The 243,793-nt window shown below is 38.3% G+C and overlaps 3 protein-coding genes and 1 pseudogene across 11 annotated transcripts; 3 read left to right on the forward strand and 1 right to left on the reverse strand.

The window, feature by feature from the left end:
* The first annotated feature begins 67,985 nt into the window (after positions 1-67,985).
* LOC102951329 lies at positions 67,986-68,254 on the forward strand (annotated as a pseudogene).
* A 26,850-nt stretch (positions 68,255-95,104) lies between these two features.
* ASB3 (ankyrin repeat and SOCS box containing 3) lies at positions 95,105-208,805 on the reverse strand. Of its 8 annotated transcripts, none has more exons than XM_042981380.1 (11): positions 208,714-208,805; positions 208,295-208,493; positions 172,489-172,697; positions 162,775-162,933; positions 136,181-136,293; positions 135,456-135,591; positions 132,492-132,669; positions 130,101-130,298; positions 118,685-118,945; positions 113,287-113,420; positions 95,105-96,969 (listed from the first exon to the last, which is right to left on the reverse strand). In XM_042981380.1, exons 3-11 carry the CDS (start codon positions 172,682-172,684, stop codon positions 96,764-96,766), a joined length of 1,581 nt encoding a protein of 526 aa, XP_042837314.1. In that variant the 5' UTR covers positions 172,685-172,697; positions 208,295-208,493; positions 208,714-208,805; the 3' UTR covers positions 95,105-96,763. The 8 variants fall into 8 exon arrangements, with proteins under 8 accessions (XP_042837314.1, XP_042837313.1, XP_042837317.1 ...); XM_042981379.1 differs by lacking the exon at positions 208,295-208,493 and adding an exon at positions 179,990-180,170 and having other exon boundaries at positions 208,714-208,778; XM_042981383.1 differs by lacking the exon at positions 208,295-208,493 and adding an exon at positions 179,990-180,110 and having other exon boundaries at positions 208,714-208,773.
* CHAC2 (ChaC glutathione specific gamma-glutamylcyclotransferase 2) lies at positions 184,266-192,385 on the forward strand. Of its 2 annotated transcripts, XM_007075411.3 has the most exons (3): positions 184,266-184,728; positions 189,395-189,430; positions 191,481-192,385. In XM_007075411.3, exons 1-3 carry the CDS (start codon positions 184,594-184,596, stop codon positions 191,862-191,864), a joined length of 555 nt encoding a protein of 184 aa, XP_007075473.1. In that variant the 5' UTR covers positions 184,266-184,593; the 3' UTR covers positions 191,865-192,385. The 2 variants fall into 2 exon arrangements, with proteins under 2 accessions (XP_007075473.1, XP_042837319.1); XM_042981385.1 differs by lacking the exon at positions 189,395-189,430.
* A 147-nt stretch (positions 208,806-208,952) lies between the features above and the next one.
* ERLEC1 (endoplasmic reticulum lectin 1) lies at positions 208,953-239,201 on the forward strand. Its single transcript, XM_007075404.2, has 14 exons — positions 208,953-209,252; positions 214,287-214,391; positions 216,049-216,129; positions 217,105-217,182; positions 217,318-217,381; positions 217,887-217,921; positions 220,197-220,420; positions 220,513-220,642; positions 227,880-228,041; positions 228,889-228,948; positions 232,858-232,982; positions 234,715-234,792; positions 235,713-235,788; positions 238,309-239,201. Exons 1-14 carry the CDS (start codon positions 209,091-209,093, stop codon positions 238,378-238,380), a joined length of 1,452 nt encoding a protein of 483 aa, XP_007075466.1. The 5' UTR covers positions 208,953-209,090; the 3' UTR covers positions 238,381-239,201.
* The last annotated feature ends 4,592 nt before the right edge of the window (positions 239,202-243,793 follow it).

The raw sequence follows: 243,793 nt of genomic DNA on the forward strand, positions 1-243,793 counted from the left end.
TTCTGGTCCCCACAAGTTACTCCTGTAAATGGAGCACAACATTACTATTTTCCCTAATGCAAGAGTTGAAATTTGAGTGTCCTAGAGAGCAAGTCTTACCTCTTGGCAGTAACTCACTTGGACTAGATACTTAAATAGAATTTCTTCCTGAATTCATAGCTCCTTTGCCATTAGAAAATACTTTCTAACTAAAGTTTGTACTTTCCATCAAGGAAAATGAATGGCCTATAATTTCCACAGGTATCCCAGTCACATTTGTTTTCTTTCAAGAACCATAGTTTCAACATAGTACTGTCATGATTGGCAGAAACTGGGAAAAGTAAGTATGACACCACTCACTTGATTATAATCAAGTTAATCATGAGGAAAACGAATTTTAGAGCTCAGGCAAAGTGATCTAGCTCCTGTGACATAATGATTCCACCATAAAGCCGTTTTACCTAAAAGGCGTAAGAGTGGCTTTTCTGTGTGACTTACCAGGAAATGGCTCGTCTCCACAATTCCTTAAGTGGTGCTCTCACTCACCTTGGGTCCTGGCTTTCACCACTTCTCATGGACTAGAAATCCTGCCTCCCCTGAGATGACCTTGTTGCTCTTGAAAGGAGCTCCGCTGGCCAGACAGATCACCATACTTCTGAATCCTTATTTGATTCCTGATTTCCATTACAGGCAGGAAACAGAAGAATTGTTCACCTTCGAAAGTTCCATTTAGTGAAAGGGATCTGCCTACTTGCTGATCTTCTTGTTTCAAAAGTCCAAAAAACCACACTGGCTTTAAACACACAAGTCCAATCCTAGAAATAAAACCCCAAATCCAAGAGTAGTTCAGAACCATTTGTTTTCAACTTATTTTTAATTTAGGGAAGCACATCAGTGTAGCTACTATAGTCCAGGACTCCCTGACGGTGTGGTCTGACCAGAATCCACCCTGTTTGGGGTGAGCAGTGTGTTCTGGATGGCCAGAGACTTTGCTAGACTTACCAACCAGTAAGAGTCCCACATCCCCAAATTCCCTCAGCCCTGGGAAAACTGGTATGGTCACGTCATGTTAACAGCCAACCATCCAGAATCTCTTTCTGGAATCTCTCTTAAGATCTAACAAATCTTAGTAAGAGCAATCTCCTGTTAGTATCTTTCCTATGAGTTCATAGAAAATGATAGGGATCAATATATATACCAGTTGACTAGGGCTGCCATAACAAATTACCACATTGGGTGGCTTAAAGCAGCAGAAATGTACTCTCTCACAGTTCTGGAGACCAGAACTTTGAAATTCTGACCAGAGTTTGAAATTAAGATGTAAGTAGGGTCATTTTCCCTCCAAAGTCTCCAGGGTATAATTCTTCCTTGTCTCTTCCAGCTTCTGGTGACGGCCAGCAATCCTTGATGTTCCCTGGCCTGTGGCAGTACAATTCCAGTCTCCGCCTCTGTCTTCACATGGCCATCTTCTTTGTGTGTCTCTCTGTGTCTCTCCTTGTCTCATAAGGATACCAGTCATATTGGATTTCAGGCCCATCCTAATCCAGTATGACCTCATTTTTAACTGATTACACCTACAAAGACCCTATTTCCAAATAAGCTCACATTCACAAATACCAGGGATTAGGGCTTCAACAAATCTTTTTAGGGAACACAATTCAACCCATAATAGTGGGTCACCCCCATCTTCATGAGAATCATGTGGAGGGATGTTATAAAAGAAAGAAAGAAACCCGAATTCCCCTCCCATTCTCTTCACCACAATAAATTAAATTCTAATACCTGGGGGAAGTTTGGGCACCAGTATATTTTTTAACCCCCCAGGTAATTCTCAAATGTAGCCAGTGGCAATGGTCCTTCACACCCTTAAGGAATGGTATTTGTGGCTAAACACAAGAACCACTCAAAATGACTAACTATGATTTCTTTTCTCCAAAATCTGCCCCCTCCAAGCCTAAAGTAATTTCAAGAGGTAATTCAAACTTGTGGTTCCCTCCTAGATTTTGAATTGACAGTAAAAATGTATATTTTAAAAATGGTAAGAAAGCTCTCAACAATTTATTTCACCCAAGAGAAACAGTATCTGGCAGTTCAATCTCTAAAGTCAACATTTCTTTAATATAAAGTTAATTTAGATATATATTTGACTGTTTTTACTGACCTGAAACTTGTGTTATAGCCAAAGATTTTCATGTTGTTCATTCTGGGGATACTAATAAATATTTCTAACCAGAGAAAACTGTGACCTTTTCGAGGTGAGTATCAACCAAGAATACAAAATTTTTCACAATAAATTATTTGGAGGAAAAAAATTCTTGACTCAGATGGGTGAGGTTTTTTTCTCCTGGGTTTTCACATTGTTTTGTGCTCCTCTCCCTGCTTACCCTGGAGTTAGAAAAATATTGCTTGCTATTTGGTTTCCCCCCTCGGGACATCAGGTTTTGCTCTTTTTTTAATTTCCATGTTTCAAGAAACAGCATTTTCTGAAGAATATTCAGGCTGAGATGACCGGCAGGGGGCCTCTGAGATCCTACAGCACACTGGATGAGCCAGGGGGACCAAGCGGGAATGAGTGGAGGTGTTCCTTTGGGCGAAGAAGGCAAAGCTTCTCTGTTGCACACTCACCTTACTTCCTTTCTCTGGGCTCTGAGCATCCTCATACCCACAGTGCATTTATCAAGGCACTTTTCTTTCCTGCCAGGTCTGTAAGGGGAAAGATTCGCTTCTCCCTCCCAAGGTGTCAACCTTCATTGTTATTGATGCCTACAAGCCTGCAATTACTTGATGAAGCTAATGGGTGAAAGCACTTAAAGGGCTAAGCTTTGTGGTTCCATTGTCATAATCCATGTAAAACAAACCAGATCCAACACAGCCTGACAGGCTTTCAGCCTATTATTATTTGGGGCTTATTTAAATTACAGGTTTGACTAAATTTATAATTTGGCCATTGCACTTAGCACATACTCCTTTTCTTTAAAACTAACTCCAAGAGAGACATTTACAAAATTCTTATCTCCACACTGTCAGAGGAGAAAAATGTCAAGTGGCATGGGTGGCCAGAGGGAGGGGTTGGAAGTGAACTTAGAATAGTAAACATAAATACAAATGGAATTTCACAACTAACTACATTTTACTGCTTTGTCAACAGATACAGCGTACATATTCATCCTTGTTTTAACTCCCCTATTAATCCTGCCATAGCGCTGGAAAAAGAGTGGTGTGAAAAGCCATCTCCGTATCATCCCTCCTCCCTTTCTTATCTCTGCCTGATCAGAGAAGCCCTTAACAAAGCGTGAAGCTATCGCATTAAATTTTAATGTTTTGGCTCAGGAGCAAGAATGTCATTTCAGAGGTCCTCCTTTGAAAAGAGTAGCATCACCCCAAGAGGTCAGCAACATGTAAATACTTCTGGGGTAGGTTAGTTTTGTGTTGGACCATTCAACTAACTAATGTTATGTTTACACAAATATTTCGTCCCTGCAAACATGAAAGCATCTTGCAAGAAAATGAAATCTAACATGTATGTGGTACCTAGTGAATCTGTTTATTCATCTCTTCACATGATAGCTGCTGAGCACTGAGCTGGAGCCAAACCCAGTACTGAGTACTGGGAATGCAGACACAGCTGGGCATGCAACCAATAAGTACAAAACCCTGTGATAAGTTCTGCGGGAAAACTGATACCATCCCCCCACACAGGGTACGGGTTACCTCACATACACCCTAGAGTATAATACAGAAACAATTAACCAGGCAGAACAAATATGGTTCCCTGGGAGAGTATTGCTTCTTACTGAAACCAGACTTGGCAAAGGGCTCGAGAAGCCCACTGGGAGGGGAGACCCTGGACGGGGCATAGATTAAAGATGAGGGCACACAGAGTTGTTGGCAGCACTCCCTGCTGCCTCTGGGCCATGCCTGGGGGGAGAGACAGGCCCACCTTGGAGAGAAGACTGCTCCCCGACACAGATGCATGCATCCCCCAAGGGAGAGGACACTCCACTCAAACACTCCAAGCAAATCGAGTTGGAATCTGGCATAATTTCCCCAAACATGAAGCCAGAAGAGGACAAATGCAAGTGTCCCATGCCACTTGGGACTGATTGTTCCAAGACCCTAACCCCCCTCCTCCCCAGATTCTTACTTCACTATCCAGACTACTCAGGCATCAGGAGCAGGAAAGCCACTTTTTAGAGGTATAAACAGAGGGATCTATTTGCTTCACGTTGCAGGGACTTCAGGTAGGCGGCCAGGGCTGATGCAGTGGCTCCACAATGCTTCCAGTAATGCTGGATCTTTCTGTTTCCTAAGCTTCTTGGCTTTCATATTCATGCCTGTCCCTTCACAGTTGCCAGCAAGAGGCTTCCCACCCATCCCAGACCACAGGTTCACATTCCAGAGAGGAAGTAGTCCACAGAGGTGAAAGACAATAAATAAAGCAGCCTCTGAAAAGAAAGAAGCAGAGACCAAAGGGGGTGCCCCCAGCACAGGTTCTCAGCCTCCCAAATCTCCAAATCTCCCAAATATTCAGCAACTAAACTCCTAGCCACTCATTCCTGACAACAACCAGTATCCCGTAATAAATGTGTTTCATTCTCTTCTGTCTTGTTTATACTAGCTCAAGCCCATTTCTATTACTTGCAAAATTAAAAAAAAATAAAGGCCAGTCTAATGCATTTATGAGGACGGATTCAGCTGTTAAAGCATAAATATCTCAGAGGTTACATGGCTTTTCAACTTTATGTTGGAGGCTCATTTTCAAATATTTAAATATATTATATTTAATTATATACATAATTATGTATATATGTATAATTATATAAATATATTTACATGTTTAAATACATGTATATAAATATATACATTGATGGCTTACACAACAATAATAGGAATGGAGCTACTGTTTATTGAACACATGCTACACTGCAGACACTGTTTGGGGCATTTTACATTCATTCTTATCATCTCACTCAGTCCTGACAAGTAAATGTCCTTGTACATAAGGACATTGACTGTCAGAGGAGTAGCTTTCCTGAGACTGTGCAGCTGGTAATGATCCAAAGCTAGATTGGTCTGACTCCAGAGCTCAGTCTAAGGCTGCTAAGGCTATTTCAAAGTGTGATCTGAGTGGAAAAAGGGGAACTCTCTTACACTGTTGGTGGGAACGCAAACTGGTGCAGTCACTGTGGAAAATAGTATGGAAGAAGTTCCTCGGAAAGTTAAAAATAGAACTACCCTATGACCCAACAATTGTACCACTAAATATTTACCCAAAGGATACAAAAATACTGATTCAAGGAGGTACAGGATCCCTGATGTGTATAGCAGCACTATCAACAATAGCCAAATTATGGAAAGAGCCCAAATGCCCATTCGTTGATGAATGGATAAAGAAGATGTGGGGGGGAGGGGCACCTGGGTGGTTCAGCCAGTTAAGCATCCGATTCTAGCTCGGATCATGATCTCACCGTTTGAAAGGCCTCTGTATATACATTCTTAAGATTCTAATGGGCAGGTGCCAAGATCTACTTGTCCTGCAGCCACCAAGACAAGCCTTGTTAGTAAGTTCCCTTGCTTATGAAGTTCCCTTGCTTATGAAGTTCCCTTGCAGTTCCCTGCTACCCCTCAATCTGGCATGGTATGCCTCTTTCTTTGGTCTCTCTTTGTCTTCTGTGGATAGGGGCTGGTTTCAGATTTCACCCATGAAGCTCCTCGGGTTTCCAACCCACTGCATGGAGAAGAATTACCCAAGAAACTTATTTAAATGGCAAATTCCTGACCTCTAACCTCTAGGCTCAACTGCAGAGAGTCTAATTCAGTCTGTTTAAAAAAGAACTTAGGAACTGGAATTTTTAGCAATACTTCATGCGAATTTAATAAAGATGGTTCTCAGATCACCCTTTTTTTTTCTTTTAAATTTTTATTTAAATTCTAGTTAGTTACTATATAATAGAATAATATTGGCTTTAAGAGTAGGATTTAGTGATTCATCACTTACATATAACACGCAGGGCTCAACAGAGTGAATGCCCTCCTTAAAACTCATCACCCATTTAGCCCATCTCCCACCAACCTCCCCTCCACCAACTCTGTTTGTTCTCTATTGTTAAGAGTCTCTTATGGTTTGCTTTAATGTCTTTTTTCCCCTCCCCCTATGTTCATCTGTTTTGTTTCTTAAATTCCACAGATGAGTGAAATCATATAGTGTATGTCTTTCTCTGACTGACTTATTTTGCTTAACATAATACCCTCTAGCTCCAGCCATGTCATTGCAAATGGCAAGATTTCACTCTTTTGATGACTGAGTAATATTCCATTTACTACATCTTTTTTTTCTTAAAAAATTTTTTAATATAATTTATTGTCATATGGGCTTACATACAACACCCAGTGCTCATCCCAACAAGTGCCCTCCTCAATGCCCATTACCCATTTTCCCCTTCCCCCCCATCAACCCTCAGTTTTTTCTCTGTATTTAAGAGTCTCTTGTGGTTTGCCTTCCTCCCTCTCTGTTTGTACCTTATTTTTCCCCCTTCTCTTCCCCCATGAACTTCTGTTAAGTTTCTCAAGTTCCACATACGAGTGAAAACATATGATATCTGTCCTTCGCTGACTGACTTATTTCACTCAGCATAATACCTTATTAATGTTTATTTTTGAGAGAGAGAGAGATGCAGAGTTCAAGTGGAGGAGGGGCAGAGAGAGAGGGAGACACAGAATCTAAAGCAGGTTCCAGGCTCTGAGCTGTCAGCACAGAGCCGGATGCAGGGCTCGAACTCACAAACGGTGAGATCATGATCCGAGCTAGAATCGGATGCTTAACTGGCTGAACCACCCAGGTGCCCCTCCCCCCCACATCTTCTTTATCCATTCATCAACGAATGGGCATTTGGGCTCTTTCCATAATTTGGCTATTGTTGATAGTGCTGCTATACACATCAGGGATCCTGTACCTCCTTGAATCAGTATTTTTGTATCCTTTGGGTAAATATTTAGTGGTACAATTGTTGGGTCATAGGGTAGTTCTATTTTTAACTTTCCGAGGAACTTCTTCCATACTATTTTCCACAGTGACTGCACCAGTTTGCGTTCCCACCAACAGTGTAAGAGAGTTCCCCTTTTTCCACTCAGATCACACTTTGAAATAGCCTTAGCAGCCTTAGACTGAGCTCTGGAGTCAGACCAATCTAGCTTTGGATCATTACCAGCTGCACAGTCTCAGGAAAGCTACTCCTCTGACAGTCAATGTCCTTATGTACAAGGACATTTACTTGTCAGGACTGAGTGAGATGATAAGAATGAATGTAAAATGCCCCAAACAGTGTCTGCAGTGTAGCATGTGTTCAATAAACAGTAGCTCCATTCCTATTATTGTTGTGTAAGCCATCAATGTATATATTTATATACATGTATTTAAACATGTAAATATATTTATATAATTATACATATATACATAATTATGTATATAATTAAATATAATATATTTAAATATTTGAAAATGAGCCTCCAACATAAAGTTGAAAAGCCATGTAACCTCTGAGATATTTATGCTTTAACAGCTGAATCCGTCCTCATAAATGCATTAGACTGGCCTTTATTTTTTTTTAATTTTGCAAGTAATAGAAATGGGCTTGAGCTAGTATAAACAAGACAGAAGAGAATGAAACACATTTATTACGGGATACTGGTTGTTGTCAGGAATGAGTGGCTAGGAGTTTAGTTGCTGAATATTTGGGAGATTTGGAGATTTGGGAGGCTGAGAACCTGTGCTGGGGGCACCCCCTTTGGCCTCTCAACAACATCTTATGCTCTCAAAGTTGTATCCTTGAAATGACTTCAGCTGTGAGCATGGTGGGTAGAACAAACAGCCCAAGGACAGGGGAGGGGGTAAGGAGCCTCTGCCCAGGTCTGGGTCACAGGTCAACCAGAGGTCATGTCCTCTGATGACCTCCAGCAACACATGCTAAAGCCTGAAAGACACAGCCTGTCCTCTTAGAGGCTCTCCTTTGGTTAGCATCGTTACCTCTCCCGTGACTAGTGCCTGCCAGCATTTTTCACTGGAGTCAGTAGAATCATAAGGACAAATGAAAATTAAAAATAAGTTTAATTCTCCCTATGGAAATAAAAGAGGAAATTTCTCCCACCTCCTTTTTCTTCATTTGCTTTAGAAAACTCACAATGGTAAGTACTTTCTCCTCTCTTTGAAACGTACAAAATCCTTTTGAAAACCAGATAGGCCTCTTGTCAGCTTTGGGATCCAGGAATGGATCTCTTTGAAAGGTAACTATCTAGGGAAATAGCACCCCAGCCCCCAGTTTTGGAGGGAAGTAGGAGCTTAACTCAGGTGGGTTCCTTGCTCCAATTTGCAAAACTACTTCCTGTCATAATGATAAGAGGTTTGTTTTCCTCGGAATAAAGCCAAAAGCTAACACAGTCACCCAAACCACTGGTTAAAGTTAGGATGAACTGTGTGTGTGACAAATGGCACCATCAAGTCCTCCTACTTGAGGACTGGTTACTGCTCATCTGGAATATGTATATGTTGGCTTGTATCTGCTTGGCCAAATCAGGGAGTGAGATACCTTTCTCCCTGTGCAGTGTTCTAACTACCTCCTGTGAGGTGTATCACATTCTCATCAATGCTTGTTCAATAACAAAACTCTTTTCTCTCTATACTACTATTGTGGAAAGAATTTCTGGGTTCTGAGATAATTTGGTTTTTAATTATATTTCCCCAACAGTAGAAACGTTCCTACTTTGCAAGATGTAATTTGAAAAAAAAAAAAAAAAAAAAAAAAAAAAAAACCTTAATTCCTCCGAAATCAGCTCAGTAGGAAAGATCCCTGAGAAAATGGTATTATTCAGGGCCATATCAGGGGGAAAGATAACAACAGAAAGTGCCACCCCCAACAAAGACCCGCCTCAATGTCTTCATCTGTGAACTGGGATGCCCTCACAACAAAACCACATGGCAGCTGAACACACTTCCCCACAGAAGCTTCCTGTGAAAGTGATTATCCACGAAAAGGTCAAGTTAAAATGATTCTGGAAACCACACTTGTAAAAAGCTCATTTCAGGAAATAACATACAATAGAAATAAGATAATCGAGTCTAGAAAGGTTAAAACTGACAATTTCCACCCACAACATCCTCTCCCACAAAGCCCCCCGGGGCCGACTTTCCTGTGAAAGCTGAATAGGCCTGCACTCCCTGTAAGAGCTCCAGCAGCAGGTCAGGGACAGTAAACCCTCCCCACAAAGAACTGACGGGAGGTTGAGGCAGAGACACAAAGGTTCCCCCAGGGAAATAAGTCAGTTCCCTTGGAGATGGAAACACTTATTTCTTCTGGAATTACAGAAAGATTTCTTCCTTCTGCCATTCTGGGGTTTTTGCCAGCAAGGCAGATAAGGGAAAACTTAGCTAAAGGAATTGAGGGAAAGGAGAGTCAAGAAGATATTAGGGTTTTTGTTTCTTCAGGATTTGGGTTTTGTGTTTTGTTTGTTTTTTTTTTTTATCTTTTAGTCATTTTGTTTCCATTATTTCCCTCACATTAAATTAAAAACTCCTAAACCTCTAAGCATGTGAGGAAGGAAGGAAGGAAACAGCACCTACTTCATTTTTCATTTAAAATTACCTGCAGCCAAAGCAATGCATAAATTCCATGTTTCTTAATGCTCTCTATTAAATGTATGAAAGACATAACAATAATCAAAACTTCTTTCTAAAAATCCTGAGTTCGCATTTTCACTCACTAGTGAGTCAGTTAAAGCATAAATGCTGAAGGAAAACTTCCTCTATGATTTTCAACCTAAGACTGGATCGCTTGCCTGGAAATTCTCCCAAATCCTTCACTCATTTCTAATTTAACTGTAGGGTCTGGGCCTTTGTCATTGAGTGTAAGGGTGACAGCTCACCTTAGATTTCAATTTAGATGAATGTGCTTTCTGTCTTGAGCAGTGCCCAGTCCCGGCCTCATGTACCATTTGTGGCTATTCCTTCATGTCTTACAGCTGACTCTAAAGGGAACAACACAATCAGTCCATCCCCCTCTCAGGACATCAATAATGGGGCCACACGGGGGCGCTTGGGTGGCACAGTGGATAAAGCTTCCAACTTCGGCTCAGGTCATGATCTCACTGTTCGTGAGTTGGAGCCCCACATCGGGCTCTGTGCTGACAGCTCCAAGCCTGGGGCCTGCTTCGGATTCTGTGTCTCCCTCTCTCTCTGCCCCTTCCCTGCTCACGCTCTCTCTCTGTCTCTCAAAAATAAATAAACCTTAAAAAATAAAAATAGTAATAATGGGGCTACATGGACTTTTGGAATATAATTGCAAACCTCAGTCAGAGGCCAATAATATTCTTTATCCACTAGATAAAAAAATAAAAGACTTGTTACATAAAACTCCTTTGGCTGAGTTCACTAGGCTGCCCCTAAAATCTGGAGTGAAAAAATAGACATGAAAGGAGTCAAGCTTAGCAATCCTGCCTGGGTCATGAGAAGACTTTCCTTCATACCCAATGCATGGCCCACCCCTACTCTGGAAAGGTAATGAAAACACTAAGTCAAGGTAAGCTTTCGGGGTGGCTGGGTGATTCAGTCAGTTGGTTGTTTGACTCTTGATTTCTGCTCAGGTCATGATCTCATGGTTCGTGGGTTCAAGCCCTGTGTCAGACTCTGCGCTGACAGTGCAGAGCCTACTTGGGATTCTCTCTCTCCATGTCTCTCTGCCACTCCCATGCACTCTCTCTCTCTCTCAATAATGAATGAATAAACTCAAAAAAAAAAAAAGTTAAGCTTTCTGTCAAAAAGCCAACCATCACACATCAGATAGCAGCTCTTGTCTGCACTAATGCAAGTGTGGTAAAGAGATGTCCCTTGGAAGGGCGTAGGGACAAACTGTCTTCAAGATTAGCTGTCGTACCCCAACCTCCCCACAAGTACCTCCAGGATCCACTCTCCAAAACAGGTCTACAAACCAACTGATTATTGCTGTGGTGTGGAGGGCATTCTAGGACAAGACATAGGACATAAGACAAGGCTGAAATAAGAAGTCAATGTGTAGACACTCTACTTACCTGCCACAAATGATAAAAACTCCCACTCTGCTGGGTAGAACTGTAATACTAACTTTAAATCCTTTCATCAGGCATCATTTCTGGATCTCTAATGTACAGGGTTTGGAGATTTGTTTTGGTTTTCATTTTAAATACAAAGAGGCTCTGTTGGCTGAAATAGTCATCTACTACTGACAGCCCACTTTCCCCTCTATTATCAGCCCAAAAAGGTGTGCATGGCTGTGACAAGCAGAAAAACTACTGTTTGCTCTGCAACCATCAAAAGGTTTTGGAACCCAGCTTAGAGGGAGGGTGGGGAATGAGGGAAGCCAACTGGGCTCCATGTGGGAGTGAAATGGAGGAGGTAGTGCCCCTGAAAGGACGCAAGCTACAGCATGAGCTGTAACGTATGTAACAGCATGACGTAAGCTACCACTTACAAGGTAGGTGTTCGTGGTTCCCGCTGTGCTCTGAGTCACAATGAGAATGATACTGAGACAGAAGTCCTCTTAAGCGCTGTCTGCCAGCCTGCTCCATGTGGCTCCTGATGGTAAAACGATGGGGAAAACGGACTGTAGGGCACACTTGATTAGTTGCCTAACCAATATCTATTCCCTCCTCTTGCTAATAAAACTTTAATGTTGATTGAGGTGAAAATATGACCCATCTCAGGAAATGAATTTTGACTGGTGTGGATCAGTCATGACCACGCCACTGCCCACTTAACCAGACATTCGTGCATTAAGAGGGAGCCATGTGACCCAGTCCTTGTAATGACCTGTCAAGGGAAGTCAGGCAGGGGCTTTGAGGGAAGCTTGACTTTCCTAATAAAAGAGAAAGATCTGTTTGGCATTATCTTTTTCTTCCCCTTTTCTTCCTGCCTTGAACATAGATGTGATGCCAGGAGCTGGGACATCTCACTACCATGGAAAAAAAAAAAAAAAAAGGCCAAGAGAATCAGAGATGCCAGTGCAACAGGGAGAAACTTAGCATGTCTGACTCCATATTGCTTCTATTTCCCTCTCTGCTGTGATCTATTGTTTAGAAACTTCTGCTTAGCCCTGCACATAGGCATTTTACAGCTAAGATTTGCAAAACCTGCTTTTTATCTGAAATCTACCTCACCCGAGGAGATATGGAAGTACATACAAAAATGACTATGCTATGTTTAAGATTTATAGGAACAACATGACCAGATTTCTATACACAAAGATCAATTGACCAAGGACAAAGAAGTATACAATCTTCCTTGGATGTCTACCTTGCCAGCCAACTTTTGACTGGCACCTTTTGACTACCCCTCCTGCTTCCCCAGGAAGCTCAAATAAAAGCTCAAATCTTATGCTGGGAGCAATGCTTCTTTGGGGCTGCATTTCCAAATAAAGTTGCTTCCCTGACCCTGCCTCTTGCCTTTCAACTTATTGGACTGTTCTGTGGTGAGCAGAATGAGCTTAGACTCAAGTTAACCAGGTCTAATATTATTGAGCCACTGAACTAATAATGTCAACTTGTTACATGAGAAAACTAAGCCTGTAGTTTGGGTTTCTGTTGTTCACAGTAGAAATCATACCTGAGTTAAAGTATGTGCTTACCTCCTATTGCTTTGATAGAAGAATTTAGAATGAGGAAGATTCTCTTGAACAACATTAGTGCTTAAAATGGCTTTGTGTTTATTTGGGATTCCCTTTATTATCCATTATTTGTTCAACATCACCATTCATATTTACATAAAGTCTATCAAAATTTGTCCCGGTGAAGAACAAACCCCTAAAGATATGACAACAGTGTTTCACAATCAGTGCTCAAAACTGTCTTAGTCAAGACAAAGAAAATCGGGTTGGTTCATCTGCCTAGGTCTGCTCTGGGCACACAGACAGAAAAGGTTTTCACAGCCAGTCAACACCATGCTGTGGCAGGAGGCTCAGCTACAAAAGGGAAAAATTATTCCTAGTAAAAGTAAAGACTCGAAAAACTGCCAATAAGGAGAAGTTGGATCTTAAAATCATGGTGTCACAATGAGAAAGTCTGTGCAAGAGTATTCTCTCATAGAGGGAAGAAAACTTTATCTAACTGAATGAAAGGCTGATCGCTTTCAACAATGCACAAACTTCAGGAAAGACAGTCAAACACCCAGTGATCATCTATAGGCAAACAAATTGTTCGCCTGCTTACAGACAGTTTTGCATCAACTATAGACAACTATCAGCCATCAAGCAGCTACACAAACTCAGGTACCAGAAGACTTAAGTGCTGTGTGCTCTGAAAAATACTGCTAGTGTGTAATAAGTGCTCAGCAGATATCTGTTCAATGAATGAACATTTTCTGACTTTGAAGGAAGAGAAAACCCCTAGCGTCTACAAAGTGATACTGGCCACATTCAGGCTTATACAGAAGAAACATGCGCATGTGAAAATGACAGTTCACACGGGCCATCGTGGACTGGCCTGGTTTCTGATGAGCACCTCCGTGGAGGGCTGAAAGAAAGTCCATTTGTTTTGTAAATCCAAGCCTCCTGGGCCCAATGGCCTACATGCAGCATAGTTAGAGAACTGTCGTCTCATAGCACCAAACCACTGCCAGTCATCTCCAGATGCCTCATGACATCTGAGTGGATAAAATCCTTCATATTGAAAATGAAAATGTCCTTTTAAAAATAATTCATATTCTTTTCAAAAGAGAGAAAGAGACTGTAAATTCTCCAAAATTGATGGTTGAGCTTGATAGTTGAGATGAGAAGTGAGATTGTGTCACTGGGGAAGCTGACAGCCACAAGGGTCGCTAATATTTATCGAGTGCTTACCGTGCATTGGGGCTTCACACAGCCTAGTTCACTTCATTCTCAAAATGACACTGCGTGGTAACTACTATTATTGGTCTTCATTGTACAGTTTGGGAAATGGAGCAAGGCTAAGGGACTTTCTTAAGATCACACAGTTAGTTGTTAAGGAGTGGGGTCTCTTTTGAACCCAGGCAGTCTAATTCCAGAGCCCACACTACACTCCTGAAAATTATCCCCATTTTCACACTAAATGCTCAGGCTTATCTAAGCTTCCTGCAGTTTAATGTATAGTGGAGCTCCCAGGCCAGGGAGTGCCACCGGGCTGTGCCCTGTGTTCAGGACAAAGAGGGAACCTCAGTAAGGGTCCAAGACACCGATGGTCTAATGAGAGAGCTGCTCAGGGCGCCCCTGATCTTTCTGCCTCTCTCTACTTCCCTTCTCCCCAACTTATTCTCTGCACCTTCTAATACTTCTGCCACATTCATTCGACCACATGTGTTCTCCTTGGTGTTTTAGATTCATCGGGAATTCTTCTCTCTGCCTATCAGAGACCAATTTCTGAGAAATGGCTTTCTGTCCCCAAGATATTACATACCTAGAGAACAGGTCAGTCAGAGTCAAAATTATCTTGTTTCCCGTTTGTTGGCTTGTTTTTGTCTCCTCCCACTGGAATGTTAAATTCTATGAAAGCATGGATCATTTCTATCCTGGCCTACCATAGTGGCTGACACACAAACATTACTTAATATGTATTTGATGAATGAATGAATGAATGAATGAGCAAAAAAAATCACAGAAGACAAAATTGTGTACTATGTCTACCAGTTCAGGTGAGCACATATAATTGAAATTTTTTCTTCTTTATCATTGTTATCATCATAAAAATGATTATATATTAAGTTGCCTATTAAGTACCACCACTATTAGATATTTTATAAACATTATTTCATTTAATCTTCATAAGCCACATGGCAGATATTATCCCTGCCTTACAGATGAGGAAACTCAGGCTTAAAGAAATTAAGCCAAAGGTTCATCTACCAAAGGTTTCCAATTGCCCTTGGGATAGGGCTTATATTTCCTAATATGGTTTATAACTCCAACCTCATTTTTCTTGGCTCAGTCTCCAATGTGATGCTGCATTCTTTATCAGTTAGAAAAATACTATTAGTGGCTTAAACAGAATTTCTTATTTTCACCTAAGAAGTCTATAGGCAGGAATGTAAGGACACTACAAGGCCTTCATCAAGGACTGAGGCTCCTTCTATTTTTCCTCTCTACACTATTCTGGTGCACTGTGTTGTTATTTCATGGTCACAAAATGGCAGCTGATACTTTAAGCATCCCATCAGCATTCAAAGCCAGGAGGAAGGGGAAGGACAAATGTCTGTGCCAGCCAAGTTTTTCTCCTTAATCGTAAAAAACAAAACTTTACCAGAATCCCTCCAGCAAACCATATTAATATATCATTGTCCAGAACTATAACACATGACCATCCCTACCTAAAAAAGAGGCCTCCATGGGGCACCTGGCTGACTTAGTCAATACAGCATGAGACTCTTGATATTAGGGTCGTGAGTTCAAGCCCCACTTTGGGCATAGAGCTTACTTAAAAAAAGGGAGAGAGGTGGGCGCCTGGGTGGCTCAGTCGGTTAGGTGTCTGCCTTCGGTTCAGGTCATTATCTCACAGTTCATGGGTTCAAGTCCCACATCTGGCTCTGTGCTGACAGCTCACAGCCTGGAGCCTGCTTCGGACCCTGTGTCTCCCTCTCTCTCTGTCTCTGCCCCTCTCCTATTTGCACTCTGTCTCTCTCTCTCTCCCTCAAAAATAAACACACATACATAAACTAATTAATAAATTAATTAATTAATTAAAGGGGGAGAGAGAGAGAGAGAGAGAGAGAGAGAGACCTCCATGATGGAAGGTGGGAAAGAAAGAAGAAAGTAGAAATGGTTCTCAGGTCTGTCAACCAGCAATGTCTGCCGCCCAATACCCCAGAGCTGCTTTCAGATGCACAACATGTCAATGCTGATTCTTATTTCCAGATCTGTGTACCTGTTCTTCTCTCTTCAACTAAATGTAAAAGTTTCCTCTTCTTTGCAATTTTCCCTGGCTTGCACACCACCCACCACCAACAGTAGGCAACAGCCCCCACTGTTCGTTCTTTTAGCATCAGGGCCTTACCTGTTTTCTTGTCTGTATTTTCCACTGGAGCAAAGACTTTGAAGGTGCGGCCACGTCTTCATCACTATGTCCCTGGCATCTATCACAATGTCTGGCACAATAGACTTTATTGAATGAATGAATGAATGAATGAATGAAGCAACAAAGCAAGGAATCAAGCTCAGATAAATCTAATTCCAAAGTCCATGCTGCACTCACTATATAGCACTGACTCTGAGAATAAAACCATATTTTTAAAAATCCGTAGAAAATGCTCCAACCTCCCCTCAGAGACACCTCAGAGTTGTGCTGTCATCATCATCATCCTCACCACATTTCTCACTTGCTCTCTAATCGAGGACCCAGAAACATCTAGAATCACCAGAATCTTGGCAGGAAGAAAAGAGCCCTGAAAAATAGCCAAACAGGGTGCCCAGTCCCTAGTCTCCACAAAAAGCTAAATGTACTGAAGAAAATATTTCAGAATAAGTAGGGTTCTCTGGCTACTTAATTGTAGCTCCAGCACTAAATGGCATTTGCTTTTCATTTTTCCATATGTGTTTAGTATTTACAGACGATAGCTCACATTCTGTGATTTTCCTTAAAAAATTGAGTTCGAAATGTAGTGTGATGGTTCAAAGGTAATTGTTTATTCAGATAACAATCAGGGCTTTCAAGCAGACAAGGCCCCTCAGAGATGGCCGAGAAAAATGTTATGCTTAACCTGTGTAGTACTGCTAGAAATAACAGAAATTTCTTGTTGTCTGCCAGCTAGATGCCATTCCTCCACCTCCTCTGGACCCATGTGAGAAACAAACCATCAAATCCCTGCTCCGGCCACCACAATGACAGAAATAATTACCTTTACCTGCGAACACAGTCTAGGTATTCTTTGGCATTTCAATTTTGTCACGATCAGCCACTTCCTCCCTCTTTTTTTCATACTTTCTCTACCAAGCCCATGCCTCATACATGTGACATGGGTCATCCACATTTCTGTTTTGGCATATTTTTAATGAAAAGTAATCTTAACTACTGTCGTGATGTTAAATTTGTTCACAAGGGGCTCCTGGGTGGCTCAGCCGTTAAGCGTCCGACTTCAGCTCAGGTCATGATCTTACGGTTTGTGAGATTGAGCCACACGTCAGGCTCTGTGCTGACAGCTCAGAGCCTGGAGCCTGCTTCAGATTCTGTGTCTCCCTCTCTCCCTCTGCCCCTCCCTTACACTTTCTCTCTCTCTCTCAAAAATAAATAAACATTAAAAATTTTTAATTTAGATTTGTTCACAAATATGTTTTGATATGCCTCCTTTTCAAAGATGAAGCCCAACTCCCTTCTCCTTGAATGTGGGCTACACCCAGTGACTCATTTCTGACCAACAGAATAAAATGACAATGATGGTATATAACTGAGAGACTAGGTCATAAAAGGCACAGCAATTTCCAATCTCCTCCTCATCCTCTTCTTCCTCCTTCTTGTTCCTCTTCTCTCTCTCTTTCATTCTCTCTCTCTCATCACTCACTCTGAGAGAGGAGTCCCTGAGGACATGCAAGGCATCCTGTGACGAGACCCACATAACGAGGAACTGAATCTCCTACCAACAACAGTCACGCAAGTGAGCTCAGAAGCACATCCTTCAGTCTCATCGGGGTTCAGAGCACTGCAGTCTCATGAGGGACCCGAGCCAGAACCATCCAACCCAACTGCTCCCAAATTTCTGATCACAGAAACTATGAGACCAAAAAAATGTTTGTTGTTTTAAGCCACTAATTTGGGAAATAACATAATGCATGGGAATAGATAACTAATACAGCTACATTAAGGAAATATTTCGTACAATTAAAATGTCACCAATACCTCATCCTCCTAACATGGTTTCCACCTTTGGATATTATCTTCCAAATGGAAATGCTTTATATACTTGTTATCATAATGCATATACAATCTGATTTCTGTACTTTCTCACATTTTATCATAAATACTTCCCTTGTTACAACGTCCCCACAGTTAACATTTAAAATGTTTGAATAATATTTTACCATAATTTATTAAACCATTTCCGTATATTGCATGTTTTGGTGGTTTCCAGCTTTTTCCTTCTAGAGCTTTTACTGCGGTGAATATCTTTGAATATATAGCTTCTTGCTTGTGTTGGTTTATTTGGTTAGAATAAACATTCTATATTTGAATTACTGATTAAAGCAGTATAAACAGCTTTGTGGCTTTCATTACATATTGTCGTATTTACTTTTACAAAAAGACATAGCAATTTATCAGCAATGGATAAGTGTATTAGCTATACTACTACCATAATTGTATTGTAATCTTTCAAAGTTTTTCTAGAGGTACAAAATTGCATCTCAAGTTTGCTTACATTTGAATTTCTTTGATCCTAATGTGCTTGTATGCTTTTTTATGTGTTTACTTACTATTTGTTTCCCCTCTTGTGAATTATCTTTTCCTGTACTTCATATTTATTCTAATTTTAATGTACTTTTTCTCATAAATTTGAATGTAAAATTATAGATTAGAAATATTAACCTTTGTAATCTTTAATTAAAATGTTTTTCCAGACCGTTGTCCATTTTTATGAGTTTGTTTTCTCATTAAACAAAAATCCATAAATATATCAATATGTTTATGTGATTTCTTCCATTGCTTTCTATGGCTGCAGAGCTAAGAGAATTCACATTTCTCCTCTGGTATCAACTACTATTTTCTTCTAGTTTCTCTAAAATTTATGGAGAGGTGTTTTGTTTTGTTTGTTTGTTTGCATTTACCTCAAATCTATCTAGTTTGTTTTGGTGTAGACTTGTAAAATGCAGAATGTTTTTAAAATTGTCCTTCCACTTACTCATTTTTTATTAAAAATAGTTCAGAGTGGGGCGCCTGTGTGGCTCAATTAGTTGAGCAATCAACTCTTGACTTCAGCTCAGATCATGATCCCAGGGTCCTGGGATCAAGCCAGCATCAGGCTCCACACTAGGTGTAGAGCCTGCTTGAGATTCTCTCTCCCTTTGGCGCTCTCTCCTGTGTGTGTGTTCTCTTTCTAAAATAAAAATTAAATAAATAAATAAACATCTATTTAAAAATTAGTTCAGAGTAAGTTGGCTTTACATTTTTTATAATATTCCCAGGACTCACTGAAGAGCACGGAGTGTCCCACAAAATACTTAGTAAGGAGTAACAAACCTGGGACACGTGGTAGATGCCATTGGTTGAGATTTCTTCCTTTTTAATTCATACTGATAGAGGAACAAGTGCATCTGAAGGACTGGGCCTCGCGCCAGCCCCAGGTGCTGATCATGATTGGCTCAAACCAAATGTTTCCCTTTTCTGATTGTTTTAGGCTTGTGCTTATTTCACCGTGTTGACCAATGGGTCAATCCATGGGGGCTTCTATGAATATATTTTCTCACTGAACAAAAAAGGAAAACATCTACAGGGAGAGATCCGTCTTGTGCCCTCAAATTTGCCTACTGCCTATCATGCCTGGAACATGGCAGGCACCTTCCCACCATGAGGGGGCAAGTCAGAGTACAGACGCTAGAGATGGCAGCGCCAATGGCAAGACTTGTGTCCTAGATGATGTTGCTGAGTCATGGAATTTATCAACGCTAGAATTGCCCACCTAAGAACATGTTCGGTGGGAGAATATATATTCTTCCTATTTTAAGCCACTTTTAGGTGACTTTTCTGTTATTTTCAGCTGAAAGTATCCTAAATGTTAAATCTCTGATATTTTTCCACTTGTGCATTTATTTCTGTCATGCCATTTAGAAATCATGTTACAGGTTTAAGAACCCGATTCCTGAATCATGAAAGAAGTCAAAAGCCAGCACACATTTGGGAGAAGCTGCTCTGTGAACCTTCCTGTTCTCAGGAACATCTCTCCTCTCTGCCCCCAAGAGCTTATGAACAGTTTCTCTCCCATGTTGCAAATGCTTTTATGGTCAGGGCTCTTTTCTCAGCCACAAGTACAGAACCCTAAGTATTTACAGCCTCCAAGAGGATGAGGTGCAGTGAATGACAAATGCCATGTTCCACTGTCATTAAATGCAAATTTCTCAACACCTTTTTATCTGTAACAATACAGTGAAAACTGAGCACTCTGCTGACAAGATTTTGATAGTACAGCCCTAAACCACCAGGTCCTGCAGATCCTGCCACAGAGGAACAAGGGTTGGACCCATTGACAATCATCTGAATAACAATTGCAAATAAACAACCTGAAGCTAAATGAAAAGTTTGAATAAATCAGACAGTTGGTCTGCACCAGTGGTTTTCACACTGAGCTCCCTAGAGCCCTAGCAATCCTTCAGGGAAGGGTGAGAGACTTTCAGGGAGCAGAGCTCAGTTCCGGCCCTCTCTTCAAATGGCAGGTTCTGCTTTTATCTGTATTACATACATAATGCTTTTGTACAGAATAGTCCATTTAAAGAAAAAGTGCTTTTTTTTTTTTTAAGTTTAAAACACTAGTCAACACTCTTAATGTTTGCATACAGATGTTTGCAGTCAGGCAAGAAAAACAGTCTGATCATTAAGGGAGCAAGAGAGAAAAGATATCCTCTCTATCTTCTTGTTATTTTTCTTTGTCTTCTTACTATTTTTAGTATAATAACTTAATGGAATATTAACATAAATGTGTATTCTCCATATGAGAACTGAAAAAGATAAAGCTTTCAGAATCAAATCCTTGCTCTGTATCTGGTCTTGATGTACGTTGGAGGGGAGATGGACAATAAGCGGGGAGAGATGGGTTCTCATTATTCTGTTATAATATAATAACCTGACAGCACAAATTACTGGCACAGTTTTAGCCATATTGGCACACACAGACTATTTCTATTGATCCCTAAACTTAAAGAGTCCATGACCTCATCCGAAGTATGCTTTTTAATAATTCACTTCGTTTAAGGACCCATTAAAATGTCAGAACTATCATAAAGCTTATAAACACTTAGTTACCTCTAATGTCTTCAAAATAATAATGCATTATTGATGGAACCTCGATTCACAATCACTTTCCTCCCATTTGACAAAGTCAATACAGCACATGCTTTCTCCACATCCCCCCACACCTTCCTCCCTCTTCAGCAACCATGCTTTGTTCCTACATCCCCCATAGTTCTTAAAAATGAGTTCTTTGGGATCCTCTCTCATTCCGAGCCAAGAAGAGTGCCTAATGGGCTGGTTTATTTCAAAGAAGAAAATGGCATAAAGAAATGATGATCAAGTTGCCAGGATAGGCCAACAACCAAATCATGCAAAAGTGAGAGGGAGGTAGACAGTGAGAAATCCGTTGTTAGCTGAAACATTTGCTTCTTTTTGCATATATAAGGCTTTCTCCTGTAGAAATTTCTGGGACAGTATAAGCATGCAAACTTGATTTCAGGTGCCTTTTCAGTGGGATAGCCAAAAAGAATAGTATTCATTTGAGTGTCATTCAAATCAGGAAAGGGAAAAATATTCTCCAAAGCATGCGGATTCTCTCTAAAAATAAGGCTACCAAATAAAGTGGAGGATACCCAGTTAGATTTGAAGTTCAAATAATGAATAATTTGGGGGGAAAGTTTGTCTCAAATATTGCATGGGACATACTTACACTAAAAAAAAATTATCCGTCATTTAAATGAAATTGAAATATGGCTTAGAATCTTATATTCTTATTTGCTAAATCTGGCTACCTTATCTTTTAAAGCAAATGTTAGTACCTCACCTAACACTAAAAATACTGAGGGTGCTAACTCAATAGTCTCCATTCCAGGCTATGCATTAGAATTATCTGTTGTTTCCCGAGACTACAATTTAGAGCAGCTAAATCAGAGTCCCTGAGTGGGGCCCAGACATTGTCAGGCTCCTGAAGGGGGGAGGGGTGGTTCTTAAAGACAACCAGGTTTCAGAACATCTAAGCCAAAGGATTGTAATGACTCAGTATCAAATCTCAGAAAGACATGACTGGGGCATATCAGGGACATCCCAGGATCTATCAGCAGGGAAATACAAGTATTTTTAAGGCATATTCAACATTTTAATATAACTTTATATTTGAGAAATTAAAACTACCCAAAAAAAACATAAACTACCAAAAAAATTAAGGATAATGGAAGGATTTAGACTTGGAAGGCTAAAAGAGATAACAAAGCATACGTCCTGGAACCTGGGCAAGTCAAAGATGAGCAGACTACCTGCGATAGAGAACAGGAGGCAGGAGGTGGGCAGGAGTTAATGAGGCATCTGGTTGGCTAGACCGAGGTGTCCTCGGCCTAGAGCTCAGGAAGGCAGACAAGAAGAAGTAGGACCTCAGGCCAAAACTCTAGACAGAGTCACCAGCCAGGCACCAGCTGATGCACAACTGATGATGGAATCCTGCCGATCACAGGACTTTTGGGGGCATCAATCCCAGCACCTGGCTGACCCAGGGTTCACAGGTGATACAGAGGTGAGCACTTGGCTAGAATAGGGAACAGGGGTACAGAAAAGGACAACTGGTAAAGTAACTTATGTGAGTGCAGTGCTAGCTGGCCTGCACCTGCAATGATCTGAAAAGAGTTTTGCACTTAGAAGACACAGAATTCAGTTCTGGGGACATTTTTTAAAATATTTTATTTTGAAGTCATCTCTACACCCAACGTGGGGCTTGAGCTCATAACTCCAAGATCAAGAGTCCCATGCTCCAATGACTGAGCCAGTGAGACACCCCAGTCCTGTATACTTTAAGCAAGTTGTTGATGTCTCTCAAACTCAAAACTTTCTTCTAGAAAATGGGGAGACTATAATCTTCTTTGCAGGGATGTATAGGCAGCACTTCAAATCAGGAGATATAGGCAGCAAGGATGGAATTGATGGGGACCTTCACTGGAGCCCATCACTTTCCCGACATGGGCCCCTGTCCTGCCACATCCCGGGCCCCCCTTGCTCCTCTTCAAGGCTCCTCTGTGTTCTCAACTCAAGAAGGTGGCTTGTTTACAGGACAGTGGGGATCCAGTGCCTGTCCCAGCCCCTGGCAGGGTAGATGCTCAATGAATTCTTGACGCTTTAATGGGACTAAGAAATCTCAACAGATGTTCCTCCTTCTAAAACATGTTTGGGTATTCCAAGCACTGCATATTTTCATTTTCTTTTCTACCAACATTTATTTAAGCTTTGTATTTATTAACCGTGTGACTTTGGACAAATGATTTAACCTGTCAAAGCCTCAGTGCTCCCATTCTATAAAATGGGAGCATTAGTGTTATCTATTTTACAGATTTGTGGTGAGAATCAATTAAGACTATGTATGAAAGCCCAGTACCTGAGACATTATAAGTACTTAAAAATGTTTAGCTACTAGAACAAGCAATCCTAAAATTCATATGGAACCACAAAAGGCCCCGAATAGCCAAAGTAATTTTGAAGAAGAAGACCAAAGCAGGAGGCATCACAATCCCAGACTTTAGCCTCTACTACAAAGCTGTCATCATCAAGACAGCATGGTATTGGCATAAAAACAGACACATAGACCAATGGAATAGAATAGAAACCCCAGAATTAGACCCACAAACGTATGGCCAACTCATCTTTGACAAAGCAGGAAAGAACATCCAATGGAAAAAAGACAGTCTCTTTAACAAATGGTGCTGGGAGAACTGGACAGCAACATGCAGAAGGTTGAAACTAGACCACTTTCTCACACCATTCACAAAAATAAACTCAAAATGGATAAAGGACCTGAATGTGAGACAGGAAACCATCAAAACCTTAGAGGAGAAAGCAGGAAAAGACCTCTCTGACCTCAGCCGTAGCAATCTCTTACTCGGCACATCCCCAAAGGCAAGGGAATTAAAAGCAAAAGTGAATTACTGGGACCTTATGAAGATAAAAAGCTTCTGCACAGCAAAGGAAACAACCAACAAAACTAAAAGGCAACCAACGAAATGGGAAAAGATATTTGCAAATGACACATCGGACAAAGGGCTAGTATCCAAAATCTATAAAGAGCTCATCAAACTCCACACCAGAAAAACAAATAACCCAGTGAAGAAATGGGCAGAAAACATGAATAGACACTTCTCTAAAGAAGACATCCGGATGGCCAACAGGCACACGAAAAGATGTTCAACGTCGCTCCTTATCAGGGAAATACAAATCAAAACCACACTCAGATACCACCTCACGCCAGTCAGAGTGGCCAAAATGAAGAAATCAGGAGACTATAGATGTTGGAGAGGATGTGGAGAAACAGGAACCCTCTTGCACTGTTGGTGGGAATGCAAATTGGTGCAGCCGCTCTGGAAAACAGTATGGAGGTTCCTCAGAAAATTAAAAATAGACCTACCCTATGACCCAGCAATAGCACTGCTAGGAATTTATCCAAGGGATACAGGAGTACTGATGCATAGGGGCACCTGTACCCCAATGTTTATAGCAGCACTCTCAACAATAGCCAAATTATGGAAAGAGCCTAAATGTCCATCAACTGATGAATGGATAAAGAAATTGTGGTTTATATACACAATGGAATACTACGTGGCAATGAGAAAAAATGAAATATGGCCTTTTGTAGCAACATGGATGGAACTGGAGAGTGTGATGCTAAGTGAAATAAGCCATACAGAGAAAGACAGATACCATATGGTTTCACTCTTATGTGGATCCTGAGAAACATAACAGAAACCCATGGGGGAGGGGAAGGAAAAAAAAAAAAAAAAGAGGTTAGAGTGGGAGAGAGCCAAAGCATTAGAGACTGTTAAAAACTGAGAACAAACTGAGGGTTGATGGGGGGTGGGAGGGAGGGCAGGGTGGGAGGGAGGGCAGGGTGGGTGATGGGTATTGAGGAGGGCACCTTTTGGGATGAGCACTGGGTGTTGTATGGAAACCAATTTGACAGTAAATTTCATATATTAAAAAATAAAAAAAAATAAAAAAAAAATAAAAAAAATAAAGTCAAAAAAAAAAAATGTTTAGCTATTACTAGAACAATCACCACTCAATTCAGCCATTGTCCCAGCAAAATTCTTGACTCAGACATATATATTCTATACCTACCGCTAATCCAAATCTCTGAGACTGGTTTGTACTAAATGTTAGAGCCCCATAGCAGGGGCTAGACATTCTGAAGTCACCCGTGGCCTCAGGAATCATGAAAAGAAGCCACAAATATCCCCCAGCTCTCACTGACTACACAATAATAGTTATTCTGCATTTGCTATATCTCCATCTCCACATTCTGTCCTAGGTCTACATTTTACTGCAATTTCCATTCTCCTAATAAAATAACATCATGCCTTTATGATCTTCTCTACACAAAAACCCTTAAACTACCCCATCCCACCCCCCCAGAGGCATGAAAGTAAACCTAAAGCCATATGGCACTGGAATTAAAGTCAGCATATTGTTGCATTGCATAATTCACCATCAGTATGAATGATCTCCCAGTGATATTATGGTGTTAACCCACTCTGGTAGGCAATGATTCATCATAATTCTAAGTTCTCCTTGCATCCCAGACGGCTGTCTTTCAAATGGAGAGCAGCTGAATTTCACTGCACAGACATGTCATGTTACCAGCACCACTCCCAGCCCTGCCAACTGCCTCAAAGTTGCCTGATTCAGACCATCCATAGGGTTTCTGGATTTTAGCAAAGTATGTGGTGTGCCTGGGTGGCTTAGTTGGTTAAGCGTCCAACTTAGCTCAGGTCATAATCTCATGGTTCCTGGGTTCAAGTCCCACATCAAACTCTGTGCTGACAGCTTGGAGCTTGGAGCCTGGAGCCTGCTTCAGATTCTGTGTCCCCCTCTCTTTCTGCCCCTCTCCAGCTCTCACTCTGTCTCTCTCTCTTTCTCTCTCTCAAAAATAAATAAATAAAGAAAGAAAGAAAGAAAGAATGCTACAACTGCATATCTGCAAGACCTCATCATAACTTATGGAGGTAATCAATCCCATCCATCATTAAGGATGTCTGACCTTGTCACTCAAATTATACTAGAGAATTTTGATTCAAGGGCCCAACTTCCTAATTTGTTAATTGCAAGTTCGAAGATAGTGAATTGGATTCACAAGAGATTGTGGAATTTCCTTCACTTCATGAGGAGGATGTGAATTTCCCTTCCTCTCAAGGAGGCAACTTGGTACTGAACATACATGTCAACATATAGTCAACACCTACCTAGGCAACATTTATATGTATGTAAAATACACCACATATGTAAGCATACAGACATGTGCTTGTCACCTTGGTGTCCCAATCTTGCAGTCTATCTTAATCTTGAAGTACAATGACTCAAACAACCATCCAATAGCGAAAGAGAAAAGCAGCCCCTGACAGCCAGGCCTGGGGGTTCTCCTGCCGAACATAAGCAATTTCATGGAGCAACAATATCAGATGAGGCCACTCTATGGTCATGATGGATCAAGACAAAAACAAGACCACTCATAAGTGTGAACACAGATAAAACATGAACGTTGCCCAACCCACCCCTCCCCCCACCCCAGGTAATATGTGTAGCTGCTGCTTCTTAGCCAATTACACCTTCGGCCTCACTCTGGTCTGCCCTCTCTATAGTTACAATGGCTAAGAAACCCATCACAGAATCACCCATCTCCTGACAGCATCCAATCATAGTAGAGCCCCACTCTCTCAAGCCCTCCCTCCAAATCCCCCACATGAGCCCAAATCCTGTAAGTACTTCCAGAACGCCCTCTCACTGCAATGCCACATGGTTCAACACCTGATAGCCTCAACTTGTTCAACCATGTGTGTGTTCCTAGTGGTCTTTAGCTAGAAGACACTGACACCACAAAATTATCAGTACTTATCCTTCCTGTTTTTTCAAAGGTCACATCCTCCTGGTATATTTGAAGGAGGAGGTTTATCTAACATCTATGCACACCTCAATCTTACTTCATAATTGTTCATGAATCCCACCTAGCAGTCTTAGCCCCGCCTGTGGAATTCTGCAACCACCACCTTCTACCCCCTTTATGAAGAATACCATAAACACAAGACAGCAAGCAAAGTGAGTATCTGTGTAAGGATTTGTAAGTACTAGAGCTCAGCATTGAACATGGAATGTAAAACTGACTGATGAACACCCATATATATAAGTTTCTTGGGTATTCCCTTCACACCTCTCACTGCCACCCTCCTCTGGCCCACCACCTCTTTTTTTTTTTAATCATTATATAATTAGTGTCTTTTGTTTGTTTGTTTGTTTGTTTTTGTTTTCTTTTATTTATTTTTTTTAATTTACACCTAATTTTGTTAGCATACAGTGCAATAATGATTTCCGAAGTAGAATCCAGTGGTTCATCCCCTATGTATAATACCCAGTGCTCATCCCAACAAGTGTCTTCCTTAATGGGCCTCACTCATTTAACCCATCCCCCCACCCCAACCCCTCTGGCAACCCTCAGTTTGTTCTCTATATTTAAGAATCTCTTATGTTTTGTCCCCTCCCTGTTTTTATATTATTTTCCCATCCCTTCCCTTATGTTCATCTGTTTTGTATCTTAAATTCCACATATGAGTGAAGTCATATGACACTTGTCATTCTCTGACTGACTTATTTCACATAGCATAACACCCTCTGGCTCTAACCACATTGTTGCAAATGGCAAGATTTCATTCTTTTTGCTTGCCAAGTAATACTCCATTGTGTATATATATACCACATCTTTATCCATTCATCCATCGATGGACATTTGGGCTCTTTCCATACTTTGACTATTGTTGATAGTGCTGCTGTAAACATTGGGCAACAATAGATATTGTTGTTGTAGTTAGTGTTAGCCATTCTGGTAGGTGTGAGGTGTTATCACATTGTGGTTTTGACTTGTATTTCCCTGATGATGAGGGATTTTGAACATTTTTTCATGTGTCTGTTAGCCATCTGGATGTCTTCATTGGAAAAGTGTCATTTCATGTCTTTTGCCCATTTCTTCACTGGATTATCTGTTTTTTGGGTTTGAGTTTGATAAGTTCTTTACAGATTTTGGATACTCTTTTTTTTATTTTTTTAAGTCTTTTTTATTTTTATTTTTGAGAGAGAGAGAGAGAGAGAGGGAGAAACAGAGCATGAGTGGGGGAGGGGCAGAGAAAGGGAGACACAGAATCTGAAGCAGACTCCAGACTCTAAGCTGTCAGCACAGAACCCTATGCGGGGCTCAAACTCACAAACCATGAGATCGTGGCCTGAATGGAAGTCAGAGGCTTAACCAACTGAGCTACCTAGGTGCCCCTTGGATACTAACCCTTTATCTGTTATGTCATTTGCAAATGTCTTCTCCCATTCTGTCGGTTGCCTTTTAGTTTTGCTGATTGTTTCCTTCGCTGTGCAGAAGGTTTGATTTTGGTGAGGTCCCAATAGTTCATGTTTGCTTTTGTTTCTCTTGCCTCCAGAGACGTGTTAAGTAAGACGTTGTTGTGGCCGAGTTCAAAGAGATTTTTGCTTGCTTTCTTCTCTAGGGTTTTGATGACTTCCTGTCTTATGTTTAGGTCTTTCATCCATTTTGAGTTTATTTTTTGTATGGTGTAAAAAAGTGGTCCAGGTTCATTTTTCTGCATGTCGCTGTCCAGTTTTCCCAACACCACTTGCTGAAGAGACTGTCTTTATTCCATTGGATATACTTTCCTGTTTTTTCGAAGATTAGTTGGCCATATGTTTGTGGATCCATTTCTGGATTCTCTATTCTGTTTCATTGATCTGAGTGTCTGTTTTTGTGCCAGTACCATAGCATCTTGATGATTACAGCTTTGTAATACATCTTGAAGTCCTGGATTGTGATGCCTCCAGCTTTGGTTTTCTTTTTCAGGACTGCTTTGGCTATTCAGGGTCTTTTCTGACTCCATACAAATTTTAGGAATGTTTGTTCTAGCTCTGTGAATAATGTTGGTGTTATTTTGGTAGGGATTGCATTGAATATGTAGATTGCTTTGGGTAGTATCGACATTTTAACAATATTTGTTCTTCCAATCCATAAGCATGGAATATTTTTCCTTTTTTTTGTGTCTTCTTCAATTTCTTTTACAAGCTTTCTGTAGTTTTCAGTGTATAGATTTTTTTCACCTCTTTGGTTAGGTTTATTCCTAAGTATCTTATGGTTTCTGGTGCAGCCCACCACCTCTTAAAGAATTTCTCCCTGGGTTCTCCTTGCTCCCCTCTCTCCATGGTACCAGCTTTGTTTACGTGTTTTCTATCCTTCCATCCAGCTGTCCTTCTGTTCTCTGTACCCCCAAACCTCACTCTCCAGCCACCTCTCCCATATTCCCCTCTTGGGCATTTGCAGGGACTGCAAACCCTGGGCTCAACCACATAAAAAGGAGTAGGATCATGATAGTGGTGGTGGTAACTCCATTACGCACATCAGTTTTCTGTCTCAATGCCCTACACTGAGCAGCCCATGTCACAGTTGAGATAGAGTTCGGTGGGGGGGGTGGGGGTAAACAGGAGAATCACAAAATTCTCTAATTCTACTGAAGGGGTGGCTTTCAAATTTTCTTGGTTAAGAATCTCAATAAAAAATACATTTACATTGCAAACCCAGTATATACACACATACAAACATGATAGGTAGATGATAGTTAAATACACAGAGATATTATAATCCCGTTAAAATGCTCTCTGAGACTTCCTTTTTGTCTTTCAGTTCATTTTTTAATGAGAAACTTCTACTTGGCTGCAACTTGTTACATCAGTTTCACCACCCACTAAGGGATCTTACTGTAGCTTGCACTCCTAAAGCGACCAACATCTAAAAATGACAAAATTTTCTTCTCACCGCAGGAAAAGAGATACATCTTACACTGACGCACGCACACACACGCCCACCTGAGGCATCATCTTGCCCCCAATGCAGGTTCCTGAGCCAGAGAGAAAAAAAAAAAATCAATGACTCTCCTTCATTCTGGGTTTTATAGGCAGCATGAACTCACTTGACCATAGTGAGGCTCAAAATAGAGCATCAGTTCCCATGGTGACCAGTGCCTGTGAAGGAGCTCCTTTCAGGTGGAGGGACTAGTAGCTCAGCCAGAGTGGAGCAAGCAAGCCAAGGACCAGATCAGAGGCAACTCAGAATGTGACGGACTACAGTGGCTTTTGGGGACAGAAGCCAGAATCCAGTGGCCCAAGATGTACATAGAAATGCAGGATAGAAGAATACAGTTGGACAAATGAATAATGAGACCACAGTCACAAGTAGGGCACCCGAGGGAGTCAGTGTCTACATAGAAGGGAAAGGTGGTTGATGCCAAATACAGAGGGAATCAGGGCGTCAGGAACTGAGACCGGCTGGGGAGCAAGGGTAGGAACAAGTGCTCCGGAGGGAAATGGATGCAGCTCCATTAGAATCGCAATTTATTTGAATTTGAGATAGCATCCCATTTTGGCTAGCTACTTTTCAGCACCTTTACTCCTAGGACATACATCTTCTCAAACAGGGGTGTTTGAGGTGTGCATTCATTATCCCTCCCTGAAGTTAAATTTATTTTCCCTGATTTTTAAGCTCAAGACAGCCTTGTTGGTATGTTTACACCGTGGTGTTTATTTTCAGAGGTAGAGTTGCAATAAATGAAAAATATTTTCCCTTCTAGGAGAACGAGAAATATTACACTTAGATATTTATAAGTATGACTGGTTATTTTTTAAAACATGAAAGTCAAAAATACTATAATTATTATACATTGCTGGCAATAATTTTCTGAGTGTGTCTAGTATAAAGACTGAAAGTAATATTCATGACATGAACTGTACTTCAAACTGAATATAGAATAAAAATGGATTTAAATAACCAGAGAGAACTGCATAACTAAGTAGTATATGCAAAGCAGTTTAACTCTTTTATGCTAGAGTTACAGTGATGGGAAATCACCATAATAAAAGTAATAAGCTACTATTTTTTCAGTACCTATTTTATTCCAAGTACTATGATAGTTGTTTTATGTGCATTCTCTTATTTAATAGTCACAATAACCACAAGAAGTAGATACCATTAACCCTACCGTCTAGATGAGGCAACGGAAATGCAGAAAGATCAAGTTATCTACCCAACATTACACAGCTAGTAAGTGGCCAAATAGGAATGGGACCTATATCGCCTGGCACAAGTCTATGTTTTGTGTTCCTCCCTGTCTCCTTCATCTCAGTCTTTAGAGGGATGGCATGCAGGTGCTTACTCTGGGTACAAGGTTTTGCCTGATCAAATGCCATCATCTTTGGAAACTGTCAGAAAATTATTCTAGAGAATTATGTTCCATCACCAAAGTAACCAGACCATATACTCACTCATGCAGAATGGAAACTAAACTCATATGGCCTTCAGAGGGTTTCTTTTCAGAGAGCTGCTGAGGAGCAGGAGCATTCCCCACTACGGCAATATCTGGGGAGCCCAGTTAAGCCTGTGGGTTCAGAGGCTTTGGATATTTCCCCTAGCAGACTGCATGCTCCCTGGAGACCACTGTATGTAGCATAGAATGGGTCACACACTGGGGACACTTAACAATCCTGATTACCTATTTAGGGTCTCTCCCAGAAGAACACTTCAGAACGGTTACGCTCTACGATGACTCACCCCATTTACCCCCAGTGCTTCATTCCCATAACCTCCTCCTCCTGATCTCCCTTCCAGACACCCTTAGAAAGCATCTCCAGTGCTCTCCCCTAGAAGCACTTTTCTGCATTCAAGTGAGTAAGTGCATCAAGACATGTCTGAGTCTCGATATGTTCTTCCTTCACTGAGGAGAGAAGGTGGCTAATGACGGTTCTCTTCCATCACATCCTGCACAGGCTCCTCAGCAGCAACCAGGAATTCCTGGATAAAGAAGCACAAGAGATACCTAAAATGGGCCAGAAAAGTATTGCATTATTTGATCAAGAAGACACTTTATTTTAATAATGAACTCCAATTTTAATGAGCTAGCAATTCATGTGTTTCCTTGGATTTGGAACCTATGTACATTTTTTAATGAACACTTTGCCTCTTTCAGAAGTAGCCTTCTCTATTTTTTGCCATAATTATGTGATATGTGATCTAATCATGATTTCTTATATGAGTGGTGAGAGTATAAAACTTTAATGGGGGGGGGAGAAACAAAGTAGAGACCAACTTTCTAAATGTAACATAAATGGAACAATACACAGACATGAAGGGAAATTTGATGATACAATAATTTTTATTAACTTGATATGCTGACTGAGAAAAGAAATAGCATGCATTTTTTAAAAGTGACTTTTACAGAAGAATAATTTGTTTGCATAAAATATGATTACTTACCCTCATAAATGTTTATTTGAATATATTGCACTGTAACCAAAGCCAACTGCATCACCCACAGCAGGGAAACCCAATTCTGAATTGCAAAACAAACCAAAGGTGTGACTAGGTGCACATCAGCATACCATGCTGACTGGAGGAAATTTTGGGACTTAAAATTCTGCTGATTTTCCAGGATGAGGGGCTCTCATGAGACCAAATCCTTTAGAAATGGTGGGGTTGGGAGGGAACTACAACTCAGACCCTTTTGGAAGGGCCTACCCCTTCCAAAAAGAACAACACCCGGAAAACGCTGGTCAGCACCTTTCTTAGGTTCACCTGAGTTTCCAACCCACTGTCCGCAGTAGAATCTCAACTGGCAACGAGATGTAGACACCATTTTTATATGTGTACGTTCAAATAAGTGTCGGGTTTAGAAAAAAGGTTACGTGGGCTGTGCTCTCCAACTGACCAGTCTTCACCATTTCCATTCTTCTTCGACTTCGACCTCCATTCATTTACCTCTTCAGCCCCATGAGCCCTGGGATTCCTGACCTACACACCCTGCTATCACTAAGCTGAAAACCGGAAGCTCTTCAGGGACACAGGCTCAGATTGTCTCCATCTAGAGGGGAGTGCAGAAAGGTGGGGGAAGAGAACTCATCCTTGACAAATGCTTTTACACTCATTTTCTCACCTGAGGCTGCCCAACACATCACAGCAAGTCAATGATAGAGGAAGCCCCAAGACTTAGTATCCCCATTTTCTAGGGCCCAGATCTTCCAAAGATCCTAAAGCTATCTCTGCTCCTAACAAATTTCATATTCTATAATCATTTACTGATGAAGGATGCAAGAGATTACTAAGGAATGTCATGGAGAAGTGCAGAAAGATAGGCAAGTTTTCATGGGTCAGACCCATTGAAATCAGGCAACTTAAAAAAAAGATTGTTCTTACAGTGAAGATTCTCCATAATTGGACAACTTCTTTATGTGGTGTCATCAAGGAAAATCTCTTTAATGTTGTGATTTCTTTCTCTGATTTTACTTTTATTTGCATTTATTTTATACAAAATTTACTCCCAGGCCCTAATTTGTTGTTTCTTCAGTTTCTTCTGGGGTATTTTTTCTTCTGTGCAGCCTCCTCTTCTGGATTAGGAACAATCTGCTCTTTTCCAGTAAGGATCATCTCCATGTGACAGGGAGAGCTCATGTATGTGTTAATCCAGCCATGAGCCCTGAAAGTTCTATTCCACATCTTAGGGGCTTTGTTCACCTGGATATGCTTCACCAGAGAATCTATATCTAAACCCGGAAGTTCAGCATTACTCTCTGCATTTTTTAGCATGTGCAATAAAAATTCAGCACTCTTTTTGGGCTACCGACACTGTGTCCGGCCCCACTGTATGGCCGGGCACACCTACCAAGTCCACCCTTGTAGTGATGGAATGACACACATCACTTCTGCATAATGACATCCTTCAAATAGTTGGTGGCTTTTCAGATATGCCACCAATGTGACCTGGGTAGTTGCACATGTGTTCTTAAAGTGAGCATGAAGATTTGAAACTTGATCTGCATGATTTTGTAGGGTTTTCTGGGTCAAGTGAATAGAAAACCATTTTCAGAGATCACCTCAGACCGTTTAAGGGTAGAAGTGACTTTTGTTTTCAAGTAAACAGGAAAGCGTGATTTCTGATGTCACCTTGTTACTTCTATTGTTGAACCTTGTCATACTGAAAACAACATAAAACAGGGACAGGAAAAAGCATGGAAATGAAAAGGTAGAAACATTGAAACTCCTAATGTGCCAAGCACTGGGCTTGGTGAGTTACACGCCATGACATGGGATCTTCATCACTCTTCACTTTAGAAATCTAGAAGCAGAAGTTAAGTTGGCCAAGATCACAGAGCAAGTAATGAAGTAGATGGCCCATGCTGGATCTCTCAGAACTGCTGGCCAATTACCATTTAGATTCACAGCTTCATTGTTGGTTTCTTTTTTTTTTTTTTTGGATTATACTACATGGATTCGGATTATGTTGTATAAGGCTGAAATTAAAACACAACATATTTACTGTGACATTTTCATTTAGCCAGGCAATTTCTGTTTCTCCTTCACATACCTAGGCAGGGCCTTAGTTAGTGGTCCACAGTTCAGTGAATAGCCACAATTTCAAATCTGACTCCCAAAGCCATTTCTTTATAATGCAATTGCAGAAAACAGAAGGGGCAGATGTCAGTAGTAATGTCACTGCATAGAGACAATTTCTGGAAATATAGCCTGAAAGAGGATTTGTTCTAACTGCTGATGACTGTCTCAGTTCTCTTACTGCCTTTGGCTATAGAGGAACTGAAGACAAGCAAAAAATTCCGGCCTCCTCTCACAGAGAGCTCTTCACCCAGGGGTTCATGGCTCCATCCAGTGCACGAGCAAACAGCCCTGATAGAAGGGCCGATAACTGCATTTCCAGACACTGTGTTATGACTGTGTCCACCATAGGAAGTTAGTTTTGTCTTTTTAAAAAATCATCACGAAGGTATCTTTACAGCATGAAGCCTGAGAAAGAGTGGTAAATACCTCACACAGTGTGTCAAGAGTAAAGTTAACGACAAAATTGCGAATATTTTATTTCCACATTATTTCCCTAAGCCCCCTTGTTGTCCAGACCTTTCCGTCCTTTTAAACCACAGGTAGCTTCTGGCGAAGCTTAAGACAGATGGCAATGTAGAGTTCCTGGCAACCGAGATAAATGTGCGTAATATCAAGCACCTACCATACAGCTTCAGAGGATCACAACACACCAGCTCCTTCCCGAGGCTTCAGGAAGGGTCGCTTGCTAAAATAATTTTCTGGTTAACAAGAAATCTATGCAACATTTCATGCCCTGCTTGTTTCAGAAGCCCCCTCTGAGGGATCCACGCTATGCATTTTAATTTAGGTTTACACGTTTTGTTTTTTAATAGCATGAACTATGCATAACAACACATTTCACAATATGAAATGAAAAGCCCTTGATACAGTTCATCCACTGGAAGGTTTTAAGTCTAAATCCAGAACAAATAAAGCAAAATAAACACAACAAGACTCCAACTTTCCTCTTCTCACGTTTGGTAATTTGTTTGGGCATGGAATGAGGGGAGATTTGGGGCATGGAAGAAGTGGAGGAAGCAGGGAATCAACAACTGTGCGTGACCTGCTAAGGAATCCTTATTCTCATCTGGAGCCAAAGACCTTTTATTGAACATCACAGTATGCAAGATGCTGTCCTGAATCCCTTTTGGTCATTTTGCCATATTTGCTGGAAATCAATCCTTTTGCAATCAGCTCAGATTTGAGAGGCTTTTTACCATTGCAGCATGTAAATGGGGATTTCAGATGCATTTGAAAACACAGTAGGAGGGCTAATTTGGAGATAATAGACATTTTCTATTTGTTTGTGTTCAAATCCACAAGGTTGTATACAGCTCCAGGAACTTATTGGTTAACAGAGATTTTCTAACAAAATCTCCATCCAGAACCTTGCAGTGGCCTCCAAGTATGCATTGATCCCAGTGTCTGACCCATGAGGAGAAAGGTACAGAGCGCTTACTTGATTCACTCACAGTCACACAGGGTGTGAGTGGCCACTTTCAAACATGTTTTCAAAACCTGTGCTCCATATTGACATCTGATTCCCAACGTCCATCCTAAAGACCCTTAAGAAGTGGGAAGCACTGAAGATGCTGAGTGGTTCTAGAGAGTGGCCCCCTGCCCCTCCTGCTCTTAACTGGTAGAATTTGCAGCATCAGTGTCCTCTGGCAGGCTGATCCATTTCTCCCAGGGCTTAGAGGAGTTTGACTAGTGGGTGTGGACAAATGAAACCTCTTTAGAGAACATTTTGCATTTAGACGAGCCATGAACATAAAGTTGCTTCAATCAACAAGCATGGGAAAAAAACAAGATCTAGAATTCAACTCTTAGTTTCTTTTCCTTTGTGATATTCATACAAATATTCTTCCTGGCCTCTGAGGTCATCTGCAATAGGAAAATCCTTGTCATTTCTCCCCATTACATTAGTCTAAAAGCTAAACAGTTGCAAATGAGGTTGCAAAGATGCCTTACCTTCTTTCTATCTTCTAAGCCTAGTCATCCTTCAAGATCCAACCCCAGTGAGTCTTCCCCAACCACTCATGGCTCAGGCTGATTTACCATGGATATTAGCTTCAGGGTCCTATACCGTTCAGGTCTCCCCCAACCTGGTTTCTGTAAAAACTGAGAATTAAAACAGACAAAATATCAACTTTATTACCAAGTGGTTTTGTTAGACTAACCTCTACATTTGTTTAGGCAGACTTGCTCCCATAGGGCAAGTGATAGATAGGTGTCCAGGAGAAACATACACTTTGCAAGAGAAGGATTGAAGAGAGCCCATGCCCTATGTGGACAAGCTAGCTCCCAAGAGGAGGAAGGATGGAACTATCTAGAGCATGTTTCACCAATCATGTAGGTGACTCCTACCCTCCATGGGGGTGGAGTGAATAAAAGGGAAAGAACAGCTTGACATGTGCTTAGGAAAATTCCTCCTTGAAGAAGCTGGTGGGGGGGGGGGGGGGGGGGAAATGTGTTCTCCTTTGGCATATAATCCTGTATTAAATTTCCCCACACATATTAGTTTTGCCCCTTTATCTGGATTTTTAAGCTTCTTCAGGACAAGATCCATTTCTTACATGTCTCGTATGCCTCACAGAAGCAAACACAATGGTAGGTGAATAATGGGTATGTAACAAATATCTGTCTTTAAAATGATTGATAAGAGCAAGGATTGTGCAAAGTTAACTGTTCACATTTGTGAAAAACAACTAAACCTTAGAAATTCAAATCTGTTTCATCAATAGGTTGACCAGTTTGGACCTCGGTCCCAGGTCAAATCCTCATATCCAAAAATCCTGACCTAAAGTCATACAGCCTTATACTCTATTGTTAAAAAAAAAATGTTCTATTTCATTACTCATAACACATTATCAACCAAAGACCTTAAGCATAATTTGGCATAAGTTCATTCTTCAAAAACTCAGAACCTAAATTTCGATTCTCCCTTAATGAAACATCTACGGAAAACATTGCAAAGTTTGGTTGCAAGAAAAAGAGAAATACATACAAGTTGCAAGAAATAGAGCTGGGAACTACCACTTAAGGTGCAAACACAGGTAGCATATACTCAAATTCCTCCAATTTGTTGATGAAAATCTTACAGTTATGCCATAGTCAGAAAGAAGAAAATTTATACTCTGAGGAAATGCCCTATCAGCACACAGAGTAAACTGTGGGTGTAAAATTCCTAGTGTTTACATACCATCTGCCTCGATATGAAAAATGTAGTTACAGGCATATGTGAAAGCATAACAAATGAATGAAATTCAAAACCAGAATGTCCTGAAAGTCAAGCTCTAAAAGTTCCCCCAAATGAGAGCTGTTGAGATGATACCTTCCTTCTGAACAAACAGATTGCAAGAGCATTAGTGAAGTGGTTACATATATATCAGTCAGTGTCCTCTCTCTGGAAGAGGTAACTTTTTTTTTTAACATTTATTCATTTTTGAGAGACAGAGAGAGAGCGTGAGTGAGGGCGGGGCAGAGAGAGGGAGACACAGAATCTGAAGCAGGCTCCAGGATCTGAGCTGTCAGCACAGAGCCCGATGCAGGGCTCAAACTCACGAATCATGAGATCATGACCTAAGCCAAAGTCAGTTGTTTAACCAACTGAGCCACCCAGGCGCCCTTGGAAGAGGTAATTTTTAAGTATCCCTAAAGAAAAACAAAAAACAAAAACAAATGCAGCCTGGAGGCAAATGCATGCATTGATCCATACCTGAGCAAGAAACTATCTTCTGTATAGGAAGATCTGCAACTCTTAACCATCATCAACCAGAGATAATTGATAGAAACACTTATAAAGATAAACCACTTTATATCAATGATATTGGTGGGTTCTGTCACCTCTGGAGATGCTTCTGAGGAACACCCTGGGAAAGCAGCCTTCCTAGGCAGACATTAACTACCAAGTGCTCACTAGCAAGTCAGCCTTAAATGGTGATGAAGTAGAAACTATAGAAATACCACCATGAACTGGCTCCAAGAAAGTTCACCAAAACCTACCCAAACTTCCCCAGTTGCTTTCTAAACCATTTAAAAAAAATTATTCCTGTGACTTAATGAATTCATGTAGCTATTTCATTGAATAGACATTTATATAGTCCTTATTATGTGTCAAGCAGGGTTTTAGCGGCATTACTTCTCTTGCCAAGCCTATGAGGTGATAATACTTGAGGATATTGGGCACAGAGAGACTAAGTAACTTGCCTGACACCACACAACTCCTAAATGAATTGAATGCAAATGGTTCCGGCTCTTGAGTCCATGCTGCTCATCATAAGTGTGAATAACGGAGTAACCCTCTTTGGTCATGATCATCATGGATAGGCCCTCATTACCTCTCCCTGAAACTACCAATATAAAAGGTTTGTGTTTGTATATATATGGCCAAGAACAGATTACATGGACAATCTAACATTAATGTCTATGCTGTTAGCATTTCGAACATCTTAGAATATATTACAGTCCATTCTCCAAGTAACTTAGACATAAAAGTATAAGACAATAGTTCTCAAACTGTACTAAGAATCAGAATCCCCTGGAAAACTTGCTAAAACTCAAATTGCTGGGCCCCTTTGCCAAAGTGTCTGACTGAGCAGGTCCCAAGAATTTTTTCTAATGTCTCCCAGGTATTGGTCCTGCTGCTGAAGGGAACTTGGATTGGTCTGCTAGAGCTGCCATAAGAGAACCCCAATGACTGGGCAGCTTACACAACAGAAAATTCTTTTTCTCATAGTTCTGGAAGTTGGAGCTCCAGATCAAGATGTTGGCAGGTTTGGTTTCTCCTGAGGCCTCTCTCTTTGGCTTGTAGATGGCCACCTTCTTGCTGTGTCTTCACATGACCTTTCCTCTGTGCTCATCCCTAGTGTCTCTCCCCTTTTTATAAGGACAGCAGTCATATTGTATTAGAGCCCCACTAGGGGCCTAAGTTTAACTCTATCACCTCTTTCAAGGTCCCATCTCCAATGCAGTCACAAGGATTAGGGCTACCCATACGATTTCATTTAATCATACCTCTTTAAAGACTCTATCTCCAAATATAGTTACATTCTGAGGGACTAGCCACTGGGACTGAAATATATGAATTAGGAGGGTACACAAGTCAGCCCATAATAGTGCCATATTTTGAGACCACTGGTCAAGAGAATGCAACAAGTACAATGCAAAGGGCATGCCTTGGCCAGGAACCCCATGAGGACCATCATCCATGCATGCCAATGAATTAAACATGTTCATTTGAATCTGTTTTTACTGATGAACCTCACTTCTGACTCTCACTCCAAGCCCTGATGTGCTGACCAGAGAAGGGCTCTCTGACTTTCACCAGCTCTCTCAGATCTGAGATCTTGCAGATGCCTTCAGATGTTGACAATTATCCTTTCTCTACCCTTTCTCTGAACCTTGGGATTCACATCTATAAAGCCAAGAAAACCAATGTCTACATGAATTTACTCATGCAATCCAAAAATCAAAATTGGTAGATTGGTAGATAAAAATAAGATTGCTCCCTAAGACATAAACTAGAATTATAAATTAAAAAGCAGATCCAGGTGCCAGACATATGTAAGTCACCTTAAAGACAAAAATGGCTCCCTGTCTTAATCTTTTTGGGCTGCTATAACAAAAATGCCACAAATTGGGTATCTTGTAAACAACAGAAATTTCTTTTCTCACAGTTTTGGAGGTTGGGAAGTCCAAGATCAAGATGCCAGCAGATTTAATGTCTGTTAAGGGCCCACTTCTTCACAGACAGCTGCCTTCTCCTGTGCTTTCACAAGATACAAGGGACAAGAGACCTCTCTGGTGACTCTTCTGTAAGGGTGCTAACCCCATTCATGAGGGCTCCACCTGTGAATCTGGGGAGTTTATATCCATTCAGACCAAAGCATTCCCAGACATACAAGACTTGATTTTCATCAGATTGAAGCTGTTCAGACACATAAGACACAGTGAGTCTGAAAGAAGATAAATTAGCCTTACAAACATAGGCGAGAGAGGACTCCCAGCAGCCACTAGTGATGAGCTCATTTGGGCAGCATCCAGAGACCAGTGAAGTACTTGGTCAGTCCAACCTAAATAACAATGCACCTGATGTAGGTGTCTTTTTTCTGCAAACATACGGACAGGACATGCCAACAGAGCTGATGACATGAAATATTTGAGTCATATTAAGTATCCTAGCCTTGCTTCCATGCTCACCAAGCAGCCTTCTGATAATTTGGCTTCTAACACACATAACGTGTCTCCAGGGAAAGCATGCCCGGTCAGGCCAACCAGGAATTTCTAGTGCCAGTAAATTACTATGCTGGCATTCTAGCTTTAAATATCAGCCTGTTGAGAGCTTTTTTCATATAAGGAATCTCCTCTAAGTCCAGTCAACTCAGAAATACCAATAAGATCTCAGTTTCTGAGCCAGACCCTGATCCCCCCAGGTGTATGCCATCATGTGAAGCCTCCTAGTGATCAGTCACCCAATTATGCAGCACCCTGAATGAATGACCCTGAGAAGATAACTAACGTACTTTGTGGTTGAGCAATAGGTTCACACTTAAAGGACAAGCAAAGCATAGAGCTAAAAGGACAAACTTCTGAATTAGACAAACTTGTGTTTAAACCCTGGCTCTATGACTCGTTAGCTCTGTTATTTAGCCTCTGATTCTCAATTTTCTCACTTACGTAGTGGAGGAAATGTCTATGTTATGAATCATCAGTTCTGAAAGTGTAGACCCTAGATGTCTAAGTCTGTTCAGGCTGCTATAACAGAATACTACAGACTGGGTAGCATATAAACAGAAACCTATTTCTCACAGTACTGGAGGCTGGATAGTCCAAGATCAGAGTGCCCACAGATTCAGTCCAGTGAAGAACTGCTTCCCCAGTAGTCCATCTCATGTGTCCTCATGTGGCAGGAGAGGCAAGGGAGCTCTCTGGGGTCCCTTTTATAAAAGCACTAATCCCATTCAAAAAGGTGTTGTTCTCAAGACCTAATCACTTTTCAAAGGCCCTCACCCCCTAATACCATCACCATGAGGATTAAGATTTCAACATATGAATTTTAGGAGGACACAAACATTCAGTTTATAGCACTGGACAAGCAGCAACAAAATTTCTAGGGACTTGTTAAAAATGGAAATTCTTGAAACCCCACCCCAGATCTAAGGAATCAGAAAATCTGAAGATGAAGTCCAGTAATCTATATTCCAACAAGCCTTCCAGAGGATTCTGATGCTCACTATAGCTTGAGAAGCAAGCTTTAGTTGTAAAGATTAAAGATGGGCTGTTGTAAAGATTAGAAGTCATGTGTACAAAGGGTCTAGTACAGTGCCTGGCACAAAAAGCAGATACGCAAGACGTTTTGGTGACTATTATTATTACTTCAGGGAATTTGTAGAATGAAGGATTCTCCCATGAACTCACTACCCTAGTACTATCAATTTCATTTCTTACTTGGCCAAGAACATGTATTTTAAACATGTAGTCAAGTTACTTGTATTTGTTTCATTTTTATAGATTTTCCTTCTTAGCAGCCTACTTTTTCATAGTCTTCAAATGTCAATGGCTGCCCACTTTTCCATCTAGTAGACATGTCATAATTTACGTAATTATTTCCTTAATTTTGGCCAACTGTGCCCCTTCTAAATTGTCATGAGACATCTTTGGCATACAATTTACTCCTTTCCTTGGAACATTTCAGTTCCAACATTTCCTTGAAACATTGAGCGTTCTAGAAACACACTGTTACGCCAATATTTTCATTGGACTGTCCCAGACTAGAAAGGTATTCCTTTATATTTTATGAGTCAAAAAAAAAAAAAAAACAACAGTTACTACCATTAGAATTGTGTTTGTGTGTGTGTGTGAGAGAGAGAGAGAGAGAGAGAGAGAGAGAGTCTTAAGCAGGGTCCATCCTCAGCATGGAGCCTGACACTGGGCTCGATCCCACAACCCTGGGATCATGGTCTGAGCCAAAATCAAAAGTCAGACACTGAACCAACTAAGCCACCCAGGCGCCTCTAAGAATATTTTAAATCACTGCCAAGTTTCAATATTTCCTAAAATGTGATGTGATATATAAACTGTCATTTGAGTAACTCACAGAAATTCACAATTATTCTCTGTAAATCCATATAAACAAATCATTTTTTTTAATCTGAAAAGTTATAATTCTGAATTGGTTGAAAACTGATGGATTTCTGCATCCTTTTATGTGAAAATAGGTAAACAAACAAAATTGAACATAGATTCTGTTTACACCCTTGTGTTTAAATCTTTAAGTACCTCATGAATTTTACTGTTGATATATAATTCTAAATCCTACCTTGCATTGAGTTCATGTATGCAATATAGGAACAAAATGGAAAACAATATAACATTAGTGTTCATATTATCAGTAAAGACAACTGTGTATTTTGAACAAAAAAATAAAAACACAGTCTTTAGCTGTGGCATAATAAATGTAAACATGCAAGGGATTCTGATATCCATATCTGCTTCTGAATTACTGTGCTATCAATACAAATGAGCTGAAATATCAGTATTTTTGTTGTTGCTGTCGTTATCATTACCAGTAAGAAAGATACTTTGTTTGAGAATGTGGTTGCTGTAACTGTAATTAGACAAATACTTATTCCTAGTTGTTGTTCTGCTGAGGTCCTGGAATTGTACAGTTAGTTTACCCTTATGAAAAGGAAAAATCTTGAATTCTTCATTTTTATTAGAATTAGAAATTCAACTTTCAGGCCAAAAACTATGAACTTCAGTTCTAAACTATAAGCAATCACAGAAAATATTTAAAAAGCAATAAAATAAAGAGATTTATTATGAGATCTAAGGAGAAACTTCAACAAGGTTTCAAGAAACAAAATCAGTTTATAAAAACTAATACCCCTTTATTCTAGCCATAATCAAATAGAAAATAATACACTCTTCCCAAGAAAGTATTTAGGAATTATCAACCTGAGAAAGAACATGTAAGACTTCTATGTAAAATATTCTAAGATTAATTATAATAGATAAAAAATGGATATAAGTTAGTTAGGGAGTTCAACCATGTTCATGGATGCAGCAGCAACATAAAGATGCCAATTTTCTCTGAAATAACCTCCAGACTTAATATAATCCCAAACAAAATTTCCTGTGCGAGGAGCATGATAAATTCATTCCAAAATGGATATGGCAGTATAAAAGAACATAGATAACTAAGATAACTTTGAAAAGGAGCAAAAAGGGAGGACTCATTCTGCTAGATATTAACACATATCATCAATCCTTGGTATTCACAATAATTTCATGCAGAGGAAGAAATGTGTAGATAAACTGAATAGAACATACATAGACTAGAGATACATACACGCACAGCCATGCACATACATACACTCACACACAAAGTCACTTGATTTGGGACAAAGATGGTTACCACCAAGTTCAAATTACTCAGTAGATGTTGTTGTGAAAACCTCTCAATACCTCAACTGTTATCACGCTGAGCAAGCCACGATAGGCCTTCCCCTTGAGTCCTACAAAAGCCTCCTGGCTGATCTTCCTGTTTTTGCTTTTGCTCTCCCTCCGTTTCATTAACAGCAATCCTGTAAAAACATAGTCAAATCATGCTTGTGTTTTTATTTTGTATTTTTCCCAGCTTTATTAAGATGAAATTGACATGTAACATTGTGTAAGTTTAAGGTGTACAGTATTGATTTGAGGCACTCATATACTGCAAAATGATTACCACCTTATTTTAAAAACACTTTATGCTTGTGTGAAGACACAAAAAAACCTTTGCTGGACCAATCCAGTCAGGCAGAGAATAATAACTAATAATTATTGCACACTTTCTATTATTAGGCACTCTTTGATTTACACATATTAACTCAATCTTCACAACAAACCTATGAAATAAGCACTATGATTCCCCCCATTTTCAATAGGTGCAGAGGTAAAGTGACTTACCAAAGGTCACAAGTTACTTAGCCTCTCTGCATAGAAGCAGAGCTGGGATTCAAATCCTGATATTCTGGCTCCAGAATGTTTGGGCAAGGTTTACAGCACAGAGAGATTTGTTTACTAGACTTTTAGATCCTTCCACGTGGCTTTAATCAATTAGAAAATTAAGCCATGATGTTCACAATTGATTTTACAGCTATTATTCAATTTTACGGTAGGAGGGAATTATTACAAAATGTATTACAAAAATCCAGCATGTTGCCTGAATCTGTCCCAGCTTTCTGATGCCTGCCTTGTGTCTCCCACCCTGGTTTTTCCATTATTCTCTTCTGCACTATGTTTGGGAGATCTCTTGATTCCATGGTTCCTTCCACCTCTCCCATGAGAGGTCAAATTGACAAGAAGGCCTGCACATTTGAAGGCTGTCTCAACACCTGGCTGGGATGGAGCAGCACAGGTTTGGAAGCGCGACAACACATCGCTCTGCTTTGCTAGAGAGGAGACAGGCTGGAAGGGTGGGCTACTGCAGGCAATAAAGCTGACGTGGGCTAAGGGGATTCAGTTTGTAGGACGCAGTTTGCCATTAGCTGGCAGTAACCCAAAAACCACTAAAAACCTTTAAAGCAAGAAGAAGAATGCAAAGTAGAAGATGGACTGCAGTGCGTGTGTGTGTGTGTGTGTGTGAGAGAGAGAGACAGAGAGAGACAGAGACAGAGACAGAGACAGAACACACAGAATGTGTCAACATTCTCCTCGGTGTTGAACAAACTATGCATTTAGATAGGCTTTGCCTGAAGCATTATCTAAATTATCCAAGAAGCCAGGGAAATTAACCCAGCCTTCAAAACAAATATTGACCTGTGTGGCCATGACTTAAGGAAAAGATGTAAACTCTGACTATGAGAAAGTGAATGTATCCTTCACATTTTAGGCTGAGGTTTTGGGGAGTTTGGTAGGCAGGAAGGGAATTGATGATATATTTGCTGTTAACAACTGACATTCTTTCTTTTCCCAGTTTTATTGAGATAGAATTCACCTATAACACTGCATAAATTTAAGGTGTGCAGCATAATGATATGACATGTATATATTACAAAATGATCACTAATAAGTTAACATACATCACCTCATGTAGTTAAAGTTTATTTTTTCTTGTGATGAGAACTTTTAAGATCTACTCTCTCAGCAACTTCCTTTTTTTTTAATTTTTTTTTTTTTTTGATGTTTATTTCTGAGAGAGAGAGAGAGAGACAGAGCACAAGTGGGGGAGGGGCAGAAAGAGAAGGAGACACAGAATCTGAAGCAGGCTCCAGGCTCTGAGCTGTCAGCACAGAGCCCAACACTGGGCTTGAAGCCACGAATCGTGAGATCATGACCTGGGCCAAAGTCGGATGCTTAACCAAATAAGCCACTCCAGCACCCCATCCACTTTCAAATATACGATAGAGTATGGTTAACTACAGGCACCATGCTATACATTACATCCCCAGAACTTATCTACATTATAACTGGAAGTTTATACCTTTTGATCACCTTCACCCATTTCTCCCCATTCCCCAGGACAACTGATATTATTTCATTGGAAATTTAAGAAGGGTGTATCAAGAACCTTCCAGAATTATCATAGATAATTTTAACTGAATGTTCAATACATGTGCCAGGTACTGAACTATCTACTTGACCTGCACTATCTCATTACTAACATAATCCTGTGGAAAAGGAATTATTATCTTTACTTTATAGATGGGGGAACTGAGGCTCAGGAGGTTTAAGATACTTTCTCATGCTAGTAAAGAGAGAATCAGGGGAGCCTGGGTGACAGTCAGTTAAGCATCTGACTCTTGATTTCTTCTCAGGTCATGATCTCACAGTTGTGAGATGGAGCTTGGGATTGTCTCTCTCTCTGCCCCTCCCTGATTCTCCTCTCTCCCTCCCTCTCGCTCTCTCTCTCTCTCTCTCTCTCTCTATCATAATAAATAAATAAATATGTTAAAAAGAGAGGGAAAGAAACAAAGACTTGAATTCAAGCCCAACCCCAAGCCTAGAACTTTTTAAAAATAGGTATTTATTTTAATAACAAAAGATTTGCTTATTTGAAAACATAAGATACACAAGACAACAGAGTGATCAAGGATAACAGAGTGAACACCCAAGCCCCAAAACTTAGCTTACAAGTAAAACATTACAAATACAGTTAAGGCTCCAATGTTCATTCCACTCCCTCTTTCTCAGAGGTGACCATAAACTTGAATTTGGTGTTTATTACTCACAACCATTCCTTTGCATTTTTTCTACAGACATTGGAGCACTTAAATAGTATGTGACATTGTTCTGCATGCCTAATTAAACTTTAAAAAATAGCATACTGTAAGTATCCTTTTATAGTCTGATTGTTCAACTCATTATGGTGAGTATGAAATGCATCACGTCGATGAGCTTAGCTCTAGTTTATTTATATTCTCTGCTGTACAATATTCCACTTCATGACAATATCATGTTTTTCTGTTGACAGGCATTTAAATCACCTTTGACTTTTTATTATTACAAATAATGTTGCAGTGAACATACCTGCACTTTTATTCTTGTGCAAGAATTTGTCCAGAGTATAAAACCAGAAGTAGAATTGTTGAGTCATAGCACACATGCATCTTCAAACTCACTAGCTGTCACAGAATCGCCCCAGGGTGACTGGTCTAACTGCCACTGCCATCAGCACTGCATGGCAGGATCGGTGTCCACATCAATGCCAGCACTTGGTTTTTATCAGAGTTTTTGATTTTTGTCAGTCTGTAAGAGTAAAATGGCATCCAATTGTGGTTTCACCATGGATTTTTCCTCCTCACTAGGGCAGGTGAACTGCTTTTCATTTGTTCATTCTGCTCAGGTTTCCTCTTCCGTGATTTGTCTGTCCATCAGCCTGAGCCAGGAAGGCATAAATGCATGACTATTCCTGAGAACAAAGACTTGGAGCTCTGGGCTCAGTGCTAAAGAGGCTCGCCGTCTACTAGGGCAGACAGACAGGGACTAAGATCAGCAACTCTGCAAGGTAAGCCCACAAGGAGAATGCAGTCAATGAAGAGAAGGCATGTTCTGGGAGAGGCAATCCTTACGCCAATGGCTTGAGAATTAATGGCAGCCAAGTCCAGAGGGGCAAAGAGCATTCTAAAGTGAGGAAATGCAAAGTGAGTATATGCAAAGCCATGGAAGGAAAAAGAAACTGCTGTGTCCAAGAATATAACAACTAGCTCTAACTGGCTGGAACAGAGGCTGCTTGAAGCAGACAAGTGCGTGAGAAGGAGAAGGGGCAGCCAGGCCGTGAAGGTTTTGTATCCTGCACTAACAAAGTGTGCGTATGCTTCCTGGAGTCACAGGAGTCCTCTTAGGATTGGTGAGCAGAAGGGTGTCAGGATGACATCTGCACTCTAGGGTGCAGAGAGGGGTGAGGAGGGAAGGGCTGACTATTATCAGTGAGATTGGAAGGCTACCACAGGACTGCTAAGAACCTACACCAATACCGTGGCAGAAAGACCAAAAGGAGGAAATGAATTTAGTAGCTAGACCAGGGAATCAATAGAACTTGATGGGCTGTTTGAAGGATACCTAGGGTCTGAAGAATTCATAAATAGCATTTCCCATTTCCAAGCCTAATTTCAGAACCGATTAAGACAGGCAAGGGTGTCAGGCAGACGAACACTGAAATATCAGCTTCTTACCAATAAAGCCCATGTAGCAGGATACACCTCAAGCATGCAACACAGTGGGCTTACTGATACCAAACATGAGAAAAGAACACACATTCTCCCAGGCACAGGCAGCCCCAGATGTCTGGGGGACATCCACACTTGGGGGCCTGACAGTGAGAATGCAAACCCTTTGCAGGCAGGTGCATACAAGCGAGAGGTGGAGGAAGGGGCTGAGCCACTTATAATCAGTTCTTTCATCAAAACCTACCAACCAGATGAATCACTCCTCCTCCAGGGAAGAATGTACTTAAGTGTGTGGAGGGGACGGGCAGCCAGGAAAAGGTGACATCTGATGAGGCCCCCTCCAATTTAAGGAAAGAAGACTCTCTCATCTCCAACAGGTAATAATAATAATAATAATAATAATAACTGGGGCATCTGGGTGGCTCAGTCGGTTAAGTGTCTAACTTTGGCTCAGATCATGATCTCACAGTTCGTGGGTTTGGGCCCTGCATCAGGCTTTGCACTGACAGCACAGAGCCTGCTTCAGATTCTTTGTCTCCCTCTCTCTCTGGCCCTCCCCTGCTTGCACTCTCTCTCTCTCTCAAAAATAAATAAACATTTAATAATAATAATAATAATAATAATAATAATATCTTGTCATGGAAAGTAGCTATAACACAGTGGAGTCAACCAGACTTCATCACCTGGTAGTTGTGTGACCACTAGCAGATTTTTTATAATAATAGAGCTAACTCTTAGGATGGAATTACTGAGTACTCTCTACTAAATGTTCTTCGCACATAAATTCACCCAATATTCACATTAACTCCATGAGGAAAATACTGTGAATATCTCCATTTTACAGATGTGACACAGTTTAAGGTTTTTCCCAAGGTCACCTAGCAAGTAAATGGAAGAGCCAAGGCTTGAACGCTAGACTAACTCTGGGGACTTGTCTCTAACTAGGATGTCTCTCAGCACATAAAAGGCCAGACCTAATACCTGGCACATTGTAAATACGCCACTTTTATTACTATTGCTGTTCGATAAGGGTCATATATTCACAGAAGGAAGGGCAGAGTCTTGATGTATTGGTTAGAAACATTTGGCAAGTGCAAGAAAATCCAGATAATTCTAACCAACCACTTTGGAAAACAAGGTGGCTACTTTGAATGGTAAAGAAAGCATTGTATTCTTAGGTTCTACAGCTAAAGAAGTTTATCGTCATCTGGAAAGGAATAAAAATATCACATTTGGAGAACAGGAAGGAAAATGGCTTTGCTGGTGCAGAATATCCCTGCTGGGGAAGTGGGGGTGAGCGAAATATGTGTAAGTGCAGAAGGGCCAACTGGGGGAACACAAGGCCACTCTGTTACTCTGCTGTGTGTTTAGTTTTATTTCCTAGAAGAAATACTCAACTTGGGACAATAACTGTGTCTTCCACTTCATGCCTGAAACAGCGATTGGCCAGATTTGCGGGCTTATAGATATTTCTGTTTTGGGTAAGTATGTAGAATAGTAAAATATTCTCCACTCTCAAATCATGTGTGGTTTTATAAACTGGCAAAGGGATGAGTGGAGTTAATGGTATGTGATTAGAATTGGTGCTATATGTTGGGGAGTAATAGTAATGTTTAGAATGGATGTGGTTTCTCTGTAAAACAAGCCAGGCTCAATATTACACTCTATGTTAACTAAGTGGAATTTTTTTTTTTAATGTTTATTTATTTTTGAGACAGAGACAGAGCATGAGCAGGGAAGGGGCAGAGAGAGAGGGAGACACAGAATGTGAAGCAGGCTCCAGGCTCTGAGCTGTCAGCACAGAGCCCGACACGGGGCTCTAACTCACAAACTGTGAGATCATGACCTGAGCCGAAGTCGGACGCTTAACCGACTGAGCCACCCAGGCGCCCCTGACTAAGTGGAACTTAAATAAAAACTTGAAACTAAAAACAAAACGACAACAACAACAACAACAAAAAACAAGCCAGGCTCAGGTGAGGCAGGAAGGAACCTAGTGTTTCCCAGCTCAGTGACAATGGGACTTAGTTCTAAAAACTGCAAGGCCAAAACCACACTGGATGGAATAAACAGTCCTCCTCCTATGAGACTGAACTGTGTTATTTCTAAGAAAACAAAATATTTACTTGTTGAGATGGCTTATTTCTTAAGGAGCCAAGTAAGAAAATCAGCCACAGAAATTTCTTAGTAGGGACACGGAATAGCACCCACACTGGCCCTCATGTATAGGATCAGGGCCTGCCCTCACTGCCTCCTGGGGACCTTTAGTGAAAACCTGAGGCATTGGTCATTGTTACAATAGCAGGAAACCCCCCTAGAGGCAAAACTGCTGCTTGAACCCCACAGCATGTGGTTTGTGAGCCCCCAGCTCAGGGGCTTGAAGAGGGCGGCTATGTGGGAATGGGGGCTGGAGAGAAAGTGGGGTAGATCAGGGGAATGTCCTCCTAGCAAAGCTCTAAGCCTGAAAAGCCATTCCCACTTTCTGCAGTTTCGCGTTGTTAGAATGCAGAACCGCCCTTCTGAGATTCCCTTGTCCCTTCAATAAAAATTTCATAAGCTTGCCTAATAGGCCTGTGAGGTTTATGGAGCAGAGACCAGAGCACCAGGGAGCCTCCAGGAAGTGGCTGGATTCATCCACACCCACCCTCCAACAGAACTCCCTAAGAAGCAGGTTGGAGGGTGGGATCACTAAATGGAAGGGTGGTGCTGAGAAGACCCCTAGGGAGGGCAGGGGGGGGGGGGGCGGGGGGGTTGGGGAATGCTGTGCTCCCTGGTGGCCTCACTTCACCCAGGTTAGGGAGGAACACACTCTGAGAGAGAACAAAGGGGCACTAATACCCTAGGACCACACACAAACGCTAAGGCAGCATGTGACACTCACTGCTACCTCCTGGCTAAACACATCCAAGTGGAGGACGAGGTAAAGTCAAAGGGAAAAGGAGCAGAAAGAAGTAGATTCTCCAAGTGCATATAAGGCATTGAGTGAGACAGTGTTCCTGGACCTTAAGACAAGAGAAACAGAACAACATATAGCAAATCTAAAACCCTGTATCAGCTGGATTCAAGCCATAACCCTTTCTAGAATTTCACCCACTAGAATTTCTTCCAGAATGATTATAAGGAAAAACTTCGGGTCTTAGGGCCTTCCCTACACCTCAAGATTCCTATAAGACAGACTCAAACCCTCCCCCAAACCTTTTGTTCTGTGGAAATTCAAAGACTTTGCCACGATTTCTGTGAATTCCCAGGTAGTCATCATCTCCTGGACCCTCTGCCTCCAGGCTCCCGCTAGGATGAATCTGTTTCCCACAACACCCACGAAGCATGAAGTGAGCCCCTTTTTGGATTTCTACAATGCAGAACATGCATGGATTGAGCATGATTTACTGAAGATTACAGTGAGGCAAAGATAGCTTATACCACAATGACACGCATCTTCTCAAATGGAACTGAGAGGGGCATCATTCTTACAACCAGCTGTAGCCATTACACCAGGAGCTGTTCCTAGCCCTATCTCCATCCAGTCCATCCTTCCTTCCTTCTCTCCCTTCCCCTCCTCCTCTGGAGGGTGGCGGGGGGAGCAAATTCCTCTCCTTGGCCAGTTCAGTTTAGTGGTCACTGTTTCTTCTGTCCTTGGAGTCTCAGCCCTCACCTTCACCTCAGCCAGGTATTTATTTTCATTTATTTTTAATGTTTATTTATTTTGAGAGAGAGAGAGTACATGTGAGCAGGGAAGGGGCAGAGAGAGAGAGGAGAGAGAGAGAGAGAGAGAGAGAGAGAGAGAGAGAGAATCCGAAGCATGTTCCATGCTGACAGCACAGAGCCCCATGTGGGGCTTGAATTCATGAACTGAGCCAAAATCAAGAGTCAGACGCTCACTGAGATACCACCTCACACTGGTCAGAGTGGCTAAAATTAACAACTCAGGAAACAACAGATGCTGGCACCAATGTGGAGAAACAGGAACCCTCTTGCACTATTGGTGGGAACGCAAACTGGTGCAGCCACTCTGGAAAACAGTGTGGAGGTTCCTCAAAAAATTAAAAATAGAACTACCCTATGACCCAGCAATAGCACTACTAGGAATTTATCCAAAGGATACAGGAGTGTTGATCCATAGGAGCACATGTACCCCAATGTTTATAGCAATGCCTTCAACAATAGCCAAATTATGGAAAGAGCCTAAATGCCCATCAACTGATGAATGGATAAAGAAGATGTGGTTTTTATATATAATGCAATACTACTTGGCAAAGAGAAAGAATGAAATCCTGCCATTTGCAGCAACATGGCTAGAACTGGAGGGTATTATGCCAAGTGAAATAAGTCAGTCAGGGAAAGACAGATATCATGTAAGTTTTCGTTCGTATGTGGAACTTGAGAAACTTAACAGAAGATCAGGGGGGAAGGGAAGGGGAAAAAATAGTTACAAACAGAGAGGGAAGTAGGCAAACCATAAGAGACTCTTAAACACAGAGAACAAACTGAGGGTGGATGGGGGAGTTGTGGAGAGGGAAAAATGGGTGATGGGCATTGAGGAGAGCACTTGTTGGGATGAGCACTGGGTGTTGTATGTAAGCGACAAACCACGGGAATCTACCCCCAAAACCAAGGGCACACTGTATACGCTGTATGTTAGCCAATTTGACAATAAATTATATTAAAAAAAAAAAAAAAAGAGCCAGATGCTTAACCAGCTGAGCCACCCAGGCGCCCTAAGGCATTCATTTTTAGAACAAAGACGATTCTCTCCTTGAAATTTGATGCCACCTAAGCAGGGCCAACAGTAGGCTGACGTGCATGAGCCTCCTATCCCACACACAAAAATTTGAAGGGACATCAAAAAAGTCTGATTCAAGATATGTAAATTTTTAATGTGGCATTTTTTAATATGAAATGAATACTATGAAAAAATTAAAAAAATAAATAAATAAAATGAATGCCAAAAAAGTATGCTGAACAAAATATCAAAACATTAAATAAAGATAGGCTGTTGTTGTTTGTTTACTACTCTGTGTCCTTTGCCAATGGAAACACTAGCTCCCCATCAGCCCAAACTTCCCAGGCAGCGGGGCCATCGGGTCCCCACCCACCGAGTCTACGAGTCTTAACAATGGTGTGAGAACAGATTGGACAACACAGGGTTTTATATACATTTTTTTTTTCAACGTGGAGGTGTATTAACTAACTTGTTCCACTTGTTTCAAAATATGAGAGGATATTTTGATCAGTGTACCTGAAGGCATACATCTATCCTTTTGTCTCAGGCTCCCATATGGCTGGCAGGCTATGCCACTGGGGCTACAGTTAAGGCAGCAGTGCTGCTCACCTTGTATGAAAGCACAGAGGAGGGAGGCAGCAGGACATAGCGGGTAAGAAGTCTGAGTCAAACAGACCTGGCTGGGGCCCAGCTCCTCAACCGCCCACTTGGGTGAGCGGGTTATCCATCTTCTCTCAGGGTCGTTGTCCTCCACTGGAGCACACAGTCCGTAACAGTGCCTGCTTCCCAGATCGTCTGAGGATTAGATAAAATATTGATCGCCAAGTGTCCAATAAATGTCTTCTGTGTGTTATATAATATCTGTGACAGGCAAATAAGTTAATTGTGTTTCAGTGATGTATCTCCCAATCTAATGATTGCCCATTCAATTGATGATGTTGTTTGAGGGGGATCCTCTCAGCATATCAAAAAAATTGTATATTAGTAATAAATGGTACTCTTATTCTTTCTCTCCACAAGATTCTTACTGGTCTTTTAAAGTCCATTTTGGGGGCTCTGCTAGTTAAGCGTCCGACAGCGGCTCAGGTCATGATCTCACAGTCCGTGAGCCACGCTGATCTGACAGTCTGTCAGCTGTCACAGTCTGTCAGGTGTGCTGACAGCTCAGATCCTGGATCCTGCTTCGGATTCTGTGTCTCCCTCTCTCTCTGCCCCTCCCCTGCTTGTGCTCTGTCTCTGTCTCTCTCAAAAATAAACATTAAAAAAAAAAATTTTAAAGGCCACTTTGATGGACTGAGCAAACCCAATCCAAGACTGCAAAGTAAGAGACGCTAAGTGGGGAAGTATCAACATATACGCAAATCACCTGTTTGCCTAATAAAAGCAATCGTTTACTGTATATCTACCACGTGCCTTATGTGAGGTGTTTAACAAACTCTAACCTTACACCAACCAAACCAAGTTTTATAACTGACAGAAGGAAGCCCAGAGAGGTGAAGTAAGGTACCAGCATAATAATATCACTAATAATGGTAGAATGAAGATTTGATCATTGCTTTGCATTGGCTTATTCATGCATTAGGAACACTTCTTCTCTTACATAATCCTCTCTTTTCTCGGGGATTACCATCAAAAAGGGGTGAAAACAATTACGTGGTCATGGTTCTCAGAGGCTGAAGTGCACTTGTACCACTGCAAGTATCCATGTGTATTTCCTCTCTGGTGAAATTTTCTAACTACAAGAGCCAACCTCAGGATCAAACCTTTGAATAAAACAACTGAATAGTTGCTAAGAGAGGGTAGATGAAACTTCCTTTATGTTCGCCAAATAGGTTTCAAAGTAACAAAGTTCACACCTTTTCAACAAGCCCTGAGAAATTTAGGGCTGCTAATGGAAGCTCATCAGGAAGAAAAATAAGCTGGGAAAAATATCTTTTATCATTGCCTCAAAACTAGGAAGGAGGCTAGAGACACATGCCAATGAAAATATGTGAATAAACTCACTATAAATTCATTTGCAAACCAGGAGGTTTGAGCAGTAGGGGCTGTGGATGGCCCAGATGTTGCCTCATTCTTTTTCTGCCACTCAATCTACTCGGAGCTTTTCTTTTTTTTCCTTTTAATGCTCTAACACTAATGATATTGTTTAAAATCAGCCTGGGACTAGAGACAAAAATGCAGATGCAGTTATAGAAGCATGAACAGCTGAAGCATGAAACTAATAAAATCAAGAAAAGTAATAGAAAAATCCTAGAGGCTGGCTTACAAAAAGAAGAGGAGGAAGAATAAGAAGAAGACGACGACAATGCTGAATCAGAATCTTTACTGCTGAGTAAATAAAGTGGAAGGACCATTGCTGGAGAAGAAATAATTATTCACATCAATATTAGCAGGGACATGGGTTAGCTGTGGGTAGCATATCTTTCCTTTAAGTCACCAGGACAGAGCAAGGAAAGGGCACGCTGCTTTGCCGTGACAGTCTTCATTTTTTTCCCACCATCCCTGTGGCGTGGTCAGAGAGATTTCTAGAACCCAGTGCCAAGTCTGAGATCAAATTTGGAACAGAATTCTTGCTACCTTCTGAGATGCTACAAACCCAGCTGGAACCCTGAGCCTCTGAGACAGTGCCACATTCTGTTTGCTATGAGTTACATTCTCAATGCCTTCCAAGGCTGCTGGCCAAGGCCATTCACAGAGAAGGGAGGCATCCTCACCAAGGCTGAGATGAGGATGTGTTAGAAAATGCCAGACAGGGTATATACCATTCTTCCCTCCTATGGACAAGAATCAACAACAACAACAACAACAACAACAAAAAGGCAGAACAAAATAGCAGTCAGAGGTTAACTTGCATTCCCAGCAAAGTTCTAAGACGTGAGACCATCAGGCAGCAAAATGGGCCCACCAGGCATCAATAATGTGGTGAGAAGGAGGCACCAGGAGAAGTGAAGCAAAGGCAGTTTCCATGACTTTATGTGCAGATTCCAGAAGCTACTGCCAGAACATGGAGTCCAGAGTCACGGGTGAGTGCCCTGTGTAAATAAATTCTCCCCAGGCAGCCCCCCACCATCAGATACCTATGGGATCTCCTCCTACATGGGTTCCTCCAACCCCTGCAATACCTTGGGCATCTGAGCTATTTCCTCCCCACTTTAGGCTGTACTGAGACCTTTTCCTTTGTTTATCAGCTTGACTGTAACAGGAGTGGAAAGGACAGATCTTGAGAATGAGCATCAGCTTTCAAGGATGTGCCTCAGCTGAGGTCATTGCACAGTCTGCTGGGGGCTGCCACTGCTATCCAGGGGGTTCGGGGGAACCTGGGGATTTATTGTTCTCGGCGCATCCGCCAAATGTCCCCCTCCCAACCTTCAGGGTCCTTATCAGGGCCTTGACTCTGACAAAGAGACCTGCCAGGGCTCTTCATTTAGCCTCGTTTGAAGCTCTGCCTCCGCTACAACTAGATCCTTGGAATTCCACATGCCTTCCCAGAAGCTGGAGGAGATGACAGTCTCCTTCAGGGCTGTCATAGAGACCTTCTGATGACAAAGCATGTTGTGAGTTGGAAGGTGATTGTGCTAGCCTATTATTGTCCTTTTTTTTTTAAGGCTTACAATGCAATTAACAGAAGCCATAGCACCCTACCATCCTCATCACTGCCATGCCCCCCCTATTACTCAATCAACATAGTTCCATACGACCCAGGGCTTCCCCTTCCACCTGCACAGAATCCCAAAGTGAGAGGAAGCCTGAATATTGCTGCATGTCGGAGCAATCACCACCTCCCTTACCACGAACAAAGGCACCCTTAGTGCCACCAGACTGCCGCATAATCCTGCTGAAGGGATGCTCCCCTCGGGTTTATATTCTGCACATTCCTCCCCACACAAAACATTCACAAGATCCCTCCTGCACCTATTCTCTTAGGTCCTGAATTCCTTTGGCACATAGGCTATTTCTTCCTAGAACAGAGACTCAGCCTGGGTTCCCCCCAGAAAGCAGAGCCTGAGCCAGAGGACTTGTAAACTAGCATTCAATTACAGGGTAAGGGTCCAAGGGAGCAGGAGTGAGGAATAAGCCAAGGGAAGCACAGAACAACTAAGCTGCCAATATGCATCATTCACCCGGCCCCCACCAAGTGTGACTGATTGCTTGATTTGCAACACTGCATCCCTGTGAAGTTGTATAAGTACCATTTCACTATCATCCCACGTGGGGAAAGATAAAGAATGTATCCACTGGCTCCCAGGCCCATTTGTTAAAAGTTCACTATTTGTGCGTTGCGGAGAAGTGAGCATGGGTGCCCACTGCAGTGTTCGAGTAGAAAGCCCTGGAGGGGAGCAAGTTGCTTTCAGGTGGTACCTGGGTAAAGTCACTCAGGGCCCCACACAGCTAGAGCAAGAGACAGGTGAGACTGAGAAAATATGAGCAGGTGCATAAGAGGGGTGTAATGCGATGGGTTTTCTAAGCTTTGAAAAAAAACAAATAGGCAACTTAACACCTAATGGTTCCAAGTGTAGCACCTGTAACTTCTGGGTAATAATAAAACCAGAGCTAAAAGTCAATGGCACACGAAGAGAGAGAAACTCAAGTGTTCATAACCATGCAGAAAAGAACCAGTCTTCTTTTGGGTACACCAGCAAAATTTAAAATATAAATTTCTCAGTTGCATGTGAAATAGCCCTTTTTATGTGCTCATCCCGTGCCCCACGGTGTTTATCAACACTATATATCAAGAGATATATTTGCCTTATATCCATAAAGGACATTTGACACTTCCTTTATTCACTTTGACACGGCATTGAGTTCTTAGATAAAACACACTGCACAGTTTAGAGGGTGCTGTAGTTTTCTGTTGCATTTGTGGGACGGCACCTAAAGGCAAACATGGTGAAACAGAGGAAGAAATGTCGCATGGCAGTCTCACAATGCACTCATCCCTGCCTCAAGCCACCTCTCTAAAACGAGTAATTGTGGAGACCAGCTCACAGGCTAAATCTTGCCACACATATTTTGTAAAGAAAATGCTGCTAGAGCAGAGCCACACTCTTTGACTTGAGTATTTTCTGTGGCTGTTTCCTCACCACAACGGCAGAGTTGAGTGGTTGTGACAGAGACCATATGGCCCACAGAGGCTAAAACATTTTCCACCTGCCAAAATGAACAAATCAGGAGACTATAGATGCTGGAGAGGATGTGGAGAAACAGGAACCCTCTTGCACTGTTAGTGGGAATGCAAATTGGTGCAGCCACTCTGGAAAACAGTGTGGAGGTTCCTCAGAAAATTAAAAATAGACCTACCCTATGACCCAGCAATAGCACTGCTAGGAATTTGCCCAAGGGATACAGGAGTACTGATGCATAGGGGCACTTGTACCCCAATGTTTATAGCAGCACTCTCAACAATAGCCAAATTATGGAAAGAGCCTAAATGTCCATCAACTGATGAATGGATAAAGAAATTGTGGTTTATATACACAATGGAGTACTACGTGGCAATGAGAAAGAATGAAATATGGCCCTTTGTAGCAACGTGGATGGAACTGGAGAGTGTGATGCTAAGTGAAATAAGCCATACAGAGAAAGACAGACACCATATGGTTTCACTCTTATGTGGATCCTGAGAAACTTAACAGAAACCCATGGGGGAGGGGAAGGAAAAAAAAAAGAGGTTAGAGTGGGAGAGAGCCAAAGCATACGAGACTCTTAAAAACTGAGAACAAACTGAGGGTTGATGGGGGGTGGGAGGGAGGGGAGGGTGGGTGATGGGTATTGAGGAGGGCACCTTTTGGGATGAGCACGGGGTGTTGTATGGAAACCAATTTGACACTAAACTTCATTAAAAAAAATAATAAAATAAAATAAAATAAAATAAAATAAAATAAAATAAAATAAAATAAAATAAAACATTTACCACCTGGCCTTCACAGAAAAAGTTTGCTGACCCCTGGCCTCGACCGAAGACCAGATCCTTCCTCGTACAAGTAGGATCTCCCACTTAGCAGTAAGCTAAGGCTGGTATGATCCCTCAGCCAAGAACAAGAAAATCCCATGTCTTAATCACCATGTTCGGTCACCAGAGATTCATGCAAGGAAAACAAACACAAAGGAGACATGGTGCCTCCCTTCCTTTTACTAAGAACATAGTCCTCTGATTCTTTCGTCCAAACTCATGTTTAAAAACTGCGACACATGTCCAGCCCTGACTAAACTCAGGCTGTCCCCAGGCAATCCCAGGAATTGTGATGATGAAAAGTAGGTGCTGAGGAGGAAAAAGGATTCTCTTTTTAACAGGCTGGGTAAATAGCTGTTCTCATGCTGCATCTGACAAAAAGCTCAAGAACCCATATGTTTATGTCCCTCTGTGAAGGTGAGCCCAACTCTTACTTCCTCCCTGGGTGTAATGTAGGTGCTCTGAGATAAACCAGTTTCTTCAAGGCATCTCATTAGCGATTCTCAATAAATAATGTTCGTCTACATTCTTAAGTGACTCCAACTCAACTTCTACAAGAAGAAAAGCAAGTTAGCCCAAAACATGCTTTTTGGCAAAGAACAAAATATAAGGAGATGTAATTCTGCCAGAGGCAAAATCCCAGAATTTTAATTGGATGACTCATTGACAGGTGTAATAACCACATAACTTACTAAACTATTAAGGAAATACAGAAGAATTCTGCCATTTTTACGTATTCAGCTGCATCATAGGCCAAATTGCATCCCCACAAACATGATAATAGATAGAAAAATCCTTCTCACTGGGGCATAGCGATGGCATTCTTACTGGTTTCTCTGCTTTTTATTTTCTTCCTTTCCAATTCCCCATACATTTCCACTGTGTTATGTTTCTAAAAGTTACATTGGAGTATTGGAATTCCCCTGCTTTAAAATTTTGCAACAGCTCCCTCCTTGTTACCTCTGGAGACAGTCCTAGCTCCTTAGCAAATGAGGCTCTCCACAGTAAGATGCAAACCTGAGCCACCAGCCCCATCTCTATCATTTCAAACGTGGCCTTTGCACTGGGTGGACGTCACAGTGTTCTTTTCTTGGTCCACACATATGGTAAATACATGCTCCTGGACAGGTCACCAGTCCACACAGCTAGTGCTCTACCCATAAAGCATGGAGGGAAGTCTGATGCCGTAAATGGACTGTTCAAAGACATTATGTGTCTCATCTCTCAGTCAGTGCTCCAAAAGCCCCAGAGGACTAGACTCAAGAAGCAAGCCCAGTATTGCCCTCAAGCTACTGCTAGGTCACACACAGTCCTTCAAGTGACCTCCCTGCTGTGACTGACAGGACCCTCATTCACTTGCTCTATACCCACCTATTTCCACTGAGAACATAGTCTGATGGATTTTGGTCTTAGTCTATCTCCATCTCTCTCTGGCTAGATAGGTAAATAGGTAGATACATACATACATACAATCATAAATACATACATACAGATATCTCATCCAGGGAGGCAGCTCAGAGTTCCAGAGGATCTGCAGGGTATTCAACAAGATTCATTTATTCATTCAACAAATATTTTGAAGCACTTACTATGTGTCAGACCCTGTACTGATGAGTGTACGAGTATTCACTACTGCATATACACTATGGATGTACACAGTGAATGAATTCATGCCTTCAGGAAGTTCACAGTCCTCTGATTAGCACCCCCTGCCATTTTCAACATCTGTGCTGTTTTCCCAGTTTTCCTATGTGCCCTGGGAGTCACAGGACAAACCCCCAAATATCCAATGTCTAAAGATCTCCAAGCCATCTTGTGGTACGTGGACTGGTCAAAAATGAGGAGGGTTCGTTGGACTGTAGGCCCCATGAGGCCAGTTCCATCCAGCATTAAGCACAGAGCCGCAGGGCAATTAGGCTCAAGTCCAAAATAATACTGTCCAAATTTTTTGACACAAATGTTATCTTGCCACTCATATCTCAGGAGAAATTGCAGCAAGGATCACGCACCTGCTACTCTCAGTGGCTCCTCATTTGAGAGGTTCATAAATTGGGGCACATGACCAGGATTCATAAGCAGAAAAGACTATCAACTCTCCCTACATGCACTGGTCATCTAACTTACCCTATGGGTAATTGCAATGGCCCTCAATCTTAGATACCCACCTGGAGTTTTTCCTTTACCAATTAAATACAAACTAAACTCTGGTACTAACCCTGCTTTTAAAATGCTAGTTATGGGGCACCTGGGTGGCTCAGTCAGTTAAGTATCCAACTCTTGATTTCAGTTCAGGTCATCGAAACCCACATCGGGTTCTGGGCTGATGGTGTGGAGCCTGCTTAGGACTCTCTCTCTCTCTCTCTCTCTCTCTCTCTCTCTCTCTCTCTCTCCCCCCCCCCCTCTGCTTCTCTCACATGCTCTCAAAAATAAACTCTTTTAAAAAATGCTAGTTGGATCATGCATTCTTCCTACCCAGAGCCTTCAAAGGCTCCCCGATGCCTTCTGCCCAAATGCCTCACTCCAGTGTTTAAGGCCTCCATAACCTGGCCCCTAACTTAGCTGCCTGGTACAGACCCCCTGTGCTCATCCCATTACTTAACAATCCATGTCCATTCCCATGGTGAGCCTTTTAAGATACCCTTTCCTTTTCTTGCCATTCACCAAAATTCCCTAATTCACTTAAAATGTATCCCAAGTGCCAGTGTCAAAGGGCCTTCCCTACACATTCCAACCAATATAAAGTGATCTTTTCCTCCCAAGAGCACAGTTTTGCTATTGGTGCCACTCATTTCAGACTACCATCCTATTGGTCAGTTTTTCATGTTTATTTGTCTTATCTCCTAACACCATTGAAAGATTCTTTTGAATGCAGGAACCATGTATTATCATTTTCATACTTACTATCTACAATGATACCCTGTTGGCATGCTTAAGAAAAAGGGAAGACCTATATTTCTCATAGAAAGAATGTCTAAAAATCCAGACTGTTCCTAATGGAGATGATGGGGTCTGAGTTCACATAGAGCTTCCTTGGGCAACTCTGCTGTCTACTTTTTCTAGAACTCCTGACTCAGAACATAGTCAGAGGACAAAATCCAAGTGCCAACTTCCTCCTAATGGTCCACATGGCAAAGAGCCTGAGTTTTGGGATGCACCCCTTAATTCTAGATTTCTACCACTCAGTGAAGTCAGATCTCTTGCTCATATTCATGTAAGAAAGGAGATGAAGTTTAAAGTAAGCATATCAAATTATGTGTGTATACAAGTACACTTCCCTCTGCATAAAGTGACACACACCCCCAACACACACACTCCTTTACTGGAATCTCCACCATACTTGAATCTTAGCATAGAAGACTACTTCATAGGATCTTTTCCTTTAATGAAAAAAAAATTAACCTTTGAACATCAATATTTCCCAAAGCCTAGAACCTGATTATGCCTAAACTCCATGAATTATTCATGCTGCTTCAAGTGAGAAAGATCAGATTTAATTATGTTCTGAGGGGGCATCTTCCCTAGCATTAAGTGGAGAATGTCCTCATTTGTCTACTGAGCTGTTTTAAGAACAGGTTATCATGGGCTTTCTACAGAACTGTATATGCTAAGAAACAAAAGAAGGTTCACTGGATCGGCATAAGGGAAATAAATATGAAACCAGAGAGTCTTTTCCATACCCCACGTGGAGCCTGTTTCTATTAAATTCAGGCAAGAATGACACCAATACCAACACATGCAAACCCTAATAAATTAGCTGCACCCAATTATTAAGAAGGCAGCCTTAGGTCATAAAAACGATTTTGTGAAATTGATCTTAAATGAAAAATGTGTAATTACACTTAAAGCAGTTACAGGCTGCTAGTCAATGAAAAATTTATATTTCCCGTGGAGTTGTACTACTTTCTGTGCATATAAAATTAGTTGGATTGGGAGAATTTATATTACAATCGGAAGTGGTTCAAGAGACAGAAACATTTTTCAATGTACTTTTCTAAATGATCCCACAATCTGGCCAGCTATGCACCCAATGTGCACGTTACAATTTTATTGCCTTTGGCCAAAAGCTACTGTAAGACCAAGTATTCGGAATTCTAAGCAAGAAACTCACAATATTTTTTAAAGCCATGAATCCATTTTTTCTATATTCCTTTTGTTATTCTTTCCTTAAGATCTGAAAGACTTAGTTTTTAGTAAAAGCAAAAATAACCTAGGGTAAAAGAATGCTATGGATGAAAAGTCATGGGATCCATGATGATTCATCCCTTACTTCACCATCTACATCCATCCATCATGAACTTCTATAGGTTCGATCTCCAAATTTATCTCAAAACCATACACCCCTCTCCATCTCCACTGTTGACATCCTGGCCCAAGCCACCATGGCACCAACCTCTTGACTGGCCTTTTTCCTTCTGCTCCTCCAATTCACTCTTTCCACGATAGGCTGAGGGATCCCTTTGAAAATGTAATCAGAGCATACCACAGGTCTGCCTCAGACCTTTCAAAGGCTTCCCAGTGCCCATTAAATAAAACCCAAACCCTTCTTATGGTCTATTAGGTCTTGTTTGATCTGGCATCTGGCCCCCTCCTTAACATTGTCTCTTTTAAAAAAAATTTTTTTTAATGTTTATTTGTTATTGAGAGACAGAGAGACACAGAGTGTGAGCAGGGGAGGAGTAGAGAGAGGGGGAGACACAGAATCTGAAGCAGGCTCCAGGCTCTGAGCTGTCAGCACAGAGCCCAACATGGGACTTGAACTCACCAACTACGAGATCATGACCTGAGCCAAAGTTGGTCACCTAACCAACTGAGCCACCAAGGTGCCCCTTAACATTGCCTCTTTTAATTCTTGCCCTCCCTCACAGTGGACCATCACACTGGTTTCCTTTCCTTTCCTGAAGCTCTTCTACCTCCTGGGCCTTGTGCTTACCTTGATGCCTTTCTTCTGGAATCCTCCCTGCCTGACTTATGATAGCTCAGTCTCTCACTCATCTCCTGTAGAGTCATCATTTTATTAACTTATTTAGTTGTTGTGGTCTGTTTTAGCCTTCAGTGAATGCAAAACTATTGAGTGAACAAAATAACATATTTAAGAAACAGTAAATTCATGAAGAAATACTTGCATACATAAGCAAATAGCTTAAGGGAAGTTCAGATTTAAGCTTACAATTGCCTGCTAAAATAGAACTAGACCCTTTCAGGGCTATAGTTTCTACTTTTTAATTGCACTAAAAATTACACTGTGTTAGTAATTTTTCATTTATCTGCTTAAAGATACTACTAAAGAAGAAGTTCATGCTACTAATAAACATATGCAATTTTTTGGCCTTTTTTTATATTGAGCATTTCAAAATTTAAGTTTACACATTAATTTCACCAAAGATAGCCACTTAAAAGGCTAATCTGTCTTGTCTTTTGGTCACCCTTTGGTAATTTTGTATGACTTGCCTCAAATAGTCCCACTAGATAAATATTAAACATTATTTCCAATACTAGAGGATGGAATCAAGTAGTCTACCCACAACACCCGCCAACAAATCATACACAGGTTTGCTGTCCTTAGAAATTGAGGAGATGAGGAGCGCCTGGGTGGCTCAGTCGGTTAAGCGTCTGACTTCAGTTCAGGTCACGATCTCGCGGTCCGTGAGTTCGAGCCCCGCATCGGGCTCTGGGCTGATGGCTCAGAGCCTGGAGCCTGCTTCTGATTCTGTGTCTCCCTCTCTCTCTGCCCCTCCCCCATTCATGCTCTGTCTCTCTCTGTCTCAAAAATAAAATAAAACGTTAAAAAAAATAAAAAAAAAAAGAAATTGAGGAGATGAATATGGCACAGTTGGTTAAGCATCCAACTCTTGATCTTGGCTCAGGTCATATCTCACAGTTTATGAGTTTGAGCCCTACATTGGGCTCTGTGCTGATGGCATGGAGCCTGCTTGGGATTCTGTCTCTCCTTCTCTCTGCCCCTCCCCCGCTTGTGCATTCTCTCTCTCTCTCTCTCTCTCTCTCTCTCTCTCTTTCCCTCCTTCCCTCCCTCCCTCAAAATGAATAAATAAATTTAAAAAATATACTTTAAAGAAACTGAGGAGATGCAAAGAAATATAAAATAAAGTTGCACCCATAATGGATCTTCCAACCTATCCTTGAGAAAAAACAAAGATGGAAGGAGGATGGATGAAAGAAAGAGTAAGGACTTGAGGTGAAGTCATCCTGAAGGGGGTGAGGGCAGGGCAGCCCTGAGATGCCTTTATAGGATGGAAAGACTGCAGATAGGAAAGGACAGCAGGAAACATTACAAAAAGGGGAAAAAGGGTGACCACAGGTGCCAAACACATGTACAGAGCAGTGAGTAACTTGGTCTGACTGGAGCAGAGTCAAAACTGGGGAGAAATAATAAGTCAAGAGAAGCTCAAGAGTATTTGGGGTCAACAAGTCAGACTGAGCTGGCAGCAGCTTATGGTGTATTGGCCTATGATACTGAAGAACTAGGGAAGAATTTGACAAAAGAACAAATTCATGGAAGATAAATGCTTCTGTGGTGAGAAACTGGCATTTGAGGACCTGCATTTACACGGTAGAGGAATATCACTTATTAAATCAGTACTCAGAATATATACCTTTCTAATCTTCAAAGCAACTGAGCATACTATTGTGCATTCTCTACAAAATCTCTAATTTGAAGAAATAAGGATTGAAAAACCTGGCATGAAGCTTTGTGCAGAATGAAATTGAAAATGTGGCCTGCAGAAAACAGTAAAATTGTACTGCGAAGGAATAACCATATATGATTGAGTGCTAGAATAAAGAACCATACATATGTGCTCCATCAATTATCTAACACTTCATGTCCCAGCATGATTTGTGATCATGAAGTCTTCCCCCAAAACCCCTGTGAAGCAAGAGTTCTGGATTTCAAATAAGAATAGGGAATTAGTTGACATGTTCAAGTCTACAAAAACAGTATAAACAAATAATGAGAACAAGAATTTCCTCAATTCTTGCAACTTGCTTCAAACTCTGGACCATTTTGCAAACATTTGCTCAGATCAGTGGTAGTTGTTATGTGTGCAGCCGCACAGACAAGATGCTGATCGTGTAACCATTAGAACAACTTAGACAAAATAAAGGCTGGGAACATTCACAAGGATGGGAACCATAAACCACCTGTTGGATGTAGGCCCTGGGGAAGATTTGTATCTGTTCCATAGCTTGTAACCATGCTATTTAGTATTTTGTAACCAAAAGAAATGTGTCCTTGCTAAATTCTTTGTAATATATCCCCTTAAGATATCAAGACTTCACAACTTTAACATTATCTCCTGTGGAATGTAACCATTAATCTCAAACATACTAATTGGTTGTCATGGGAAACCGTATTCAACCTGGTATCTATAAATGCCGTAGAAAATTCCTTCAGTCCTTTGTTAGCAGGAAGAGGCTCAAGTCTCCATGTCCCACTTGTTTTCCTTTGGGCCTGATTGGATTAAATAAATCAGTGGCTCTAATGCATCATTTTTTAAAAAATGCCATATGAAAAACTTTATTTTTGTCAGTACACACACACACACACACACACACACACACACACACACTTTCCAGACATCAGAACAGGGGGTCACAGAACAGAGAATGTGTCTTAATCAGCTCAGACTGCTATAACAAAATACTACAGACTGGGTGGCTGAAACAACATTTATTTCTCACAGTTCTAGATACTAGTAAGTCCAAGATCAAGGTACCAGCAGAGTCAGCTCCTATTGAGGGCTCTCTTCTTGGCCTTCTTGCTATTTTCACATAGCAGAGACAGGGGGCTCTGGTCTCTTCCTTTCCTTATAAGAGCACAAATCCCATCTTCCCCACCCCCCCATCTCACAATATTATCTAAACCTAATTATCTCCGAAGGGTCCAACGTCCAGATGATGTCATACTGGAGATTAGGATACCAACATATGAATTTTGGGGGACACAAACATAAAAGCCATACCAGCAGGCTAACCTCAGGTAAATCGCTTGCACTCTTCCAGTTCAGTCTCAAGATTGCCCAGCAGATAATTGTGCCATGGTTACCAGTCCCAGGGGAGGACTCTAAAGCTTCTGCTCACTGTATCGTAGTAACACAGTCACCAAGAAGAACACGAGGCAGTCAAGCATGGGATGGAAGAGTGCTTTATTTACATAGGGAAGAGATACCACAAGATCAGCTACAATAGTGGGCATCAGTTCCCCATGGCCAGCAGGTCTCTCCCAGGTCTCTCCCAGAGGCCAGCATAACACAATCTGCCTTTGTACACACTCTTGTGCACAGTGGGAAGACCCTGTCTCCTCCCCACAGAGGATAGATACTGTAAGCAGAGAGAGTTAGATGGTCTCCAGCTTTGGGACACAAGAGAAGTCATTTTAGGCCCCAGCTATTTTTCCTGATGTATGACCTATGTCTCCAGCTCTACTTGCCCAAACACACTTCTTGTAGAACTTCCTAGGAAATGTCAGAGTTACAGAGAAACACAAATGCCTCAGTAGTTAATGATTTAAGGGAAGAAAGGGAATGCAAAAGATAACTGTCTCTACCAGGCCAGGAAACAGCCTAAACATATCAGGGACAAGAAATCAGTGAGACAAACTCTCAGTGCTGTTTCCAAAGTAAGCAAGGCCCTGCATTCTTCACCTGAGATAAGAGGCCCAAGACCCCAACCAGTTTATACCCGTTCTTGAAGCATGCCCATAGCTCCTTCCCCTCGCCTAAGAGTTACTTCTGTCAAAAGTCTCTGCTCAAGGAAGAGCACAAACCTCATTAACATAACATCCAGTACACATATAAGTATGTTTCCTAAATACACATGCATAACCTTATACCCATCTCTACATGCAATGACAAAGTTCCCCTCTCTGAATACTCATCCTAACCCTAAATAAAAGAAATCCACTGACCCCTACCTGGGGAGTCACGGCTTTGGAAGTTATTCCCCATGATCTCCTACTTGCTGTAAATGAAGCTTTCTTTGTGTGATGCCTCTACCTGGTATAATCTTTATCTATAAGTCACCAAGGAGCCAACTCAGGTTAGTTCAGTTACAATATGACAGTGAAGTTGGCCATGTGGTATATGATCCACACTCTTCAAGCAGAGACTAAAGAACATTCATTAAGCATGACAAAGAGAGAGATTCCCACACAAGGTAACAAGGCCGGCATAGGTTGTTTGGGATCCTTACCTCTTAGTATATGTAGCATGGCTTTGGTAGCAACAGTAGCTCCCACTGGGTCTGAGAGTCACTGGCCCCTCCTCCAGGAGACAATTGCAGTTGGCCACCCCCTGCTCTCCAATAACCATGTGCCACCAGAAGGCCATGATCAAAATCGCCGATATGTCAAAGGACATGCAACAGGACTCGGTAGAGTGTGCCACTCAGGTGTTGGAGAAATAGAACATGGAGGAGGACATTGCAGCCCAAATTAAGAGGGAGCTTGACAAGAAGTACAACCCCATGGGGCACTACATCCTGGGGAGGAACTTGGGTAGTACTGTGACACGTGAAACCAAATACTTCATCCGTTCTACCTGGGCCAAGCATCCATTCTTCTGTGCAAATCCAGTTAAAAGCAGGGCGCCTGGGTGGCTCAGTCAGTTAAGTGTCTGACTCTTGATTTTGGCTCAGGTCATGATCTTACATGATTGTGAGTTCGAGCCCCACGTCGGGCTCCGTGTTGACATTGTGGAGCCAGCTTCGATTTCTCTCTCTCTCTCTCTCTCTCTCTCTCTCTCTCTCTCTCTCCCTCTCTCTCTCTGTCCCTCCCCTGCTTGCTCTCTCTCTCTCTCTCTCTCAAAATAAATAAGTAAACTTTACAAAAAAATCTAGTTAAAAGCATGGACTGTGTCACACACTCAGTGACCCATCCAAAAACAAGGACTACAGCCTGAATTCTAGATACCAGAGACTGAAATCTTCAGCCTTGCCTTAAGGATCACCTTGATCACCTTGATCAGCCTTGCCTTAGGGATCACCATGTTTTTTTCTCCTCAAAATCCTTTCCTTTCAAATAAATGAATAAATAAATCTGTTGGAAAAGTGAGGGGAAAAAAGAACAAAAGAAGTAGTCTAAGCCCAAGGCCCATTTGTATGTGACCAAGTGGGTGACAAAAGACAGCATGCATGAGACTGCTTTCCCCAACACATGTCTTTGCAAACCCTGGCACCCTATTTACCTGCGGAGCAGATGCAAACACATGTTACATACACCCCACTTTTACAAAGACATTTCTCTGGGGAAAAAACATTCAAGTGCCTTCAACGTACATATATTTTAAAACACTTTGAAGTGGTTTCACAAGAGAACAACACCTTGTTTATGAAAGCACAATATATTTTATACTAATACCTTGGGGGGGAGAAGGTATAAAATATCCAAAATAATTTATTGGCATCAGCAAATACCGTACTAGTACATGGCTGGGTTGTACCAGCAAAATATTTAAATTGAAATTTTTAGGGGAATGACCCAGGTGGCCTTGATCAGCCATGTGGGCCTGAAGTTGGTTAGTTTTATTGAAAGTACAGATGGGAGGTGAATATTCTATCTCTTTCTGTGGTGTGTTTGTAGGATGGGAATAACTCTGGACTCCGTTAGGAGGCGGGTGGGGTAGGGAAACAGTTCTTAGGCACTGACAAATGTGATACACCAAATGGAATGAGGACCCTGTTCCCCTTGCCTTGTCCAGACAGAGCCCAGGGAGTGTAATGGGAGCTTGGATAAAACATCCCCGAAAGGCAAGCTACCAACTCCCAGGACTGCCTTCTATGTTGCTTTTGTCTTCATTTACCTCTCACTTACCCATATCAGTGGAAAGAAATGGGAGGTGGGTAGTGCTGCGGATCAAATGTTTTCTGGCTTCCTTTCATGAACCCAGCAGGACCCAGACTGCAGCTCTGGTATGAAGTGGCAGCAGTTGGGCAGGTTCCTTACTGTTGCCAGTTCTCAACTAGAAGATAACCTTCCTGAGGACCCATGGTGAGAGAGCAGTGGAGGCAGAACTAGAATCTGGGCCCCTCTGACTCTGAAGTCTGAGCTTGCTGTGCGGGCAGGAGAGAGCAAACCCATGGACGTCTTCCACCTCCCTCCCCTCACCTTGGGTTCCCAAGCTTTCCAACACCCCATCCTCTACACAAAACTTTTAATGACTGAGGCTCCAGAAAACTCAAGTGCTGCGTGTGCTGCTTTCCAAAATGGCTATGAACTTGAGAAACAAATGGCACACTTGAGTCCCTGAACATAATTCTGTCTTCACCTCTCCAATTCACAGTGCAGGTGCTTCCTCCACCACCCTCACACTTTAGCTCTTATATCCTGCTGCCTTGGGTCTCTGTCTTATTTCTTTAACATATTCAAAACTCCTGATGAACAGTTACTACTCTCCAGGTCCTTGGAAGGGCCTACTGTGTACCTTGTCAGCAGGACCAGGTGCTTTATATATAGCTTACATTCAATACATTTGGATTAAATACAAGTGTTTAATACAAGTTGTACTTTTCCCTAATTGTTGTAGCTCATATGCTTTCTACCCCCAAATAAAGATAAACTTTGGATTGACTCAGCATTCTGTTAATTGACCAGGTACTTTTGCCTCCTAGCCTATCCAATACCATGTATTTATTTTAATTCTTTAATTTTACTTAAATCCAAGTTAGTTAACATATGGTATAATAATGATGTCAGGATCCAGTACCATATTTACTAAAAACCCACGTGTAGCTGGGTAATGCACCTATATTCTAATATGTTAATAATTTCATTTGATCTGCCCTGAGGCTACGCAAGCTCACAATGTGCCTTCTGAATCACTCAAGATTAAAGCATATTCAGTATTATGTAATTTATTGTCTAACTAATAAAACAAACAAAAACACCCCAAATGGTTAATTTGAGCTTTTTCAGTTAGGTATATCGGGTATACCGAGGGTATATTGAAGCATTAAATTACAAAACTAAATATAAAAAAATGAGTATGACTGGGGCGCCTGGGCGGCTCGGTCGGTTGGGCATCTGACTTCAGCTCAGGTCATGATCTCACGGTCCGTGAGTTCAAGCCCAACGTCGGGCTCTGTGCTGTCAGTTCAGAGCCTGGAGCCTGCTTTGGATTCTGTGTCTCCCTCCCTCTCTGCCCCACTCACGCTCTGTCTCTCTCTATCAAAAAATGAATAAACGTTAAAAAAAATTTTATTAAAAAAATTAAGTATGACTTTAGAATTAAGCATACTCTAGTAAATGTCACTAAAATAAGTGTACCTCATACAATATTTGCTAACCCAATGTTGGAATAAACCAAATACATTCTCTCCCAACTACACCCAATAATAATTTATGGTACTGCACAATTATTTTTAAGTACCATGGAAGTGATACACAGTAAATATTTACTGAACAATCTTCACAGCTATCCTATAATGTCCTATGAATCATATTATCTGAATTATAAATTATGTTTCAAGTGTGCCTCTCTTCTATCTTTCCTGACTATCTTCTGGAGAGCAAGAAACTTGGCCTCTTAATTCTTAATATCTCTCTCAATCACTTCTGCCCTCATTACCTTTAATATTGCTTTGAATTCAGTGTCCTCTTTTCAGGTAAGTGGAGGCCCAAAGGACTGAGGTTTGAGCCAGGTAAGAGAATACAGGAGCCTGGACAGAGGAAGATCTATCACTTACCCATAGGCTGGATGGAAGTCAGCATCTTGGGAAGAAGCCAAACCAAAACCCAGTCAGACCATTTATCTGTCTCATCATCCAAGAGGCTATGGGTGGAGATCAAGCATCCAAGTGCAAGCCAACAAAACCAAATGAGATCCAAGATGTCATTGGCCCCATAGGCCAGAGGGGGAAAAAACACATCTGGGAAAACCTCTTGTTTATGTGTCTTTCTTTGTACAGGGTATCAGTAGTTTTAGCTATAGAGGGAACGAAGAAAGTCACAAACCTGACAACTGTACTTTTTTCTCAATAAATGCAAGGAAAAGAGAGGAAAAAAGAGGTTAGGCAAAACTTGAGACACATTTTTTTTTATTCCACATGTTTAGTGAGAAAGAATAATAAATGAATCATACACTTTTGCATAGTTTTGTTGGCGAAAAAATAACCACTATCATAATTGCTTTGCTAGGTTTTCCTGAACTAAGTGGTAAGTGGAATTTCAGACACTGTTCACATATGAGCCTATTGATGTACATCCTGGGTAGATTCCAGTATGAGAAAATGAATAAAGTGGTACAGCCTTGTAGGTGATTCCTTTTAAGGGAATGTCCTTTGCCTGGTGAGAAGGGGAGTCAGAAACCAGCAATGCAGTACAAGCTATTTAAATTATGGCCTTCTAATAAGGACTCCCAAGTTTGTGAGCTTAGAATAGATTTTTGATGCAGACACTGCCACACTGGCAACCTTTTACCGTATACTGCACTGGAAGCTTCAAGAGAGCTCAAAGTTAGTTCATATACAACAGCTGGGACTCAGGACTCCCAGCACTTGGTATAGCAACATTATTCTCCCTAGTAAACAGGAATTTTCTCAGCTTCCAAATCATTTCCTGTAAGCCAGAGGGAGAAAAGTTATTGAGAAGGGAGACGTTCCTGCCATTTCTTTGGTACAAGGTGTAGTGATTTTGGCTTATTGCTTAAGTCATGAATTTCCCATCATTTTCCAATGAGACTTTCATTTCATTAAAGGTAACAGTTGACAATCTATTACTGTCCCTTTTGCCCTGAATTATTATTGCTATATTTTCCCATAGAGTATAAAAATAAAATATACACACTGCCATAGATCATCAACTCAAAGCTAGCTGCTCAAGAATTTTATTATCCAGGGACAGACACCTGGGTGGCTCAGTCAGTTGAGTGTCTGACTTCAGCTCAGGTCATGATCTCATGGTTCTTGAGTTTGAGCCCCACATCGGGCTCTGTGCTGACAACTCAGAACCTGGAGCCTGCTTCAGATTCTGTGTCTCACTCTCTCTCTGCCTTTCTCCCGCTCACACTGTCTTTCTCACTCTCAAAAATCAATAAATGTTAAAATAAATCAATAAATGATAAATGTTAATAAATCTGTTAATTCCCCTCTTCCCAGAAGAGGGGAATTAACAGATTACTCCAAAGTTCATCTACATTACTGTTGTTTGAAATAAACAGAATGCTGGAGCAACTGGAACTCTTAAAGCCCCTCCAGGTCAGAGGGGAGAAAACTTGGCTAGATAAAGCAGTCAACTGAAGACCTTATGCTAGCAAAGCATAAATCAATTTTTTAGGGTATTGAGTACAGGAAGGTAGAAATTGCTTACTATTTGATCTTGGGCAAGCCATTTACATTCTCTAAACCTATTTTCCCATCTTTAAAATAGTAAGAATAATAATACATACCCCAAAGCACTTACCCTAATATCTGGTAGTTTAAGACTTAATAAATACTACTTGCTATTATTGTTTTGTCATTATTTCCTATGGGACATCAGCATTATATGAGATTAAAAAGATAAGGACAGATCTTATTGAATCTTGAATAGCATGCTAAGGAGTCTGATTTCAGAAAGCAAGCAAGGAATCAGAAAAGATTTTAATAACAGGAGTGACATGATCATATCTGAGTTTGAAGAAGAAAACAGAATCAAACCCTAATAGACACAAGATGAATATAAGTATAGATAGGAGCATACATTAAAATTTTTAATTTTTCATGTTGTTCATTTCTCAGAATGGCCAAAGTCATTAGCATTGGGTGTAATCAATTCTATACCTTAAATACTATAAAATATCTATATTGCCTATATTGCCAACTTATTTTTTCTGCCAATGGCTATTTAATGCCAGTGGCCCAAATAGGCAGAGGCTTTACCAGTAATCTCCTGTAACAGGCATTAGCACAATATTACTGATTCTTAATAGTCAAGTGGCTCTCAGCCTTACTATATTTGCATGTCATTTCAGCTGGGCAAGTTATCTTAAGACACCTAGATGTATCGTTGGAAAGAAATCACAGATTTGAAATAAAATTTTTAAATGTTAATTTAAAATAGGATATAAACTATTTTTCAAAAGAGAAATCTTTGACAGTTTTTAACCTACCACTTTATAGAGATTCCTAAAAAGATAATACCCAGTGTCACAAAACACACAGAATGGGAGTGCAAACTGGTGCAGCCACTCTGGAAAACAGTATGGAGGTTTCTCAAAAAATTAAAAATAGAACTACCCTACAACCTAGCAATTGCACTGCTAGGTATTTATCCAAGGGATACAGGTATGCTGTTTCAAAGGGGCACATGTACCCCAATGTTTATAGCAACCCTATCAACAATAGCCAAAGTATGGAAAGAGCCCAAATGTCCATCGATGGACATGGATGAATGGATAAAGAAGATGTGAAGATGTGGCATATATATATATATATATGATATATATATATATATATATGATGTATATATATATATATGGTGTATATATACATATATATATGGTGTATATATATGTATATATACACACACACATACAATGGAGTATTACTCGGCAATCAAAAAGAATGAAATCTTGCCATTTGCAACTACGTGGATGGAACTAGAGGGTATTATGCTAAGCGAAATTAGTCAGAAAAAGACAAATATCATATGACTTCGCTCATATGAGGACTTTAAGATACAAAACGGAAAGCACACAGAAAAATAAGCACACCCATATCCTTTGGTAAGTGTATAAACTTGACTCCACCTTTGTGGAAGGTAATTTACTAACACGTATAAAGTTTTACATGTATAACTTTTGGCCCAATAATTATACTTTTAAGAATTTGTTCCCGGTAAGTAATCATAAATAGGCACATAAGTTTAGCTACCAAGATGTTAATCTCAGCATTAATAACAATACTAACAATATGGAACTATTTGAATATCTACCTAGAAATAATAGGATAAATCAAACTATGACCCACAGACCAAATCTAACCCACAAGCTAAGAATAATTTCAACATTTTTTAATGACTGAAATAAATTGAAAGAATAATATTTCATAACATACAAAATTAAAGGAAATTTAAATTTTAGTGTCCATAAATAAAGTTTTACTGAAATGCAGCCATACCTACATTTATTGACATGTTTGTTATGGCTGGTTTTGTACTATAAGAGCAGTTGGGTAAATGCAGCCGACTGTATGGCCCCCAAAGGCTAAAATATTTACTATCTTTCCCTTCATATAAAAAGTTTGCCAACCTCTGGGTTAAATAAACCATGGTCTAATCATAGCATAAATTTACACGGCCATTTAACATGGTATAGAAGATTATTTACTAGCTTGCAAGAATGTTTAAGGAATTAAATAAGATAGACCATATAAGAGTACATAAAATTATGACCACATTTTTGTTAATTTTAATAATATATGAAATAGAAAAAAGACTGGAAGACTATGTGCTGAAATATTAGTGGCTTTGGAGAGTGGGATTGCAAAGGTTTTTTTTTTTTTTTTAAAAAACGTACCCATACTGCTTACATTTTCTAAAAGAACATATATTTTAATAATAATAAAATAATATTGTGTCAGACAGACTCTAAAATAGCCCCCAGGTGTCTTCACTCCTGGTATCCACACCTTGTGTAATTCCCTCCCATTTAGTGTGGATAGGAACTGTGATTTGCTTCTAAACAATAAGAGATGGCAAAAGTTGTTGCTCTCATGATTAAGTTTCATAATAGTGACTTTTTTCTTGCTAGCAAGACTCTATTGCCTTCTTACCTTGCACATGATTAAGCAAGCAGCCATGTCAGGAACACCCATGTGGATAGGAACTGAATGGTCTCTGGCCAAGAGCTAAGTAAGATTTAAGGTGGCTTCTTGGCCAACAGCCAATGAGAAACTGGGCCCTCAGTCCAATAGGGTGCAAGGAACTAAACCTTGCCAGGAACCATGTTATTTTGGAAGCAGATCCTTTTCCAATCAAGCTCTCAGATGAGAACCTAGTCTTGGCTAACACCTTGATGGCAAACTGATGAGAGGCCCTAAAAGCAAAGGACCTAACTAATCATGCCCAGACTCCACATGCACAGAAGCTGTGAGATAATAAATATGTGTTGTTTTCAGGCACTAAATTTGTGGTAATTTGTTATACAACAATACATAATATGAAAGTTATTTATATTGAATAATATATAAAAAATAAAATAGCAACTAGGTAATTTCAATTTCTTTTGGATGGCAGATATAACATTAGAAGACAGAATAAGTTAATAGGTCAGCCAAATTCTGCCCTTTTTTTTTTAAGTTTATTTAGTTTGAGATAGAGAGTGAGCGAGCAGGGGAGGGGCAGAGAGAGAGGGAGAGAGAGAATCCCAGGCAGGCTCTGAGCTGTCAGCACAGGCCCTATGTGGGGCTTGAACTCACAAACTGTGAAATCATGACCTGAGCTGAAACCAAGAGTCAGATGCTTAACCAACTGAGCTACCCAGGAACCCCTAAATTCCACCTTTTAGGTGGAACTAAGGTGCCAGTCAGCAAGTGTGTGGACTGCCCCAGATCCTATATCTATTCATGTTTGTACTCAAAAGATCCTAGAAAGAAGTTCTGACTATTCAAATCACCCCTGGATATGCTATTATCTAAGCTCAACCAGAAATGGTCATTTGATGCCCAGCACTCTCCAGGGTTCTGCACCCACGTTTGAGGGCTTCCCCCTCAAAACCCCTCCAAAGACACCATAATTGAATAATATGGAAAGAAAAGCTATCACCGTATAATAATTGCTCTGGGGACACCTAGGTGGCTAAGTCAGTTAAGCATCTGACTCTTGATTTTGGCTCCAGTCAGAATCTCATGGTTGGTGAGACTGAGCCTACCATGGGCTCTGAGCTGACTGTACAGAGCCTGCTTGGGATTCTCTCTCTCCCTCTCTCTCTCTGCCCCTCTCCTACTCTCTCTCGCTCTCTCTCAAAATAAATAAATGAACTTTATTTAAAAAATAATAATAATTGCTCTGAAATTGCAGCCACCACCAATATCTAAATCTTTCTAAGGTTCACAACATACAAAAAGAACAAAATAAGCATGCCCTCTTATATTTTATACTAAAAGCAGATTATTCATTTTCACCTTGATCAACAGGATAATTGCATGTGTAAATCTCCCATTCTGACCCCAAAATTGTCTTTAAATAAATTTAATGCAACTTTTATGTCTAACAAGCCATTACATTTTTATTACTGAAGCAGTAATAGCAGTTTATTAGATTTTTAAAATGCCCTACTGATCACTGAAGGTCTTTCTCCTTCCTCAAGTAGCTCTTAAATGACAAAAGTCATTGTCCATCATGATTACTAGGTATTAGTCACAGGTCATAAATATCCCTTATTTCTTGCAGTGGATCTTTAGGGGATTGAAAATAGGACAATATGAATAAACTGCCCCCTGAACCCATTAAAAGCATCTTTTTTAGATTTATAAATATCTTGGAGAGATAGTCAAATGATTGTTAAGACCTGTATTATTTGCATTTTTTGCAAACAGAAACAATAGAGCTTAATTCTGATCTTGTACTGCCCAACAAACCACACCACCAAAGTTGAATGGGCAAAAATTTCCCTGTGCTGAGATTTCCCCTTCTCTGTCTGAATCACATTGAAAATATTTATGGTTACTCTTGTTATAGTAAAATGACTCACACCCATTTCTCCTAGAGTAAAATCTCAATTTTAAAGGGCTCCTCAGTAATTTGGAGAGTTTGTGATGCAAATTATTTTAGCAGCTTTTGTAGATGAAGAGCTAAAGTCTGTGAGAAAGAAAGCTCAAACTGGCTGCAAGGATCAATAATCTCAAGCAAAGTTGTTTTAAGGGAAATCATAAAAAAAAAAAAACCAGATATATTACACTTTAGCTCATAGGTTTGACATCTGTGAACTCCTCTGGAATCTGTGGGAGGTTTCCTTTCTTTATTTTTGTCTGTTTTCCATCCTGCATAGACCTCTCTAAACACCATAGCTACTATGGGGAAGATGGTTGAGGTATATAGTCTTTTTCTCAAACCTCCCAACACTTTATTCATTTAACTCCTACCACATTATACTTTGTTTCATTGTCTGTGCGCATGCATATCTCTTTCCTACTAATTTAATTCTATCTATCTTCCTTTACCAACTTTCTAAAGATGCATAAAGTAGGCCCTTCGAAAAGGAAGACCTGTAGATATTTTACAAATTTTTATTTATTTATTTTGAGAGAGACCATGCAAGTGGGGGGAGGGCCAGAGAAAGAGGAGAAAGAGAATCCCAAGCAGGTCACATACTGTCAGTGCAGAGCCTGTTGTGGGGCTTAAACTCATGAACCATGAGATCATGACCTGAGCTGAAATCAAGAGTAGGAGGCTTAACCAATTGAGCCACCCAGGCATCCCAAGACCTAGAGATTTTTTAAAAGAGATTAAAAGAGGAGCACTTGGGAGGCTCAGTTGGTTAAGCGCCCACCTTCAGCTCAGGTCATGATCTCATGGTTAGTGAGTTCAAGCTCCATGTCGGGCTCTGTGCTGATAGCTCAGAGCCTGGAGCCTGCTTCAGAATCTGTGACTCCCTCTCTCTCTGCCCCTCCCCCACTTGTGCTCTGTTTCTCTCTGTCTCTCAAAAAATAAATGCTAAAAAAAACTTTTTTTTTAAAGACAGATTCAAAGACACATTAACTGATTGCAATATATGGAATTTAATTGGATATTGATACAAACAAATACGTTGTTAAAAAATCTGTGAGATGAGGGAAAGTTGAACACCAATTGGGTATTTGACAATATTAAGGAATTGTTAGATGTGATAATATTGTGCTTACCTTGTTTAAAAAGAGCACTTGCGTATATCTATATTACAAAGATGAAAGTAATGAAGTCTGGAATCTGCTTCAAACTAGTTGGGAAAATGGGTGGGAGTATAAATAATACAATGTTGACTCTGGGTTGAGTTGGGTTAACATGGTGTTAGGTATTGTTACTTTAAAAATTACCCCAATTTAGGGGTGCCTGGGTGGTTCAGCCAGTTTAGCAGCTGACTCTTGGTTTCAGCTCCCATCATGATCTCACAGTTGGTGGAGTTGAGCCCCACATAGGGCTCCATGCTGACAGCACAGAGCCTGCTTAAGATTGTCCATCTCCCTTTCTCTCTACCCCTCCCCTGCTCATATGCACTCTCCCTCTCTCTCTCTCTCTCTCAAAAAGAATAAATAAATTTTTTAAAAAGTATGCCTTAAAAAATTTACCCCAACTTAATGGACTGAAACAATGACAGCATTTATTTTGCTCATAAATCTGCAATATGGGTAGACTGAGGGGGCTAGCTTAAATCTATTCCACTGGGTGTCTGCTGGGGTAGCTCAAAAGTTGAAGGTTAGGATCATCTGAAGAGTTATTAACCTTTATGTCTAGTTATTGATATTGGCTATTGGCTGAAATTTTTGCTGAACAGCTTCATGTGGCCCTCTATATGTGGATTTGTCTTCCTCACAATATGGGGCTAGGTTCCAAGACTAAGAGGAAGGAGAATGAGAGAGAGCATAGGCACACAGGACAAAAGCTGTTATAATGCCTTATGACCTAGTCTCTTGTTATCATTTCTAACACATTCTGTTGGTTAGAAACAAGTCACTAAGGCCAATTCATATTTAAGTCTCCTCTTTTTGATGGAAGGAATGCCTAAGAATTTTGAGTTCACCCTGTGACCAAAAATTATTTTTACTCCTCCCACATGCAAATTATACTCCTCCTTTTCCAAGGCCCCCCAGAGACTTGTCTATTATGACAACAGGCTCAGGCATAAGGACAAGTATGTCATCAGGCTCAGGCATGAAGGTCAGTTATAGATTGAGACAGTTCCTCAAGTTCAGCAACTTGAGTTTGGTGCCTCTGGGTCTGAAGTCTTGTGAACTAAAGAGACAACTTATCTGACACTCATAAACCCAATATACAATGGTTACCAAGGGGTAAGATAATTACCACTTAAAAAGGAGGAAAATCAGAGGGACGCAAAAGTAACTGATCCATAGCTATTATGACACCATTCAGGCATGTGTTGCCACTTCTTTAATTAGGAATCAGTGGTATTCTTGGGAGTATGGATTCTCTCCTTCATAAAAGCAAGGAGAAAACTAACAAAAGTAGAATCAACTTTTTCAAAACTGCAGAGATTAACCAAAAGCTGGAAGGATGGATTAGCCTAACACAGAAAAAAAAAAAAAAAAAGCAATCGATAGAAACTATCCCAAAAAAGCCAGATGTTGGATTTATTAGATAAAACTTTTAAATAATTATTTTAAATGTGGTCAAAGAACTAAAAGAAACCATGGGTAAAAAATTAAAGGATGGGAATGCAAGCTGGTGCAGACACTCTGGAAACCAGTATGGAGGTTCCTCAAAAAACTAAAAATAGAACTACCCTATGACCCAGCAATTGCACTACTAGGCATTTATCCAAGGGATGCAGGTGTCCTGTTTCGAGGGGACACATGCATCCCAATGCTTATAGCAGCACTATCAACAATAGCCAAAGTATGGAAAGAACCCAAATGTCTATCGATGGACGAATGGATAAAGAAGATGTGGTATATATATACAATGGAGTATTACTCGGCAATCAAAAAGAATGAAATCTTGCCATTTGCAACTATGTGGATGGAACTGGAGGGTATTATGCTAAGTGAAATTAGTCAGAGAAAGATAAATATCATATGATTTCACTCATATGAGGACTTTAAGAGACAAAACAGATGAACATATGGGAAGGGAAACAAAAATAATATAAAAACAGGAAGGGAGACAAAACAGAAGAGATTCATAAATATGGAGAACTGAGGGTTATGGGAGGGGTTGTGGGAGGGGTGATGGCTAAATGGGTAAGGGGCAAGGAATCTACTCCTGAAATCATTGTTGCACTATATGCTAACTAATTTGGATGTGAATTTAAAAAAATAAAAAATAAAACAAGTTAAACTAAAAAAAAAAAATCATCTTCACGAGTTACAGTCTTCAAAAAGGAAAATGACTGAAATTGTCGAAAACCAAGATAAGAAATAAAAATGTCAACTACATGTTGAATAATGACTATGTGCCAGAAACTGTGCTAAACATTTAATCATGATTAAACAGCTTCAAAACAACAACAACAAAAAAAAAAATTAAAGGAAAGTATGAAAACTGTCTCACCAAAAAGGAATATCATAAAGAGAAAGATATCTAAAAAAGAACCAAAAAGAAATCGTGAATTGAAAAGTATAACAATGAAATGAAAAATTCATTAAAAGGGTTCAAGAGCAGATTTGAACAGGCACTACAATGAATCACCAAAAACAAAATAAAACAAAACAAAACAAAACCCGAGCCTCAGGGTCACTAGGACACCATTAAGCACATCAATACCCATGTTATATCAGTTTGCTTCTGTAACAAAGTACCACAAATGAGTGGCTTAGACAACAGATATGTATGGTCTTGCAGTTCGGGAGGCTACAAGTATGAGATCAAGGTGTAAGTAGGGTTTGTTCCTTTTGAGGGCAGTGAGGGAAGGCTCTATTCCAGGCCTCACTCCTTTGGCTCGTAGATGGCTATGTTCTCTCTATGTCTCTTCACATCATGTTCTCTCTAGATCTCTTCACATCACCATCCCTCTATGCATGTCTATGTACTTATGACTCCTTTTTATAAGGATTCTAGTCATTTATTGGATTAGGACCCACCCTACTGCCTTAACTAATTACATCTGCCAAAACCCTATTCCCAATAAGGTCACATTCTGAGGTACTAGGAGTTAGAACTTCAACATATGAATCTCAGGAGAACACAATTCAGCCTATAACATGCATAATAGGAGCCCTAGAAAAAGAGGAAAGAGAAAAGGGGGCAGAAAGGATATTTGAAGAAATAGTGACCAAAACCTTCCCAATTTAATAAAAACAAACAAACAAAACAAACACACACACACACACAAACATTAATCTACACATCCAAGAAGCTCAACAAACTTCAAATAAGATAATCTCAAAAAGATCCATACCTGGACACATCATAATCAAAGATAAAAACAAAGAGATAATCTTGAAAACAGCAAGAGAACAGACTCATCATATACAAGGGATCCTAAATAGTATTAACAGCTGATTTCTCATCAGAAACCAAGGAACCAGAAGATAGGGGAATGATTTTTTCAAATTGCAAACCAAGAATTCTATATCTAGCAAAAGTATCCTTCAAAAATGAAGGAGAAATTAAAGCATCCCAAGCAAACAAAAACTGAGAGAAATTTGTGCTAGAAGATTTTCCCCACAAGAAATACTAAAGGGAATCTTTCAGACTGAAATGAATCCACACAAAGAAATACAGAGCACTGGTAAAGGTACATAGGTAAATATAAAAGACAGCATAAGTGCATTTTTTTTGGTTGTAATTATATTTTTCTCCTATTTGATTTAAAAACAACTGAATAAAACATTAATTACATATCTACAATGAGAAGCACACAATGTATAAGATCTAATCTGTATGACAATAACAGCCCAAAGGAGGGATAAATGGAGTTACATAGGACAGCAAAGTTTTTGTATAATATGAAATTATACTGGTATTAAACTGAGTGAGGTTATAATAAATTATGTTAACTATAATCTGTAAGGCAACCACTAAGAAAATAATTCAAAAATATATGGTAAAAGGAATAACAAAAGAATTAAAATAGTATACTAGAAAATATACATTTAACACAAAAAGCAACAGAAAAGAGCATATCTCATAAAAAGTAGATATAAGAATAAGAATATAAGAAAGATATAAGAATAGAATCCCCACAGATAATTTTTAAAAAGCCAGAGAAATGTACCCCAAAGCAGAAGAGAACTATCACCTCATATTTCAAAATGAGCTAAAAGAAATTAAGATGATGATAGAGAATTGAAGAACAACTTAAATCAGAACTAGAAAAACTCAAATGAAAAGATTAGATATTTGACAAGAGAGAAGAAACAATTTAGAAAATAATTTATAAGGGGTGTCTGGGTGGCTCAGTCATTTAAGCGTCCAACTTTGGCTCAGGTCATGATTTCAAGGTCTGTGAGTTCAAACCCCGCATTGGGCTCTGTGCTGACAGCTCAGAGCCTGAAGCCTGCTTCGGATTCTGTGTCTCCCTCTCTCTGCCCATCTCCCACTTGCATTCTATCCCTGTCTGTCTCTCAAAAATAAATAAAAACGTTAAAAAATTTTAAAAAGAAAAAGAAAATAATTTATAAGAAAATAAAAACACCATTTCAGAAATTAAGACCAAACAAGAAAAGGATTGTGCCATTCTGCCCCTCTTACCTTTGTGGCCCCCTCCCTTCTCTCCTACCCTCCACACCATCCTGGCTTGTGTATAAGTTGTATGTAATGGTTCTGTAACAAAACAAACAAACAAGAAGGAACACAACAGTAAATGTACACAATCGATAACACTTTAGGAGGGGCGCCTGGATGGCTCAGTCAGTTAAGCGTCCAAATTCGGCTCAGGTCATGATCTCACAGTTCGTGGGTTCGAGCTCTGTGTCAGGCTCTGTGCTGACAGCTCAGAACCTGGAGCCTGCCTCAGATTCTATGTCTCCCTCTCTCTCTGCCCAACCCCCCCCCCCCCCCCCGCTTGCACTCTGTCTGTCTGTCTCTCTTTCTCTCTCTCAAAAATAAATAAACATTACAAAAAATAAGAGAAATAAAACATGAAAAGGAGGGGGGAAAAAAAACCTTAATTCAGAAGGAAACAAAAAGTATAACTGGAGAGAAGTGAAGGATGTAGAAGGCAGACAAAGTAGATCCAAAATACATGCAATGGGAGCCACTGAAGAAGGCAACCCAACAAAATGGAATTGAGAAAAGACTAAAAACTATAAAAAAAATTTTAAACACCTTTAGTCTCTATACTGAGATGGCATTCCACACACCTGGGAAGATAGATCTAGGACAGTCAACACTAGTGGGGAAAACCAAACAAAACATTTCCCTCTACTGTGTTACCGGCAATACTTCTCCTTTTTCTTTTTACCACTCTCAATACTTGACTTCTGACACAAATGTGTGGCGTTTTTCCCCACACTGACCAATTCTCTGATACCAGCTGGGTGTTCTGTAACTTAATTCAATTCTGACAAATTTTACCTAGAGTTAATGTCAGATCCCAGACAAGACTGCCTCTGCTTCAGCCTTATCTGGGCCTGCCAACTGGCTATAAATTGGGGATTCTCACAACCCTCTCCTGGGGTTCAATAATTTGCTGGAATGGCTCACAGAACTCAGGAAAGCACTTTATTATTATTCATTTATTATAATGGATAAAACTTAGGAACAGCCAAAAGGAAGACGTACAAGGGCAAGGTATATGGGAAGGGACGAAGAACTTCCATACCTTCTCCAGGTGTGCCACTCTTTCAGCACCTCAAGGTGTTCATGAATCAGGAAGCTCTCCAAAGGTTGGAAGTATTAGCCAATATAATAGACAGGAGAAAACAACTGAGGCTTAAGAACTAAAATGACAATGGAAAAAACATCTCTATTTGTAAGTGGCATGATCACATATCTGGCAAAACAACAGTAAGCCAATGGAAATTGATAGGAAAAATTATTAAAAACAGAGAGGCATTAGGAAAGCAGTGGTTATAAAATTGATACAAAATCAACAGCTTTCATATTTATAAACCAAAACCACTTAGAAGATATAAATGAAAACCATAAAATATTTTTGAAAGTCACAAAAGTAGATGAGAACAACAGGAAACACAAACCACATTCCTGCATAGGAAGTCACATCATACAGATGTTAGTTCTCTCTAAATTAATTAATTGATTTAGCAAAATTCCAATGAAAATACTGTAAGGTATTTGATACTAGAGCCAGGATTATTTAACGTGGGAGAACAAACAAGGAAAAATGGCCACAAAAATTGTCAAAGACAAGAGCAATAAAGAGGAATTGGTTTTGCCAGGCATTGAGATATATTATAAATCTTCTATAATTCAAAGTTTGGTGGTGCACCTGGGTGGCTCAGTTAAGCGTCAGACTTTGGCTCAGGTCGTGATATTGCGGTTCATGAGTTCAAGTCCCATATCAGGCTCCATGCTGACAGCAGAACCTGTCTTGATCCTTTCTGTTCCCCACTCTGTCTTCCCTTACCTGGTTCATGCTCTCTCTCCCTCTCTCAAAAATACATAAACAATAAAAAAAAAAAAAAATTGGTACCAACACATAAGTAGAAAACAACAGGCCAATGAAAAAGGAAAAAAGTGTAGTGTCAATGAATGGTACTTTCTCAGTCAGTGGGGAAAAGAGGGATTTTCTAATAACTGCTGTGAAGGTAACTAGATAGTCACAGAGAAATCATTAAAATTGGGCCCATTCCTTCCACCAATATGAAAAGATGTTCCATCCTGCTCATTAAAGAAATGCAAACTAAAGCTATATGGACATATATATCTCACCCACAATTGCCAAATAGCTAAGTGTTTGACAACTTTCTCTACTGGCACCCTCAAACCTTAATGATATTCACGATTTGCCTCTGGAGAAGAAATTGGCAATATGTAGCAAACTCACATATGCCTTTACCTTTTGACCCACCAATCCCAATTCTAGGAATCTTCCAACACTAAACTGGTAAAAATACAAACAGCACAAAGTTATTCTCCGAAGCATCATTTGTAATAGCACAAAATGAGAAATAGTCCCAATGTTCATCAGTAGGGGAAAGGCTGAATGAACTTTGGTGTATCAGCAGAGTTGCTGTAAAAAGAAATGAGGACCATCTCTATTATTACTGTTATTATTAATCTCCAGATTATATTAAGTGAAAAAAGCAAGAGGCAGAAAGCTGTGTATACTATTCTTTGCTTCTCAAAGGAAGGGCTTTGAAAATATATGCTTACACTTAAAACAAATTTGAAAATAAGCTATAAATTATAAAAAGGTTTCCTATGGGAGAGGGAGGAAATAGGATGAAAAGGGGATAGAAGCCAGATTTATTTGAATATACTTTTTTTTGTACATTAAAATTTATTATTTTTTTAAATGTTTGTTTATTTGTTTATTTATTTTAAGAGAGAGAGAAAGATTGAGCACCTGGTGGCTCAGTTAGCTAAGAGTCCAACTCTGGATTTCAGCTCAGGTCATGATCTCATGGTTTGGGAATTCAAGCCCCACATAGGGCTCTGCACTGATGGTGCCGAGCCTGCTTGGGATTCTCTCTCTTTCCCTCTCTTTCTGCCCCTTGCTCACTCTCTCTCTCTCTCTCTCTCTTGCTCTCTCTCCCTCTCTCTCAAAATAAATAAATAAATTTTTAAAAAGAGAGAGAGAGAGAGAGGAAGGATGAGCAGGAGAGGGGCAAAAAGAAGAAGAGAGAAAATCCTAAGCAGGCTCCACGCTGTCAGCACAGAGCCTCACTCAGGGTTTGATCCTGTGAACTGTGAGATCATGACCTGAACTGAAATCAAATCAGATACTCAACCATCTGAGCCACTCAGGTGCCCACCCCTGTCTCCATAGATTTAACTTTAAACCATGTAAGTATTTCCCATAATTATAAAGCAAAATTACATTTTAAAAATCCCTACAAGACAGATTGAAAATAAAACACATGATTCTTCATACTCAAGTGACTTAGAAACACAGCAATTTGTTCAATCTTCCTGACATATACCTAAATAACAAAATAATTGGGGTGGGATAGGATTTTTAAGCTGTTTTCACTAATATTATTGACAGCAGTGGAGAAATTGTTATTACGAGACTATTGTATGAATCTTATATAAAACAAATGGGTAATTGTCAGGGTCATTCAGAAGTAGGATGTTCAGGTCATGATAAGAAAGGAAATACACAAATGTAAGATCATTGAAATTGAGTTTGAAAAATGTCATCCTGAATTTGAAGTATAAATATGAACAAAATGTATACTGATTTCTTTTTTTAAATTTTTTTTTACATTTTTTAATTTATTTTTGAGAGAGAGAGAGAGAGAGACAGAGCACAGATGAGAGAGGGGCAGAGAAAGAGGGAGACACAGAATCCAAAGCAAACTCCAGGCTCTGAGCTGTCAGCACAGAGCCTGACGCGGGGCTCAAACTCACAAACCGCAAGATCGTGACCTGAGCCGAAGTCGGACACTTAACTGACAGATCTACCCAGCTGCACCATCTTGGCTATCTCTGTTCACTGAACAATGACCAAACCAGTAGAAGGGAACACCCCTAATGGCAAGATTATTCTGTCCGTGTGTGTGAGTGTGTGTGTGCATAAAACGTATTAAAGTCTATATCATACCATTTCTGAGTAAACAAAGGTCTCTGGAGAAATGGCCGATTCCAGGTCTGAAGAAGGAAATGTACAAGATAAAACTGGAATATCTTATTAACAGAAAACAACAACAAAAAAGCTATCAAAGACCACTGAAATGCTAGCTACAGATGGGACAATTTGAATATCAGTAAGGATAATAACTATAATGGATTAGAACACATCAAAAATCCATGTTTACATTAATACTAAAAAAAGGAAAACTTAGTGATCATCTTCAAGGGGTTACTAGAGAATCAATTCATTATCAAAAAAAGAATGAAAGATTTTACATTTATCCTGTATGTGCTAGACCTCAGGGTAAACAAATAATCATGGGAAGTTATCTTTTTGAAAGTATTACAGCAAATAAATAAACCTATAATGAATAGGTCTAGCTAATGATCGATCCCCGGTATCTGCTAAAATCACTAGAGAGATGGGGCACCTGGGTGGCTCAGTCGGTTAAGCGGCCGACTTTGGCTCAGGTCATGATCTCGGGGTCAGTGAGTTGGAGCCCCGCGTCCGGCTCTGTGCTGACAGCTCAGAGCCTGGAGCCTGTTTCAGATTCTGTGTCTCCCTCTCTCTGACCCTCCCCCATTCATTCTCTGTCTCCAAAATAAATAAACGTTAAAAAAATTTTTAAAAAAATTAAATCACTAGAGAGATGAAGTACCCGACACTTATGAAGCAGTCCTCCAAGAAAAAAGGTGTATGAGAAAAAAAGGATAGGAGTACGGAATCTCAGTAGGACCAAGCCTCTGTATCTAGAGCTGGTTTCATGGTATCATCTGTGCCATAATACCAGGCTCTGTGGTCAGAAGGGCACGAGTTTAGCTTAACACTCTGCTGTCCCCATCTTGAAATTTGAAGAGAAGGTCCACATTTTCATTTTGCACTGGACCCCGTAAACTATTTAGCCAGTCTGTCTACATCTGACACCAATTTACAGGAAATAAAGTGTGGTGGTTTTAAAAGATTTTACACACTGATACTCCTCCCTTCAAAAGGTGGAGCCTAATTCTTCCCTCCTTGACTACAGGCTGTACTTTGTGATTCACGTCTAATAGAATGTATTGGAAATGATGGTGTATGACTTTCAAGACTAATATCATAAAAGGCATTGTGGCATCGACCCTGCTCCATCCCTAAGATCACTTGCTCAGGGGAAGCCCATTGAAATGTGAAGAGTTTTGAAAAGAGCAGCCATATGAAGATTCATGTGACAAGGAAGAGGCCTACAGCCAACAGCTATGTGAATGAGCCTCGCTAGTGTGAATTGGCTCAGTTGGTTGAGTGTCTGACTTCGGCTCGAGTCATGATCTCACGGTTTGTGAGTTCGAGCCCCGCATTGGGTTATGTGCTGACAGCTCAGAGCCTGGAGCCTGCTTCGGATTCTGTGTCTCCCCATCTCTCAGCCACTCCCCTGCTCATGCTCTGTTTCTCTCTGTCTGTCAATAATAAATAAACGTTAAAAAAAATTTTAATAAAAAATAAAAATAAATAAACCACTGCAGCCTCTGCTTACAGCATAATGCAACTTTGTGACAGAACCTGAGCCATTACCACTCAGCCAAACCACTCTTGAATTCCTGACTCACAAGAACTATGTAACACAGTTATTGGTTGAAGTTTTGAGGCAATTTATTACACAGTTATATATAACTAACGTAAAAGAAAAACGGCACGGGGTAAAATGACAGCATGGGGTTATAATCAGCAAAATCCAGACTATGGAAAAGACTGCAGGAAAATAACCTATCTTCAACCAAAACATTTCAAAGAAAAAAAATCACATCACAATGATATTTTTGGATCTGTATTTAAGCAAACCATTTAAAAAGTTATAGGATGATTAAAAACATGTAAATACTGACAGGATATTTGATATTAAGAAATTATTTATTTTAGGGAGTTGTAATGATGGTATTAGAGTTATGTTTTTGAAAGGGAGTCCTTGACTTCTAGAGATACATACTAAAATATTTATAGATGATATGTCTGAAATTTGCTTCAGAAAGGCTATGGCGGGGGAGGAAATAAAGAATAGTCATGAGTTGGTCATTATTAAAGCTGACTGATGGGAACATGGAAGTTCATTATACAATTCTCTATTTTTCTGTATGCTTGAAATTTTCCATATTTTATTTATATTTTGAGAGAGAGCACAAGCAGGAGAAAGGGGCAGAGGGAGAGAGAGAGAGAATCTTAAGCAGGCTCCACACTTAGTGAGAAGCCCAACACAAGGCTCGATCCCGCAACCCTGGGATCATGACCTGAGCCAAAATTGAGAGTCGAACACTCAACTGACTGAGCCACCCAGGACCCCCTGAAATTTTCCATAACAAAAAGATAAAAATAATAAGTGTGCACTTCCATCAACACGCACAATTATGACACACCATGACATTTAAGAGAGAGCTTCAAAAAAGTGGGCTTAACAAAACTAAATTATAAGCAAGATGAAGACCATAAGAATTTGGTTTTGTCTAAAACAATTTAAAAATAATAATAATAAAATAAAACAAATAATTTTTAAGCATCAAAACTGAAATCTAGACTACATGTTACTAATTGATGCATCTATTTATGGAACTACTCTAGCATGGAATTGCTATCTTTGGCACATACTATTTGATCCAATATTCCGTAATAAGTTCAGAAGTATTATGCCTTCTTTTTTAATTGTTTGACTCAAATTATAGTCATATTTAGTCACCAGATGGACTTTCTTCTTCACGTATTCCATCATGTTAGAAAAAGAGCGTAAATTAGCACCTTATAATGACTCATGATAGACTTTTATCATCCGCATAGGAAAGCAGTAAAGAGAAGGTTATGCTAACCATTTGATGGTAAAAGAGACATAAACAGATGCTACTCACAAGTCTCAGCGCGCCAATGGCAATTACCACCTGTTCTGCTTCATCTATTAGTGCTCTGCACGAAAAAGAAGCCAAGAGACAGGAAAACCATGCAGACACTAATCTTTACTGCAACAATAGTATTTTAAATTTCTTCATTAAAAATACATAGCATAGTTATAATGGAGTCATGCAACAGATATGCCACTGCAGGGCTAGCCCGGGCTGCAACCAGATGACTGGTGCAGGTTCACAAATTTGGGTCTCACCCCATTCCCCTCTCTTCTCTCCAAGTGGGTGGGTGGGGTTATTTGCTTTACAGAGATATCTTAGGACAAAGAATCAACCCAGAAATGACACATTCTTTATCATTCTTACCAATTCATAATTCGTGCTAACTCGTGGCTTGAGTTTGGCTGCAGGTATCATTAACATGATAAAGAAAAGTGTTAGGGCGATTGGGTATCTCAGTTGGTTAAGCTTCCGACTTCGGTTCAGGTCATGATCTCATGGTCTGTGAGTCCAAGGCCCACGTCGGGCTCTGTGCTGTCAGCTCAGAGCCTGGAGCCTGCTTCAGATTCTGTGTCTCCCTCTCTCTCTGTCACTCCCCCACTCACGCTCTGTCTCTCAAAAATGAATAAACATTAGAAGAAAAAAAAAGAAAAGAAAAGTCTTGATCAGGTACAAAACTGTAACGGTGGCTTGATTTTAATCAGGGGAGGGAAACACTCCTTAAATTTGTGTACAAAAATTTTAAAAGCCTGGGAGAAAGAAAATATTCCAATATGTAGGTTAACATTAATATTGGGTCTGGATGACAGGACTATGGCTCCATCTCCCTTTCCCCACCTTTTTTTCCTAAATTTTAAAATATTTTTTCATTTAAAATGTAACATTTAAAATGTGCTATTATTGCTATAATATATATAAAATATACATATATAAGATGTGCTATTACCATTATATGACTTTTTTAAGATTTTTACCAGCATAGGGACAGGTTAATAGACATCCTTTTATTTAAAATTTAAATGTTTTACTCACTAGAGCAACCACAGAAGATACAAACTTAAAATCTGCACCCAAAGTATGTTTCAAAGTGTATGTTTCCTTAAAAAATAGAATTCAGACTTGCTCAGTATATAAGTTACTGATGTGTGATTGCAATTAAAACTGTATTTTTTTATCAATAGTTCACAAAAATACTAAGCATCATCAGTTCCCTGTCTCACTAAAACCATCAGTTTTTACTGACTCACACACACACAAAAAAAGTTTACTTACTGAAAATTACTGTATTTCAATGACAACCTGTCATTTAATAACAATAGTGATAATAACAAATACAGATGAGGATAAACAGATTAATTTAGCCTCAAAGAGAAAAACATACAATGGAAGAGAAAGCAAAACAGGAAATCAAAACAGTCACACACAAGGATATTAAATTTTCCTTAAATGTTTCATTAAAAAATTTTAAAGGATAAAGAAGAAAAAAACCCAAGTGTTTATAAAATTATCATGATAGTCTCTCTACACCCTCAAACATGGGCCAGATTTATCTGTAGTCAGAAACACTGCCTTCTTCTAGAGAATGTGTGGGTGTGAACTCAGAGATCCCACATTAGGTCTAAATAAAATATAGCTCTCCTCTTCTGATGCAGGTACACCCACTCTCAATTATCTTTCAGCTAACTACCCCGGGTCATAAAGCACCATGAGTAATGGAAATACTTGGTAAGGACTCTCATCTACACATTAGTCTTGATACTCAGTTATACGTGACCGGCTGATTGGGATAAAAGAAAAGGGAGGAGGCAAGAGCTCCTTGGAAATTCAGGGGAACTAAGAGTACCCAGGGTACTTTTCTTATGTTCCCAGCTCACAGGAAAAGCTTTAGAGATCCCTTTACCTTTGAGATCCTACTTAAATTGAGTATTTGGATGAAGCCAGTGGGCAGACCTTCCATTTGTTTTATATGGAGGATGAACTCACGAAACTGGAAGAAGGCAGTGTACAGTTTTCCTGGTTATTCTCCTAAATTGTTAGATCTAAAATACTTAATCATGGAGCTGAAAATGGCCACATGACTGACAATGTCACCAGCAATGTAAAATCTTTTCCACAAGAGCACTAGGCACCGCTGGTAAAAATTGTACAGAGATTTCCTTTTCAAACAAATATTTCTACGACTAATCAAGAAATATAATTAGGCTTTTTCCACAATTTGGCTATTGTTGAGAGTGCTGCTATAAACATTGGGGTACAAGTGCCCCTATGCATCAGTACTCCTGTATCCCTTGGGTAAATTCCTAGCAGTGCTACTGCTGGGTCATAGGGTAGGTCTATTTTTAATTTTTGAGGAAACTCCACACTGTTTTCCAGAGTGGTGATAAAGAAATTGTGGTTTATATACACAATGGAGTACTACGTGGCAATGAGAAAGAATGAAATATGGCCCTTTGTAGCAACATGGATGGAACTGGAGAGTGTGATGCTAAGTGAAATAAGCCATACAGAGAAAGACTGATACCATGTTTTCACTCTTATGTGGATCCTGAGAAACTTAACAGAAACCCATGGGGGAGGGGAAGGAAAAAAAAATGAGGTTAGAATGGGAGAGAGCCAAAGCATAAGAGACTCTTAAAAACTGAGAACAAACTGAGGGTTGATGGGGGGTGGGAGGGAGGGGAGGGTGGGTGATGGGTATTGAGGAGGGCACCTTTTGGGATGAGCACTGGGTGTTGTATGGAAACCAATTTGACAATAAACTTCATATATTAAAAAAAAAAAAAAAGAAATATAATTAGGGGAATAGACCCCTGAGAATACAGAGTTTAAAAGGGAAAGGCAAATTTTTAGGTGGATTATGTCAACTTCTTTCTGTATCCCGTGCTAATGGAACCACCAAGTCTACTGTTTCAGAGAAGACGTCATTATTTACATTTGTATTATTTACATTATTACATTTTTGAGGACCAACAAAATTATAGTAGAATTTTAGGGAGTAATCAATCAAAACTACTTGTATGTTTTCAAGGTATACCTGACATAATACCTGAAGATCTATAAAATACAATTTTCACACAGATTTATAGATGAACTTAGGTGGGAAGAACAGACCTAAAGTTAGAGAGATCAACGGGTCATGTGACATAAATATGCCACTTGGCTGCCTATCAAGGATTATCACTGTCATGGGTGGTCATTGAACACAAAGGAGTGTGACTCACTCTGGGAACTAGGGCCACCAGAAAGCTTCACATCAAGACACTTGCTACTTGGCAAAAAAGAGAGGAAAATATAAAGAAACAACCTTCAGGTTACCACTGTTCCATCAAATGATCATGGAAAAATATCCAATGACAGGAATGACCAACAATAAAAAAACTTAAAGGATAACATATTATCAAGGGAGGGTAAAATCTTGACAATCGTTATTAAAACTGATCTGTGTCCTGCTCTGGTAATAAGTACCACCATTAGAGAACTACAGTACCACAGCATTCTTGTTTTTTTTTACAGTGTTCAATAGGCTCACTGTGACTTGCAAATGAAAGTATTAAAACACATACACAAATATTTTTTCTTTTTACTTTATATTCCTTTTCATTCTTTAAATTTTTTTTTAAATTACATCCAAGGTAGTTAACATATAGTGCAACAATTTCAGTAGATTCCTTAATGCCCCTTACCCATTTAGCCCATCCCCCCTCCCACAACCCTTCCAGAAATCATTCTTGTTCTCCATATTTGAGTCTCTTATGTTTTGTCCCCCGCCCCATCTTTGTATTATTTTTGCTTCCCTTCCCTTGTGTTCATCTGTTCTGTGTCTTAAAGTCCTCATCTGGGTGAAGTTATAGGATACTTGTCTTTCTCTAATTTCACCTAGCATAATACCCTCTAGTTCCATCCATGTAGTTAGTTGCAGATGGCAAGATTTCATTCTTTTTGATTGCTGATTAATACTCCATTCTATATATATACCACATCTTCTTTATCCATTCATCCATCGATGGACATTTGGGCTCTTTCCATACTTTGGCTAGTGTTAATAGTGCTGCTATAAACATTGGGGTGCATGTGCCCTTTCGAAACAGCATACCTGTATCCCTTGGATAAATACCTAGTAGGGCAATTGCTGGGTCATAGGGTATTTCTATTTTTAATTTTTTGAGAAACCTCCATAGTGTTTTCCAGAGTGGCCGCACCAGTTGGCATTCCCACCAGCAGTGCAAAAGGGATCCTCTTTCTCTGCATCCTCACCAACATCTGTTGTTGCCTGAGTTGTTAATGTCAGCCATTCTGACAGGTGTGAGGTGGTATCTCATTGTGGTTTTGATTTGTATTTCCCTGATGATAAGTGATGTTGAGCATCTTCTCATGTGTCAGTTGACCATCTGGATGCCTTCTTTGGAGAAGTGTCTATTCATGTCTTTTGCCCATTTCTTCACTGGATTATTTGTTTTTTGGGTGTTGAGTTTGATAAGTTCTTTATAGATTTTGGATACTATCCCTTTATCTGATATGTCATTTGCAAATATTTTCTCCCATTCCATGAGTTGCCTTTTAGTTTTGCTGATCACTTCCTTCGCTGTGCAGCAGCTTTTTATTTTGATGAGGTCCCAATAGTTCATTTTTGCTGGTTTCCCTTGCCTCTGGAGACATGTTGAGTAAGAAGTTGCTGTGGCCAAGATCAAAGAGGTTTATGATTTCTTTCCTCGAGGAAAGATTTCTCAAGGATTTTGATTTCTTCCTGTCTTACATTTGTCTTTCATCCATTTTGAGTTTATTTTTGCACAAATATTTTAAAAATAAAAATGTACAGTATTAAAGCACTATTGTGCATGTAGGTCAGAGCTTATGGTTCACACTAACCAGAGGTATCATTTTGATCTAGATTTGATCTAGATTTAACTAACTCACTACCTGTAGATACTTTCGCATTTCTCACTGAATCCTTGTTGTAAGTCATAAAAATCATAAATACGTACAAATTTTTAAAGTTTATTTATTTTGAGAAGGAGCAAGAGAGGGAGGGAGAGGTAAAGGAAAAGAGAGAGAGAGAGAGAGAGAGAGAGAGAGATAATCCTAAGCAGGCTCCACACTGTCAGCACAGAGACCAATGCAGGGCTCAAACTCATGAACGATGTGAGATCGTGATCTGAGCCAAAACCAAGAGTCAGATGCTTAACTGACTGAGCCACCCAGGTGCCCCCATTTTCAGATTTTTAAGAACAAGAGCTCAATGATGTTATGGATAGTTTAATTTTTATTACATATTTGAACATGAACAAAAACACGAGAAGATTCACCCTCAAATGTAAACATTCTATGTGCATCTAGCTGTAATAATAAACCAGTTATGTTAAAAATCAGAGACTTGGAGTTTGGAAAAATAAAGATTAGGACATTTAAAAATTACTACATAGTACATACATCCTTGGAATTTCTTTATTAAGTATCAGAATTTCCACCTGGTTTTCCAAATCTATACTTATTTCTGCCTGTATACCCACATTCAAACTCTATCTCCACCCACAGGCAGCAACTATAGCTCTAATCTGCACGGAGTTCAGTCATCCATCTGGACCTTAACATTGCTTCCATCATTTGGTCTGACTTCATCCACTGCTATTATCAAATAGCAAAGGCCTTTCAGAGATGCACCTGACACACTCCCATCTATTTCAATCCACAGAATCCCAACAGGAGAGAAGACCTGCCCTCCTCTGGACCCAATTTCTAGTTGTCTGTCATGACAGTAATGCTTTCATAAATTTTCTTTCAAGGTTGGTCCTGACAGCATCTTACTGTAGCTCTCCTGATCCAATGTTTAGTCCTCTCTGACTATAGATTCATATTGAACAACTGTAAAACCAGTGAGGTGGTGTCTCATTACCCTAGGATTCTGAGGTCTGAATTTCATAGGATCAAGGACTATTTTATAACCTATCTAGATAATAAAAAGGAAAAACACTATAATATGAATATATCTGGCAGTCATTGCTTCATAGGATCAAAGCTGCCCTCTGATATAGAGGCTGAATGGAGCTTGAATGTTTTATTTGATACTATGAGACTCAGAAGTACATAGCTTTCTTTCTTTAAAGATGGTGCCACAGAAATGCCCCTGTTAGTCTCCTGATTAGTACTCTAAATGTGGTTAAATGCTCATTTATTTCAATACTGACCTAATTTTTTTCAACTGAGCCTATCTTTGAGTTTAGATCTGTTCTTGCCATTGCAGAAATGGAGTTTCTTTTAACCAAAGACAGTATCAAGGAACTGTGGGGTAAAACTAACAACAACAGCAAAATTATTCATTTTCTATATTCTTTAAAAAAAATTCTCCCCTGAGTTTATCTGTGAAAAGCCAATGAATAGCAATTCTTCATAGAACTGACCAAATTAAGAGATGAGAATGGACTTATTTATAAACATAAGAGATAGTCAACCTTAAATAAAATAATAATAATAATAATAATAATAATAATAATAATAATGATGATGATAGCTTCAACCCCATTATGTGTACACTTCCAGGAAAGTTTTATGCAGTCCATTCTAAGCTCCTAGCCCGAGGTAAACACAGAATTGTAAATGGAAATATGCCATGTTCAGCACTAGAAGCAGCCTCATAGTTCATTAACAGAATAAAGTGGAAAACAGTTACATAAATGAAGTTACAACATAAAATGTGCTGGTGAATCTGCAATAAAGTAACATAAGTGAAGTTTTTAGTATTTTTTACCAGAAAGCCCAATTGTAAACATTTACATTAAACTACTGTCCCTCCAAAACCTAACCAACCACACAAACAAAAATCATCTTTTATGACTATGAAATCATGAAGAATTTGTACTGCATGGCTCTTTGTTTTGGTAGTTTTCAGAGTAAGACAGGAGCTGCATTAAGTAGCTTCATTGATTTCTCCATCTTCAATAGCTGTCAGTGCTGGAACTTCATTCATCCTCAGAACCTCTGCATAGAGCAAGTAATTATGTAGACTTCTGGGAAGTGGCAACTGACAGATAAAACTGTCAGATCGTAGGTGTTCTGGTTTGAGACAGGACCGAATTTCCAAACGACAAAGGTGAGTAAGGGATGGAAGACAGGCTGGAGAAACAAAAAAAGATGAACATTTTTTTAATTTTCTTTTTTAAAATTTCCCAATTCTTTGTAGTCAAAGAGAAGGCATATGTTACTTAGATTGCTTTTGAAAGATTACTTTGGTCAGGATGACCCTGACAAACTATTCATTCCTTTTATTCTTTTTACAGCCTTCACCTGGTTCATGTCTGCAGTTGCTAGCCACACACTGAAAGTCAGTATTCGGGGCCATATAAATGTTCACATTCTAAAGATGTGGCGATACCAGTTGGTACTTAAGAAATGAATTAACTAATTTTACATATAATAGATGCCCACAGCAGCAAATACTATATCCCTCTTTCTCTGTTTCACTGCAAATGGTCTCCAGACCTACCCCATCAAGTGAATAAGTGAGTAATTTACAGAAGCTTTCCTCTTTTTATCCACGACATAGATTGATATTTTAAAATAGACACAGAGAGAAAGGGAACATTGATTATCTATTAGGCCACATACCTATACACTTCACACACACACTATGTTTTTATTTTCATTAACCCTATGAGGTGTACATTATCATACTCATACAGAGATAAGAAGATTAGATAATTTTCCAAAGGTTATACATCTAGTGCATGGTAGAGCCAGGATTCAAACTCAAATGCAGATGACCCCAAAGCATGCACACACACTTAAAACTATTGCTGCCAAAGGGCGCCTAGGTGGCTCAGTCAGTTGAGCGTCCGACTTCAGCTCAGGTCATGATCTCACTGTTCGTGAGTTTGAGCCCTGCATCGGGCTCTGTGCTGACAGCTCAGAGCCTGTAGCCTGCTTCGGATTCTGAGTCTCCCTCTCTCTCTGCTCCTCCCCTGCTTGCACTCTGTCTCACTCTCTCTCTCTCAAAAATAAATAAACGTTAAAAAAAATTAAAAAAAAAAAAACTACTGCTGTCAAAAGCTAGTTACCAATTAAAAGATAATCCAGATGTACTTAATTAAAAAAATTGAAATATTCTATATAAGAATGAAATGTTCAAGGTGCTATATAAAGTAGATTTAGCATATTAAATTGAGCTTCATTTTCTTGGATGAAAAGTGTTAACTAAAGAAGCTAACGTCCATGGAAACTAAGAGCACTATAAACAGCTATTGGTTTTATGTGAATCAAGTCTAACACCTTTTATTGGTCAAAGAAATCTTCTATAAAATCCTCATGAAATGTAACCATGGTTAACAGACTGGGATCAGAGCAGCAAAGGCAAGTACTATCAGGAGACCAGCTGGTCTGACTCCATGCCTAGGGGTTCTGTAAACTGTAAGACCCCGTAGGACCTGCCATACTAATTCTCCAACATCTTCAACACCTTCCAAACCACAAAAGTTAATTCATCACCTAACTTTTAAGTTTAAGCTTATTGGCTTAAGTTGTTTTTTCAGAGACTGGGAAACTTCTCAAACCATAGTGTTTCAAAATGCCAAAGAAGTTATCTGATTTTGTACATAAAACCTGAATCTAAGAAAAGATGAGAATTTTCTTAAACCATAACTCATAGACTCCCCATTATAAATAGGACTATGACATCTACAATATGTAGCACATTTTTTTAATGTTTATTTATCCATTTTGAGAAACAGAGAGAGTGTACATGTGAGCAGGGGAGGGGCAGAGACAGGGAGAGAGAGAATTCTAAACAGACTCCACACTAGCACAACACACAGTTGGAACTCGCAAACCATGAGATCATAACCTGAGCCAAAATCAAGAGTTGGACACTTAACCAACTAATCCACCCAGGCGCCCCCACTGCACATATATTTCCAGTGCTTTCATATCTGTATCTTGTTTAAATTTTACCCTGTTCTGCAAACGTAAAGGAAGAATCCTTTTCTCACTTGTAAGATGGGAAAACACAGTGAAGGGAAGTAACACAGAGATAAGAATACATATAAAAAGCATGCCCAACGTGCAAATGCCCACATTTTTCCAAAAGAGTAAGCAGGTTCAAGTTTAACAAGTAGGCTGACTATGCTGTACTGTTACATATAAAGAAGCCCTCTTCCCCAGTGAGATCAGGAACGATAATTGGTCCTAATGTCACTGGGTATGCACAAATATCATAAAAGCTTTAGAAACAAGCATAACTGATTCTCAGTAAGCATACAACTCAGCTGGTAGGGACACAAGCATGTTGGCATACTAGAGAGCAAGCTATCAGCTACAGACACTGAGCACACCGTGGGCACAGTCAGATGAGAATGAAACCGGAAATGACAAGATTGGGTTGTGTGAGTTAAAGTGAGGTTGGTTAAGAGAACTTCTACTTATATTCAGTCAGAGTTTAATATGCATCTTGTTCAGTTGAGATCTCTTCATTCTGCACATTCATGTTAACACAGATACACACTCAGCAGGAAGATAAACGATATGGCTGTACAACCTGTAGGAGAGCCTCTTGGGGCTAAAGGGATTCTTGATGCCTCTCCAGCTTCTCCAACTTGACAGAGGACACTAACTTACAGCCTCCTCGGGCTATGGAGAGTTCCTCTGGATGGCCCACAGCTTCCTGCAATACCACAAGCCTTTCCAGGCCATCTGACTACACCACTGTATCACTATCTTCAAAGCTAAATAAACCACTTATTTGTTTAGACTATTACGTATGTGGAAACTTAATCATTTGTGAGCAAGCCCAACTGGAACAGTACACATCTGTTATGAGAAGTTTACCCCACTTGCCCAGATTGACATGGTATAACAACAAAATAGCTGCTATCAGATCCAGGTGATTTGACTCCAAGTCTAGGGTTCTTTAAAGTGTGATAAGACCAAAATAATTCTCTAACATCTTCTAAGCCACTGAAACTATCCTAAGTTTCAGAAGATCTTTCCATTTCTTAATACAAAAAAAAAAAAAAAAGGTTGGTGGGGAGAGGTGTAGTCACTTCAGACATTGATTACAATTTTAATTGTACCATTTTGGTTTTTCTCCTGTGAGCACAATAGATTGATGGCATTGTGAACAGTTAGAGGGAAGACCTGTATTCACTTGAACTGAAGGGAGTCTTTCATCTGCAGATTATTAACATAGACAATAATATACCCCTCAGTGCCATCTTAGTTTAATATACCAATGAATATTAAGGAAACTTTATAATCATATATACAGTATTTCAAAGCACGCAAAGCATTCCTATGAAAGTTTTAGTGATGCGTAGTATTTCCAGATGTGTTACCACTAGGCTGAGAGATCAAGCCATGCCTTGAATTTATAATATGAAATAGTCCAGAAGCTGTATGTATGTAAAAACCTACTTTCATGAAAACCTGTTAAATCCAGATTTTAATTTGTTAAATACATCTCTGCCTTCTTGGATTATGGCACTGATTGTAGCTTAGAAAATGATGTTTGAAGCCATGCTATACTTTTAAGTCACTTTTCTGACCCAATCAATCATACTCAATTTAGCATGATAAATCTTCTTTATCTATAGATGCAATAGCATCATACAACCTTTCACTTTTCATTCCTATACAGAATTCTTCAATTTTGTTCATTTTGTTTAATATGTACTCACAGAACAATTGAAACAAAAGGCTACATGTTATATGAAGTTATATTAAGGTGAAAAATGATTAAAACTAAACATCACAATTCTGAACTCATTATGCTTATCAATGCCAACTTTACTATAGCACAGAACTACATGTACATCATACATACCCGCTACCTATATTTTCCACAACCAATCATCTCTAGTCGGCCCTTATGCCAATATTCAAACGAGCTTTCTGCCTAGACTGTATTTCTGTGGTTCCTCTGTATGGCTTTCCACGTCAAATGCATTCATTTGACTTCTGGGCCATCTAGTACAATTTATATTTCCATCATTAACATATTGTCTTTCTGGGTAAGGGGCATTAAGGAATCTACTCCTGAAATCATTGTTGCACTGATGTAAATTTTAAAAAAATTAAATTAAATTCAGTATTTTTAAACAATGAAAAAAAAAGAATAAAAAAATATTTTCTGGTTGGCTTCTATCTTTTGTTCCCAGTCTTTCTTAATTTACTAGCATAGTCTCTCTTACCCACTGATGACAACCAAAAACTCTAGACAACATTCAAAAGGCAATTACCTGAGGGGTATGAGAAATAACTAACAGATAGCTTAGGGCAGGAAATCAAAACATGGAGAATGACCAGTAGAACAGCAATGAACAGAATGAATGGAAAGAGCACCACACATAAAAAAGATCTGTCTGCAGTTGTCTGTATTAACAAGTTATGTGACCTTGGGCAAGTCATTTAAATACTTTGACCTTGAGTTCTTCCTGTGTAAGAAGGGCATAATGCCTTACCTATAAAACAGACGTGATGTCACCTCTCTGCACCAAAGTTTTTGAAGAAGTTCAAGTTAGAACACATTTGCAAAAGCATTTTATAAAGTATACCACATACAAATCCTAGATACCATGTAATCCAGTGATCTGCAAATGTTTTGAATGTACACTCAATTAGTCTTTGAGTATATATATGTAGCTATTTTTTAAATAATTATTTATTAGAGGTATAAAATTCTTTTTACTTTTACTAAAAATATTAATAATAATATTTTAACAACAGGGAGGTGACTAAGTTCTATAAATTCTTAGTGACTTGGCAATTCCAAGATTTGGTTCTAGGTCCAGTTTATTTTGATACTTGATTATAAGGGATGATGTAGCTTAAAGAAATATCTTAAAAAAGATGAGGTACAAATGGGAAGGGTACATTGTAGCTTAGGTGAACTAATCAGCATAGTATCGCATCTACCAATTAGGCAAAAGTTTTTATCAAAATCCACCCAATAAATTCGTATTTTTCCTGATACCAGTTTATAACCTAATTAGAAACTTTTACTTCTTTGCATCTTTATTAAATGCATTCGAAACCCAGGGAAATGGTTTCCAAGTATTTTAAAGGTGTCAATATAAGAGTTTTTCTAGGTGACACATTGTTTTTGGAAAAGCACATACAATAGAAGTACTTCCCAGGATGTTTTCAGAATCATCTCCCCATAGCAGTTTCTTTCAGAAAGTGGTTTCTTTCTCACTCATTTAAAATGTCATCTTTACCTTAAATCAACAGAATTTTTAAAAAATATGTACTAGGTTTCATACTACTGACACCTATTTATCACCAAGAAAAAGAATTTGGTTCAGGAGACTGGAACATTGCTATTTTAGAAAAAACAAAAAACAAACAAACAAACAAACAAAACCAGCTATATAATCCATCTTTAAGTTTGACTCTTACACCAAGAGAATGAGCACACTTCTGTATGTATAAATAATCGTGGTTACTCCCATCTCATTATCAAGTACTACAAAGACTCTAATATATTTCAAAAGTCAAGTTTTTATGAAGTTGTCCACCACGGTATTACTTTGTGCTATTCTGGTTTCAACTCCTTTCCTGTATTAGCCTATTAATGATGCAATAAACTCATTTCATGAGTGATGTTATCTCTATTTCCTAACATCTACAGAAAAGTAAGCCACTCCATCAGTAGTCATTCTTACAGATTTTCCAAAAAACATTTTTCTATTAAATAAGTCATTACTGTTATAAACATATCCATTCCGGTACATATTTCCTTTAGTGGCTCCCAGAAAAGTTAACTATTACTGAAACAGAATCTTCACAAATACCCTAAGCCAAGACCTATTATAAATATTATATATTTATAATAATAAATTAGTATACCTCCAACTTAGTATACCATACTTCCTACCTGCAGAGTGATTTTTGACTCTTTAACTCTTTAGCAGTATTATCTATGCCCCTTTGAATATTATTAGCTAACAAGGAATGGGTTTTATTCTGTCCCATATTATTCTAGCCAGTTTCTGTGGCAGCAAGAACATGTTTCCCCAATAGTATGTGACTTTTTGCCTTTTCACTAATGATTAAGAAAACTTCAAAAGATTTGTAAGCATTTATCATCATGTTTAGTAAAATTTGTAAAAATAATTGATTGAACATCATGACTTAAAAAGTGATTTAAAAAGTCACAGATTTGTCTTCATGGCTTAGAGTGCCTTGCTGATTATTACTTTTTTCATTACCTAATATTTCAAGGCACACTACATACTAAGGTCAAAGCTCACTGTTAACATTACTAATGGTGAACCATATTTTCAATACTTTTCTTGATATTTCTAAAATTCTTGTCAGCTCAGATTAGGTGGTCATCAAGTTTTGTTTTGTTTTGTTTTTTAATGTTTATTTATTTTCGAGAGAGAGTACAAGCAGGGGAGGGGTGGGGCGACACAGAATCTGAAGTAGGATCCAGGCTCCATCAGCACAGAGTGCGACACAGGGCTCAAACCCACGAAACTGTGAGATCATGACCTGAGCTGAAGTTGGACATTCAACTGACTGAGCCACCCAGGCACCCCAGGTGGTCATTATTTTTAATCAGAGAACATGGCTATGTGATAAAGAGCAGGGGTACAGGTCTATGGTTATTTGTACCTTAAGTATTATCCACATAAGACGCTCTTTCTTTAAAAGCGTCAATCTCTTTTTTAATGTTTATGTATTTATTTTGAGAGAAAGGGTGTGCGAATGGGGGATGGGCACAGAGAGGGGAAAGAGAATCTGAAGCAGTCTCTGCATTGTCAGCACAGAGGCAACAGAGGGCTGGAACTCACAAACCATGAGATCATGACCTGAGCAGAAATCAAGAGAGAAATGCTTAAACAACTGAGCCACCCAGGTGCCCCAGGCAGCAATCTTTTTAAGCCGCTTGATCAATTTTTGAGAACTGGATAACGTAATCACAAGTCTACTGAATGACCACACATTAACTACAATTCATTAAAGCAAATGAATGTGGTTGCATGGTCAGCCCCACCACACACCTCGCTTTGGGAAGTACTTGACCTAACCCATACAGATATGTAGCATCAGACCATGTGTGTTAAGAGGGAAAAAAGACAAAAAGACAAAAACTAAAACTACTTCACCAGTAGAGAAAAGACAAAATGGAAGGGAACTTAATCATTGATAAGCAATTATATCTTCCTGTATCCCACCTTTAAGATGCCTCTCTGGAGCACGGGATATTTGAAAATTAAGTAAAATCATCTAGCCTAAGCAGTTTCCTATGGTTATCAGATGAAGGAATGAATCATGGCCTCAGAATCTTAGAAAATAAAAATCCATTCTTTACTTCCCTACTCCCATTTAGGGGAGACAACAGGAAAAAATTAAACTCAATATTATAAAGCAAATTTTAACTGTCCTAAAAGTTTTCCATAAAGTCTTCCGGAACCCCCATTCTACCACAAACTTTCCTACATCTAGAACACTGTAGAGAAAACTCTCTCCACTTCTTGTCCTCACAGGGAAATCACTTCCTTGACCAATTTCTCAAATAGAATTTTCTCATTCTTCCACCCCCATCACATCTACCACAAAGTCTAGGAGGCAAATGTAGCATTCACACAGCTCTGCACCACTTCCAGGCCCATGGTTTTGGGTCTCTAAATTCCAACGTACACTATCCTTCCAGACTTCACTCTCCCTTACTGCTAGAACACCCAATCTTTAATGTCCTGGAGACATCAGGTCCTGTGACTCCTCCTGCCACTAGTCTATCAGGTCCCCTCCTTTCTTGTTTCCTTTACTGACCAGACCAGATTCTATGAGCCCATCCCTTATGTTATTTAATCATCCTCAATTCTTCCGTCTCTGCTCTGACAATCCCTAGGATCAATCTAAACATTCTCCTTCTGCACCTCAACACAGAGAAAGGGAAGCAATGCTGGGGGAAATGATCACATAACCATATGAACGAGTACCAGTTGCAACCTCTACGAGGTCTGTAGGGTTGCATGCACCTCTTTCCCTGGCCCTCATTCCTTTCCCACAACCACCATTCTCAACTATCAGGTCCCCACCCAATTGTCACTTCAATCTCATCTGCAAGATTTCCCTCCTACTTCAAAGTAAAACAGGAGGCCTTCAGGGCCCTCTCTCCCTGAGGGCCTAGTTCTCCAGCTATAATATTATCTAGAACTACCCCATCTTCATTCTTCTTTGCAAAGAAATGGGCCTCTTTGAGGCGAATCCCATCTCCCTCTGGATTATCTGAAACCTTATTACATAAATATCGCTTTTATCTCCAGATAGTTAAGCTAGTGTTATTGTTGTGTTTTTACAAATTGAGATCCTTCAATCTATAAAAGGTGTTCAAGCCTCTCTCGACTTAAAAAGAAAAATTCTGCTATGACCCTGCATCATTCCCTTTAGCCATTCCACTAAAGAACTATGCTCACTTTATTTTTTCATTCATAAATTCTGTCAATGTCTAATACATACTTGACATGTAATTAAAGAACCCACTCACTAAGGAATTAAGGGATATAAACAGCTAGATTCATGTCTACTTAGAGAAATACTTACATGATAGCTTCTCTTCACTTTAGTTCCATACTTGGAACTAATTTTAGTTAAAATTATAGATTGAGTGATTAAAAGTTCATAAATGAACAAGTTATCAGGAGTTTAAACCTTCTATTCCAATTGTCTTTCCACCTTAAAATAGACATGTTGGGTCTAGAAAATAGTTTTTTGTTTCATTTGGTATATAGCTGTCCCCAGTGTCTGCCCACACGCATATCCAATGCAGTATGTCCCTAGCAGGAGTAAGATGGTCTTTCAAATAATATTGGTGACCTGATACTTAGAATACTTTTAAAAATTCTGTTTTCATTGCTCTAAGGCAATTTCCATCTCTCTTAGCTTACCAACAAACTACTGACAACATAGAAAAATTTTAATAGCAAAACATCCCAGCAACTATGGATACAACCCATTAGTACCTAGTTTAGTAAGAATTTCTCCACCCCACACACACACACACACACACACACACACACACACAGAGCCATGCAGATTAGTAAGAAGCTATATGTAGCTATACTTGGATTAGTAAGAGGCTGTGTGAAGCTAAAATTATAAATGGGCAGATGGAACCTTGTTAAAATTTTAAGTTAACTATAAATTTCTCACTAAAAAAAAAAACAAAAAAACTAAGTCTGGCTCTTAAATCTAACAATAAGGGCAGTCTATAGGATACTGTTTAATCAAGGCATGATTCTGAACTTATGAAGGCCAACAATATGGCTGGAATCTTGGAGGTCAAGTTTCCTACTCTATAAATAGAAGATCACATGTTTAATTTTTCAAGATAAAAGGCAACTAGTGTTGGGGTTCTTAGTGATAATGTCTTAACCAGAGGAAATGCCTCTAGAGTTAAAATCCGCTGTGAATAGGGGCTTCTGAGTCTCACCAAATACTGAGCTTTATTAATTCTGTGGGCACAGCCCCTGTGGCCATTTTTCCTGTAGTTAAAAAAAAATTTTTTTAATGTTTATTTTTGAAGGAGAGAGAGAGCATGAGTGGGGTAAGAACAAAAAAAGAAGACACAGAATCCAAAGCAGGCTGCAGGCTGCAGGCTCTGGAGCTATCAGCACAGAACCCAACGCAGGACTCAAACTCACAAACTGAGATGATGACCTGAGCCAAAGTCAGACACTTAACAGACTGAGCCACCCAGGCGCCCCCATTTTTCTTGTAGTTTTAAAAGGGTAACTCTCTCCTCCACATGTTTTCTCAATCCCTACCAAATTTAGAGACCTTTCAATTTATTGAACATTTTACCTAAAAACTGCAAGTTGGGGTTTTGCAAATCAATATTTAAAATAAGCAGGTGGGTTTTAGTTGAACTATGCTACCACAGAGCATTTGTATAAATACTCATTACCAAGTATATCACTACATTACTTGTACATTTTGTTGACTTTTCCTTGGTCATGGACTCGGGGACAGAATTTGGTTATGGGTTAACTTGGTTACCATTAGGTTATGCTATGGTAACATATAAATCCTAAAAACCAGTATCTTAACACAACAAAGGTTTATTTCTGCCTCATGCAAAATCATCCTTAGGCCAGGTGATTCTCTAGGGCAGGTGTCCTGAAATGACATCTCAGTGTTTCAGGTAACTTCCACCATGTGTCACCACCATCTCAAACATGGATTGCACACTTCCTCAGTGAGAAGGGGGAGCATAGAGAGCTCACATCCAGTGATCTTTGACTGCTTACAGCATTCACATGATCATCAAGTCTGGAAAATGCAATCTTCCTCTGTTCCAAGGAAGAGTAAAATGAAGCAGAACTCAGTTGAGGTCTGTCTCTGCCAAAATGACAAAATCTGTTGTGAAAATGATGAGGTAGGTTCTATTATTATCCCTTTTTTCAGCTGAAGAAACCAAGGCTCAGAGATGTAAGTAACTTCTCTAAGAAGAGAAAGTAGTGAAGGTGTGTCTATTCAATTCCAGAGCTCCAATTTTTAACTATTTTATTAACTTTGCCTGATGTCCATGCAAAAACTGAACCATATCACTACCATGAGAGTCAAAGTAGAATGATAAACCATTATAGTAAGTACCCCAGGCTGACTACATGTAAAAAGTTATTTTAAGAGACTGTTATGTTTGCAGTTACAAATTACCTCCATTAGCTCCTCCATCAGCCTGAAATAAGGTTGTGCCCCATCTCCCATCTTTTTAACAAGTAACTTAATGATATAGAAGATACATCTTGAGGGGTGCCTGGACAGATCAGTCAGTAGAGCAAGGGACTGTTGATCTCTGGGTCATGAATTCGAGCCCCACATTGGGTGTAGAGATGACTAAAAATAAACAAACCTAAAAAAAACATGGAGCTACACTGTATTCTGCTAAGCAAAATCAGTCAGAGAAAGACAAATACCATGTGATGTCACTTATATGTGGAATTTAAGAAACAAAACACATGAACATATGGGGGTGGGGAGAAAGGGGGAGAAAAAAGAGAGAGGGAAACAAGCCATAAGAGACTTTTAAAGATAGAGAACAAACTGAGAGTTGATAGAGAGGTAGATGGGGGATGGGCTAGATGGGGGTTGGGCATTAAGGAGGGCACTTGCTATGATGAGCACTGGGTATTGTATCTAATGGGTCAATCACTGAATTCTACTCCTGAAACTAATACTGCACTGTATGTTAACTAACTGAAATTTAAATAAAAATTTGAAAAGGGGGGGGGGAAGGTTACATATTGAAAGATGTATCTTTCAAGATAGAAAATTTATCTTTTGCACAAGATACATGCTATTGCTATAGATAACAGAAAAGTATTCTTTGAAAACTGGATACATTTTATTACCTTAAACTAGAAATGGCTTGAGTAGACAACTGGAATGCTAGTTAATTATTATCAAAAAGGTATACTTCAAACTCACACAATGTTATATGTCAATTATATCTCAATAAAGCTGGAGAAAACATTTTGACCAGAAAAGATTATAATAAACTATGACTAAACTTAAATTGTTTCTGGTAGTTATTCCTCAATTTGTAACTGCAAATATAACAATCTCTTAAAATAAGCTGCTACATGTAGTGAGTTTGTACTTACTACAATGGTTTATCAGGAAAAGTACAGGAATAAGGAACACTGCTCCAAACTACAAGCATTGCTCAAAGTTTCAAAAGAAACTGTGGCTGTGGATACTTGTTCAGCCTACCACATTTAGGAAGAAGTCCTCATAATATTCCATGGGTTGCACAAATAGAATACTTAGCCCATCACAAATCAACCTCTACTTTCCATTTTTGTTTTGCTTCTACTTCAAAGCGCAACTATTCCTCTTAAAAATGCGCTCTCAACTGAATCTACAACACAAAATAGCTGCACTCTGATACTTCTTAGGTAGTATAATTTTAGACTTATTGCTAACTATTAATATTAAAATTTGAGTTGAGGGGTGCCTGTGTGGCTCAGTTGGTTGAGAAACTGACTCTTGATTTAGGCTCCAATAGTGATCGCAGGGTCATGGGATCGAGCCCTGTGTCAGATGTTGGGCTAAGAGTGAAGCCTGCTTGGGTTCTATCTCTTGCCCTCTATCCCTCTCCCCCATGCTCTCTCTCACTCTCTAAAATAAAAAAAATTAATAAAATAAAAATTTTTTTTAATTGAAAAAAATAAAAATTGAGTTGAGGGGTACCTAGCTGGCTCTAGCTGCAACTCTTGATCTCAGAATTGTGAGCTCAAGCCCAATGATGGGTGTAGAGATTACTTAATTAAAAACAAAACAAAACAAAACAAAACAAAACAAAACAAATAAACAAAACCTTGAGTTGAGAGGGGCACCTGGCTGGTTCAGTCCAAAGAGTTTTGTGCAACTCTTGATCTTGGGGTCATGAGTTCGAGCCCCACACGGGGTGTAAAGATTACTTAAACTTTTATAAAATATTGAGTTGAAAAATACAGTATTTAAAGAGAAGTGCTCAGGTCACCCACTCCTCCAGATATTATAAATCTAGCCCTGGTTAAGTCAGAGTCACAGATACCCCAGTACCTAGATGACACCATACTGATCCCTAAGAACTGCTTTTACTGAATTATAGGTTAGAATGATAGCAACAGTCCACATTGAAGACTGGTAAGGTAAAATAAAGTCCCCAAGAAACCAAGTCTACAAAGACAACTTCTAGGAAACTGTCATTACCACATCCAAGAATATTTGTACTTGTGAGTAACAAGTTTATCTTATGTAATCTCTGTAACCTAATGTCAATGACTAGAGAGTTCAGTCAGAACCAAATTTACAGCCTGTCCACAGGCACGTTTCAGATTACCATGCTATATTTTCCCTGACACCATTTTAAATCCATCCCCAAGTTTACTTTTCATTTTTCTTTTGCTTCCACTTTTAACGTCTTACTGTTTTGTGATAATCTACATGTATAAACGACTTTAAATCCTTTTTAGAACAAAGCAGAACATTGAAATGAATAGATCAAGAGAGTTTCCTGGGGCCCTTTTAGATTCTTTACAGAATCCAGATTCATATAATACCATGGATAGAATTGTACATATTTGATCATTAAAGTGGGGATGAACTAAAGCCAAGTGCTTTTATCCCTAAGAATTTAATTACTTAGACTTTATCTTGGACAGCTGGCCAGAGGTAGGCAGATTTTTTTATGAAGAAGTCTACTACTATGTGGTTAAAATGATATTTCTAAGAGGTATGTGTAGAAGGCACATGATTATAAAAAATTGTCATTAAAGATGCAAACAGTCAGTACCTGGTATACATTTCCTTTCTGATGCAAAAAAAAAAAAAAATCTTTTTGAAGACAAATCTAACTTCATGATTAAAACATGAGGAACAAGGGACTAGTCGTCTTTTTTATTTGTAAACTACCAAAGCAAGCTCCTATTTCTTTATGGAGGAAAAAGGTAAAAGGTAAGGAAAGGAAAATATTGACCAAGGATATGGCATTCCAAAGACTTCAAAAGGGCCTAGAAAAAAAAAAAATAGAGAAAATCTTTTCCTTGGGATAGATACTGGTAAACCTAAAGGAGCTAGGGAGCTGAAATTATCTAGGGGCTTACTAATAGGTATTGGGCTACAAGAAGTATCTTTTCAAAAAAAAAAATTAAATATATTGAGAACATAGTTTCTGCTACCATGTTAAATTATTAGAGAAAGCGAGACTCATACATTTAGAGAGGTAGTTAAAGAGTTGTTTTTCTGGGCTCACTCTCACTGGTGATGAGCCATGCTTCTGCTCACCGAAAGTCCTGCAGCTCAAGATCCAAATAAAGTTAACCACTATACCGAATGGAGTGTCCTGAAAATTGAAGGAAAAGAGGAAAGCTGGGTGTATCAAGAGAGAGAGCCTTGAACTACAGAACGGAAGAGAAATTCAGACAACTGAGTAGGTGGGCATATCTTTTCCCCTCAGCCCTACTAAAATCCAATATTGTTATGGTTCCCATTATCTGCAGAAGAGGAACCAATACAGAATACCTTGAGAGATCAATATAACTAGGAGGAAGAACACAAGCTTTTCCTAAGTAGCCTGCAATAAGAGCAGGGTTTAAAAAAGGCTTTCCATAATAGGAATAAAAGGCCTTCTTAAAACCAGACAACCCAAGAGACAATGTAGATCAGAGTTTCTCAAACTCAGCACTACTGACCACTGAAACCAGATAATTCTTTGTCGTGGGGGCTGTCCTGCAGATTGTAGGATGTTTAGCAGCATCCCTAGCCTCTGCATGCTAGATGGCAATAGCCCACTCACCAGTAATGACAACCAAAAAATGTTGGTAGACATTGCCAAATATCAGGAGCAAAATCATCCTTGTTGGGCACCACCGCTATGGATGAGACAAGTAATAAAGAGCTGCCAAGGATAACTCACTCTCTGGGTAACTAGCACTCCCAAACCATTTCACTTCTCGAGCCAGGATACAGAAGGAACAGCAGGACTAGTAGGAAAAATGACAAGTTCAAATTTTAGATATGTCAAAATATGAGATACCAAGGGGAGATGTCCATAAGGCAGTTGGATATATGGGAATGGAATCAAGAAAAGAGGTCTCGGCTAGAGAAATAGACCAGAAAAGCATGAGCTACATTAATACCTCTGAGAAAGACTTTTGCAAATCTGTAGCCAAAATAAAATGCTCTTAAGAGATGATGATTATTACCCTACCCAAGCTCTACCTAGTGCCTAATTAAACAAGAAGCCCTTGATGGATTTAGTCTACTGGAGGGTAATGCACTCATGAACAATTTTTACCTTCATCTGGACAAACTTACCATATGTTAAAGTCTTCAGAGTAAACTCTCACATATCTTTACTAATTGATACACTGCAATAATTTTCCCACTTGGCATATGCTCCCTCATTTGACTTTTGTTCCCAAATCCATTGTCCCATATTCTATCTATTTTAAATAGACACTTGTTCTCTACTGCTTCAGATACATAATTAGTAAAAGATGCAATTCTCAACATTAAGAATTAAATGCAAGTGAGTTTTCCAACATTATCATTAAAGAAATTCTGTATGAAAACATTCAGACTCCAAACAGATTACTTTTTTCTTCAACAGAAAACTCTCTAAGAGTTTGAATACACCTCAGTTCAAGAGCATATTTTCCTGAATGTCTGTTTTTGATTGAGAAAATCTACTTAAATGTAATTTTCCAAGAAATTACAAGACACATTTCTACATATGCATTAAGTTCACTTGTTAAAAACCTATTCAACATGTTTTATGAAGAGCTACATTTCATGCAAAAATAGCAGAGAAGAAAAAATTTTCCTAGCTTTAGACATATAATCTGGTTAACAAAATATAGTTAAAGTAAACCAAATCTGAATTACAATATATTATGTTTAGTTTAAGCTGGCTTCCTTGCGTAAGATCTTCTACTTCATGCTTTAATTTTTTTTTTTAATGTTTGTTTATTTTTGACAGAGACAGAGACAGAGACAGAATGCGAGTGGCTAAGGGCAGAGAGCAAGGGAGACACAGAATCCGAAGCAGGCTCCAGGCTCCGAGCTATCAGCACAGAGCCCAATGTGGGGCTCATACTCACAAGCTGAGAGATCATGACCTGAGCCGAAGTTCGGATGCTCAACCTACTGAGCCACCCAGGCACCCCTTCTACTCATGCTTTTTAACTAGCTTTAAAAAATTTTTAATAAGTGAAAGTAAGTTGAGAATTTGTTTTAAAACAGTCATTTAAATTATCAATCAGGGGTACCTGGGTGGCTTAATAGGTTGAGCCTGGGACTTTAGCTCAGGTCAAGATCTCACAGTTCATGGGTGTGAGCCTTATATTGGGCTTTCTGCTGTCAGGGCACAGCCCACTTCAGATCATTTGTCCCTGTTTCTCTCTGCCCTTCCCCTGCTTGAACTCTCTCTCTTTGAAAAATAAATATTTTTTAAAAAGGATTAAAAAATAATAATAAAGTATCAATCAATTCACAGAATTTTCACCCAGCTCACCTTGATAGTTATATTGTGCCAACACACTGGCATGCATTAAGTAAGAGGTATAAAAAAAGGGTGGTAATAACAAATAAACGGTTAGCATTTTTCTGCCCACAAACTAAATATTCACTAACAACATTTTTAGGACTCACTTTTGTTTACATAATCCTTACTAGAAATAAAAGGACACCATTAAATAAAAATATCAATAAACACCTGCTTTGCTTTATATGCTCCTTAGGCTAAACTTATCAAATCAGATAAGATATTCATTGAAGAAAATTACTATGATCCACCACCACACCACCACCACAGCCCCATCCTTTCCCCACATAAAGAAAATGCAAACAATGCCCAATTTAACGACTCTGATCACTTATAATTATAAGATAGCTAGAGAAGAGAAGAGAAAGTAGTGAAATGTGTCTAAAATCAAACTTTCTTACCAATATGCTGCTGCAGAGCCCGAGACGAGTTTGAGGCACGAGTGGAGATCATCTTTTCAACAGCTGGAGGAAGTGTCCTCCAATTAGTAAACTCCAAAGTGAAGATAAGGATGTCATCACTGACTGAGTCAATCCTGTATTAGCAAGATGTTAACATACCATCAGACACAAAATATGCCAAGGGTTCATCCTGAAAACAAACACCACTTAGTTATTCTTGCAACCTTTCAGTATAGCAGGAAGAGCGAAAACTGGGGCACAGAAAACATTCATGTAACTGGAGGTAAGTTCAATGGATATGAATAATCATTTACAGGTTCCTACAAGAAAATGAATGGACTGTGTGTGTCCTTGTCCACTAGATGACAAGAGAATCTCTACTTCTGTAGAGGACAGGAATTCTCCTTCCCATTCCTCAGCAGCAGAGGTAAGAAAAAGAGAGGCACCAGTATCATCAGTGGATTTGTCAATTATCTCTTCCCACTGGAATCTCTTGCTATCAACACCTCAAGTGGTCATCCTAATAGACACACAACTTAACAGTCCTAAAAGGATAAAGCCCAAAACACCCAAAGCTATCACTCAACTGAGTATATGGGAGAGATGGCTTGTTTCTGTCCAATTCCCAGGGATGGGCAATTGTTACCCCGTAGGAGCCTTCCGCACTGTATAGTCAGTTCTAAAAGATGTACTAAAACAACTTTTGTCCTTAAGGACTGAAAAGTGTTCAAGAGAAACAAGTTCTCCCTCTAGTATTTCAAAATAATACTGAATTTTCGACCAATCCAGCCAAAAGAGTCTTCCCCAGATTTTATAAGCACCTGAATCCTACTGGACAGAGCACTGTTCTAAGAAAAGTTCTGGTTTCTAATACCACCTCTACTACTTACAAACATATTGCCTAAATTCTTCAAGCCCTAGACCACAGTCTCAAAAATGCAAATAATACTTAACTTATTTCAGGAGAATATTTGAGAAAATGAAACAATACAGTAAACATACTTTGAAAAGTATAAAATGTTGCACAAATATTTGATATTACTAAAACTGGATTGAAATTTTCAATATTGCATTTTTGTAGGCCTTAAAACATTGTACACATGAAATTTAGTCACATCTTAAAAAAATTTTTTTTAATATTTATTTATTTTGAGAGACACAGAGAGACAGAGAACGGGCAGGGGAGGAACAGAGAGAGAGGGAGACACAGAATCCAAAGCAGGCTCCAGGCTCTGAGCCATCAGCACAGAGCCTGATGCGGCGCTCGAACACACGAACCATGAGATCATGACCTGGGCCGAAGTCAATTGCCTAACCGACTGAGCCACCCAGGCACCCCGAAATTTAGTCACATCTTAAAGAGAACTCCAAATTCTAACAAGATTACCCACCTTGTTACAAGATTACCCATTACTCAACTAAATACTCCCCTGCAATATTGCATTGTTGGAAGGAAAATAAAATGATTAGGGCTTCTGGTAATTACTTCAGAAATTACTTTCAAGGTTGCTTTTTTAAAGATGTTACTGAGCAAGAACTAAAAAAAGGGGAAAAAATAGAAGGAAAGGAAAGAAACTGAATAATACTCTCAACTTGTCATCTCAAAGACAACTTATATTTTGTAATTCAGAGTCAAAGTGTCCTTGAAATGAAGGACTAGGGAGTATGAAAATCATTTCCCCAATTCTTAATTCTCCAATATGCAAGCATACATAAGAAAGAAGTGTAGCACAAAATGCTTTGGGAAAACATTTTATGTCTTAGGAAGCTCTCAGTAAAATCACAACTTATCAAGAAATACTGAGAATACATTAAATGGTACAATATACTCAAAGGCAAACAATCTCCTTAACTTGCTAGTACCCCACAACAAAGGTTACTTAATTCTGGCTCCTTATTTCTTTTTTAATGATTTCATTTTTCTGCTTAAGTGTGCTTTAAGTCTCACTATGACCAAACAAAAAGTCATTTTTATGCAGTTATCTAAACACACACACGAGAAATAAATCTGCTTATACAGCTTTAGTTAATATAATGGTGAGTTGATTCTACCAATGCTGATAATGCCACTAAAAATGTATTGTTAGTGTACTACATTGACCATTACATTGTACAAAGCAGTTGTACAATCATAAACGAGTGACAGTTAATCAACTAAATGCACAGATGACATTTACTTCCTATTATTCACCCATTACATTTGGGCAAGGGTAGGGAGGGGACCTAGTCTTGCATTCAAAGTTGAAAAAATATTTCAACTCTGTAGATTATATTGTGACAGGCAATTATTCAGTGAGATACATTTTTAAAACTGTTTAAGGCAAGCAATACTAGGAAAGACATTTATAATTTACATGACAAAGATTAAGCAACAGACTTACATGTGATATAAATAAGATACAACCAAAATCCACTTTAACAACATACTGGAATTTTTATGGGAGAATTTTTCTTGAAACAGCTCTTTGAATGTAAATTTGATCAAAGAAAGCAAAACATTTATCATATTCAGCATAAACAGTAGCTTTATCCACTCAATAAAAGATCAGTGAACAAAAATTTGACCATGTTAAGCATTTTCATTGCTAAAGTGAAATTTTCCATTGTATTTTTCTAATGAATATAAAGTGACTGAAGTTACTCCTTTGGAGTAACATATATACAACTGGCATTCTCCCTCCAGACAGTTGAAAGTTTTACAATTTACTTCAAAATAATTTGTAGTGTACTGTTTCTCAACTCTTTTCTAGCCCAACACATTCAATATATATAGCACACAGAGAGATATCAACAAATACAACAGAAAAATTCTTACATGGCCTATTCACATGGGGAGGGGAGGGTCCTGTATCCGGACTGGGGATGGAAGAGTGTATTTTACAAATCCTTCTGGGAGAATTAACTTAAGTAATTCCCTCTCCCAGCCCTCTAGGAAGTTGGCTGAGGAGGAAAGGAAAAGAGGCAACATTTAATTTTTCCCCCTATAGGTACTTGCTAATTTATGAGTAAGAAGGAGCAAGAAAAGCTGGCACATATACATCCCCTAGGTTACGCAAGGGATTAAGGAACTTGAAATTCAGTGATGTAACTACAGTATCCATACGGACACACAGGGCAAAGGCAGGATAGCACAATGGTTAGAAAGACAAACTTGAGCCACACTACAGGACAGCCACATTACAGGATAAACTCTAGTACTAGTAAATTATTAGCTGTGTCAGCTTGAGCAAGCATGCTAAACACTCTGGGCCTCAATTTGCTTCTCTGCAAAATAAGGAAAATAGTATCTACTGTATCTTATATTAAATGAATTAATACAGTAAAGAACTTAAAATAGTGCTTACTTGTGTCAGGCCATATTCTAAGTGTTGGTTAAAGAAAGAAACTAGAAACCACAAGGGAGTATGAAGGCTAAAAGTAACAGACAAGTACTACAGAGTCAGTACCTTCAGAGGAAGAACACAAAGAATACTGCTGAGAAGAGGGGAGGTGCCCTAAGGACACACTGTCAGGGCTGTCCACAGCTGCCCCACGTGCTGGACTGAATTTATAGCAGCAGTTGGGGAGTGAATCTTAGAATAGTGAGAGGCAACTGCGGCTAGCTGTCAGGAGCCTGACACAACCACAAAATTCAGTAAGCTAATAGTTAAGAACACTTAAATAACTTTGTTAATAGCTAGATACAGCATTCCTTAGCAAGTGTTTCTATCTTAGTGGTTTGTGTGTCTGCACATGTGCACATACACACACACGCACGCACATATAAAGGAGATTTAACACAAATATGCATATATGAATAACTTTTAAAAATCAGTGATTTCTCAGGGCACCTGGGTGCCTCGGTCGATTGACTATCCTACTCTTGATTTCCACTCAGGTCATGATCTCAGGGTCGGGGGATCAAGCCCTGCATCAGGCTCCATGCTCAGCATGGAGCCTACTTAAGATTCTCTCTTTCTCTGCCTCTGCCTCTCTCCCCTGCTTGCACACTCTCTCTCTAAAATAAAAAATAAATAAGAATTTTTAAAAATCAGTGATTTCTCAATGAATTGTCAATAATCTTTATATTTCATTCAATTATTTAAAAAATACAATGGATTTTTGTGAAATTGTATTGAAAAGGTATAGAGAGAATTCCAACAATGAGTATCTGACAGACAACTGGATATTAATCAGCTGCTGGGAAAAGGAGTAAATACAACCAGGCACTCAACTTGTAAGCTATAAACAAAAAGTAAACTGGGAATCGGAATGTGTACCTGAACTCTGCCTTTACTTCTATGTTCCTCAAACAACCTCCCAGAAAGCACTTTTTCCTTACAAACCTCATTATGTAAAACACTTGGTATCAAAAGGGATGACAGGCCGAAGCATAAAACCTCTACTTAGTAAAAATTCCTGAATTCTATATATTGACAGATGTCATAAAAAGGTGAGTCGGTGAGATCTGCCAGATAGAGACCTGTTCACCACATGCAGACAGAGAAGCCACCGAGTGAAAGACGGGAGTCTCCAGAAATGCAAACAATGTACAAGTAGGGAACACTACTGTTCCCTGCATGAACCACAAAGAAGACCTGTTTTCCAAAGAAAAACCCCAATTTAATAAGATATCAAAGCAACTTTCTGCTGAAATGCAAAATTTAGTATTTGTCTAAACATTATTTTAGTGAATGATGACTTTCAAGGCACAAAAATGAGGACATTGAGATGTTTCATTGGAATTTTATACAATACCCATGTCCTCTATTTTCCTGGAGACTTATTCTATTTTCTCATTTGACTTGAATTACAGGCCAACAGAGTTATTTCATTGCTACAATCACCTTCTCAGCTCCACCTAGATACAAACAACTTTTGTAAAAGCTAAAGGCTGGAAGAAACAGTTTTCTCTTCTCATCCAAGAAAAACCCTGAGTCAACTTTCATATATTATTAGCTACTGCAGAAATCAGTATTTACATTAAAGGAGACAAAGTTCAAATACACAAGATGCTACAGGACAAGAGTATTCCCTCTGGTAGATGAAAGGATAACAGAAATCTCCAAAGCAGCTACAACCATTTTGTCACAGGCATAAGAGCATGAGAGATGGCCTAAGTAGAAGAAATAGCCCCCGTCCAAAGAATTCATTGGCATTCATCCATTTCTAATCCCTTCCACCTCTTACCTTTTCCAGGACTCTTACATTCAATCTATTAGTAGCCCCCCAACTCCTTCACCCCAACCTAGCTATCACACCAAAACACACGCACACATTCTCATTCTCTATCTCTCTCTCTCTCTCTCTCTCTCCTCCCAAATGGGAATCTTAAGAAATTGGGAGAAACTGAAGGTAGTATATTCATTCCAAAAGGAAAAGCTTTTTTCCAAAGCTTCACTATGGTAGGACTTCTTACCATGAACTGCAGAGTAGATTCAGTGGGTCAAAGCCAGCAAGCAGGAGAGATGGCAGCCATTCCTTATATGTTGTCTGTGCTTTAATTGCATGACTTATAAATTCAGAAATATGGTTCCATGGTGCCAATGGACAACCTTTCTTCAAAAAGTAGCGAAATACTAAAAATTTCTCATACTTCAGGCAGTATGCCAGATGAAGTTCATTAAGCTGGGCTCCATATTTCAAAAGTATATTCACAATTCCAAAAAACTCGCAGCTCCAGCAGAAAGAAAGAAAGAAAGAAAGAAAGAAAGAAAGGGAAGAAAAAAGAAGACAAGTTAGACTTTCATATGAAAAACATTCTTGCAAATAGTTAATAGTCTAATAGCTCTCTTCCTGTTGTTGTAGGCTCTTGTTTCCCATGTAAAGTTAGGCAGTCACTGGGGGAGGCAGAGAGCTTCTCCTGCCTCTGTTGGGTTTTTATTACTTTTAACTCAAAATAATCTTAACGCCAAAGTGATACATTTTGGGGGGCTCTCATCTGTAGTCCCTTCACATATCTAGTGAACTGGGACTAGAGAACTAGGGGAAAGGGAGTATTCTACTTTTTAATTTACACTCTCCTGCATGGTTTTTAATTTTCAGCTATGAACAGGCAGTGTCCTTAGAATTTTAAAAATTCATCTTAAGTAGATAATTTAAAAGTTACCATTGACAAACAGAAAACTCTTCTCAAATTGTGATATTTTTGTACAATTAAGTATCTACAACAAAATATTTACTAAGCCAAGTTCATAAGCAATGTCATCAGTCCCTAAAGACAGAAAACTCATTCTAGGAATTTCCAATATACCATTTCCTTTAGCAATAGCCTTAGTCAATTTCCCTTTTACTTTTAAATTAATAATGGTAAAAACAAGGAAAGCTTTTTTACGAACAAAAATTTAACTTCGTTTTATATTTTTAAATTAATCTTCTCTATCAAGTACTTCTACAGAATAAAAGTGTATCATTTTAGGAGCATTGGAGTGGCTCAGTTGGTTGAACATCCAACTTCAGCTCAGGTCATGATCTCACAGTTCAGGAGTTTGAGCCCTGCACTGGGGACAGGAGAGACCCTGTGAGACAGAGCCTACTTCAGATCCTCTGTCCCCTTCTCTTTCTGTACCTGCCCTGCTCAGGTTCTCTCTCTTTCAAAAATAAGCAAATTTTTAAAAATATATATATCTGGGGCGCCTGGGTGGCTCAGTCGGTTAAGTGGCTGACTTCGGCTCAGGTCATGATCTCGCAGTCCGTGAGTTCAAGTCCCGCTTCGGGCTCTGTGCTGACAGCTCAGAGCCTGGAGCCTGTTTCAGATTCTGTGTCTCCCTCTCTCTGACCCTCCCCCGCTCATGCTCTGTCTCTCTCTGTCTCAAAAATAAATAAACGTTAAAAAAAAAAATATATATATATATATATATATAATTTTATACCTATTAAATTGGTTTTTTTTTAAATGTATCATCCAAGACTGATAAATTGTGGTGAAACTGAATGAAAATAAGTATAATCCTTTTCCAAGAGAGCTAATTGGCAAGATGTATCAAAGAGATATCACGGCAAGTTATAGGGGCACAAACTCTGGAGCCAGCCTGTTCAGCTACTTAGTAGCTATGGGATTCTGAACAAATTGCATAAACTTTCTGGCACACAACACTAGCACCGTACATGTATCTGTAAAATAAAATTTTATGTAAAGTAAAACAGCATAGTGTGCCTGGCTGGCTCAGTAGGTAGAGCATGAAACTCTTGAAATCTCAGGGTCATGAGTTCAAGCCCCACGCTGGGTGTGGAGCCAAGTTAAATAATAAAGAAACAAAAAACCAAATAGAATAGAATAAATACATATCTTAGGAATTTATCCAAGACAAAATAAAAAAGAAATTATATCCTATTGGCAAAATATATTAACGACAGTATTATCTACAACAGACTTATTTTTTCTATAATGGACTTTTAAAAGAAAATTACCTAAACGTTTAACGAGGAGCAAATAAGTACAAAATATGATATGGTCATCAAAAACTGCAATCATGGTGGTTTTGAGACCACATTTTAAAAACTATTTATGTTGGGGCACCTGGATGGCTCAGTCAGTTAAGCGTTCAACTTCAGCTCAGGTCATGATCTTGTGGTTCATGGGTTCGCCCTGCGTTGGGTTCTGGGCTGATAGCTCAGAGTCTGGAGCCTGCTTCAGGTTCTGTCTCTCCCTGTCTCTCTATCCCTCCCCTGCTCTCTTTCTCTCTCAAAAATAAATAAAAACCATTAAAAAAATTTTTAAATTGTTTATGCTATAATTGTAACAAAACTTAGTAAACATGTATGTTCATTATGTATACAACTGTGAAAGAAAATATGTAATAAAATTATTCTCCCTTTGAAATTGGCATTAATCCTATTTTAAACTATAATTAAATAATATTTCATTAACCACAGTATCATAGAACCTGAGTAAATAAGAGGCATAAAAATTATTGATAAAACAAGTATAAAATGTTTAAACCACTGTTATATGAAACTAACTCCTTCTAAGGACTTAATGTCTAGAACTTGAAATGAGGTTTTAAAAGCAGTTAAAAAAACAAATACATAAGTAAAATGTCACCTAACCCCTGTATATTTTCATAACTCTATGCTGTTTAATCTCCAATTTGTGCTTTTCTTTAGTTAAAACCTTAAATGGCATTTGCTTTACTTTTAGTTATTTACACAGCAATTAGAAAAGACAAATTAATAATTCCAAAATTTCTTTATAAAAATTAAAAACTTTTTTGCCTGTCTACCATCTTGTTATTTGTTCCTGATAAGAAGTCCATCATTCATATCATTGTTCTTGAAAACAGTCCTGTATGTATGTATTTTTTGCTCTAGTTCTTTTCAGATACAGGAAACCTGACAGATTTGTCGCCAACAGTCTTGCACTACAAGAAATGCTAAAGGATATACTTCTGACTGACGGTTTTAAACAGTTATCACCAATTTATTTCAACCACCTCGACCTCGTTTGACTAGGCTCTCGTTATTTTGCCTGCAGTTATTACTTGCTGATTCCACTATACACATGGACTGTTGAACAAGTTCCAATATATGCAGGTAAAGTGTGAGAAACTGCCTCACTACAAATGGGATGTATAATTCTCCAGAAGCCTGGCAATTTTCGAGGCATGAGTGTTTACATGTGCAATTCAGGGACTGGTTGAACTCTTCCCTCAAAAGCTTTGAAACCATCAATAGCCTAACCACAGATACTTTAGCTCTTAATGATTTAGCTCTTAAAGAAACATACTTTTGCTACAGAATACAAAGGTAAATGAAAGCCCTAAATGCAAGCTATTAGATTAAGTGCTACAGATGGCTTCTCTAGCCATTTTCTGTTTAGAAAAAAACCTACAAAACAATTAGTGGCTTTCCTATTAAAATTTCAATATAGCACCTAGACATGTGGCTCCTGCTAAGAAAATTTGAGAAACAAGGCCAAAAGAGAAACCATCCATCTCTAAAATGTGGCAGGAACATTTGCACACACAATTCCTTATAATAACAAATTTTAGTGAGTATTTATTCAGTACCAGCCAGTGTGCTAAATGTGCTATGTGGAAGATTTGCCATAATCCTCACAACAACCCTAAGAAGTTAAGTTCTATTATTATCTGTAGTCTAGATACAAAACTGAAGCTTAGACACAAAGCTAGTAACTAGCAGAATTGGCATAATTCCACACCAAAATCTAACCGGTGAATATGGCATGGCAAATACATGAAATATGTCTCCTCCAACTATTACGAAAACTGAACACTTAATGAAATAGTTAAATGAAATTGGGGAATATTTTAAGCCCAGACCTGTTTCCCAAAGTATATTCCATGGACCACTAAATCCTGGAAATGATCTATATGACAAAGGCTCCATACTGAAAATATTTGAGAAACTCTATATACTCTATGATGCGGAAATATTGGAGTTCAGAGCTGACAGCCAAGAAAGAATTCTTGCGGCATTTTGGTGCAATTAAAGGTGGCTTTTATTGTAGTATGGGGATAGTACCAGCGGGCAGAAGAAGATGTCTCAAGAATTCTTTCTTGGCCATTGGCTCTGAACCCCAATGTTTCCAATGGCTCCCACAGTGGAGCCAGGAAAGAAAGAACTATAGGATGAACTTATTTTTTTAAAGTATGCTAGAAAATAAATACATAAAAGTATGCTAGTTACATTTTCTTTTTTTTTTTTTTTAATGTTTATTTATTTTTGAGACAGAGAGAGAGAGAGAGCATGAACAGGGGAGGGTCAGAGAAAGAGGGAGACACAGAATCTAAAACAGGCTCCAGGCTCTGAGCTGTCAGCACAGAGCCCGACGCGGGGCTCGAACCCACGGACCACAAGATCATGACCTGAGCCGAAGTCGGACGCTTAACCGACTGAGCTACCCAGACGCCCCTACATTTTCAAAGTAAACACCAAAAATGTCTTCTTCAACCTCCGGATACATTTCAGAAGAAATATCTTTAAAATTAAAGAAATAGGTCTGTTAAGTGAGAAAATCACAGGCCCCACATGGCATCACCCGGGTTAAGGCCCTGAGTCAGTAAACCAAGGCTTAAGACCTAACATACGTGCAGTTTAAACTCCCTAAGGAATATGACTTAACCAGTCAACACGGAATTTCCTGGTCAATATTAGGAAATTTACTGATGGGCCCCTTCCATCTCCTTAAGAGGGCAACCTTGCCTAAACAATGTATTACTTGCTAATAAATTCCTGTCTCCTCTTTTTATGCCCTCCAGCTGCCTTTAAAAACCTTTCTTTTATCTAGTTCAGGGGAGATTTCTCCTTGCTAGATGGGATGCTACCCGATTCGTGAATTGTTTAATAAAGCCAATTAAGATCTTCAAATATGGGGCGCCTGGGTGGCTCTGTTGGTTAAGTTTCCGACTCTTGATTTTGGCCCTGCGTTGGCCTCTGAGCTGGCAGCACAGAACTGCTTGAGATTTACTGTCTCCCTCTCTCTCTGCCCCTCCCCAGCTCTCTGTCTCTAAAAAAAAACAAAAACAAAAAAACAAAAAAACAACTTTTTTTAAAAAGATCTTCAAATTTACTCAGTTAAATTTTTTTAAACAGGTCCAATCATTAATCTGAAAAAAGCGTAATAAAGAGAGTTTAAAATGCCCAAAAAGTCTATAAACACAGGAACAAAGGTATATTTATAGTAAACATAAGGTTGTCCTGTTTCAAACTTGTGTAGATTCCCTCCTTTCTTTAGGACTTCACAGACATCACCATAAGAAAAAATATTAGAAGACTTTCACGGAAAAAAACTTACTTAACATTGCTTACCCCTTTGTTTCCCAAACTTGTGTGTCTGGAAACCCCCTGTGTCCTATGCAATATCTAATGATCTATAGAAATAGTACTGTACAAAACACACTTTGGAAAACCCAGGTCTAAACTTCTCACCCTTGTGTCAGGACAAGAGCCCTCCTAAAAGCTTATGTGACTGCTTAGTACTACATTACAGACCCTTTTCTAACAAAACTACCATTTATATGGTAAATAAGAAACACAAAGTGAAGTAGATGATCATAAAACTTTATCAGCATGCCCTGAGCTTGTAGAAAACCTCTTAAGTAGGTGTATAAGCTCCAGAAACACAGGCACCTTCCATGCTATGACTTTGATTACCACATATCATTGAGCAACAATTGGCCCTAAGGTTTACATAAACTTAGGTTAAAATATAAATTACATGGACATATGCACATAATTCCCTTAACACTTAAATTCTCTCTCAAGCCCTGATGAAGAATTGGAAAAACTCTGGAAGAGCATAGAGATTAAAAAGAAATAGTCCATCCTATTTAACACAAATATCAAGAAATAACTATGCCACCTTAAGAGACTGCACATTGTATAGACAATAAAAATCAACAGATACTAAGAGAAGAGGTTTAAAAACTAAAAAAACAAAACAAAACAAAACGTCTAGGCCTTATTTTTAGGGTTGTACCTTTTCCATCATTCTGCTCTTTGAAATTGAAAAATGTGTACAGAAGTAGTGCCCTGATGACAGGAGTACAATGAAAGGAAATTCAACATGTTAACAAGACTTATTTTAAGGAAATAGAAACAGGCAAACATGTTCAGCATTTTATGTCCAATTAGCCAACAAAACATCTAACCAACTTATTAGCTGAATTGTCAAAAGGTCATATAATAAGTTTCAGCCATCAGCTGAAAACAAAATGAAGACATTAGGTCCTGCCTGATGTACCCATGTGTGATATGATGATGAGAATGGACACAATTTCTATAAAACTAATGGGATAACAATAATCAGCATCAATTAGAAAGACAAAATCAGGGGCGCCTGGGTGGCTCGGTCGGTTAAGCGTCCAACTTCGGCTCAGGTCATGATCTCATGGTCCGTGAGTTCAAGCCCCGTGTCGGGCTCTGTGCTGACAGCTCAGAGCCTGGAGCCTGTTTCAGATTCTGTGTCTCCCTCTCTGCCCCTCCCCTGTTCATGTTCTGTCTCTCTGTCTCAAAAATAAATAAACGTTAAAAAAAAAAAAAAATTAAAAAAAAAAAGAAAGACAAAATCAGGTCAGTTAAGCCATGGTCATGTTTTACAGTCATATACAAAAGGCATTAACACGTGTTCAAACTGTCCTGAAATTTCTCAGCTTCCCTCCTCCTTTACCCATTCCAGTTAAAAGAGTCTTTTTCTTGTATTTTCTCATTTGTATTGAACTACTTAGCTATGCTCTTGAAAGACTGGCTTTCATGTCACTGCAGTTGTTAACTTTTTAGCCCAAAAGGACAAGGACTGCTTTTGTACAGTGGTGCAGGAGACACCTTTCCATCATGCCTCATAGTGGTGAGGAGAGTTAAAGATCACTGCGGAAGCTCACCGTCTCAAGGGGAGACAGAACAAAAATGTCTCAGAATCCTGAGCTGAAAAGTTAACTTGGCTGAATAAAACCATAAAGAAGGGAAAACATAAAACCCAGAGCCATTATTTGTATTTATTATTTTCACCACCTTTCCATGTTCATTGTACTATTTGCAAAAGGAGACAAAAGCTTACTAAAAGCACAACAGGCCAATAGTGCAAGAAGGGCCACAAATACTAAATTTCCATATGTCAAACACACACATGTGAAAACAAGTTTCTGACTCATTATTACTAAAGTCAGTGTTGAGTAAATCTTTTGATTTTATACCAAACTAACATTATTATAAAAACATATGGCTACTATAAAAATAAAATTTCAAAACTTATGCCACTAAACTTACCTTTTAACCAATCTCTGAAAACTTGAATATCTAATAATAATTAATTTCACTAAATATAGTCTTTCAAGCTCTCTGCTACCATTTTCGCGACCAAAACTCAAGTTCTTATTAATAGTTGATAAATAGGATAAAGGAAGTTCATAGCTTCAATATAGAACAAAAGCACATAATAGTTATTTTAAATAAAAACTATATTCAACTATCCTTGCTTTTTAAATGGTAATTCTAATTAATTTAATTAATTTTAGGTGTGTGACTACAGAGAATCCAATTTTTTTGAAGATTTTATTTTTAAGTAATCGTTACACCCAACATGGGGCTCAAACTCACAGCTCCAAGATCAAGAGTAGCATGCTCTTACAACTGAGCCAGCCAGATGCCCCCAAGAATCCAAATTTTAAGATGCATACTTATTGAAAGAAATAACCACAACTTAACACATTTTTCAATTTTGATTTTTTTTCCTAGATGGCTATGCTGTCCTCTTGATATACTAAAACAAAACCTACTGTGAGAATGACAGTTTTCTTGCATGATCAGCAAAGTTCTATATGGAGTTCCAAAATAATCAAGTGATACTCACATTACATGTACAGTGACTGACATGCAAACTAACAGATGTTAATTAGCTAATATAAATGTAGTATAGATATTAAAATTTAATTGATATCGTCTTCTAGCTAAATGGAGGATGGCAAGGAGAAGAAATTAACCATGGTATTTTTTTTTACTATGTGCCAAAAATTGTGCAATGTACTATACTCAGGTCAACTCCTTTATATACACACATTAAATGCAAGCATAGGTGATTATGAGGCTACCATCTTTCAGATTTAGTCCCTTGGGAAAGGCTTCCCCTTCAATTAAATTCTCCACAAAGTAGGTAATAGTGGCAAAGATGTCTCAACATCTTTACGGCAATTAAGTCTATTGCCATGGGTTGCAGGCAAACAAATGAAAAGTCAATTAGAAAGACTAGGAGAATGCACCCTTATAAAACAGGTATTTTGATGGTATAGCTTTTTCCCTATAGACTAACAAGTAATACCTTCCAATGACTTTTCTCACTGAAAAAACCTACCTTACTAATTAAGAATACATTTGGTTCAATTACAAGTTCCCATACGGGGGTTAAAAAAAGCTGATAAGCCCTTTTTTAAAGCCACAAAACCAGATTTCAATTGTGGCCTATAGGGCCACTTCACAGAGCAAAATTTCCAAAAGTAGCAAAAACAAAGGATGTTAGTTCATGTCTGTGATCAAGTACCACTATACACCATTCTGATGCTTCTTCACTTTTAGTTTTCAGCAGTTCGATTGTTTTTTGAGCATGCTCTTTTTTTTTTTTTCTTTTGGCTTTCTCCTGTAACAGTTTACTAAACTTTCTAAATCTAAAAATGCATACCTTGATCCAATATTGGGATACTTTTGGCCATTATTAGTTCACATAATTTTTCTACAGCAATCTCTTTCTCCTCTCCTTCTGGACTCTACTGACATTAATGTCACTCTGTTGATGTCATCCCCCAGGACTCTGAGGCTCTGTCCTTTTCTACTTCACCTAATCTTTTTTCTCTCTTCTTCCATTTGGATAATTTCTATTGGTTTATCTTCAAATTAACTGACTCCTTCCCCTTCCTCTGCCTCTTCCATTCTGCTATGGAACCCATGCAGTGAAATTTTCATTTCAGATATTGTATTTTCCAGTTGTAAAATGTCCAGTTGGTTCTTCTCTCATAGTTTTTATTTCTCAGTTGAGAATTTCTACCTTTCCATTTATTTCAAGTGTATTTACCTTAAATACTACACTATGATAGCTGCTTTCAATTCCTTTATATTTCCAACAGCTAAATTATCCCAGTTTGATGCCTGTTCATTCCTTTCCCTTGAGAATTGGTCATAGTATACTTACATGTCAAGAGATTTTAAACTGTATCCTAGACATTGTGATGCTATTGTTGTATTATAATCCTTACTTTTGCTTGTTTATTTTGGCAGGCATATGACCTACTTAGTTTCAGACTGCAATTTGGCTTTGCCTTCTACAGACCACAGTTCTGTAGAAGTTCAGTTCTCAAAGACTTTGTTATGCTATTTTGGGTCTGGTCCCACAAAATGTGCCACCCAGAGGTTACTCTGAGACTTTGGGTGACAGTTTAAATCTTGTTTACAACAATGTCTATCTGTCATTCAAAGAGCGGGGTGAACTCAGGACATATGCAGAGAATCAGAGGATACCCTTCCTTCAGCTCTCTCTTCTCCAGAATTCCCCTCACCCTGTCTTTCCCATGGGGTTCAACCTTCCTGATTCCTCAGGCCAGAAAAACATTAATTTTAAGGTGTTTGAGGGTTAACATTAGCACTATGTCATATGGTTTAATTCAAACTATACTTAGAAGCTGATGAGGCATGAGTTTAGCTGCTATTCCTCCAAAAGGTAAAATGAAGGCCAGAAAAGACTATCATTATATTGGACAAACACACATAAAAACTATCCAAAACCATTATGTTCTGATATAATCTTTTTAAAAGGTCATTTCCCCCACATCGGGCTTACTGCTGTCAGTGCACAGCCTGCTTGGATCTTCCATCCACCCCCCTCTCTGTGCCTCTCCCCAACTCGTGTGCACGCTCTCTTTCTCATGCTCTCTCAAAAATAAATGAAAACATTAAAAAAAATTTTAAAGTTCAATTCTGACCTAATAAAAAAATAGAGTTAGATACATATAGAGAAAAATAAGTGAAATAACTAAAGTCATCAATGTAGCCCTCCTTTAGAAAAACTAGACATGTTTTAAAGACAAAACTTGGAGAGGTACACAACGAACTACTATGAAATCATGAAAGTTATGCATAGGGCAGGTCCAGATACTCAGATTTACCAAAACCCCTAATATTCAGACCACAGTATATACCTGGAAGCTTACATTCAGAATAAATAAAATGAACTTCTATTTTACATAGCAAATGTTAAAAAATGGCTGACTGAAAAGCTTCATAAATAAATTTTTGATAGATGTTTCAATTAAATTGTGGAGAGGAGTCCATAATCATGAATTCAAGAGAGCCAATGGAATTTGAGGTATGCAAGCAACCTCTTCTGTGTCATTAAAAACAAGAGTGTCTATCTGCACAACTTATTCCATTACTAGATCAACCCTAGATATTATTCAGTATGTTTTTTTCTTACACATAGCCTTATTCTTACTATTTTAAAACCTTAGGAGTCTTATCAACAAGTACTGGTCAGAACCTAATAAAGCAGCAGTAATTCTTCATTTATTCTACCTCAGAAGATCATGGAAGATTAGCAAAACAAATATTTTAAGATCTTTTAATTTAATTTCCCTGACTTATATAGAGAAGTGCCACATACTAAATTCACTAAAAATACAATAATATTTACAAAACTAATATTTCATTTTTAGGCTCATAACAAGTTTTATAAATTTCAAGTGGTAAATAACCTGAAAAACAATGTCTTATTTGATAAAGTCATCTTAAATTCTTTTTTCTTCCCCAGCTTTACTAAAGTAAAACTGATAAATAAGATCGTAAGATATTTAAGTATGCAACACAGTAATTCCATATATATACACATTGTGAAAGGAATCCTCCCCCTACCACCAAATTAACACAACCATCACATTACATGTTTACCTTTTTTTTTTTTTTTGGGGGGGGGGGAAGAGAATTTAAGTTCTACTCTTAGTAAACTTCAACTATACAATGCAGTTTTATCAACTATAGTCATCATGTTACACATTAAATCCTGAAACCTTATCCATCATATAAATGAATGTTTTAATTCTTGAATTATTTTGATAACTAAGTATTATCAGAGAAATCCTGCATTTACTTTAATACACTGAAAGTATTCTGTAAAGTTGCTACAATAAAAATATGATCCAGGTCCAAAAAGGGAAGAGAAAAAATCTGACATTATCACCTCATTTTATTGTACTTTGATGGAACGACGTACATCACAGAGGGTTATTCATATCTTTCTAAGTTAACAATTTAGCTTCAAGTTTCATCATAAAAGAAAATCACTTGGAAATATATCTCCATGTAGCAAAAAAGGATAAAAATATAGCAAATATACATACTCCTTTTGGAAAGCCATACACATGGGAGAGCTGAACCCAAAGATGAGGCACATCTGGGCATCTGGGCTGTAGCCATGCTGGAGTAACATTTCTAGGCACTCTTCATGCCCTCCGAACACTGCAGAGTAAACGGGGCTCACTTTGTCTGGCCCAGTGTCACAAACGCGGTTGGTAAGTGGTATTAACAATTCCAAGATTCTGTAAGCACACAAGTTCAGGGCATTTCATGTTTTATATGTACATGAGTGCAGTCAACATTTCTATGGCACTTATTTTAATAGTCACCCTTTGATTGATTTAAAGTCTTTTTCTGTCTTCTACCTACATTAGATTATTACAGGATAATAAAATGTTACCCTTATTGTTGCTTTATACAAAGGTCCTTACACATATCTGAAACAGAATTAAGTAATGTTACTATAAGTAAATATGTAACAGGTTATCCTTATTTTTTCACTAATTATTTCCCTTGCCACCATCATCACCGTACTCTCCCAAATTCAAATTTTCTATTAGGTATTTTAGGATCTGATCATTTAAAACTTCATTATACCAGATACAAACTTATATCAAGAAAATAAATAATTTTCCTCCTTAAAGTACAAACTAAAATTTATTTTCCTAATTAATAAGAATTTTTAAAGAGGATGAGTGACATGCAATGAATAGTATTTTCATGAGGAAGGAATAAGAATTTCTGCTAAAATATTCTATTTTCTGAAAAGAATATGAGCTCTTTAAACACTGAGGCAGATTTATAAAGAAACTGGTTGCTAAGTAGAGGAAGTTCTAAAGAAAATCATTAAAACCTAAGTTCTTAGATTATTTGTAAACTTACCTCCAAGACTCACAGCTGGAAAAAAATTAACAGTTTACTTTTCTAAAATTAAAAATAAATCTGTAGGGATAAGGTCAGCCATGAAATCCCCCCTCTTTCTGGGAAAAGAAATGCAGGGTTACTCCAAAGCTACTTTTCTTTAGTACTTACATTCACAGAAGGGGTTACATTGAAGTGGTCTATGGAGGAAATCATTATAACAAAAAAATTCCCAATATTGAGAACAAATAAGGACAAATCCCAAGAGGGTTTTGGTATCAATTTAAAGCTCATGGTAGAATTGTATCTAAGACTTCTGTTTAAATAAACAAGAAAGAGTTAAGAAAAACACCAAATCTTAAAACCTAGGTATTCTGTTGAAATAAAGAATCACTTTAATGTCCCTCAATAAATGTGTTTTAAAAATGGATTGGAAAAATTAAACAAGGTGCAATAGTAAAATACCATGCCACCTAGTGGCATAATAACCAAATGACAGAATGTTTTCCTACTATGTAAACATATGAAAGTAATGACAATTTCACTATTACTTTTTAAATTAAATAATACAAACAACTACATGGGGCGCCTGGATGGCTCAGTGGTTGGGCGTCCGACTTCAGCTCAGGTCATGATCTCGCAGTCCGTGAGCTCAGGCCCCGCGTCAGGTTCTGTGCTGACAGCTCAGAGACTGGAGCCTGCTTCGAATTCTGGGTCTCCCTCTCTCTCTGCCCCTCCCCCACTCATTCTCTCTCTCTCTCTCTCTCTCTCTCTCTCTCTCTCTCTCTGTCAAAAATAAATAAACGTTAAAAAAATTTTTTTAAATAAAAAAATAATATGAACAACTACAAAACTACTATTTTAAATTATGACTCTAAAGAGTTTAAACATACACTTTTTAAAACTATTCATTGCCAATTTATGTTAAGACGGGCTGCCATATTCTCAGAGGTATAACCAGGTTATTCACTTCTAAGATTCCTGGAACCCCTAATTTTAGGGAGTTCCAACTTTCTTTAAGTCTCTTTCTCCAGAAAAATTTCTTAAGAACTTCTGACTAAGGAAGAAGAGTAACAGAAGTAGGGCAGGCAAGTACCAAGTTGGATTAGAGATTAAAGAGAAGGTCCAGTCACAGGGTTCAAGATGGGGAGAACTCCTTAGCCCACACAAAGGAAAGACTCGACCCAAGAAGGGTCACACACTCAAAAGTTTCCTGGGGTCAAACAGGAAACATCGAATAAGGCCATCAGATTGTTAACTAAAGACACCTGGAATAAAACCGGAGCAGAGCAGCAGAGTATGGCCACAGCTTGAGAAATTAGAGGAAAGTCTTAATACCCTGAGGATGCCCCAGGGCTCCATCTCCAGCCATTCTGTTCACACTAGGAAAGTGTAAGGCTAAGAGGAGCTGGGGATGGCACGGAGGACAGATATGGGGGTGGCTCTAATCATACAGCAGGCTGGTAGAGAAAATACCAAGGAGTTTGCCTAAGATAAAAGAACAGGCTCAGAAGATTTATTCCTTGCCGCCTTTTAATTACGAGACTATTTTTATTTTCTGTTTTACTACTTACTCTGTATGGCCCATTTGTGCAGCTGCATGAATAGGTAACTGCCAATCATCCTCATTACAGTAAAGATCAGGATCTGCCCCACTGGACAGCAAAAGCTCTACACATTCTGTGTGGCCCTCCTGAGCAGCAATGAACAAGGGAGTAGCTTCATCCAATGCTTGACAATTGACATTTGCACCTAATAGAGGATAACAACATGTAACAGGCAATCTTAATTTATTTTTTTTAAATGATAATTAACATAAATTTCAAAACAGCTGTCTTAAAAGGGTTTTATAGTACAATAGTTCCAACCCCAGTGGACGCTGTTGTATAAACATACTGATTTTCCAAACTTGTTGGTAATCATTTTAAATTGTTTTTGCTTTTATGTTAACAAGAAAACAAGTGATTAACATTTTAGAATTCATTTTTAAGCTAAAACAAAAATCTTATGCAATGAAGGATTCATTTCATTCCAAACTGTCCTCCAGCAAGCACTCTGTGGGTCCAGTAAGTAATCACTGAAAAGTGGAAAATACAAATCATCAAAAATGGATAACATCTGACTATTACAGAAAAAGATAAGAAAAACGTACGTTATAAGACTTTATAGATGCCATTAATCAATTCACGCTAAGATTTATGAAAAAAAAAATCCCCACAGATATGACATACATTGTGGCCATACCTTAAAACTAATGTTAACTATACTTTTCATTATATCCTTTTCCTTCATGACCACTGCATTTAGAGCCTTATAATGAAAGAGAAAATGTCTACTTAAATGGTTTCTGAGCAGACTTTCAGAGAACAAAAACTGAGGCGCCTGGGTGGCTAGGTCGGTTAAGCGTCTGGACTTCTGATTTTGGCTCAAGTTAGGATCTCATGGTTCGTAGGTTTGACCCCTGCTTCAAACCTGCTTGGGATTCTCTCCCTCCCTCCCACTGTCCCTCCCCCACCCACATGACAGCACACGCTCCTTCTCTCTCTGTCTCTCAAAAATAAACATTACAAAATAAAGAACAAAACTAATCAATTACTTAAATGCCGATATATTAAGATGTAAAAAAGTGACCTTACTTTTGGTGAAGGTTTTAAAAATAGCTAATTTCCCTCAATTTTTCTCATTGACAAATAACATGTTAAATATGCTAAGTATAGTGTTATTGCATGACAATGAGAATTTTTTAATTTCTCTAATGTCTCAGTGGAAATGCCTTCATCACAAGGGAAAAAAAATTTTTTTTCTTTGAATGGATGTTCTATAAATGCACCTTGAATAAACCACAGCCCTGAGACAGGTAAAAACTCTGCAAAACACAAATACTAAGTTAAAGGGTTGATGGAATTTCAGAAATTCTAACTGGACACTCAACACATCCAGATAAGTAGAATCTTCTCGACTTAAACAAGGTGGATGCTTCACGTACTGTCAACCTCAGAAAGAAGGGAACACTAAATATATTAAGAAAAGACTAAGTCAAGAAAGAAATCTACTTAACTTTCCTTTTTAAGCAGTTTCATTTTGATTGACAATTTCAAAGAATCAAAAAGAATAAGGAACCAGTCCCTATAAGATTACAGGTAGAAAGTTGGAAAAATGACAGATAATTCACTGAAAGGAAAATCATTTTAAGGAGTTAGAAACATATATAGCTACATGATAAATATACCTACACACCTTTTCAATTTGCTGTTCATAACTATTCGGGGGGGGGGGGAAGGAACAAAACAGAACAGGTGCTTAGCATTCTGGGAGACAAACTCGGCACGAGGAGACAATCATTAAGGTACTATTTAACCTATTTTATTTTAAATATTAGTTCCATGCTAATAATTGGAAGTTATGGAACTGGAGGCCATAAAATGAATTAGGACAGCCTCAGGAAAATACAACACAGAAGAAGAGGAAGAGAGGAAGTCACATGAGAAGGCCTGCTTCTAAGCCTCATTCTGCCAGGAAATATTTTCTAGATCTTTGGCAAGGTACTTAAACTCTCAGGGCCTGGGATTCTTAATCTAAAAAAGTACATGTTTAAATAAATAATTTTGGAGATTCCTCTCAACTCTAGATTCAATATTTGTAACAGGTATCTTAATTTGGCACTTAATGTTTTCTTTGCTCCATACTTCAACTTGCACATTTGAAGGTTTGTAAGAAGAAAGCAGAAATAAGAAAATATGTGCTTTGTTGTCGAAATAAACTTTGTTTTGTATATTTGGAGGCAATTTATTAAAAGCCTAGGTATTATAGACAAATATAAAAAGCCTAAGAATTTTTAAAAAATGTTTTGCCTAGCAGCAAATCTGGTGTATTTCCCTTCTGCTCGAAACTATCCATGGTTCATCAGGTTAGTACTACGAGTGTGTGCACAGCGTTTGGACGAATTTGAAAGCCCTTACATAACAAAGGTTTCCGGTCACAGAAATGTCATACAGCGTAAGAATGCCACCTCAACACCATCTCCTCTGGTAATGCTGAATGTGTAATGACTGTCACAGAGAAACCTTTAGCAGGGTTAGGTTGCTATTAATATATTCAAAGCGTAAACATGCTTTCAAATAAACCATTTAAATAATCCCACAATTTATCAAAACATACAACTCAAAGGCTTAATATACAAAATAGCTATCTAATAAATTAATTAAGCTTATATAGTCTTGTACCCTAGACAGTTGGAACTGCTCAGGTCCCCATAAGAAAGAACAGCCCCATCATTCAACTTGCCAATAAACCTGCTTTTGTGATAGATCGTTGTATTCCTCCTCAAATAAATTAGTAGCTGTGCATCACATTATGTTAGTAATAGACACTTAGTAACCAGGCTTATAAATCAACTTGTATGTACTCTTATTTACCACTAACATAAAACCATAAATTTTCACAACCTGATTTATATCTGGTCCAGAATGGTACTTCCCAGGAAGACACAGTTAAAACTGAAGATCTTAACAGTGCAAAGGCTAAAGGATTCAGCTTACCCGATGAAATAAGTATGCTCAAGCTTTCTAGCTTGCCATACTGAGCAGCCACAAATAAAGGTGTGATTCCAAAGTCATCCTGGCATTCCTTGTCTGCTCCTTTCTTAAGAAGCAATTTTATGATCTCACCATTTTCCTAAAGCACAGATTCATATTTTAAACAGGAGAAAACAAAGAAAATAGAAGGTATCTGTTTTCTTATCCCTGTGTTTTGGGGTGTTTTCATCTTCAGTAAAGGAAAACTTTTTTTTTTTAAGTGTATTGTTCAATGGGAAGGATGTACTAGACAGAGATTATTCTATATGTTTAGCCAGCCCATTAAACAGGTGAAACATTGATCTCTAAGAATTATAATCCTTTTAAAGCCTGCAAAATTAGTTTGCTAGCCCAAGCAGTAAGGAGTTAGCACAGTTTCTAAACACACTGCTGTAAATAAAGTAAGTCATTGCTCCTTATCAATTTATACCCTAAATATTCTGATGGTCTCTTAACTATGCCATCAACATATGAAAAACTTAGATAATCCCTGAATCCCAAAGCTGCTGGAACTACCAGAGCAGTTGGCTTATTCAGAATGATCATTAGCATTTAGACTGCCTTTTCTGTACTGTACTAACCATCATAAATCACAGGCAAGTAGGAAGCAAAAACTGTATAGAACTGTCATTTTAAAAGGGTAAAACACATAATTTACATGGAAATGAAATAATAAATTCACAGGTTACCTGAAAAGTAGCCTGATGCAAAGCGTTCCATCCACACATAGAATGGGATCCATTAACATTTGCTCCATATCGAAGCAACAGCCTTAACACATCTATATGTCCATTTTCAACAGCTGCGAATGCAACAGTCAAAACAATTATTGTCAGTAGAAAGGCAGGTTTGTAGGACTGGACACTTTGGTGATGTTCTCATCACTTATTCACCCTGGAATTCACAGTGCTGTGATCATTCCTATCAAGAAATCAAAACACATACTCCCTATGCAATCCCAAAACATTTATCACAGTTGTCTTAGCTTAAACCTATTAACATACACATCCTTTCTGTGAACAAAATTATTTTCAGTAGCATTTAAAAGAATACAGAGGAAATGGAAGTATGAGGCAAACATTTATTCTCTCTGCTAATAAAGACAATGTTTCTATTTAGTTAAAATGCAATTGGGAGAGAGAGAAGGATGAACAGGTCAGAAGAAACAGCAGTCTGAAGAAACAGTCCCAAAGGGATTGAAAGGTTGGCTGTTACTACCATTTGACCACAAATGACAATAGTCACTCCCCAACTGAAAAAGCAATACTGCAAGTTCTGCATCTTACATATTTTTTCCGTCATAAACAATCGTTAAATGATGTGTTTGAAGCAATCAATGAAAATATAGTAAAACTTTGCTTGTTTGAAAAAGAAACCCCAGACAACCTAAAGAGTATTTTTGGAGAAATGCATATTACTTAATGGCCCCCAAGCTGCTGCTACAGTAGATCGCTTGAAGAGTAGCTCACATGCCCATAGGTTCCTTAAAAAACGTGCACCCTTTTACTAATTCCACCAAATTATTCTATTTTCTTTTACATATCTAATTTAACATTACCCCAAGGTAAGTGCCGCCAAATATCAGGTGCATACAATAATTTACAAATCTGATCTTGTGAGGAAGAACACAGGTATGATGTTATTCAGTTGATAGAACAAACGAGTGGGACTAAACTTTCCAGAATGTGATCTACCACAAAACAAAATTGTGCATTGACGATGTCATTGATTCTGGAGTAGTTAAGGGGGGGGGGAGAAACAGAACACCAGAACAGAGGTATAGAGAACTTAATAAAATAAGTACCCACACACATACACCATAGCAAATATGACATACTGTGATTGATGTACATGTGAGGACTTCTTGGAATTATCAGTTTGGGGAAATATCAGTATCAGAAAGAGGACAGATGTGATAGGAAGGTTTGACTTCATGTGCTTGGCAATGAGAAAGGAGGTTTGAAAAACAAGTATGAATTTTTTATTTCATCTCAAGTATATATTTATTCCTTCTACTATAGTTGCAGGTAGGAAGTAAAAATCAACAACTCCCAGTCAAAAATTAGAAAGGCGCTAGACTCTTAAAGAAAGAGCCACATTTGGAAAATGCTAGCATAAAATAGGAAAGATAAAATACTTGAATGTAGAAAGCAAGAAATGATAAGTGTACTCATTATTACTGAAGATAAGTAACATGTCACTAATACTCTTAATTTTGTATACTGAATTTATACCAAACCTAGTTCCACCACAAAGGACTGTCAGAAGTTTTTTAGTTAAGAATTCTCTTATCCTGGGAGGTTTCAGAAACCACAATGGTTGAGACAGCACCATTGTAGCAGAAGTTTAACATACCTTATTTCTAAGTTAACATTCAAGGGTATTTTATCAAGGAAAGAACAACAGTTTTTCAAGCTAGGTTATTTTTCTATAATCAATCTAAAGTCAATCTAATTTGGGTGGAGGACATAAGAAAAAAGGAAGAAAATCAGTTTCATATCCAATTCATCATTATCAGTGATTGCTGATAAAAATCATTCTATAGCCAGACCCTGAGTTGAAGCTTATCAACTGGCAGTGATGTATGAAGCAGGGTAAAGATGTTTGTTTTTCATGAGTTAGGCTGATCTTATAAAAATGAAATTCAAAAAAATTTGTTTTGATTATTAAATACACTACAGTAGAGAGACATAAAAATTGTTTTTAACATCATAAATACATTAACATATGATACCTGCATCTCCAGTGAAAACATTTGCCAAAGGCAACAGTGAAACCAATATAAAGAGTATTTTTATAGCTCTATTTCAAAATAAAGCAAATTTAATGATTAATAATTATGAACTAGTGGTTCAGAAAAGTGTACTTAGAGGGGCGCCTGGGTGGCTCAGTCAGTTAGGGGCCTGACTCTTGGTTTCAGCTCATCATGAGCTCACAGTTTATGGGATTGAGTCTACGCTAATAGCACGTAGAACAGCCCACTTGGGATTCTCTCTCTCCCTCTCTCTCTACCCCTGTCCTCTCCTCCCCCCCCCCAAAATAAATAAACGTTTAAAAAAAAAAATTAAACAAAAAGTACATTTAGAACTTACATCTACTACCAAAGCCTCTCCTTTGGAAAAAATGAACTAACTTATTTTTCTTTATATAACAAGTTATCAAATTAAGCAGGTGGGGGGTGGGGGGTGCCATGAAATAATAACATATATTATGCTTCAATAAAAGTTTATTAAAAAACAAAACAAAACCAGATTTGAACTTCCTATTTGCTGACCCCTAATCCACTAAGAAAGCATTCTCCTTAAAGAAAGAAACTGTGTTTCATTCTGCTTGTATGCCTAGTGCCAAATGCAGACAGAAGACAGGAAATAAATAATTGTTGCCTGTATGAATAGGAAAAAAACAAAGTCTAAAAGAAAACAAGTTTTCTCTTTTTAAAAACACATCCCTTTCCAAACTAAACAGGCTTCAGAATTACACTTCTGGATAGGACAACATTAACTGGTACTAAACTAGCCTTCCTGCTATCAACTATTATACAAGTGAACAAATATGTAAAGCAACTTTTTCTGGCATTAAACAAGTCAGAACATTGTGATTCCTGAAAGAAGGGAAACACATGAGGTGAGCCCCATGACCACCTCAGCTCTCTGCCTAGGGACTTTTCTTAATTATGGTGCAGTGAGCTGAAATCTAAGCAGGGCAAGGTAAGGTTGAAGAAAAGGTACTCAAGAAAGGAAACAATCCAAGCAGAGGACAGCAGTCCACTGAGCTAAGGAGGCATAGATTAGAGTTTAAACAGCTGACATCTGTGGTGCAAGGCCCCAGAGGAAAGAGATCTGTGCAAAGGAGAGGTCCTGGTGTGGAAGTTCTCTAAGAATCCTCAACTGTGGTCGAGGCTGCACATGCCTAAGGCAAGACAAAACTCACAGAACTGCTGAAGGATTAAAAACGAAATAGAGATAACTAGAGGGCAAAGAGTACTGGGGGCAATGGAAATCCTAGGAGTTCTGGCCAGTCATGGTGGTGAAGCAACAGGATACCTCATCAACACCCTGGGAATCCTGCTGAGACACCCAAAAAGCAGAGCCCTGGAAATAAAAACCAATTCTGAGAGTAAGGCCTATTCTGGACCTGCTCTAACTAAGCCTAAAATAAGCCCTGACAAGTTCAGGAAGGAGGCAGAAGTTGGGAAGTAAGAATCCCACCAAATCAGATGCACTTGGGAAACACCTTAAGCTCTCCACAGACACAGTCTAACAAAACATAAAACCAAACCTAAACAAGCTGAAGGTTATATGTCAGTAAATGAATTATTAAAAAAAAAAAAAAAAAAAGGAAAACAAAATCAACATTTCTCATATGAAGATAACAGAATTCGAGTCAGAAAAGAGTCAGCAGAAATTGACCCCAAGATGGCCCAGATGTTGCATTTAACAAATGAACTAAAGTAGCTAGTATAAATGCTTGAAAATTTTAAGAAAAGTATGTTCAAACACTTCACTTTTAGTATATAGAGTATACAGATAGGTATACAGAGTATCTCAGCAGAAGAATGAAGCCATTAAAAAAAATTCTAGAACTGAAAAAAAGACATGGAGGGACTTAAAAGATGATTAGAGCTGGAAGAGTCAGTGAACTTGAAAACATTGATATAAACCATCCAATCTGAAGAACTGAGAGAAAAAACACATTGACTTACAGATCCCAGAAAATCAGCAAACCACAGAGCTTTGAAAGAGGTCACCTCACTTATAATTTCACATTATATATAAATTAAGGATGATTATATAAATATACCTGACAGCTCCAGGGAAGAATTTCAATGATTATAAAAGGGGCTACAAACAACAAGCCACTGAAATCAACTGCTATAATAGCAGTTTCACTTTTTTTTCAGCACTCCTATTTGCACTTAAAATCTAATCTACCATTTTACCATAATCCTTCAAGACTCTGCAAAAATAAATGAATGAGTCCAGTCATTCACCAGGACCAGGAATTGCACTAAGCACAAGGGTTACTGCAGTCAACTCGAATGACAAAGTATTTACCTTCATGGAACTTCTCTTCTAGTCAGAAAGACAGATAATAAACACATTGATAATAAGTTCTCATGAAAATACTGTGAAAGAAATTAACAGAGTAAAGTAATAGACGATGATCAGGACTACTTTAGAAAAGAGGAGAGAGGTCATCTCTGAAACAAAGACAGCTAAACAGAGAAATGACAAGATAAGAAGCAGTAAATCATGCAAACAGATGGAGCAGGAGTACTCCAAACAGAAGAAACAGGAAGTGTAAAGGCCATGAGGGAGCAAAGAGTATGCTTGAGGAACAGCAAGACGGCCACTGTGGCTGACATGTAAAGACAGGGAGAGGAAATAAGGCCAGAGAGGTAGAAAGAAGCCAAATTTTGTAGGGCATGGCCAGAAGTGTTAATTAATTGCACTGATTTGTTTGTGTGTGTTTATTTATATTTTAAGGAAACAATGAATTTTCAGCTAGAGCTACTCAAAGGAAAACAGCTCTCTCTTCAGCCTTGCCTTCTGAGCCAATCCCCTTCACTTTCCTGTGTTCTAGTCACACTCTTTTTGTCTTTTTTCAAAGGTTATTTCCATGTTTTCAGGATGCCACAACTAAGAAAAATGTTCACTGATCAGCCCAACTAAAGCAGGTCCCCCCATTTCTTTCCATCATAATGTCCCATTCCTCTCTATCATTTACATCAGATTACAATTATAATTCACATGTATATGTGTTCATTCTAAATTCCCCACCAGATCATAAGACTTATTCACTACTATATATCCTCAGCACTTAGCAAAGTGTCTGCCATAAGAGCCACTCAGTAAATATTTGCTAGGTGACAGAAAAGAGAAGAAGTTTTATATTGGCTGGCCATTCAAACATAAATACATCGTCACAAATACTAAAAGAAAATAAATGAGCAAAAGGAAAAAAGATACTTAATGTTAACAGTAAGCAGGATTCTCGAGGTGAATAACCAGGTCTTTGCTATTATATAGGAAACATAAGCCTGCATATGACTGACGTTAAAATGGAAGTAATAAAACCTAGAGAAGTATTTATTTGCAATTTATAAATTAAATGAGATAGTCACATAATGAGTTCTTTTATTGCTATAATCAAAATTTAAACAATAACCTGTAAACACAGAAAAAGAGCAACATCATTAGTCATGAGGGAGATGCACATCAAAACCATGAGATGCCACTTCACATCCATTAGAATGGCTATAATCAAAAAAGATGGGAATGAAAGCTGGTGCAGCCACTCTGGAAAACAGCATGGAGGTTCCTCAAAAAACTAAAAATAGAACTGCCCTATGACCCAGCAATTGCACTACTAGGCATTTATCCAAGGGATATAGGTGTGTTGTTTCGAAGGGACACATGCACCCCAATGTGTATAGCAGCACTATCAACAACAGCCAAAGTATGGAAAGAGCCCAAATGTCCATCAATGGATGAATGGATAAAGATGTGGTATACATATACAATGGAGTATTACTCGGCAATCAAAAAGAATGAAATCTTGCCATTTGCAAGATGGATGGAACTGGAGGGTATTATGCTAAGTGAAATTAGACACAGAAAGACAAAAATCATATGACTTCACTCATATGAAGACTTTAAGAGACAAAATAGATGAACATACAGGAAGGGAAGCAAAAATAATATAAAAACAGGGAGGGGGACAAAACAGAAGAGACTCATAAATATGGAGAACAAACTGAGGGTTACTGGAGGGGTTGTGGGATGGGGGATGGACTAAATGGGTAAGGGGCACTAAGGAATCTACTCCTGAAATCATTGTTGCACTATATACAAACTATTTTGGATGTAAATTTCAAAAAAAAGTTAAAAAAAAAAAAGGACAAGTATAGTATTCATAAGGATGTGGACAAACTGCAACCAACCTCCATTGCTGGTGGGGATATAAAATGGTATAGCCCCTTTGTAAGTCCAACAGTTCCTCAAACACTTAAATATAGGGTTATCATATGACCCATTCCTAGAAATTTCCACAAAACAAACTAGAAAACACATCCACACAAAAACTTTTATACAAATGATTATTATAACAGAATTATTCATAATAGCCAAAAAGTAGAAACCCAAAGGTTCATCAAGTGAAGAATGGATAAACAAAAGGTAGTACTTCCATACCTTTGAGTATTATTCAGCCATAAAAAAGAAGGAGGTACTGATATATGCTACAACATGCACCTTGAAAACTTCATGCTAAGTGAAAAAAGCTGTAGGTAAAAGGCCACATATTGTGTGATTATATGAAATGTTGAGAATAAGCAATTCCAGAGATACAAAGTAGCTTCATAGTTACCAGGGGCTGGGGAAGGGGGTGGGGGGAAGAAGGGAATGACTGCTACCAAGTGCAGGGTCTCCTGTAACTGATGGTCTCTTTACATTTTGTACTATCTCTCAGCCCACCTCTTATTCAAACCCCAGTGTTTCAATGCATTTCTTTCTAAACTTTGTGGGCCTCCTGTGAATATTCTTAGGGTTCTCTTTAAATAGGCAAAACCACACTCACAAAGTTCTTTGAGATAAGCCCTTCTCTGCCCGGGGCTTCTGCTGAGGAGCAACACCCCCATGCTTCTTAAAGCCCCACTAGTCTGATTGAGTGTACCCATAAGTCACACCCCAAAGTTTCTAGAGACATTCTGCCTGCCTAAATGCTACTATGAGGCACCACCTTTATCACACACACACACTTTAACAAAGTACTTTACAATCATAGAGGAGACTTCATTTCTGGACTTCATGTCTTGGATTTGATATTTGTTTGGAAGTTTTAATTTAAGTCTTCTGAATTTAAGCCTTTTACTCTTAGTGGAGGCTGAGAATTTTCCAAACAAGTCTTTCCTTTAGTTACCTCTCTCTTCTCACTTTTTTTCCCCAAAGTGCTTTTCTTGCATACACCAAAGGAAAATAGTCACCTTGAATGTAGTTATCATAACTCTTTGGCTCATCAACATTAATTAAAATATGAACCATTGGGAAAAAGGGGGATTTAGTAACAGGGTTAGATGAAGTAATCAGCAATTTTTAAAGGAAAAATGAATTTAGATCCAAACTTTTCACCACACAATAACCAAAAAATAAAAATAAATAAGAAAAACCAGAATTGCACAATTATCAGATTTTAGTAGAAAAACATTCTGATCCTTAATGCCATAGACACAATCACAAAGTAAAAGATAAAGAGATTTAAACAGATATATATACAATAGAAGTGAAAAAGTAGTAAGGAAACAAGTGCACAGGAAAATAATTTTCAAACACAAAAATGAGCTTATAATATAAAGAATTCATAAAAATCAAGAAGGAAAACATGAAGAATCTTATAGATGAGTGACAATAGATAAATTTATAAAAAAGTAAGTCCAAGAAATAAACAGACATGGGAAAATATATAAATCTGGTAATATTTTTTAAATTGGCAAATAATATGCAAATGGTGTCCTTATGATGATTTGCCAACCTTTCTTGATTTAATAAGGTTAATATGAAAATGTAATAAAATGCTTATTTTTTATTTAGTATCCTTCAACTGATAATTTGTTGTGAGGAAAACTTTCATAGTTATTTTTTCCAAACATGAAGTGACTACTAATAAAACAAAAGGCTAAACTTCTAATATTATGATATAATACCTTCAGTAGACTAAAATAGTATCTAAAACTATAGCTACTAAGATAGTATTAAAATGTAAAAAATACAGATTAAGTAAAAATGTAAATTGGATATATGATGTATTACATAAAATATAAATTGCCTCTTTAAATTATAAAATGTGTAAATTTCTGTATCAATTACATAAAATAGCCACCCGTAAGAAATCACAGGGAATCCTTAAAGAAACAAATGTGTAAGATAAGGGACAATTTTTCCTTCTTAAAAATCTGTTATTATTTATATAGTAATTAAAAATATAAAAATAGTATTTGTGGGATCTATGCTGTTAATACCAACATCTCCTTTTCCGTGTGTCTCTACTAGTCTACCTCACTATTAACAATTTTTTTCAACTAGATAATGGTATTTCAAAAATTTGCACAGTAGTATTTTGAAGGATGGCTTATTCCAAAGTCTACAAATCTTTCATCACAAGATGACACTTCTGCTGTTGTGACCCAAGGCCACAATCTTCAAGCTCACTTTAGTATTTGCCTTTAAATAGAATTTCAGTCCAAAGAACAATTCAAAATCACATTTCAATACCATAAGACAGAAATTCCTATATAATACCTGTGGGATGACTCAATCTTTTTATAGCATTTCCCTATAAGATTTCAGATCCTGTATTGCAGCCTAGAGTAAGAAGCATATAGAGAAGACTGTGGAATTAGTGAAGTAACACTGCAGGGACAGACAGATGATTTAAATGTCTAGAACACAGTCCTGCTTCCTCATTATGATCAAAAACATCTGCTATGTGTAGAAAAAGTCAGACCTCTGAAGTCGTATTTCAGGGGATAAAAACAGTATGCCTTCATCTATCCATTAGCTTGTGTTCTGTAAACAACAAATAAATATATTCTACGGAGGGTCACGAACTGAAAAGCTTATCAGTTGGATTCTATCCCCACATGTATTTTATTTGGTCCACAAAGTTTTATTTGGTTTTATTCATTTGTTTTGTTTTACAGTTGAGGCAACACTCAAAAACTGGGAAATTTCACATAAAAAAAAAAAAAAAACCACCCAGATATCCATATTTGAAGTACCTTGAAATCTGGCAACACTGGGCTAAAGCAAGTAGTGGCTGTCCCTTTAGACTGTGTTTTACTTTCCTCAATAGTCCCTAACGTTCTCTAGGCATCAGCACTTATAATCTATCTTCTGGTCGCAGTGAACCTTATCATCCAATTTACTTCCTCCATAATAATTACCTATGACCAGTTTTATTGGTTTAAATAAACCTTTCCTCTTCCTCAACTGTATAGATCTTGTCAATCAGCTTTACAAACATACACACTATTTTCCCATTCTCAAAAAAGGAGTCCAAAGCCCATAATCGTCTAGCTTTCCATGGTCACTTTCTGTACAAACAGCCATTCATTTGCCAGATTTTCCTCTCTTCCAAAAAACACAACTGGGCCCATAAGGGAGGCAGAAGCTGTTAACACAGAACCTTTATGCTCTTTCTTGTCCATTTCCTGTTCAAATTTTCACTAACTCTACACACATTTCCTTAGACTGTTTAATTAGTATCATTTATTCATTCTCTCATGTCTCAGTAAGAGTAGGCTTCAGCTACTGATAATGACAAATCCGGAAAGACTTAAATTCCAAGGCAACAAACTGCACATTTTCTGCCTGGCCACACTGGGGCTATATACAGTCACTGACTTTGCACTCATCAGTCACCAGTGACCACAACTCAAATACCTTCCTTCCAATCCAACAACAAAAAAACCCTTACACTCATTTGAAAGTGAACACTCAGTTCAAAGATTTTCAATACTTGTCTATGATCTAGTCCCAGCAAAGTCTTTATTGGAAATTAATTTCTATTCACCTAAATTTGGAATATAATTTATAATTTAAGTGTATGTGTTTATTGTCACTGCCAATCATATTCTAGAAGCCTATTAATGTTTTCCTGCAAAAACTCCAGCAACCTAATCATTATGGTAAGGCTGGAGAATTACTTTTGAGGGAATGTTACTATTAAACCATACCTATGTATTTCTATGCAGTATAGGCACTCAACTAAAATTTATTTCTTTTCCTTGACAAGGTAGTAATACCAATTTTATTTGATTGAGAAGCATTTCCACAGTTCAAGTGATTCTGAGCAGCGAAACAGTGATATTTGTGGATATTAAAAAATAACACAAATTTCTACATGATACTAGGATGGCCATATACATGAAACGTATCCTAAAAGATATTTTGAATAAGAAAGAGAGGAGGAAGAAAGGAAGGAGGAGGGGAAAGAAACTACTTCATGAGTGCCAACAACTAGGACCAGACATTTCAGCAGTATAGAACTTTAAGTCCCCTTGTATCCTTTTGGTATCATATTTTAGTATGTACCAACATACCTCTCAATCAGAATCTTCAAGTAATATGTGCTCACATGAGCATCAGTAACAATCTGTGCACAAGATGGCGTCTGGAGAACAAGGAAAATTAACTCAACTCTTGCAAATATATCACGTTCTTTTAGAACACCATTAGCATTCCTGGCAGATGCTTATGATTGTTAGCCACTTCTCCATCCAAGACTTTGTTCTAAAATCAGTGAACAGGTAACAAACATTACATGAGGTAGAAATGATGAAACACTATACTAAAAAAAAATAAGAGACAAATACACTAATTACAATGCAGAGACCTTAACTGGATCCTGATTTCAACAATGTGAAAAATATACATAAACATATATATGACAATCAGGGAAATTTGAAGACCGATTGGGTATTGTTACCTTTAAGAGCAATAATAGCATTGTGGTTGCTCTTTCAAGAAACATCTTTAACCTTTGCAGATATATATGCAAATACTTAGGTGTTACATTGTATGATGAATGGGGTTTTCCTTCAAAATAATGGAGTGGAGATAGTGAGCAGAGCTATAACTGAAGTAAGATTTACCCTAAGTTGAAAACTACTGAAGTTCAGTATCAGGAACATGGCAATTTATTATATTTTTCTCTATACTTAAGACTGCCACAAATTTTGAAGACAATTTCAAACGAGAATTCCAAAAACATTCTGCATATCTGAAATATTCCTAATGTATACAAATATGAATTTTAAACATACCAGAATAAAAATCTAACTGAACACTTTTACTTACTTATATACAATGGAATATTACACAGCCATAAAAAATGAAATCTTCCCATTTGCGACATGGATGAATCTAGACAATATAATGCTAAGTGAAATAAGTAAAGAAAGACAAATGCCATATGATTTCACTCATATGTGGAATTTAAGAAACAAAACATATGAACAAAGAAAAAAAGAGAGAGAGAAATAAAACACCAGACAACTATAGAGAACAAACTGATGATTACTAGAGGGAGGTGGGTGGGGAGAATGAGCCAATTTGGGGATGGGAATTAAAGAGTACACTTACCATGATGAGCAGTAAGTAATGCATAGAATTGTTGAATCACTATATTGTACACCTGAAACTAATATAACATTGTATGTTAACTATACTGGATTTAAAATAAAATAAATTTAAAGTTTAAAAATTCAACCTAATTGTAATTAAATTAATTTATTAAAATTTGAGTACCTCAATCAAACTAACCACATATGAAGTGCTTGAGAGCCATACATAGCTAGTGATTATCATACTGGACAAGGTAGATATAGGATATTTCCAAGTTCTATGGGACAGCATTGGTCTAGAGTTTAGAATTCAACTGAATTGGAATTTAATCTAGAATACTAGGCACATCTAAGATACCTGGCAATGGAGACAGGGGGTCAGGCCACCAGTTGTGGCTCCTATGGCTCGGGGTTAACTGCTCAAGGACAGAAAGGAAATGAGTAACTCTAGAACATACAAAAGTACTCTGGTTCTCACAGACAAAAAGAAAGCAGAATCATAATGATCTGATATTACACTGGCATTCAACAGAGATCAGAGCCCAAGGATAAAGAATAAGGATGAAATAAAACACCCCACTTTGGAAAGCAGAGCTCAAAGTGTCTGGGATACATAGAGAGATGGGAGAAGGTCTTTCCTCCCTTCCATACAAACAGGTATTGTCTATAAGACTCCAGCTGAGACAGCAGAAAAGAAAACCAGGAGCTCTGAGGGAAGGGACAGTGCCCCTCCCACAAGAGGTTATATTATAGTGTTGGAGAAGCTAAGAGCCTATAAGAAAACAAGGATGCCAATCTCAATAATTTCTAGGGAGACAGTTTATATTGTTGAAGAAGTAAGTTTCTCCATTTTGTAAATTAAAGGAAAAAAGAAGTCAAAAGAAGTAATCTGGGGGTTGGTGGGGAAGAATAACCTGGGGAAACATCCTGAGTAACAAAATACTTTTGAAAAGAAGACATCAAGGAACTGAAAACAGTCTTTGACCCATATAAAACTTCTAACCAAAATCACAATTTAATTGAGGCATGGAATACATACATTAAGTGCAGTCCAAAGCCCCAGATGCAGATTTCAGGAAGGCATGAAATCAACACAGCATACTCATTTGGGACAAATAGCAGTAGACCTATGCAGACATGTAAGTAATAAATCTAACTAGAAATAATCAATTCCTAATAGTAAATAATGATCATCATTTAATGCAGCATTCATTAAAGAACAGATTTTTAAAAGAGGAATTTTTGAAATGCAATTATCGTACTGAATATTCTTTTGGAAAATACCTAATGTAACCATGTATTCTAGGCAACTACTGTAGACAAATCCTATACCAAATGCAAATCACAGTGCCCTGAGTTTTAACTTTATAAGCTAGAAATATATTATTTCAGTTTGAAGCTCAAATTTTGACAATAATTCTACTGAGAAACATCACGCTCAGTGAGGCTGAAGTGGACAGTTCAGGCACAGGCTGTCCATCTCCTCTTGAATAGCAGCAGGATGGCTATTTCTGAGAACATCAGAGAATCACCTATGTGTTCTATTTGCATGTTTGACTTATATATGAATTTTTAACTGCATCTATGCTTTTTAAGTTCTACATGTACTCTATTCTCCATTATGCACTTCATTTTTCTATGCAATTCAATAATAAAATCATATTTCCATTGTATACCTAATACATATACAACTTTTTTTATACACTTAGAACATTCAGAAGGCATTTATCTACTGCAGTATTTCTCCGGTCCTGTGGTTACACTGACATCTGGTGGCACTAGGAAAGAAACCAGATTGCAATGACAAAGGAATTTTCTTTTTCTTTTTTTTTTAATAGCTAATTTATTCTATATGACTTCAGAGTTGATGTTTTTCCAAGGTTTTATCTATACCCAAGACGGAAGAACTATTAACATACTATACTAAATCCAATAATAGCAAACATTAGTTATAATCAGTGACATTCTTGAAATAATTCACTTTAGTAATGTGACTGGCAAGGATGCAGAATTCTTTCAAGAACCTCACTGGGTAAGTAGCACTGCTCACAGCTATTTATTTCATAATTAAAGTTTATAATCAGAATGGTTATAAAGTAAGACTTTCTCACTAAGATCAAATGCATAATTTCAAAACATTTTCTTTATAAATTCAGATAGAATCCCATATGTCTTGGCCATGAATCTTTAGTCTCAAATGTAGTATTTTATTGATATTTAGAAAAATTTTTAATTACTTAGAAAACTTTAGAAAAAGATGTAACTTCATTATTATTATAAAGTTTCTTACCAAGTTCTTCATGTCTGCCCAATGACTAACAAGCTGAAAGATACACACTAATGGGAAAAACCATGACCTCAAGGGCAAAATCCATCACGTTAAGAATATAACAAAAAAGTTGTAGCCAATATCTCAATCTAATTCTACATGTTGACACTGACATATCTCATGGTTTCTGACAGAAAGAGAGAATTCCAATGGTCAGTTAGACATGAAAGACCATATCCAGAAAAACACATCCTTCAATCAGATGAAAGTCTTTGACAAAAAAATAAAATTCCACCATCTTATTATATGTTGATTATTTTTCCATGTTTCCTCAGCAACAGAATCAAGATAAACATGTTATTTACATAGAATACCCCTAAAATCACATCTTCTAGAGCTATAATACTGAATTCTACCATCTTCTGTAATTCTCCAATTCACATTTTTGAACATTCATATTACAGTATTCTCCTTACCACCTCTGTATGGTGGTAAGTATGAGCTCCATGTTATGACTTAGAGAAATGAATCATTACACTGAAGAGTTCCTATCAGAGAAAAAGTATATGCCAAACTATCCTTCATCCCAAGGACTCCTATTTATATAGAAACAGCACTTCTATTTCAGCCATACTAACCAGGGAAGACCATATACAATTAATTGGTCAAAGGCAATACTAAGTATGAAGAACGAAGAGACAATTGCATTAACTATGTATAAAGTGATAAAGTTTGACAGCCACACACACATAATGTAGAGCAGTGATACTCAATATGCAAACTGTTCCCAATCCTCAACCCTGTAAGGTTTGACCAGAATGTGAATCAATTATGTCCCTAAGCATACTGTTTAGTTCAGCTGACATTTTTCTTAAAATAAGACTTCTCTGATAAAAGAAGCATTAGCTTAAGTACCTTGTATAAACAAACTGACATTCTGAGTAGCATTAGTCAATGGTATCTAAAGAAAACAGATTGCACTGTATGGGTGGGGTGGGGGTTACAGGGGTTACATTACTGCAAAACACTGAAATCAAGAACTTTTGTTCTACTTTAAAAATTAATATGGACTTTCAATTTTAATATTGGGCCATAAATTTCCCTTACTCTTCTTAGAAAGCATCCCCTTACTCTTCTTAGAAAGTATCCAAAAGCAATTAGTCCAAAAATCAGCAACGAAATTAAGAAATAAAAACACACTCTCCATTTTTAGCAAAACTGGGATCCAGCTAAAACTCCAGGCAAAAAATGGTATAAAAGCTTCTGAAAGAAAGGAGGTTAAAATCCTGGGTACTTAAGGGAGGAAAGGGAGAAAAGATGTCTCAGCTGCACATCTCAGAAAAAGCTAGCAAAGTAAACTCCTCAAAGGTATGTTGCAAAACATAAATTCCCAGCAGAGGGATAGGATTTATGGACTAACAGCAGAACAGCCCTACACCCAGTTGAAATCTGAAAGTCAGAAGAACCAGGCCTGACAAGGAATCATACAAAGAAACTATATTTGCAACAGTAGTCTGTCTCAGCTTCCAGAGAAGGGAAACTGCACTGCAAAATCCCACAGATGCCTGTGTCCACTGACTGGTAAAAAAATAATAACTAAATGAACTCAACAACCAAAAATCCCGAGTCAAAAGGAACACTAGCTAGTCTGAAATGTAGCTCTAGCTCTTTTCTTTTAAAATCTCCTGAAAATAACTGATCTCAGAAAACCAACATTTCCAGATGAGTTATCACAAAAGAACAAGCAGAAATCCACATGAAGTTACAAAAAAGGAGATAAAATTACAGGAAAAACTGTTAGTAGACCCCCCCAAAAAAACCCTCTTTACTTGCCACCAAGTAACAAAAATTACAGTTAACCTTTTGCTGTAAATTTAAAAAAGAAAAAAGTTAAGGAAAAAAGTCATATCACTAAGATATAAGAGCTCAAGTAAAAGAAGGCTAGGTGATAAGAAATTGTGTAATATAAACTTGGACAATTTAGAAAAGACTTAGAAAACTAAATCACAGAAATGCAGTTGAAACTGGAAGAAACACTATAGAGAATAAACTTTTGTGAAAACGAACACAGAGGATTAAAAAAAAAAAAGGAAAAGTTAAAATTTTTTAAATGAGTATTAGAGAGGGGAATAGATATAAAAACAGATGGGATATCCAATATATGAATAATTGGAGCCCAAGAAAACCATCATAACAGAACAGACAAATATTTAAAGACATAATTCCAAAAAGAATTACCAAAAATAAAGAACATCTAAATCTATTGAAGGGGTGTGCCTGGCTGGTTCAATCAGAAGAGTGTGTGACTCTTAATCTCTGAGTCGTGGGATCAAGCCCCACACTGGGTATAGAAATTACTAAATAAATATAAATAGGTCTATTGAAAGGGCACACTGTGTCTCAGGAAAAAAAATCTGATACAGAACAGACATGCAAAAATACTGTCACCAAAAAAAAAAGAAAAGAAAATTAGGCTGGCCTCCAACTTCAACTCTAGAACATAACAGATCACTATTTTAAAACTTTTTAAAGAAAGTATGACCCAAGGATTATACATCCAATCAAACTGCTGTCCAAATACAAAATCATTATTCAATTATGAACATGTAAAACTCAAGGAGCATTAGTTCCATGTGTCCTTTTAGAGGACCCTATTAAAGGAAGAATTTAGTTAGCCAAGTAGGGCTAGGAAAGCCATGGCAAAGTAATTGGTGATAAACTTCTAAGCTATTTAACTACAGAACTAAGAATAAAATTAAATGAAGGAATTAAGATACCATAACAGAACAGGATGTAAAGTGTCATTTCCACTAACATGCAAATATGATATTGAACTAACAAAAGTTGGGAATCGAAGAGAGGAAAAAAAAGTTATATAGGGGGGCACCTGGGTGGCTCAGTCGGTTGAGCGGCCGACTTCGGCTCAGGTCATGATCTCGAGGTCCGTGAGTTCGAGCCCCGCGTCGGGCTCTGTGCTGACCGACCAGTGCCTGGAGCCTGTTTCGGATTCTGTGTCTCCCTCTCTCTGACCCTCCCCCGTTCATGCTCTGTCTCTCTCTGTCTCAAAAATAAATAAACGTTAAAAAAAAAAATTAAAAAAAAAAAAAAAGTTATATAGGGACAATATAAGGATAATGATTTCCTCATCTTTAAAAGTTAGAAGCTTAAATTTATCAAAATGACTAACACAGATTATATAAACAGATTTAATTGAACAAAGGTAAACATAAGAAAGATAATATCCTAGTTTCATAATTGCTTACTTAAGAATCAAAAAGATACTGTCTTAAAACACAGAAGAGTATGAAAGTGAACAGAACATGAAATTAACATTTTTAAAATATGCCTTTTTGGTGAACACCATACTTTTGATCTGGGAAAACTCAAATTCACATTTTCAAGAACATGCCCTCAAGTAAAAATGCTTAAATTACAATCCCTGAAGAGGATAATTAATCTTTCTGTTGAAAAATCTAAGAACTCCAAAGATAACGTTTAATATGTACTAAATATACAAATTCTAAACCTCAAAATTGCTTGCACCTAAAAAATTATCCCTATCAATGATCAATGATTCATGAAAATACTAGTGAAAAGTGAAATATGTTGTGTTTTTTTTCAATTCTGGAATATATCAGCGGAGTCAGGGTTAAAGATATGCCCGTGAGCTTAAAGTATGACACACTTCACAGTTAAATACTGAAATACGCAGCCTCACATAACACTATTTATAAAACACTTTATTCTCATTAGGCATTCCTGCTATGTTTAACATTGAAGGTTACACAGAATAAGCAGAGACACAGAAGAACAAAAAATGGAAAACAATCAATCAAAAGCCAAAACTGCATGCTGTGCAGTTCCCATAAAACTTGTTCTGTGAAGTCACTTTGGATTGGATTTGAGCCTCCAATTCACCAGTGTTATTTTATACATAGCAAAATAAAAAGAAAACCTATGTACTATATAATTAGCTGGGTTTTCAGTTAGAATCTACTATATTTATGAATAAGGATATTCTTATTCCCAAAGCAGTTTGACGAATCTATCCTTAGAATATTTACTATGTATGCATTTATGAGGCAAGAGAAAAGGGAGTGGGGAGAGAAGATAAGGGTAAAGAAAAGAAATTAAGGGAGCAGACTGTTGATAATATATAAACTTTAAACTGCATGTTAGCAAAAATGTTCAATGACAATTTTCACATGGAAAGATAAGGAGAAGCTTCATGAATTTCCCTTTTCTTGCGAGGTTTTCTCATTTCGATTCCTGCTGCTATCAAACTGAAAAGCTCCCTTTTGAACTTATTTTTATAAAAATCATGGGGAGTTGTGTGTAGAGAAGATGTTCTCATTATAAACAGTGGAGGAGTAAATTTGTGCTCTACATTTAGTGTTCAGTTCAGTCATACTCGAACATCCCTGATGTCAATGACTTTTCCAGTCACCTCTCAAGTTTCTGTAGTTCTATATTCATTTCCTACCTCTTGATCTTCCAGGTTTATATTTATAACCTCCATCAACAGTCTAGGTGGTAACTGGGCCATCAGAACAGGTACTACAACATGCATGAGAATATAGCTTCCCTTGCAGCTAGAGGACAACATACTTCAAAGTTCCAGCAAAGAACAGTTTTGGAAGACAAACCTACAGATGGTAAAGCAAGCTACACCAGATGGGCAGTCCCTTCCTCACTTATGTTCAGGTGGTCCAGCCACTCTTCTTCAAATCAAAACATTATCATCTATAGTCTGTTGCAAACCTTTAAGTGTCCTACATTTTGTTTTAATGAAAGAATCTCTTCCATTATAGATTGAAACATGGATCACTACAGTTATTTGAAAAAGGTATATACAGGTAAGCAAAGCAGGTTGCTTAAGTTTATCATATTATTTATGGGGCAAGAAGACACTGGAGCACAGATCACCTAACTAAAAAGTCATATGTCCATTCTCTGACTAGCGTTTCTGCAAAAGTTAAAGCTATACCTTTCCTTTCTAAGAAAATACTCTTCCTTCCAAACAAGGACCTACTACAATTGACGCTGTACTTGAATATATAAAAGTACTGCCTGTACTATATCTCCTCGGGGTTAACCTCCTGCTTAAGTCCAATTATTTTTTGTAGTAGACAATATAAAACATAATTAGGATAGTCAGTTTGCAGCCAAATAAACTAAATAAAACCTGTTACTAAAAATAAGTGATTTGAAGTTATTAACTGGTTTGAATTATCCTAGCAACTGTTCTTTCATTAACATAAAAAATTACAAGTTAACTATATCCTAAAATAGAAATCACTAAAAACTCTGCATCTCTAATTTTCTCCAAATATTTATATAAGTAGGAACAATGCTGAATTTCATAAACCAGGATCATTATATTTTGAAAGTGTAAACTAAATGACCAAACTAGCATTTCTCAAATAGTTCCATGGAACGCTAATGTTCTTTGAGATTTTACTAAGTGTTCCACAAAGAAAAAGAATATTATGGTCAAATACATTTCAAAATTCTGGGTTAAAGTTAAAACAACTGTTGTTTTATAATAGGCCTGAGAGAGATTTTCATTCACCCAACAAATTACTAACTGCCACCATATACCAAGCCTGATCTGGAAGTTACAACAGTGAACAAGATAAAAAAAAATGCCTGCTCTCATGGAGCATTCTTTCTAGTAAAGAGGACAATTAACAAAAAAGCAAATAAATACAATAAATGCAGTCAGTGAGAAGAGCTATGAAGACACTAAGATAGGATGTCAGAGCACAGAAGACACTTCTCTCTGGATAGACACATTAAACTACAGAACAAATGTTTGTTTGTTTGTTTGTTTCTTATTTTCCTACATGGGGTAATATAGTACATGGTATTTCCCAAGCACAGGTTGATCAGGAACACTTTCGTCAATGAATATCTATTAATAGCTCATCAAATCAATTAAGAAAGTGTTCTTCTAACCCATATGCAGACAATAGTAGGATCAAGACTCGAATACAGTTCTTCTGATCCTCAGTACAGTGTTTTTATGTCTTCTTCATCTATGTAAAAGCAGATATAATAATAGAACATATCTTAGAGAATCATGGTAAAAATTAAATTAGCTAATTCATGTAACACACCTGACACAGGGTTTGGTATACAACACTCTGCTCAAAAAATTGTCCTCTTTTATCCCAACGTGATCTGTACTGCTTTCTTTTAATAGTTTGAACACTTTACGTCTATCTCCTTTACAGGATTTAATTAATTTTGTTCACTCCTCTATATGGCAGATTTCTTTTTTTTTTTCATTTTCTTTTAATGTTTATTTTTGAGAGAGAGACAAAATGTGAATGGGAGAGAGGCAGATAGAGAGAGGGGGAGACACAGAATCCAAAGCCTGGCCAGGCTCAGAGCTGTCAGCACAGAGCCTGAGATGGGGGCTCGAACTCAGGAAGGGCAAGATCATGACCTGAGCTGAAGTTGGACACTTACCCGACTGAGCCACTCAAGCGCCCTTGTATGGTAGATTTCTTACAGACAGCTCAAATAGAGCTCAAATAGAGACTCAAATAGAGACTGCACATGGCTAGGCCACAATGAAAGCTTACTATGCAGTTATATACACAATATCCATTAACTGTGCATGTGGAAAAAAAAAAAAAAACTATATAAAAAGCAATCTCCCCTCTAAGAAATCAAATATTACAGCAAGGCTTCCATGAAACATCTTTTTTTTTTTTTTTACTTAAAAAAAAATTTTTTTTTAACGTTTATTTATTTTTGAGACAGAGAGAGACAGAGCATGAGTGGGGGATTTTCAGAGAGAGAGAGGGAGACATAGAATCCGAAACAGGCTCTAGGCTCTGCACTGTCAGCACAGAGCCCGACGCGGGACTCGAACTCACAGACCGTGAGATCATTACCTGAGCCGAAGTCGGACACTTAACCGACTGAGCCACCCAGGCGCCCCAAAACATCTTTATAATGATAAGTTTCACATATTCAAAACACTTTATCATAAATTAACAGTACCAGTAATGAGTCATATTCTTCCTAATAAGATACACTAAGATACCATTTCATGTCTTTGATATTCCTGCCAGAAATACATAACCAGAACGCTATCAAGAAAAAAACCTCAGACATCAGACAAAACATCAGACAAACCCAAAATGAAAAACACTGTGCAAAATGAATGACCTGAAATCTTCAAAAAATGTTAAAAAAAAAAAAAAAGAAAAAAGTTAAAATTGTAAAAGAAAAACAGAGAAAAATCTAATTACAGGAGGCTAAAGAGACATAACAACTAAATTAAAGAAGTGATCCTGGTGGGAGGAGTTAAGATGGCAGAGGTAGGAGGTAGGACCCTAAGCTTGTCTTGTCCCTCGAACACAGCTAGATAGTTACCAAATCATTCTGAACACCCAATAATAGGAGGTCTAAGAAAACAAAACCTGCAAGTAGAAAAGTGACCACGTTTTGGAAGGTAGGATATGCAGACAGTTGACTTGGGGAAGATATAATTGAGGGTATGGTGATGGGGAGGGAGCCTGCTTACAGAGGCTACTGCAAAGTATCATAAGCAGCAGAGTGCATAATCTGAACTTTTAGAAGTCCGCTAGCTACCACGGGGGAGTGCCCGGCGTAAAGGTGCTAGGCTGGCGAGATCGGGTGGAGCCCCAAGAGTGACAGCATGGACTGAGGATCCCCTGGATCACCAGAAGGGTGGCACCAAGATGCTACACTGTTCCCAGTCACTGAAGCATGGATTCCAGCTGAGGACAGCAAGCTAGGATGCTGACTTTCTGCTGCCTTCCATAAACTCCAAACCACTGCAGATCATACGATCACCTTCTTTACACAGCAGACAAACAGGCAAAAGCACTGCAAGACCCTCCCCCCCCAGAGGAACAGCAAGGTTCCAAGCTCCTGGAGTCCCTAAAATGTGGAGTTTTTTAACTCAGTCATGCGCCAGAGATTAAAAAAAAACAAAAAAAACAAAAAAAACAAAAAAAAAACTCGGACATAGGCAAGGTGAACACAGGGTTCTGACATAAACTGGGGACAAGAAGGGTGACTGACTGCTTTTCTGTGAGGATTCTGTGAAAACTGGGGGGGGTAGGAACTTTCAGCTCCAGGGCTATAGAGCGAGGCACTACCATATTCATCCAACCGATCAGCACTGAAAGCCTTCTGGGAGCAAAAACAGCGCCATCTACTGGAGGCCAGAGCCATTTACACCAAGCCCCAACCCCCTGAACCCTGCAGATGGATCTCCAAAGGGGGAAGTTCACCTGAGAATCAGGGCAACAGGCCCCTCCCCCAGAAGACCAGGACAAACTAGCTCCTACCAAGTCTACTGATCATAGAGTGCTGCAAAGCCTCAGCTCTAGGGGAAATAGAATCCAGCTTCCTTTTTACTTTTATTCTCTAAATGTTTATCTTTTTCCATTTCTTTTTTTTAGTTCTTTTTTTAATTTTTTATTAATTTTTATTTTTAAATACTTGGTTTTTTTATTTCCATTTTATTTATTTATTTACTTGGATCTAGATTCTTTTTTTAATTTTTTTTTTTAATGTTCATTTATTTTTGAGAGAGACAGAACATGTGAGTGAGGGAGAAGCAGAGAGAGGACACACAGAATCCCAAGGAGGCTCCACACTTCAGCAGAGCCCAATAGAGCTCTTGAACTCATAAACTGTGAGAACACGACCTGAGCCCAAACCAAGAGTCTGACACTTAACCAACTGAGACACCCAGATACCCCTGGATCTAGATTCTTTTAGCAAGCAGACCAAACACACCCAGGAACTAGTTTTTTTGTTTTGTTTTGTTTTGTTTTGTTTTGTTTTGTTTTGGGGGGGGGGTTGTTTTGTTTTTGTTTGCTTCTTTCTTTCTTTTTTCTTCTTCTCTTTTCTGGACAAAAAGATGAGATGGAGAAATTCAACCCAAAAGAATGAACAAGAAGTATAGCTATAGGCCAACTATTTAATCAATACACATATAAGATGTCTAAACTACAATTTAAAACAACAATTATAAGAATACTAGCTAGGCTTGGAAAAAAAACCATAGAATGCACTAGAGAATCCTTTTCTGCAGAGATACAAGAACTAAAATCTCATCAGGCCAAAATTAAAAATGCTATAACCAAGACACAAACCCAAAGAGAGGCCATAAAAATGAGGATGGACAAAGCAGAGGAGCAAATCAGTGATAGAAAAGATAAAATTATGGAAAATAACAAAGCTGAAAAGAGGGAAATAAATGAAAGGTAATGGATTACACAGGTAGACTTAGGGAACTCAGCAACTTATCAAAATAGAATAACATTTGTATCATAGGGAGTCCCAGTAGGTGAGAGAGAAAAGGGGCAGGTTTACTCCAACAAATTATAGATGAAAACTTCCCTAATCTGAGGAAGGACACAGATATCAAAATCCAAGAAGCACAGAGAACTCCCATTAAATTCAACAAAAGCTGACAATCACCAAGGTATATCATAGTTAAATTCACAAAATACACACACAAGGAAAGAATCCTGAAAGCAACAAGGGAGAATAAGTCCTTAACTTACAAGGGAAGACAGACTGGGTTCACAGCAGATGTGTCCCCAGAAAGTTGGCAGGCCAGTAAGGAGTGGCAGGATATATTCAATGTGCTGAATGGGGGAGAAAAAATGCAGCCAAGAAAGAATTCTTTATCCAGCAAGACTGTCATTCACACTACAAGGAGAGGTAAACAATTTCTCAAACAAAAACTCAGACAAAAAGGAGTTCATGACCACTAAAACCAGCCCTGCAAGAAATTTTAAGGGGAACTCGTTGAGTGGAGAAAAAAAAGACCAAAAGCAACAAGACTAGAAAGGACCGAAGATCATCACCAGAAACACCAACTCCACAGGCAATACAATGGCACTAAATTCATATCTTTCAATAATCACTCTGAATATAAATGGACTAAATACTCCAATCAAAAGACATAGGGTATCAGAATGGAAAAAATAAATTTAAAAAAAAACAAGATCCATCTATATGCTGCCTACAAGAGACTCATTTTACACCTAAAGACCTGGAGATTGAAAGTAAGGGGATGGAGAACCACCTGTCATGCAAATGGATGCCAAAAAAAAGCCAGAGTAGCCATACTTATATCAGACAAACTAGATTTTAAGACTGTAACAAGAAATAAAGAAGGGCACTATATAATAATTGAGGGGTCTATTCACCCAGAAAAGCTAACAATTTTAAATATTTATGCCCCCAACTCGAAACACCCAAATGTATAAATCAATTAATGACAAACACAAAGAAACTTATCAATAATAATCTAATAGTAGGGGGTTTTAACACCCTATTTACAACAATGGACAGATCATCTAAGTAGAAAAATCAACAAGGAAACAACAGCTTCGAAAGATACACTGGACCTGATGGACTTAACAGTTATTCAAAACATTTCATCCAGAAGCAGCAGAATACATTTTTCTCAAGTGTACATGGAACATGCTCCAAAACAGATCACACAGTAGGCCACAAATCATCCCTCAAGAAGTACAAAAGGACTGAGATCAAACCATGCATATTTTCAACACTATGAAACTTGAAGTCAACCACAAGAAAAAAATCTGGAAAGCCCCATGTCTGTCTCTGTGCTGACAGCTCAGGGCCTGGAGCCTGTTTCAAATTCTTTGTCTCCCTCTCTCTCTGTCCCTCCCCCCTCTCATGCGCTGGCTCTCTCTCAAAATTAAATAAACATTAAAAAAAAATTTTTTTTAAGAAACATTATGCCTGTAATTTAATCTCAAAAGGTTCAGAAAAAATATATGGATAAATAGAAGAAATAAAATAATCAAGTAAAAAAGAGCAAAAGAACACGATTTGGGTGAAAAGTATATGAGAATCCCTTGTACCGTGAAAACATTTCCATAAGTCTGAAAATATTAAAAAAAAAAAAAAATACCCAAACATAAAAGGAATGGGTGAAAAAAGGAAAAATGGAAAATAATCACATCAGAGATGTTCAATATCATTAGCAATCAGGAAAAGTTCAAATTAAAACCACAATGAGATGCCATTAAAAGCAAAAAAAAAAAAAATGTCAGTACTAAGTGTCAGGGAGAATGTGCAGCAACTGAAGCTCTCAAACATTACTGGAGGGAATACAAACTGTATAGTCACTTTATAAGAAACTTCTGAATTGTTTTCCAAAGTTAAACATACACTTACCACATGATCCAACAATCCTAGGTATTAATTCAAGAAAAATTAAAACTTATATTCAAACAAAACCTGCATGCAAATGTTTGTAGCAATTTATTCATAATCACCAAACACTGAAAACAACTCAAATGTCTATCAACTGGTAAATGGATAAACTGTGTTACATTTATATAATAGAATACTTCTTAGCAATAAAAAGGAATTACTGATAATGCAATATGTACGCATCTCAAAAGCATTATGCTAAGTTAAAGGTTATATGCTGCAAAATATATGTTATGTATATATATGTTATATATGACATTCTGCAAAAAAAGCAAAATACAGGGAGGAAAATAGATCAGTGGTTGTTAAGGGTGAAGGGGGGTGGGGAGATTCATTAAAAATAGGTAGCCCGGGGCACCTGGGTGGCTCAGTAGTTGAGCATCTGACTTCAGCTCAGGTCATGATCTCACAGCTCGTGAGTTCTAGCCCTTCATCAGGCTCTGTGTTGACAGCTCAGAGCTGGAGCCTGCTTTGGATTCTGTGTCTCCCTCTCTCTGCCCCTCCCCACTCGGACTGTGTGTGTGTGTGTGTGTGTGTGTGTGTGTGTGTGTGTGTGTGTCTCCCCCCAAAATAAGTAAACATTAAAAAAAAAAATTAAAAATAGGCAGCATGATGGAATTTGGTATGAGGGTGATGGGACTGTCCTGTTTCTTGACTATTATTGTCGTTACACATTATACATACATCAAAATCATAGATGTGAGATGTACACATTTGATGCATACATCAAAACGCATAGAACTATACACTAAAAAGAATAAATTTTACTATATATAAATTTTAAGTATATATTATGCTTAAAAGGAATGAGCTACATTCACAGGCATCTCATTTTATTCTCAGTCAAATAAAAACTAGATAGGTACTATTACTTTCATTTTATAAGCGGGGAAACAAAAGCATACAGTAAATAAATGAACTTACAAATTACATACGGTAGGACCAAAACTCTAGTCCAGATACACTGATTCTACACAAATGTTTTATTCTCTTAATTTTCTCATTTTCCACTAAACTTTATGGCCTCAATGTACCTAACAACAAATAGGATCAAACAGGAAAAAAAGAGGATCAAAGGGAAGGAGGGAGGAAGAAAAGAAAAAGTGGAAGTGTGTCCGTTAGAATTTGAACTTTGTCCTTACAAAATTAAAAACAGTCCATAATTGAAGAAGTCTGAATAGTGACTCATACAGGCAACAAATTAACTGTCATTAAAGGATTAGCTGGTGATTTCTTCCATAAAATCTTCTCAATTTCTTAACACAAACAAAAAGCAAAAGCAAACAAAATGTTCACAGGTAATCTTATAACTACTGCTACAATTTAAGCTATCTGTAGTATTCAGAACAATTTGAGAACAACGATGATGACAACTACAATACAGAACAAATTTTACAACTTTAAATAAATACTTAAAGATATTCCCAGATGCTATCACCCAAGGATGGAAAAGAAGAGAGAAACCTTTAAAGATAACTTTTTGGTTTCAGAATGAAAGAGGTGGCAGTATAATGTTTGCCAAAGAACATACTGTAAGCACAACAGCTTGGGGGGGGGGGGGGGGGTGCGGGGATTAAGCGCCAAAACAAAAAGCAAAAACAAAAAGCAAAAACTGCATCTGTACCAAAAATAGCATACTTCACCTAAAAACAGCGGCGTGGTTTCCTCTGAAGTAGTTGCATTAGGATCTGCCCCAGCTTCTAAAAGAATGTGTACAATCTTCCAATGTCCTTGACTTGCAGCAAGATGCAAGGCACAAAAGCCCTCAAATGTCTTTGTCTTAATGTAGTTTTCAGATGAATCTATGTAAACATAAAAATAAGAAAGTCAACTGCAAGGTACCACTATTTCTTGTGATTAAAAAGTAAAGATTACAAGAAGAATTTAATGAAATATTAAATTGTAATTAGAAACGGGAGGTCTCACTTTAAAACTCTCTAGAAAATCAAGAAAAAGTTCTACAAGGGTCACAGTGTGAACAGCTCCCTGGTATTCCTTACACACAAATTCTGTCCACAAACTCATCTTCTATTCTCTAATTTTTGGTGGGCAGGGAAGGGGAGTGGCAGGAGTTGAAAAATAACACAAAAGAAGATCTGAAGAGGATGCAGCACCAAAGATTTGCTTAAGCAGGATTTACTAAAATAATACTCAATTTGATTTTTTTTTTAATTTCTGAGTTTCCATGAGAGGAATGGTCTCATGTCAAGCATTACTTTCTTGTATTCAACTAATAAAATGAGGGTAGTTTAAAATACTCCTTTTCTGGGGTGCCTGGGTGGCTCAGTCAGTTAAGCGTCCAACTTCAGCTCAGGTCACGATCTCGCGGTCTGTGAGTTCGAGCCCAGCGTCGGGCTCTGGGTTGACAGCTCAGAGCCTGGAGCCTGCTTCAGATTCTGTGTCTCCCTCTCTCTCTGACCCTCCCCCATTCATGCTCTGTCTCTCTCTGTCTCAAAAAAATAAACGTTAAAAAAAATTTAAAATATTCCTTTTCTAACTTAAGACTACAGTGAAGTACTCAGGATTGTATTTCTAAAATAATAAAATGTACTCCAAAGAAATCAAACAGTGGCATACAACTTCTACTTTAAGGTTTCTGAGGTTTATCTGTTATGAAAATCTCAAGGTTCTAGTAACATTAAAATTACGTAAATAATGGCTACGTTAATTTTTGTGTAATTCCAAAGCAAAATGAACTACTGAAGTCACATGAAGTGACTTTAGAAAGTGACTCTGGGGCACCTGGGTGGCTCAGTCAGTTAAGCATCTGATTCTTGGGTTTCAGCCCAGGTCATGATCTCACAGTTCGTGAGTTCAGGCCCCTCATCAGACTCTGTGCTGACAGCACAGAGCCCACTTCTGATCCTCTGTCCCCCTCTCTCTGTCCCCGCCTCACACTCTCTCTCTTGCTCTCTCAAAAATAAACCGTAAATAAATTTTTAAAATTAAAAAAATGTTTACAAGTCTCAAACTTTACAGATGCACAATTAAACTGCAAAATAGAGCAGTTATATTTTTAAAGCTCATATCACAAAAACAGTGTTTCCCAGATTAGTCAGAAACTGACCTTTATTCAGATATCCACAAAACTATGAAGTTAAGAGAAAAACTAGGAACACATACACATATATAGATACACAGACAGCTTCTATTTTTTAAGTATTTATTTATTTATTTATTTTGAGAGAGAGACTGTGAGCAGGGGTAGGAGGGGTGCAGAGAGAAAGAGAGAGATAAATCTCAAGCAGGCTCCATGCTGTCAGCACAGAACCTGATGTGGGGCTTGATCCCACGAACCATGATATCATGACTGAGCCAAAATCAAGAGTCAGATGCTTAACAACTAAGCCACCTAGGTGCCCCACACAGACAGCTTCTAAATCTTTTTTTTTTTTTTTTAACGTTTTTTATTCTTTTTTTTTTTTTTTTTTAAGAGAGAGGGACAGAGGGCGAGCCAGAGAGGTGCAGACAGACAGGGAGACACAGAATCTGAAGCAGTCTCCAGGCTCTGAGCTGTCAGCACAGCTGGAACCTACCAACTGGGAGATCATGACCTGAGCCAAAGTCAGTCACTTAACCAACTGAGCCATCCAGGTGCCAAAACATAGACAGCTTCTAAATGGGAAATCTCAATATTATAAAGATGTGCATTCCTCTCAAAATAATTAATAAATTTATTATAATTCTAATCAAAATGTGAGACCACCTGTTGTGGTTTGGTTGGTTGCTTTTATTATACTTGATAAAGTGACTAAAGTTGATAGAGATGGAGAGGACAGGTAAGAATAACAAAGTTAGAAAAATAAAGAAAGCAAGTACTAAGAGGAGACTAGACTTACTGCATACACTAAACCAGGTCTTAAAGTTAGAATAAGCAAAACAACGTGGTGATAATACAAAGGCAGAGAGGAGGGTGCCCATCAGGGAGAGGAGGAAGAGCCACAGAAGCAAAATGAGACTAAAAGATGATGGCTGAAAAGAAGCCGACCTAGGCCAGTCTTGCATTAGATATACTGAGGAATTTGTTTTGGAAAGAAGGAAGGATGTTCTCTTCCACTGAGAAAGAAGAGAGATACGACTTAATCATAGCCATTTAAAAAACTGTATAACACAAAGAGTGACACTTACTTAATGTATGCAATGAAAAAAAAAAAAACCAACCAGGTGGGTGCAGTCAGGGAATCTCAGGATAGAATGGAAACTGTGAGAAAAGTGTCTAATTGGATTACAAATGGATGACACTTTAGAAAATGGTTTTATGACCAGAAACTAACTGTAAGGCTAAAGACAAAAGGAAGTGTATATATACACTGTAGTCTAGTTGGTAAAGTTGTTTATCATAGGGGGAAAGATGAACAATTCTGAAACCACTATCTATGTACAATAAGCTCAAATAAACAAAGGAATGGTAGATAGCGACAGCTTTCTTACTATTGAAAAGGGAGGTTATAGATAAGCAAAGGAGGAAGGCTAGAATGAACCAAACGGTACTGGATTAGAATCCAGACATTAGCATGAACTCATATTTAGCTTTAATACAGAATACAGATGGATGGATATTGAAATGCTTATAGGTATGTGTATACACATGGGTTATAATAAATATGTTTCCTAGCTCTGTCTGCTGAAAAGGCTTAAAAGCAGTGACACACCAGTAGCAACAAGCACAATCAGTGCCTAAATGTTGGTTTTGAGAACTATTCTCCAATAAAAGGAACCAGGGCTCCTAAGAAAATGGCTGATTCTAGGATGGGCACACAGAATATACAAAATGAGCCTGGACCATCTTCTAGGTAAAGAAAGTAAAAAAGTGCTCAAAAAACAAAACATGGGACATGCCAAAGATACACAAGAGCCGATCTGAAAGAGCACTCAATGACGAAACCTAGAACAATTTGAGCAACAAAATAAATATCATATTGGATTATAACCCAATGTATAAAATAAATATACACGAGTCCAGGCAGATATAAATGACTGAATAAATAAATGGGAAATAAGCAATATTCTAAGTATCAGATAAATCCAATAATCTAGGTAAATACTCCCCCCCCCCCCAAGGAAGGGAGCTTAATTCCCACCTGAATGATTTGAGGGCCACCATTCATGATTTGCACACACACCCATCTTATTATGAAAGGGAAAAAAATACTCCTGTGCAATTATCTATGAAGTAAAGAAAAGAAAAGGCCCTTCTCATGCAGGATGAAAAATAGTGAAGTTAACTACTAAATTGAAATCTTAAAAGATTTCACCTATAGAAAAAAATAGATAGATACATTTGAATAGTTTATCTCTAAAACCACTGGACCAAGAAACTTACATGGTGGAGCAAATGCAGTGGATTTGGAGTTAGAAGATTTAGGCTGTAATCCTGGCTCCACCAGTTCTCTATTGGATTACTCTTTGGGTAAATTACTCAAACTCTCTGCAGCAGTTTCCTTAACAGTAAAACAAGGATAAAACAGCTGGCCTGAACCCTCAAAGGGGTTCAACAGAATTACAAAATTTATGTACTGTCACAGTTGTTACAAATTAAGTCTCCAAAACACCATTTTCAGAAAGTTTTCAGGATCCAATATAAATTGGTTTTGGAAGTTTCAATGATAAACTGCCCTCCTTAATTGGTATCCAGGGACCAAGGGGACCTTACCTATCTGGTACTGGAATACCAACAACCATCCTCTCATTCTCATCCTTTCTTTTATAAGGATTCTTGGGAAAATGGCTCATAATACTGTTTTTAATGCCTTAACCTCTACTTATTTCTCACTGGAGGGCAAAGCAGTCTCTGCTTCTATTCTACTTACTGAAAATTTAAATGTAAAGGCATTCAAGACTTCATAATGGGTAAACCCATAATGGGCACTTCGGTTCTGTAATGACAACTTGTGAGTTCTTTCTTGGCTGCACCTTGAGGATTGGGGCCATGTCAGCTGGACCAATGCCAGCCAGCTGACACCTGGGCAGCAATAACAAGAGTTGACTTTAACATTCTAGCAATGATACTACAACCCTATGATTCCTAACACAAAGTGTATTTTTACTTATAAATAAATAGTAAACTTGCTTACTTGTTTAAGTGAGAAATGGTACACTTTTGTTTTCTAAGAAAGAAAGCAAAAACACATGGTTTTAATAAGTGTTAAATATTCATTAACATAGGTTAAATATTAAGATCAGAACCTTATCTCAACAACTGAGCCACAATTTGATGATGGCCAAACAAATTTAAGATGTGCCAATCACAAAGAGTAATGAATGTCCCTTTCAGGTAGCTGAGAAAGTCAAGTACTTTGCACAATCATTATGCTTTACTTAGCAATTCTAAGAAAAGGTTGGGCATAAGATAATTTCCACAACAAACATTTTCACCATGGGCAAAACTTTCAGACAACCCTTTAAGAGATTTCATCATGCATATAAGATGAAGGGAAAAAGTCAGTGGAAAGGAAGAGGTTTGAAGGCATTACAAAGACATGAGACACTATAAAAAATTAAGACTAGGAGAAAATATATGAAATAACTGAACCACATGTAACAGCAAAGGATTACTGTCCAGAATACACAGACTTCTTTAAAGACAAAGTTTGCCTAGAACTTCCAAAGAGAAAGGCTACATGAGAATGAAATGAACATAGAGAAATACAGACATAAGAGAAAGAAAGACCCAGAGTCCTGATGACATCGTTTTGAATAGGAGCATCTGGCAATGCCTGAAGGGACCTACCACTCAGACTTAACATTTACATAAGCACTATATGTCCCTTATTTGTTTTTGAAGTTTTTTAAATTTCTATTTAAATTCCAGTTAGTTAACATACAATGTAATATCCATTTCAGGTGTCCAATACAGTGATTCAATACTTACATACAACACCTGGTGCTCATAACAATATATTTCCGTTCTTTGTGTAAACTAGTTTGAATTATTTCTTTCATTCATTACTGAAAAAGTTCTGATTAATATTATGGATAATTTAGCCGTGTCTATCAATATTTTAACTTTGCATATTTCTTGCACCAGCACTTTGACTTCTAAAACTCCATTCTATAGAAATATACACCCATGTCACAAAGTTACAATATAAGGATGTTAACTGAAGCACCACTTATAAGAACCCATCAATAGGAGAATTATTAAATATATTACATCTATACTATTAAATACCATGAAACAGTTCTTTTACTCAGAGTGAAATCGGGAGCTATTGCAGAATTCTGAACAGAAGAGACAGACATTAGTCTTTGATACACTAAGACTAGATTATGGTAGGATGAGGAAGAAGTAAGAGCAGAAACTGAGGTTAGGATGCTATTAGAGCAATCCAGGCAAAGAGATATGTGACTCAGACCAAGGTCTTAGAGGTTGTGAGGCAGTAAGAGTGATGTGAATTTGTGGATGTGTACACACACACACACACACACACACACACACACACACACACATATAAAGATGTGCTGACTGGGTGAGGGATATAAGAAAAAGGAAGTAATTAAGGATGGCCCAGTTTCTGGCCTGAGTTGTTATGATGGAATGTTTCTAATCTTACAGATAAACAAACTGAAGAACCAAGAAGTTAAAAGACCTGTCCTTTTATCCCGCCAGGATAAAGTGGTGAGGTCAGCAGAGCCCAGGTCCATCTGAACACAACTCTTAATCACTATGCTATGGTGCCTATTTATCTAATGATCTTCAGCATCTATTATCATGCCCAATATGACAGCGTAATATTTTTTTAACTAATAAAAAGTACTATGAATTAGCTCATATTTGCCAAATAAAAATATTTGTTGGTGATATGCTACAGTTAATTATAAGATTTTAAGTGATCTTTAGTCAGTAAATGGTTTACTACTGAATGGCATGTATAATTTCCACTGAAGATCATTATTGTCCTCCAAGATGTAAAGATTCATGAAATCTCAACATCTATTAAATGAACTTCCAAAAAGCAAAGAAGACAAGCAAATTTGTTATGTGTATTAACACTTCACACAGAAAGTTAAAATGAAAGGGGCGCCTGGGTCACTCAGTCGGTTAAGCGTCAGACTTTGGCTCAGGTCAGATCTCATGGCTTGTTGAGCTCGGGCCCCACGTCGGGCTCTGTGCTGACAGCTCAGAGCCTGGAGCCTGCTTCAGATTCTGTGTCTCCCTCTCTCTCTCTGCCCTTCCCCCACTTGCCCTCTGTCTCTCTCTCTCAAATATAAGTAAACATTAAAAAAAAAAAAAGTTAAAGTGAAAAAAATACATACACACATTAAATTTCTAACTAATCCATGCTGCATTTGAATGGTCTTCTCCAACTTGAATGAGATCATCTCTAATTTTTAGGCTATATTCTGGATCTAAACTGAAGCGACAGTAAAGCAAAACCTTTCTAAGCATCTAAGATGCTTCCATTCTTTTTGTGTAGGCTTAAGTACTTTCATACTTTAGTACACTAATAAAAGGTATAGGTTTTTTGAAGGTTATTTATTTTGGGAGAGGGAGAGAGAGCAGGGGAGAAGCAGAGAGAGAGAGAGAGAGAGAGAGAGAGAGAGAGAATCCCAAGCAGGCTCCGTGCTGCCAGCACCAAGCTCCACGCAGGGCTCTATCTCACGAACCATGAAATCATGACTTGAGCTGAAATCAAGAATCGGCAGTCCCTTAACCAACGGAACCATCCAGGTGTCCATAAAAGGTATGTTTATGAATCTCTGGCAGTTCACCAATATTAGAGGAAGTTCAAGGAGACTGAAATTATGTAATAAAAGACACTTTTACGTGTACCAGCGAAGCTATAAAAGACCAGAGAATTATGAATTAAATAAAACACAGGTACAGCAAAGTATAAAGAAAAACAAAAATGTCAAACTTGTTTTGGAAACTTTTAAGATTAACCCATAATACTAAGTTAACTGGTACAGATATAAAGATGTCACTGTCACCAATAAGCAGAAGAGACCTCACTTCACTTCTCAAGACTAAAAACATACGCTCTTCATCATCACACTTAGCCATATGCTAGCTAAGTAGTCAGCTACCATTCGTCACTGATCAATGTTCCTGAACTTGAATCTTCCAGGTAAGTTTACATTGTAATCTTTTTTAAAAGGCAGGGGATCTGAATAAAGTATGGACTTTAATTTACAAGAGGAGGAATGGGTCATAAGAAATATTGAGAGAGACAGACACAGCATGAGTGGGGAAGGGGCAGAGAGAGAGAGGGAGCACAGAATCCAAAGCAGGTTCCAGGCTCCCAGCTGTCAGCTCAGAGCCCAACGCAGGGCTGGAACTCACAAAGCTGGAGATCATGACCTGAGCTGAAGTCAGAGGCTTACTGGACTGAGCCACCCAGGAGCCCCTTATAAAACACTTTTATTTAAAGTGACCTATAGCTTTTCTGTCCCATTCTAGTTTTTAGTGAATCAAATAATCAAATCTGATAGAATTTTGGACATTAGTTCCAACTATAGAGAACAACCGAATTCATGGCAGACAGCGACCAAAACTGTTTCGACCTCCTAAAATAAGTCATATAGCTGCTTCCTAGTCTCTGCACACTCTACTTCCTAATTCTGGTAAACTAGTTTTATCCAAAGTTTACTTCATAATAGTGAACTCTAATAAAAATACAGTGAGATAATTTTATTTGGCCATTTATATCAACTAGTCACATAGCTATGTGTGGCTATCTTAAGCTCCAAAAACATCACGCCTAAAAAAGAAGTCATTGAAAATGAAAGGATATACGTATATGTATACACACACACACACACACACACACACACACACACACACACGCACCGCGGAAAATTACTCAGCCATCAAAAAGAATGAAATCTTGCCGTTTGCAACGACATGGATGGAGCTAGAGTATATTATGCTAAGTAAAATAAGCCAGTCAAAGCTAAACAAATACCATATGATTTCACTCATATATGGATTTTAAGAAACAAAACAGATGAGCATAAGGGAAGAGGAAAAAGGAGAGAAGGGCTGGCTGGTGGTTGTCAGTTAAGCATCGGAATCTTAATTTCAGCTCAGGTCATGATCTCACATTTCGTGAGATTGAGCCCCACATTGGGCTGTGCACTGACGGTTTGGAGCATGCTTGGGATTTTCTCTCTCGCTCTCCCTCTCCCCTTCCCCCACTCATATTCTTGCTCTGTCTCTCTCTCAAAACAAATAAATAAACTTAAAAAAAAGAGCAGTTCTATATGTAGTAAATAATGTAGGGACACCTGGGTGGCTCAGTCAGTTAAGCATGCAACTATCAGTTTTGGGCTCAGGTCCTGATCTCTCAGCTTCGTGGGTTCAAGCTCCACACGGGCTGTGCTGGCAGTGCAGAGCCTGCTTGGGATTCTCTCTCTCTCTCTGCCCCTCCCCTACTCATGCTGTCTCTCTCAAAATAAATGGACTTAAAAAAAAAAATGTACATCAAGCATCTAGTATAATGACCGTTACAAAGCAGTGCTCAATCACCATTATCTCCTCGACCCTACCCATCATCTCCTATCAGAATCTCTCATTTAGTCTCTTACTGAGTCCTACTCTCAGTAGTGAGCTGGCAAATGTGTCACTGGCTCTCAGGGGGAAAAAAAACCCAAATTTAAAGCTTTGGTTCATAGCACTGGTTGATTTCTCCCATGTAAATATTCCCACTTGGTTGATCTCAGGTTACAAGCATGAAGTCAATTCAACACAGAGTTGGAAAGAGATGTGCAGTAGCACATAGTTACTCTCTGTCCCATTACCCTGTTTTATTCTCTCTACAACGCTTTTATGTTTTGAAATTATCTTGTTTAATTATTTAAGTATAGTCTGTCTCCCCTGACAGGAATATAAGCATCATAAAGGCAGGGGCTTTGTCTATCCTGTTTTCTAGTGTGAACTCGGGGCGGGGGGGGGGGGGGGGGGGGGGAGTTAAAGTACTTGTAAAGATTCCCCAAATTAAGGAAACTGAACAATATTTAAAAAAAAAAAAAAAAAGACTAACTCAACCAAAGCACAAACACCCTCAATTTCAGTAACATTGCTCCTTCTGTTTGGAAAAGGAAGAAAGAATAAACATGACTAGTAACTACCAAATCCTTAAAAGAGCAGACTATTCTTGCCATATCATCTAGCTCAAACAATAAAAATGGGCCAGGCACAGCAAGTTACATACAAGGGACAACATTTATAGATGTCCAGCTGGAACACCATACAGGCAATGGTGGCAATCTCACCATTCTTAATAATGCATAGGCAGTTTTTTTATGGTCATAGAAAAGGAAAACAAATACCATGGTTGATAAGTCACATATTACCTTTTTTATGGTTTATTAATCCAGCTTGTAGGCCCAGCTCCCATACCTTGAATGTACTTTACCTGCATGAATTAACATCCGTAAACATTCTACAGAGTTGTGATAAGCTGCTTCATGAATTGGCATCCATCCCCTGTTATCAGCAACATCAACGCTACGTCCCTTTCTGAGCAGTTTTCTTAAGACTTTAACATTGCCTTCCCTGGCAGCAAGTCCAACCGTGGAGCATGTGTCAGAGTAAGCCTCTGTAAAATCCATTCCTTTGACCAGTCTATAAAACAAGGCAGAAAGAAAACACTATAGACAATAAAACAACACTGTACTCCTAGAGATTAGCAGATCGAAGCAGGCCTGTCCTGCAACTCTCACAGGACTGCAGAGGAAAAGCCTGAGGTGGAGAAAGAGACCTGTCATGCCACATCTTCTGCTAGAGTCTAGAGTAGGAAGCGTCTCTGGGAAATTAAGATTCCCTAGAATGTTCTTATTAAAGAAATCAAGGGAGTTTTAAGTGTTCTACCATTCTTTCTCTGGAAATGTCTGAGCATCTCCTTCCTGCAGGCCTCTGCTCCTGTTCATACCCCACCAAAATGCATTCACTGCAATTCTATAGATGAGGGAGCTAAAACACCTTCAGTTAACCCCAAATATGTACTCTATTACGTAGAGATGGCCATTTAACTAAAAATGCTTAGCCTCAAGAATTTGTAGCCCTCTCCAGTCTATAGCCTTCTCCAGGAAAAAGCTAAACCCAAAAAAGGAATGAAGGAGATTTATTGAAAGGAACAAAGATAAGTAATAATTGTAGTTTTTCTGCTGGTCCTTTCCAAAAGGGGCTGAACATTCATATTCTCTTTCTTTGATGAAACAGTCCTACTTACAGAATATACTGAAACGAACAAGAGAGTCGAGCTTTCCTACATAAGTCCATAAAGTTCTTCACAGCATTAGTGACCTTTTCCTCATCATCTCCCTCCAAAGTTCATTCCACCTTCCCCTGGAGTCAATGTCCAGTATAGTTGTCAGTATATGACACTCACAAAGACAGTTTCTGGTTAATCCCACTATAAGGCTAAGGTTCAGGATTCTCAGGGGAAGAGTTATCTCCCAAGGGGCAGTCCCTCTCAGTAAAACTTCTATCCCAGCCTTCCTTAGTTTCTTTAGTGATCTTAGGAGATGGTTCAGGACATGCCAACATGTCTAGTCCAATGCAGGTAGAAAACTTTCTAGAACTACATTCTAAATTATTTATCCAGAAAATGACAGTTTAAAAAGAGAAGTTAAAAAGAAAGCAGAGCATTTCCTGTAGGAAATTTAAATTTATCCATGGTCACATTTAAATATAAAGCTATAACTGCAGAACTTGACTCTATGGTGAGCCAAAGAGCTAGCATTAGCTATGGATTAATTTAATTAGATCAACTGATCCGCTCCTAGGAAAGTGAGATCTATTTACTACAGAACATTTAATTATGCAGTTGACGGTTACCTACTGGGAACCAACTAGCTGATCAATAATATGGAAGATATAAAGATAACACAGATATACGTAAAGTCTCAGAGAAATGATAAATACATGTGATTCAAAATAGAAGGAAGTAAGTGCTCTAAGAGAAGTACAGATAAAGAGCCTCGGGTGGTCAAAGAAGGGAGAAACTTATGAGGGATGTGAGCTGGGTCCCAAAGTACAAGAAGGATCTGAAGACCATTCTTCAGGAGAATGAAAGACACGATTATGTAAATGAACAAAAAAGGTGAGTAAGACACAGTAAATAAGGCAAACAGTTCACTTTGGAAAGAGGACTAGGTAAGCAAAGAATAGGAGGAAAATGAGCTTATGGAGTGTGAGAAATATGCCCACTGACCCAATCAAAGTAGGGAAGCAGAGACTCAGGGACAGTGAAGCAAGGCTTTAATCAACTTTCTTGCAAGAAGGAGTGTCTGATGGGCAGGCACAGTTGGGACAGTTACAGCAGGCAATTTATCTCTTAGCCTGAAGTCCCTCCCCCGATTCCTCATTGGCTGAGTACTACAGAGGTTACAGCCTTACCTGGGTGTCGTCTATGCCCATGTAAGGCAAAAGGTAGTCTGACTGGAACAAATGTACATTCCTTTAGGTAAGGCACAGAGACTTCAGTTCTTTGGCAAGTGCTCATTGCAAAGCCCTCAAAAATAAGACCACAAAATGGAGAGGGGAAGAAGAACCAGGAAGTGAAGTATTTAAGAGTTTGACACTCCACAGGGTGGTCGAAGGGGAGGGGGGTGGTTAGTACCTATTTCCAATAGGTTATTAACCTATTGTTAACTAGACAGCACAGATTTAATTTGATATTTCTGAAAATGAATCATCTCACTTAATTCTCACAATCCCTCCTCTTCTAAGTTGATTCCATTTTCATTTAAAGGTTAATTTGGGCACAAGGCAGGGACATTTGTTTTTTTTTAAGAGCAATCTTAAGCCTGAGGGGGTCTGCTGTGGTTGGCCTCCCAGCATTGTTCTAAAATATGTTTTGCTTTTGTTTTCAACCCAGGGACCTCAGGTCCTAACCTTTCCCTCTTTGCCTATTAATCCCATCTTTTCCTATCATATTCCCCTCTTTGAACACCTGACTCCTAACTGCCATTAGGAATTGGGACAACAACTGCTTCCTGCTGAAAGGGGGCAATGACAGGAGTACAGCAGTCAGGGCAGGTTCAGAGCTCAATCCTGAGGTCCAAAATAATGGGAGGGTATTTGGGACATCTGGGCTAGCAAAATTTTCTTATTTTTCTGGCATATGCAAAGCTTCTACAAATAACATACAAAAAGAAAAAAAATTTTAAAAGAGTATTAGACCAACAAGCATTAATATTCCAAATGCAATGTCTCCTAGGGAGGAGGTCACACCATGGAAAGTAAAGATGCAACCGTAGTCATCCACAAGATCCCTAACCTGTCTGGTCATTTTCTTTTTTTTTTTTTTTAATTTAACTATAGCTTTTCCTTCCTCTTCCATATTTATTTCAATCTTGTGATATTGTTGTTTAGAATAATTAAATATTTGAACTAATTTTTGGTTCTCAATTCTCAAATCTTCCTTTGGCCATCCAGTTTCCATAGGAACAACTCCATGAGGCATAATTAATTTTACCTCAAAGAAAGATTGATCTTCTATATCCAGATTACTATAAATTTAGGAAATTGTTTACCCCCTCTAGAGCTAGTAGCACTATAGTCCCTAATTCAGTCATAATGTCTCTTTCTAGCAAGGGAGTAGGGCTCTATGGCATTATCAAAAAATGTGGGGAAAAAAAGTCTCCCCATATGCACCCCAGTGGCTGAAAGAAAAATTTAGTCATAAGTTTTCTTGAATTGTTACTCTGCGTTTGGATAGTTGGCTGGGAGTGGAAAGATCCAGTGTCAAGAAGGAAATCAACCAGATTTCCTTATATTTCTAGAGTTACCCAAGGCCCTGGGTTTCCAATAGACAGATGATTCAGGGGAGTCACCATGAAGAGCCCCAGGACCCATCCGTTCCTTTCAGGGACACTGGTTATCTGAGCTCTTGAATGTTGAGGTCCATGAGGGCATTCAGATTTTCCAGTGATTGTCTCCACACAAAGGGTATGGCTTACAGCGTTTTGACTTTGTCTCCTCTGAGGACATTCTCATTTCCAGTGCCCTGAACAGCCACATAAACAGCACTTGGTGCCAGGACCTTGGGAAGTCTGGTCTGACATAGTAAAGCCTTAGATTTCTTTTTTTTTTTTTTTTTTTTTTTTTTTTTTTTACATCTCCTTTCCCGTTCCTTATTCTCTTAATCTTGACTGTAATGTACCTAATTGGCAGCTCATAAGAGCTCCTCCAGGGTTCCTTCCAGGCCAAGAGCCAATTTTTGCAGCTCCCTTGGAGTATCTGCTACTCATGGAGTGACAAATTTGTCTTTTGAATCGTCTCAGCTTCAGGGGGTATCAGGGGGAGACAGCTGTATATTTAACCTTAACCTTTCTAGAAAGACCACCAGGCTCTTGTCCTGTGTCTGTAAAACAGGGGCTAATTTAGCATAATTTAAGGGTTTAACTCTAGATCTCCTTACTTTCTCCAAAACACAAGCTTCGAAGTGGCAATGATACCATCCCCCAATGGGATTATCATAGTCCCAATTAGGATCTCAGGGTGTACAACTGCCTGAACCCAAGTAGGAAACTGGGAGTTCTCTATAGGACCTCCAGTCCCATGATAATTAAGAAGTTGCTTGTCCTCATATCTCTCAGGTGGGGCCAGAACACCACACTTCTCTGTCTCATTAAGAGTCTGATTCAACAAAAGCATTTTATCTTTCCAGGTCAACTCAAAAACATACTTAATATTCTGAAAAACCTCTATACACTTATCTGGATCATCAGAAAAGTTACCTATTCTTTTATCTGTCTCAAATCTCAAAATGAAAAAACTACTTATAATCTTATCATGGTAGTGCCTCCTTGTGTTTCTCTTTCCAGCACTCTAGCTTCTTGTAGGGGAAACATGCCTGTCACATTATGGGGAAGACCTGAATACAGTGGGCAACAAGTACAAGTGAGCATATACTGAGCTAAGTGTAGCAAAATGGCTCCCATGTATCCCAGTAAAAGCCTTTCATATATCATAGTCATCCATCCCTCATATGCCTCTACAGACATCCATTCCTCTAAATGTGGAGCCTTTGGAGGTTGGCAGCCATCTACCCAGACTTTGGATCAAAGGAGGAGCAATTTCAACCAAGTCTTGAGCAAAACAACTGAAAAGGGCGTGTTGTCCTTCCCTTTCGGTTAAAATCATAGTTCTTGCCATCTCTTTGGGCAAAGGAGAAAAAAGACCTTTCCTTTTTTTTTTCTCTTAATCAGAAGCAGACCAACAATCTAAGAAAATGTTGTCTTTTTAACAGAGAGTAAAGCAGAATTTTAATCTTCTACCAGTGTACTTTTAAAATCCATTTATTTTAACCTTAGTCCATCGTGATCACACAATATTCCTTTCCAAAGATTTCCCTTCAAGAACCTTCTACAACTTTCCTTTGTATTTAGATTTTGTCCCAAGCCATTCCTCTCTAACCAGTCTCATTTAGGGCAAAATTAATTTCTTTTGCCTCCAACAAAAATTGCTTCTGTTTTTTTAATTTTTTTATATATCTACTTTTACATATAAAGTTGCTTTCCTTATTTCCATCAATCTTAACTGAATTTAGCAGAACCTTAGTCTCCAATGAAAACAAAGTAGTTATCAATTGTGAACTATTACATCAGAATTCTTTAGATGGCAATTTTATGAATCAACTAAGCACAAAGAATGCTTACCAACAGACCCAAATACCCTTAGTTTCTCTACAAAAAGAAGTTAAATGCACAAACCTATGTTTAGTAATCAAGGCTTTAACATTTTATCTCATTAAATATCCAATGAATTTAATCCCATTTATTGTGCAAGCAAAAGTTTAAAGTTTCAGGCTATCAAAGACTTTGAAAGCTATCTTAACAATTACCCACCCAGGAAAACTTGAGATAAAATTAGCCATCATTTTAAGTCCTCTTTTTGCTAACAAATTTCAACAGAGATAACAAACGCTTACTTGACCTTTAGTAAACCTAGGTAATAAAACTATAACATTAAGGCAGCCTTCCTTAAGGCTCTGCAGGTCAAGCTCTGCACGTTTCAAGTGTCCATCAGTGGACTACAAGCTATAAGATTTATTTAAGCTACATTTCTCTTGCCTTTGTTTTCCTAATCATTTCCCCCTTTCATCTCAATCATTTTCTCCACAATAGTCACAATAATCTTAACTGTTTTTGTCTCTCCTCATCCCTCTTTACAAATATCTTTTGTGCCTCCCTGAGCAGTTCTTCTGCTTCTCATTGCATCCATCCATCTTCTGTAACTTTTTGGCAATATCAGGCCAACTTCTAGTGATAAAATTAATCTTCAGGAGACTCTGCCCCACTAGTTTCTCTGGATCTAGGCCTGAATATTTCATTTGACCTCTAAGCCTCTGTAAGAAAACAGCTGGGGTTTCCTCCTTCTCTTGCAGTATCTCAAAAGCCTTGCCGACATTCTGACATCTTGGAGCTGATTCCCTGATTCCTTTGATTATTAGCTCTTAAATCCTGCATCTTAACCCTGTCCCCAGGATCATTATTGTCCTAATCAGGGTCTACTCTGGCAAACTTTTACTCAGCTGGCTGAACACCCTTGCCAGGAGAGTAAGTTTCATATTTAATGCTGATAACTCTAAATACATGTCTATCTCAAACCAACAAACTTAAATTAGTTTAAACGGTGAATATGTTTCAACTGCATCCACTTAAAAGTCAATCACTTGCTCCCCATTGTCGGTTTTTACCAGGGACACCAGTGGGGGAATCTGAAGTAGATGGTTCAAGTGGGTGTTCTTCATTCCTTGACAATGAGGGTGTGAGGAGGAGCCAATGATGCTGAAGTCACCAAGGAGTATATAGAATCAGTTATGCAGCCCTCACCCTTAGGTGGGGCAGAATCAGGAGGAGGGGAAGGGGAAGGCAGAAGAGGACAGGTGCTAGCAGAAGGCAGAGAATGATTCTGGTTGTCAGCTTGGACAGAGGAGCAGGTACCATGTTTGTTTGGGGTTTTTTTCCCCACCAAAGTGGAAATATGGAGTCTATGTCAGGCCTGAGAAGACAGGGAATTTCCTCAAAAGGAAGGAGTTTCAGCAGCTGCTTGGGATTATTCCTTAAAGTCTCTCTCCTGAGATAGACTAACCACAGACAATTGGCTCTGATTATCATAGTCATTAACCCAGGAAATGAATGAGGGAGAATGCCCCACATACATCTCCACCAGCAACCAGAGGAGGCTGGTTTAGACAATCATTAGTGTCCCGTTAATAGACCTTTTTTTTTTTTTTCTCATCTCCTAAGGAGTATTGAGGCCAGTATTACAAAAGATGAGTTTGTTTGTTTTTTCAACCTTGCAATATGAATTCATTCCAATGGGTTAGAAGGCATTCCAAGGAGAGTCCTTGGGGACTGATGAAGATCCCATGTTTCCTCAGTCTCAGCATAATCCTTTTCCTCCAGTGTACTAGAACTTTTATCATTTGCATAATGGACTAGGGCCTGATGGACCCAGTCCTCCTCTGAGCCAAAAAACAGATGGCCCTTTAACTGGGTCTTTAGTCCAAACAAAGCAGCAGAATTTGATCATTTTATGTTTGTCCTTATTCCCTGTATCCTCTCTGTACTACAGTAGACTATCTGAGGGAATATGAAGAGACCCCACCTCTTTGTGGGTTTCTCTTCCCTTACCCCTAGGCCTAGAATTTTTGTTCCCCATCCTAGACCAGGCTAGTTCCTGCTCCTGAGTTTCCCTGGGGGCACCAAAGGCCCCTTAATGGAGGTTTCCTGTACTCTCCAGAACCAACTTTGTCCATCTCCACCTGTTTTCTTTGCGGGAGAACTGAACCACAGATCTAGACTCCACATTCCCTTCATATCTAGAATAGGTCTCAGTCACACACACTCAGCCTCTCACAATTTCCCATCCCCCAGGCAATACTTATAGTCCAATTTTCCTACCTTGGTCTGTGCACAGAGTTACCAGGTTGCCGCGGTGCCTTTTTTGCTTCCCCCAGGGTCACTTCTTCTGTCTCCGAATGCAAAAATCTTGAGCTCCATGGATTCTACAGGGACCAGGGGCCTGTCCGTGGAAAGGGCACGCAAACCGGGGTGGGAGATGTCTCCTCTCTCGCAGGAGGACCTAGACCCCACGGGTAGAGGTGAATCCTGGGCAAGCCCCCAAATGTGAGAAATATGCCTGCTGACCCAATCAAAGGAGGGACCCGGAGACTCGGGGGGCACAGTGAAGTGAGGCTTTGATCAATGTTCTTGCAAGAGCAATATGGACAGGCACACTTGGGGCAGTTACAGCAGTCAATTTATCTCCTAAGGTGAAGTCCCTCCCATCATTCCTCATGGGCTGAGTACTACAGAGTTATAGCCTTACCTGGATGTCACCTATGCCCAAGTAAGGCAAAAAGTAATCTGACTATTGTACTATATGCTAACTAACTTGGATGTAAGTTAAAAAAAATAAATTGAAAAAAAAAAAGATGTGGTAAATACATACAATGGAATATCATTCAGCCACAAAAAAGGAAGGTATCTTGCCACTTGTGACAACATGGATAGACCTTGAGCACATTATGAAATAATGTCAGATAAGTCAGAAAGAGAAAGGCAAGTACTATATGATACCAGTTTTATGTGGAATCTAAAAAATCCAAATTTGGAAAAAACAGAATAAAATAGTGGTTTCCAGGGAGGGTGTGGGTAATAAAATTGATGTTGTCTAAGGGTACAAACTTGCAATGAATAGTAAATTAGCCATAGAGATCTAATGAACAGTATAATGAATCCAGACAACAATATGGTATTATAATTGTATAATGTGATAAATACTACTATAACAAGAATCATATTAAAATATAGAAATGTATCAAACTAATATATTGTACACTTTAAATTCACACGATGGTATATGTTAAATTGTTTAATAAATAAAAAAGAAAGAAAGAAAGAAAGAAAGCCTTTTAAAAAAAAAAGTAATCTGATTGGAACAAATGTACATTCCTTTAGGTGAGGCACAGAGACTTCAGTTCTTTGGCTTGGACTCTTTGCAAAGCCTGTAAAAATAAGCCCCAGAAATGTAAAAGGAAAGAACCAGGAAGTGAAGGGTCTAAGGGTTTGGGACTCCTTGAGGCGGGGTGGGGGGAGGAATCATACATAATTCCAGTAAGTTGTGAACCTATTGTTAACTAAACAGCACAACTTTTATTTGATATTTCTGAAAATGAATCATCTCACTTACTTCTCACACAGAGGTAGCTGAAGGCCAAACTATGGAGAACCTTGAATGCCAGGCTACATTTTGTTGAACCATGCTGATGAGGTTTAGTGGTGATGGTGGGGGTTCAGAGCTGACGGCCAAGAAAAAATTCTTGAAGACAACTTGAGTGCAAAAAGGTGATTTTACTAAAACACAGGGACAGAGCTGTGGGCAGAAAGAGCTGCACTGGGGTTGTGAAGAGTGACTGGTTATATACCTGGGAGTTGTGTGTGGGAAGTAAAGTCAAGGGGAAGTTTCCAATGGGATTTTCATATTCTAAAGACTCACAAAATCCATGGAGGCCTAGCTATTGTCAAACTAAGATTGCTTTTCCCTCTAACAAAGCATTAACATTATGATAGTAGGGAGTTCCTGGACTTCAGGCTATTGATAAAATTGCCCCCTTTTTGTAATTGTACCAAGGTATTTGTAAACTGATGGAGACCCATGTCCTGTATGACTGTGATCTCTATCAGTTAACCATTTGTTTTTTTTCCTTTGTTTTTGGGCAGCCAAGAGTGCCTGAGGGATATCACATATTTGGGGGCAGGGGGGTGGTGCTAGCTTGTGCTTGGCCCTTAGCTTGCCTTATGCTCCCTCATCAATGCTAACTTCCAGCTAAGGCCATTATATCCAAATTTCACAAAAAAAGAACAGACCACAAAATTTATGGCAATTTATAAGCATATTCATCTGATACAAGAAAAAATTCTTTCTATGTAGGAAAAACACAAGCACATGCATAAGAATACTCCTCCAAAGACATTAAAGAATAGCATTCAAGTGAAAACAAGTATGAATCCCTTTCCGAATCTACCTGGCCTTCCTCATAATTACAAATGTTAATGGATCTAGATTAACAGGAAATAACCTGAAAAAATATCAGAACTGGGTAGTATCTTTGAGCTTCTAAAGGGAAGAAGCCAAAAGAAACGTACTATCACCATTCCCCTCAAACCTTAATACCAACTAGTTCACATGCATCAACTGTATGTAAAATCTCCTTTTACAGAAATTTTCCTATGCTCTTGACTAAATAAAAGCATAAAGTCAAACAACCAAAAGTGATGTATAAACCTCAACTGGATCCTGGATGGTGAAAAAAAATATCAAAATATCAGCTACAGGGGTGTCTGGGTGGCTCACTCGGTTGAGAGTCTGACTCCTGATTTCGGCTCAGGTCTAGATCCCAGGGTTGCAGGATTGAGCCCCTCGTCGGGGCTCTGTGCTGAGTGTGGAGCCAGCTTGGGATTCTCTTTCTCTCTCTCTCTCTCTCTCTCTCTCTCCCTCTCTCTCTCTTCCTCCGCCCACCCCTCTCCCTGGCTAATGTTCTCTTTCTCTCTCTCTCTCAAGAATTAAAAAAAAAAAAATTTAGTATCAGCTACAGAAAGCAATTATGAGACAAGGAAATCTGAGTATGTAATAGATATTTGATTATATAATTCTGCTAATTTCCTTAGAAATGGCATTATGGTTATTAGGAGAAAGTCCTTATTCTTTAAGTACATAGCAATGAAAAGTAACAAATGCAACTTACTTTAAATGTTTTAGATTAAAAAGCATATATAGAGAAAAAAGAAATAAACTAATTGTGGCAAAATGTCAATTTTTGGATCCACATGGCAAGTATATGAATGGTCAGATACTTTTTTTCAAAATTTTCTGCATCCCAAGCGATGTGACACTTAATCTTGGAGAATATATAAAAAGACCTGGTTATTCTTTAATGTTTTTATATAAAAAATTTTTTAATGTTTCTTTTTTGCGAGAGAGAGAGAGAGACAGACTGTGAGAAGGGGAGGGAGGGGCAGAGAGAAAGGGAGACACAGAATCCAAAGCAGCCTCCAGACTGAGCAGTCAGCACAGAGCCAAAGGCGGGGCTGGAACTCACCAACCTGGAGATCAAGACCAGAGCTGAAATCAAAAGCTTAACCTACTGAGCCACCCAGGTACCCTAAGGCCTGGTTATTCTGAAAATGTTTTTCTTTGTAGCAGTTTCTTGCTGGTTTCTTAACACTTCAAATAATACTCTGAACCCGGGTGTCTTAGTATTCTTTTATATAACTAAGGACGATGAAATAGAAATCCTCAAGAAAGGGGTGACTGGGTGGTTCAGCTGGTGAACCATCTGACTTCAGCTAAGGTCATGATAGCGCAGTTTGTGGGTTCTAGCCCCGCTTCCAGCTCTGTGCTGACAGCATGGAACCTGCTTCAGATTCTGTGTCTCCCTCTCTCTCTCTCTCTCTCTCTGCCGCTCTCCCACACGCTCGCTCTTCTCTCTCAAAAAAATAAACATTAAAAAAAAAATCTCAAGAAACAAGGATTTGCTAAGGCTTCTATTTTCACATACAGAAACACAGCATGATAGTCTGAGTGCGCCTCCTAAACAATATTTTGGAGCAGTGGCGCTAGGCTGCAGACCTTACCATTTTTTTAGGATCTTCACCTGTTGGAGAAACTCATGAAAGCTATAAAGCTTCTCCCCAGAATGCACAGAACCCAAATTCTGTACACAATTTCAGGTTCCACATACCGCTACTACAGCCTGTACATAAGGCAAAAACCTTCGCCTAACCTTTTCTGAGCTGCTGATAATGCTAAAGATAAATAAGGTCGTTTAGCGCGTAAAATTGATATGAGCTGAAGCACTAGTAGCTCTTCCGCAGGCGTAAAACTTCTCTCGTAAACTTCCCGCTTTTATGAGAAAGGTGAGTTTCTTAGGTGTAAAGTCAAATGCGGCATTCACAACTTGCGCTCCTCTGGCTGCTGTTAAATGGACAAAAACCCAATTCCAAAGCAGAACAAAATGTCTTCCTACGTGACACAACCGCGGTGCCTGTAGGTCTCTTCCCCGTTATCTACACCACACCGGCCGCGACACCAGGCGCGACTCTGCCCTTCCGCTTCTCCTTGAATGCGTTCGAAAACAGCACACAGTTCCAACCTCTGAGCCACAAATCCCATAAAGGGATTGTGGGTATTGTAGTCCAGTGCACATGCGCAACAGGAGGTTAGGGTGACTTACAGAGGCTGAAAAAGAACCCACGGCTTAGCGAACCGAAGGTCAATCGTTCTTGATACCCCAAGCAAGGAAACAGAATAACGTTGACTGACGAAGTCGGAATACATCCCTCGAACTACACGTCCCAGTGTGCTTTGCGCAGCGTGGCCATTGCGCCTGCGCCCTCGCAGCCGGTTACTAGCGTCGGCGAGGCTGCAGTTCCCGCTGGTGCCGGCACCGCAGACACCAGAGCTGAGGGTTGACCGCCGTCACAGCGGAAGAGCAAGGGAAAGGATGTGGGTTTTTGGTTACGGGTCCCTGATATGGAAAGTGGACTTCCCCTATCAGGACAAGTTGGTTGGATACATCACAGGCTACAACAGGCGCTTCTGGCAGGGGAGCACCGACCACCGCGGGGTCCCGGGCAAGGTGAGGCGCCAGTCAGCCCCCCACCCTTAACTGCCTTCGGAGCGCCGCTTCCCACCCAACTCGCGGTCCAACTCTGCTGGACCTCCACCCCAACATTTACGATGACCGAGCAAGAAAGTTAGGAATAATGCTGTTACATCTGTGCACCTTTCTCTCCATCTGTCCTCTACTTCTCTCCCAAACCAAGGGCACTACTTCCGAAGCCTCTTGAGACGCTGATGGTTAGTTTCTTGGGAAAGCAAGAAACAGGGTCAAAGGCACACAAGCTCGCCCAAGGCTGATGGGCTGGCAGGAAGCCCCATCTGTGAGCGACCTCTGCCATTTAAAAAAAAAAACAAAAAAAAAAAAACGGCGGGAAAATCAATCTCCGTTTCACCACGGAGTTGAATACTAAAATCAACCTGCACATTCAGCTTTAGCTTTTTAGCAGTTAAATTTGTTGGCATTTCTGCTTTCTGGCAGACTTTCATTGGTTTAAGTTTAAACAAGCATATTATTTCCAAAGGTTTTATTTTATGACATCTAAGGTCACATAGAAACTAGTTTCCAAAATTATCTCCGGTTGTTAAGGAGCTTACCGTGATCACTTCCTTTGGTTGTCCGGTATCGGCGAAGTTAAATATTTGAGTTCTCGGTTTGTTACTTGAGTAACACAGTGCCCATTACTGTGTCCAGCATTATTTTAATCTTTATTTCTCCACGTTTCTCCTCTAAATTATAAATGTGAAATGTAAGTTCCTTGATCTATTTTTCAGTCATTAGAAGACTTTTATCCCAATATATGTGTGCTAGAAAACTAGTAGCAGCTCAGCCTTGTATTGGCTGCAAAACAACCAATCCACAAGGAAAACAAGGTTGTGGGTAACAATTTGGATAACTTAAATACTGTACTTGGTTTACTTAACCTTCTAACTTTTGGAAGTGCACAAAATTTTTTATTGTTTGTATGTTCTCTAAAGTACTCAGAGCTATGTATGAGCTTGATTACTGTTTTTTAAAGAGAAATTAATATTGGCCCCAAAACACAATATGGTAGGCAGATGACTGGAAAACGGTAGTGACTTAGGGCAAATGCACATTTGTAAGCCAACAGGAGCTTCATGTCCAAAATTTCTTTTATAAAAGAGGGGTGCCTGGCTGGCTCAGTCGGTAGAGCATGCAACTGGATCTCAGGGTTTTAAGTTCAAGCCCCACACTGGGTGTAGAGATTACTTAAAAATAAAATCTTAAAAAAATATATATATTATAAAACAATGTCTAAGACTTTAAAGAGTTAAATAAAACTTCTAAGTGAAGTAAAATGCCTTTTGAGTTGTCAGATACGAACACTTAAAATTTCTATTCTGAAGAAAGAAAGGCTCCAATTTTAATGACAAAGTATTAAATGCTTACAAATGTTTTGATAGCATATTTTACTATTCTAGTTTCAATCAAAACATATGTTTTTGTTATATAGCATATTGAGATATGTACACTGTTGGAACAGAACAATAAGAAGTTGTCAAGTCAATACAACAGCTCATGATTCTTTAAAAGAAGAAAGGAGCTATAAAAGCCAGTATCTTTTTACTTAAATTTACTAAAATATAGGGCAGGTAAGTTGGGGTACAGGGGGACTGCAATGGCTAATAGTTTTACACTTACTTTTAGTTAAAGAATACATCATAGCAAATTAAAGGAAACTCTAAGTATTTTTTTAAGTATACTATATTTTGTTAAAACTGGAAAGAATATTATTTTAATATTTTTTATTACAATGGATCACCAGCCTTATATAAATACAAAAGGCTACAAAGATATCCAGCAAATTAGAAGAATGATGTGGATGTTTTATAGGACTATGTTTTTTATAGCAACATATGCTCCTAGTAAGTTAGTCATCATTACATATGAAATGTGATATTATTAAACAAATGTTAGGCTCATTTCCACATGCTGCGATGTGACATTTGTGGGAAAAATACCAAACCTACTTCAATTACGGTTTCTTTTTAGCTTCATTAAACTTTAATTTCTTCCTAAGTTTTATTAAGCATCTCATTTATATATAAAAAAACTGGCACTGTCTCACCCAAATTAAGGATTTATTTAAATGTGAAAAATTTTTCACAGCAGAGAGAATATATTTCAATTTCAAAAAGAAACATTTTAACACGAGATAATCATGAACATTTACTAAATCTCTAACTTTTCTAGATCTAGATCAGAAAAATTACTCATTACTCAATGAAAGCATCTATAATGACTCATTTCACAATATCCTCCAAACCATTCAGCTTGAAAGACCCCTGCTTTAGTTTCAGTCCCCCCAAAAGCCTTTCATGTGACTTACAAATATACATTGTTTCTCAATAATATATATGTATTTTAGAGACTAAGAACATAAATTTTAGAAAATGTTTCCAAGTAAATTTTCAGTAGTGCCAAAAGTCCATGTCTGTTCCATAAGCTGTCAGAGGGAGTCCTTTATATTCCCCTTAAAATGAGTCCCTATGTACTCTTGTTTTCTGTTTCAGCTGCCACCACCTAAGTCCAGGACTTTTCTACCACTCCTTCCCCTTTCAACAATTACTACTGAGCACTTAGGAGACAGCTATGCAAACAATACCTGACAAGTGCCACAGGGAAGTGAATAAAAGGGAAAATCACAGTTTAGGAGAAAAATCTGCTGCAAAGTCACCTGAGGAGTCAGCCAAGCCTTTATGGATGTAGTGCAGGAGGATATCCCAGAGACAGAAAAGCAAGGGCATTCTATACTGAGCACTGGTATATCCAAAGATACGAATGTTTGTAAAAGTTATAAATAAATCAGTACAGATTGAGGGAAAAAGTGGTAAGAAATAAGGGTTGTAGTTAAATCATGCTGAGAACTTTTAGTTTTATCCTGTAGAATTTTAAAACCCTGAAAAAATTCAAAGCACAGGAGTGACCCAATTTTTGCACTAGAAAGTCATTCCACTGCCAAGTAGAGAATAGACTAGAGGTAAACAAAACTAGAGGCAGGCAGCAAGGTCCCTAAGGAAGCAAATGAAGGATACAGAGGAACAACATACAGAAAAAGATTCAACAGACAGTTACCAGTAATTGGTGACTGCTGGATACAAGGGGAGACAAGGAAAGGTGGAGTGCAGAACTTGTCACCAGGACCACGAACATTTCTTACTGAGGGTCTACCTTCTTCCCACTCTAACCATACTATACACTTTACCACTCATCTTCCCCAAACACCTTTTATCATGCCAGTCAGCTACTAGTCAAGTGCTGCAGTAGCTCCTAATTTCCTATTTCTCCCAAATTTCAGTGGCTTCTTATTTTCCATTGTCCCCTAATTTCACCTCCACTCTGGCTCTTCAAATCTGACTATCCTATTTCTCCAATTATCTTTCTGAATCATCTCTCCAGGTGGGACCCTCTGCTAGTCAAACATTTAGCCTGGTGTAGTCTTGCTTCTAGGCCTGCACTTGTAAATCATGCCCTTTTGCCAGAATTTTGTTTTCCTTTCTGACCACCCAAGACTCAAAATTCTTAATTGCCTTCATACCATACATCTTAGCCCTTAAGTGTTCTCTACCTGTTTCATGTGTTAAGTTTGTGTTCCAGAATTATAATATAAGCTCTTGAAAGCAAGAATTAAGGTTTTATCTTCTCTACAACACACACTAAGTAGTCAATAAATAGCTCCTAATTCATCTTGAAATTGAAAGTAATATGGAAGTGCCTACATAACCCACACCAAGATATGTGTCCTCATTATAGCATTATCTTAAATAGAAAAAAGGTGAAATCTAAATGCCCAACAACACAGGAATGTTTAAATTATAGCTCATTGATGATACAATATTATGCAACTATTAAAACATATGATAACACTAACAGGAAAATGTAATTAAATTAAGTAAGAAACATAATCCCAAATCCCATGTTTTCCGTGATTACAAATTGTCTATACAAATGGACAAAGACCAGAAGGAAATAGCAATGAAGATGACACAAATACCTGAATTATTTATGCTCCCTGTGTGTCAGACAATGGGCAAATAAATATGTTAAAATGTGGCTTAGAATTCAGCATTCTCACTAATGATGCTAACATGTCAGTAAATACATAGCCTTTGGCACCAGGTAGGAAGTGTACTTAAAAAAAAAAAAAGGCAAATTCTCAAACAGCTCCAAATCTACAGGATCATTAACTCTGGGACTGTACATAAGCAGTGTGTTTATCAACCCTCCATGTAATTGTGATCTACACTAAAGTTTGAGGGCTACTTCCCTATTATAGGAAAGCACTCTGGAAGAGCATGTTTTGTTCTCTAATAAAACTATAGCAATCTGATCAGAACTTTTATAATTGCTTCTTCCTTTGTCTTTCATTTTACATGAGCCTTAGTCACAGGTATTTTTTTTAATGTATCCATTTTTTAAGTGAATATAATATAGCTAATATACATAAATTGAAGAGAATCTTTTAGAAAAGTCAAGATACTTTGGATAATGTATATTCTTAATTCACTTGAAAATTTATCATAAAAATGAGTACTTTATGGAGGTGTTTAGTATGAACAATTAAAATATTCCATGTCAACAATAAATTGGTAATGCTCAGTTAGTTGATAAACTTTGATTCAGAAAAAAAAAAATTTTTTTTTTTTTACTTTTTTTAAAACAGCCTGGAAGAGTTGTGACTCTTGTTGAAGATCCTGGGGTATGGTATTATTGTTCTTTTTTTGTGTAGTCTTTAATCATATAAAATGTTGAGATGTTTCTCAGTTTTAATAATCAATGGAATTTTATTAACAGTCATCACAGACAGCTTGAACAGTAGGTCTAGAATTCCTCTCTGTATTTATTATGTTTCTTTTTAACTGTTGGGAAAAGCTGGAATGCAGAATGCCCGGTAGACAACAAAATAAAACCAAATGGCATGTAGTCTTTTTTTTTTTTTCTTGAGTTTATTGACTAAGAATTTGGCATTAATGGCCCTAGGCCTCAGACAGCCATACTGCCACTGAGGCACACTTGGCCATACTTGCCACATCAAGTGGAACCATTGAAACTCTCGTATTTGCTAGGAGTATACTATTCTCAGCAAAAATTCTCTCTCCCTGTCAGGAGTTACCACTTTCTTTCTTGCCTAATTTTTTAATAGCACAACAGGTTTTTAAACAGGTTTGGGGCACTAGAAAACGTATTTACCTGATAGTCCTCTGTTTCTTAAATATTTTCAATCATTTCATTGAGGTATAGATTCGGACGTTCATAGTGTGAAGGTAAAAATTTAACTTTGGAAATGACTTTGATATACAAAAGTCAAGCAGCTATCAACAGGAAATGAATAATGGTGAAATAATGAAATGCTTTCATAGTTTACATTAGGAAAAGCATCTATAAAAATGGCTTCAAACTGGTAACTGTAACTCTTAATTAAAGTCAATAAACGGCACTTTGTTTCTACAGAATGTTAAACTCACTCAAGAACAGGGCACCGGATGGCTCAGTCGGTTGAGCATCCAACTTTGGCTCAGATTATTATCTCACCGTTCCCGAGTTCGAGCCCCACACTGGGCTAGCTGTCGGCCTGTCAGTGCAGAGCCCACTTTGGATCCTCTGTCCCCCTCTCTCTGACCCTTCCCAGCTTGCACTCTCTCAAAAATAAACATTAAAAAAAAATTCACTCAAGAAGATACTTAGCAACCTAGAGTTTAATAATTAAAGCCAGTAATTAAAGGTTGTGAAAAAACTAGATAATCTATAACTACAAACTATAAATAAATCCTGTTTATATCAGATATTTTATTAACACTAAAAAACAAACCAAAAAACCTCTGCAGCCAGTTTTTTTACTGACACTTTGTTCATGGGCTCTCAACAAAAGAGACTGCCATTTAGTATTCTGCATGGAATTATTTACAAAGGATATTTGAAAGCTCCTGCGGTGAAAAAAATGAATAAAATGAACTTGCTGTGGCCTTCAGTAGTTGATTGCTTTCTTACACACCTTTTAAAACAAAGACCCCTTTCTGTAAATAAGGAAACAGCTGGTAAAAAGATAAGTGACGCTCAGTTTTAGCTAAAGTAAGTTGGTGTATCAAAGCCCTTCCAGACAGCACCCAGCACTTAACATCCCCAAAGGTAGGCTCCCAAGTGGCTACAACACTCCATAAAGCAGTTTGGAAACTACCGTCCTGTACCATCAGTGAAATGTTTAAGGATTTAAAACTTTAGAACTGTGTTTAATGACCAAATGAACACCTGATTTTTTTTCAGTCCCACTAGTTAAAAGATACGATTTTTAAAACTTAAACAATGATAAATATCCTAGTGTGCAAGAAATTATTTATTCAGACTGAAGAATTTAAAATGCTGATTTCCTTTATTGTTTAGTTTGTACCTCCCAGTGCGCTTTAAAAAAAAAAGAAATTAATGTTTATTTTTGAGACAGACAGACAGACAGAGAGAGAGAGAGAGAGACAGTGTGTGAGCAGTGGAGGGGCAGAGAGAGAGACACAGAATCCAAAGCAGGCTCTGGGCGCTCAGCGCGGAGCCCAATGTGGGGCCAAACCGTAAGGTCATGACCTGAGCCGAAGTTGGATGCTTAACCACTGAGCCATCCCAGCACCCCTCAGTGCACTTTAAGTGAATCAAAACTACACTGACTTCTAAGAATATACAGCTATTTTCTTAGAGCATAACATATCTTCACCTATTTTAGCCCTGTAAATTCTAAATAATACGTTCTTTTCATTTTTCAACAGGGTTGTGTATGGGGTGTTGCTTACAGACTGCCAGTAGGAAAGGAAGAAGAAGTAAAAGCATACCTTGACTTCAGAGAGAAAGGAGGCTACAGGACCACAACAGTCATTTTTTATCCAAAAGATCCCACAACAAAACCATTTAATGTGTTGCTATATATTGGAACATGTGATAATCCTAATTATCTTGGTCCTGCACCTCTGGAAGACATTGCTGAACAAATTTTTAATGCAGCTGGTCCAAGTGGAAAAAATACAGAATATCTTTTTGAACTTGCAAATTCTATTAGGAACATTGTGCCAGAAGATGCAGATGAGCATCTTTTCTCTTTGGAAAAATTAGTGAAGGAACGTTTAGAAGGAAAACAGAACCTCAATTGCTTATAAAGACCTAATCATTGACTTTTTCAAACAAGCAGAGCTTTTAGTCCTCAGAGAATAGGTTCATGTACACTGGCAATATGATTTGGAAACATGTTTGTTTACTTGAAGATCTTATTTATTTTTAATGTTGTATTATTCAAGCTATGATCAAATGTGTGGTTTAATTGCACATATCCTAAAACACATAAATATTTAAAATACTGGGATAGAGTTAAAGAAAAATTCAAGTTTTAACAATATAATGGTTTCCTAGCTAAATAATATTGAACACTTGCTCATGAGAAGTGAGTTCTTTAGAAAAGTACAATGAAGGATGAAGTTCAGAGCTTGTTATTTTCAGAGTAAAAATAATTGTGTCATTTCATGTCACAATTCTATTTTCAAGTTGTAGAGAATTAAACCAAAAGATAATACCTTCAATATATTTCTGTACAGTAATTCTGTAACCATGGTTTAGAATATATAATCTTAAAATAATGTATAATTAGAAATATATGGTAATATAGACAATATTTCAACCTTGATTGTGAATTTCCTTGTTCAGGTATTATATAAGACCCTTTCCAATTTAAATCAAAAAGACTGGCATTTTTAATATAAAAATTTCCTTAGAATTATAATGTACTATACTTCTTTTTTGAATAAATGCATTTTACTAGAATGAAAAAAACATTCCGCTAAAAAAAAAGCACAACTTACAATGTACCAATCACATCCACGAAATGATGAAATGTAGTCTATCATTCACTCACTTTGTATTAATCTTACAGTGAAACTTGAAAAAAAGATAGATGGCCATTCTGATATTACAAATTAACACAACCATATATATAATGAAAGTTTAGTGCTTGAAATGACTTTTAGAATTACAGTTTTTTAGGGGCACCTGGGTGGCTCAGTAGGTTAAGCATCCAACTCTTGATCTTGGCTCGGGTCATGATCTCATGGTTCGTGAGATGGAGCCCTGTGTCCAGCTCTGTGCTGACAGCGCAGAGCCTCCTTGGGATTCTGTCTCTCTCTGTCCCTCCTCTGCTCACTTGTGCGTTCTTTCTCTCTCAAAATACACATGAAAGAAAAAAGAATTGTAGTTTTTTAAAATGTGTAAGATTAACTCATGTAGAATTGATCTTGATTCTAATGAAGATTATTTTTTCTTTTTTTTTTTTTTTTTAAGACTTTATTTTTAAGTAATCTCTACACCCAACATGGGGCTTGAATTCACAACCCCAAGATAAAGAATCACACACTCTTCTGACTGAGCCAGCCAGGTGCCCCTAATCAAGATTCTTTCTTTCTTCTTCTTTTTTTTTTTTTTTTTTAGTATTTATTTATTTTTGAGAGATAGCAAGCAGGGCAGGGGCAGAAAAGTTTCACATTAAATAAGGTTGTCCTACATAGCAGGGGAAGTAGCCCTTTCCATGTTTTTCTATTTAGTAACACCGAACTTAGTAATTTACTCAGCTCTATAACTATTTTAAATATTTTCCCAACATTTTCATTATTAGTTTTCTAGAAAGCATTTCACTTGTCCTGTAAAACAAGAAAAGGTACTTAATATTAATGATCATTAACATTAATGATCATCTCATAAGGATATGCTGGGCGCTTTACATATGGAAGCATTTTCTGGGTAACTCCTCTGAGCTTGTTTCCATACTATCCTGCAGTTACTTATCTGTTAAGTAGCAGAAATCCAGGTCTCTCTCTCACTCTAAAAGCACTAGATCTTTCTATGATATATTTAAAAACCCACCTGAACTTCACCATCTTTACTATACAGCATCTTTTTTTCAGGAGGTAAACAAGATTAACTGTTTTTATATAATGAAATAGGTACCTTGTTACATAAAGATGTTGATTTTTTTTTTTAAGTCTGAATCTTTTTTAATTTGAGAGAGAGCACATGCAAGTGGGGGAGAGGGGCAAAGGGAGATAAAGAATGAATCTTAAGCAGGCTTCACACTCAGCGAGGAGTCCGACACAGGGCTCGATCCCATGACCCTGGGATCATGGAGCCGAAATCAAAAATCAGACGTTCAACCGACTGAGCCACCCAGGCATCCCGTTAAAGTTCATTTTTATAGATGTATATAGATTCCCACAAATATAATGAGCCTATCCAAGACCCACATAGGTGAATTCAATGATAAAAAGCCTTTCATTTTACAAACAAACCTAAGTCCAAAAGAGTGTGTGACCTCCCCAAAGTGATTCTTCTACCATTTAATATATAATTGTTACAGAATATAAAGAGCAAGGGGTAACTTTGGGATGCCCATTTGTTGTCTTTCTAGGCTTTCAGTCACAAGTTAGGAAATATGTAACTATAAATATGATATGCCATCAGCATTTATAGGGAAGCCATATTCCAAAGAGCTCAGAAATAAGGGATGTTAATTTTCCTGGGATAGGGAGAAACATGACTAAAATGGAGAAGTTAAATAGTACTGAGTTAGAAGCTAGGGTTTAAAGCCTCTAAGTTAGCAGGAATGAAAAGGTATCAAGTTACCTAAAGCCTAACTTTTGTTAGCAAAACTGTCTGTCTTTACAGTCCTTGGGTCTTACTTTCAAGACATTTTTTCTCATTCTTTGCTAATTACACACAAAACTCAAAGACTCTCTTTCCTCAGAGTACAAATATTAGGTTTCAAATTTTAGGAATTCAAGAGAAGTATGAGTGTAAACACTACATTAAGAAACTTTTAGGGGCGCCTGGGTGGCTCAGTCGGTTGAGCATCTGACTTTGGCTCAGGTCATGATCTCACATTTCATGAGTTCGAGCCCCACGTCAGGCTCTATGCTGACAGCCCAGAGCCTGGAGCCTGCTTGGGATTCTGTGTCTCCCTCTCTCTCTGCTCCTCCCCTGCTTGCACTCTGTCTCTCTGTCTCTCTGTCTCTCTCTCTCTCTCCCTCTCAAAAATCAATAAACATTAAAAAAGAAAAAGAAGGGGCACCTGGGTAGCTCAGTCGGTTAAGCGTCCAACTTCAGCTCAGGTCATGATCTCACAGTTTGTGAGTTTGAGCCCCGCGTTGGGCTGTGTGCTGACAGCTCAGAGCCTGGAGCCTGTTCTGGATTCTGTCTCCCTTTCTCTCTGCCCCGCGCCTGCTCACACTCTGTCTCTCTCAAAAAAAATAAACATTAAAAAAAATTTTAAAAAGAAAAGAAAAAGGCCATACTAAATTCTTAAAAAAAAAAAAAAAGAAACAAAGAAACTCTTAATATAAATCTCTAATGGAGATTTTTTAAAGTAGGTCTTTCTACTCCTGTAGGCCACTATTATGTTTCCAACAATCACTCTTCAATCTACCCAGAATGGTAAATCCCATCTAAATACCACCTCCACAGATAAAAAGTTATCATTTAGGGAAACAAAGGTTATGATGTCATCTTTGAATATTTGAAAGTACAAAAGACCAATTTTAGGGGCACCTTAGCAGTTCAGTCAGTTATGTGCCTGACTCTTGATCTAGGCTCAGGTCATGATCTCAGTTTTGGGAGTTCAAGCCCCATATCGGGCTCTGTGCTAACAGCTCAGACACTGAGTGGGATTCTTCCTCACTCTCTGCCTTTCCTCTGCTTGTACACGTACTCTAAATAAATAAACAAACAAAACAAATAAATAAGCAAACAAACATTAAAACAAAAAAAGACTGGGGTGCCTGGGTGGCTCAGTTGGCTAAATGTCCAACTCTTGATTTTGGCTCAGGTAATCTCACAGTTTCAGGAGTTCAAGCCCCACATCAGGTTCTGCACTGACAACTTAGCTTGAGATTCTCTCTGTCTCTGCCCCTACCCCACTCATGCTCTGTCTCTCTCAAAATAAATAAAACTTTTTAAAAATTAAAAAATAAAGGGGCACCTGGGCGGCTCAGTTGGTTAAGCGTCTGACTTCAGCTCAGGTCATGATCTCACAGTTTGTGAGTTCAAGCCCCACATCGGGCTCTGTGCTGACAGCTCAGAGCCTGGAGCCTGCTTCAGATTCTCTCTCTCTGCTCTTTCCCCGCTCATGCTCTCTCTCTCCTTCAAAAATAAATAAACATTTAAAAAAAGATTAAAAATTTTTTTTAATTTTTAAAAAGACTGATTTTTGAAATGTGGCCATTGTCTACAGATACGCATTTCATCTTAAAAAGGAATTTTTTTCATTTTCAACTAATAAAGTACCTGAAATGATTGTTTTACATTTTGAAGGTGCTTATTTAATTTTAACATGTGTGAAGCATTATACAATACCTGCTGTAATAATATGTATTACCTAATATTACTTTATATTATATATTCAGATTACCATGGTTTTAGTATCTCTTTGAGATTCATAATGAGATCAATCATGCCTATAATTTAAGAACCATATTTGATCTATTAGATATTATTCAAACATTTTATAGTCAACATTTCATTCTATTAGATTTCTCTTTTCCATGGATACATAGCTTTTAAATTATAACTTGGGAGCAGCTATGAATATCAATGCATCATACTCCTATAATGTACCATCCCTGATTCTTTCAAACTCAGTCATATGATACATGCACTTACAATTCTTAATTCCCCCTCATCATATGTTAAAAATCTACATATGAGGGGTGCCTGGGTGGCTCAGTTGGTTAAGTCTCTGACTCTTGATTTCAGCTCAGGTCATGATCTCACAGTTCTTGAGTTTGAGCCCTACATCGGGTTCTGAACTGACAATCTCTCTCTCTCCCTCTGCCCCTGCCACACGAGCATGCACGTGCACTCTCTCTCAAAATAAATAAACTTAAAAGAAATCTACATATGAAATATTCCAATTATGCTTATCTTTTCTCACCAGAAATACTGTGACTATATTTTCTGTGTATTTATTCAGCTCTTAACAATCTCTTTTTATGCGTTTCTAAAGGCTTAAAATAAATTCACCCTAAGCATATATTAAAAACTCAAAAGTTAGTGGAATGATTTTGTAATTTTTAAATTTTAACTCCTCCAGAGACAACTACTAAAATTATTATTCTGTATGTCAAGTTTATATGATGAAAATAAGCTTTAGTGAATTTCAGGGTGTTTTCATTCTTCTTAAATTTCATTTTCCCTTTCTAAAATATTATATAGTTGGGGCACCTGGGTGGCTTAGTCTGTTGAGCATCCAACTTCGGCTCAAGTCATGATTTCACAGTTCATGAGTTCAAGCCCCATGTCGGGCTCTTTGCTGACAGCTCAGAGTCTGAAGCCTGCTTCAGATACCGTGTCTCCTGCTCCCTCTGCCCCTCTCCCATTTGCACTCTTTCTGTCTCTCAAATATTATGTAGTTTAGCACTAATCTCTTGGTGGTTTAATTGTACTGAACCTTCTTGTCTTTATAAAACTTTAACAACGTACATACACACATTCTGTAACTGGAAAAACCACCACTTGACCCTGTAATTTTCTTTATTCTTTCAACTTTCCTATCCTTCACAGAATTTTTTTTCAAGTTTTTATTTAAATCCATTAGTTAACATATAGTGTAACAGTAGTTTCAGGTGTACAATTTAGTGATTCATCACTTCCATACAACACACAGTGCTCATCACAAGTACATTCCTTAATCCTCATTAAGCACCTCCTTAAACATCCATTTAACCCATTCCCCCAGCCACCAATCCTCCCAAAATTCTCAATTTGTTCTGTAGAGTTAAGAGTCTATTTCCTGGTTTGCCTCTCTTTTTCCCCCACTATGTTCATCTGTTTTATTTCTTAAATTCCACATGAGTGAAATCATATATTTGTCTTTCTCTGACTTATTTTCTTAGGTTAATACTCTTTAGCTCCCACATTCTTGCAAATGACAGGATTTCATTCTTTTTTATGGCTGAGTAATATTCCATTGTGTGTGTGTAACAGAATTTTTTTTAACTATCATATTCTACTTCCTTATCAACTCTTCTTAATGCCCCTCCAATCTCCTTTTACTCTTGCTGTGCTCACATAATCAGTGTAGTCTCAAGTCTCCAATAATCCCTTCCTGATTTAACTCAAAGATCTCAGTTTCATCCTTTATGATTAATGCACCAGACACTACTAAGCAAGCACCTGATATCAATAAGGCCAAAAGAGAATAACATTTCATTGTAGGGGCACCTTATATCTGGAGCCACCTTCTAACTTAACCTCTAATCTCTTTTCTTCTTTCCAATACATTCTCTACTCTGCACTCAATTATCTTTGTAAAATAGGAAAGTAACCTGATCAATAATCAAAAATGCCTTCCACTGCATACTAAACTTCAAATTCTTTTATCTGTTATTCAACTATTTATAATCTGTTATCAGCATATTTGTCACATTCCACTTCCCAATAATACACCCTACCCCATGCTCCAGTCACACTATCCTCCTCATCAATTAAGACCCAGCAAAAATGAGGGACTCATGTTATGTGGCAAGCCATGACGATGCAACAAGACTACCAAAATAAAAAAGATAGTTACCAGCTATCAAGAACCAAATGTGGGCACCTGGGTGGCTCAGTCAGTTAAGCATCCGACTTTGGCTCAGGTCAGGTCCTGATCTCATGGGTTCGAGCCCTGCACTGACAGCTTGGAGCCTGGAGCCTGCTTCAAATTCTGCATCTCCCTCTTTCTCTGCCCTTCCCCTGCTTGTGATCTCTCTCTCTCTGCCCTCCCCCCCCCCCCCCACTCTGTCTCTCTCTCTCTCTCTCTCAAATAAATAAATAAACATAAAAAAAAAAAAAAAAAAAGAACCACATTTGGTGGAGAGACATACAATCAAGCAAACCACGGGGTGCCTAGGTAGCTCAGTCAGTAAAAAGGCCGACTCCATTTCAGCTCAGGTCATGATCTCAGTTTTTGAGTTCTAGCTCTGCATCAGGCTCTGTAGGGACAGTGGGGAGCCTGCTTGGTATTCTCGGTCTCTTCCTCTCTCTCTGCCCTCCTCCCCACACCTCAAAATACATAAACTTAAAAAAAAAAAAAGCAAGTCAATTTAATTCAACATAAAGGCTGTGACATAAAATACAAGCAGAATACAGGGGCGCCTGGGTGGCTCTGTCAGTTAAGCATCCAACTTCAGCTCAGGTCATGATCTCATGGTTCACGTGTTCGAGCCCTGCGTCAGGCTCTGTGCTGACAGCTCAGAGCCTGAAGCCTGCTTCAGATTCTGCGTCTCCCTCTCACTCTTTGCACTTCCCCTGCTCACGCTCTGTCTCTGTCTCTCTCAAAAATAAATAAACATTAAAAAAAAATTTTTTTAATACAAACAGAATACAGACTGGCACATTATTAATTAAAACTAATTAAGATCAATGAAAGCCTCATAGAAAAAAATAAACAGTTGTTCATGGATCAAAGAATGATAATTAACCTTATGTAGCAAATACTACATATGCCAAAATCTGTTCCAGGTATTTTACATATATTAATCCCCATTTTCTTGGATGATGAAAATGAGAGACAAAAAGAGTTTGAGTTAAACAAACATAATAATAATAACTATCATTTATTGAATACTTACAACATGCCAGGCACTATGCTAAACACTAAAAAGGAACAAAATGAAATTAAGGGCTTTAATTTTTTAAAAAATCGTGAGAGATGGCAGCTTTCTCATTTTGTACCTCCACTGGTGTTTTAACTTCAATGAGATTTCCTCCTAAAATAGAATCAATTAAAGGATAAAAAAAAAGAAACGGATTCATTTAATTATCCATATCCTACAGCCATAATTTTTTTAACTTAGACAAAAGTATGCTTTGCCCAGTTTTCTCAACAGCATTAATCGATTTATTCAACAAATATCTATGTATTATCTACTCTGTGTGAGATAAACTAAGGACATTAATTTTCCTCCACTTCTATCAAAATTCCACTAAAATGTATTCATTCATTCCAGAAGAGAAAAAGTAGATGGGATTATATTGGGGATTAAGCCAGTGCAGAAAAAAACTGCAATCTAGAACATGCACACAGGCACAAGAAGCTGCACCCATGGAGAAGCCATTCCTGGCAGCAGAACCTGGAGAACTACCAAACATGAAAACAGGAACAGAAAGGAGGGGGCTGTAGGATTAAAATCAGGATGATTAAAATGTGTATGTGGAACAGCCAAGCCAAACCTCTTACCCCATTCCTTTACACAAAGAAAGTCTATCAGCAACTGTGTTGGTGTCTAGCTAAAACCACATTTGTTTTTCTTAATTGAGCAATCTACCCTGAAAGCATTAGAGCATCCTCATACTCCCCAACAAAGCCTTCCTTATTTGGCCATAGGCTAGAGGCAGACAGGGGAGAAGCAGCTCTTTTCCTGCATTTCATCCATGGACCCTAAAGTGAGGCCCAGCAATTAATACCATGCTCATTTACAAAGAGCTCAAGAACCTTTTTTTTTCTTTTTTCTTTTTTTTTAAGGAAAAGCAAAGGCACAAGAGAAAAGGATGAAAATAAACAACTAACCTGAAGGAAGTACCGCTATTTCTGGGAACAGAAGATAAATGTTTAAAATTTATAAGTGCTGTCCTAAAAGAAGTTCATAAAGACACTGCAACCATGAAAAATGAGCAACTAGAGGGGTGCCTGGGTGGCTCTGTCGGTTGAGCCTCTGACTTCGGCTCAGGTCCTGGGCTCGCAGTTCATGAGTTCGAGCCCCACATCAGGCTCTCTGATCAGTGAGGAGCCGACTTCAGGTCCTCTGTCCCCCTCTCTGTGCCCCTCCCCTGCTCAGACGCTCACTCTCTCTCTCTCTCTCTCTCTCAAAAATAAATAAATAAACATTAAAAAAATATTGAGCAACTGGAGTACACCTGAAACTAGATAGCACATCATAAGTTTAAGTGGCAGCAGTTACTTTCTTTCATAGTAGAACAAAAAACAATAGTGTGCCCTAAAATATACAGCAAAGGAGGGCTGCTATGGTAGACTTTAAGACAACAATCAAACGCAAGTCATGAACTTTGACTGGAAAGGGAATAAAGGTAAATAAACAGTAAAAATTGAAATCATTGTTATTTTTCTAAGATATGATAGTAGTATACATCTTAGGTTATATAGGAGTCTCTTCATTCTTAGTCATTGACTTTTTTCAACATCCAGGCCATTGGTCTTATTCAAGGTGACACATTTTGGATTTGGTTATTTCTTAGGCTTGGCGAGAATACAACATAGGTATTATTGTACACAGCTGTTGCTGTATACTTGGAGTTTTAAAAATTCATTCTTGTACCGGACATCTGGGTGGCTCCCAGTTGGTTAAGCATTTGACTCCTGATTTCAGCTCTCACACTGTGTGAGATCAAGCCCTGCATCCAGTTCTGCACTGTAGAGCCAGCTTGGGATTCTCTTTCCCCCTATCGCTGCCCTTTCCCCCCCACCATCAAAATAAATAAACTTAAAAAAATTTTTTTTTAATTCATTCTTACAGAAAATTCTTAGTAAAAACTTAAAAATATAAAGCATGGGATTAAAAAAAGAATCATGCTAGCTTGAAATCAAATTTCCACTCTCCTTTTTTCCTCCTATGCCTAAGAAACAAATACAATATTCACATCTGCACCTGTGTATTTGCTGGTATTCTGTCACCTGTGTGTGTTATATTTTAACCAAAAAATGTCTAAAAACCAAAAGCTTTTCTTTTCCTTTATCTTTCCCAAAATGTGCATCCCAGTTCTCCTATGTCTTCTTTCTTATTACTGCAGAATAAATTATATTCAAAGAAGGAATTGAAGGAGAAAAAATCAGTATTGAAAATGAAGAGAAAAGGGCAATTACCTTCTTCGGCAGCCTCTGGAGTAATTAGTGCTACACAACCTCAGACTGCACACCAGCTGTTCAGCTGAGCAAATGTCGTTGTTTTTACTGGTTTTGCCCTTTTTTATGTCTAAATGAGAAACAAGAGATCTGGGGTAACTTTTAACTCAAAGCCCAACTGTCTGTTTCTCATTTGTGATTCATAAAAATTTCAACTAAAAAAAATTTATAGTTTGATTATAGCATTGTTTACAGCGTGGCATAAATATATAATTTTGTATGTGTAAATTATATTAGAATATAGTATTAACTTGTATCACAGTTTCCTCATCAGTAATATGGGGAAAACAATAAAACCTACTTTTTGGGTTATTATGAGGAATAAGTCAAATAAGTTAATATAAAGTGCTTATTAAAATAGAGCCTGGGGGCGCCTGGGTGGCTCCGTCGGTTGGGTGTCCGACTTCAGGTCATGATCCCATGATCCGTGAGTTCGAGCCCCGCGTCAGGCTCTGTGCTAACAGCTCAGAGCCTGGAGCCTGCTTCGATTCTGTATCTCCCTCTCTCTCTGACCCTCCCCCATTCATGCTCGCTCTCTGTCTCAAAAATAAACAAACATTAAACAAAAAAATTTTTTTAAATAAAAAAATAAAATAAATAAAATAGAGCCTGGACACAACATCTGTTACATGAACAGAATATATAATAAAACTGAATCATCATTAGTTCTTACATCTTACCACTTATTTTCTCCATCAGAAGGATAAGAAAACAGGGGCGCCTGGGTGGCTCGGTCGGTTAAGTGTCCGACTTCGGCTCAGGTCATGATCTCACGGTCCGTGAGTTCGAGCCCCGCGTCGGGCTCTGTGCTGACTGCTCAGAGCCTGGAGCCTGTTTCAGATTCTGTGTCTCCCTCTCTCTCTGCCCCTCCCCTGTTGATGCTCTGTCTCTCTCTGTCTCAAAAATAAACGTTAAAAAAAATTAAAAAAAAAAATAATAAAAAAGAAGGATAAGAAAACAGAGTTCTGAAGAGGTTAAGTAACATTCCCAAGGTCAGACATATGGTTAGGTAATAGAGCCTCTGCTCCTAACACCTCGCTATTTTTTTATAAAAATCTTTTAACATTTATTTTTGAGAGAGAGATAGAATGTGAACAGGAAACGGGCAGAGAGAGAAGAAGACACAGAATCTGAAGCTGGCTCCAGGCTCTGAGCTGTCAGCACAGAGCCTGACATGGGGCTCAAACCTACGAACCATGAGATCACAATCTCAGCCGAAGACAGACACTTAACCAACTGAGCCACCCAGGCGCCCCTCACTATTCAGTTGCATAAAGTTTGTATATAATCATTTATTCAGCCATAGCCTTAATGGTGGGAATTCAGATATCCAGAGGTTTTTTTGCCATTATAGATAATACCACAATGAATACCTTTGTACATACATCCTTATGTATCAAGGCTTTTGTTTTTAAAAATATTTTAAGTTTACTTTTGAGACAGAGAAAGAACACAGAGAAGGAGTGGGGGAAGAGTGGAGATAGAGAATCCCAAGCAGGCTTCATGCTGTCAGAGCAGAGCCCAAGGTGGGACTCAATATCATGAACCTCAAGATTATGACCTCAGCCAAGATCAAGAGTTGGACACTTAACCAACTGAGCTACCCAGGCACCCTAGGGCTTTTGTTTTAAAGGAGAAAATTCAAAAAATAAAATCATTAAGCCAAAGGTTTGCATAATTTTAACAGAAATTACTAATTTTAAGACATTTATTATAGCAGGTCTATCTGTCCTTCTATAGTATCTGGATTTCCTATCTTACAAAAAAAATGTCATCTCTACTCCAGTTACATAAATATTCTCCTAATTTCTTCATATAGATACATATCTTAAACCCCTTTACAATTTACTTTTTGTGTATTTTGTGAAGAAGGGATCTAGTTGGCTTTCTTATATGTGGATAGCAAATTATACTCGCAGTATTTATTAGTTAAAACATCCTTTTGGGGCACCTGGGTGGCTCAGTTGGTTAAGCATCCAACTCTTAATCTTGGCTCAAGTCAGGATCTCATGGTTCGTGAGCTCAAGTCCTAAATCAGGCTCTGTGCTGACAGCGCAGAGCCTGCTTGGGATTCTCTCTCTCCTTCTCTCTCTCTCTCAGCCCCTTCCCTGCTTGAGCACACACACTTTCTCTCTCAAATAATTTTTTTTTTTAAGTCCTTTTCCCACCAGGGTAAAATGTCACCCTTGACACATATTAAACTCCTTATGTCATTCCCAAGCTTCTTTCCTGTACTCAAACCAAATTACTTTTGATCTCAATAGGTCTTGGGCTCATGTTCTTTCCACTTAGAATAGGCCTTTCCCAAGCTCTATAAATCCAAATCCTACCATCTGTGAAGGTCCAATACAAATGCCAGGACTACTTTATTAGTTTCTACCCTTCCTTCCTCTCATCCCTTGCTAGAGGTAATCACTCCCTCCTTTGAATGTCCACAATACTTTATCCATACAGTACTTCTCTAACACTCCCCACTTTTAATATAATTAGTTACATACAAGTCCTATCTCCTTTCTAGGTGGTAACATTCTGATGGACTTGATCTGTATCCACATCATTTTATAGCACCCTTAGTACTTGGGACAGTGCCCCAAAATCATATATGTTAGATGAATAACTGCACAACTTTCTTGTTCCCTCCCCAGATCTGCAGTTCTGCAACTAGCTGAAAATTACTGCATTGTACACAGAAAAAGGTAGCTTTGCCAAATAAAGGAGGATTTTTCTGTAATCCATAAATCAAAAGTTAAAATAACTGAAATTTAAAATTACATATTCTATACCATATTTATACGAGAAAAAGTCAAAAGACTATTAAATGAAAGTGTTGACTATTTTTTTCAGAATAGCAATTTCTAGGCTATGATAGGATTAACAGATTCAGAACAATCTTCAACATATTTATATTGAAATCCTCTATGACGATAACCTATGTGTATAATAATGACATTAGTGCAAGGTAAGATCAAGTGACTTATGAAATACCAAAGACACAATGCAAACGACCATCTGAATTATAAGCAGAGCAGGTATTCACTACTCTGACAAAATTCTGAAGTGCTAGGAAGGTCTCCTGCTTGCCCCTAAACATCTTTGCAATCAGTGAGCTATTGCCTAAAAATTCATCATGAATATTCAGTTTCATTTAAGAGTCTAAACCAGCAGTTCTCAATCATGGGCCATTTTTCCTGCCAAGGGACATGTGGCAGTATCTGCAGACATTTTTAGTTGCCACATGAGTGGGAGGGATTGTTAGTAACATTTAGTGGACACAAACCAGGTGATGAGGGAGCACAAAGCAAGCTGAGGGCACAGTACAGGCTAAGAGCACCCCTGCCCCCAGGTGGAATATGTGTGATATTCCTCAGACATTCCTGGCTACTCAAGAACAAAGGAAAGGGGTTTAAGTGTTTGCCATGGTAATGTGGGAAACTAAGGCAAACTAAAATTTAAATTCCCTTACTGCCTACAGCACATTGACAAGTCTTTGAAACAGAGTAAATGGGAACCTTGGCTTAACATTACCCTGACCCCCCAGGATCCTGTAAGTCTACTTTAACATATAAAAACTTCTTTGGAAACTTCCTTGATCTCAACTCCCCCACAATACACGCTGGCAATCATACTCCAAGCTTATGGCCAGCTGATATACATCTGAAGGGCCTCATGACTGAGGTTTTACTACACCCTAATAAATTGCATTTTCCTAACAGGAGCTAGCCCCTCAAGATCCTGGAAACCTTGTTTCCAAAATACTTTAGAAACTTACTCTATCCCAAACCCTCTCCTAACCTTAGGATATATAATCAGTTACCCGGGGCGCCTGGGTGGTTCAATTGGTTGGGTGTCTGACTTTAGCTCAGGTCAGGAACTCGCAGTATGTATGTTCCAGTCCCGCGGCAGGCTCTGTGCTGAAGCTTGGAGCCTGCTTGGATTCTGTGTCTCCCTCTCTCTCTGCCTCTCCCCCACTCACATTCTCTCTCTCTCAAAAATAAATAAGTTTAAAAAAAACCTTTTTTTTAAAAATCAGTTACCTGTCACAACCCCCGTGCAGCTCTTTCTGCCCACAGGTCCTGTCCCCATGCTTTAATAAAATCACCTTTTTTGCATCAAAGACATCTTCAAGAATTCTTTCTTGGCCATTGGCTCCAAACCCCCCACCATCACCCCAAAACCCCATCACCAAAGAGTTTCTTACTTATGTGTTATTTATTTAGACACCCACCCCCCTTACTTGAACATAAGCTCTATTGAGCCAAATTCCATTATTATAGCCCCAGAGACTAAACCAGAGCCTTATAAGTATTTTTAATTTTTATTAGTTAAATGTCTTTTTTTTTTTTTTTTAAAGACTTTAAGTAGTCCCTACAGCCAAAGTGGGGCTCAAACTCACAATGCTGAGATCAAGAGTCACATGCTCTACCAACATAGCCAGCTGGTGCCCGTTTTGTTTCATTTTTAACGTTTATTTTTTGAGAGAGAGAGAAAAACAGAGCATGAGCAAGGGAGGGGCAGAGAGAGAGGGAGACACAAAATTCGAAGCAGTCAGCACAGAGCCTGATGCAGGACCATAGGATCATGACCTGAGCTGAAGTCAGACACTCAACCCAGGTGCTCCTGCTCGTCTTTTTCTTTCATGACAGAAAGATTTCCTATTTTATTCACAAGGATTATCTAATTATTCTCCTAAGTTTTCTTACATTGTTTTCTCTTTTTTGTGTGTGATTCATTTAAATCTTTAATCCATTTGGAATTAGTCTTTGTTTGTATACTTGAGAAACAGAAATCACATCGGATGATTCCAATGCAAAAACTCTACAATAATTCTGACCTGTTGGATAAAACTCAAACACCTCTGCAGAACATGTTAATGAGGTTTTGGGGTGACGGGGGTTCAGAGCTGACAGCCAAGAAAGAATTCTTAAAGATGTCTTTGGTGCAAAAGGTGATTTTATTAAAGTACAGGACCCATGGGCAGAAAGAGCTGCACTGGGGCTGTAAAGAATGACGGGTTATATACCTTGAACTTGTGGGAGGTATAGTCCAGAAGGGAAGTTTCCAAAAAGACTTTCATATGCTAAAGACTCACAGATTCCTGGAGGGCTAGCTATTGTCAAGCTAAGGTTGTTTTTGTCTCCAGCAAAGCATTAAAATCAAGACAGTAGGGAGTTTTCTTTAGCCAAGGATGGGATTGCCTTTTTCTTGTCAACTGGTAGGGACTCTTATCAGTTTAACCATTTGCTTTTTGCCCTTTCCTGCTTTCCTGTTTTTGGGTAGTAGGAGTTCCAAGGTATATCATACATATCCCAGCTGGGGGCAGGGGGTGTGCTAGCTTGTACTTTGCCCTCAGCCTGCCTTATGTTCCCTTATCAATACAAACTGATTGCATCTGTTCCTCTGTAGTATCAATCTCCTGCTCCTAATTCCATCTTATCCTGCCCTCTGACTATACCAAAAGGTCCTAATGGATCATCAGTAAGAATTATGCTTGAAATGCACTTCCCCATCTGCCTGCTGAACTTCTATAAGTCCTTAAAAGCCCCAGTTCTATAGTCACCTCTCCTGGAAAGTCTTTCCTGTCCAACCCCAGAGTTCCTCCCTCACTTCCTTCTTCATATCTCCACTTTCACATCTCTCTACTGTATAATATACACCTGCTTCATAATATATATAAAGTACTTAATATACATAAGTACTTAATATACACAAGTACAAAATATACATAAAATATATATACCTGCTTCATAATATATATAAAGTACTTAGACTAGTGCCTACCACAGAATAAATGCTAAGTAAATGTTAAGTACTATTTTATTACCACAATAGGTCGCAATTATTTGTGTAATCTCCCTTGCTAGACTACGGGGGACAGAAGACAGAGACCCACTTATCTGCTATTATTTTACCAAACCCACTGGTCTGGCACATATTAAACACTAATAAGTAATAAATAAAGTAATAAACAAGACCTCAATTCTAGACAGGAGTAATTTTGATACTGTGCATTCCCTATGTTTTAAATGAAAAAGGAAATTTTTCAGATGAAAAATTGTCTGCCGTTCCTGCTTTTTTTTAATTTGGTTCAAATTTGAGGAGTTCTAGCTTTACCCACCTCCAGAAAGACAATTCTTGGTGCTCCATAGCTACCACTGTATAACCTAGTATACTGGAAATGAAAACCATGGCATGGGGAGGGGAACTTAAAATTTTTTATCTTACTCTGAATGCAGTCAAGAGTTCATACCCTCACATTCTCTTGGCCCTGAACTTCACATAAGTAAACTCATCAGCGCAGCGCCTCGGTGGCTCAGTCCGTTAAGCGGCGAACCTCGGCTCAGGTCAAGATCTAGCAGTTCCTGAGTTCAACCCCAACATGGGGCTCTGTGCTGACAGCTCAGAGCCTGAAGCCTTTTCAGATTCTGTGTCTCCCTCACTCTGCCCCTCCCCAACTCGCGCTCTCTCTTTCCCTCTCCCAAAAATAAACATTAAAAAGTAAATAAGATATAACAAAAAAAAAAGGAAATTTATCAGTTTCCATGATGACACAACAACCCTATCCGTCAACCCTGGAATGAAGGAGAAGCCCCACGGGTGAAAATGCAGGGGCTGTGATGTCTAGCTGCTCTCTTCACGAGGAGTCTGCGTCCATACCAACTTCGGAGAATCACAGCATTCTTTTACTGAGGGAAGACAGGATTCCTCAGCTCCAGTATCCCCTAACCTAGGACTGCAGAGACAGTGAGCAAACCGCCCTGCGTTGGTCAGCAGCTGCAAGGCACTGAGATGACTACAGCCCGGAGTAGAAGAGGCGGAGAGAAGCTTCAAGCGGGAAAGATGAAACGCAGAGATGCTACGTGCGGAGAAAAGGAGAAAGGAAAGCAGCTGGAGGATAGATCAGCCAGGAACACCGCCACTTCTCACTTCTCATCTCCACCTCGAATCTTGGCATCCAAAATCTACACCCGCCACTCTCACTCTCTACTTTCCGCTCCAGGGCGGGCCAAGCCGCCGCCCACCCCTAGAAACCGGGCCGGTGGCAGGAGGGGGCGGTTGCAGCCTCCCGGACTCACCGGCTCTCGGTGCCGCCACTTCTGCGCGGAAAGGCCTGGTCCGAGGTGCGGTCTTCTGAAGTCCGCTCCCCAGAAGCCACGATGTTCGATTTCTCCGCTCCCCGCAACCGCGAGAACTCCAACCGGCGTCCGGGCTTCCGTAGGCGGACGGCTTGGCGGCCCCGGATGTTGATTGCCGCCTGCCCCGGAAACGGTGGCGGAAGGCCCAAGGGGGCGGAGGTGGCGTTGCCCTGCTCTCCGGAAGGAGACGTGGCGGCGGTTGGGCCCTCGGCTGCCTGGGTGCTTAGTAGTCCCGCCGCCTCCTCCTCCTCCTCCCCCTCCTCTCCTCTGTGCGCAGAGGAGGCTGTGGCGGCGGCTGGAGAAATCGGCAGCGGAGGATGGAGGAAGGAGGCGGCGGCGCGCGTAGTCTGGTCCAAGGCGGGCCGGTGTTATTGGTCCTGTGCGGCCTCTTAGAGGCGTCCGGCGGCGGCCGAGCGCTCCCCCAGCTCAGCGATGACATCCCTTTCCGAGTCAACTGGCCCGGCACCGAGTTCTCTCTGGTCAGTGCCCTTGCGAATCCTGTAGCTATCTCTCTCCCTCCTAGCACTAGAGTTTGGCTCCTTCTCTCCTTACCTGCGCGTTGCTCCCCCAGAACCACCTCTGCAGGCGCCTGCCCCCTTCCCTAATCCAAAGGTTCATTTATCTCTCATCCATTCATTCATACAGCAAGTGTTTAGCGAACACACTATGTAGTTGTGCCCTCCATGCTAAGCATTGGCGATTCAGAGATTACCTGCTCTCCCCCTTTTAAATTTGTCTCATTAGACCGTGCTTACCAACACTCCCACCCCACGGAAGCAGCTTTTTTGGAAATTAAGGCGCTTACGTTGAATCTTCTCTTTAGAAAGTCAGCTGCAGTTCTTCCTCCACCAGCCGCCTTCTCTCCTTTAGTATTGCACACAACCGGATCGACACAACCGGTTACACTGCAGATATGAGTTCCCTTTCACACTCGGTATTTCTATCTTGTATACACACACGTGCATATGTGTATACGCACAGCTCTGTCTCCTTCAAAGTTGTTTCTGAGAGAGCTATTTGACCTGTGGGATGTTAACGATGCTGTATTCAGAATATCCTTTACCGTGTTAATGTATTGCAGTCGTAATACGTAAGACCCCAGAACATGAGATTTTATGGTCAGTTTTCCTAGAGTGATGAACGTATTTATAACTTAACAGTTAACGAAAATTTGCAGTCCTTCTGTCTTTGGGGAGTGCTCTGCTGAAAAGTCTTCCTACCACTGTAGGCCAATAAAAATTGCACACTTAAGATACTTACCGTGTAGTAATTATTTATTTCAAATTGAAGTCTGTTTTCAGTTCTCCTGTTCTGGTAGTTCAGTGATTCTGAAATTTATCTAAGTAATTATTTCTCTGGGAAGCCAGGTTTATATTTGTGTTAATTCCATTAAATATTGTTATTTTAAAATACTTATATAAAAGTGTATTATAAGTGAGACATAACTTTAGCAGTCTTGAGGTGAACATAATTTATTTAGTCCAACCTCTGTTACTGTTTTAAAAGAGCACACAAAATGAACATGACAAGTATTAAACAATGTGGTCATTAAAATATTTTACTCTTGCACCTGTTGGGTTTTTTTTTTTTTAATTAAAAAACGCACACTGATATGCAGCCTTCAAAACTTACTGATGTGTTAGGTGGATGACTAAAATCAGCCTTTTTCAAGATTACTACAAAATTGTTTCATTTTTCTTCTGGCAGTGGTGTGTGCTGGCTGAAAGAGGTTATGGAAGATCTGTATTAAATTTATCCTGTACCAACCTTTCACATATCTATCAATTTTATTTTGAAATTGAATTTTTAAATTTTTTTTTTAACGTTTATTTATTTTTAAGACAGAGAGAGACAGAGCATGAACAGGAGAGGGGCAGAGAGAGAGGGAGACACAGAATCCGAAACAGGCTCCAGGCTCTGAGCTGTCAGCACAGAGCCCGACGCGGGGCTCAAACTCACGGACTGTGAGATCATGACCTGAGCCGAAGTCGGACGCTTAACTGACCAAGCCACCCAGGCGCCCCTGAAATTGAATTTTTAATTCTTTTTGACAGTGCAGCATAATTTAAGATGGGTATATCTGAAGAATTTTTTTTTTAAGTTATTTTGAGAAAAATCTAGGGACATTTTTCTGTGAGTTGGCAAAAGGTCTGTGGCTTTCATGCAGAAATAAACCCCAGGAGTCATTATCATTGGCCTTTGGGTTTTGTTTTAGTATTTTTATAATATTAAGGCTTCCCTTCCTACTTTATGTAACTGGCACTACAGCCCTCCACACCTGGCACTGTCATTTTCTTTTATGAGCCAGTTGATTGGACATACGTAACCAAGCAGCTGTATGAAGGAGGATAAGGGCCTTTATCTCTCTACAATCTGAAGTTGGAAGAGACTGGATTAGAAGATGTGAATTTTTTTTAGCTTTAAAATTCTTCTGTACTTTAAATCATCTCCCCATTCAGATACATCAAAACAATACATAATCTTTACAATCTCACTTTCATATTTACTTAGAATAATTATTAAGCACCAACAAGGAATACATTTTTTTAACATTTATGTTCATTAATTAATGGCTATGATATTCTTTGTTTACTGGTTTTTAGCGTTCAGTTTTGTGTGTGTGTGTGTGTGTGTGTGTATTTTTCTTCTGAAATACCTACCATCTCTGTGTCTATTAAAGTGCTCAACAATTTATTACTTCACAGAGTTCATAGATTTCACCAAAGTAAAACCACAAAATAAGTCTAATTTTCTCTTCTGTTGTTAACATAGAAATGTATTCCCAGTCAAACTTCCCCCAGACACTATGCTTGGGAAGAATGGTGACCAACTCTATTTAAGCATGTCATATATGTTGGCAAGTTGTGCCACTGAGTTTATTTTACAGCCTCTATCAAGATACTTTTGTCTTTTATCCTCTATCTTAATTCCTCCAGACCCTTGTTAAACATTCAGCATTTCTCCCCTGCCAACATATTTTTAAAGTTCCTTAACCTTAAAGTACCATACCCCCTTGGTTTAGAAGTCAAATCGATCATTATCTTGGAGTCCATCATGGGCGAGGTCTTGCTGGCCCAGGGCAGTCCTTACTGTTTGAGAGTAGTTTTGGTTCCTGGGGATGCTTTGCCAAGAGACAAGCTGGAAAGAAAAACCCAACTAAAAAGTTTGAGGTCGAAATGGAGGTAGCTGAAATCCTCTTTCAAGAGGAATGAATTTCTTTATCATATAAACATAAAGCCCCAAGAGTGGTTTTCATTACAAAAAAAAAAAAAGGATTGTCTTCCTTCCTTTGCTGTAATTCCAAACAAGCAGTTAGTTGCTTTTTCCATTGTTAGTATTTTGGTGAACAGTTTAGTAAACAAGTCAATATTGCTGCCCAATTCAACTTTGAACATCAGAGTTGCAGGTACTTCACAAATAGAGGTAAATACAGTTAAGTCATATGCTACTGGTGCTGCAGGATTTTTTTTTTACCTCAATACCTGGGATTCGTTGTCTCACCACTTCAAAGAATGAAAAGGTGGACACAGAATGAGCAGTAGGGGAAAGTTTATTATAGACTCTAGATTAGAAAGTAAGAATAGTAGGAAAGCTGTCTCTACAGAGAGGGGGCATTCAAAGGTGAATACCCAACAATAGTGGTTTCACACTGTTTTGTAAGGTTCTGGTCATCACCCCCATACAAGTCCCCCTCCTTCCTTCTCAGGTCCTACCCTCATTGGCTTGATAGCTCTAGGTTCTGGGTTGTCCATTCCTGATTGGCTTGTTTCCACTGTATGAGGGGTGGTCTATGGCCATATCATTATGGGTTACACATTTATGGTCTCATACTTATTTCTACTTAGGTCTTTTGTCAAATTCCTTAGGGACACCTGAGGGGGAGTAGGTGGTGTCTGTTGCATTCTTAAGAGGAACCTTATGCCTGAGGGCGATTGCTGTGGTCAGACACTCCCAGCATTGTTCCAAAATACAAGTTTCCCACCCCACCCAACCTCAGGTCCTATCCTTTCCCTCTCTGCCTATTTTATCCTATCTTTCCCTATTATACTGGTTGTCTTCACTGCAGTAAAGGGATGATTTAGCAAGACTTCAGGCCAGCCATTGGTAAGCAAATGTGAATCCTGCTTTGAACAAGACACTGTCATACATTCTGCATATATCTGAAAAACATCAAAAGGCATTATAAATGTTATAGCAATTTGTTGGTGCAACTAAATAAATGTTTCTAAGAATCACTTTATCATAAATTTGGCTTTGCAGCTCTCACTTTCAACTCTGTTTCTCCTCTTCAGTTACAATGGTCTTTTAAACAAGGATCTTTCGTCACAGTACAGGAGCCTATATAGTAATCTAAAAAAAGGCTAACAAAAGCTGATTCAAATATGTTAAGGGGCACCTGGGTGTCTCAGTTAGTTAACCATCTGACTCTTGGTTTCGGCTTAGGTCATGATCTCAGGAGTTCCTGAGTTTGCACCCTGTGTTAGGCTCTGCACCGAGTACACAGAGCCTGCTTGGGATCCTCTCTTTGCCCCTCCCCTGCTCTCACTCTCTCTCTCTCTGTCTCTCAAGATAAATAAGTGAACTTAAAAAAAAAAAAAGAAAGCCCCAAGTATTTGCTGCCTGGCCCTTTACAGAAACTGTTTGCTGACCCAAAATGTATACTAAAAAAAAAGTTAAGTAAGCACAGAGGATTCTTAGTGATTTTTCTTTTAAAAGTATTTTATCCTGGAGCTCCTGGGTGGCTTAGTCAGTTAAATGTATGTATTCTGGTCTTGATCTCACAGTTCGTGGGTTCAAGCCCTGCATCAGGCTGTTGCTATCCAAATATGAAAAAGAATGCGCTATGTTATCTTCAAGTGTCCCATCTGATGAAATTGAGAGTACATTTGTAAAGTGCTGTAGATTTTCACATATAGATAGTAATTGTTAATAGAAGTAATAAGTATTTAGTGATGGTGTATCTATGTATAGTCATTGCTTCTTAATGCTTTTTAATCCATATTTTAACCTCAGTCTGTTGCATTACCAGTTTTTCGTTTATACTCCAAATTTCAGTTGTGTTCATTTTTTTGTTATAACACTTGGATAAAGTATGTCATCCTCCTTTTGTCCTTATTATTATTTAATATATAGAATATTTTCCCTGCCTTTGGAAATACATTTAAAAATTTTTCTGTTGACATGATGAATTACTTTGACCTAAGACTGTAAATTATTGGGACATCTGGGTGGTTCAGTCAGTTAAGCATCCAGCTCTTGATTTCAGCTCAGGTCATGATCTAGCGGTTCGTCGAATCGAGCCCCACTTCAGGCTTTTGCTCTACCAGCACAGGGATTTTCTTGGGATTTTCTCTCTCCCTCTGTCTCTGCCCTTCCCCTGTGCGTACTCTCTTTCCTTCGCTCTCTCTCTCTCAAAAGTAATAAATTAACTTAAAAAAACTAAGACTGTAAATTATTCAATGTACTACAATTTAACCAGAGAAAATAATGTGTATTTTTTGTTCTTTTTCTAGCCTACAACTGGAGTTTTGTATAAAGAAGATAATTATGTCATCATGACAACTACACATAAAGAAAAATATAAATGCATTCTGCCCCTTGTGACAAGTGGGGATGAGGTAACTTTTTATAAATATATTGATAATCCCTGTCACCAAAGATATTCTTTAAAACATTGCAAACACATACTTTAAAACTGAATGACACCATACAGTGTTATTGCAATATTATTAATGATATTCCCTATGCTATAGTTTTGTTTTTTTTTTAATCTGTGACATTTATATTATAACTTGAAGTGTGTACCTCTTAATGCCCTTTGTCTCTTTCACCCATTCCACCACCCCCTCCTATGTGGCAACCACCAGTTTGTTCTGTGTATTTATGATTCTATTTGGTTTAATTTATATGTTCGTTTTTGTTTGTTTTGCTTTTAAATTTGACTTATAAGTAAAATAATATGGTAATTGTTTTTCTCTGATGTATTTCACTTAACATAATAACGTCAAAGTTTAACCATTGTTAGACTTTTTTTTGTTGCAAATGGCAGGATCTCATTAATTTTTATGGCTCAATAATATTCCATTGTATGTGTATACCACATCTTTTTCATCCATATTTGGATGGGCACTTGGATTGCTTCCATATTTAGATGCTATAAATAATTCTTCAATAAACACAAAATATGCACATTAAAAAAAACTGAATGACAGGTTTTTCAGTAATCCTGTTTACCATAAAAGTAGTAATCACTTTTATTATTCTTGAATTCTTTGATTTTACAGTTCAACTAGGAAAAATTAGCAACCAGTTATTAATATTTTGAATGAAAATCTAATTCCATGCTTGCTTCTTTTATAGAAATGAGGGTTTTGAAACAGCATAATTTTTAAATGTATATCTGACATTTTTTATAAAGAATTTCTAACAAATCTATAGGTACCTATACTTTTTCCCCACCTTAGCTCATGCTCATTTCTTCCTCCTGAAATGCCCTAACTACCTCTTATCCATCCTTCAAGGCAATGACTTCTTTCAAGATGAAACAGGAGAGTCAGCATGGTAAAATGAAAAGGACACCAGCCTAGGAGCCAGGAGGCTGAGGTATAGGCTCTGGTTAGCTGTGGAACCTTGAACAAATTTGAAACTCAGTACTTCCACTCAGTAAATTTATTGAGCTAATTACATAATATTTTCACAGTCTGTAAAATGGAAACATTACAAACTCAATGAGTGCTTTCTTAGGTTTTGTTCAGATTTGAAATCTGTGAAAGACAGCTCTCTGTTTCATTTTCGTTTTAAACCTTCTAAAGACATAATATACACGTGTGTGCAGTCATACACATATGCCTATGGCATTCAAGTCTGAGATGTAAAAATATATAGGAAACTGGGATGTACCTTAAAACCTTCCCTTACATTCTGCAAGATTCTCCAAGATTCAACTACTCTGAGGCATTCATAGGTAGAATCTGTTCGGATGCAAGTATTTAAAACTTCTGAAATAGGTTTATAAGAATTGTTCAGGAAACTGATACTCAAAAACCTTTTTTTTAAGAGAAGAAAGAATGGAAGATTATTCTATGGCTCCATATTTTATACATCATTTCTTTTGAAAGAAGTGGCAAACCATAGGCTCTTATTAAAAGTTTTGACTTTTTTTTTCCTTTTTTATTTCCAAGCATTTGTGATTTGGACAATGAGTTAATACCCAGACAGCAGAGTTGGGTGAAGTTCTAGAATAATTGTAAGTATTAAACCCTAGTTCTTTCATAGGAAGAAGAAAAGGATTATAAAGGCCCTAATCCAAGAGAACTATTGGAGCCACTATTTAAACAAAGCAGTTGTTCCTACAGAGTACGTATTTTATGTTCACTTAATAAAAGTAGAAAATAAATTTCCAAATAGCCAATAGACCCTTAAAAATAATTCTGCATTTCTTTTTATTATGTTGTATCAAATTTTAAGTTAGTTGTAAATCAAATCATATTGCTTAATAGTATTTTGTTCATTTAAATTCCTGGATAGTAGATGCAGCAAACACCCATTAAAACTGATTTCAAATAATGTCACTTACCAAGTTGCTTTGAACGTTTTCTAGTTCAAAGGAAAGTTTCCTTATATACAATTGTAATTTAAAAAAAATTTTTTTAATGTTTATTTTTGAGAGAGAAAGAGACAGAATGTGAGTGGGTTAGGGGCAGAGAGAGAGGGAGACACAGAATCCGAGGTAGGCTCCAGGCTCCGAGCTGTCAGCACAAAACCCGGCGCAGGGCTTGAACTCATGAGCTGTGAGATCTGACCTGAGCTGAAGTCGGACGTTCAGCTGACTGAGCCACCCAGGCACCCCTACTCCTGATCTATTCTTAATGCCTAAAACAAGGCTTAGCCACAGGGGGCCTGGGTGGCTTAGTAAGTGTCAGACTCAGGTCATGATCTCATGGTTTGTGAGTTCAAGCCCAGTGTTGGGCTCTGTGCTGTCAGTTCAGAGCCTGGAGCCACCCAGGCACCCCAATATACAATTTTAATTTAAAAAAATGCTGATTGTTATTTTTTTGACTATGTCAAAAATAGTCCCTAAGGCTAATAGTTATCACAGATCCCACATGTATTCTAGACCTTCACAGAGTTTTCACATACAGCTAATTAGTGAAAACAGTGAATATGGCTTCAGAAATTTCATATTTTTCTGAGGCATAATAATGTTTCACCTAATGAAAGCTTACTCTAAATCTTGAGGGAAATGTACTCAACTACATAAAATAGAAGAAAGTAATTCAGTTGAGTTAGTTATGTGGCTTTTGTATGTGTAAATACATCCATTTTTCTTAGATTGAGTCTTATTGGACTTATGAAGTATGTCACGGAAAACACATTCGACAATATCATGAAGAGAAAGAAAGTGGTCAGGTACGTTTTTCTTCAAAACATCAAGTATGGAACATTAGAAAATGAGAATGTTAGTAATTAGATTGATGATTTTCAAGTTATATTCTTGGCAGTTGCAAAATACTTACTGTATTTTTATTTTATTTCCAAATATAGAAAGTAAATATTCACGAGTACTACCTTGGGAATATGCTGGCTAAGAACCTTCTATCTGAAAAAGGTTTGTTTCCACAGAGTGATTTGATAGTAATGCTGGAATTTGGTTGAAAGTATATGCTCAAATTGGAATTTAAAAGATCTTGTCGGAAACTGGATGAATTTTAAAACACTAAAATAAATTTCTGAACAATCTCTTAGAAAACTTTTTCAAAGAGATTTTTTCATTATTTTCGACCTCAACAAACAGTATCCTTTTTGCTACCTATTAATCAATTCTATTAAATCTGTTAAGATAATACACGTTAATGTTACATTTATATAGTGTTAGTGTTAGTCTTTTCCTTGGTTTAACATAGTTGTTATGTATGGAAATAGAAATGTAGATGTATCCCTGCAATTGTGAAATAAAATAAAAGTTGTAAGATAAAAATTATATGTATGTTTGGGATCTTCTTTAGAAAGAAATTTAAAATTAAAAGGGTGATTGAAAACTTAAGTCATTTGTATTTTATATATAAGTCACTGGTCATTCTTTACACCTACCTTACTTTTATATTATTCCACAGATCAAGAAGCAGATGAAAAAGAAAAATCAAAAGAGGCAAGTGACAAGTGTTGATTTTTTTTCACTCTTAACATCTATTATTAGTGAGGCATGAACTTACACAACTTAAATGACAGAATTTAGTCTTGTGTTCTTTACCTATTGCATACCCCAAAGGATTGGGTCAGAGAAAATTTTCAGTATGTTAGGTTTTTCTGAGAAAAGTTATACTGTGATACTTTTATTTACTTTTAAGATCATAGAAAAATAAAAAAATTTACCAAAGATATATCTGGGAAACTTTTCGTAATAGCAGTGTATCACTTCAAGGCTTAGCAGTGGTTCCCTGTTTTTAACATTGGAAATAATTATAAATTAGAGCTTTTGCTTTTTTGCCCTTGTTTGGTCTCTATCTCCCATGGGTAAAACAGATAAACTACACAAGCTACCAGACTGCAAGCATCTTCAAAGCAGGGACTGTCTTTTATCTCTTTACCCCACAATGCAAAGCAGAGTGCCAAACATAATATCGGCACTTCATAAGTGTTTATCAAATGTGAATGCATAATTGATGACTGACAAATAGGATTGTTTAAAAAGAATGATTCCTTAGGGTACCTAATCACAATTTTTAAATGCCCCTATAGTTCAAGGAATGCTTTCTGAATCCTAAGCACTCCCATAGAGTTATATAACCTATTGATAGAGGATATTTCTAGAAGTGGTTTCATATCATAACGATACTTCTATTAGACGTAAAGTGAAATGGCAAAGACCTTCAAAGGAATGCCTGTAACTTGAAAAGGGTGGCTTTGGCGGGAATTGATAAGCTAAGCATAGACACACAAAACATTGCTATTTTAAAAGATTTTAATTTTGCAGACTACCTTTGAGATAAAATATTTATTTACTGTGGCTCTGGAGGATAGCAAGATGGAATGCAAAGTGTGAAATGATAAAGGAAGAGGAAGAAAAGGGTAAGGGAAGAAAACTAACATTTATTGAGCCCCAATTTATAAGCCAGGTACTGTGCCAGGCATGTAACAAGAGGTAATGCTTAATTTTCCCCCCAACCTTTGAGTATGTATTATTATTCTCCTTTCACAAATGACAAAAATTGGAATTTAGTCAAAGTCAGAAAGCTGGTAAATTCAAAGCTTGACTCGGAACCGAGGATTTTCTAATTCTAGATAGTAGCATGAAAACAGCTTACAAGAAGTATCAAAATATTTGTCCCTAGAAACATTTGTTTATTTCCTGTTTTGGAGATGGCACTGACAGGGTACCAAAGTGATACAAGATGAGCTCCCTGCCTCCAAAGAGCTTGCTTGGGGATATTATTAACAATATTTTTTTAGGCCTGTTATATTGGACTTTTCTTTGGTTTACATAAATAAAATATAGGCGCTAGCTCCTTAATAATCCTTGTCTTCTGAGGTAATCTGTTTTATTCCTCCATTCAATGAAAATTTCTTCATTTGTCCTTTACTGGCTTTGAATAGATTGAGATAGGAGTTTACACTGAAAAGTATGTCTCTTAATATTAATGACAGGGAAAAAGAGTAAGCAGATTGATGAACGAGTACAGTATTGAGGTTCCTGTTTTAAAAGATGGTGTTTTACTCTGTAGCCTCACTTTTTGACAAAATAGACTTCACATCTCTAGAATCTAAAGAGTAACACAGCCTTTCACTAGAAGTTTAGTATAGAAAGCTCTGACTAGACTAGTATTATAAGTTCCTGTATTTTATCTTAGTCTCTTTACAACTATTGAAAACAATTCATATCAATCAAGATATTATATTCTTTTATATAAATGTACATTTACTTAATATCTTAATTTTAGCATCAAATAAAAGTTTCCCTTTTTTACTGTAGTAAACTAGCTCTGAAAATATGTATTTGGTCAAATAAGAATTCAGGAATCAAAAGAATGTTAGAGGAAGAATATATAGAAAATATGGAAATGTTACCTTTATAAATGTTGGTTTATAAATAAAATGTAGTTTCTTCCTTTACGGATAAGTGCTTCTCGGGGCACTGGATGGCTCAGTCAGTTGAGCATCTGACTTCCGCTCAAGTCATGATCTCACAGCTCATGAGTTCGAGCCCTGCATCGGACTCTATGCTGGCAGCTCAGAGCCTGGAGCCTGCTTCAGGTTCTGTGTCTCCCTCTCTCTCTGCTCCTCCCCAGCTTGCATTCTGTCTCTCTCTCAAAAATAAATAAACATTAAAAAACTTAAAAAAAAAAAAAAAAAAGTGCTTCTCCCATCCTCACCCCCACCTCCATTTCTAATGAAAAGTCTGTCTTATACTCTTTTTTTTTTTTAAGATTCCCACTAAAAATATCGAAGGTCAGATGACACCCTACTATCCTGTGGGAATGGGAAATGGTACACCTTGTAGTTTGAAACAGAACCGGCCCAGATCAAGTACTGTGATGTACATATGTCATCCTGAATCTAAGCATGAAATTCTTTCAGTAGCTGAAGTTACAACTTGTGAATATGAAGTTGTTATTTTGACACCACTCCTGTGCAATCATCCTAAATATAGGTAGGACATGGATTCAATATTTTAAACATGAAATGCACACATGCTTTAAAGTGGCATAGGCTTAGCTTTAATGCTTTGTTCTTACCAAATAGATTCAGAGCATCTCCTGTGAATGACATATTTTGCCAATCACTGCCAGGATCACCATTTAAACCCCTCACTCTGAGACAATTGGAACAGCAGGAAGAAATCCTAAGAGTGCCTTTCAGGAGAAATAAAGAGGTAGGAGAATTATCTAACAGTATTTTCTTGGTGCTTCCTTTTCCAAATTTCAGAGCATATATCAATATTTTAATGATTCCAATAGCATAGTAGTAATTTATTTTTCTGACTCAAAATTTTAAATTCCATTTTTTTTTTAATGTTTTTATTTATTTTTGAGACAGAGAGAGACAGAGCATAAGCAGGGGAGGAGCAGAGAGAGAGGGAGACACAGAATCCGAAGCAGGCTCCAGGCTCTGAGCTGTCAGCACAGAGCCTGATGCGGGGCTCAAACTCATGGACTGTAAGATCATGACCTGAGCCGAAATCGGACGCCCAACCGACTGAGCCACCCAGGCACCCCTTAAATTCCATTTTTTAATTGATTTTAATTATTTTCCTTATTTTAGTGCTTCTCAGAAACTATTTTATCATTCTTTCACTCTCATGATTTCATATTTTAAAGTTTGACATCCTATTAATTATAGTTAAGTTTAATTTTTAGCTAGTTGACTGGCCTTACCAGATGAGCCCCTTGAAGAAATAGACTACAGCGCATCTTCTACTGCTTTATTTATTCTTCAACTCCTTGCTATATGTCATCAAAACATCATTCTTCTAAAAGTGTTCTTATTAAGGTCAGTGGCAGTCTTTTGGTTCTAAATTCACTGGACATATGCATAACTTGATGTTAGCACATAAAACACTGAACAGTTGCAGCTTGAACTTTCTCTCCTGCCTTTACTTGAAGTCATTCTCTCTGTTTGATTCTGGTTCTTTTCTCCTGTGAACTAATCTTTGTCTGCTTCCTGCCCCCTTAAAATGTTGAACCACAGTTCTATCTGTGGTTGCCTTCTCTTCCTAGTGTCTGTAGTCTTAGGTGGGCTCATCCAGGCCCACTCTACCAACTTCCATTAATATGCTCACGAGTTCCAAATGTCCATCTTCAACGTTGACCTTTCCCCTGAACTTAAACCACAATCACAATAATTAACATGTGTTGAATCTTAACAGCTATTGTGTAATGCTTACAGCAACCTCGAAGATTGCTATTATTATCTTCCTTAACAGATTAGGAAATTGAGGGATTCAGAGAAGGGAAGTGACAGATGATAGATTAGAGATGAAAATCAAAACAATCTGGTTTTAGAACCTGTCCTCTTAACCACTGCTCTATGCTATCTTTGCTTTTCATTTCTTCATTGGACATAGCCAAATACGTTTTAAGTACTCTCAGATTCATATCTCTCACAATGACCCTTATCCTACCTTCCCTATTATTTTCGAAGCAATGTCACTTCTTTTGCAAATGAGCAAATGAGCCAGGACTTCTAATGGACTACCCCAGGAAGAGATAACTGTTTCCTCTTCTTTGGTCCTATATTTTATTCAGTCCTACATTATAGCACTTACATAGCTAAAATTGTTTTTCCTATGATTCTTACATTAAGATCAAGGGAAAACAAGGTATGCTTTATTACTTTGGGGTTTCCAGCTCCTTGTGTGATACCTGGTATTCTGTGGGTACTTAACAATGGTTTCATTAACTAATAACTAACATTCCGCTGCAAAACCTCTTTCTTCCCTTTCTCTTGAGTACTCATTGTATAATTATTGCCAGACTCTGATGGTTGTGAATACTGCCATTCTGATAGGAAAGGAAAATTATCTTAACATTAATCAGTGTTTGATTTAAAGTGCTCAATTAAAAGACTGGAGATGGATTTCTCTTCTGGTCTTCTCCCTAATAGTGATTTAAATACGGACAGGTACTTAAAAGTCAGCTCAATCAAAATGCTTCACAAATCCCAACTTTAATTACTCTTCAGGGAAGAAGTGCCAGCTTACTTTCCTTTAATTAATGTTTTTAATATGCCATTTGAGAAAAAGTATTTTTAAAGAGCTACAGATGGGGGCGCCTGAGTGGCTCAGTCGGGAGAGCATTCTATTCTTGATCTCTGTGTTATGAGTTTAAGCCCCACATTGGGTGTAGGGATTACTTAAATAAATAATTATTTTTAAGAAATACAGTGAAAAGCTACAGTATTTCAAAATACTTAGGATCTTTAGACCTAGATCCTAGAATACGTGTTGTATATGAAAACCTTAGGTAATACTGTAGGTAAAGAGTTATTTAAAACTGATCTTTTTTTCCACAATCTTTTCTTTTATAAATCTAGTTTTGTTTTTTTTTTTTTAATGTTTATTTATTTTTGAGACACAGAGCATGAATGGGGGAGGAGCAGAGAGAGAGAGGGAGACACTGAATCCGAAGCAGGCTCCAGGCTCTGAGCTGTCAGCACAGAGCCCGACGCGGGGCTCGAACTCACGGACCATGAGATCGTGACCTGAGCCGAAGTCGGACACCCAACCGACGGAGCCACCCAGGCGCCCCTATAAATCTAGTTTATTACATGTAACTTTTTTTTAAATTGATATTTAGCATATGGTTTGCCTTTTATTTATTTACTCTTTTAATGTTTATTTTTGAGAGAGAGACAGAGAGTGGTACACAAGCAGGGGAGGGACAGAGAGGCAGGCAGAGGATCTGAAGCAGGCTCTGAGCTACAGCAGAGAGCCCCATGCAGGGCTCAAACTCACAAACTGTGAGATCATGACCTGAGCTGAAGTCAGATGCCTAACTCACTAAGCCACCTAGGTGCCCCTGGTTTGCCTTTTAAATTTGGATTAAGTTTTATCATAATGAATTTTTCTTCTTTTTTAAACAAAAATTCAAATCTGGCTAGCAGAATTTTGGTTTCAACCTAAAACTAATGTAACACACTGTACATTAACTGGAATTTAAATAAAAACTAAAACAAAGGAAAAATAGAAAAAAAAGAATTTTGGTTTCATGTCGTACCTGGTTTTTTGTTGTTGTTGTTCAGTTTGACAAGAAATGGTGTATTAAGAGGACTTATGGACAAAACCTTTTGGGCTGTGGCAATTCAAATAGATCTCCACAATCCCACCTTCTGCAAAACCTTTTTTATAGCCCTAGAAGCTACCAGTACATGCTGAGGGACCGCCCAGAATGTTTAGGAATAGGTGTGAGTAGAGAAACTACTTGCTAGATAACCTACTAGATAAAGTCCTAATGAGATTTAAAAAAAAAAAGAATAGGTGTGCATCATTGTCATATCGCCAGGGCAGATGAAGGAAGTTTTGCCCCATAGGTGTACCTAAAGGTGTGGTTGAACAAGAAGAAATATTAGTGGAGCCTCCAGGAGGCTTCTGGCAACCAGAGGGGTCATCATGGCAGATTTGTCCAAGGTGACATTACTCTAGCCCACACACTCTACCCTATATATCTAGCCCTTACAGTCTCATACACCCAGCTTTTCCATGATATTCCCTGAGCCAGCAGAAAAAGGCTCTTTGCAGTAGGGGCTCTTTGTCCAAGTTGAAGGCATAAACCACAGCAGCAGTACAGACAGCAAGAAAAGAGACTTATGTTGACACAACCAAGAATGGAGTAATAATTTTTGCCACCATCTCCCTCAGACTCTAAACCAGTTTGATAACTACTGGGTTGCAGTGGGCACAGGACCATCTAATGTGTGTATCTCTTTGTGCATGTCTTTTAATGCGATAGTGATACTGCCTGAATTACTAGGCATATACATCCAACATTCAGTGTGAATATAGCACAGGTGCCCCCTTGTGCTACGGTGAGTATATCCAAGCCCATTCTACTCTGTAATATAGCTTTTCACATCGGTGTAATCTCTGTATTCATGAGTGTCAGGCTATGGTAACTATTGTTGAGAATCCTCTGGATATAATAATTAATGTGTGGGGCGCCTGGGTGGCTCAGTCGGTTGAGCATCTGACTTCGGCTCAGGTCATGATCTCACAGCTCATGGGTTCAAGCCCTATGTCGAGCTCTGGACTGACAGCTCAAAGCCTGGAGCCTGCTTCAGATTCTGTGACTCCCTCTCTCTCTGCCCTTCCCCTACTCATGCTATGTGATGCTCTCTTTGTCTCTCAAAAATGAATAAACATTAAAAAAATTTTTTAATAATGATTAACGTCTCTATATACCATTTCACATCTTCTTTGCCTAAAGATGGTACAAATAAAGATGGTACAAATATTACTGCTAAATGCTTGTACCAATGAAAGACAGCATGCGTCCATCGTGCCTTTAATAGGGAGTAAATTTACAGAGGCTGTTATCTTGCTGGCTTTGTTGTTGTTGCATTAATTTGAAGATAACTGGACTATAAGGAGTCCATTTTATGAATTTCTAAATGCTACTACAAAAACCACCATCGCTTTTATTGGAATAATTTTTCTTAGAAATGCAAGTAGATGCTGTGTCCACAAGAAGGAATAATAAATGGTCATGCTTCTATTCTTTTTACCTCTTCCCCTACCTGAGCTAGAGGTTTCGTTGTGCATTATTAATGTGTTTCCTCACTAACCTTACTATAGGTCTCATGTATTCTAAGTAACTAGCTTAGTCTGTTAGACCTTAGCTCCTTAGGAGCAGTGACTATGTCTGCTACATTTTTAATACTGAACACTTAAAACAGTGCCAGGAGCATAGAATGCTCTGAATGTAGAAAGTCTACATAAAATCCAAGGTCCTTTCAAAGAAGTAAAGATGCCATCTTGGCAATCTTTGTTCTTCTGTAATACTGGAGGAGAGAAAGGATAAGGTCGTTGGTTTCTAGAGTAACCATCCAATGACTCCTACCAGCCAAGATAGAAGAAGAAAAACATAGTTGATCAATGGCAACTACAGCAGGTGAAAAGGAGATACCATGTCCACTATACATTTATTTGGAACTCTTTTTAATTTTTTAAATTATTCAGTTTTAATTGGTATACTCCTTTAATCCTGATCTAGATTCATTTTCTCTCCACTCACAGTCAAAACATAGTTTACTTCTGGATTCTAACTCATTATTCTCTTTCATAACTATTCTTTCTACCCCACTTATGTCATTCCTTTAGATTCTCTTCATCTGTTGCACTGGGTTACTTCAACTTCTAACGTGGCTCCGCACCTCGGGATTTATTCTTACTATTCCTTCCCTGCTACAGTATTGCTTAAAAATCTGATCATGCCATATTTTTGTCTAAAATCTAGAAGTTGATAGAGCATTACATAGTTTTCTTTATCATTAAGTACCTGCCTGTCTCTTCAGTTTTAAATATTATGCCACACCCCACATCTTTGCTCTTTTTTAAAATGTTTATTTACTTATTTTGACAGAGAGAGAATGCACTCATGAGCTGGGGAGGCGCAGAGAGAGAATCCCAAGCCAGGCTCCACACTGTCAGTGCAGAGCCTGACACAGGGCTTTATCTCACAAACCATGAGATCATGACCTGAGATAAGATCAAGAGTTAGATATGCCCAACCAATTTAGTCATCCAGGGGCCCCCACATCTTTGCTCTTATGTCTTCCTCAGGTTCACATGCATAGGTACACACAAACACAAAATACATACAGACATTCACATAAATCACAAATTATTCATGTTTCAAGAATTAAAAGTTTTCTCTTCATGAAGTCTTCATGTTTCATTTCTTCATCAAAATCTGTTTGAATCATTACTACCTCTGTGAATCTGCTGTTCCCTGAACCCTTTAGTGAGCATCTTCCATAACCAAATTGCAGAGTCCTTCAGGACAACAACCAGGTCCTGTTGCATGTTAATAATTATAGTTAATATTCATATTTACTCCCATTCAGCTCCTCTTTACCCTGCTTCTTATCTTTTATTTACCCATAGTAACTTCATTTTCCAAAACTAAATATAGAGACAAAATCTAGTAAGTATCAAAATACTTAAAAAGGCTAAAATCTTAGTGAACTTCCTTTCAGTCTTTTGGGGGATTTTTTTTTTTTTTTTGATACACAGATACACATTCAAAAAAATAATTGGGGGTGCCTGGGTGGTTCACTTAGTTGGGCGTCTGACTCTTGATGTCACCTTGGGTCGTGAACTCAGTCGTGGGATTGGGCCCCTTGTTGGGCTCCACACTGACAGCACAGATCCTGCTTGGTAGTCTCTCTCTCTCTCTTCTCTCTCTGCCCCTCCCCTGTTCACGCATGCACACGTACGCGCGCTCTCTCTCTCCCCCTCTTTCCCCCCTCCCTCCCTCCTCCCTCTCTCTCTCTCTCTCTCTCTCTCTCTCCCTAAATAAATAAATAAGCTTAAACACTCTTGCTTTAAAAAATAATGATAGTAATTGGGGCTCCTGGGTGGCTCAGTTGGTTAAGCATCTGACTTGGACTCAGGTCATGATCTCACATTTTATGAGTTCAGGCCCCGCGTAAGGGCTCTGTGCTGACAGCTCAGAGCCTGGAGCCTCTTTGGATTCTGTGTCTCCCTCTCTCTGCGCCTCTCCTGCTCATACTCTCTCTATCAAAAATAAATAAATATTTAAAAAAATTTTTTTAATAATAATAATTGGGACCAAACTGAATACATGTGTGTATATATCTATACATAAAATTTTCACTTGTTTTCACTTAACAGTATATTATTTCTATATAACTATGTCATAAAGTAATCTTCTATAGTGTTATTTTAATTATCTCAAATATTCCATTGCTTAAAGTACCAAAATTTATTTAATTAATTTACTGGTATGGATATTTTTGTTGTCCACAATTTTTTGCTAACGTAAAGAATGTCACACTGAATGTCATTGAAGCTAAGTCTTTGCACCCATCAATGGTGATCATTAACTCAGAATAAATTTCTAGAAACAGGTCAAATGTAAGCACTTAATTAAGCACAAATAGGTAAGTACATAATAAAGTATATACCGTCAAACTGTACTCGAGAAAATTGTGGAATTTTACAGTTTCATTAGCAATATTTTATAACAACAAGGAAGGTTATGATGTGCATTTGTGTATATTTGTTTGCATTTGTGTGTATGTAATGTGTTTGTGGTATTTCTAGTAAGGTAGAGTACTACTTAGCTTAGGTACTTGCACTAGAATAATTCTAGCTGCTAAAATCAAAAAAAGAAGGAGACAAAACATATGAGATGGAAATTATCCCTGTATGTTAAGAATGGCCATCATATCCCTAACCGGTAGATGGAAATAACCTTTGTCTAGAGCTTTCTCTGTTGTATTAAGTGTTGCAAAATTCATTTTTTGACAACACATTAAAAATGGGAGGACTTTTATTTTCCAAATTTCCTATAGTTAAAAATAATAAAGTCATAACTGAAAAAAAAAATAAGTATGGTTAGAAACCCTTAAACATATGTGTTTAATTTTAGGAAGAGTTGCAATCAACCAAAGAAGAGAGATTTCCAGCAATCCACAAACCCATTGCTGTTGGTTCTCAGCCTATGCTCACTGTTGGAACAACCCACATATCCAAATTGACAGATGACCAACTCATAAAAGAGTTCCTTAGTGGTTCTTACTGCTTTCATGGGGTGAGAAGTGAGCCTTTAGTTTAAATATTTATCTTACAGCCTTCACTTGTATGTTAATTAGTCAGGACCCATTAGCAGCACTGAAAAAAGTTTTGTCTGTAGAGAAATGGCAGGATTCTGGAAGCCTCCTAATAGACATTTTCTCTCTGCATCTTACATAATCTAATTTGTAGCCATTATGTTCTCTTTACTCACAAGCTAAAACTTGACCTTTACTTGACAGAAATTACATATATATAAATAAATCATGTGTGATTTGGGTTAATTGGTAGAATGGGCATCAGAGATTATATGGCATAAAAAAAATTGTATGGTCTGCATTTTGGTTATGTATCAATCACATTTAAAACTTGAGTTAACATCTACAAAGGTTAAATTTTGCCTTTAATAGACTAGTAGTTACAGTGGGAAATACACTAAGTGGAATTTTCATTTTATTTTATTTTACTAAGGCAATACAGCAGCTATACTCTGTATTTGTCTTTTTTAAATTAGTATTTCTCAGTAATTTCTCTTTTTATTATTGAAGTGTAGTTGACATACAATGTTATATTAGTTGCAGGTGCTATAACAGTGATTTGACAATTCTGTACATTACTTAATGCTCATTATAAGTAGTTACCATCTTTCACCAGATAATGTTATTTCTCAGTAATTCTCAGTAACTTTTTTATTTTAATTTTCAACCACATTGTTGCTAGTATCATTTTTTTATGTTTATATATATGTGTATATATATTTGTTTATATACATATTTTTTTTTCCCATCACTGTCATGTGGCAATATTGAGACAGACCCCAATCCCCCATTCTCTATATTTAACTTGATCTTTTTGCTTTCTTGTAGGGTGTTGGTTGGTGGAAATATGAATTCTGCTATGGCAAACATGTACATCAGTATCATGAGGTATGGAATAGCCTTTATATCATTCTACCACTAGATAAAGTTTTAAAAATCTTTTGTGAAAAAAAAAGAGGGGAGATGGCATTTTAATTATGAAATGACTTAAATATGAAAATACTTCAAAGTGTCTGTAAGTTCTAGAAAATGGAAAACTTGGTGTTAAGTAAATCAGCCATCTTTTTTTTTCTTTTTTTTAATGTTTATTTATTTTTGAGGGAGAGAGACTGAGTGTGAGGGGGGGAGGGGCAGAGAGAGAGACACACACATACAAAATCCAAAACAGGCTCCAGGCTCTGAGCTGTCAGCACAGAGCCCATCACAGGGCTCAAACCCACAAACCATCAGATCATGACCTGAGCCAAAGTCGGATGCTTAACTGACGGAGCCACCCAGGTGCCCTACTAAGTCAACCATCTTAAAGTAAGGTTGTTTATTAATTGCTCAGATTCTTGTATTACTGTGACTCTGGAGGAATAATAAGCTATTGTGACTAACCTCGTTAGCTTTGACCGAGAAATTAGTAATTATAATTCTTTAAATTAACAAAGTAAAAAAAAAAAATTAACAAAGTGAATAATAAGATAGTACGTTATGGCTCAGGCTAGGAAAATAGGATAAATACAGCAAGTTTCTCAGCTAAAAGAACATACCATATCATTTAAGTTTAAAATCAAGTACGTTTTATTGGCTTTTGATTCTTCCTTTTTTTCTAATTTCATAAATCAGATAGCATATTCTCCCACATTTGAGCCAAGCTGTTCAAATTCTGAACTTCAGCCCTTATTAAATTTATCTGTCATAGTTGTACATTGGTAAGCAACTGTTTGAATTTTTTTTTTTTAATTTTTTTTTTTAATGTTTATTTTATTTTTGAGACAGGGAGAGACAGCATGAATGGGGGAGGGTCAGAGAGAGAGGGAGACACAGAATCTGAAGCAGGCTTCAGGCTCTGAGCTGTCAGCACAGAGCCTGATGCAGGGCTCAAACTCATGGACTGCGAGATCATGATCTGAGCCAAAGTCGGATGCTTAACCGACTGAGCCACCCAGGTGCCCGTGTAAGCAACTGTTTGAAGACAAACATTAATTAATAAATATTTACCTCGCTGACAGGAGATAAAAGGCTGTTTTTATTCCTCCAAAGAAATAATAACTAGTAATTACAAAATACTGTGTTTGCCCTCTTGAGTTGTTTTGAGCCAGTCTTAATTTCCAAAGCAGACCATACCAGGAAAGATCATCAACTCACCTTCCACATTTAAATCATCCCAAGTTTTTGAGGCACCTATAAACTAGGAAATTTGTTTTCTTTACTTAAACCTAAGAAGTGCCATTTTACTCTTCTTCCCATTTATTCTTGCTGCTTTATAAATGTTTTATTTATTTTTAGTAATATTTATTAATAGGAAAAAAATTGCCTAACTACAATCCAAATAATGTGCAACGGCTTTTCTTTTTTTAAGAAAATTTATTCATTTTTTTCAAATTTGCATGGCTAGTGAAGAGGGGATTTATTTTTGTTTTAAGTTTATTTGTTTTGAGAGAGAGAGAGAGAGCAAGCATAAGCCAGAGAGGGGGAGAGAGAGAGGGAGAGAGAAACCCAAAAAGGTTCTGCACTATCAGCGCAGTGCCTAACGTGGGGCTTAATGTCACAAACTTTGAGCCAAAATCAACATCAGTCGCTTAACTGACCGAGCCACCCAGGTGCTCCATGATGGCTTTTTTTTTTTTTAATTAAAGGAATACATACCACAAATTTAGAATGAATAGTAAAATTCTTGTCTACCGTTGTCCCATTTCCTAAAAGTAATTGTTCTTGATGTTTTCTTAGTTAACCCTCCACAAGAAAACAAATGCATACATGTAAATTTGGTATAACCTTGTATTTAGACAGAAGGTATCTGCTAAACACACTGCTCTGCATTTGTTCTTTTCAGTTAGTGTCTTGGAGATCTTTCCACAACAGCAACAGCTGATCTCATTCTTCTCAGCATCTACAGAGCATTATGTCTATACCCACAATATATTTACCCAGATCTCTACAGACCTTTGAATTGTTTCCAGTTTTTCTGTAATAGCATTTTAGTGAGCATTTATAAATAGTTTTGTTGGTAAACTTTTGCAAGTTTACCACATTCATATTCATGAAGTATCTCATATTCACAAGGCACATTTCTAGCAGTGTGCTTGTTAGGTCAAAATATACGCATACTGAACATTTTGGAAGACATTCCCAATAACAATGGCTTTTTTCCCCATACACTTGCCAGCACTAGATTTTATCAGACTTATTTTGCCCAAGGTTATATAACTTAGAACTTTCTGAAGGACACTACTAGGATCTTTGGGAGATATAAAAATAATAGTAGCTGACGAATATAATATTCATTGTATACCAGGCACTGTTCTAAGTATGCATATTACCTCATTTAATTCTCATAACCACCCTCAGAGGTGAGTAGTATTATTCCAATGTGAGGAAACAGAAGCAATAATTTAGTAGCTTGCCTAAAACCACATAGGTAGTAAATGATAAAACCAGAATTCTAACCCAGGCAGTGTTGTTCCATATCCAGCCTCCTTAAACACTTCACCATATGGCTCCAATCCCTGTCTATCTATTAACTTATAGTCCAGTTGCTAAAAGACTGTTAAATGGTTCTTTCTTCCACTAAGCAGTCAGCTCTGCTGGTAGCAGTGGCTCTGCCCAGTTCATCTGCCATTTATAAGGGTTTTTAATCCTACTCATCCCTTGTATGCTAGTGCTCAGCATGGTGCCTGGCATAAAATATAAAGAAGGAAAAGAAAGGCAGGAAGGGAGGGGAGAGGAAAGAAAAAGGAGAGAGAAGGAAGGATATCCACATATAAGATAGTATATAGTTACGATTTAAAAAAATAACAAAAGTTGGGGTACCTGGGTGGCTCAGTCAGTTGAGGAGCAGATTCTTGGTTTTGGCTCAGGTCATGATCTCAGGGTCACGGGATCGAGCCCTGTGTTGTGCTCCACACTGAGTATTTAGCCTGCCTGGGATTTTCTCTCTTCCTTGCTCCTCTCCTCCTCTTGCGCTCTCTATCTGAAGTTTTAAAAAACAGATAAATAAAGTTAAAAAATAAAATAAATAAGTAGATAATAAAGCAAAAAATTTAATAAAAAAATAATAAAATCTGAATGGGGAAGGGGGTTTGTGAACAGTCTTGATAAAGAAATAAGCATGATGTCAAATGAATAATGTGAATACTAGTATAACTTAAAGATTGACATTTGAAAGGGTAGAAGTACGATGAAGATAGGTTCATTGTGGCTGCAGGGTAAAAGATACAGGCCAGAGATTTAATTAAGAATCACAGTAGCATGGCACCTGGGTGGCTCATCAGTTGATTGTCCAACTTCGGCTCTCACAGTTCTTGTGTTCGAGTCCCACATCAGGCTTGCTGCTGTCAACAGCGCAGAGCCTACTTTGGATCCTCTGTCCCTCTCTCTGTTCCTCTTCTGCTTGTGCTCTGTCACAAAAATTTAAAATAAGAAAAAAGAATCACAGTAGTATGCAGTTGTATCATCTAGGTATAAGTGATTAAACTCTTGGTTGAGGAGGTAAAATATTAGCATTGGAAATGTAGAGGAAGATTCTGAAGCCAAGAACATCCCCAGGAAAATAATGTAGGAGAGGAAGGAAATAGAAATAACTGCGTTTGGTGCTAGCCTGACCAGAAAGCAGTTTCATTATTCAGAGAAACAAAGAATAAAGAAGATAGTGAGCTCAGATTTCTACTCATCAGGTTTGACTGACATCTAAACACACGCACCCAGTATGCAGGTGGAGATAAGGACTGTAACTTACAGGCAGGCCATCAGCATAAATGTCTACTTGATAATATGAAGAATGCATTATCACAAGTATTTTTCATATATCAGGACAAGGATAGTGGGAAAACCTCTGTGGTTGTGGGGACATGGAACCAAGAAGAGCATATTGAATGGGCTAAGAAGAATACTGCCAGAGCCTATCACCTTCAAGATGATGGTACCCAGACAGTCAGGTAAAGATTAACTTTATTTGTCCTTGGATCTGATTAGTAGAATATTTAAAACTCAGAATATTGAAAAACATAAAATTGAAACACTTAGGTAAAATCTCTGGTCAGTTTTTTTAAGGGACATCTTTTAAATTAGTTTTCTTTTCCTAAGGTAATAGTTAAGAACACAGTTTCAGAAATGGGGAGCCCTGGATTCAAATACTGGCTCTTCACTTACTGCCTTGGGCAGATTACATAATCTTGTTAAATCTCACTCTTCTTGTCTGCTAGTATTTGCCTCATAGGATTGTTACGACATTTAAACATGGTCATTTAGGTAACACATTATACCTGCAAAGAGCATGCCATAAATTTTGGCTGCTGCCTTTAGCAGTGGTGGTGGCATGGTAATGAGAGTGGTGGCGGTGGTGATGGACACAGTGGCTCAATTCCACATATTAAGTCTCAGACTGTTGTTATAAAGCATTTCCCTTTTTAATGTATAATTTACCTCTTTAAGTTAGTTAATTGTACTTAAATATACTCCAGGGGCACCTGGATGCTTCAGTTGGTTAAATGTCTCTTAGTTTCAGCTCAGGTCATGATCTCACAGGCTCATGAGTTTGAGCCCCACTTCAGGCTCCCTCCCTCCCCCCACCAACAGAGCCTGCTTGGGATTCTCTCCCTCTGTCTGCTCCTTCCCCACTCACATGTGCTCTCTTTCTCTCAAAATAAATAAAAATAAATAAAAAATAAATATCTGCTAGCATGTTCCTTTGTTACTTTACCTTTGTGAGGTTATGGTTGAAAATAAACAGTGGCTTTTTACAAAACTACCTCACATCTTCTCTGAGTTATATAGGTATATCTTGTTATAGCAGAAATAAATTAATCTCTTATTTCTCAAGAATAGCTAAGCTTAAGTTTTCCTTGTAGTCTCTTGCCTGGCAAGTTTTAAATTATCCATTCTTTTCTCTTTATTGGGCATTAAGTTTGTCCGTCCTAGCAACATGGTATTGAGAGACTATTTTTAGAATGTGCTGACTTTGGGGCACCTGGATGGCTTAGCTGGTGGAGCACAAGACTCTTGATCTTGGGGTTGTGAGTTTGAGCCACACATTGGGTATAGAGATTACTTAAAAATAAAATCTTAAAAAAAAAAAAAAAAGTTTGGGGTGTCTGGATAGCTCAGTCAGTTAAGCGTCCGGCTTCAGCTCAGGTCATGATCTCAGTGTGTGGGTTCCAGTCCCACATCAGGCTCTGTGCTGATGGTACAGCGCCCGCTTCAGAGCCTCTGTCTCCCTCTCTCTCTGCCCTTCTCTTGCTTGCTCTCTCTCTCTCTCTCTCAAAAATAAATAAACAATGAAAAAGAAAAAAACAGAATGTGCTGACTTTTGGGGCTGACCAAAAAGTGCTGAAGGATGGGAAGGAGAGAAAATTGTTCCACAAAGTAAACAATATACAGGGCTGAGGAAATGGTTAACTTCAAAAAGACTTTTTAAAAAGCAGTTTAACCTTAACTGTTTGTATACAGGTAGATAATATGCAAATTGAAGATTACTCTTATCAGGTAAATCACTCTGAAATATCTCCGTTTTATAGTCTCCTTACAGAATCTGAAACATTTTCTCTGTAACATGACCCTAAAAATATTTTATAACTAGTGCAAAACTGATCCCCCTAACCATCTTCTCATCACCACCAGCCCACATGACACTTATCTGAATGAATGAACTTGTATATTTCTCTGATTTAGGATGGTGTCACATTTTTATGGGAATGGAGATATTTGTGATATAACTGACAAACCAAGACAGGTGACTGTAAAACTAAAGTAAGTTGGACCATCAACTTGTGCTTTATGCTTTTCTCTTTAATCTGTATCCAGTGTCCAAAAGTCTACATAAATAGGAAATATAATTGTGAATAAACACAATTATATTTCTGCATAATAATATGGATTAATGTAATATGAAAATAATGCTTTATTCTGGGGCGCCTGGGTGGCTCAGTCGGTTGAGCATCCGACTTCGGTTCAGGTCATGATCTTGTGGTTTGAGTTCGAGCCCCAAACTGTGCTCTGTGCTGACAGCTCAGAGCCTGGACCCCGCTTTGGATTCTGTGTCTCCCAATCTCTGTGCCCTTCCCTGGCTCACACTCTGCCTCTCTCTCTCTCTCTCTCAAAACTAAGTAAACATGTTTAAAAAATTATTACTTTATTCTAAAATATTAATTAAGGTGCCTGGCTGGCCCAGTCAAAAGAACATGCCACTCTCTTGACCTTGGCGTTGTGAGTCCGAGCTCCACACTGGGTATAGAGATTACTTAAGAGAGAGAGAAGGAGAGAAAGAAACTTTAAAAGATAGAGAAAGAAAAAGATGGCTCAGTCAGTTGAGTGTCCATCTCTTGATTTTGGCTCAAGTCATGATCTCATGGTTCGTGGCTTCAAGCCCCGTGTGGCTGATGGTGAGGAGCCTGCTTGGGATTCTCTCATCTTCTCTCACTGCCCTTACCCCGCTTGCGTGCATGCATGCACTCTCTCTCCCTCTCTCAAAACAAATAAACTTAAAATCATTTTTAAAAATAAAATATAAAAATTATTTTAATATAATTATTTATTTGTAAGTTATGATTGTTAAATGATATCAGTATTATATTAAATTATACAGGAGATAAGTTTTTTATAGCTTAAGAGGAAAACAAAAATACTTTTGTATGGTTTGGGCCAGTACTTTAAAGTACTCTCTGTTTTAGGTGTAAAGAATCAGATTCTCCTCATGCTGTTACTGTATATATGCTAGAGCCTCACTCCTGTCAGTATATCCTTGGGGTAAGTAAAAAAATAATACTCAGGAATTCAGTTTGGGAACATGTTTCGATTTTTAGCATTAAGTCTAGAAAGGACCTTTAGTGATGTCCAAAATTTAATATAATCCCCATGCTATCTCTGTAAAACCTAAAATCTTTTTTATTAAGGTGCAATTTACATAAAATAAAATGCAAAGATCTTAAGTGCTGAGTTTGATACATTTTGATAATTTTATATACCTATATAATTATCACCCCAAACAAGGTATCTTATCACTGCAGAAAAAAATTTTATAGCCCTTTTATGTTAATACCCCTCAACCCCCACAGATACCCCTTTCTGATTTCTCACACTCTAGGGCAGTTTTGCCTGGTTTTTTATTCCCTACGAATGGGACCATATAGTATATAGTTTTTTATGCCTGCCCTCTTTGACTTGGCTTGTTTTTCAGACTCACCCGTGTCACTCAATACTTCATTCTCTTTTTGTTACTGAATAGTAGTCAGTTGTATAAGTAAATCACATTTGCTGATCCATTCTTCTATAAAGACATTTGGGTTGGTTCTCATTTTTTATCATGTAAATAAGCTGCTAGGAACATTTTTTTACAAGTTGCTTTGTAATCCTGTATTTTCATTTCTTTTGGGTAAGTACCTAGGAGTGGAATTGCTGAATCATAGATTAGATATATGTTTAACTTTTACCGAATAGCTGTCCAAATGGCTGTACCGTTTTACACTCATACCAGTAGTGTGTGAGAATCCAGCTGCTCCACATCCTTATCAACATTTGGTAAAAATAGAACTACCCTACGACCCAGTCCTTGCACTACTAGGTATTTATCCAAGGGATACAGGTGTGCTGTTTTGAAGGGGCACATGCACCCCACTATTTATAGCAGCGCTATCGACAATAGCCAAAGTATGGAAAGAGCCCAAATGTCCATCGATGGATGAACGGATAAAGAAGAGGTGATATATATATACATATATATATATAAAGAAGATGTGGTATACACACACACACACACACACACACACAATGGAGTATTACTCAGCAATCAATGAAATCTTATCATTTGCAACTACGTGGATGGAACTAAGAGGGTATTATTCTAAGCGAAATTAGAGAAAGACAAATATCATATGACTTCACTCCTATGAGGACTTTAAGATACAAAACAGGTGAACATAAGGGAAGAGAAGCAAAAATAATATAAAAACAGGGAGGAGGACAAAACATAAGAGACTCTTAAATATGGAAAACAAATAGAGAGTTCCTGGAGGGGTTGTGGGAGGGGGCATGGCTAAATGGGTAAGGGGCATTAAGGAATCTACTCCTGAAATTATTGTTGCACTATATGCTAACTAACTTGGGTGTAAATTTAAAAAATAAATTAAATAAAAATACCCCTCCCAAAAAAAGCTACATGCAAAAAACAAAAACATTTGGTATTTTCAATCTCTTTTATATTTAGCCATTTTAGTCATTTTAATATGCATTTCCCATATGGAAAATGGTGGCAAGCACCTTTTCATGTGATCTTTTGTGAAATGTCTAGCCAAGTCTTTTTAAAGAAAAATTCTGACACTTACTCAAACAGTCTTTATTCAGGACTATTGGCAGTAAGTGTCAAGACTATAGTAGGGAAGAGAGATCCAGCTTAACTCCACTTACAGCAAAGACAGCTCAGGATATACAGCCAAACAGAACGTGGAGGAGAGGAGTTTCAATGGATGGAAAATTACTAAGAGGAGAGATCAACATAAACTGACTTGATAGGATTATTGCTGAAGATAGGCCAGGATGACCAGCCATCAAATGTGAGAGACTAAGAATTTGATCAGATACGGAGGATGATTAGATGTTGAGAGTGTGGGGTTCTCTCCACACTGATTCTTACTACAGCTGGACTCAGCAGGCCCAAGACAGGGCACAAGTACAAAAAGAAGCCTACGAAAAGGGACCGGGGGAGCCTAACCTTAGTTTGGTCAAGGAGAGTCTGTCATCTGTCTGTCTTTTACCCATTTTTATTGTTATTGTTTATCTTCTTTTTTCTAGGAGTTCAAATATATTCTGGGTATGAGGTCTTTGTTTATAGTGCACATTCTTTTCCTCAATCTGTGGCTTGCCTGTTTATTTTCTTAATGTCTTTTGATGAGCAGAAGTTGGTTTATTTGATAAAGTTTATTTTATCCACTTTTTCTCTTTTATGGCAAATGCTTTATTTTGTTCTGAGAAAACATTGCCACCCAAAAGTCATGAAAATATTATGCTGTATTTCTTTCTAGAAGTTTTATGGTCCTACCTTTGGTTATGTGATGCCTAACTAGCTTTCTGTGTATTCTTCCTAGTCAGAGTTCATTGAGCTTTGTGTATTTATGGGTTGATATTATTAATCAATTTTGGAAAAATATTATACTTCTGTGAATATACATTTAACACCTTTATATACATGGATTCACATAGCAAAAGACTACCGAATAAAGTAAGTATTCAGTTAAACAACTTTTTAATGGTTTTCTTATTTTTGTTCTTTAGGTTGAATCTCCAGTGATCTGTAAAATCTTAGATACAGCAGATGAAAATGGACTTCTTTCTCTCCCCAACTAAAGGATAATAAAGTTTGGAGAAAGATCATTGACAGTCATGATGATTTCTATCTGACCATGTATGTGTCTCATTATAGAGTTCTCAGCCATTGGATCTCATCTAAAGGATCATATAAAAGGACTCTCAACCACTTTGTGAATATAAATGTGTATATAAGAGGTTATGGATAAACTTCTTAAGGCAGATAGTTGTCTCATTTCTTTCATTTTTGTCATGTCTTATGATCCGATTGTGTTTTTTGCTTGGATAATGTGATTCCAAAATAAATCTCATCCAAGCAGTTTAGAGTCCAGCCTAATGAAATGTCATAATTGTTGTGCCTATTGAAAGTTTTTAAATAATAGATTTATTATGTAAATTATAGTATATATAACTAGTTAATGAACTAAAGATAATGAAGAAAGAAATTGATAGTACGTTGTTTAAATGGGAGACCATGTAAAATATGTAAATTCTAGTGCCTGAAATCCTTTCCACAAATTTTTATTTAGCAACTACCAGGTGTTAGACTAGAAACTGGGCACATAGTAGAGCCTCACAACATTTAAGTTTTCTTCATCTCTGTTAATCTCAAGAAACTCTTATTTGTAATAGATTGTTGCTCTCGGAACTTTTATCTGTTTCTTTTCCCCCCAAGGTGTGTACCTGGTATAGACAGTCAGAGATCCTTCTCTTTTGACTTAGAATGGTTTACTCCCAACAAAACGCACTGTGCTGGCCATCCTTTGTATTTGCCTACTGTATACTACAAATTTTAGTTCTGGACAGTTTCACAGCATAATATTTATTTTAAAGTGAATAAAATGTTCCCAAGCAGTGTTGTCATGTAGTCAATGGCAGATTACTCATTTCCTCTATTTTCTCCATCCCCATGTTGCACACATTATCTCATTGTATTTTGGATGTACATATCTAAATAAGGAAAGAAAAGTAGCTATAAAATACTTTTCCTCCTTTTCAGTAGTTCTGGAGAAAGATATTTTAATTTGAGAAATGGTTAATGCAATTGATTATTGCAGGGCTGTTTGTAGATTTTCACGTGAAGCAGCACACATAGAGAAAAAGCACACACTTTGCACTCAAACTGAAGTCCACATACTCTCTAGCTTACTAGCTATATGATCCTGCACCAATCAGTTAACCTCTTTGAGACTCACTTCCTCTTTGGTAGAGAGACTGCGTCCTTCCAGAGGGGGTTGCAGAGTGCATTCATTTTACTGTATGTAAAACCCCGGGCCCAGTACTAGACACCAGGTTCCCAGTAAGAGTTCATTTATTTCCTAATATCACTCTTGTCTCCTATTAATAGAATAAGATCAGAGACCACAGCCGTCAAAATCTATTTCTTTAGTAAATTAGAATCGTACTTCTTACATCAATGAATTAAGACAAATAGAATTACCCACATTTGGATAATAGGTATAGGAGGGAGGGCGTGAGGGTTGTGAAAGGTTGAGTGCCAGAAGACACAGAATATTTAGGCCAAACTCTTCTCTTAAAAAGGGGAATGGTGGGGGGGGGGGGGGAGATCTAAGAAACTGTATTGGATAGTTTACTGAAGAAGATTCTTAAAAATAGAAGTTGTAATTTTTTCAAAATAAAATGTTTTTTTTTAAAGTAAGTTGGCTTTCTGTCCGGGCTAACAGCTTCAACCTGTTTAGGAAGGGCTAGGCCAGCTCTCCATATTCCTTCTAAATCTTGGGTCCCTTATATGAAATCTCATTTGATCTCTAAAGTCTGCTTCCTCCTCTGCCATTCTTCTGCAGAAGCAGCTGAGTTCCTAATAGGTAGGAGAAAGGGCTCAGCTACGGTATGCCTATTGTACTTGGAGAAATCTAGTAAGGTGGATGCTATTCCACACCTACTAAATCAGATCCTTTAGAGCAGAGCATAATCTGCGCTTCAAATATGCTTCCTGAGTGATCCACTTGATTTTAAATATATTCTCCAGTGAAAATCACCGACTTAGGAACTTCACCTTTAACAGTTTCACACATTCTAATCCTCCTAATTAGGGTTTCAGGGAAATAACTAGTAGCTCATCTTTACAAGAATACAGGACTTTTCCTTTCTTTTTTTAGCTTTACTTGCTTTTCTTCGAGTCACCACTAGATGGGGCCTATAGCCCAGCTCTACTTTGTATCTTCATGTCCTTGATAAAAGGGACTTAACAAAGGGCAAGAAATTATTTCAGTTACCTGAATAGTAAGCTTTTCACTCAGTCTGATATACAAAGGCTTTACCTGATTTCTGACAATTCTTAAACTTCCTAGTACATAATCGGGCCAAATTACCTTTTAGGAGAATGAAAATCAATACATAAATTTTGAATAAATAGGATATGCAATCACAGTTGCAAATGAAAATATCAGCTTTCCTAGGATCTGATTTTAATGTTTTAATTCTATATGGAGCCCAAAGCGGGGCTCAGCCTCATGAACCATGAGATCATGACCTAAGCCCAAATCAACAGTGGGTCGTGGGGGCCTGGGTGGCTCAGTGGGTTGAGCATCTGATTCTTGATTTCAGAATCTCTGTCAGTGCAGAGCCCGCTTTTGAGATTCTCTCCTTCTCTCTTTGCTTCTCCTCCATGTGCGCACATTCTCTCTCTCAAAATAAATAAACCTTTCTTAAAAAAAAAAAAAAAAACCTGAGTCACCCAGGTGCCATTAGGATCTGATTTTATATTCCCTTCCTAGTGTTGAGTGATTTTATTTACCAGTGCTTGCATTTCCACTTGAAGAAAGAAATAAACCATCATGTATATGGATGTTATGTTATAAGGAGTTGTTGAAGTAAAAGTTTTCAAAATATGTTGCCATGGTGACATGACTTACATTTTTTTTCAGTTGCTTGGCAGGGGTAGTAGACAAACCATGCTCAACTACATGCCCTGACGCAGGCTTTGTTTCATATGCCAGTGGTTTTAAAGTAGGTTGTACAGGCAGGCAAAATGATCCAATGCATTATGGGGAAAAAATACTAGAAATTCTCTAAAATTTTCATCTGTAAAAAGGAATTGAGTTTTTATTGTTTTTTTAAGTTTATTTTGAGAGAGACAGAAAGCACAAGTGGAAGAAGGGCAGAGAGAGAGAATCCCAAGAAGGCTCAGCACTCAGCACAGAGCCCATCATCGGGCTCGATCCCACAATCACAAGACCATGACCTGAGCTGAAATCAAGAGTGGGACGCTCAAACAACTGAGCCACCCAGGCACCCCAAGCTTTTATTTTTATTTAATATTTTATGGGTGGATCAAATAAACTAGTATACATAGTCATTCATAAGTCAGGTTTTGTTCAATAAAACACAAAACGTCACAGGTGGAAGAGGAGGCGTTACATATGTGAAGGAGATGATGGAGATACCATCATTATTTACTTTCACCATATATAACTTTGTAGATTAACTAAATCCCTCCATCACCTTTCAGAAAATGGAATTGTCACTTTAAAATTAGCATCAAGACCACACATTAAAAAAAAAGAGAAGGAGGAGGAAAAGAAGGAGGAGAAGGAAAAGAGGAAGGAGGAGGGGTGCCTGGGTAACTGGGAGTCTGGTGGGTGGTTGACTTCCACTCAGGTCATGATCTCACAGTTTGTGGGTTCGAGCCCCACATCGGGCTTTGTGCTGACAGCTCAGAGCCTGGAGCCTGCTTCTGATTCTGTGTCTCCCTCTCTCTCTGCCCCTCCCCTCCCCTCTCTCTCTCTCAAAAATAAATAAACATTTTTAAAAAATTTTAAAGAGGAAGAGGAGAAGGAGAAGAAGGAGGAGAAGGAGAAGGAGAAAAGGAAGGAGGAGGAGGAGAACAAAAGAAGGAGGAGGAGGAGGAGAAAGGAGAAGGAAAAAGAGGAAGGAAGAGTGAGTTCAAGCCCCACATTGGGCATGGAACCTACTTAAAAAAAGAAGACCACACACTATCAGGTATATAACCAACCAGAATTAAGGGGAGAGGTTAGCAGGTGACTTTCACCTGTCATGGCCCCAATCACTGTGGTCCTGGTATCTCACAAGATTTCTCTATTAGAAACAACACAGTTTTTTTTTTAATGCTTTTTTGGAATGATCAGGAAGAATGAGCATGCTTCCCTCACTGGCAATGAGAAGAAAGTACAGTATGAAGATTACTGCAATTCCATTCTTTAACACTTAGAGAAAATAAAAGCCCTCCTGACAATCTCAACACTTTGAAAATAAAAAGAAGAAAGGCAAAATTATTAACAAAGGGAATATAGGGCTTATAGTGTTTTGTGCCCATGCCCATTTGTAAACGTTTAGGCATTTTAGTATTTTTTACATTTGAAACAAAAGTGTTCACCGAAAGCAAGTACATCTAGCAGAACTTATGGAAATGGTAACCATCTTCACTATGGAAGGCATTTATGAGACTGTAAAATAATGCTAAACATCTCATGTCTAATCACATACAACATTATATATTTCAACTCTATTAAATTGCTTTCCAGTATTTTTCAACAGACTACATTATGCTTTGCCTTGGGTTCAAGAAAAAATGCAGAAAAAAAATATTTTCCTCAGGCATAAACATAATTTTGATGTTGTAAATATATAATATTAAAAGTCAAGCTCTCAGGGGACTGATAGGTACAGGAGTCCAGCTATAGAATAAGTCACCCAGATGAAAGGAACAGCCAATATATAGGAAGGGAATATAGTCAATGGTGTAATAGCGTTGTATGGTGACGGTAGCCAGACTTGTGAGCATTGCATGATGTACAGAGTTGTCAAATCATTATACTGTACACCTGAAACCAACGCCCCATTCGGTGTCAAGTATATTTCAATTAAAAAACAAAAGTGCTCTACCACCAAAAAAATAATTTTTTTTTCAAACTTCCTCAAAAGTCCGGCAACTTAGGGGTTAAAACCCAATTAGTCAAATCTGCTCTACTCTGTAAACTCATTCAAAATATAGCCAGAAACAGTGAACTTTCTTTTAATAGCTTCTGTGTCCTTAACAAAATACTATGCAAATTAGTCAACAGTGGTTCTTAACAGCACTAAATCCTAATTCATTCATTTAAGAATTCTAACAGAGCTCTAAGTATTATCCAAAGATTAGAAATGTTAATAGCTGGTCAAGGAAATCAGGAGTCGTCTTTCCTCTGAATTCGTTTTCCATATTTATAGTTTTTAGTGTTCTTAACCCATAGTGACAGAAATCATTTGTTGGAAAAGCTTTTCATCAACCACTTCCAAGAAAGTGTTTTGCCATCCCCACAAAGCCAGTTGTGTACAAACTTGAGTCATTATTCCTAGAATCTCAAATGATATTTTAATAATAAAAATGGGGCATCTGGTGGCTCAGTTGGTTGAGCGACTGACTTCGGCTCAGGTTATGATCTCATAGTCCATGAGTTCGAGCCCCGCATCAGACTCTGTGCTAACAGCT

This window comes from Panthera tigris, chromosome A3, assembly GCF_018350195.1.
Source record: "Panthera tigris isolate Pti1 chromosome A3, P.tigris_Pti1_mat1.1, whole genome shotgun sequence".
Taxonomy (NCBI): domain Eukaryota; kingdom Metazoa; phylum Chordata; class Mammalia; order Carnivora; family Felidae; genus Panthera; species Panthera tigris.

What these genes read in the sequence shown, in the direction of transcription:
- ERLEC1 (XM_007075404.2), top strand. Translation starts at nt 209,091, where the DNA reads ATGGAGGAAGGAGGCGGCGGCGCGCGTAGTCTGGTCCAAGGCGGGCCG. An exon ending in AAAGCAGTTGTTCCTACAGA is followed by an intron (nt 216,130 to 217,104) that starts GTACGTATTTTA and finishes CATTTTTCTTAG; the next exon opens with ATTGAGTCTTATTGGACTTA. An exon ending in GATGGTACCCAGACAGTCAG is followed by an intron (nt 232,983 to 234,714) that starts GTAAAGATTAAC and finishes TCTCTGATTTAG; the next exon opens with GATGGTGTCACATTTTTATG.
- CHAC2 (XM_007075411.3), top strand. Translation starts at nt 184,594, where the DNA reads ATGTGGGTTTTTGGTTACGGGTCCCTGATATGGAAAGTGGACTTCCCC. An exon ending in ACCGCGGGGTCCCGGGCAAG is followed by an intron (nt 184,729 to 189,394) that starts GTGAGGCGCCAG and finishes TTTTTAAAACAG; the next exon opens with CCTGGAAGAGTTGTGACTCT. An exon ending in CTCTTGTTGAAGATCCTGGG is followed by an intron (nt 189,431 to 191,480) that starts GTATGGTATTAT and finishes ATTTTTCAACAG; the next exon opens with GGTTGTGTATGGGGTGTTGC.
- ASB3 (XM_042981380.1), bottom strand. Translation starts at nt 172,684, where the DNA reads ATGGATTTTACAGAGGCTTACTCTGACACATGCTCCACGGTTGGACTT. An exon ending in TGCATCAGGCTACTTTTCAG is followed by an intron (nt 135,592 to 136,180) that starts GTAACCTGTGAA and finishes TCTGTGCTTTAG; the next exon opens with GAAAATGGTGAGATCATAAA. An exon ending in GCACAAATGGGCCATACAGA is followed by an intron (nt 130,299 to 132,491) that starts GTAAGTAGTAAA and finishes GTGTGCTTACAG; the next exon opens with AATCTTGGAATTGTTAATAC.